Source organism: Hyla sarda, chromosome 4, assembly GCF_029499605.1.
Source record: "Hyla sarda isolate aHylSar1 chromosome 4, aHylSar1.hap1, whole genome shotgun sequence".
NCBI lineage: Eukaryota > Metazoa > Chordata > Amphibia > Anura > Hylidae > Hyla > Hyla sarda.
The window spans coordinates 196,639,827-196,888,562 of NC_079192.1; the positions used below are offsets into that span (position 1 = coordinate 196,639,827).

The window sequence follows — 248,736 nt, forward strand, 5'->3', positions numbered from 1 at the left end:
AGAGAGACCCAAAATTCTCTCTTACAGGCTTCTTCACGCATGAAGAGGTTCGCGGATAAGAAAAGAAGAGCTCCCCCCGTTTTTTCCCCTGGAGACAAGGTATGGCTCTCCGCTAAATATGTCCGCTTCCGTGTCCCTAGCTACAAGTTGGGACCACGCTATCTTGGTCCTTTCAAAATTTTGTGCCAAATTAATCCTGTCTCTTATAAACTTCTTCTTCCTCCTTCTCTTCGTATCCCTAATGCCTTTCACGTCTCTCTTCTCAAACCACTCATCCTCAACCGTTTTTCTCCCAAATCTGTTCCTCCCACTCCTGTTTCCGGCTCCTCGGACGTCTTCTCGGTCAAGGAAATTTTGGCTGCCAAAAAGGTCAGAGGGAAAAAATTTTTTTTAGTAGACTGGGAGGGTTGTGGTCCTGAAGAGAGATCCTGGGAACCTGAGGACAACATCCTTGACAAAAGTCTGCTCCTCAGGTTCTCAGGCTCCAAGAAGAGGGGGAGACCCAAGGGGGGGGGTACTGTTACGCCGAGCGCTCCGGGTCCCCGCTCCTCCCCGGAGCGCTCGCTTCACTCTCTCCGCTGCAGCGCTCCGGTCTCGTCCTCTGACCCGGGGCGCTGCGATTCCGCTGCCAGCCGGGATGCGATTCGCGATGCGGGTAGCGCCCGCTCGCGATGCGCACCCCGGCTCCCCTACCTGACTCGCTCTCCGTCTGTTCTGTCCCGGCGCGCGCGGCCCCGCTCCCTAGGGCGCGCGCGCGCCGGGTCTCTGCGATTTAAAGGGCCACTGCGCCGCTGATTGGCGCAGTGGTTCCAATTAGTGTGTTCACCTGTGCACTTCCCTATATCACCTCACTTCCCCTGCACTCCCTTGCCGGATCTTGTTGCCTTAGTGCCAGTGAAAGCGTTCCTTGTGTGTTCCTTGCCTGTGTTTCCAGACCTTCTGCCGTTGCCCCTGACTACGATCCTTGCTGCCTGCCCCGACCTTCTGCTACGTCCGACCTTGCTTCTGCCTACTCCCTTGTACCGCGCCTATCTTCAGCAGCCAGAGAGGTGAGCCGTTGCTAGTGGATACGACCTGGTCACTACCGCCGCAGCAAGACCATCCCGCTTTGCGGCGGGCTCTGGTGAAAACCAGTAGTGGCTTAGAACCGGTCCACTAGCACGGTCCACGCCAATCCCTCTCTGGCACAGAGGATCCACTACCTGCCAGCCGGCATCGTGACATCAACTTTATGCCAAAATGGAGAAATGTCTCTTTGAATGTCAATCTCTTCCTTTCCTAGGATACTTGGTCTCTGGCCAGGGACTACAAATGGACCCAGATAAACTCTCTGCCGTCTTAGATTGGCCACGCCCCTCCGGACTCCGTGCTATCCAAAGTTTTTTGGGGTTCGCCAATTATTACAGACAGTTTATTCCACACTTTTCCACTATTGTGGCTCCTATCGTGGCTTTAACCAAGAAAAATGCCAATCCCAAGTCCTGGTCCCCCCAAGCGGAAGACGCATTTAAACATCTCAAGTCTGCCTTTTCTTCCGCTCCCGTGCTCTCCAGACCTGACCCATCTAAACCCTTCCTATTGGAGGTAGATGCCTTCTCAGTGGGAGCTGGAGCTGTCCTTCTACAAAAAAAATTCTTCCGGGCATGCTGTGACTTGTGTTTTTTTTTCTAGGACCTTCTCCCCGGCGGAGAGAAACTATTCCATCGGGGATCGAGAACTACTGGCCATTAAATTGGCGCTTGAGGAATGGAGGCACCTGCTGGAGGGATCAAAATTTCCAGTTATCATATACACTGATCACAAGAATCTCTCCTACCTCCAGTCTGCCCAACGACTGAACCCTCGCCAGGCTAGGTGGTCGTTGTTCTTTGCCCGTTTTAACTTTTAAATCCATTTTCGCCCTGCTGACAAGAACATTAGGGCCGATGCCCTCTCTCGTTCTTCTGATGCCTCTGAAGTAGAGGTCTCTCCGCAACACATCATTCCTCCGGACTGTCTGATCTCCACTTCTCCAGCTTCCATCAGGCAAACTCCTCCAGGGAAGACCTTCGTTTCTCCACGCCAGCGTCTCGGGATTCTCAAATGGGGACACTCCTCCTACCTCGCAGGCCATGTGGGCATCAAAAAATCCTTGCAACTCATCTCTCGATTTTATTGGTGGCCGACTCTGGAGACTGATGTTATTGATTTCATGCGGGCCTGTACTGTCTGTGCCCGGGATAAGACTCCTCGCCAGAAGCCTGCTGGTCTCCTTCATCCTCTGCCTGTTCCTGAACAGCCTTGGTCACAGATTGGTATGGACTTTATTACGGACTTGCCCTCATCCCGTGGCAACACAGTTGTTTGGGTGGTCGTTGATCGATTTTCCAAGATGGCACATTTTATTCCTCTTCCTGGTCTTCCTTCAGCGCCTCAGTTGGCAAAGCAATTTTTTGTACACATTTTTCGCCTTCACGGTTTGCCCACGCATATCGTCTCAGATAGAGGCGTCCAATTCGTGTCTAAATTCTGGAGGGCCCTCTGTAAACAGCTCAAGATCAAATTAAACTTCTCTTCTTCTTATCATCCCCAATCCAATGGGCAAGTAGAAAGAGTTAATCAGGTCCTGGGTGACTATTTACGGCATTTTGTTTCCTCCCGCCAGGATGACTGGGCAGATCTTCTACCATGGGCCGAATTCTCATACAACTTCAGAGTCTCCGAATCTTCTGCTAAATCCCCATTTTTCGTGGTGTACGGCCGTCACCCTCTTCCCCCCCTCCCTACTCCCTTGCCCTCTGGTTTGCCCGCTGTGGATGAAGTGACTCGTGATCTTTCCACCATATGGAAAGAGACCCAAAATTCTCTTCTACAGGCTTCATCCCGGATGAAGAGATTTGCTGATAAAAAAAGAAGAACTCCCCCCATTTTTGCTCCCGGAGACAAGGTATGGCTCTCCGCTAAATATGTCCGCTTTCGTTTCCCCAGTTACAAACTGGGACCACGCTATCTTGGTCCTTTCAAAATCAAGTGCCAGATCAACCCTGTCTCTTACAAACTCCTTCTTCCTCCTTCTCTCCGTATTCCCAATGCCTTCCTTGTCTCTCTCCTTAAACCACTCATCCTTAACCGCTTCTCTCCCAAAGTTGTTTCTCCCACTCCAGTTTCCGGATCTTCTGACGTCTTTTCTGTGAAGGAGATTCTAGCATCCAAAACGGTCAGAGGTAAAAGATTCTTCTTGGTCGACTGGGAGAATTGCGGCCCTGAGGAGAGATCCTGGGAACCTGAGGACAACATCCTGGACAAAAGTCTTATCCTCAGGTTCTCAGGCTCCAAAAAGAGGGGGAGACCCAAGGGGGGGGGGGGGGGGGTACTGTTACGCCGAGCGCTCCGGGTCCCCGCCCCTCCCCGGAGTGCTCGCAGCGTTCTCTCATTCGCAGCGCCCCGGTCAGACCTGCTGACCGGGTGCGCTGCGATATTACTCCCAGCCGGGATGCGATTCGCGATGCGGGACGCGCCCGCTCACGATGCGCATCTCGGCCCCCGTACCTGACCCGTTCCCCGTCTGTGTTGTCCCGGCGCGCGCGGCCATGCTCCTTAGGGCGCGCGAGCCGGGTCTCTGCCATTTAAAGGGCCGCTGCGCCACTGATTGGCGCAGCAGGCCTAATCAGTATTCTCACCTGTGCACTCCCTACTTATACCTCACTTCCCCTGCACTCCCTCGCCGGATCTTGTTGCCATTGTGCCAGTGAAAGCGTTCCCTTGTGTGTTCCTAGCCTGTGTTCCAGACCTCCTGCCGTTGCCCCTGACTACGATCCTTGCTGCCTGCCCTGACCTTCTGCTACGTCCGACCTTGCTCTTGTCTTCTCCCTTGTACCGCGCCTATCTTCAGCAGTCAGAGAGGTTGAGCCGTTGCTGGTGGATACGACCTGGTTGCTACCGCCGCTGCAAGAGCATCCCGCTTTGCGGCGGGCTCTGGTGAATACCAGTAGCAACTTAGAACCGGTCCACCAGCACGGTCCACGCCAATCCCTCTCTGGCACAGAGGATCCACCTCCAGCCAGCCGAGTCGTGACACTGACGCAAACAGTGTAAACCGCTGCAAAAAGCTCGTGTGTAAATTAGACAAGTAGTGTAAAGGGGTAGATCTGTGTCTACAATAGACACCTAATGATAAATCTCCACCATTGAGTTTTATATATACCGTATTTATCGGCGTATAACACGCACTTTTTAGGCTAAAATTTTTAGCCTAAAGTCTGTGTGCGTGTTATACGCCGATACACCCCCAGGAAAGGCAGGGGGAGAGAGGCTGTCGCTGCCCGCTTCTCTCCCCCTGCCTTTCCTGGGGTCTAGAGCGCTGCTGTCGGCCCTTCTCACCCCCTGGCTATCTCACCCCCTGGCTTTTTACCCAAATATCCTTGGTAAAATGAGGGTGCGTGTTATAGACCGGTGCGTGGTATACCCCGATAAATACGGTAGATAGTTTGGACATTTATGCAAGCAGTGATCTTAAATATGTATATATGGGTTTTTTTCTTCATTGTTTGGTTTGAAAATGGAAAACTGGGCAAAGTGAGGGTGATAAGAATTTTATTGTTGCAAGATTTATCATATTTTTTTAAAAAATGTTTACCTTTTATTTATTTAATTTTATCTCTAGGGGACTTCTACTGTATAAGAAATGATTTGATTATTCAATTCAATGCATTGCCATAACAATTGTGTGGTAGCTTGGGGGGTGTAGGGTATATGGGGGTGTAGCTATGTGGTTACTAAAGGGTGCTTGCTTAACCCTTTCTATTCGTGACGCCAGGATGAGGGATATTCTCTGTATGCTTGTCCTACCGCCACCCTTCCCAAGAGCGATAGGGAGATAGGAAATAATTGATTGTCCACAACCGGAGATTTGCAGAAACTTGTCGGAACTTTTACTGGAGATTTTATGCAATAATGAACAGGAACAGTCCATATAACAAAGTCTTTTAGAGCTTGACAAGTGGTTGGGACCTCTTGAGTCTATTGAGCTTAGGAAGGTAATTGTTGCGGTGATCCACTGGATTTAGGGGTTTAGATTAGGTCCAGTAATCACGCTAGCTTTAGCGGGGATTGAGCTTTTAACTCGCGGTTTAGTTTCAGGCTGAGGCCGGCAGGCTTCTGGCCTAGCTTGTCTTTGTAAGTTGCGCAGATCCGTCCTAATAGTCCAGCATCCACAAGAGCAGCAACCCAAGAGAGCGATCATTGGCTACAGCTCCCTTATATAGGAAGGGGCTGGACTAAAGCTCACTGGTCCATAACAACTGTCAATCTTCTGTACAAGGAGTTATGGGTAACCATGTGACCCAAGGACCTCCAAAGGTCCTCCAACATACCATAGAGGGATTAACACATTCGCATGACCGAAGGTCCTGCGACGCTAACAAGGTAAGCATACTAATATACACTATATTATATATATACATTTAGACATTACAAAATTAGAAAGAAGGAGGCGACTGGGGGCGACTGGGATCCCGCAGCGCTCTTATATTGGGTGCACATGAACCAGGTATGTATTCCAACCAGGGATACAATAGGAAGAATAAACATAGGAAAAATGAAGGAAAAGGTTTGTAATAAAGTGGAAATTATTAATGAAGTGGTGGTTTCACTAACTTGATCTGTGCTGCGTTGATTATTGTGTCCCATATTGTATGTATGGGAATATATTTTGGAGTCATGTTCCATCCACATAGTGTACAGGACCGTTCATTAATAATTTCCACTTTATTACAAACCTTTTCCTTTTTTCCTATGTTTATTCTTCCTTTTGTTGCCCTGGTTTGAATACACACCTGGTTCATGTGAACCCAAAATGAGAGCGCTGCGCTGAGTGTCAACGCATGCGCCCTATGAGCTGACATGTAAGTTTGCTGAGAGAGAGGTTATTTTCCCTCCCAGGCGCTTACGTTCGTGCAGTCCTGAGACTGCGCTTGGGCATAAGATGCGGCGCTGTATTTTGAACGCATGCGCGATAGTTACATGAGCCCTGCCAACCTTCCGGCAAACTTTAGCTGACCTCCTCTGCCTCACTTCTGGCGGAAGGCCTGTACACTGCGTGGGGAGGAACAAACACACAACATGCTGGGTATGTTAATCGGAATTAACTATTCTATGTTTACAGGTGTGATCTAATTGTACCCGGCCAAGCGGTGTCCCGAGCGGTTCCGGTGCGAGCGGCGTCCTCACGCGGTCCTGGAGGTGGTGCGTCCCCGGTGGTGAGTTTGCAGCAGCAGGGCGGCATCTTCATTGGCAGCAGTGAGATCGCCGTAAAAACTGCAACTGCAGCCTTTGGCTTTCTGGGCAAGCTGGGAGTTGTAGTTTTGCAACATCTGGAGGGCCACAGTTTGGAGACCACTGTATAATGGTCTCCAATCTGTGCTCTTCCAGATGTTCCAAAATTACAAATCTCAGTATGCCCACTCTGTCGAGGCATGCTGGGAGTTGTAGTTCTGTAACATCTGGAAGACCACAGATTGGAGACCATTATACAGTGGTCTACAAACTGTGGACCTCCAGCTGTTGCAAAACTACAACTCCCAGCATGCCCAGACTGCCCAAGCATGCTGGGAGTTGTAGTTCGTCAACATCTGACCCTTCAGATATTGCCGAAATACAACTTCCAGCAGGTCTGGCCATGCTGGGAATTATAGTTTTGCAACAGCTGGAGGCACACTAGTTGGGAAACATTGTTCGTTTCCTAACTCTTTTTCCCAACCCGTGTGCCTCCAGCTGTGCCTCCAAACTATAACGCCCAGCATGCACTGACAGACCATGCATGCTGGGAATTGAAGTTGTGCTGGAGGCACACTGGTTTGGAAACACTAAGTTAAGTAAAAAAAACTTTCAAGTGTTTTGCAACCAGTGTGCCTTCAGCTGTTGCATAACTACAACCCTCAGCATGCACGGACTGCCAAAGGGCATGCTGGGAGTTGTAGCAGTATGCCTCCAGCTGTTGCATAACTACAAGTTCCAGCATGTCCTTCTGCTGTCACTGCATGCTGAGATTTGAAGTTTTTGCAACACCTGAAGGCACACTGGTTGCGAAACACTGAGTCTGTTTCCGTGTTTCGCAACCAGTGTGCCTCCAGCTGTTGCAAAACTACAACTCCCAGCATGCACGGACAGCCAAAGGGCATGCTCGGAGTTGTAGTTTTGCAACAGCTGGATGTTTCCCCCCCCCTCCCCCCATTGTGAATGGACAGGGTACACTCACATGGGCAGAGGTTTACAGGGAGTGCTGCAAGATTGAGATGCAGCAAACTCGCTGTCAACCCCCGCCCGTGTGACTGTACCCTAAAAACACTACACTACACTACACTTAAATAAAATAAGTAAAAAAACACTATATATACACATACAGCTACACAGCCCCCCTCCCCTCCCCAATAAATATGAACAACGTCTGGTACGGCACTGTTTCCAAAATGGAGCCTCCAGCTGTTGCAAAACAACAACTCCCAGTATTGCTGGACAGCCATTGACTGTCCAGGCATGTTGGGAGTTTTGCAACAGCTGGAGGCACCCTGTTTGGGAAACACTGGCATAGAATACCCCTATGTCCACCCCTATGCAAAACCCTAATTTAGGCCTCAAATGAGCATGGCGGTCTCTCACTTTGGAGCCCTGTCGTATTTCAAGGCAACAGTTTAGGGTCACATATGGGGTATCGCCGTACTCGGGAGAAATTGCCTTACAGATTTTGGGGGGCTTTTTTTCCTTTTACCCATTATGAAAAGGAACAGTTGGAGTCTACACCAGCATGTTAGTGCATAAAAATTAAATTATTTACACTGACATGCAGGTGTTGCCGCATAGTTTACATTTTCACAAGAGGTAAATGGGAAAAAAGATCCCCATTTTTTGGGACACAATTTAGCCAGAGTACGGAGATACCACATATGTGGGCACAAAGTGCTCTGCGGGCGCACAACAAGGCCCATAAGGTAGAGTGCACCATGTACATTTGAGGTGATTTGCACAGGGGTGTCACAGATGTTAAATGAAGAATAAGGACATAGGTATAATTGATGTGTTATAATTGGGTGCAAAAAGTGGTATTATTGTGAGATTAAAATTCTACATAATGAAGAAAAAAATTCTAAAACTAATAACGAGGACAAAACTTACTGTTTAGGTGCAGAAACGCTGCAGACAAAGCTCCTGCTAAATAGAGCTGCGGTGTAAATCTATGCTCTGAGGAGAAATCTAAATTTAAACGCAATTCAAGAAAGTAGCTGCACAAGAATGATAAATTTAACGCAGCTGCACCAAATTTAGACAACAGGCAGAGGGGTAAAAAACTTCTATTATACACTGGAAATGATACATGTCCCCCCTTGAGTATATATTTTGCTGTTTATTTTTGGGACAATCGTCCATTGCTGTATTGATCACACGTATACAGTATTATTTGTATAGGGTATATAGTGGTGTTAATTTATTCTTTTATGTTGTCATATTTGGACCCAGTGCACATATTTATTGTTTAACTTGGTGGTATATTTATATATATTTTATTGTTACTGCACGATACACTTTATAATTGTTTTGATAGCTACTATTGGTTATTCATGTTTATGCTACTATTAGAGGACCTGGTGTTTTTCATATGCATGTATATATGGGACAGTTTTCACCGTACATGCTATTGAGCGTGAGTTAGGGGGTGGAGGTTGGATTACGTTCCTATCCTCTGTGTACTTATATGTGGTTTTAAGTGTTTTAAGTGGTGATTGTCTTCCCCCCTTTTTTGGTTTTGCTAATAAAGATACATTTATAATTATATGTATATGTGTTGGTGTGTATTGTTTATGGTTGCTGTCTTTTTTCTTGTGCTAGTAGAATACTGTAGATGACTCCTCTGTAATTCAGGGGGGAACACTCCCCTTGCCCTCCTCTCCTCTTTTAGTTACATAGTTCTTAAGGTTGAAAAAGACCAGAGTCCAACAAATTCGACCTATAACCCTACTTTGTCCCTACTGTGTTGATCCAGAAGAAGACAATCAGAATAAATCCCTGGACCAATGTTCTATCCCTATACAGTGATCCCTCGACTTATGATGGCCTCGACATATGATCATTTCAACATATGATGGCCTCTCAGAGCCCATCGTATGTTGAAGGCAGCCTCGACATATGATGCTGCTGTGTGTCGGGGCCATCGTACAAACAGCTATCTGACAGCGCTGACAACTTCAGCAACTGACAGATAGTTGTATAATGTGCCCCGTGTGCCCTGTTCTGCCTCCTGTTACTCACATGCTGTCCTGCTAACTCACGCAGGTTTCCACTGTGAGCTCTGTGTAAGCCCCACCCCCCCCCCCCCGAGCAGCCATAGCCAATAGCCTGCAGAATCTTGCTGCAGCCATCCAATGAGCTGCTCCCCTTCCTTTCCTATAGAGCTGTAGTCGGCAGGATCGTAATGGAGGACATTCTGTCCCCCCCTGAAGGTATTTAAAGAACTGTACAGTACTGTATGCGATGTCACACATCACATACAATACATAGACACACTATACACCCCATACATCAATGTTTCCCCATCAGTGTGCCTCCAGCTGTTGCAAAACTATAACTCCCAGCATGCCCAGACAGTCAATGGCTGTACATGCATGCTGGGAGTTGTAGTTGTGCAACAGCTGGCGGCACCCTGGTTTGTTAAACACTCCCCATACACTCCACATACAATGGTCATCCCAGAACCAATTAGCAGTTTCCCATAGAGATATGTATTCAACATACAATGGTTCCGAGGCCCCAGAACCAATTACTATTTTTACATAGACATATGTACTCGACATATGATGGTTTCAACATATGATGGTTCTCCTGGAACCAATTAATATCATATGTTGAGGGACCACTGTAGATCTAGCAACCATAACCTGTAATGTTATTACTCTCAAGAAATACAGTTCGAATTATATTGAGGTTTTTTGTTGGGAAAAATGACACATTATCAGATTTTAAAATCTGATAATATAAAAGATTTTTGCTACGTTGGGAAACATCTCAAATGTTATTTTTTAAGTTTTAGTAGCTCACATTATCCTTGATGCATTTACAAAATGTTTTTGCAAGTTAATCCTGAGCCGTTTTTCCAAAAGGTATTTGAAGAATTATAAATCCTTCCAACTTTGTTCTACATTTCTGTATAATAATAATTCTGTTAGAGACAAGAACAACAAGACGTGTTAGGGAAATTTCCAAGATACACTGAACTGTTCCTCTTCATAACATTATGGGAATTTAAGATCAAAACAGATTGTTTTCAGCATAGTTTGGTCCGTTCAGTACAGAGTAAGTTGTTCTGGATAGCCTATGTTAAAGGGGTATTCCGGCCAAATACATCTTATCCCCGCTCCCATAGACATGAATGGAGGGGGCGTGGCATGACGTCACGAGGGGCATGATTGACTGGTTTCCGAGACTGGAGACGCAGCCCAGCATAGAATGCGGGTGCTGCACAGAGATAGGGGATAAGATGTATGTGACCAGAATACCCCTTACTGAGTGGGTTAGCAAAATCAAAGACTCATATAAGTGGCTTTGTCACAAAGATTTTCCTATCGCAGCAGCTCTCTTCGCAGTTCTTAATAAAGCAAAAAAAAATAAGATAATTTATGCAAGGAAGCTTTTTCTTTTGACACAGCTATAAAACGTCATGACTTAGGATGCATCATATTTATAACATACTATCACATGATCTTTTAGCCCTGATACAATTATTTCACAAGTTGCAGTTTGGACTTTCAACCTTATATTTATTCATGTGCCATATTAGTATCAAAATACAAGATACACCAATAAGCTAAAACATTAAAAACATCTGCCTAATATTGTGTAGGTATGGCCCCTCATTTGTGCTACCTAACTCCACAAGACCTCTATAGGCATCCAGTGGAATCTTGCACCAACAGGATAGCAGCAAAATGTTTAAAGGGGTATATCACCTGTCAGGCCCAAGGCCTGATTATTAAAATGGGTGAGAGGTCATTCAGACTGTGGGCTTGTGTATTGCATTTTATTGGGGGTCTGGCTGTTTGTTTACATCTCCTTTGAAGTCAAAGGCTTTTTTGAAGTCATGCACTCTGGTCCCATCATATAATCAAACAGATAAGGGGCCAGGAAGAGAGAAGACCCCCTGGTGGGATCAGAGGGGAGGGGGAAATGGAGTCTCCCTTCCAAAAAGGCAGATATATAATATTTAACAATGCTAGACTCAGGATGTTCAATGCTGTGCAACAAGCTGACAAGACCATCCTAAGAACAGCACTCTCACTGACAAGGACTGCTATATCATCATGCTGTAAGAACTTCATCTTTTGTTTTCTCAACTTGCCTTGCTAAACTCTTTTATACATTTTTGTAACTGTATGTCATTTGTTTCTGTATCTTTATATAGTCAGCACTGTGATACCTTTTATCAGATTAAATGTTTAATTAATCAGCTCTATTCTTTGATCTCTAAATATATGAGCTCACGTAAAGGCTCTGGTAAAACACGTTTATCTAAGGGTTAATTTGGTGACTTGCTGGGACTTGTAGTGGATACCCAGAGGTCTGGCGGCTTTAACCTTTGCACAATCACACTCTCGCTAGCGTCTTAGCTGGACCGATAGGGTGTGATCATGACATCACCCAATAAAACTGATCCCTATCCATAGGCTAGAGGATACGTGTATGATTTTGAGAATAGGGTCCCAAGTCTCCCAACAGATGGAGCAGTGGTCACAAATGCACAACCAAGCTTTATTCTTTGTGTATGGGAGCTGCTGTAGATAGCTAAGTACAGAGTGACTGTTGTTTTTGTCACGATTCGGCTCACAGGTTGTGGATCCACTGTGTCAGCGAGGGATTGGCGTGGACCGTGCTGGTGGACCGGTTCTAAGAGGCTACTGGTGTTCACCAGAGCCCGCCGCAAAGCGGGATGGTCGTGCTGCGGCAGTAGCAACCAGGTCGTATCCACCAGCAACGGCTCAACCTCGCTGACTGCTGAGAAGGCGTGGGACAGAAGGACTAGGCAGAGGCAAGGTCAGACGTAGCAGAAGGTCGGGGCAGGCGGCAAGGTTCGTAGTCAATATGGATAGCAGGAGTTCAGGTAACACAGGCTTGGACAACACTAAACGCTTTCACTGGCACAAGGCAACAAGATCTGGCAAGGGAGTGCAGGGGCAGTGAGCAGATATAGTCTGGGAGCAGATGGAAGCCAATTAAGCTAATTGGGCCAGGCACCAATCATTGGTGCACTGGCCCTTTAAGTCTCAGAGAGCAGGCGCGCGCGCCCTAGAGAGCGGAGCCGCGCGCGCCAGCACATGACAGGAGGGGCCCGGGACGGGTAAGTGAGCTGGGACGCGATTCGCGAGCGGGCGCGTCCCGCTGTGCGAATCGCATCCCCGACGGCCATGTCAGTGCAGCGCTCCCGGTCAGCAGGACTGACCGGGGCGCTGCAGGGAGAGAGACGCCGTGAGCGCTCCGGGGAGGAGCGGGGACCCGGAGCGCTAGGCGTAACAGTACCCCCCCCTTAGGTCTCCCCCTTTTTTTGTCCGACAACTGCTTTACCTGGGACGAGGACACCGGGAGTGAATGGAGGGTTTCCTCAAAGGCAGGCAGTACAGCAGGAGTGGGAATGGGGAGGGAGGGCAGAGGGTGAAGCTTGGCACGAGGCAGGGTGAGACAAGGACGGGGGCCATGAGGAGGCACTGAGGCTTGCCTGACGGGACTGGGAGGGGGGGAGAGGCATCTCTTGTGGCAAGCAGAGTCCCAGTTCTTGATCTCCCCGGTGGTCCAGTCAAGGGTGGGAGAATGAAGCTGGAGCCATGGCAGACCGAGGAGGACCTCAGAGGTGCAGTTGGGGAGGACGAAAAATTCAATCCTTTCGTGGTGGGGTCCAATGCACATCAAGAGGGGTTCTGTGCGGTAACGCACGGTGCAATCCAATCTGACTCCGTTGACCGCGGAAATGTAGAGCGGCTTGACGAGATGGGTCACCGGGATGCGGAATTTATTCACAAAAGAATCCAGAATAAAATTCCCAGAGGCACCAGAGTCCAAGCAGGCCACGGCTGAGAGGGATTAGTTGGCTGAAGAAGAAATCCGCACGGGCACCGTGAGACGTGGAGAAGCAGACTTTGAACCAAGAGACGCCACACCCACGTGAGCTGGGTGCATGCGTGCGTTTCCCAGACGTGGAGGACGAATAGGGCAATCCACCAAGAAATGCTCGGTACTGGCACAGTACAGACAAAGATTTTCTTCCCTACGGCGATTCCTCTCTTCCTGGGTCAGGCGAGACCGATCCACTTGCATGGCCTCCTCGGCGGGAGGCCCAGGCGTAGATTGCAGCGGATACTGTGGGAGAGGTGCCCAGAAATCTAAGTCTTTTTCCTGGCGGAGCTCTTGATGTCTCTCAGAAAAACGCATGTCAATGCGGGTGGCCAAATGGATAAGTTCTTGTAGGTTGGCAGGAATCTCTCGTGCGGCCAGCACATCCTTGATGCGACTGGATAGGCCTTTTTTAAAGGTCGCGCAGAGAGCCTCATTATTCCATGATAATTCGGAAGCAAGAGTACGAAATTGGATGGCGTACTCGCCCACTGAAGAATTACCCTGGACCAGGTTCAGCAGGACAGTCTCGGCAGAAGAAGCTCGGGCTGGTTCCTCGAAGACACTCCGAACTTCAGCGAAGAAGGACTGGACTGTGGCTGTGGCAGGATCATTGCGGTCCCAAAGCGGTGTGGCCCAAGACAAGGCCTTTCCTGAAAGAAGGCTCACTACGAACGCCACCTTAGACCGTTCTGTAGGAAACAAGTCCGACAACATCTCCATATGCAGGGAACACTGAGACAGAAATCCACGGCAGAGTCTAGAGTCCCCATCAAATTTGTCCGGCAGGGACAAGCGGAGGCTAGGAGCGGCCACTCGCTGCGGAGGAGGTGCAGGAGCTGGCGGAGGAGATGGTTGCTGCTGTAGCAGAGGCAGAAGTTGCTGTAACATGGCGGTCAACTGCGACAGCTGCTGTCCTTGTTGGGTAATCTGCTGCGATTGCTGAGCGACCACCGTGGGAAGGTCAGCGAGACTTGGCAGCGGCACCTCAGCGGGATCCATGGCCGGATCTACTGTCACGATTCGGCTCACAGGTTGTGGATCCACTGTGTCAGCGAGGGATTGGCGTGGACCGTGCTGGTGGACCGGTTCTAAGAGGCTACTGGTGTTCACCAGAGCCCGCCGCAAAGCGGGATGGTCTTGCTGCGGCAGTAGCAACCAGGTCGTATCCACCAGCAACGGCTCAACCTCGCTGACTGCTGAGAAGGCGTGGGACAGAAGGACTAGGCAGAGGCAAGGTCAGACGTAGCAGAAGGTCGGGGCAGGCGGCAAGGTTCGTAGTCAATATGGATAGCAGGAGTTCAGGTAACACAGGCTTGGACAACACTAAACGCTTTCACTGGCACAAGGCAACAAGATCCGGCAAGGGAGTGCAGGGGCAGTGAGCAGATATAGTCTGGGAGCAGATGGAAGCCAATTAAGCTAATTGGGCCAGGCACCAATCATTGGTGCACTGGCCCTTTAAGTCTCAGAGAGCTGGCGCGCGCGCGCCCTAGAGAGCGGAGCCGCGCGCGCCAGCACATGACAGGAGGGGCCCGGGACGGGTAAGTGAGCTGGGACGCGATTCGCGAGCGGGCGCGTCCCGCTGTGCGAATCGCATCCCCGACGGCCATGTCAGTGCAGCGCTCCCGGTCAGCGGGACTGACCGGGGCGCTGCAGGGAGAGAGACGCCGTGAGCGCTCCGGGGAGGAGCGGGGACCCGGAGCGCTAGGCGTAACAGTTTTCTTCCACTTGGGGACTCAGAACCCTACTCTAATGATCTTTTGATAGATTTGCTTCACTGAGGTCCTAACTAGCAAAACAACATAATACTATGACTGCAAAAAAAAAGTCTACACTTGTTTTGAAAAGATCACTTTAGGTAAAGATTCTAAAGAAAGCCTTTGCAAATAGTGCTACCTTGGAAACATTCACTGCATTGACAGAAAATATAGCACTTACTGAAGATGCGACCTGGTCTTTCTGTGCATCGAGCAATAGAGTAGATTGTCTCGTCTCAAATCTGACCTAAGAGGCTGAAAAGCTACATATTTACAAATAAAGGGGGATACAAGTTACATCATAACAAGAAAAGAAACACATCTTTAATAGTAATTAGCAAATAAATACTGATTGTTAATAAAATCATTACAAATAAGAAAAGCTAGTAAGCTCTCCCAATGTCTACTATAGTCGCGAACAGTCATGGCAAAAGGGGCAGAACTGACCTCAGACCATAGGCAGAGTTTGGGTGGGGTTTGATCATTAGATAGCATTTGTGGGTGTTCCTTGGGGTGCTGCAGGTGATTCTGGATGGGCCTAAATATCCTATTATTATGTTGGCAACAATGGATTATTTTAGTAATAAGGAATTTGGGAATAATTGCACTCCCCATAATATAACCTAATATAAACATGATAAACAAATCTTTTTTCAAAACTATGGGTCTTGTTTTCCAAAACGTTTTAAAAGACAAATTGCCCTTGTTGCCCATAACAAACAATCTGAGCTGATCTTTCTTAAGGGGAATCTGTCATCAGTGTCATCCACATTAACCTGTTGGTACAAGCTGGTAGTGCGGGTAACAATGATGATAATGATACTTACCTATGCCCGAACCGTAGTCCTGTTTGCCTCCTTATTCGGACAGCAGGCTTGTTGCACTGGTGTGCTCAAGGAGCACGCTGACGTCACTACCTGCCGCCCGAATAAGGAAGATAACAGGTAAATAGGACCATGGATCCGGGATACGTAAGTATCATCATCAGTGTTATCCGCACTACCACCCTGCACCAACAGATTAGTGCTTGTGACACTGATAACAATCATTGATCAGTTGCTATAGACAACAAAGACAGTTGTTCTTTAACACCTTCCCTCTTTGGCGATTTTTAATTCTTGCACTTTTGTTTTTTCCTCCTCACCTTCTAAAAATCATAACACTTTCAAATTTCCATCTAAAAATCCATATGAGGGCTTGTACTCTGTGCCAACAATTTAACTTTGTAATATCATTAATAATTTCACCACAAAATCTATGGCGAAACCAGAAAAAAATTATTTGTGGGGCAAATTTAAAAAAAAAAAAGCCTTTTTGTAATTTTTATCAGCTTCCATTTCTATGCAGTGCAGTTTTCGGTAAAAATTGCACCTTATATTTATTCTGTAGGTCCATACAGTTGCAAGGCTACCCAATTTATAAAGGTTTGATTTCATTTTACTCTAAAACATTTTTTTTTAACTACATGCACCAAAATTAATATATTGAAAATGTCCTCTTCTGACCCCTATAACTTTTTTATTTTTCCGTATAAGGGGCTGTATCAGGGCTCATTTTTTGCGCTGTGGTCTGAAATTTTTATCGGCACCATTTTTGTTTTGATTGGACCTTTTGATCACTTATTCATTTTTTTATTGGTATCAAAAGTGACCAAAAATAAGCTATTTTGGACTTTGGAATTTTTTTTACGTGTACGCCATAGACCGTGTGTTTTAATTAACAATGATACCACATATGTCTATTTTTATTGGGTGAGGGGGTGATTCAAACTTTTATTAGGAAAGGGGTTAAATCCCATTTATTAACACTTTATTTTCATAAGGGGACTATAACATTGCACACACGGATTCCTACACTGATCACTGACATGCAATAGCATGGCATTGATCAGTGTTAACGCTGCTCGACTGCTCCTGCCTGGATCTCAGGCATAGAGCAGTCATTCGGCAATAAGACGCGCAGGAGCCAGGAAGGGGTCCTCCTCGCGTCCTGCAAGCTGTTCGGACGCCGTGATTTCACCGTGGCGGTCCAGAACAGCACCACTGAGATAACCGGCAATGTTTACTTTAGTTTTAGACATGGCGATCAAGTTTGATCACCACGTCTAAAGGGTTAATGCCGGACATCGGCCCAATCGGCTGGGTCCTACTCACCTGCTCAGCACGCCTCATAACTCGCGAGCCGCAAATGAACGTTAATGAATGTCCATATGCGGCAAAGGGTTAAGACAGTTTTGTTAAATCTGTTCATTATGTGTGGTGCTGTTCCTTTATTATTTCTCCTAGAAATGTATGAATACATTAACCATTGGAAGTTTCCAGTAGGGGTGTGTTCTTACCCAGCCTGACACTGTCCAATCAAGGGCTTATACTATCAGACTTTGTAGGGACACATCCATTTGACAAGGGGAGTGGTAACGTTCAATAATCAGTTTATTTATACATTTCCAGTAGGGATAACAGAGGAATGCAACAATGAAGAGTTCAGTCAGGCAACAGCACAAAGCAAGGACTGCAATGCAGAAACTGCACTGATATTGCCAGTCCTGCAATATCTGTGAACTACCCATGGTTAGAAGGGATAAATATGTGATATAGTCCTAACCTCAATATCTGAGTAAAGGAATTTAGGGGTCATTATTTCAGAAGACTAAGAGGTAGGAAGACAATGTCATAGAGCAGCAGGAAATGCTAGAAAAAGCTTGGGTGTATAGGGGGAGGTATTTGTAGTAGAAAGAGGGAAGTGCTCATGCAGAACACTGGTGAGACCTCACTTGGAATATTGTATGCAGTACTAGAGATGTATCTCCAAAAGGATATAATATTTTGAAAGAATTCATAGAAGAGATACTAAACTAGTACATGAACTGCAGGATAAAACTTACCAGGAAGGTTAAAGGACCTTAACATGTATAGCTTGGAAGAAAGACAGGATATTATAGAAACTTTTAAATACGTGAAAGGAATCAACACGGTAAAGGAGAACATTATATTTAGAAGGTAGAAAAAAGTAGACCTACCACAAGATGATATAGTTTTATATTAGAAGAGCAAAGGTTTATGCAGTAATATGAGGAAGGTGCCGTGCGCTAATAACCCTTTAGACGCGGCGTTCAAAGTTGAATGCTGCTTCTAAAGTGAAAGTAAAACATTGTCAGTTAGCTCAGGGGGCTGTTCGTGATTGCGGCGAAATCGCGGCATCCCAAACAGCTCTAGGACAGCAGGAGGGTGCCTTACCTTGCCTCCTGTTGTCCAATCGCCGAATGACTGCTCAGTGCCTGAGATCCAGATCATTTTTGAACTGTATGCGCTTTTTCACCGTACCTAAAACTGTGGTCACCATGGTTTTAGGTCCGGTTGTAAAAGCGCATACAGCGCAAAAATGAGCCGACCGGACCGAACGTTTCACACCGGCTGGCTCATTGAAATGAATTACATATGGGAGCGCATAGAAAGGCATATGGGAGCGCGAGGTTTCAGCTCCCCCCTGCTGTATTGCACTCCTGTATGGGAGAAAACGTGATGTGAACCCAGCCTAAGGATGTAAGGGAAAAGATTGTAGACACTCACATGGCTGGAATGGGCTAAAAGACCATCGCCAAGCAGCCTGGTAAGAAGTTTAAAACAGTTGGTGCTATTATTCCAAAATAGAAAAAATCCCTCGGTTGGGAGCTCCATGCAAGATCTTACCTCGTGGAATTTTAATGATCATGAGAACGGTGAAGAATCAGCCGAGAATCACACATTTATAAGTGCAATTCTGTAGGCTTATTTAAAACCTACAATTTGCTACCAACTCTCAATAGTATTATTTTGTTATTATAATTAATAAATAATCACAAACTATCACAAAACAAGGAAAAAATCCCCTAAACCCTATTATTGTGCGGCTTTAAAAAAAAATAAATAAAAAAAAAATAAAACTCTTTAAATAAAATAAGTATGTTTAAAATGTTTGCGCCATGATCTGTGCTTTTTATAGATACCCCTTTTGTGTATATGTAACTTTTTAATCGTTTTTTATTATTTTTGTTTTGAGTGCGATGTCACAAAAACGCAGCAATTTTGGACTTTTTTTTTACGTTTATGCCGTTTACCGTAGGGGACCTTATATTTTCATAGTTTGGACACTTACGCACGTGGCAATACCAAATGTGTTTATTATAATTTTATTTTTATTTTTTTTAGACTTTTTGGGATAACATGGGAAAAAGGGCCAAATACATTTTTATTGGGGGGAGGATTTTTTTCACACTTTTTATGTTCCCGAAAAGGGACTATTTATAGCAATCATTACACTGCATGCGTAGGCATAGTACTGATAAGTATTATCAGCTATCTTCTCTGGCCTGCTCGATCTCAGACCAGAGGAGAAGACCCCGGGAGGTTGACCGGAGCAGATAAGGGGACCTCCAGCTGGATCCCTATGGCAGCGCCGCGGGCGATCCGATCATCCATTCAAACGACCGCAATGCCGCGATCACAGTATTTGAGGGCAAATATCAGTGCAATCACTGATGTCTGCCATTATTGCCAGGTCCCTACTTAGCGCTGCAGGGGCATATGTATATAGAAGCACTGGGGGGGGGGGGGGGGGCAGACATATAGTGTCATCTGCCCCCACAGCACTTCTAAATACATATGCCACCGTAGCGCTATATGTGAAAAGTATATCTATTAGCAGCCAGCCCGATGATGCTGATAGAAATACTTTTCATTCATAGCACTGCGGTGGCAGCGCTATGTATGAAAAGTATTGTATCAACATCATCGGGCCGGCTGCTGATAGATATACTTTTCACATATAGCGCTGCGGTGGCATATGTATTTAGAAGTGCTGTGGGGTCAGATATCGCTATATATGTCTGCCACCCCAGCGCTTCTCTATACATATGCCCCTGCTGCGCTAAGTATGAAAAGTATTGTATCAACATCATCGGGCCGGCTGCTGATAGATATACTTTTCACATATAGCGCTGTGGTGGCATTATATGAGAAATGCGCCGGCGGGGGGCACATTATAAATGTGCGAGCAGAGGGCACATTATAAATGCGCCGGCAGAGGGTACATTATAAATGCGCTGGCAGGGGGTATGTATTTATTAATGTGCTGCGGGGGGCATATTATAAATGCGCTGGGGGGCAAGATATATGGGCTATATGTCTGCCCCCCCCCCTGCAGCGCTATATCTTGCCCCCCACAGCGCTTTTAACCAGTTAAGGACCACGGACGCATGCGTATGTCCTAGTTCCTTGTCGGCGATCCCCGCAAATCGCCGGTGAATTCACACTGGCGATTTGCTGCGATTCCGGGTCTTCCGGGTCTCCGGTGACCCGGAAAATAAGGGGGAATTCACACTGGCGATTTGCCACGATTCCGGGTCATCCGGTGACCCGGAAAATAAGGGGGATCGGGGATGTCCAAGGCACCCACAATCCCCCTGAAGGGATAGGAGTGAGGTGGCAGGGGTGCCACCCCTCCTATCCCTGCTATTGGTCGTCTAGAAGCGACAACCAATAGCAGATCGGGGGCGGGGGGGTTAACTTTCGGTTTCCCCGTTCTGCCCACCCACAATAGGCTGGGCAGAACGGGGAAACCGACGAGGACTGGCACCGAAGACCACTTACCCATTGGCGTCGGCAGCGGGCGGCGATCGGCGGCGGTGATTGGCGGCAGAATAGGATGGCGATGCGGCTCCCTAGATCCTACGGAAGACGGTGAGTTGCCTAGCAACATCTGGAGGGCTACAGTTTGAGACCACTATACAGTGGTTTCTAAACTGTAGCCCTCCAGATGTTGAAAAACTACAACTCCCAGCATGCCTAGACAGCTGTTTGGGCATGCTGGGATTTGTAGTTTTGCAACAGCTGGAGGGTCACAGTTTGGAGATCAATGTGCAGTGGTCTTTAAACTGTGGCCCTTCAGATGTTGCAAAACTGCAAATCCCAGCATGCCTAAACAGCGAATAGCTGTCTAGGCATGCAGGGAGTTGTAGGTGCGTACCTCCAGCTGTTGCATAACTACATCTCCCAGCATGCCCTTTGGCGATCAGTACATGCTGGGAGTTGTAGTTTTGCAACAGCTGGAGGCACATTGGTTGGAAAATACTGAGTTAGGTAACAGAACCTAACGCAAGGTATTCCAACCAGTGTCCATCCAGGTGTTGGAAAAGTACAACTCTCAGCATGCACTGTCTGTCAGTACATGCTGGGAGTTGTAGTTTTGAAACAGCTGGAGGGCAGGGCAGGTTTACAGTGAGTTTCCTGCTTCAGGTTTGAGCTTCGGCAAATTTTTCGCCGCAGCGCAAGATCCTAGCGGGAAACTCACTGTAAACCCCCGCCAGTGTGAATGTACCCTTAAAACACTACACTACACTAACACAAAATAATGCGCCATATATTTATGACGTGACTGTGACGCGAGCGCAAGAGCTGCGCTCACTTCATTCCCAGCGGCTGTCAGCGATTGCGCTGATGTCTGCCACTAACCCCTCAGATGCCGTGATCAATACAGATCACGGCATCTGCTGCACTTATATTGGCTGTTCTGATTGCCCGCGACACTGCCATGAGGATCAGATCAGCGACCTGCCTCCGTCTGTCTCCAGGGGTCTTCTGCACTGATCTGCCTTCCAGCAGACCAGAGCAGAAGATCCCCGATAATACTGATCAGTGCTATGCCCTATGCATCTAATAATTGCTATAAATAGACCCCTATGGGGACTAAAAAAGTGTAAAATAAATGTTAAAAAAAGTTTTTAAAAATGTAAAAAAGCCCCTCCCCCGATAAAGTTTTAACCCCTTGGGGACCGAGCCCATTTGACCCTAGGACCAGAGCATTTTTTGCAATTCTGACCACTGTCAATTTAAGCATTAATAACTCTGGGATGCTTGTACTTATGAATTTGATTCAGAGATTGTTTTTTCGTGACATATTCTACATTATGTAAGTGGTAAATTTTCATTGATACTTGCATCATTTTTTGGTAAAAAAAATTCATAAATTTCATGAAAAATTTGAAAACTTTGCGTTTTTATAATTTTGAAGCTCTCTGCTTGTAAGGAAAATAGATATACCAAATAAATAATATATTGATTCACATATACAATATGTCTACTTTATATTTGCATCATAAAGTTGACATGTTTTTACTTTTTGAAGACATCAGAGGGCTTCAAAGTATAGCAGCAATTTTCCAAGTAAATTCAAAATCTGAATTTTTCAGGGACCAGTTCAGTTTTGAAGTGAATTTGAGGGTCTTTATTTTAGAAATACCACATAATGGACCCCATTATGAAAACTGCACCCCTCAAAGTATTCAAAATGACATTCAGAAAGTTTGTTAACCCTTTAGGTGTTTCACAGGAATAGCAGTAGGTGGAGGCGAAAATTCAAAATCTTCATTTTTTACACTAACATGTTCTTGTAGACCCATATATTTTATTTTTAAAAGGGGTAAAAGGTGAAAAAGCCCCAAAAATATGTAACCCAATTTCTCTTGAGTAAGGAAATACCTAATATGTGGATGTAAAGTGCTCTGTGGGTGCACTAGAGGGCTCAGAAAGGAAGGAGCGACAATGGATTTTGGATAGCAAATTTTGCTGAAATGGTTTTTGGGGGGCATGTCCCATTTAGGAAGCCCCTATGGTGCCAAAACAGCCAAAAACACCCCACATGGTAAACTATTTGGGAAACTACACCCTTCAAGGAATGTAACAAGTGGTACAGTGAGCCTTAACACCCCACAGGTGTTTGACGAATTTTCAATAAAGATGGACGTGAAAATGAAATTTTTTTATTTTTTTCACTAAAATGCTGATGTTACCCCAAATTTTTCATTTTCACAAGGGGTAATAGGTGAAAATGTCCCCCAAAATTTGAAACACCATTTCTCTCGAGAAGGAAATATATCATATGTGGATGTAAAGTGATCTGCAGGTGGAGGGCTCAGAAGGGAAGGAGCGACACTGGGCTTTTGGAAAGCGAATTTTGATGAAATGTTTTTTGCAGGGAATGTCTCATTTAGGAAGCCTCCATTATGCCAGAACAGCAAAAATCACCCCACATGGTATACTATTTGGGAAACTAAACCCCTCAAGGAACGTAACAAGGGGTACAGTGAGCCTTAACACGACTTTGCATTGAAGTTAGATGTGAAAATGAAAAATGTTTTTTTTTTAAACTAAAATGCAGATGTTACCCCAAATTTTTCATTTTTACAAGGAGTAATAGGTGAAAATGTCCCCCAAAATTTGAAACCCCATGTGTCTCGAGTAATGAAGTACCTCATATGTGGATGTAAAGTGATCTGCGGGTGCACTAGAGGGCTCAAAGGGAAGGAGCGGCATTGGGCTTTTGGAAAGCGAATGTTGCTGAAATGGTTTTTTGGGGGCATGTCACATTTAGGAAGCCCCTATGATACCAGAACAGCGAAAATCACCCCACATGGCATACTATTTGAGAAACTACACCCCTCAAGGAAAGTAGCAAGGAGTGCAGTGAGCATTTACACCTCACTGGCGTTTGAAAGATTTTTGTAACAGTGGGCTGTGCAAATGAAAAATTACATTCTTCATTTTCCCGGACCACTGTTTCAAAAATCTGTCAGTCACCTGTGGGGTGTAAATGCTCACTGTAGCCCTTGTTACGTTCCGTGAGGGGTGTAGTTGCCCGCAGGGGGCCCACGTCATATTTGGGGCATCTTTTCAGGACACAAGGATGCCCCGGTTACCTCTCTGCGGCCCTGCGTTAACTTTAAAAACGTAGGGGCTGCCGGGAGGTAGCGCACGCAGGGACGTCACTGACGTCCTGTGCGTGCGCCCATAGGAGAAGAGCGGAGAAGAGCAGTGAGGGGGACACACGAGTATGGTAAGTCACCACTCACCAGCACGTCATCTTCGGTGTTCTGACCACCGCTCTTCCGGTCCCGGGACTTACTGCTATGGCCCATAGGCCATAGGTAGTGTAGTGCAGTGTATTGTTTTTAGGGTACATTCAAACGGGCGGAGATTTACAGTGAGTTTGATGCTGCAGCGGAAAATTTGCCGCATCTCAAACTTGAAGCGACAAACTTGCTGTAAACCCCCGTCTGTGTGAATGTACCTGGTGGGGGGCAAAACTACAACTCCCAGCATGCACTGACAGACCATGCATACTGTGAGTTGTAGTTATGCAACAGCTGGAGGCACACTGGTTGGGATTGGGAAACACTAAGTTAGATAACAGACTACTGCAGTGTTTCCGCACCACTGTCTGTTTCCTAACTCAGTGTTCCCATGTGCCTTCAGCTGTTGCAAAGCTACAACTCCCAGCATGCATGGTCTGTCAGTGCATGCTGGGAGTTATAGTTTTTCAACAGCAGGAGGCACATAGGTTGGGAAACACTGAGTTAGGAAACAGACAATGTTTCCCAACCAGTGCGCCTCCAGTTGTTGCAATACTACAACTCCCAGCATGCCCAGACAGCCAAAGAACATGTTGGGAGTTGTAGTTATGCAACAACTGGGGAAGAACAGTTTGGAGACCACTGTGTAGTGGTCTCCAAACTGTAGCCCTCCAGATGTTGCAAGACTTCAACTCCAAGCATGCCCAGACTTCCCAGGCATGCTGGGAGTTGTAGTTCGGCAACATCTGAAGGGCCAGATGTTGCTGAACTACAACTCCCAGCATGCCTGGACAGTCTCGGCATGCTTTGAATTGACATCTGGAGCACTACAGTTTGGACACCACTGTATACTGGTCTCCAAACTGTAGCCCTCCAGATGTTGCAAGACTTCAACTCCAAGCATGCCCAGACTTCCCAGGCATGCTGGGAGTTGTAGTTCGGCAACATCTGAAGGGCCAGATGTTGCTGAACTACAACTCCCAGCATGCCTGGACAGTCTCGGCATGCTTTGAATTGACATCTGGAGCACTACAGTTTGGACACCACTGTATACTGGTCTCCAAACTGTGCCCATCCAGATGTTGCAAAACTACAACTCCCAGCATGCTGTGTCCTTGAGGTGTTAAACCAAGCTATTCTTAGGTCAGAACTAATGCTGAGTCATGTCCCTGACGTCATGCAGTTCTAGTACACAGCCTATTGACTGCATGGAAAGATCCCCAATACGCGTCCCTGTAGCCAATGATCGCAGGGTGAAGCAGCCCTTGTGTGTTGTGATGCTGAGCAGGATTCCTGATGTGGGATGATGATGCAGGGATGACTGTTCCTGGGGGTGATGATGAGGAGGGTGCTGATGCTGCCAGGGTTTGCTGCGTATCCTGTTTGCTGTTTCTGCAGTCACGTGGGGCCCCTTTAAGTTTCCATTGAGAGCAGCTTGTGGTGTCACATGATGGACATGATATAATGTAACCACATCAGAGAGGGAGGCAGAGAGGAGGACAGGCTACAGCGACGACAGGACAGCTCAGCAGCACTCCGTCCCTACCATAGCCCCACACTATATGGATGGACACAGATTCAACTCCACGGGGAACGGGAAGAACTTTCCCTATCGCTTAATAGAGAGAAGTGACAGGACGCGGAGCAGAGTCCCATTGACTGCAGCGACAAGCTGTGCGCCCGCCCGGGGATGGCGAGAAGTGCAGCGCCGCACAGTGTCAGAGGGAGAAGCAGCACCGTCCACATCCAGCACTGAGAGGAATAGAGGAGGGAGGAGCAGCTACTTCCAGCACAACACATGGAGAAGGAAGGAGCAGCCACCTGCACTGCTCACCTCTGCTCCGGTGGGCACATCGCCTGGCACTGCCATGGTATCGGGAGCACGATGGATCGTGAGCCCTACAGAAGAGGCAACCCTCTCCTTCATGGTGAGTCATGGCACCTACCTGTGCTTTTCTCACTTTTCTCCTGTGGTTAGGGCAGCCTCCACATCATGGGGGAGGTAATGATAACAAGGGTCGCATGCAGGCATTAGGACGCGGCATCCGTGTGCAGTCGCAGAGCATAATGCAGACTGAGCGCCTTGTGCGTGCGGCCACTCCCCCCTTTTGTTGTCCATGAGTTTGCTCTGCTGTAGGATATATGTACAATATGCGGCTATGTATATATGTAGTATAGGATTGTATAGTGTATCCGCACGGCTCGTACACCCACAGTACAGACCTGTCAGTCAACTCCTGCGGTACCGCTGACAGCTCCGGCTCTTGGTTTGCGCAACTTTCCACTTGGTGTTTACACAGCGGGCACACGCCCCTTATCTCCGGGCTTTCCTCTACACAAGGTCAGCGCCGCTCCGTGCCCAGATAGTGATGTGGGAAGGGTATATTGGGGGCACGTAGGGTTTAATGGTTGTATTCTGGTGGTATATAGGATATAGGGGGATGTAGGAGTGGTGTATAGGATATAGTGGGGATGTAGGAGTGGTATATAGGATATAGTGGGGGATGTAGGAGTGGTATATAGAATATAGTGGGGATATAGGAGTGGTATATAGGATATAGGGGGATGTAGGAGTGGTATATAGGATATAGTGGGGGATGTAGGAGTGGTATATAGGATATAGTGGGGGATGTAGGAGTGGTATATAGAATATAGTGGGGATATAGGAGTGGTATATAGGATATAGTGGGGGTGTAGGAGTGGTATATAGGATATAGTGGGGGATGTAGGAGTGGTATATGGTGGTATATAGGATATAGTGGGGGATGTAGGAGTGGTATATAGAATATAGTGGGGATATAGGAGTGGTATATAGGATATAGTGAGGGTGTAGGAGTGGTATATAGGATATAGTGGGGATGTAGGAGTGGTATATAGGATAGTGATGTAGGAGTGGTATATAGGATATAGTGGGGATATAGGAGTGGTATATAGGATATAGGGGGATGTAGGAGTGGTATATAGGATATAGTGGGGATGTAGGAGTGGTATATAGGATATAGTGGGGATGTAGGAGTGGTATATAGGATAGTGATGTAGGAGTGGTATATAGGATATAGTGGGGATATAGGAGTGGTATATAGGATATAGGGGGATGTAGGAGTGGTATATAGGATATAGTGGGGATGTAGGAGTGGTATATAGGATATAGTGGGGATGTAGGAGTGGTATATAGGATATAGTGGGGATGTAGGAGTGGTGTATGGTGGTATATAGGATATAGTGGGGATGTAGGAGTGGTATATAGGATATAGTGGTGATATAGGAGAGGTATATAGAATATAGTGGGAATATAGGAGAGGTATATAGAATATAGTGGTGATATAGGAGTGGTATATAGGATATAGTAGGGATGTAGGAATGGTATATAGGAGGTATATAGGATATAGTGGGGATGTATGAGTGGTATATAGGATATAGTGGGGGATGTAGGAGTGGTATATAGAATATAGTGGGGATGTAGGAGTGGTATATAGGATATAGTGGGGATGTAGGAGTGGTATATAGAATATAGTGGTGATATAGGAGTGGTATATAGGATAGTGATGTAGGAGTGGTATATAGGATATAGTGGGGATGTAGGAGTGGTATATAGGATATAGTGGTGATATAGGAGAGGTATATAGAATATAGTGGTGATATAGGAGTGGTATATAGGATATAGTGGTGATGTAGGAGTAGTATATAGGATATAGTGGGGATGTAGGAGTGGTATATAGGATATAGTGGTGATGTAGGAGTAGTATATAGGATATAGTGGGGATGTAGGAGTGGTATATAGGATATAGTGGTGATGTAGGAGTAGTATATAGGATATAGTGGGGATGTAGGAGTGGTATATAGGATATAGTGGTGATGTAGGATTCATATATAGGATGTAGGCGTGGGATAAAGCGGTGATGTAGGAAAGGTATATGGTGGTGATATAGGAGTGGTATATAGGATATAGTGGTGGTGATATAGGAGTGGTATATAGGATATAGTGGTGGTGATATAGGAGTGGTATATAGGATATAGTGGTGGTGATATAGGAGTGGTATATAGGATATAGTGGGGATGTAGGAGTGGTATATAGGATATAGTGGTGGTGATATAGGAGTGGTTTATAGGATATAGTGGTGGTGTAGGAGTGGTATATAGGATATAGTAGGGATGCAGGAATGGTATATGGTGGTGATATAGGAGTGGTATATAGGATATAGTGGGGATGTAGGAGTAGTATATAGAATATAGCAGCAGGATATAGTAGTGGTATACACTGTAGTAGTGTGGGCGGCAGGGGACTCTACAATGTGGTGATCTGGAGCTCCCCCATATACGCAGCTAGAATGAAGCTCTGGACGTCACTTCATGTTTACAGATGCTGTGTGCCCAACTATAGTGGTGGTATATAGGATGTAGTAGTGGTATATAGGATGTAGAGGTGGTTTATAGGATGTATATAGGATGTAGAGGTGGTATATAGGATGTAGTAGTGGTATATAGGATGTAGAGGTGCTATATAGGATGTATATAGGATGTAGTAGTGGTATATAGGATGTAGAGGTGGTATATAGGATGTAGTAGTGGTATATAGGATGTAGTAGTGGTATATAGGATGTAGATGTGGTATATAGGATGTATATAGGACACAGAGGTGGTTTATAGGATGTATATAGGATGTCGAGGTGGTATATAGGATGTAAATAGGATGCAGAGGTGGTATATAGGATGTATATAGGATGTAGAGGTGGTATATAGGATGTATATAGGATGCAGAGGTGGTATGTAGGATGTATATAAGATGTAGAGGTGGTATATAGGATGTAGTAGTGGTATATAGGATGTACAGGTGGTATATAGGATGTAGTAGTGTGCGGATCTGGAGAGGCGTGTGCTGGAGCTCCCCCGTATACGCAGCTAGAATGGAGCTCTTGACGTCACGTTGTGTTTACAGTGCTGCGTGTGATGTGGAAGCTGTGGGTTCGGTCCTGTGTGTAATAGGAGAGCAGTGTTTTCCGTCCTGTGTGTGGTATGAGGAGAGCTGTGGGTTCGGTCCTGTGTGTAATAGGAGAGCAGTGTTTTCCGTCCTGTGTGTGGTGTGAGGAGAGCTGTGGGTTCGGTCCTGTGTGTAATAGGAGAGCTGTGTTTTCGGTCCTGTGTGTGGTGTGAGGAGAGCTGTGGGTTCGGTCCTGTGTGTGGTATGAGGAGAGCTGTGGGTTCGGTCCTGTGTGAGAAAGCTTTTGCTCGCAGTACTGAACACGGCTTCATGTCCGCATTCCAGCTCATGTTGCGCAGATAAAATTCAGCCCTGATGTAAACAGAGAGGAGGAGCCGCAGAGCCCCTCCTGTCCCAGAGCGGTCCGTGTGCACATGGCGCTGTGTATATCTCCAGGAGGCATGTATTATACAACCTTACTTCATATGCAAGATGAAGGAAATAGGCGATGGCCAGCGCAGCTTTCTTCTTTCCCATAGCTTCTTATAGGCGTTTAACCCCTTTAGCACTCAGCCCATTTAGGCCTTAAGGACTCAAACTATTATATTTTTACGTTTTAGTTTTTTCCTCCTCGCCTTCTAAAAATCACAACTCTCTTATATTTTCATCCACAGACTAGAATGGGGCTTGTTTTTTGCATGACCAGTTGTCCTTTGTAATGACATCACTAATTTTACCATAAATGTATGGCACAATCAAAAAAATACTATTTGTGTGGAGAAATTCATAAGAAAACTAATTTTGCTAAATGTGGAAGGTTTTGTTTTCATGCTGTACACTTTACGGTACAATAGACCTGTTTCCTTTATTCTGTGGGTCAATACGATTAAAATGATACCCATGATTACATACTTTTCTATTATTATATTGCTTAAAAAAAACTTTTTTTAACCAAATTTTTAAACTTTTTAACCAAATTAGTGCGTTTAAAATCCCTCTATTTTGCTGATATAACTTTTTCATATGAGGGCTAATTTTTTGTGCCGTGATCTGTAATTTTTTTTTTTTTATTCCACATTTGCATATATAAAACTTTTAATACATGTTTTATCAATTTTATTTGGACTTTTTATTTTTACATTCACGCCGTTCACCGTATGAGATAATTAACATTATATTTTAATACTTCGGATATTTACACACACGGCGTTCCAAATATGTTTATTAAAAAATGTTTTTTTACACTTTTTGGGGGTAAAATGTGGAAAAACTGATAATTAACATTTTTATTAGGAGGGGATTTTACTAATTTTTTTTACTTTTGTTTTTCACTTTTTTTTCTTTTATTTTTACACTTTAATAGTCCCCATAGGGAACTATTTATAGCAATCATTCGATTACTAATACTGTTCAGTGCTATGCATAAGGCATAGCACTGATCAGTGTTATTGGCTAGCTTCTGCTCAGGTCTCGATCTAAGACCAGAGCAGAAGACCCATGGAAGGCAGCGGAGGCAGGTAAGGGGACCTCCGTCCGCCATATTGGATGATCGGATCGCCGTGGCAGTGCTGCGGGCGATCTGATCATCCATTTTAGTGTTTTAGTGACTGCACTGCCGCAGATTCCGTGATCTGTATTGATCACGGCATCTGAGGGGTTAATGAAGGACATCCGCGCGATTGTGGATGTCGGCCATTACGGGCGGGTCCCTGGCTCCTATCAGCAGCTGGGACCTGCCGCGCATGACCCGAGCATTGTTCCGATGCTCACGGTCATGTATAGGATGTAAATGTACGTCCTGGTGTGTTAAGTACCACCTCACCAGGACGTACATTTACTTCAGCGTCGTTAAGGGGTTAATAATGTAGTGTAGGCATATCTAGTGTAAGCTTTTATACTTTGCTGTAAAGGTAGCTTAGAGGATAGCACCATGGTTATAGGCTGTTGTTATCCCTCTTACTATACCCATAAACATGGAAATGTGTAAACGTCTGTATGACATATCTACACAGTGGCCAGAGAGAACAACATGGTATATAGGCTGTTGGCATTCCTCTTCTTACTATACCCAGGTGTGTACAGGTCTGTATGACATATCTACACAGTGGCCAGAGAGAACAACATGGTATATAGGCTGTTGGCATTCCTCTTCTTACTATACCCAGGTGTGTACAGGTCTGTATGACATATCTACACAGTGGCCAGAGAGAACAACATGGTATATAGGCTGTTGGCATTCCTCTTCTTACTATACCCAGGTGTGTACAGGTCTGTATGACATAGCTACACAGTGGCCAGAGAGAACAACATGGTATATAGGCTGTTGGCATTCCTCTTCTTACTATACCCAGGTGTGTACAGGTCTGTATAACATATCTACTCAGAGATCTGTACTGATATAAGCAGCTGAAGGGATGATAGGGACTGTTTCCTCTTGTATCCCTCTTGTCACTGAAGTCATGCACAGAGTAACGTATATCTATCTCCTATGTATTTATCATAGTTATCCTGTTGCATCCTTCTTCTCCCTGAAGTCATGCACAGGGTAATGTATATCTATCCTATCTATTTATCATAGTTATCCTGTTGCATCCTTCTTCTCCCTGAAGTCATGCACAGGGTAATGTATATCTATCTCCTATGTATTTATCATAGTTATCCTGTTGCATCCTTCTTCTCCCTGAAGTCATGCACAGGGTAATGTATATCTATCTCCTATGTATTTATCATAGTTATCCTGTTGCATCCATCTTCTCCCTGAAGTCATGCACAGGGTAATGTATATCTATCTCCTATGTATTTATCATAGTTATCCTGTTGCATCCTTCTTCTCCCTGAAGTCATGCACAGGGTAATGTATATCTATCTCCTATGTATTTATCATAGTTATCCTGTTGCATCCATCTTCTCCCTGAAGTCATGCACAGAGTAACGTATATCTATCTCCTATGTATTTATCATAGTTATCCTGTTGCATCCTTCTTCTCACTGAAGTCATGCACAGAGTAATGTATATCTATCTCCTATGTGTTTATCATAGTTATCCTGTTGCATCCTTCTCCTCACTGAAGTCATGCACAGAGTATCGTATATCTATCTCCTATGTATTTATCATAGTTATCCTGTTGCATCCTTCTTCTCACTGAAGTCATGCACAGAGTAATGTATATCTATCTCCTATGTATTTATCATAGTTATCCTGTTGCATCCTTCTTCTCCCTGAAGTCATGCACAGGGTAATGTATTCCTGTGTGTCTGTCTGTACTGTATGATGTAAATAGGATGACAGGAAAGGTTTTCCTCTTTTATCCCTTTTTGTATGTGGTTAATGACACTGAGAAAATGACAATATCACATTCCCTAAAGTCATAGACCGGCTAATGTATACGTGTCTAAATGGCATTTATACATATGGAGCAGAACTGTGTGATGTAAACAGCTGACAGAATGACAGGGATAGTTCATACCTCGTTCTGAAATCAGGCACATGGTAATGTATCTCTCTATCTACAATGCAAAAGAAGATCCGCAGCACTCCAGATAAGGTGACATCAAACGTGCACTTTATTCACCCATGTTTCAGGATACAGCATTTCAATGGCTTCTCGCCATCTTTCCCAAGCATTAGGGGTGAGAGGCCATTGAAATGTTGTATCCTAAAACATGGGTGAATAAAGTGCACGTTTGATGTCACCTTATCTGGAGTGCTGCGGATCCTCTTTTGCATTGTGGCTTGAAGTATACAGAATGTGATCCGGCCTGTTCTCTGCTGGCACCCATCTACATTCTAATACCTGTTTGGATGTGCTGCTTCTTCTGTGGAACTATCTATCTATCTATCTATCTATCTATCTATCTATCTGTTGTCTGTTATTATATGCAATAATTGAAGTTGAGAGGATGACAAGACCACATTTCTTGTTGCATCCCTGTTCTCTCTGAAGTCATATGCAGGGTGATATATACACGTCTAGATGACACAATGGAAGGCTGGAAGAATGTCTCCTGGTCTGAGCAGTCTCGATTCCAGGTGTGACATTCAGATGACGGAGTCAGAATTTGCCAGCCTTGTATCAGTGGACCAGTCCCAGATTTCAATCCATATGAACCAAAATCTCTGAGGAATGTTTCCAGCTTATTGTAGAACATATGTCATGAAGAATGAATGCAAAAGAGTGTCCAACCCAGTACTAGCAAGATTTACCTAATAAAGTGGCCAATGAGTGTATAAAAAATGGGTGCACAACTCTCTACGGTTCTAGAGACACTCTTTTAGATTGAAAGCTTAAATGAAGAGATAAAAATATACAGGGGGCGCTCCCTGATGAGGTGTATCCGCTGGTGTTTACCCTTCACCACACCCAGGTGATATACCGACCTTTTTTGGAAGCTGCACCGAAGTTGGCAGCAAGTGGTGTAAGTAAAGGTGAATGCAATAGTTGGCTGCTGCTCTCTTAAGGGTATGGGACACCAGTAGTGGTGACTGATGGAGATAGGCGAAGGACGATATGAGGTAAAGAAACCTCTAGGAAAGGAGAATCTCTGAACTTGTCATCCGCTCCTGTTTATTTCATCCAATGGTAGCCCTGAGCAGTGGTTCAATCTAAAAGACGAAGGACAAAATGAGGTAAAGAAATCGGTTCAGCAGAGGTGCTGCACAACTGTAGCCATGAAGAGAAGACTCGAGCAGCACAGGATAAAATAACTTATTGATAGAATTCGGGACAATGCGTTTCGGCATACCCTAATGCCTTCCTCAGGTCCACTTATAGTTCCCAGGAGTCGATTATGCTCAGTTCTGGGTCACTGGTGGTGGATGTTATTTTGTCCTGTGGTGCTCAAGTCTTCTCTTCATGGCTACAGTTGTGTAGCGCCTCTGCTGAACCAATTTCTTTACCTCATTTCGTCTTTCATCTTTTAAATTGAACCACTGCTAAGGGCTACCATTGGATGTAATAAACAGGAGGGGATGACAAGTTCAGAGATTCTCCTTTCCTAGAACATAGTAATGTGTTCATAACTAGATAGCACATATACTGCATGATATATACTTAGCTAGGCTGTGTGAGGTAAACGAAGTAGAAAAGATGACAAGCTTAGTTTGCCTCTCGAATTCCTAGAACTCCCTGAGTGAACTTGGAAATGTCTAGAAGACATCCATTATGTAAACTCAAATACATATGTGGCTGGATTGTGTGAACTAAACAGAGGAGATGACTAGTCCCTCCTTTCCCAGAGCTCTCTGCACATATTTAATAATTTATACATAGCACATATATACATGGAGCTACATTGTGTGCGGTGAAGAGAGAGGAGGAGCTGATGAGCTTGCTCTTTCTTCTGAACGCCTCCTTTGTATAGCTTCCTGTGTGCATATTTATATATGGATGTCTATTAGACACATATTTTGTGAGCACATATGCACTGTGTGCGACATAAAATGAGTGATGTAACTGGCCGGCCTTCCTAGGTTCTTCCTTTCTCAGAACTCCTTTCTGTGTGTACTTATATTTATAAAGCAGATATTTCGTAAGCGCCCATGCACAGACAGTTGGAGCTCAGTAACTCAATCCTTGCCTGTTCCCTTCTTCAATTCTCTGCCTTAAAGGTGGTACGGTACATATGTCGATTTTTAGCTGTAGTGGTAAAGTAAGTCAAATAGGATGGAACCCCTGTAGGCCTCTGGTCATATGGGCCAAGTTGAAGCATAGGTAAAGATGCAAAATGGCCATAGCTCTGAATGTCTGCATCCATGATAAAGGATTTTTCATAAGAATATATTTTAAGTACTGTGGATGAGTGCTGCTTCCTTTTCCAAATTTCTAGTCTCTCTCTCTCTCTCTCTCTCTCTCTCTCTCTCTCTCTCTCTCTCTCTCTCATCTCTCTCTCTCTATCATCTCTCTCTCTCTCTCTCTCTCTCTCTCTCTCTCTCTCTCTCTCTCTCTCTCTAGTGGTATTTCCATCTGGACATTTATGGCATCCACAGAATATGCCACGAATGTCTGATAGATGTTGAGATAGACAACCCCCTGGCCCATTATAGCATGGTTTCTGTCACTGGATGGGATTAAATAACTTAAATGAGATTTACACAGTTTAAGTATAGTGGGTGTTGTATTTAAGTACCTTAGCAGCCATAACATTTGTGGCATATCCTATGAATATGCCATAAATGTTCAAGATAGAAATAACCTTTAAAATTCATCATACATTTGAATGAATGTGGCCCTTTGTGTTTACATCTAGAGGCTGAAAATCCTTTTAGACCTAATACTTCTGTGAGAGCTGAGAGTTTGCTACAATTGTATGCAGTCTTAAAAGATCACCAAGAGTACATACATATGGTTCAACTAACAACATATGTGCTTCTCATCAGTTATTAAGATGTTTAGCCAAAGATTTCTACAAATGGATCCGGTATATATTAATGAACCATGCAAAAACAATCCACTTTCAGCAGTGGCCCCTAAGCTTTGAAAGATCGTGGGCTTTTTGTGTCTAAACAAATCACCCAACAAACAGCCTGATTAAGAATAAAGTCTAAGGTTCTTGTACATCCAGAGCTGTCCAAGATTGAAAATCCAGATACAACAAGCTGAATCCCTGGTGCCCAACATCCCATTTGGTTCTCTATAGCATAAAGGGGTACTACGGCCCTAAGACATCTTATCCCCTATCCAATGGATAGGGGATAAGATACCTTAATGCAGCACCCCGCTATCATCAGCCTTTGGAGTGAACATCGCTCCAGGTCTGATGAATCACGATCACGGGGTGGGAGTATCGTGACGTCATGCGGGGGCGGAGCCGTGATGTCATGATACTCCGGCCCCATGATCGTGATTCATCAGACCCGGAGCGATGTTCACTCTGGAGGCTGATGATAACGGGGTGCTGCTTGAAAGATTGCAGGTGTCTCGGGTGGCGGGACCCCCACGATCAGGCATCTCATCGCCTATCCTTTGGATAGGGAGGGGATAAGATGTCTTAGGGCCAGAGTACCCCTTTAAAAAGTGCATAATGCCAAACCTATGGATGATCTAGGATAGTTGCCAGATCAAAAAAACACTGCATGCAACACGCAACAGTACAACCATGCTGGAATGCAGCTATTCTAGGTTTCAAGACATATGTTGAACTGACTTTTTAACCCCTTAAGGACCATGGACATACGCGTATGTCTAAGCATCCTGGTAGTTAAGGACCAAGGACGTACGCGTACATCCGTGGGAATTTCAGTCCCTGCCGCGCATCGGGCGGGGACCGGACCGGGGTGACTGCTGATATCGATGCCCAGGGGGGTCATCAGCCCCCTCCCCATGCCGGCGATCGGCGCAAATCGCAAGTGAATTCACACTTGCGATTCCGGGTCATACGGGTCTATGGTGATCCGATGACCCGGAAAATAAGGGGGATCGGGGTTGTCCAAGACACCCATGATCCCCCTGAAGGGATAGGAGTGAGGTGGCAGGGGTGCCACCCCTCCTATCCCTGCTATTGGTCGTCTATAAGCCATGACCAATAGCAGATCGGAGGCGAGGGGGGGGGTTAACTTTCGGTTTCCCCATTCTGCCCACCCACAATAGGCGGGGCGGAACGGGGAAACCGTCGGGGACCGGAGCCGAGGTCCACTTACCGCGGCGGAGGAGACGATCAGCGGCGGGGATCGGTGGCAGCAGAGGACGGTGATGCGGCTCCCTGGATCATACGGAAGCCGGTGAGTTGCCTAGCAACATCTGGAGGACTACAGTTTGAGACCACTATACAGTGGTCTGTAAACTGTAGCCCTCCAGATGTTGCAAAACTACAACTCCCAGACAGCTGTTTGGGGATGTTGGAATTTGTAGTTTTGCAACAGCTGGAGGGTCACAGTTTGGATATCACTGTGCAGTGATCTCTAAACTGTGGCCCTCTAGATCTTGGAAAACTACAACTCCTAGCATGCCCACACAGCAGTCTGCTGTCTGGGCATGCTGGGATTTGTAGTTTTGCAACATCTGGAGGGCCACAGTTTTGAGATCACTGTGCAGTGGTCTCTAAACTGTAGCCCTCCAGATGTTGCAAAACTGCAAATCTCAGCATGACCAAACAGCTGTCTCGGCATGCTGGGAGTTGTAGTTGGTACCTCCAGCTGTTGCATAACTACATCTCCCAGCATGCCCTTTGGCGATCAGTACATGCTGGGAGTTGTAGTTTTGCAACAGCTGGAGGCACACTGGTTGGAAAATATTGAGTTAGGTAACAGAACCTAACTGAAGGTTTTCCAACCAGTATGCCTCCAGCTGTTGCAAAAGTACAACTCCCAGCATGCACGGTCTGTCAGTACATGCTGGGAGTTGTAGTTTTTAAACAGCTGGAGGTTTGCCCCCCCCCCCCCCATATGAATGTACAGGGTACATTCACACAGGCGGGTTTACAGTAAGTTTCCTGCTTCAAGTTTGAGCTGCGGCAAATTTTTCGCCGCAGCGCAAACTCCTAGCGGGAAACTCCCCATAAACGCCCACCAGTGCGAATGTACCCTAAAAACACTGCACTACACTACACTAACACATAATAAAGGGTAAAACACTACATATATACACAACTTACACTTTCCCCCCAATAAAAATGAAAAAGTATTGTACGGCAGTGTTTCCAATACGGAGCCTCCAGCTGTTGCAAAACAACAACTCCCAGCATTTCCGGACAGCCACTGACTGTCCGGGAATGCTGGGAGTTTAGCAACAGCTGGAGGCACCCTGTTTGGGAATCACTGGCGTAGAATACCCATATGTCCACCCCTATGCAATCCCTAATTTAGTCCTCAAATGCACATCGCGCTCTCCCACTTCGGAGCCCTGTCGTATTTCAAGGAAACAGTTTAGAGCCACATATGGGGTATTTCCGTACTCGGGAGAAATTGCACTACAAATATTGGGTGGCTTTTTCTCCTTTTACCCCTTATGAAAAGGAAAAGTTGGGCGCTACACCAGCCTGTTAGTGTAAAAAAAAAAAATAAATTGAAGGCCACATGTGTTTACAAAGCCCCCCTGGTGCCAGAACAATGGACCCATTCTGCCACATGTGACCCCATTTTGCAAACTACATCCCTCACGGAATGTAATAAGGGGTGCAGTGAGCATTTACGCCCCACAGTTGTCTGACAGATTTTTGGAACAGTGGTCCATGAAAACGAAAAAATTTAAAAAATGTGAAAAAAATAAAATTAAAACCCGTCCCCAATAAAAACGTAAATTGTCCCATTTTCCCTATTTCACCCCCAAAAAGTGTAAAAAATATATTTTATATACATATTTGGTATCGCCGCGTGCATTAATATCCGAACTATTGAAATGTTAATGATACCGTACGGTGAACGGCGTGAACGTAAAAAAAACTAAACAAAAAAGCAGGCCAAAATAGCTGTTTTTTTTAATAACATTTTATTCCAATTTATAAAAAATTTATTAAAAGTTTTATATAAGCAAATATGGTATCTATGAAAAGTACAGATGACAGTGTAAAAAAAGAGCCCTCATACCGCCGCTTATACCAAAAAATGAAAAAGTTATAGGTCTTCAAAATAGGGGGATTTTAAACGTACTAATTTGGTTAAAAAGTTTGCCATTTTTTTTAAGCGCAACAGTAATAAAAAAGTAAGTTATCATGGAAAATATTAAAGAGTTATGATTTTTTTGAAGGCGATGAGGATAAAACGAAAACGTAAAATTAAAATTGAGTCCTTAAGGCCCAAATGGGGTTAAAGGGGTACTCTGGCGTTAATCTCGTTTTTTTTACTTTTTAAACTGTACAGCATGCTTACCTGACTTTTAATGTATGTTGCGTCTGCTGCGCTGTTTGGTGCTCTCATGGTCTGTGGTTTGCGTTTCACGCTTTTGATTTTCGCCATGACTTCCTGTCATTTTGCCTTGTGGTACTTCATTTCCCATGAGCTTTAGCATGGTCCGCGGTCTTTTTTTTTTTTATAATTAAAGTTTTGTTGAAACTTTTTGTGGGCTGCTCTTTTCTAATGTCTCCTCCCCTTTCCCCTGTAAAGTTCCTGCCTTTTCTGTGACTTAATAGGTTAGTCCCCCCCCCCCTGCATCCGCCCCTTCCCCCCCCCCCTGCATCCGCCCCTGCCACTTCTCATTGGTTGCCTATCCTGGAGGACCTTCGGTGTAGCGTAGCATGTTAGTTCTTGTGTGTTTGCTGCACTGGCCAATGACGTTGCCTTAGCTTCCGTTTGGCCACTCCCCTTCTTCACGTACTTGGTTTTGGTCCGCAGCTGGGTGCCGTGCAGCTGTTTTTCTTCCTGCAACGTTTTTACCTCACGCAGAATGGTAAGTTCTTTGTTATCACCGGATTTTCGGAATTTGTCTATATTATGCTGGATTTACATCACTTTACATCACCGGCAGCATCGAAGGGGAAAATGCGCATGCGCAAACCAGATGTTAGAAAAAAAAAATGTAATGCAACCAAACCACACACTGCCAGGCAATCTGAAAAGACAGGATGTAAACAAACACACATCACGTGGCAGCAACTAAAACAGGGATTGGACAACACTTCAACCAATCCAAAGCTCAAAACGGGGAAGGCCAATACCCTGGGAGGAGTCACTCACAAACACACAATGAATATTCATGAGATGGGCGCGTCCTGAAGTCGACTCGGAGGCGAACAAACAACACGTCACAAACGCAACATGGCCACGGGATGACGAGAACAACGTGGTCGCCACCACGGCCAAACTACCGGGACTACAACACTTCCGCCACCATAATTAAGTAAGTGTACACATAAAATTAAAAGCCCAGGAAAAACAGCAAAGCCACAATACCATAAACCAGACACAAACCAACCAGAAACCCCCAAAAAAGGTAAGGCCGGAGTACCCCTTTAACCCCTTAACGACGCAGGACGTATATTTACGTCCTGCGCCGGCTCCCGCCATATGAAGCAGGGTCGCGCTGCGACCCCGCATCACATCGCGTTGGTACCGGCGCTCATCAACAGCCGGAACCCGTGGCTAATACCACACATCGCCGATCGCGGCAATGTGCGGTATTAACCCTTTAGAAGCAGCGGTCAAAGCTGACCGCCGCTTCTAAAGCGAAAGTGAAACTATCCCGGCTAGTCAGTCGGGCTGTTCGGGACCGCCGCGGTGAAATCGTGGCGTCCCGAACAGCTTACAGGACACCGGGAGGGCTCTTACCTGCCTCCTCGGTGTCCGATCGACGAATGACTACTCCGTGCCTGAGATCCAGACAGGAGCAGTCAAGCGCCGATAATGCTGATCACAGGCGTGTTAATACACGCCAGTGATCAGCATAGGAGATCAATGTGTGCAGTGTTATAGGTCCCTATGGGAGCTATAACACTGCAAAAAAAAAGTTACAAAAAAGTGTTAATAAAGGTCATTTAACCCCTTCCCTAATAAAAGTTTGAATCACCCCCCTTTTCCCATAAAAAAATAAAACAGTGTAAATAAAAATAAACATATGTGGTATCGCTGCGTGCGTAAATGTCCGAACTATAAAAATATATCATTAATTAAACCGCACGGTCAATGGCGTGCGCGCAAAAAAATTCCAAAGTCCAAAAAAGCGTATTTTGGTCTCTTTTTATACCATTAAAAAATGAATAAAAAGTTATCAAAAAGTCCGATCAAAACAAAAATCATACCGATAAAAACTTCAGATCACGGCGCAAAAAATGAGTCTTCATACCGCCCTGTATGTGGAAAAATAAAAAAGTTATAGGGGTCAGAAGATGACATTTTGAAACGTATAAATTTTCCTGCATGTAGTTATGATTTTTTCCAGAAGTGCGACAAAATCAAACCTATATAAGTAGGGTATCATTTTAACCGTATGGACCTACAGAATAATGATAAGATGTAATTTTTCCTAAATATGTACTGCGTAGAAACGGAAGCCCACAAAAATTACAAAATGGCATTTTTTCTTCGATTTTGTTGCACAATGATTTTTTTTTCCGTTTCGCTGTGAATTTTTGGGTAAAATGACTAATGTCACTGCAAAGTAGAATTGGTGACGCAAAAAATAAGCCACAATATGGATTTTAAGTGGAAAATTGAAAGGGTTATGATTTTTAAAAGGTATGGAGGAAAAAACTAAAGTGCAAAAACTGAAAAACCCTGAGTCCTTAAGGGGTTAAAGGGGCACTCCGGTGGAAAACATTTAATTTTTTTTTTAAATCAACTGGAGCCAGAAAGTTAAACATATTTGTAAATTACTTCTATTAAAAAATCTTAATTCTTCCAGTACTTATTAGCTGATGAATACTACAGAGGAAATGGATTTTTGTTTTGGAACACAGAGCTTTCTGCTGACATCACGAGCACAGTGCTCTCTGCTGATATCTCTCTCTGTCCATTTTAAGAACTGTCCAGAGTAGGAGAAAATCCCCATAGCAAGCATATGCTGCTCTGGACAGTTCCTAAAATGGACAGAGATGTCAGCAGAGAGCACTGTGCTCGTGATGTCTGCAGAAAGCATTGTGTTCCAAAAAGAAAAGAATTTCCTCTATAGTATTCAGCAGCTAATAAGAACTGGAAGGATTAAGATTTTTTAATAGAAGTAATTTACAAATCTGTTTAACTTTCTGGCACCAGTTGATTTAAAAAAAAAAAGAAGGTTTTCCACCGGAGTACCCCTTCAATGAACGTTCCCTGTATTACAATGCCAACATTGTGGGGAGTTTCTAGTGTTAAACTTTGCCATCATTACCGAGGTGAGGTACCATCGATACAACAATTTACAGGAGGATTCTAAGTGAGACATACAGTGCGAAACTTTGGATGGGATAGAGAATGTTTTGTCCCATGATTCTTCAAAAATGGGAGAGAATCTTTACAATTCAAGGGTACGTTCACATGTACAGGATCCTGCACAGATTTGATGTGCAGGAATTGTAACTGCCGATTAGAAGCTGTGCTCAGTCATTTAGTTTACATTGAAATCTGGAGCAGAAAATCCTGTGCATCAAATTCTGTGCATCAAATCTGCGTACGTGTGAACATACCCTAATAGTCTCCATAGGGGACTGTTTATAGCAATCATTTGATTGCTAATACTGTTCAGTGCTATGCATAGGGCATAGCACTGATCAGTATTATCGGCGATCTTCTGCTTTGGTCTGCTCGATCTCGGACCAGAGCAGAAGACCCCTGGAGACGGACCGAGGCAGGTGAGTGGACCTCCGGCCACCATTATGGATGATCGGATCCCCACACTGCCGCAGATGCCGTGATCTGTATTGATCACGGCATAGAAACACAGAATGTGTCGGCAGATAAGAACCATTTGGCCCATCTGGTCTGCCCAATAATCTGAATCCTATCAATAGTCCCTGGCCCTATCTTATATGAAGGATAGCCTTATGCCTATCTCTATCTTATATGAAGGATAGCATTATGCTTATCCCATGCATGTTTAAACTCCACTGTATTTGCAGCTACCACTACTGCAGGAAGGCTATTCCATACATCCAATACTCGCTCAGTAAAGTAATACTTGTCCTCTTGTGGTAGCTTTTCTTCTTTTAAATATGCTTTCCTCCTTTATCCTGTTGATTCCCTTTATGTATTTAAAAGTTTCTATCATATCCCCTCTGTCTCTTCTTTCTTACAAACTATACATGTTAACGTCCTTTAACCTTTCCTGGCATCTGATGGGTTAATGGTGCACATCAGCACGATCGCTGATGTTCACCATTACTGAGGGACTGGCTGATAGCAGCCGGGACATGCCGTGCATGACACAAGCACCACTCCGGTGCTCGCGGTCATGGACAGGACGGAAATGTACATCCTGGTGCGTTAAGTACCAGAGCACAAGGACGTTAATCATTTTTTCATATTCTGATATTTGACTTCAGAGGTTCTTCTATATCTAACATGCCTTAGAGGTTGTGGTGGTGGGGGGATCATTCCTCCACATATGGTATGATCTCAAATAGTAACTTATATAAATTATCTTTTGGGAGGCTCTGCCAGGTTGTGAATCTAAGAAATCTTGAATAGTACTCATACATGGATCTCATTGTGTTTGCTAATTCCTGGAAAAGACTCCCGAGTTAGTACTGACTAGTAATAACATTTTTTTCTGGATAATGGTTAACTAAATATTAGCCTTACCGGACTGAGAAAACTTCTTTAATAACACATGGTCCTCCTGGTACCACTTCTTCCTTATCATAAGATTGTGGAGCTCTAAATTATCAGATGTGAGCACAGAGGTACGGCATTGTTGATTCTAGGGTTTTTCTTCAGTGCTTTTGCACCTGGCAGGCATGATGACCTTGGGTGATTGTGGGCGACCATTTTTCTCCATACCCCTACATGTCCCTCTCTATCTTTTTATTGTTTTGTCTCTTTTAGTCCTTAGGTTTTTTTTTTTAGTCTAGGTTTCTTAACTCCTAGAGAACACCCTGGCTGCCTGATACTTAGTGCACAGGATGTAAATTTATGTCCTGAGCAGCATTCAGATTATGAAGTGAACGCAGGAGCTAATGATCATGCCCGCCATAAACCCTTTAGATGCCATGATCAATAATTAGCTATACTCATCGGACCATCTAAAGCACAATCACGAAGGTCCAATGAGTATAAATGATGGCCGGAGGCCACCTTACATGCTCCATGCCACTCTCCGGGATAAACTTGTATGGTCTGTCTTCTGGCAGGTTATATAAGTGGATCACCGATATTAATGATCAGTGCTATGTCAATGCATAGGACTGAACAATAAAAGCAATCGAAAAAAAAAATATTTGGTATTGCCACTTACCGAAATGTCTGAGCTATTAAAATATAATGTTAATGATCCCATATCGTGAATTATATGGATCCACAGAAAAAAGATAATGTTAGTTTTACAGTAAAGTGCACTGGGTAAAAATTGGTTTGGTAGCGACAAACATTTTATGGTAAAATTAAAGTGGTTATTACAAAGTACAGTTGGTTGCCCAAAAAACAAACCCTCATATGGGTCTATGGATGGAAAAATAAAAAAGAGGTATGGCTCTTAAAGGACGAGGAAGAAAAAACTAAAATGCAAAAAATTAAATTGCCCTTAAGACCAAAATGGCCTTTGTCCTTATGGGGCTAATTCTCAAGTTTCAATGGGGAATATTGTGTGGGTTGGTTATAACTCTCTTTATAATTTTTTCTCCTACTATTTCAGGCATTTATTATTGCAACAGAAGAGTTTTTTTTTTAAATAGTTTGTAGGATTTGATTAAGGTTACAGTCATACATTCTTTATGCTATTGGGGAATTACAGTGTGCTTTTTGTACAGTTGTTTTATCCTATGAAGCCTTTTCTCTTTTGAGTTAATATGTTTTTCTAACTTTATTAGAACATTTGTTTAGCCTTAAAATGTGTTTACTTGCCAAAGAGGAGTTAGCAGAAAAGATTCCACTGTTTTATGATCTGGACATTTGTGCTATATTTTTGCTGGAAGCTGCTGTCATAAATGAAGGGTTAAACCTTAGTTTCTAAAAAAGGAAGGCATGTTTGTGGTTATCAGTTCAGGAATTTTAGTGCTTCTGTCCAGAGTTGCTTATTTTGTGGTGCAGTCATATAATGGGAAAGAATTTCGGTGAGAATTGTATCTACTTTTGGGAAATAGTTCTGATCAGGTCAAAATCTGTGGTGCAAGTATACTAAAGTTTTTTCATTTTTCTACAAAGTTACGGTAGATGTTACAAGCTTTGGTATTTTCAGACACTTCCCAATCTCGGTTGTTGTTTGCGGGGTCCACAGACAGGGCATTTGCCCTCAAGGTGTTGATCAAGCACAAGGTCCTCAATATTCAGAGGCATTGAGGAATTCTGTGGAATTGTAAAGACAGTTTCAGATCCTAAGTTGCCTGATTATTTTAAATTGAGATGTGCAATGCATATATTAGCCACACTCTCTAAATCCATTGTTTTCCCATGAGTTTTTTACACTAGGTCATTGAAGGTATACATTGTGGGATTACACTCTTTGACACTTAAAGACAACCAAAACACAAAGGCACCTATGTAAATTATACTAAATCTGAATTTTGTTTATTTAGCAAACAACCACATGTCTTCCTCTCTCACTCTGAAATTTCCCTGTGACATCTTCTGATCCCCTGCTGAATGTTTTCCATGCCATTTCCAGGGCAGACTTATCTCAGCAATAATGGCCGACTGAGGTGAGACACCTAGCCAAGTCTGTCTCTATGTAGCAGCCAGAGCGTTCAGTGAGGAGCCAAAGATGTCACATGGGACGCCCAAGGCAGAAAGGTAGGTGAGTATATGTTATGTCTTTTTCATTACGTTAGTTTTATTTATTTTTCACTGTTTCATTAAGCAACAAAAGGGGGACAGTTAGAGGAAAAAGGTGAAAGCAAAACAAAATCAAAGAAACATTCTCTAACATATACAAGCATAATAAAACACAAAGAATGGATTTCAATTAAAAGTGCTATGGGGAGCTATAGTTGTTAGCAATAAGTTTTATGGACTGTTTTAGAGGCGCTTTTTTAGGTTTCTTATAAATGTCGTGATCCAGAGCGGTTGTCTACTCACGACTTCCTGATGGCTTTTTCACTGCTGGGCCTTTATTCTATTTTTGATGACTCTATTTGTTTGCTTCTGACTTGATGCCGCCTCATTATTATGCTCGTCATTATTATTCACTGCTGTGAATTCATTTATACATTTATATATTATATGCTGCTTATTTTACCTAAAACCACTTTATAAAACTCTTTGAAAATAAATATAAAAAGTGCATATGGGGAACAAGGAAAAAAAACTACTTTGAAAAAGAAAAAGAAAGAAAGCGTGAAAGGAACCAAGAAAAAGAGGAGAAAAGGGAGAGAAACCAAGCAATGGGGGACAAATGAGAAGACCTGCTAGTCCTCCTCCCACGGTTGCCATTGAGAAATAAATGCTTCATTGGCTGAGCGTGAAGCTGCCAAACATTCCTTCCCAATACCTGGGCTCACTCCTCCTAAGAGGTCAGACGATTATCCAAAAGAAGCTAAAGAAGGGTAGAATACACTGGCAGGAGGGGGTTCTTATACACATAGTCTCAATAGGAAATGGGAGACTATGAAGGTCACAGGCCTCCTTTAATCTATATATATATAAAACTCAACGTGTATGTATGTATGTTCCAGTATCACGTCCAAATGGCTAAAGATATTAACATGAAACTTGGCACACATGTGACTTATATGTCAACAACAAACATAGGATAGATGATTTAACCCTTACTCACCCACACTTGCCAGGGGCAGGGTTTATATTTAGAGTCCCATACAAGTCAATGGGAAATATATATTACTGCATAACTTCCAAACGGCTGGAGATATTTCCATAATACTTGGTCACATGTTACTTATATGTCCACTTAAAATATAGGATAGTTAATTTAACCCTTAACTACCCCCATTTGTGAGGGTTGGGGTTTTTGTTTAAAGTCCCAAGCAAATTAATGGGAAATGTATGTTCCCATATAACTTCCATACGGCAAGAGATATTTCAATAACTGGTACACATATTATGGGTCGGGATATGAGGATGGGATAGGAGGTCGGGATAGGAGGATGGGATAGGAGGTCGGGATAGGAGGACGGGATAGGAGGTTGGCATAGGAGGACAAGATGTGAGGACGAGATATGAGGACGAGATTGGAGGTTGGGATATGACAACAATACATGAGGACGGGATATGAAGTCAAAAGCTTCCTCCTTTGTTTATTTTCCTCCCCAACAAGGATTAGGAAGGAAAAACCGGGCAACGCCGGGTATTCAGCTAGTCTATATATATATATATATATAAAACTCAACGTGTGTGTGTGTATGTGTGTATGTTCCAGCATCACGTCCAAACGGCTAAAGATATTAACATGAAACTTGGCACACATGTTACTTATATGTCAACAACAAACATAGGATAGGTGATTTAACCCTTACCCACCCCGATTTGCCAGGGACGGGGTTTATGTTTAAAGTCCCATACAAGTCAATGGGAAATATATGTTACTGCATAACTTCCAAACGGCTGGAGATATTTCCATAATACTTGGTCACATGTTACTTATATGTCCACTTAAAATATAGGATAGTTAATTTAACCCTTAACTACCCCCATTTGTGAGGGTCAGGGCTTTTGTTTAAAGTCCCATGCGAATCAATGGGAAATGTATGTTCCCACATAACTTCTGTACAGCTGGAGATATTTCAATACCTGGTACACATATTACGGGTCGGGATAGGAGGTCAAGATAGGAGGTCGGGATAGGAGGACGGGATAGGAGGTCGGCATAGGAGGACGGGATAGGAGGATGGGATAGGAGGTCGGGATAGGAGGTCGAGATAGGAGGTTGGGATAGATGAACTGGATAGGAGAACGGGATAGGAGATTGGGATAGAAGGTCAGGATAGGAGGTCAAGATAGGAGCAGGGGATATGAGGATGGGATAGGAGGTCAGGATAGGAGGTCAGGATAGGAGTTTGGGATAGATGGATTGGATAGGAGGACGGGATAGGAGGTAGGGATTGGAGGTCTGGATAGGAGGTCTGGATAGGAGGTCGAGATAGGAGGTCGAGATAAGGATAGGAGGACGGGATAGGAGGTCAGAATAGGAGGCCGGGATAGGACATCAAGATAGGAAGACGGGATAGGAGGACGGGATAGGAGGTCAAAATAGGAGGACGGGAAAGGAGGACAGGATAGGAGGTAGAGATAGGAGGACGGGATAGGAGGTCGGGATAGGAGGTCGAGAAAGGAGGACGGGATAGGACTGGATAGGAGGACGAGATAGGAGATTGAGATAGGAGGACGGGTTAGGAGGTCGGGATAGGAGGACAGGATAGGAGGTCGGGTTAGGAGGACGGGGTAGGGGGTTGGGATATGACAACAATATATGAGGACGGGATATGAAGTCAAAAGCTTCCTCCTTTGTTTATTTTCCTTCCCAACAAGGATTAGGAAAGAAAAACCGGGCAACGCCGGGTACTCAGCAAGTGTGTAATAAAGGTGGCTGAGCTGGGTGTATTGCCATAACGACAGAGGATTTGAAGGTGTATTAATTAGCACCTCAGGCATTGTCTTCATGGAAGATGACTGAAGGACCTGTGAGAACAGAAAAGTAAAGCCCCTCAGTCTACCTTAAAAATTATCCCTGGCTGGTGAGAAGTCAGGGTTTCCCAGATAGGAGTCAACAGGCCACTGGGACAAAGTAAACCCACTTTACCCCGATACGTAGTACAAACTTGCAGTAATACCTGTACCAAGGGAAAGCTAGCAAGGTAGGAACCCGACTAGTAGGAATGACATACTCACGGGATAGCTGTAAGCATAACAAGTTAGAGAGGATTTGAAGCAAGCCCACAGTTTAGAAGCTGAGTGATCAAACCAGTGTATAATTCAAGAGAACACTGCTGTTAAGTAATAACAAAAAGAATCAGGCCCCAACCTCCTGTCCACTTTGATCTAATCATAGTAAGGTGGGCCAGTCTATTGCACAAAGAGCCCCAGATATATCATATGAAAAGTCTGGTCAACATACCAAAAAAGGAGATACAAAAGATGAGGCAGAAGGGTCATCTTAAAGGGGTACACCTCTAAACATCTTATCCCCTATCCACGATCTCTGTGCAGCACCTGCGTTCGTTTAGAATGCTGGGTGTGGGCAGCGGGGTTGTGATGTCATGCCACACCCCCTCAATGCAAGTCTATGGGAGGGGGTGTGGCGGCAGTCATATCCCATCCCATAAACTTACATTGAGGGGTTGTGGCGTGATGGCATGAGGGGCGTAGCCGTGACGCCACGCCGCCGCACCTAGCATTTGGAACAAAATATTCAGAATGCTGGGGCAGCGGAGTTACTTCTTTAACCCCTTAAGGACTCAGCCCATTTGGGCCTTAAGGACTCAGACAATTTTATTTTTACGTTTTTGTTTTTTCCTCCTCGCCTTCAAAAAATCATAACTCTTTAATATTTTCATCCACAGACTAGTATGAGGCTTGTTTTTTGCGCGACCAGTTGTCCGTTGTAATGCCATCACACCATAAAATGTATAGCGCAACCAAAAAAAATACTATTTCTGTGGGAAAATTAAAAAGAAAACCGTAATTTTGCTAATTTTGTAAGGTTTCATTTTCACGCCATACAATTTACGGTAAAAATTACATGTGTTCTTTATTTTTTGGGTCAATACGATTAAAATGATATCCATAATAACATACTTTTCTATTACTGTTGCGCTTAAAAAAAATCGCTAACTTTTTAACCAAAGTAGTACGTTTAAAATCCCCCTATTTTGAAGACCTATAACTTTTTCATTTTTCCGTACAAGCGGCAGTATGAGGGCTCATTTTTTGCGCCGTGATCTGTACTTTTTATTGATACCATATTTGCTTATATAAAACTTTTAATCCATTTTTTATTAAATTCTTTTGAAATAAAATGTTATAAAAAAGCTGCTATTTTGATATTTTTTTTAATGTTAATGCCGTTCACCGTACGGTATCATTAACATTTTATTTTAATAGTTCAGATATTTACGCAGGCGGCGATACCAAATATGTATATAAAATATTATTTTTAACATTTTTGGGGGGTGAAATAGGGAAAATGGGACAATTTACGTTTTTATTGGGGTAGGGGGTTTTTCACATTTTTTCACTTTTTTTTAAACTTTTATTTTTACACTTTAGGGGACTATTTATAGCAATTATTCGATTGCTAATACTGTTCAGTTTTATGTATAGGACATAGCACTGATCAGTGTTATCGGTCATCTTCTGCTCTGGTCTGCGGGAAAGCAGATCAGAGCAGAAGACTCCGGGAAGGCAGCGGAGGCAGGTGAGGGGACCTCCGTCTGCCATGCTGGATGATCGGATCACCGCGGCAGCGCTGCGGGCGATCTGATCATCCATTTTAGTGACCGCGATGCTGCAGATGCCGTGATCTGTATTGATCACGGCATCTGAGGGGTTAATAGTGGACATCCGCGGGATCGCGGATGACTGCCATTACTGGCGGGTCCCTGGCTGCGATCAGCAGCCGGCACCTGACGCACATGATCCGGGCATCGCTCCGATGCTCGCGGTTATGCTTAGGACGTAAATGTACGTCCTGGTGCGTTAAGTACCAGCTCGCCAGGACGTACATTTACGTCCTGCGTCGTTAAGGGGTTAAGGATGTTAACCCGACCTATCCATGAGAAGTCTATCCCACTTTCAAACTTTAAAAGAGACCTGCAACTGATCGAAGTTCAATTCATAAATCCGGGGCATGTCATTAGGGACTTGAACTCCCAGAAACGAAATAGAAGAGGACTTCCAAGTGAAACGTAAAGTTCGGCACAGAGGGAATGTGACTGCTGAGCCCAAGGAGACATCCAGGGTCATGTTCTTGGATAGATAAATCTTGTAGTTGCTAAAAACTGCTGTATTCAGCAATGACTAAGAACACAGCCGGCAAGAAGGCCTCCGAACAAGTAAGATACAACAAAAGATGATCGGCAAAAGCCCCTGATGCTCCATCACCAGAATGCATAATAGAGGCAACAAGGAGCAACCTTGCCTAGTGCCATTTTTGATATTTTGTGAATCGGACAGCACCCCATTAATTCTTATTCTAGCCTGGAGTGACTAAGGCCAATTTGAGTAAGATCTTGACACTTGGACCGCCAATCCACCCTATCAAAGACCTTCTTGGCATACAAAGATAAAATCATACAAGGCTTGTGAGCAGTCTGCACATGCTGGATCAACAAGGAGTTCTTTAAGGTGTTGTCTCGAGCCTCTCTAGAGGGAACAAATTCCATTTGATCCGGAAGGACTAGGTGAGTAAGCAGAGGCTCAACAGCAGAGCAAGCATCTTGGCAAAGAGCTTAGCATCAACATTAATTAAAGGAATCGGGTAGTAGCTCTGACATATTTGGATCCTTTATTGGAATTACCACAATAAATGCACGAAGGAAGCAGGGGGAGTCATTGGAAACCACATTAAAGGTTAAAAGAAGACTAGGAGATACCGTATTTTTCGTCATATAAGACGCTCCGGCATATTAGACGCACCTAATTTTATAGGATAAAAATCTAGAAAATAAAGATTCTGAACCAAATACAATGTAAAGTATAGGACAGTGATCTTTAACCTGCGGACCTTTAAAAGTTGCAAAACTACAACTCCCAGCATGTTGGCTGTCCGGGCATGCTGGGAGTTGTAGTTTTGCAACATCTGGAAGTCCGCAGGTTGAAGACCACTGGTATAGGAGGTAGTACTCACGTGTCCCCGCCGCTCCGGACCCATCACCGCCCGTCAAAGCTGCCCTGGATGTCGCCCTCCATCGCTGTCGCCGCATCCCCGGGGTGTCCAAGTCGCTCCGGACCGTCTCGGCTGCCCGGTATCCTCGCTCTCCGTCGTCGCCATGATGTCGCTACGCACGCCGCTCCTATTGTATGACGGGACGGCGTGCACGACGACGTGATGACGACGAAGGAGAGCGCCGGCCATGCAGGGGATCCCGGCACGGAGCAGACACCGAGGAGGCAGGTAAGGTCCCTCCCGGTGTCCTGTAAGCTGTTGGGGACGCCACAATTTCACCGCGGCGGTCCCGAACAGCCCGACTGAACAGCCGGGTTAGTGTCACTTTCCCTGCAGACGCGGCGGTCAGCTTTGATCGCCGCATCTGAAGGGTTAATACAGGGCATCACTGCGATGGGTGATGTCCAGTATTAGCTGCGGGTCCCGGCCGTTGATGGCCGCAGGGACTGCCGCGATAGGTGTGTATTCGCCGTATAAGATGCACCAACTTTCCCCCCCCAGTTTTGGGGAAGAAAAAGTGCGTCTTATACGGCGAAAAATACGGTAAGTCCTGCTAGAGCACCTTATAAAATGTGGCAGTATAGCTGTCCGGGCAAGGACCTTTACCAGACGGCAAAGAAGAACTTTATAGATCATGCAAGCCAGACATATTTTATTGTTGTATATATAATGGGGAGATTTATCAAAACCTGTCTAGAGGAAAAGTTGCTAAGTTGAACACAGATTGAATCAGATTGCTTCTTTCTTTTCTGAAAAGGCCTCTGAAAAATGAATTAAGCGATCTGTTTGGTTGCTTTGGGCATCTTGGACACTTTTCCTCTGGACAGGTTTTGATAAATCTCCCCCAATGTGTCTGAATCTGTCTTGAAGACAATACATCAGGCCTCTTATTGTGCTCCCGGCAGCAGGTAATGTCTCAAAATATTGTAACGCTTCTGATCCCGTGACTTGCTTGCAGCCTATCGCCATCTGAAGAGGAAGTTGCCGGAACTCCCTAACAAGTCTATGTGATTTATGGCAATTCAGTCGACAGATTGTGATAGTCTGCAGGGAAGTCACAGGTCAGAAGTGACCTCGATATTTTCAGACATTCTGCTCCTGGGAGCTCGATTCTTGGTATCCTGAAAAAATATATTCCATTCTGAATTGCACACTGAATAAATGATGACTTAAATCTGATTGGTTGCATCGTTAAAATCCCTTCTTTTATATGTGAGGCCTATTCTGTGCAGAGCTTTTGAGCATGGGTACATTTTACCAAAAATAATTAGAACAATTTTCATGGTTATGTTGAAACTGTTTTCCTTGTTTACCAGTAGGAGTCTCCCAGAAATGCTTCAATTTTGACAGGTGGGGCACATTAAAAAAAACAAGCATTAGATACTGTAATTACAGCATTTGTACTATGAAAAAAATAACAGAAATTTTACAAATGGTGTTGCTTTTTTGTCATTGTAGCAAGGTACCTTGGAGTATGATCAGTGTTAATTATAGACTGATAATTTAATTAGGCAGACATATTGATGGATTATTTTTTGAGTTTTCAATGTTTTACATAACAAAGAACAGAATATTATGGTAAGTGTTAATATTTACTTTATGTTAATTTTAGTCTTTCTGCCACCAGAAAAATGCAAATATTAACTATACAACACAGGTAAGAAGATGTGACTGTTCTTCTTTATATATATATATATATGTGTGTTTTGGAATGTTGCCAAATATATACACTGCTAAGGTCTAGACATCGATTCCTCAACCATAGTTTACTTCCTGTTTTTGTAAGAGGTTATAGTATTGTGGCACCTGTGGTACATTTTTCTCCCAACAAAAAAGTTACACAATAACAAAAGTTTAGATATTACATTTTCTATGAGAGTTCTGAAACTGACAACATTTTGTCCTGCTGACATTTTATTGCAAAAATACAATTGGTCAGCAAAAGCAAGCCCTCATATGGCTCTGTGGATGGCAAAATTAAACAGTTATGGTTCCTAAAAGGGGAGGAGGCAAAAATGAAAACATAAACTTGAAAATTGACTCAAGACCAATACCTGCTGTGTCCTTAACCCCTTCAGGACACAGGGCGTACAGGTATGCCCTGACGTCCTGGTACTTAAAGGGGTACTCCGCCCCTAGACATCTTATCCCCTATCCAAAGGATAGGGGATAAGATGTCAGATAGCCGGGGTCCCGCTGCTGGGGACCCTGGGGATCGCTGCTGCAACACCCCTCTATCATTACTGCACAGAGCGAGATCGCTCTGCACGTAGTGACGGACAATACAGGGGCCGGAGCATCGTTACGCCACGGCTCCGCCCCTAGTGATGTCAGGGCCCGCCCCTGTCAATACAAGTCTATGGGAGGGGGCGTGGTCGCCACGCCCCCTGCCATAGACTTGCATTAAGGGGACAGGCCGTGATGTCTTGAGGGGTGGAGCCATGACGTCACACTGCTCCGGCCCCTGTATCGCCCGTCATTACGCACAGAGCGAACTCGCTCTGCGTAGTAATGATGGCGGGGTGCCGCAGCAGCGATCCCCGGGGTCCCCAGCAGCGGGACCGCGGCGATCTAACATCTTATCCCCTATCCTTTGGATAGGGGATAAGATGCCAGGGGTGGAGTACCCCTTTTATGACATAGGGCACACCTGTACGCCCTTGGCATTTCCGGTCACTGCTGCACACGGGGCAGTGATCGGAACGGGATGGCTGCTGATATCTATCAGCAGCCATCCCGGCATATCGCCTGGGGGGGTCCTGAGACCCCCCTTGTCGGTGATCGCCGTGATTCGCCGTTCGATTCCTGAAGGATAGGAGTGAGGTGGGTACCACCTCCTTCTATCCCCTATGATTAGCTGGTCAGGACTGACCGGCCAATCGCAGGGCAGGGGGGGGGGTTAAAGTTGAAATCCTCTGCTCTGCCCGCCCCTGGAAGTCCGGGCAGAGTGGTGGGAAGATAGCGGCGGGGGCCAGAGTGAGGGGGGACTGGCGATCGAGGTGGGGGACCGGCGATTGTGGCAGGCAGCAGTGGGACCGGCGGCAGTTAGGCGGAGGAGGTGGCGCAGAGGCAGCAGTGAAGATCAATGGTAAGTGATCTTCACAGCTGCCTTCTAGGAGTTGCCAAACTATAACTCCCAGCATGCCGACACAGACTTTGGCTGTCTAGGCATGTTGGGAGTTGTAGTTTTGCAACATCTTGAGGGCCACAGTTTGGAGACCACTGTGTAGTGGTTTCCAAACTGTGCCCTTCCAGATGTTGCAAAACTACAACTCTCAGCATGCCCAGACAGACAGTCCAGGCATGCTGGGAGTTGTAGTTCTGTAACATCTGGCCCTTCAGATGTTGTAGAACTCCCAGCAGACTGTCTGGGCATGCTGAGAGTTGTAGTTTTGCAACATCTGGAAGGGCACAGTTTGGAGACTACTATACAGTGGTGTCCATACTGTAGCCCTCCAGATGTTGCAAAACTACAATTCAAAGCATGCCCAGACAGCCAGGCATGCTGGGTATTTTAGTTCTGCAACATCTGGCCCTTCAGATGTTGCTGAACTACAACTCCCAGCATGCCTGGACAGTCTGGGCATGCTTGGAGTTGTAGTTTTGCAACATCTGGAGGGCCACAGTTTATAGACCACTACACAATGGTCTCCAAACTGTTCTCCTCCAGTTGTTGCATAACTACAACTCCCAGCATGCCCTTCGGCTGTCCGGGCATGCTGGGAGTTGTAATTTTGTAACAACTGGAGGCACACTGGTTAGGAAACACTGAGTTAGGTAACAGACTACAGCAGTGTTTCCGCACCAGTGTACCTCACGTTAGGGCTGGGCGGTATAACGGTTCATACCGAACACCGAAATGTTTGTGCTGCATGATATGAATTTTAACCCATACTGCAATACCGGTTTGGCCCCTCCCCCTCGGGAATTAATGAATTATCAGCCCAGCGCTGCGCTGTCCCCATTGGGGTAAATACTCACATATCACCCGCAAGCGCTTCCCTCCTGGTCCTCCTGTTTGTTGCGGCCTGCCGGCGCTGACACTCTATACTGTTCGGTATCCCTATGCCCGGGCTGCAAAAAATAAACAAAATAAACTTTCATTCACCTCCTGTTGGTCCAGTACTGGCCTCACCTGCATCCTGGGGACGGAAACGTTGGACAGCCGTCAGCCTATAACCGGCCGCAGTGATGTTCCACCTCGGCCGGTGATAGGCTGAGCCCACTGTCATGTAAGTAGCCGGCTTCTTTCATGACAGTGGGCTCCGCCTATCACCGGCCGATGCGGAACATCACTGCGGCCGGTGATAGGCTGACGGCTCTCCGACGTTCCCGTCCCCAGGAAGAGCGTAAGGCCGACGTCAGAACATGCGTTAAAGTTTATTTTGCTTATCTTTTGCAGCCCGGGCATAGGGATACCGCACAGTATAGAGTGTCAGCGCCGGCGGCCGCAACAAACAGGAGGACGAGGAGGGCAGCGCCTGCGGGTGATATGTAAGTATTTACCCCGATGGGGACAACGCAGCTGTTACACCGAGCGCTCCGGGTCCCTGCTCCTCCCCGGAGCGCTCGCGGCGTTCCTCTCTCTGCAGCGCCCCGGTCAGACCCGCTGACCGGGAGCGCTGCACTGACACTGCCGGCGGGGATGCGATTCGCATAGCGGGACGCGCCCGCTCCCGAATCGCATCCCAAGTCACTCACCTGTCCCGGCCTCTGGCTGTCATGTCCTGGCGCGCGCGGCTCCGCTCCTTAGGGCGTGCGCGCGCCAGCTCTCTAAGATTTAAAGGGCCAGTGCACCAATGATTGGTGCCTGGCCCAATCAGTCTAATTAGCTTCCACCTGCTCCCTGGCTATATTACCTCACTTCCCCTGCACTTCCCTGCCGGATCTTGTTGCCTTAGTGCCTTGAGAAAGCTACTACTGTGTTTACCCATACTGTGTTCCTGACCTCCTGCTATTTCTATAGACTACGAACCTTGCCGCCTGCCCCGATCTTCTGCTACGTCTGACCTTGCTTCTGCCTAGTCCTTCTGTCCCACGCCTTCTCAGCAGTCAGCGAGGTTGAGCCGTTGCCAGTGGATACGACCTGGTTGCTACCGCCGCAGCAAGACCAGGTGAAAACAAGTAGCAACCCTAGAACCAGTCCACCGACACGGTCCACGCCAATCCCTCGCTGACACAGAGGATCCACATCCAGCTAGCCGAATCGAGACAGCAGCGCTGGGCTGATAATTCATTTAGGAGGGGGGGGGGGGGGGAGAAGTAAATACCGTTATATACCGTTGAACCGCCAAAAGTTAAAATGTGAAGCACATTTGGTCATACTGCCCAGCCCTACCTCATGTTGTTGCAAAACTACAACTCCCAGCATGCATTGACAGCCGAAGGGCATGCTGGGAATTGAAGTTATGCAACAACTGGAGAAGAACAGTTTGGAGACCACTGTGTAGTGGTCTCCAAACTGTGGCCCTCGACCATATGTTGCAAAACTTCAGATGTTGCCGAACTACAACTCCCAGCATGCCTGGGCAGTCTGGGCATGCTTGAAGTTAAAGTTTTGCAACATCTGGAGGGCCACAGTTCTGAGACCCCTACACAGTGGTCTCCAAACTATTTCCCTCCAGTTGTTGCATATCTACAGCTCCCAGCATGTCCTTCGGCTGTCTGGGCATGCTGGGAGTTTTAATTTTGCAACAACTGGAGGCACACTGGTTGGGTAACAGACTACCGCAGTGTTTCCCAACCAGTGTGCCTCCAGCTGTTGCATAACTACAAATCCCAGCATGCACAGTCTGTCAATGCATGCTGGGAGTTGTATTCTTGCAACAGCTGAAGGTCCCCCCCCCCCCCCCCACGTGAAGGTACATTCACATGAGCAGGGGTTTACAGTGAATTTTTCCGCTTTAAGTTTGACCTGTGGAAAATTTTCTGCTGCAGCTCAAACTCCCAGCGGGAAACTTGCTGTAATCCCCCGCCCTTGTGAATGTACCCCAAAAACACCACACTAAACTAACACAAAATAAAGAGTAAAACACTGCATATACTCACCCTTACACTGATCTCCCCCAGCTGTTGCAAAATAACTCCCAGTATTGCTGGACAGCCATTGACTGTCCAGGCATGCTGGGAGTTTGCAACAGCTGGAGGCACCCTGTTTGGGTAACACTGTCGTAGGGTCGTATTTTGGTGGAGGAGGCACCATGCTGATTCCCCATAGGTGTTTGACAAATTGTCATTAAAGTTGGAATGTGAAAATGAAAAATTTTTTTTTTTTCACTAAAATGATTGTGTTACTCCAAATTTTTCTTTTTCACAAGGGGTAATTGGAAAAAAGCCCCCCAAAATTTGTAACACGATTTCTTCTGAGTATGGAAATACCACATATGTTGATGTTAAGTGCTCTGCGGGCGCACTAACATTTACAAAGCCCCCATGCTGCCAGAACACTGGGCCCCCCCACATGTGACCCCGTTTTGAAAACTACACCCCTCACAGAATGTAATAAGGGATGCAGTGAGCATTTACACCCCACAGGTGTCTGACAGACTTTTTTGAACAGTGGCCATGAAAATTAAAAAAAAAAAATTTCATTTGCACAGACCACTATTCCAAACATCTGTCAAACACCAGTGGAGTGTAAATGCTCACTGCACCCCTTATTACATTCTGTGAGGGGTGTAGTTTCCGAAATAGGGTCACGTGTGTGTGTATGGCGGGGTCCACTGTTTAGGTAGCAGGGGGGCTTTGTAAACGCACATGGCTCCCGACTTCTATTCCAACCAAATTCTCTCTCCAAAAGCCCAATGGCGCTCCTTCTCTTCTGAGCCCTGTTGTACACCTGCAGAGCACTTAACATCCACATATGGGGCATTTCCATACTCAGAAGAAATGGGGTTACAAATTTTGGGGGGCTTTTTCTCCTATTACCCCTTGTAAAAATGAAAAATTCGGGGTAACACCAGCATTTTAGTGAAAAAAATCTAATTTTTCATTTTCAAGTCCCACCTTAACAAAAGTTTGTCAATCACCTGCAGGCTGTTAAGGATCACTATACCCCTTGTTATGTTCCTTGAGGGGTATAGTTTCCCAAATAGTGTGTCATGTGTTTTTTTTTTCTGCTGTTCTGTCTAAATGCGACATGCCCCCCCCCCCCCCCCCCAAAGATCTTGAATTTTCTCCTCCACCTTGCTGCTATTTCTGTGAAACACCTAAAGGGTTAGCAAACTTTCTGAATGTCATTTTGAACACCTTGGAAGGTGCAGTTTACGTAATGGAGTCCTCCATTATGGGGTATTTCGAGCATAAAGTCACTCAAATTCACTTCAAAACTGAACTGGTCCCTAAAAAATTCTGATTTTGAAATTTTCGTGAAAAGTTGAAAAATCGATGCTATACTTTGAAGTCCCCTAATGTCTTCAAAAAGTAAAAACATGTCAACTTTATGATGCAAACCTAAAGTAGACATATTGTATATGTGAATAAATATATAATTTATTTGGAATGTCCATTTTCCGTACAGGCAGAGAGCTTTAAAGTTAGAAAAATACAGATTTTTCAACTTTGCCATGAAATTTTGGAATTTTTCACCAAGAAATGTTGCAAGTATTGACGAAAATTTTCCACTAACATACAATAGAATATGTAAGGAAAAAAGTTATCAGAATTAAATTCATAAGTAAAAGCATCCCAGAGTTGTTAATGCTTAAAGTGACAGTGTTCAGAAATGTAAACAATGCTCTGGTCCTTAAGGTCATAATGGGCTGTGTCCTTAAGGGGTTAAACAGCAACTGTTAGTAGTACTCCGTTCATTCTAGCCTTTAGTGTTATACGGTTCTGGTAGATTTAATATTGTTCCGCAAACAACTTCAGTACTCATTGTGCCGTCTCCTCTGCCACCTAGAAAGCCTGTTGAATTTACATGTATTTAGCCTGTAGTGTTATACGGTTGTGGTGCATTTAATATTGTTCGACAAACACCTTCAGTACCCATTGTGCTTTCATCCCTGCTATGCAAAAAGCATGTTAAAGTTACACATATTTAGCCTGTAGTGTTATATGGTTCTGGTGCATTTAATATTGTTCCTCAAACACCTTCAGTACTCATTGTGCTTTCATCTCTGCCACGCAAAGTTCAAAGCATTGCAGCTTAGATTTGACAAGTAGGTTGGTGGAAAAATTACCTAAAAAGGATAAAAGTAACCCCAAAAAAACATGCCTGGAAAACAAGTTTGTGGATATGGTAGAGGGCAGATAACCCCCGCCATGTTGTCTGCCAGTAGGAATGTCCCTAGCAGTACTAGTACAGTTAGCGGCAACAGCAGCTAGGTGTGGTGTGGCAGCTGCGTCGGCCATCCCTAGTTCTCACCGCCTAAGATAATTAATGTGGTTTCACAGGATGTTATGGCTTTACTGGAATATTTCTGTCATACGACTTCTGAGGAGGAAGACAATATGACGGTGAGCCTCCGGTAAGTGGATTTCTTGACGTCTACAATCACATGGGGAAGTGAAAAGGTCCATCCTAGAAGCTTTGCTTCCTCATCTCTGGCTTTGCCCCCCCCCCCTCCCTATTACTACTCAGAAGGATAGCACTAACCACGAGGAGTTGTGTGGGGGCAGTCAAGTTTTGGAGTGTGTTGGTGAGGTGGTGGAAGTAGAATCAGTGGTCGAGCCCAGCACAAGCGGGACTGGTGTTGGTAGGCATGGTGGAGATACTGTAAGGCTTCGAGGTGGCTATGCTGAGGGGGAGCAAGGAGCCCAAGAAGTCCATGCAGAGAGGAGTGGCGTGGAAGATAAGGAGTTTGATGTTGAGGATGATGTGATGTTGGACAGGACATGGGAACCACCTGGGCATGAGCTGACCTGTTTAGAGCAGTAGGGTAGTGGCAGTGCCAGCGAAGAAGAGCGTAGCCGAGGTAGGGGAAAAAACCTGTGAAACGTAACAGGCGTAGGGCTGCTGGTCTGATGAGCTCAGGTGATGTCAGCGCTACTGCCTGTTCAGGTTTCGGTAAAAAACCACACAGGTCAGGTGGTGCATTCCCTGTCCGATTATTCTCATGTGCGGAACTTCTTTTCCACCTTACCTGATGCAGAGAACGCGGCAATATGTTGTCTCTGCAAACAGAAAGTAAGCCGTGGCCAGGGTCCTAGTGTAGGAACTATGTCTCTACGTGTTATGGGCTCTCTCCTATTATCTCTGGCTCCGACAATTGCGGGGCGGGATGCTCCCGCACGCGTGTCCCAGGCGTTGCTATGGGTAACTCTCCGGCTGTTCTGTCCGGCGGTGAGCGCACTCCTTCTACCTGTCTCGGTGGCTCCGGGACTCGCTATGCGGAACGTTGCCCGCATGCGCGCCCCGGGCATCCCCTCACCTCTCTCTGTCCCCCGGTGTGTCTTCTGCTCTTCATTGCTGGCGCACACACCATCCTTCCTTAGGGCACGCGCTGGCATTACTAGATTTAAAGGGCCGATACGCCCTTAATTGGTTCCCTGCTGGTGGAACCTATATTAGTCCGGCACCTCCCTACCATGGTGCCGGATCTTTGTGCTTAGTGCCCTAGAGAAAGCGTTACTGTGTGCATTCCATATTAGTGTTTCTGACCTCCAGCTTGTGACCTGACTGCTCCTTTGCCTCCTGCCTACTTACCTCCAGCTTGTGACCTGACCTTGCTCCTTTGCTGCCTGCCTCCTGACCTTGTGCCTAGGATCCAACTACGCATCCTTGCAGCCAGCCTTCTGACCCGTGCTTCGTCTGTCTACGCTTCATTCTCTGTGCCAAGTTACATCTGGTAAACCTGTGTGGACAGATCGTGCCAGGGGTAGCGACCTGCCGCAGCAAGTTCATCCCGCTTTGCGGCGGGCTCTGGGGAAAACCAGTGGCACCTTAGATTCCGCTCCCTGGTACTGTCCTGCCATTGTCCACACAGGACAGCGGATCCACTTCTCCATATACGGTTAGACCGTGACACCACAAGGCCACGTGAAACAGTCGAGACGCCCCACAACGCCGGCTAAACGCTACTTCTGCTACTGATGATCCTCCAGATCCCTCGCAACTGTTTTACACCCCACGGGGAAGAGCGTATCTCATTCTCCTCCTACCCCACTCGCTGCAAAATATAGCGCTGCCATGCTGTGTTACACCTGCTGAGCCTCCACATGGTGGAGGAGCTGCTGCTCTGTCTGCAACAAGAGGTTTCACACTGGATCTCAAGTCGTGAGTGGAAATTGGGAAACATTGTCAACGATAAGGGCACAAACATCGTCAAAGTGCTGTGTCTAGGTGCTAAACGTTTCTTGGCAACTTGTCCAGGTGTCAAGCCAGTGGTGTCTACGTGCAGGTAAATTTGCGTTCGGTATAACTGTTCATATGCTTTTAAACATGGCTTGCTTCACCTGCAACATCAAAACGCTCTTCCACAACACCACCTTATTTGCAACGTTCCAACATGGTGGAACTCCACTTTACGCCTGTTGGACCGCCTCTACCAGCAGCGAAAAGCAATGACTGACTTTTTTATACAACAGCAAGACAATTTCTGAAGCCAGTGTGATTAAGAGCTATGGGATTGGCAGCTAATCAGGAACATTTGTCACATGCCAAGGCTGCTGGCTAAATTAAAATAGATTTTTTTTTTGCCAACCTGCTACTTCCAGCCAGGCCTGGACCGCCTGGCTGGCTGGGGCAAAATTTTGCAGGATACTACAACTTCCTCCAGTAAACCACTACATGTTGAAGGTTTGCTGTTGCAACTGGCCAAATTTTAAATTATTTTAATGGTTTCTCAACCGGCTGCTTTATGCAGGCTACTACAACTTCCTCGGGTAAACCTTTCTGACATGCTGAAGATTGCTGTTGCAACCTCCCTGCAGCCAGCCAGGCCTGGGTCACTTGGCTGGCTAAAATTTTAATAAATTTTAATGTTTTCTCAACCTGCTGCTTTATGCAGACTACTAGGACTTCCTCCAGTAAACCACTCTGACATGCTGAAGGTTGTTGTTGCAACCTCCCTGTAGTTTCAGCCAGGTCTACGCATACACCACCAAAGCATGTCAGCATCACCAGTTCAGGAACCATATAATTGAATTTTAATTTTAATTTCAAAATTTGAAAAAAACTTCATTGAAACATTATAACATTTTCAAACCCCCACCTTTCTGCTTCTACCAGTCCGCCATCTCCTGCTCTACGCTGTTGACATAACTCCGCCATTTCATGCTGTATACGCTAGTAACATCAGTCAGGATACAGCAGGATACTACAAGTAACACCAATCCACCATCACACTACTTTCAGCCAGGCCTACACATACACAAACCATCATCCACAAAAAAAGGATAGCAGTAAAAGCAAGATTTAGATAATTTTGATTAATATATTCCACAAATTTGTCGGAGAAAATATAAAATTCTCTTCTCAGTAAATTATAAAAAATATTCGCAGAAGATGGAGAATATTTTGCCCCATTGACACTCCATCTTGAACCACCAAAATGGGAGCACCCTATGCAAGAAACTGAATAGTATGCAACCAGTGCCTCCTCCTGATCTGTCAGTGAGTCAGAATGTAGAATTGTTTGCTACAGTTCTACCACCTATACCAATGATAATGTTCGTATAAACTTCTCACAGTCCCAATACTTGTAAAGCTTTAAAGTTTCTTATCTGATTTGCTACCCTTCATTTGTTCCCATTTATTTCCTGTTTTCTAAGTTTCTTAGAATAACTGTGTGTGAAGTTTTTTTTTTTTTTGAGTCTATTCTTATGTTTTGTATTCTGCAAAACACATTAAAGGCACATTTAATGTTTTATGTTGTTGAGGTTTCATGTTCAAAACTAGGCATGACAGAAGTTTTATGAACAGCCATGCCATAGGGATGGATACATCTTCATATGAGAAGTCATTGCTAGATGTGTTATACTATAATATATTTTAAAGTTTGTTTTGGTCCCTGAGAATTGATCTTGGACAAAGGGGTTTGCTTCATATTCACTCATTAACCTCTTAAGGACGCAGGGCGTATGGATACGCCCTGCATCCCGAGTCCTTAAGGACGCAGGGCGTATCCATATGCCCGTGGGAATTCCGGCCCCCACCGCTAGCCGGTTGGGGACCGGAGCCGGATGCCTGCTGAAATCGTTCAGCAGGCATCCCGGCATATCGCCCAGGGGGGTCATTATGCCCCCCCATGTCGGCGATCGCCGCAGATCGCTGGACAATTCAGTCCAGCGATCTGCGGCGATTCCGGGTCAATCGGGTCTCCAGTGACCCGGTGACCCGGAATTACTGGCTGTTCGGGGCCGTCTCTGACGGCCCCGAACAGCCAGAGCCTGCAGGGGTGAGGAGGCACTGATGCCACCTCACGATCGCCCTGATTCGTCGGCCGGATTACCGGCCGACCAATCAGGGCGCCTGCTGCGGGCGTCACTCCCGCACCCGCTCCGCCCCTCTTCCGGAGGGCGTGAGCGGGTGCGGGAAGACGACCCCGGGTGCTGGGGACCCCGATCCCCGGCGTCCATGTTGGGATCGGGGCCCCAGGAGCGACGGCGGCGGCGAGGGACAGTCCAGCGATGAAGCAACAGCAGGAGGTGAGTTACAGCCTCCTGCTGTTGCTTAGCAACAGCTCCCAGCATGCAAAAAGGGCATGCTGGGAGCTGTAGTTATGCAACAGCAGGAGGCAGACCACCACAACTCCCAGCATTCCCTTATGGGCATGCTGGGACTTATGGTTTTGCAACAGCTGGAGGCACATTATTTCTATGGAAAAGTGTACCTTCAGCTGTTGTATAACTACAACTCCCAGCTTGCACAAACAGCTAAAGTGCATGCTGGGAGTTGTAGTGGTGCATCTGCTGGTTGCATAACTACAACTCCCAGCATGCCCGTTTGCTGTCGGTGACTGCTGAGAGTTGTAGTTTTGCAACAGCTGAAGGCACACTGGTTGTGAAACTTAGAGGTTTTTTTTTTTACCTAACTCAGTGTTTCACGACCGGTGTGCCTCCAGCAGTTGCAAACTACAACTCCCAGCAGTCACCTTACACCATGCACCGTACATGCTGGGAGTTGTAGTTTTGCAACAGCTGGAGGCACACTGGTTTTGAAACACTGAGTAAGGTCACAAACTCCGTGATACATAACCAGTGTGCCTACAGCTGTTGCAAAACTAAAACTCTCAGCATGTACAGTCTGTCAGCGCATGCTGGGAGTTTTAGTTTTGCAACAGCTGGAGGTCCCCCCCAATGTGAATGTACAGGGTACACTCACATGGGCGGAGGATTACAGTAGGTATCGGGCTGCAAGTTTGAGCTGCAGCAAATTTTCTGCAACAGCTCAAACTGCCAGCGATAAACTACTGTGAACCCCCGCCCGTGCGACTGTACCCTAAAAACACTACACTACACTACCACAAAAAATAAAATAAAAAGTAAAAAACACTACGTATACACATACCCCTATACAACCCCCCTCCCCTCCCTAATAAAAATGAAAAACATCTGGTACGCCATGGTTTCCAAAACGGAGCCTCCAGCTGTTGCAAAACAACAACTCCCAGTATTGTCGGACAGCCGTTGACTGTCCAGGCATGCTGGGAGTTTTACAACAGCTGGAGGCACCCTGTTTGGGAATCACTGGCGTGGAATACCCCTATGTCCACCCCTATGCAAGTCCCTAATTAAGGCCTCAAATGCGCATGGCGCTCTCACTTTGGAGCCCTGTCGTATTTCAAGGCAACAGTTAAGGGTCACATATGGGGTATCGCTGTACTCGGGAGAAATTGGGCTTCAAATTTTGGGGGGTATTTTCTGCTTTTACCCTTTTTAAAAATGTAAAGTTTTTGGGAAAAGAAGCATTTTAGGTAAAAAATTTTTTTAGTCGTGAAACGCCTGTGGGGTATTAAGGTTCACTTAACCCCTTGTTACGTTCCCCGAGGGGTCTAGTTTCCAAAATGGTATGCCATGTGGGTATTTTTTGCGGTCCTGGCACCATAGGGGCTTCCTAAATGCGGCATGCCCCCAGAGCAAAATTTGCTTTCAAAAAGCCAAATGTGACTCCTTCTCTTCTGAGACCTGTAGTGCGCCAGCAGAGCACTTTTCACCCCCATATGGGGTGTTTTCTGAATCGGGAGAAATTGGGCTTCAAATTTTGGGGGGTATTTTCTGCTTTAACCCTTTGTATAAATGTAAATTTTTTGGGAAACCAAGCATTTTAGGTACATTTTTTTATTTTTTTTTACATATGCAAAAGTCGTGAAACACCTGTAGGGTATTAAGGTTCACTTTACCCCTTGTTACGTTCCCCGAGGGGTCTAGTTTCCAAAATGGTATGCCATGTGGGTATTTTTTGCGGTCCTGGCACCATAGGGGCTTCCTAAATGCGGCATGCCCCCAGAGCAAAATTTGCTTTCAAAAAGCCAAATGTGACTCCTTCTCTTCTGAGACCTGTAGTGCGCCAGCAGAGCACTTTTCACCCCCATATGGGGTGTTTTCTGAATCGGGAGAAATTGGGCTTCAAATTTTGGGGTGTATTTTCTGCTATTACCCTTTTTAAAAATGTAAAACTTTAGGGAAACCAAGCATTTTAGGTAAAAAAAATTTTTTTTTTTACATATGCAAAAGTCGTGAATCACCTGTGGGGTATTAAGGTTCACATTACCCCTTGTTACGTTCCCTGAGGGTCTAGTTTCCAAAATGGTATGCCATGTGGGGTTTTTTGCAGTTCTGGCACCATAGGGGCTTCCTAAAGGTGACATGCCCCCCAAAAACCATTTGACGCTCCTTCCCTTCTGAGCCCTCTACTGCGCCCGCCGAACAATTAACATAGAAATATGAGGTATGTCCTTACTCGAGAGAAATTGGGTTTCAAATACAAGTAAAAGTTTTCTCCTTTTTACCCCTTGCAAAAATTCAAAAATTGGGTCTACAAGAACAAGCGAGTGTAAAAAATGAAGATTGTGTATTTTCTCCTTCACTTTGCTGCTATTCCTGTGAAACACCTAAAGGGTTAAAACGCTTACTGAATGTCATTTTGAATACTTTCGGGGGTGCAGTTTTTATAATGGGGTCATTTATGGGGTATTTCTAATATGAAGACCCTTCAAATCCACTTCAAACCTGAACTGGTCCCTGAAAAAAAGCGAGTTTCAAAATTTTGTGAAAAATTGGAAAATTGCTGCGGAACTTTGAAGCCCTCTGATGTCTTCCAAAAGTAAAAACTCATCAATTTTATGATGCAAATATAAAGTAGACATATTGTATATGTGAATAAAAAAAAAAATTATTTTGAATATCCATTTTCCTTACAAGCAGAGAGCTTCAAAGTTAGAAAAATGCTAAATTTTCAAATTTTTCATCAAATTTTGGGATTTTTCACCAAGAAAGGATGCAAGTTACCACAAAATTTTACCACTAAGTTAAAGTAGAATATGTCACGAAAAAACAGTCTCGGAATCAGAATGATAACTAAAAGCATTCCAGAGTTATTAATGTTTAAAGTGACAGTGGTCAGAATTGCAAAAAATGGCCGAGTCCTTAAGGTGAAAAAGGGCTCAGTCCTTAAGGGGTTAAAGACTACAAAGTAGAAAGCTCTTTGTTAAAAATTGTAAGTGTATTGTCCCTCTGGCACAGACACCTGACTCACTAGTACATGACTTTTTCTCATCGCCAGCCTCTATCTTGTGTTGACCACTTTATTTTAAAATGCATATCCTTTATGGCATATTAAATAATTGAAACTATGTGTACACACGTGGTATCTACAAAGCCAAACAGATTAACTCAAAAGTGTAAACTCTGAATGTTTTTTCCCAACATGCCAATTTCAACTGGGCCCTGAAAGTTGTTTAAAATGAATCTAGGCGTAGGCAGTGCTGCTACAGATGGGTAGAATATGGGTAAGGTAAATAGTAAACTTCGCCTTTGTTATTATTAATTACGGTTTATGTGTTTATGTGCTTTATGTGTAAAGCTCCCAGTGAAAATGGAATTGAAATTAAAAAGTGACCACTTGTTATTAGAAACTTGTTTTGCTTATGTCTGGGTTCTTACAGAAAGTTCCGGTCTGTTCCAAGGCTTTTTTGTTGTTGTTTTATCTTTGAAAATCTCATCTAGTTTTTATTCTAAACCTGTAGGTCTATGGAAAATCACTTTATTAACTCATTACCTTTAGAGTTCCTGACATTGCTGTGTTTTGTTTGACCAAGGCTGCCTAGTGTATTCATAAAAATATTGGAAATGCAAAGTACCTATTAAGTGATTACATAATGCGTCATGCTTCAGAATTCTTCCTCAAAGATCCTTTGTTCTCCATTTTTGTTTTCCAGATTCTCTTTTACTCTTGAAATATTTCCTTGTCGTTCACAAAAAAATCTCAAGAACAGTGAGAACATGCTCTTCTTTTTCTTTAACAACTGCAGCTTTCACATGACAACATTTAACTTTTTAACAGTGAGACATTTAGGTTTACTATTGCAAGTATTGTTATTCGCCCTGTTTGTATTGAATTATCTTTTCGTAGTGATGCTATGCTCCGTTTACATCATGCCTGTAATGTATGTTCGACATTCTAGTAACAAATTGAAGGGATAAATAATATAATTGGTAACCAAAGAGCCTAAAATAAATTCCAGAGACATTAGAGGTGAACTCCAAGGTCAAGGTGCATAAGTTTGAGATCGCACCACCTGGCTGTTTGAGTCAAAGTGGACGTAATGGAAGAAAACCGAGGAAGACACCACTGTTAAAAGCAAATCATAAAAAAAACTAGACTAGAATTTGCCAAAATGCATATGGACAAGCCAAAAAGCTTGCTTCTGGGAGAAAGTCTTTTGGACTGCTGAGACAAAACTGGAGGTTATTGGCAAGTCATATCTATTTTATGTTCAAAGGTAAAAAATGAAGTATACAAAAAAAAAGAACACTGGGGGAGATTTATCAAAACCATGTCTAGGGGTGGAGTACCCCTTTAAGAGGAGTGGGCCAAGATACCTGAAGACAGTTGCAGAAATCTCTTTGAGAGTTAAAGAAATCGTCTGATCGCAGTGACAGCCTCAAAAGGATGTGCAGCAAAATATTAAGTTCAGGGTACCATCCTGTCTAGATTCCTTATTTTCTTTTTCAAAATGATTCTGTTGAACCACAATTCAAAAGCAATACCTTTTTTTTTTATTAACCCCTTAAGGATGCAGCCCTTTTTCACCTTAATGGGGTACTCCGCCCCTAGACATCTTATCCCCTATCCAAAGGATAGGGGATAAGATGTCAGATCACCGCGGTCCCACTGCTGGGGAGCCCTGGGATCCCCGCTGTGGCACAGCGCTATCATTACAGCACAGAGTGAGTTCGCTCTCTGCGTAATGACGGGCGATACGGGGGACGGAGCAGCGTGACATCATGGCTCCGCCCCTCGTGACATCACGGCCCGTCCTCTTAATGCAAGTCTATGGGAGGGGGCGTGACGACCGCCGCGCCCCCTCCCATAGACTTGTATTGAAAGGGGCGGGCCGTGACGTCACGAGGGGCAGAGCCGTGACGTAACGATGCTCCGTCCCCTGTACTGCCCATCATTACGTGCAGAGCGAACTCGCTCTGTGCTGTAATGAGACCGCGGTGCCGCAGCGGGGATCCCAGGGCTCCCCAGCAGCGGGACCTCGGCGATCTGACATCTTATCCCCTATCCTTTGGATAGGGGATAAGATGTCTAGGGGCGGAGTACCCCTTTAAGGACTGAGCCCTTTTTCGCAATTCTGACCACCGTCGCTTTACGAATTAACAACGCGAAAACGCTTTTACCGAATATTCTGATTCTGAGATTGCTTTTTCGTGACATATTCTACTTTATTTTGGTGGTAAATTTTCGGCGATAAAATCCCCAAATTTCATGAAAATTTTGCATTTTTCTAACTTTGAAGCTCTCTACTTGTAAGGAAAATGGATATTCCCAATAAATTTTATTTTTCTTCACAAATACAATATTTCCACTTTATGTTGGCATCATAAAATGGACATATTTTTGCTTTTTGAAAAAATTTGAGGGCTTCAAAGTAAATGTCATGAAAATTGCTAAATCTGAAGGGACAGATGTTACAGAACTACAACTCCCAGCATGCCTGGGCAGTCCAGGCATGCTGAGAGTTGTAGTTTGGCAACATCTGGAGGGCTACCGTTTGGGCACCACTGTAACAGTGGTCTCCAAAATGTGACCCTCCAGATGTTGCAAAACTACAACTCCCAGCATGCCCAGACAGCCTTTGGCTGTCTGGGCATGCTGGGAGTTGCAGTTTGGCCTTCCTAGTGGTTGCCACAGTAAAGATCGTTTTACTTTCACTTTCAATTCCCCCCCCCCCCCCCCACCGTCGCTTCCCTACCTTAGCCAGGATCCAGCAGTCTTCAGCGAAGATCGGGGGGTCCCCAGGCATCTTCTTTGCAGGTACCCGGCCTCCATCTTCTGTCCATGTTCCCCTCGACATCCAGGGGTGGGCAGAACGGGGGATTGCCATAGCAACCCACTGTCCTGCTCTGCCATTGGTCAGAATCAGTTCTGACCAATGGCAGGGGATAGGAGGAGATCGCAGCACTGTGACCTCACTCCTAGCCCTCAGGATGATCGGGGCTGTCTCTGACAGCTCCGATCATCGCTATTTTCCGGGTGATCAGGTCACCAGAGACCCGATCAGCCCGGAATAGCAGAAAATCGCATGTCTGAATTGACATGGGATTTTCTGCGATCGCCGACATGGGGGGGTCTCAGGACCCCCCTGGGCAATGTGTCGGGGTGCCTGCTGAATGATTTCAGCAGGCATCCCGGTCCGGTTCCCAACCGGCTAGCGGCGGGCACCGGAATTCCCACGTGCATACGCCCCACGTCCTTAAGGACTCGGGATGCAGGTGCATACGACCGGAGTCCTGAACAGGTTAAGTTGTTTCAGGGAGCAGTGTTTTTTTTTTTTTTGTCTTTAACAAAACGGTACCATCAATTTTGTTCGCAGACTTCAAAAGACAAACCTATGTAAAAAAAAAAAAAGGTGTTCTTGTAAAATATGTTTGGACAGTATACCTGTTTTTCACTGCATTTAAAATAGCAGCGAATTATGCTTTTTATTATAAAGAATCCTGAAAATAATAAAGTATACTGCACTTTTTTACAGTAAAAACCAGTGACAGACACATGTATTATATACAGTATATACTTTTGACAACATACTGAACGTGATGTGGACGAGTGTTTCGTGTAATAGCATGTTTGGTTTTCCTGTGTATTATATATCTGTAAAAACAGTTCAGGTGTCATAGATAAGCCACACACATTAGTTTGAATCATTTGACTGAATGCAAACAGAATGTAGGACTGGAGAGAGTGAGGCTGTTTTGCTACATTATAAGCACACCTATCAGCCACAATATTGAAATGATGACATTGAAATGAATAGCATTAATTATTTCATAACAGTGACACCTGTCAAGGGTATACCTAGACAACTGGGTCATAAAATCTCCAAAAATCTCCAAAATGTTTCCAGTATATATGTGTAATTTAATGGGGGTTTTTTTTGTCTGAAGTTTGCAGTAGTTTCTAAATTCATGAAATGTGTCTTTTCATGAAAAAGTTGCAGAGTTGCAAGTTTGCCGCATGGTTGGACCACTCTTCCTTTGCAAACTGCTCCAGGTCTCTCTTATTGGAAGGGCGCCTTTTCTCAACAGGAATTTTAAGACCTCTTCACAGGTTTTCAATGGGATTTAGATCTGGACTCATTGCTGGCCACTTCAGAACTCTCCAGCGCTTTGTTGCCATCCATTTCTGGGTGCTTTTTGACGAATGTTTGGGGTCATTGTCCTGCTGGAAGACCCAAGACCTCGGACACAAACCCAGCTTTCTGACACTGGGCTGTACAGTGCGACCCAAAATCCATTGGGAATCCTCAGATTTCATGATGCCTTGCACACATTCAAGGCACCCAGTGCCAGAGGCAGCAAAACAACCCCAAAACATCATTGAACCTCCACCATATTTCACTGTAGGTACTGTGTTCTTTTCTTTGTAGGATTCATTCTGTTTTCGGTAAAAAGAATGATGTGATTTACAAAAAAGCTCTATCTTGGTCTCATCTGTCCACAAGATGTTTTCCCAGAAGGATGGCAAAAAAAATTCCAAATTCCAAAATAGTGTATTTCACTTCACATCATGAAAAAATAAGTCCGATCAATACAAAAATGGTACCGCTAAAAACTTCAGATCTTGGCACAAAAATGAGCCCTCATACCTCCCCATACGCAGAAAAATAAAAAAAGTTATAGGGGTCAGAAGATAACAATTTTAATCGTATACATTTTCCTGCATGTAGTTATGATTTTTTTCAGAAGTACGACAAAATCAAGCCTATAAAAGTAGGGTATCTGTTACGCCTAGCGCTCCGGGTCCCCGCTCCTCCCCGGAGCGCTCACGGCGTCTTTCTCCTTGCAGCTCCCCGGTCAGTCCCGCTGACCGGGAGCGCTGCACTGTCATGGCCGTTGGGGACGCGATTCGCACAGCGGGACGCGCCCGCTCGCGAATCGCGTCCCAGGTCACTTACCCGTTCCCGTCCCCTGGTGTCATGTGCTGGCGCGCGCGGCTCCGCTCTCTAGGGCGCGCGCGCGCCAGCTCCCTGAGATTTAAAGGGCCAGTGCACCAATGATTGGTGCCTGGCCCAATTAGCTTAATTTGCTTCCACCTGGTCCCTGACTATATCTAACCTCCTCCCATGCACTTCCTTGCCGGATCTTGTTGCCCTTGTGCCTAGTGAAAGCGTTTTGTGTGTTTAAAGCCTGTGTACCAGAACTTCTGCTATCTCCCCTGACTACGAACCTTGCCGCCTGCCCCCGACCTTCTGCTACGTCCGACTTTGCTTCTGCCTACTCCCTTGTACCTCGCCTATCTTCAGCAGTCAGAGAGGTGACCCGTTGCTAGTGGATACGACCTGGTCACTACCGCCGCAGCAAGACCATCCCGCTTTGCGGCGGGCTCTGGTGAAAACCAGTAGTGGCTTAGAACCGGTCCACTAGCGCGGTCCTCGCCATCCCTCTCTGACACAGAGGATCCACTACCTGCCAGCCGGCATCGTGACAGTAGATCCGGCCATGGATCCCGCTGACGTCCCTCTGCCTTACATCTCTGATATCACCACGGTGGTCGCCCAGCAATCCCGACAGATCGCCCATCTAACCCACCAGCTGTCGGAAGTATTCACCATTGTGTCGCAACTTCAGCAGCAATCATCTCCTCCGCCAGCTCCTGCACCCCTTCCGCAGCGAGTGGCCACTCCTAGCCTCCGCCTGTCCTTGCCGGACAAATTTAATGGGGACTCTAAGTTTTGCCGTGGCTTCCTTTCGCAATGTTCTCTGCACTTGGAGATGATGTCGGACCAGTTTCCTACTGAAAGGTCTAAGGTGGCTTTCGTAGTCAGCCTTCTGTCTGGAAAAGCTCTGTCATGGGCCACACCGCTCTGGGACCGCAATGACCCCGTCACTGCCTCTGTACACTCCTTCTTCTCGGAAATTCGAAGTGTCTTTGAGGAACCTGCCCGAGCCTCTTCTGCTGAGACTGCCCTGCTGAACCTGGTCCAGGGTAATTCTTCCGTTGGCGAGTACGCCATACAATTCCGTACTCTTGCTTCTGAACTATCCTGGAATAATGAGGCTCTCTGCGCGACCTTTAAAAAAGGCCTATCCAGCAACATTAAAGATGTTCTGGCCGCACGAGAGACTCCTGCTAACCTGCATGAACTCATTCATCTAGCCACTCGCATTGACATGCGTTTTTCTGAGAGGCATCAAGAACTCCGCCAGGAAAAAGACTTAGATCTCTGGACACCTCTCCCACAGTCTCCACTGCAATCTGCGCCTAGGCCTCCCGCCGAGGAGGCCATGCAAGTGGATCGGTCTCGCCTGACCCTGGAAGAGAGGAATCGCCGTAAGGAAGAGAATCTTTGTCTGTACTGTGCCAGTACTGAACATTTTTTGGTGGATTGCCCAATCCGTCCTCCACGTCTGGGAAACGCACGCTCGCACCCAGCTCTCGTGGGTGTGGCGTCTCTTGATGCTAAGTCGGCTTCTCCACGTCTCACGGTGCCTGTTCGGATTTCTACTTCAGCCAGCTCTCCCCTCTCAGCCGTGGCCTGCCTGGACTCTGGAGCTTCTGGGAATTTTATTCGGGAGTCCTTAGTGAATAAATTCCGCATTCCGGTGACCCGTCTTGCCAAGCCACTCCACATTTCCGCGGTCAACGGAGCCAGGTTGGATTGCACCGTGCGTTACCGCACGGAACCCCTCCTAATGTGCATCGGACCTCATCACGAGGAAATTGTATTTTTTGTCCTTCCTAATTGCACTTCTGAAGTTCTCCTTGGACTACCCTGGCTTCAACACCATTCCCCAACCCTGGATTGGTCCACTGGGGAGATCAAGAGTTGGGGTCCCTCTTGTTCCAAGGACTGCCTTCAACCGGTTCCCAGTACTCCCTGCCGTGATCCTGTGGTTCCTCCTGTATCCGGTCCCCTTAAGGTCATTAAGGACTCTGCCTGCCACAGGAAATGCCTCTCCCCCCCTCCCAGTCCCATCAGGCAAGCCTCTGTGTCCCCTCATGGCCCTCGTCCTGGTGTCACACTGCCCCGTGCCAGGTCTCGCCCTCTGCCCTCTCTCCCCATTCCTACTCCTGCTGTACTGCCTGCCATTGAGGAAACCATCCATTCCTTCCCGGTGTCCTCATCCCAGGGGAGGCAGTCACCGGACAAAAAAAAGGGGAGACCTAAGGGGGGGGGGTACTGTTACGCCTAGCGCTCCGGGTCCCCGCTCCTCCCCGGAGCGCTCACGGCGTCTTTCTCCTTGCAGCTCCCCGGTCAGTCCCGCTGACCGGGAGCGCTGCACTGTCATGGCCGTTGGGGACGCGATTCGCACAGCGGGACGCGCCCGCTCGCGAATCGCGTCCCAGGTCACTTACCCGTTCCCGTCCCCTGGTGTCATGTGCTGGCGCGCGCGGCTCCGCTCTCTAGGGCGCGCGCGCGCCAGCTCCCTGAGATTTAAAGGGCCAGTGCACCAATGATTGGTGCCTGGCCCAATTAGCTTAATTTGCTTCCACCTGGTCCCTGACTATATCTAACCTCCTCCCATGCACTTCCTTGCCGGATCTTGTTGCCCTTGTGCCTAGTGAAAGCGTTTTGTGTGTTTAAAGCCTGTGTACCAGAACTTCTGCTATCTCCCCTGACTACGAACCTTGCCGCCTGCCCCCGACCTTCTGCTACGTCCGACTTTGCTTCTGCCTACTCCCTTGTACCTCGCCTATCTTCAGCAGTCAGAGAGGTGACCCGTTGCTAGTGGATACGACCTGGTCACTACCGCCGCAGCAAGACCATCCCGCTTTGCGGCGGGCTCTGGTGAAAACCAGTAGTGGCTTAGAACCGGTCCACTAGCGCGGTCCTCGCCATCCCTCTCTGACACAGAGGATCCACTACCTGCCAGCCGGCATCGTGACAGTATCATTTTAATCGTATGGACCTTCAGAATAAAGAGAAGGAAAAATGTACTGTGTAGAAATGGAAGCCCCCAGAAGTTACAAAATGGCATTGTTTTCTTCAATTTTGTCGCACAATGATTATTTTTTCCATATTTTCTACTTTACAAAGTAGAATTGGTGGCGCAAACAATAAGCCATCATATGGATTTTTAGGTGCAAAATTGAAAGAATTATGATTTTATAAAGGTAAGGAGGAAAAAACTAAAGTGCAAAAATGGAAAAACCCTGAGTCCTTAAGGGGTTAAAGGGGTACTCTGCTCCTAAACATCTTATCTCCAGCGGCGGGACCCCCCGCGATCTCTCCTGCTGCACCCCCTTCTTAATCCTTCCAGTACTTATTAGCAGCTGTATACTACAGAAGAAATTCTTTTCTTCTTGGATTTCTTTTCTGTTATGACCACAGTGCTCTCTGCTGACATATCTGTCCATTTTAGGAACTGTCCAGAGCAGCATATGTTTGCTATGGGAATTTTCTCCTGCTCTGGACAGTTCATGACATGGAGAGAGGTGTCAGCAGAGAGCACTGTGGTCAGACAGAAAATAAATCAGAAAAGGATTTCCTCTGTAGTATACAGCCACTGAGAAGTACTGGAAGGATTAAGACTTTTTAATATAAGTAATTTACAAATATGTTTAACTTTCTGGCATCAGTTAAGATATTTAGATATTCAGATATCTGCTGCCAATATGAATGCAAAGTTATATAATTTTATTGTATTTTTTTTTTTTTTTGGGGGGGGGGGGGGGTGCAAATTATTTATTTTTCCTGATTCTGTTGTCTTATGTGGCTGCTACATAGGTGACCTAATCATCGTATGGGGCAGAAATGTGACATACTGGCATACTGAACTTAATAAAGTTTATGAATGACAATGCCCACAATAGGTTTCCACTAAGGTTTTTGTCTGCCTTTTTTTTTTATTTTGTAAAACTGCCACTGCAGTTTTTGAGCCAAAACCAATAATGTATTCTAAAGGAATGGGAAATATAAATGAAGGATTTATACTTCTCCTTCCTGCTGGATGCACTTCTGTCTTTGGCTCAAAAACTGCAGTGGAAGTTTTTCAAAATACGTCAGAAAAAAAAATGTGTAAACCTAGCCTAATTTAAAGTTTAGGGACAAACTGATATTATGTTTCTTTATTTGTATCTTATTGGTCTATTCACACATACAATATTCTGTTCAGATTTGATGCGCAGGATTTTCTACTGCAGATTTCAATGTAAACCGAATGAATTAACACAGCTTGAAATCCTGCGCATCAAATCTGCGCAGAATACTGTATGTGTGAATAGATCCTATGGCAGATAGGGATAAATAACTTGTGATCACTAAAATCTTATGCAAGCCAGTATGGGAAAACAATTCTTGATGCACCCTCTTGTCACTTGAAACATTTTACTTAAAGGGGTACTCTACTGGAAAACATTTTTCTTTAAATCAACTGGTGCCAGAAAGTTAAACAGATTTGTAAATTACTTTTATTTAAAAATCTTAATCCTTCCAGTACTTATCAGCTGCTGTATACCACAATGAAAGTTCTTTTCTTTTAGAATTTTCTTTCTGTCTGACCACAGTGCTCTCTATCCATTTTAGGAACTGTTCAGATTAGGAGCAAATTCCCATAGCAAACCTCTTCTGTTCTGGACAGTTCCTAAAATGAACAGAGGTGTTAGCAGAGAGCACTGTGGTCAGACAGAAAGGAAATTAAAAAAAGAAAAGAACTTCCTGTGGAGCATACAGCAGCTGATTAGTACTGAAAGGATTAAGATTTTTAAATAGAAGTCATTTACAAATCTATTTAACTTTCTAGCACCAGTTGACTTAAAGAGTACCTGTCATCATCTAAACTTTCCCTGATCCCCCTTCCCATCTGTCCCCTTCTCTAACTATGCCTATCCCTGTGTTTATTGAGGTTTAAAACGCTGTGGAAATACCTTTTTTTATCCCTCTTCATTAGCTCACGAACACTGTCTTTCTGAGGGGTGGAAGGAGACGGGTCCCAGCAGGCATGATGTCACATGAAGCCTGGCTGGGACTCTGCTTCTGCCAGTCTTCCTGTATGCTGTTCTCCCTCTGCAGCAGTGTTTCCCAACCAGGGCACCTCCAGCTGTTGCAAAACTACAACTCCCAGCATGCCCAGACAGCAGTGTGCATACAGACTAAGTACAGGGGAGGGACGGCACCCTGTCTCTCTCTCTCCTGTGTCTCTCTGTACTAAAAAGTCAATGCTGAGAACCAGGGGCGGTGGGAGCAATTACAGAGGCAGTAATTAAGATGAATCGCAGGGGGGGGGGCACAGAGCAGGGAGTGCAGTGAGATAATACAATGTATAAGATAACGTGTGGTGAGGGGCAGGGAGAACACAGAGCAGGGGGTGAGGGGGAGGTGACTGGCTGTTATATGGGAGGCATGTGCAGGCTTGTAGCTCACAGTACTGAACTTCCGGTGGAAGGACCAGAGCCCTTCAGCATTAGCCCTAAAAGCTGTACACTTACTATGAAAAGCATAGGATGCTGCTTGCAGACCAGGCATAGAAGAGTGACCCCTAGTGGCCAAAAGTATAAAATGAAAAAACTGGTATAAATATTAATATTTTTTAATGAAGATATATTACTATATCTCTTCATTAATGATTATGAACAACATATTAAAAGTTTTTGTTGATGACTGGTGCTCTTTAACCTCTTCAGGACCCATGACGTATGCATACGCCATCACACCCTGGGTCTTAAGGACCAATGACGTATGCATACGTCATGGCGTTTTCCGGTCTCTGCCGCTCGCCGGGCAGAGATCGGAACCGGATGCCTGCTGAAATCCTTCAGCAGGCATCCAGGGCAAACGCCGAGGGGGGCCATGTAGGCCCCCCATGTCGGCGATCGCCGCAAATCGCAAGGGAAATCGCCCTTGCGATCTGCGGCGATACCGGGCTGATCGGGTCTCTGGGACCCGACCACCCGGTAATTTCGCATGATCCCGGCTGTCACAGACAGCCAGGACCATGCTAACGTATAGGAGCGAGGTGGCACGCCTGCCACCTCCTCCTATACCCTGCGATCTGTCGGTTAGTTAACCGACCAATCGCAGGAGGGGGGGGCGGTTACTTCCTCCCGTCCTGCCCGGCCCCTGAAAGTCCGGAGAGGACGGGAGGAAGACCGGAGGATGCGGCGGGGGACGGGGGAGTGCTGGGGACCGGCCCCGGTACTTACCTCGTCCCTGAAGATCCGGATCCCGGCGAGGAAGATGGCGGCGGCGGCGACTGGTGAGTAGATATTCAGCTGCGGTCGGGCCCTTTACAGCAATGCACGTCGCCGTAAAGCGACATGCATTGCTGTAATAGGACCCTGTAAACTACAACTCCCAGCATGCCCAGACAGCCCTTGGCGTCTGGGCATGCTGGGAGTTGCAGTTTTGCAACATCTGGAGGTCCACAGTTTGGAGACCACTGTGCCCTTCCAGATGTTGCAAAACTACACATTCTCAGCATGCCCTTACTGTCCAGGCATGCTGGGAGTTGTAGTGCTGTAACATCTGGCCCTTCAGATGTTGCAGAACTACAACTCCCAGCATGCCTGGACAGTTTTGGCATACTGGGAGTTGTAGTTTTGCAACATCTGGAAGGGCACAGATTGGGAACCACTGTATTAGTGGTCTGCAAACTGTAGTCCTCCAGATGTTACAAAACTACAACTCCCAGCATGCTGGGAGTTGTAGTTCGGCAACATCTGGCTCTAAAGATGTTGCCGAACTACTACTCCCAGCATGCCTGAGAATGTTTGGGAGTTGTGGTTTTGCAACAGCTGGAGGCACACTGGTTGGGAAACATTGTTTCCTAACTCAGTGTTTCCCAACCCGTGTGCCTCCAGCTGTTGCAAAACCACAACTCCCAAACATTCTCAGGCATGCTGGGAGTAGTAGTTTTGCAACAGCTGGAGGTCCCCCCCCCCCCCTGTGAATGTACAGGGTACATTCACATGGGCAGGGGGCTTACAGTGAGTATCGGGCTGCAAGTTTGCGATGCAGCAAATTTTGCGCGGCAGGTCAAACTCGCTGTAACCCCCGCCCGTGTGACTGTACCCTAAAAACACTACACTACCACAAAATAAAATAAAATAAAAAGTAAAAAACACTACATATACACATACCCCTACACAGCCCCCCTCCCCTCCCAATAAAAATGAAAAACGCCTGGTGCGCCACGGTTTCCAAAATGGAGCCTCCAGCTGTTGCAAAACAACAACTCCCAGTATTGCCAGACAGCCGTTGACTGTCTAGGCATGCTGGGAGTTTTGCAACAGCTGGAGGCACCCTGTTTGGGAATCACTGGCGTAGAATACCCCTATGTCCACCCCTATGCAAATCCCTAATTCAGCCCTCAAATGCGCATGGCGCTCTCACTTCGGAGCCCTGTCGTATTTCAAGGCAACAGTTTAGGGTCACATATGGGGTATCGCCGTACTCGGGAGAAATTGACTAACAAATTTTGGGGGTCTTTTTCTCCTTTCACCCCTTATGAAAAGGTGAAGATGGGGTCTACACCAGCATGTTAGTGTAAAAAAATAAACTTTTTACACTAACATGCTGGTGTTGCCCTATACTTTTCATTTTGACAAGAGGTAAAGGGGAAAAAAGCCCCCAAAATTTGTAACGCAATTTCTCCCGACTACGGAGATACCCCATATGTAGGCGTAAAGTGTTTTGGGGGCGCACAACAAGGCCCAGAAGGGAGAGTGCGTCATGTACATTTGAGGTGATTTGCACAGGGGTGGCTGATTGTTACAGCGGTTTTGACAAACGCAAAAAAAACAAAACCCCATTTCGGAAACTACACCCCTCACGGAATGTAATGAGGGGTGCAGTGAGAATTTACACCCCACTGGTGTCTGACAGATCTTTGGAAGAGTGGGCTGTGCAAATTAAAAATGTTGTACAGCCCACTGTTCCAAAGATATGACAGACACCAGTGGGGGGTAAATGCTCATTTTATGCCTTGTTACGTTCCTCAAGGGGTCTAGTTTCCAAAATGGTATGCCATGTGGGGGTTATTTTGCTGTTCTGGCACCATATGTGCTTCCTAAATGCAACATGCCCCCCGAGCAAAATTTGCTCTCAAAAAGCCAAATATGACTCCTTCTCTTCTGAGCATTGTAGTTCGCCCGTAGTGCACTTCAGGTCAACTTATGGGGTACCTCCATACTCAGAAGAGATGTGGTTACAAATGTTGGGGGGTATTTTCTGCGATTAACCCTTGCAAAAACGTGAAATTTGGGGGGAAACACACATTTTAGTGAAATTTTATTTTTATTTTTTTACATATGCAAAAGTCGTGAAACCCCTGTGGGGTATTAAGGCTCACTTTATTCCTTGTTACGTACCTCAAGGGGTCTAGTTTCCAAAATGGTATGCCATGTGGGGGATTTTTGCTGTTCTGGCACCATAGGGGCTTCCTAAATGCAACATGCCCCCCAAAAACCATTTAAAAAAAACGTACTCTCCAAAATCCCCTTGTCGCTCCTTCGCTTCTGAGCCCTCTACTGCGCCCGCCGAACACTTTACATAGACATATGAGGTATGTGCTTACTCGAGAGAAATTGGGCTACAAATATAAGTATACATTTTCTCCTTTTTCCCCTTGTAAAAATTCAAAAATTGGGTCTACAAAAACATGCGAGTGTAAAAAATGGAGATTGTGAATTTTCTCCTTCACTTTGCTGTTATTCCTGTGAAACACCTAAAGGGTTAAAACGCGGACTGAATGTCATTTTGAATACTTTGGGGGGTGCAGTTTTTATAATGGGGTCATTTGTGGGGTATTTCTAATATGAAGGCCCTTCAAATCCACTTCAAACCTGAACTGGTCCCTGAAAAATTGTGAGTTTGGAAATTTTGTGAAAAATTTGAAAATTGCTGCTGAACTTTGAAGCCCTCTGGTGTCTTCCAAAAGTAAAAACACATAAATTTTATGATGCAAACATAAAATAGACATATTGTATATGTGAATAAAAAAAAAAAATTATTTGGAATATCCATTTTCCTTACAAGCAGAGAGCTTCAAAGTTAAAAAAAAATGCAAAATTTTCAAATTTTTCATAAAATTTTGGGATTTTTCACCAAGGAAGGATGCAAGTTATCACAAAATTTTACCACTATGTTAAAGTAGAATATGTCACGAAAAAACAATCTCGGAATCAGATTGATAACTAAAAGCATTCCAGAGTTATTAATGTTTAAAGTGACAGTGGTCAGAATTGCAAAAAATGCCCGGGTCCTGAGGTGTAAAATGGCTGGGTCCTTAAGGGGTTAAAGATTTTTTTTTTCCAGTGGAGTACCCCTTTAAAGGGAAACGGTAATCCTGACTAATATACATACCTTCAGTCCGGTGCCCGGTCCCTCTGAAGATCAGCTTCTATCTTTGCTGAATTGCACGCTGGAGGCGGGCCCACTGGCTGAACTTGAATATTCATGGTCGCTGGTCACGTGAGCACTCAGTAGGCACAAGCACTTTGATCGCCAGTGACCATAAATGTAAATGAGTTAGAGACCCCACATCGGTCTCCTGTTCACCCACACTATAACACAGAGTATTGTGTTTAGTGTGGGTGCGCAGGATGCCTGCTTTCCTTTAAATCTAAGAGAAAATGTTTTAATGAAAATATATGACCAAAAAAAACAGGAGAAAGTTTGTAAAAGACTTGGGGAGCAGAGATTTTAAGATCGGTCTTTAGAGAGGGCTAAAAAGAAAGTACAATAACAGGACAGGAAAACTCTGGTGTTAAGTAATGAAAAAAAGAAAGAAAGAAAGGGAAAGTAAGACACCTACCTTTGCTTTAATCACTCCTTACAGTGAAGAGTTTTATAGGATACAAAAAAAATCTTTTATAAAAATCTCCCTATTCTTATTCATGATGAAAAAAAGTTTGATCCCTAGTAAAGCTCAAACTTTGGAACAGTGGCTGTCACCTGTCTTTTTATAGACAGAGATAATGAAGACAAAATAAGTTGGCATAATGTGATGGGTTGTCAGAGATGTGGACATAAGATCTATAAAATGTGTCAATATTGGTGGTTGGAAATTCTTTTACATCCTCACCACAATCATAAAATGACAAATCATATTAATTACATCACTTTTTTATGTAGTGTATATGGTGTCATGTTATATGTGCAATCTATAATCTACAAAGGGAAATGTATTTACTATTTGTATGTAGGAGACATGGTTACATTATGCATCAGTCTGTTGTGGGACCTGTATTTTCAATTTTTATATGCTAAAGTAAAGTTTAGATTTGGATATTTACCATGTGAGCTGTGATTTTCTTACAATGGACTAGCTAAGTTTTGCTTGCTATGGCCTTTGTGCTCCATCCATGGTAGGGATGGATTATTTTGCCCATACAAGTGTGGTGAGCTAAAAATTCTGTTACATCTGGACACTGTTGCTTTATAGGAGGTGAGGGAGAGCGATTGACAGTAGTCGGGACTTTACCGTTAATGTTGGGCAGAAACGATCCTGACCATGCCGTCCTTAATCGTTTAGACACTGTGATCAATGGCGGTCAAGGCAAAGTAGGCGATGCTGGTAGAAGATGCTGGTAAAGATTGTTGGGTCCAATAAGCTAAAATGGTGGCGGAGGGTTCCCTTACCTGGCTCTAGCGACCAGATTGAAGGATGCAGTTATGTAGCCTGGGAGATGCAGGCTGTGTTAGTGGAGTGCCAATCTCACTGTTCAGTGCTATGTGGTAGCATAGATTTGAACAGTGAATGCAATCTAAAAGTCCCCTATAGGGACTTAAAAAGTGTAAAAAAATATATATATATTTGTAAATTTATATAGAAAATAAAATCACCTTTGTTTCCTCATTTTACTAATAAATAAAAATATGTGGTATCCCCACATGTGTAATTGTACAAACTATTAAAATATGGGGGGGGGGGGATTTAAAACAGGTTTTCAACTTTATTTTTTTTCTTTGCTGTGGATTGGCACAAAAAAGTCACAGGCACGTTGTGTGAAACTTTTGCGACTTTTTGCCCACATCAGCTTTGAATGAAAACACTATGGACAGTCAAATCTATGGACAGTGAAATCTCTGTTTGCAGATACAGTGGTCCAGAATTTTTCATTGCAATTTTTTTGAAAAGACACAAAAAAAAAGTCGCAAGCAAATCTACACCAGACCAGACCTGGCTTGCAAAACTGCCTTTGGACAGCACGTTTAACCCCTTAAGGACAATGGACATTAATGTACATTCCTGATGCAGTGGTAGTGCGCACCAGGACGTACATATACGTCCTGTACATGACACGAGCACTGGACAGGTGCTCACATCATACACGGCAGGCCCTGGCAATCAAATGATTGCTATAAATAGTCCCCTGTGGGGACATAAAAAGTGTAAAAAGAAGTTAAAGGTTACTCCGCTCCCCAGCATTCAGGAACTCAATGTTCACATTGAGTTCCTGAACGCTGTGTGCGGGCTTCTGTGTTCATGCCTGCCCCCTCGTGATGTCACGTCCTGCCCCCTCAATGAAAGTCTATGGGAAGGGGGCGCGGCGGGACGTCACATGACGGGGCGTCATGAGGGGGTGGGCGTGAACACGGAAGCCCACACACAACATTCAGGAACTCAGTGTTCTGGATGCTGGGGAGCGGAGTAACCCTTTAAAAAAAAAGTTACAAAACAGTTTTTAAGCAAAAGTGGTACTATAAAAAACTACAGGTCATGGTACAAAAAATTTGCCCTCATACATGCACATATATGTACAAATTAGAAAGTTTTAGGTGGTCAAAATAGCTCGATTTTAAACATACTAATTTTGTAAAAAGAAGTTTGAGATTTTATAAAAGCAGTACAATAATAGAAATGTATGTAATCATGGGTATCATTTTAATCGTATTGACCCAATAAAGAAAGAATAAAGAAAACATGTCATTTTCATTGTAAAGTGTACATGGTGAAAACTAAACCCTCCAAAATTATCAAAAAAAAAAATTTTCATTTAAATTTCCTCATACAAATACATTTTTTTGCGGGTTTGCCGTACATTTTATGGTAAATTAATTATGTCATTACAAAGTACAATTGTTCACGCAAAAAACAAGCCCTCATATGGGTCTGTGGATGGAAATATAAAAGAGTTATGGATTTTAGAAGGCGATGAGGAAAAAGTGAAAACGCAAAAATAAAATTGGCCAGATCCTTAAGGCCAAATGGGCTTGGTTTTTAACTCCTTAAGGACCAACCCAAATAAACCTGAATGGCCAGGCCTGTTTTTTCACATCGGGGATGTCTGTCTTTATTAGAGAATAACTCTGGTAATGTTTTGCCAATCACGATAATTCTGACATTGTTTTTTTGTCACAAGTTGTCCTTCATGTACAAGTAAAAGTAAAATGTAAAAGTAAGCCGATATCATTTGTGTTTTTTTTTTTTTACAATGCAAAAAATCATGAAATTTTTTTTTTTAATTAAGATTTTTTGCTATTTTAACACTAATAGGTTGCATATATTTATACATACTGACCAAATAGTTTATGAAACTTATGCTTTCAGATGTCTACTTTATTTTGACAGCATTTTTTTTGTTTTTAATTAACATTTTAAATTAATTAGAAGCTTGAAGAACTTGAAATTTTGAAAATTTGAAAAGTACATCTTTTTTTTGTGTGCTATTCAAGGTTTGCAGAAATTTTAAGGTAGTAGAACATAGGAACACCCCCCAAATTACCCAATTTTAAAAACTAGACCCCTCAAGGTATTCGCTAGGGGGTACAGTGAGTATTTTAACACCATCGTTTTTTGGCAGGAATTATTACAATGTCAGTGTTAAAAATTCGAAATTTGCCTTTTTTCACAAATGCATCATTTGTGGGGCATATTTTTTGTACATCACTTCTGATATTGCAAGAAATGCAGCCTATATTTTATTGAGCTGCTCGGCCCCTGTTTGGAAATACCCCCGCTTAGGCCATATTTGGTTCCTTGGCCGCGTGGTAGGACCCCAAAGGAGAGGAGCCCCCTTTGGCTTTCAGGGCATCATTATATGAATAGTCCCCATTCATAAAGGGATGCCAATGTATACTGTAGCAATCAGAAATGACTGGAGCTGCTACAGTATACGTCAGCATCACTATTTTTGACATGATGCTGACGGATACCTCTAACACTGCGTCAACGCAGTATGAATGGGATGCAGTGTAGGGTCACATAGAGCGCATCCGCGGCTTATTTCACACCATGGATGCCCCCGGCAGTCACAAGGGCGAGATCACTGCTGTGGCTGGGTAGTTCAGTGTGTCCGCTCAGGACTGCCGGTGGCAAATCCGCCGCTATTAGTGGACACACAAAGCTACCCAGCCGCAGCAGGGAGCTCATTATTGTGACTGTTGGCGGGCATCCGCAGCATGTAATATGCTGCGGATGTGTACCGTGTGATTCTACACATTATACATTTTTATTTTTTACTATATTTATTTAATAAATGTGTTTTTATTATTTTTTTACACTTTTTTCACACTTTTTTTTTATTTATTTTTTTACACTTTTTTTATACTTCATGTTTTTTTTACACTTTTATTCATGTTATAAATTTTTTCACTTTTTTTTTTAATGCTTTGGAATACTTACCGTATATACTCGAGTATAAGCCGACCCGAGTATAAGCCGAGACCCCTAATTTCAACCCAAAATCCCAGGAAAAGTTATTGACTCGAGTATAAGCCTAGGGTGGGAAATACCTCATCCCCCCCTGTCATCATCCAGACCCGTCATTAACATCCTCATCATCCCCTTGTCATCATCCCACACATCCCCCCTTCATCATCCCCTTGTCATCATCCCACACATCCCCTTATCATCCCACACATCCCCCCTTCATCATCCCCTTGTCATCATCCCACACATCCCCCCTTCATCATCCCCTTGTCATCATCCCACACATCCCCTTATCCCACACATCCCCCCTTCATCATCCCCTTGTCATCATCCCACACATCCCCCCTTCATCATCCCCTTGTCATCATCCCACACATCCCCTTATCATCCCACACATCCCCCCTTCATCATCCCCTTGTAATCATCCCACACCCCCCCCCTTCATCATCCCCCCCCCCTTTCATCATCCCCACACCCCCCCCCCCCCCTTCATCATCCTCTTCTCATCATTCGCCCTCAGTGGTCTTCAACCTGCGGACCTCCAGAGGTTTCAAAACTACAACTCCCAGCAAGCCCGGGCAGCCATCGGCTGTCCGGGCTTGCTGGGAGTTGTAGTTTTGAAACCTCCGGAGGTCCGCAGGTTGAAGACCACTGCGGCCTTCAACCTGCGGACCTCCAGAGGTTTCAAAACTACAACTCCCAGCAAGCCCGGGCAGCCATCGGCTGTCCGGGCTTGCTGGGAGTTGTAGTTTTGAAACCTCCGGAGGTCCGCAGGTTGAAGACCACTGCGGCCTTCAACATGCGGACCTCCAGAGGTTTCAAAACTACAACTCCCAGCAAGCCCGGGCAGCCATCGGCTGTCCGGGCTTGCTGGGAGTTGTAGTTTTGAAACCTCCGGAGGTCCGCAGGTTGAAGACCACTGCGGCCTTCAACATCATCCAGCCCCCTCTCACCCCCTTTAGTTCTGAGTACTCACCTCCGCTCGGCGCTGGTCCGGTCCTGCAGGGCTGTCCGGTAAGGAGGTGGTCCGGTGAGGAGGTGGTCCGGGCTGCTATCTTCACCGGGGGCGCCTCTTCTCCGCGCTTCCGGCCCGGAATAGAGCCGTTGCCTTGACAACGACGTATCTGCGTCGTTGTCAAGGCAACGTGACTATTCTGAGGCCGGGCCCGAAGCGCTTAGAAGAGGCCTCCCCGGTGAAGATAGCAGCCCGGACCACCTCCTCACCGGACCACCTCCTCACCGGACAGCCCTGCAGGACCGGACCAGCGCCGAGCGGAGGTGAGTACTCAGAACTAAAGGGGGTGAGAGGGGGCTGGATGATGTTGAAGGCCGCAGTGGTCTTCAACCTGCGGACCTCCGGAGGTTTCAAAACTACAACTCCCAGCAAGCCCGGACAGCCGATGGCTGCCCGGGCTTGCTGGGAGTTGTAGTTTTGAAACCTCTGGAGGTCCGCAGGTTGAAGACCACTGCGGGTGGGGGAGTTCACTCGAGTATAAGCCGAGGGGGGTGTTTTCAGCACGAAAAATCGTGCTGAAAAACTCGGCCTATACTCGAGTATATACGGTAGTATTTTTTTTTTAATGCTTTGGAATACTTAGTTATCGGACGGCAGAGAGGAAGGTCTCCCACCATCCTCTCAGCTGATCGGGATGCAGCGGTTTCGCCACGGCAGTCCCGATCAGCCCACTGAGCTAGACGGGAATGGGATTAACCACTATTAGACGCCACGATCAAAGGGTTAATGTTGGACGTCAGCCCGATCGGCAATGTCCGGCATTAGCCGTGGGTTCTGGATGCTGATAGCAACCTGGACCCAACGGGTATTATGCGCGCTCACCTGCTGAGCGCGTCATACAGCGGGAGCCCGCAGTGGACGTACATATATGTCCATATACGGGAAGGGGTTAAAAAGTTGCACATTTTGGCGTAACGGGTAAAAAAAAAATCGCACAAAAAGTCGCAGAGGAGGAAGCTTACAAAGGGATGTACTAAAGTAAAAAATGTGTACCAGAACCATATTTATCACATGCCCTGCACCATATAATACATTTGGTGCATGTACACATTTCCAACACCACAAATTAATGGTGCAACAAAAATGTTCACCTAAACCAACCTTGATACATTTCCCCCTATATGGTACAAAACCACACCTCCCAGCATGCCATAACAGTGAGGACATGCTTGGAGTTGTAGTTTTGCAACAGTTAGAGAATCATAGGTTAGGGATTGCTGCCCTATCATGTGTTTCTCTATGTAGTACACAACTACAACTCCCAGCACGCTCTGATTTTTAATAAATGTGAATAAGCCTGCCCCCTCCCCAAACCAAAGTAAAACACAAAAAAACTAAACAATTAAATAACAAATAAAAATAACATATTTGTTATTGCCGCATGCGAAAATGTCCAAACTATTAAAATAAAATGTTAATGATTGCATGCGGTGAATGCAGTTAACAAATTGCTGATTTTGGTCACATCACATATCCCCAAAAGACTAAAAAAAGTGATGGAAAAGTCACATATATATAAAATTTGTACAGTTAAAAACTACAGATCATGGTGCTAAGAATGAGCTCTCATACAGATCTGTATGTGAAAGAATAAGAAAATTATAGGAGCTCAATAGGGGACAATTTTAAAAACATACTTTTTTTTAAACAAAATAAGTCCTATAATAACTTTTTTGTAAGTGTGAGGTCATTTTTCTTCCCCCCACACATCAGCCACCCCACCTGTTCTCCCTTCAATGCAATAGACCAGTGTTTTCTTACCAGGTTGCCTCCAGCTGTTGAAAACCTACAATTTACTGCAAAATGATCTACTTTCCACCCGGCAGTTGCTCCACCCATCCAACCTGGGAAAACCTGAGACCACACTCATTTTGTATGCTGTTAAAAATAAATATTGGGGCAAAATGTTCCACCATAACACACAGGTACAGACACTATATTATGAATTATACTAACTTTACAGCCCCTGTTGCATAGTCAAATTGAAAAAATTAAAAAAAATCCTGGAATACCACTCTTAGGACAAAATGGGCTGTGTCCTAAAGGGGTTAGGCGTTTAGAAACACTTTGGCCTCTTTGAACAAGATTACTGTAAAAACCTCCTTGTCCCACCACTTCTTGAGATTAGCAATGCAGTACAACAGCACATAACACAGCCACTTTAACTTTCAGCCTGAAATTGACTGTGGTGAGGTAATTCCCCTATCTGTATATTGCTCAGACAAATTTATCATATGCTGTGTGTCATTTCATAAATTTGACGCACGTCAGCACTTTCAAAGCTGAAAATTATTGACTCTACAACATGTCCACCACAGACAACAATGATAAATTCCCCCATTTGTCTCTGGCTGCATGGAATCATAGGTACTAGCCACTGCCACTAGTGCTATGTGTAAGAGCAGCCTTATGCTGGAAATTCTATAAGGAAATCACCTAAACAAATCCTCCTGATCTATCAAAATAGACTTAAAACATAACCTTTATTGTAATGTACTAAAAAGTCACATGCGAAAAAAAATTATAGAAAAATGTGTATTGTAGTACAGCACCAGCAAGCAATAATACTAGGTGTATTATCCTGACCGCTTATATGTCAAGATAGAAAATTGACAGCTGATGAAACAGATATGAGGAGAACTACCCTACGTATAGATGGAGAGGTGCGGGTATTATATAATTGTAAGATGGAAGGAGGGAGGGATAAGTGCCCACTAACATTAAGATGCCCATCCCTCTGTCCCTGCCTTTTAAGGGACCCACCTCCTTAACAGGGTGGCCTCAACCACAGGGCCGCTTCCTGCACTACCTAAGTGAGGGAAAAAACTAAAAATAGGGTGATATAGCAAAAGGAGGATAGGATATACACCCCGGGGCTCTACAATAACCAAAACAACATGAAACACACAAAGGTGTGGTAAAATCAACAATGCTGCCAATAAAAGTCCCAGTTCCAATGCGTTTCACCTGTCAGATTAATACAGGATCATCAGGGAGAGACATTGGCAAAAAGCAAAATATCATAATAGATATATAGAAAGCAACAATGACTTAGTGCACTAACATAGTAAATAATAAACCAAACCCGATAGGGCTGGGCTGTTATAAGCACCCCAAAGGGTGATACAGTCTAATGCAAGATACAAAAACAGCAACAGCAAAAAATGAATACACAGCCATATGTAGATGAAGTACAACATATGGCTGCAATACCATTCCTGGCTCCAGTACAACAGATGTAAAAATGATGTATCTAATTATGTTTAAGATATCATTCATGCCCCAGCAGCAGGTGTCAATGAATCTAAGAGGGTATATACAGGCAGGTATATGTAGGCATAAACAACAATGCCGTTTACATACAATCATATGGCAGGATAAGTGATGGATGCATAAAACTGATGAGCAAGGATAAAGCCTGTGGTGTGTAATGAGAGATCCTTATCACCCATAGAAGATTCAGTGCTGGTGCGATGGGAGATTTGCCTATCCGACTGGAGCCATGTTGGAAATGCTATAAACTCTATGGGGAGGGGAGGAGTCTGTTAATGGCCTATCCCCTCTAACCAGAAGGGTTGGGTGGCAAAAATCCAGCATGCCTAACCCTTCTCTCCTTTGATATCTTTTGTTAGTGGAGAGTCAGTAGGCTGCCATACACCGTAAACAGTCATCTGAACTCACCACTGGTGGCAGTATATGGTGTATGAGCAACTTAACTCTAACACAACCCTTTTATTGTTATTGGTTCGTAAGTTATAATTACCAACTAGAGTCACAGCCTCTGCTGTTAGTCACTGGTTCTCATTAAAGTGAACCTGTCATATTGATAATACAGTATGATCTGATGGGGTCGCTAGGATGGATCCCCCTTATGGTCTTTTCACACGTACAGTATCCTGCACATATTTCATGTGCAGAATTGAAGCTGCAGACTTTATGCTGCAGAGTTCAATGTAAACTAAATGACTGAACATAGCTTCAAATATGCAGCTTTAAATCCTGTTTATCAAATATGCACAGGATACTGTATGTGTGAATACATCCTTAGGGTAGAGTCACACATAGCACATCCTCAGCTTATTTCATGCTGCAGGATATCTGCCATGCAGTGGGAAATACGCTGCAGATTTTGCTATGAGCAGACACACAGGGCTCCCCTACCACAGCCCAGTAAAGATTGGAGTGGGCCTGTGCGTCACAGGATTGCGGCACAATAGCCATGTGTGCCTGATCATAGCAAAATCCACAGCATACTTCATTTTGCCCGGGGATTTTCCACAGCATGAAATACACTTAAGGTGTGCTACGTGTGACCTTTTCCTTGGATTGTATTCATACGCACAGTATCCTGCACATATTCTTATGCTGCAGATTTGAAGCTGCAGATTTTAATGTGAACTAAATGACTTAATCAGCTTCAAATCTGCATAAACAGCTTCAAATCTGCAGTCTCAAACATGCGCAGGATACTGTACGTGTGAACAGGCCCTTAAGGGGCTTTACCTCCTGCTTTTGTCCCTAATTATAAGCTATACAAGTAACTACACCGACACTCGTACATTGATGATTTAACTGCGTAGCATTAAAACTGGCCTTTAGAGGAGCGCAGTGTATTAACCTGGATTTGATGCGGTCGTCTGTTAAAAGAGGCAAAAATATTTTCAAGTTATGTACGAACAAAAGAGATTGGGATAGGATCTACCACACTGTGTAGTGAGAGAGAACAAGTGATGATGATGATTAATGTTTTTAAAGTACATGTTAGTAATTCATCACAACCACTAACACTCTGCCGCATGTAGCCAGAGACTAAAAACCACATGTACGTAATGCCTCTAAAAATATTTTTCTCAGAAATGTCTAAAGACTTCCTTATTTTGACTAGCTCTGGCACCAGACAAATTAAATAGCGTGAACTTCCTCCTTCCAGCACTTGCTGCTTTAGGATATTGGGAAATTTAAGAGTTTCATATGGCACTGCCTCAGCATGGTCTGAACTACATTCTCAGAATGCCTATGGAATGTAACTATATCATATACTATACTTTATAAATTATATAGAGTAGTTTGTTACATTTGTTATGAAATCCACAGAGAATTTGATTGTAGAACCAGATAATACAGTAGGTTTATGTATTTTTTTGTTCATTTCTTTCTTAAACAGCTTTATCATATTTCAATGCAATATACTGATAGAGGAGGTACAGGAAAGAGTTCATGAAAGAATGTTTGGGAAATTATGAAAACTATTGCAGCAGATGGCAGTATTACCCAGTCAGGCCACTGTTGTTTTGTTTTTTGCTGTTAATTCTGTTCTTCATTGTGGTTTTTTTTTTCTACTGTGTGTTTTTGCAGTGATAAAACTGTAGAAGTTTTATATATATATATATATATATATATATATATATATATAAATTGGATTTGTAGAAATCTCTGCCACATTTGGTGTTTGTGATAAGTGATCTATAAGAACAAATTGGCAGAGCTCCACATGGGACAAGTACCATTTGGTATGAGGTGGTAACAGTGAGAGACTGGTACAACAAGTGACTGTATTCTGCTCACCTTGCTCGGTTGTGTAATAGACACAACCACTTATGCGCATGTATCAATACAGGTGGTGCAGCCTCCCAATGTCAGAACCTGGAGGGATCCTGGCCGAACAACAAAAATTCAGGAATAGTAGAAAAGGTTACCGGGTTTCTGGCGCAGTCCACCAAACGGATGAAGTGAAGTTCTTTAAATATGTTTTATTAGCCAAACATGACATGTTTCGGAGCATAGGAGCTCCTTCAAATAAAATGGCAGTATGACAATACTGAGTGTGTGAGCTACAGTTATACCTTAAAATTGGCGCCAAACATGATAGGCCACACCCACTGGGCGTGTTCAGGGCTGGCAACACATTCTAAAACAATAGTTCATACATAAAACATTGTTGGTCAGAAAAGCATCATATAACACACAGTCGTGGCCGTAAATGTTGCCACCCCTGAAATTTTTCTACAAAATGAAGTATTTCTCAGAGAAAAGGATTGCAGTAACACATGTTTTGTTATACACATGTTTATTCCCTTTGTGTGTATTGGTACTAAACCAAAAAGGGAGGAAAAAGCAAATTGGACATATTGTCACGCCAAACTACAAAAATGGACTGGCCAAAATTATTGGCACCCTTTCAAAATTGTGTAAAAATAAGATAGTTTCAAGCATGTGATGCTCCTTTAAACTCACCTGGGGTAAGTAACAGGTATGGGCAATATAAAAATCACACCTGAAAGCAGATAAAAAGGAGAGACGTTCACTAAGTCTTTGCATTAGTGTGTCTGTGTGTGCCACACTAAGCATGGACAACAGAAAGAGGAGAAAAGAACTGTCTGAGGACTTGAGAACCAAAATTGTGGAAAAATATCAACAATCTCAAGGTTACAAGTCCATCTCCAGAGATCTAGATTTGCCTTTGTCCACAGTGCGCAACATTATCAAGAAGTTTGCAACCCAAGTTTGCAAATAAAGTTGGCAATCCCTGGGCGTGGACAGAAGGGAAAAATTGATTAAGGGTGTCAACGCAGGATAGTCTGGATGGTGGATAAGCAGCCCCAAACAAGTTCCAAATATATTCAAGCTGTCCTGCAGGCTCAGGGAGCATCAGTGTCAGCGCGAACTATCCGTTGACATTTAAATGAAATGAAACACTATGACAGGAGACCCAGGAGGACCCCACTGCTGACACAGAGACATAAGAAAGCAAGACTACATTTTGCCAAAATGAACTTGAGTAAGCCTAAATCCTTCTGGGAAAACGTCTTGTGGACAGATGAGACCAAGATAGAGCTTTTTGGTAAAGCACATCATTCTACTGTTTACTGAAAATGGAATGAGGCCTACAAATAAAAGAACACAGTACCTGCAGTGAAATATGGTGGAGTTTCAATTGTTGTCTTGCTGCCTCTTGCACTGGGTGCCTTGAATGTGTGCAATGCGTCATGAAATCTGAGTGTTATCAACTGTATAGCCCAGTGTCAGAAAGCTGGGTTTGCATCCGAGATCATGGGTCTTCCAGCAAGACAAGGACCCCCAAACATACGTCACATAGCACCCAGAAATGGATGGCATTCCGGCTGAAAGGTGTAGGAAGCTTATTGATGGTTATAGGAAGTGACTGATTTCAGTTCTTTTTTACAAAGGGTGTGCAACCTAATATTAAGTTAAGGGGGGCAATAATTTTGTCCATCCCATTTTTGGAGTTTGGTGTGACAGTATGTCCAATTTGCTTTTTTTCCTCCCTTTTTTGGTTTAGTTTCAATACACACAAAGGGAATAAACATGTGTATAGCAAAACATGTGTTACTGCAATCCTTTTCTGTGAGCAATACTTCATTTTCTAGAAAAATATTAGGGGTGCCAACATTTACGACCATCACTGTATATTATTATAACAATATGCAAGGCATAGTAGCCATAGTTTAATGTAAAGAACAGTTTTGATAGCAGAGAAAAAGTGCAGCGGGACCAAACAACGGGGATTAGCCGGTGCGCATGCGCCCGCTCGGGAGTCAAGAGGAAGGGGCCGCACTTCAGGAGGCACAAGTGCGCATGTGCTTCAAGTAGCGGCTTTCCATCTAGGATATTTGTGCAACATTTGCAAGGTTTCGTCCCACACTTGAAAACCCCCAGAGTGGCTCCCACTGGAGTTTTTTTTAGGTTCTCTGTCCTTCAGGTGGCTAGGAGCCAGGGCATTTTTGAGGGTTCTTGCTCCCCTGTAATTAATAGGTTTTTCTGGGATGTGTCCTCTTAAAATAGGGTCCTGGGTGAGGATGTTTATTTAATATGCGTAGGACGTCCTACAGAATAGGTGGTTATGAAGTTGTGTTTGAAATTTTTCTCTATTCTTTTGTCTGGTTGTTCTTCTCCATTTACTATTTTGTTGTTGTTACTGACCCACTCATGTTCTGGTTCGTTTATCCTGGATATGTGTTCACTTTTTTCATTGTCCCTTGGATTTTTAAGTGCTCTATGGTATGCTGATTTAATGATGTGTGAGGGGTAACCTTTTTCTTTTAATCTCTGTGAGATGATTTTGCTTTGTTGTTTGTAGTCCCGAATCTTGGTGCAATTCCTGCAAAGCCGTTGGAATTGTCCATATGGCAAATTAGTTTTCCACTTTTTGTAGTGTCAGCTGTCAAATGATAACAAGCTGTTACAATCAACCTTTTTGAAGAAGGTCTTAGTGATGACTTCCTCCTTTTCATTAGTCAGTAGTAGATCTAAGTGCTCCATGTTAGAATCACAGCATTTACCGCTCAAGGAAATGTTGTAGAAGTTAGTGTTAAGATATTCTGTGAATACTGAAAATTCCACCTCAGATCCATTCCACATGAATATCAGGTCATCAATGTAACATTTATATGTTATTATGTTGTGGGACCATTGATGGTCGCCGTAGATGTAGTGTTTCTCATGTGCCCCCAAATATATTTGAAAATGCCGAGGTGAAGCGTGTGCCCATTGCAGTGCCATGTGTTTGAAAGTAGATTGTTTTCCCGAATGAAAAGTAATTATGTTTGAGGATGTAATCAATACATTCACAGATGAATGTTTTCTGGGCCGTGGATCTTCATATGCTTTTAGAATGAGATTCTGGCAGGAGCTGGAGAATTCTTCTGTGGGATTATAGCCGAGTGTCATATAGTACTGTTGGTTACTCCTATATGCCTCATTTGTATAAGTAGCGTAGTCCTTATGACGATGCCTCCTCCCTTGTCTGTGTTTCTAATAACGATGTCTTGGTTGGCAGACAGGGATTTTAAGTCTTGTTTTTCTTTACTGGAAAGATTAGATTTCTCAAGTGTTTTGTTAAGTTTCCTGAAGTCCGCCACCACCATTTCGAAAAAGGTTTCAACAAAATGTCCCCTGTGATGGAGGGGATAAAAATTAGAGGCTGGTTTTAGATGTGTAGTAATGAGGGACGGTCCAGGGAAATACATTTTTCCTTCTGTAGGTGTCCAGTGATTTCCTTGTAGGTCCTGCATGGAGAAATGACCTGTCAGTTTGCGAGTTAATCTATTCAGATCCACATATAAATCAAATTCATTGATGCCGCTGGATGGGCAAAAGGAGAGTCCTCCCCCAAATAGACTCTGTTCAGCCTCATTAAATATATGTTTGGAGAGGTTAAATATTTTGATACTCTCCTTGTTGGTGTCAGTTCGTCTTATTAATGTGGTCTGTTCTTCTTCATCCTCGATAGGAAGGTGTCTTTTCTTCTTGCTCCCTCCTCCCCGGCAGCCCCTCTTGTTTTTTTTCCCTCCAGTTCTTTTCTTTTTTGCAACTTCGGACTGTACTAGTTTGTGATTCTTTACTGAATATGTGGGGGTGGGTGTCAGGGCTGTCAGCATTTAGTGTTTGAATTTGCACATTTTATACTGGGCTTATTGCATCAATTGGAAAAAAAACATTTTAATTTACAAGTTAAAACTGCAGTCATGGCTTTTTTTTAAACAATTTTAGAAGTACCCAAAGACGCTTTTCTAGCAATAATCATGACTGCGAATTGCAGCATAACCATTACTAGTATTAATGATACTTCTTTCTTTTGGACAGCTATAAAACTGTCATAACCTGGCTTAACGTTTTCTGGATCCAGTCACGGGTTTATTTAAATAAATAAAAAAATAATTTAACCTCTTCAGGATGTCGGGCGTAAATGTACGCCCTTGTCCCGTTCCCATGCAGGAGCTGAGTGCGTCTCATACCTGTTGGTTCCCAGTTGCTATCAGCAGCCAGGGCCCACGGCTAATGGAGGACATTACCAATTAGGCCAATGTCCGCAGGGCCCACAGCTAATGGAGGACATTACCAATTAGGCCGATGTCCAGCATTAAGCCTTTAAATGCTGCAGTCAAAGTTGATTGCAGTGTCTAAAACAGGAAACATCAACTGCCGGTTAGCTCAAGGAGCTGATTAGGACCCCCTGCAGAAACATCGCAGGGTCCCGATCAGCTTAGAAGACGGACAGAGGTCTCTTACCTTTTTCTGGTTCGATGGGCACTCCAATGCTGCAGGCAGCCTGTGGTTATGGAGCTGAGAACACTGATCAATGCTGTGCTAATACACAGAATTGTTCAGTGTATACAGTCAATCAATCAATACTGTCTAAAGTGCTAGTGGAAAGAAAGTAGCTGTAGTTCTGTAAATCTTTACAATGCTGAATGGCACAGGTAATGCTTGAATATTTGATTTACATCTTTAGTGCTGAAGTGCATAAGTGATACTTTCTTTTCTAGGTATTTAATTGTTTTATCATCTTGAAGGTATAGTAATACCAGGTTGCAGCTGTTTGCACTTAACAATTTGGCTATAGGCTACATTCACATCTCGTTTTTTACATACGATTGCTGTATCAGTTTATTGTTTCCCTGAACGGGTAACCAACAACTGACATGACTGTATATATTTTAATGTGCATTTTGAATTGAGTGCAATGTTATAAAAACCTTATACGGTTTTAATAACATCTAGAAAGTACCCAAAACCGGACAGTCTCATGCCCAGAACCCCAAAACCGTAGTAGACCACAATATTGCACACAGTGAAAAACATGTAAAAGAACAAAACTGTACACAATCGGATACATCTAGTTGTCTACAGTTTTGAATGAGGTGTCAATGAATACGGTTTTTCATACAGATGTATACGGTCTTCACATTGAAAACTGTATACGGCAACTGTATGTAAAAAACGTGATGTGAATGCACCATTAGACAGGAATTTCCCACATACAATGGGGCAAATTCACGTCCTTGCTACTCATCACATACTTTGGCATGGATTCTGTGTCAGAATCAGATTGACTTGCACTATGTGAATAAGGCCTTGCCAGTTTTGTCTATGTGAACCATTGTGAATTTTTATATTAAAATATAAGGCATTGCTGTAAAACTCCAAAATAAAATGGCTTTGCTGTTCTGGAACTCCCATGGGCTATAATGGACAGAACTGCGCACTTACACATTCTTCTCTTGTCTACCTCTTTCCTTTGAGGTAATTTCTACAGCTAATGATGAGAATAAACTATCGATCACAGCAAGCTGAAAGTCAAATTGTGTGGTCCATTATACTTACATCTATAAATATTAGAAAAATTTGCAACATTTCATTATAGTTTAGTGAAGCATTTTTCTACACCTTTTTTGTGTGTGCTGGTAATGTGTAGCAGCACCAGATTTATTAAATGATCGCAGGGCTTTTGATACATTTTGTGGAGGTACACATTTTCCAAAATTTTACTCTTCACATACACCAAAAAGCTAAGCTAAGTCTGGGCTGGTGTAGTTTAGAGACTTTTGGTGGTGTTAAGCCTTTTTTTGTGCCTTTTCACAAAAAGTCTCAGTTGATTCATTGCCACTGCATGAATAGCTGAATTCAGCGAGCAGAGATTCTGTCTGGCAGCCGCCTTGGCGGTAGGACGGCACTGCACTGCACCACTGCAATGGTGACAGCTATGCAGTGCTCGTGGACTTCCGCGCAAAGAATGAATATGTTAATTTTTTTTTTTGCGCGGAACAATTTCAGCGGTGAAATTTTCCGCTCAAATTCCACAGTGTGAACAGGTCTCGCGAAAGACCCGTTCACACTGATGGGAATTTTCACACTGATGGGAATTCCGCAGTGTGAACATACCCCAAGACAAACCTTAAAGTGGTACTCCGATTGATTTTATTTTTTTCAAATCAACCGGTGCCAGAAAGCTAAAAAGATTTGTAAATTACTTCTATTAAAAAATCTTTATCCATTTGGTACTTATCAGCAGAGTATGCTCCAGAGGAAGGTGAGTTGCTCCGTTCAGTCTGATCACAGTGCTCTCTGCTGCCACCTCTGTCTGTGACAGGAACTTTCAGGAGCAGAAGAGGTTTGCTATAGGGATTTTCTCCTACTCTGGACAGTTCCTGACATGGACAGAGTTGTCAGCAGAGAGCACTGTGGTCAGACAGAAAATAACTTTACAGCTTCCTCTGTAGTATACAGCAGCTGATAAGTATAAAACATTTTTATAGAAGTTATTTACAAATCTTTTAAAATTTCTGGAAACAGTTGATTTGAAAAAAAAAAAAAAAAAATATATATATATATATATATATATATATATATATATATATTTTAATAATGTTTTCCACTGCAGTACCCCTTTAACAGCTGGTCTGTACAATTTTGTTTTTTTAAGTGTAAACTAAAAAGGTGAAAAAAGTAGCCTGAAGGGCAGTGCTATGCCAAATGTGAGACAAATCTACACAGAAAAAGAGCTCTAAAGACCATGTTAAATGCTCCCCATAATTTGAAATTTAACAAGGTGAACTATATTAGGTACATATTAACCAACCAGTATATTATTGATCTTCAGTATATAGAGAGTAAAAAAAGATAAAAGCAATGAGCTTGTAAGGTATCGGCTATTAGGGAAATAGGTGGGATATAGATTTACACCTAATAAGAGATACAGATGTGTCATAGGATACTGTAAAGTTATCAGTAAGTTGATGCAAACACTGTCAGATAAAGTAAACTATACATCTTAGGGTGTATTAATACCACGTTTTTGCAATACAGTTCCCGTATACGTTTTCAATGTGAAAACCGTATGGAACCGTATTGAAAACCGTATGCATCGACTCTCTATTGAAAACCGTATGCCAAAAGATGCATCAGGTTGTGACCGTTTTGCATTGTGTAAGGTTTTGTCAGGTTTTTTTCCCGTACCCAAAACCATAGCCTACCACGGTTTTTGGTCCGGGTGAAAAACTGTATTAAACCGTATACGTTTTTTTTTTAACATGGGAGTCAATGGGAACTGTACAGAACTGTATGTACATACGGTTCCATATGGTTTTTACCGTACGGTTTTTGAATTTGCACAGTTTTTCTTCTTGGAATTTCAATCTAACAAGTGAAATCTTATTCATAATGGAGTGAAAAGTAAAAAACATATACTTTTTTTTTTTTTTTTAAACGGGTGCAACCAGACATAATTTTTTAAACCGTAGACGGTTTTTAACTGTATACGGGTTAAAATTTGTACACACATTTTGATACAGTTTGGTCCGGTTTTGAGAAATCAGTTTTTCATCAAAAAACCTGATACGGGAACTGTATTGCAAAAACTTGGTGTGAATGCACCCTTAGAGAAAGGGGATCCTAGGGTGCAAAATTATGCCTAGAGGATTGGCAGTCATCACGATTATAGACAAATAGAAAGATTGGACTGAAAAAAAGAGGGAGCTAGGACTGTTACTATTGACACTTCATAAAGCTGCTCAATATAGTCTTAGTATCCTAGAAGTTACATTACCTATCTAAAAAGGAGACCCCCACCTGGAACCCGACCTTAAAGGCACAATTTGTGCCATAAACCTACATATTTATTGCAGAGCACTCCCCAGAAACCTTTCCCTTGGCCAAGGGCAGCTATAGAGCAGTAGTGCCATTGGATACATTTACATCATTAACATGAAGCAAGCGCAGGAGCTGCAATAGCCTCATGCACAGTGATTCATGGCTTCTATCAGCAGCCAGGACCTTGCTGCTAATTGTGACAAAAAATTGTGGCAAAAAATTAGCTCTCATACAATATAAAGCGACCAGAAATATGCATTAAAAATATATTTAAATAGTTCGGAGATTTACGCACATGACTATGCCACATACTGTACGTTTATATTTTTGTTTAAATCGTTTTATTTAAAAAATTAACTTTTATTAGAGGAGGAGCTTATTTACATTTATTAACTTTTTTTTTACCCTTTTTTTTACAATTTTTAGTGCGCATTGGGGACTGTTACATTCAATCATCAGATTGCAAACACAGAAAAATGCTGTTCATAGAATACTGTTGATCAGTATTATTGGTGCTCCATTACTACAGCCTGTCATGGCTGGCTGCAGCATAGGTGTGCTGATCAGATGGCAGGAAAGCAGGTAAGAGACTTCCTTTTGTTCTTACAGCTGATTGGGGCCCCGCAATTTTGCTGCGGATGTTCCAATCAACATCCCTGAGCTACCGGCATATAGATTTCGGAACTTTTACACACCTTAATCAGCCCAATCGGCGATGTCCAAAATCAGCCGTGGGTCCTGGCTTCTGATAGCAGCAGGGACCAACCGGTTATGACACACTCTCAGTTGCTGAGTGAGCTTTATAGTTCGGGAGTAGCACTGGGCATACATGTAGGCCCTCTGTCTTTAAAGAGTACCTGTCACCAAACTAAACTTTTAATATATTGTTCATTATGTAGTTATAAGACACTTTGCTGTTTACTTGCTGTTAAAATTCTCAACCTTTATATGTTTTTAATGTGATTGAAAAAACTGCCACTAGGTGGCTCTGTTCTGTTCCCTGCCGCAAGTCAAACAGTAAGTTTGGTCTCCTCCTGGCCTGGCAGGAGACCAAACTCAAAAAGTGCGTGCAGAGCATGGCGAGGCACAGCTCTCGCAGGCTTCAGTGACATCACACCTGCTGGGGAACACCCACACAATGTGAGCAAGGGGAAAGGTATGATAAAGAGCTTTTTAAAGCTTGGAAATATTTTTTAAAGGCAGGAGGGGTGTCAGGAGTAGTTAGGGAATATAATCTGAGTTAGTTTAGAAAATATGGTTTGATGACAGGTACTCTTTAAGCTACAATTTGCACAGGCTCACCAAAAATTTGACAATAAAAGAATGTTGCCTGGTCTGAGGAGTCTCGATTCTAGTTGTGTAACTTAGATGTCAGGATCAAAATTTGGCATAAACAACATAAAAGCATCGATCCATCCTTCCTTTTATAATTGGTTTAATGGTGTTGGAGGCATTATCTCGGCACAGTATCTTTAGTACCTATTTAGCATTGTTTAAACAAAACATACCTTAGTATTGCTGCTGACCATGTCCTTCCCTTAATGACCACTATGGCGTCCATTTTATGACATCATCAGCCATAACTCCGTACCGCATCAGGCAAAACAGCGTCCTGCCTCCTCCCTCGGACCAATCGCCATCAGTCGTCAGCCGCAACTCCGTCCCCTGTCAGATGAAACAGTGTCCTGTCTTCTCCCTCACAACAATCGCTGTCATCTTTCAGCCACAACTCTCTCGTCCAAAACGCAGTCATGCCTCAGGCGATTCTCCCTCAGACACAACTTCCTGCCGCATAGCAGGGCCAACGCTACACATTGTATAGCAGAGTCGAAACTGTGAAACTTGCACGTGTATACTATAGACACTATATGTGCTGTATAGCAGAGCCAACACTGAATAGCATGTACAGCAGAACCCGTATAGCAGAGAGCTGAAACTGACTCGGCTCTGCTACATGGCAGGAAGGTTTTTCGTCTGAGAGATGACGGAGTTTCGGATGAGGAAGTTTAGGATGACAGAGGAGGGAGTTGCGGCTGACGCCTGACGGAGATTGGTCTGAGCGAGGAGGCAAGACGCTGTTTCCCCTGACGCGGGATGGAGTTGGACACCGTAGACCGCAGTGTACTCATCTTCTAATGGCTACTTTCAGCAGAATTATGCATCATGTAAAAGCTCACAACTTATTAAAATGGCTTCTTGAACATTACAATGAGTTCACTGTACTCCAGTGGTCTCTACAGTCACTAGATCTCAATCCAATAGAGCACCTCTGGGATGTGGTGGAACAGGAAATTTGCAACATTAATGTGAAGATGACAAATCTGCAGCTACTATGTGATGCCATTATGTCTATATGGACCAACAGATTAGCTTGAGCAGGGACAGGGTACTTAAAGGGATACTCCGGCCCTAATACATCTTATCCCCTATTCAAAGAATAGGGGATAAAATGTTAGGTCGCGGGGGTCCCGCCGCTGGGGACCCCCGCAATATATCATTGCGCACTCCAAAAGTGTAGCGTGACAACCACGGAACCGGAGTATCGTGACGTCACGACTCCGCCCCTGTGTGATGTCACGCCCCACCCCCTCAATGCAAGTCTATGCTTTTTGTGTTAGTTAATTGGAACAACCCCTCTACCTCACATCTGTATAGACCTGGTGTTTTTTCAGTAGGGGATTTCTATAAAACCATTATGAGAGTGAAACTGTTTTGTCTTTGTTTTATTTCTAATTATACTTTGTTATTTTTAATGACATGTTAGTTCACAAGTACATCTTCTTTTTAGTAAGCCAACAGAATTGTTTGTAATGATAGCACCAATTTGTTTTCTAATTTTTTTACATGAACTTTAAAGGTTGTATTATGGCTATGTGAGCAAATATTACTGTAAAAGATTCTAATTTACTGCATCCAGTTAATTAAAAAAATAATATTCTTGGTATATTGCCAGTGCCTTAATACAGGGCTGTGATTTAGTTCATGTATTTTTTAAGGTTTTTAAGGACCTGACAGAGTAACTAACATGCAGGTAGAAGGATACCTAGGGAATAGTGATCATAAAATAATATATTATAACTTGTTCTGCAATAAGGGAACCTCGCGAGGGGCCACAAAAACAATGAACTTTAGGAAGGCAAAGTTTGATCAACTCAGAGAAGCCCTTAACAATATAATATAGGATAATGTCCTCAAAAACAAGAATACTGACACTAAATGGGAGACTTTTAAGAATATTTTAAATTATGGTCAGGGCTAACACGTAACCGTAAAGACTTACTCGCTTATACTTGACCAGACTACTTAACCCCTTAAGGACTCAGCCCATTTTGGCCTTAAGGACTCAGACAATTTAATTTTTACGTTTTCATTTTTTCCTCCTCGCCTTCTAAAAATCATAACTCTTTTATATTTTCATCCACAGACTAGTATGAGGGCTTGTTTTTTGCGCGACCAGTTGTCCTTTGTAATGACATCACTCATTATATCATAAAATGTATGGCGCAACCAAAAAACACTATTTTTGTGGGGAAATTAAAATGAAAAACGCAATTTTGCTAATTTTGGAAGGTTTTGTTTTCACGCCGTACAATTTATGGTAAAAATGACATGTGTTCTTTATTCTGAGGGTCAATATGATTAAAATGATACCCATTATTATATACTTTTATATTATTGTTGCGCTTAAAAAAAATCACAAACTTTTTAACCAAATTAGTACGTTTATAATCCCTTTATTTTGATGACCTCTAACTTTTTTATTTTTCCGAATAAGTGGCAGTATGGGGCTCATTTTTTGCGCCATGATCTGTACTTTTTTTTGATACCACATTTGCATATAAAAAACTTTTAATACATTTTTTATAATTTTTTTTAATAAAATGTATTAAAAAAGTAGGAATTTTGGACTTTTTTTTTTTTCGTTCACGCCGTTCACCGTACGGGATCATTAACATTTTATTTTAATAGTTCGGAGATTTACGCACGCGGCTATATCAAATATGTCTATAAAAAATGTTTTTTACGCTTTTTGGGGGTAAAATAGGAAAAAACTGAAAGTTTTACTTTTTTATTGGGGGAGGGGATTTTTCACTTTTTTTTTACTTTTACTTTTACATTTTTGTAAAAATTTTTTTACACTTGAATAGTCCCCATAGGGGATTATTCATAGCAATACCATGATTGCTAATACTGATCTGTTCTATGTATAGGACATAGAACAGATCAGTATTATCGGTCATCTCCTGCTCTGGTCTGCTCGATCACAGACCAGAGCAGGAGACGCCGGGAGCCGGACGGAGGAAGGAGAGGGGACCTCCGTCCGGCGTTCTGAATGATCGGATCCCCGCAGCAGCGCTGCGGGCGATCCGATCGTTCATTTAAATCGCGAACTGCCGCAGATGCCGGGATCTGTATTGATCCTGGCACCTGAGGGGTTAATGGCGGACACCCGCGAGATCGCGGGCGTTGGCCATTGCCGGCGGGTCCCTGGCTGCGATCAGCAGCCGGGATCAGCCGGGCATGACACGGGCATCGCTCCGATGCCCGCGGTTATGCACAGGACGTAAATGTACGTCCTGGGGCATTAAGTACCACCTCACCAGGACGTACATTTACGTCCTGCGTCCTTAAGGGGTTAAGGAATTTCCCTTCAAGGAAAACTATTAACCCCTTAAGGACCCACCCAATTTTCACTGTAAGACCCGGCCATTTTTTTTGAACATCTGACCACTTTCACTTTAAGCATTAATAACTCTGGAATGCTTTTACCTTTCATTCTGATTCCAAGATAATTTTTTCGGGACATATTCTACTTTATGATAGTGGTAAAATTTTGTCGATACTTGCATTGTTTCTTGGGGAAAAATTCCAAAATTTGATGAAAAAATTCCAAATAAATTATATATTGATTCACATATACAACATGTCTACTTTATAATTGCATCATAAAGTTGACATGTTTTTACTTTTGAAAGACATCAGAGGGCTTCAAAATATAGCAGTGATTTTCCAATTTTTCACAAAATTTTCTAAATCGAAATTTTTCAGGGACCAGTTCTGTTTTGAAGTGGATTTGAAGGGCCTTCTTATTAGAAATACCCCACAAATGACCCCATTATAAAAACTGTACCCCTCAAAGTATTCAAAATGACATTCAAAAGGTATGTTTACCCTTTAGGTGTTTCACAGGAATAGCAGCAAATTGAAGGAGAAAATTCAAAATCTTAATTTTTTACACTGGCATGTTCTTGCCGACCCAGTTTTTGAATTTTTACAAGTGGTAAAAGGAGAGAAATCTTCCTAAAATGTGTAACCCAATTTCTCTTGAGTTAGGAAATACCTCATATGTGCATGTCAAGTGTTCGGCGGGTGCACTAGGGAAGTGCAGAAGGGAAGGAGCGACAGTGGGATTTTGGAGAGTGAGTTTTTCTGAAATGGCTTTTGTGGGGCATGTCGCATTTAGGAAGCCCCTATGGTGCCAGAACAGAGAAAAAAAACACACAGCATACTATTTTGGAAACTACACCCCTCAAGGCACGTAACAAGGGGTCCAGTTAGCCTTAACACCCCACAGGTGTTTCACGACTTTTTGTTAAAGTTGGATGTGTAAATGATTTTTTTATCACTAAAATGCTAGTTTTCCCCCAAATTTTACATTTTTACAAGGGATAATAGGACAAAATGCCCCCCCAAAATTTGTAACCCCATCTCTTTTTAGTATGGCAATACCCCAATGTGTGGACGTCAAGTGCACTGCTGGTGCACTACAATGCTCAGAAGAGAAGGAGTCACATTTGGCTTTTGAAAAGCGGATTTGGCTGAAATGGTTATTGGAGGGCATGTCGCATTTAGGAAGCCCCTATGATGGCACGACACCAAAAAAAAAACACATGGCATACTATTTTGGAAACTACACCCCTCAAGGAACGTAACAAGGGGTACAGTGAGCCTTAACACCTCACAGGTGTTTGATGACTTTTTGTTGGTTGTGTAAATGAAAAAAAATTATTTCACTAAAATGCTGGTTTTCCCCCAAATTTAACATTTTTACAAGGGGTAATAGGAGAAAATGACCCCCAAAATTTGTAACCCCATTTCTTCTGAGTATGGAAATACCCAATGTGTGGATGTCAAGTGCTCTGCTGGTGCACTACAATGCTCAGAAGAGGAGGAGCACCATTGAGCTTTTGGAGACAGAATTTGGTTGGAATAGAAGTCAGGGGCCATGTGCTTTTACAAAGCCCCCCATGGTGCCAGAACAGTGGAACCCCCACATGTGACCCCATTTAGGAAACTACACCCCTCACAGAATTTTATAAGGGGTGCAGTGAGTATTTACACCCCACTGGCATTTGACAGATCTTTGGAACAGTGGGCTGTGGGGCGTAAATGCTCACTGCACCCCTTATTACATTACATGAGGGGTGTAGTTTCCAAAATGGGGTCACATGGGGGGGTCCATTGTTCTGGCTCTATGGGGGCTTTGTAAACACACGTGGCCTTCAATTCCGGACAAATTTTCTCTTCAAAATCCCAATGGCGCTCCTTCTCTTCTGAGCATTGTAGTGCGCCAGCAGAGCACTTTACATCCACATATGGGGTATGTTCTTACTCAGAAGAAATGGGGTTATAAATTTGGGGGGGGCTTTTTTCCTATTTTTCCTTGTGAAAATGAAAAATTTTGGGTAACACCAGCATTTTTGTGAAGAACATTTTTTTTTTCATTTTTCCATCTAACTTTGAAGAATTTTCATTAAACACCTGTGGGGTGTTCAGCCGCACTATACCCCTTGTTACGTTCCATGAGGGGTGTAGTTTCCAAAATGGGGTCACATGTGGGTAGATTCTTTTTTTGCGTTTATGGCAGAACTGCTGTAAAATCAGCCAGCCCTGTGCAAATCACCAATTTAGGCTTCAAATGTACATAGTGCGCTCTCACTCCTGAGCCTTGTTGTGCACCCGCAGAGCATTTTACGCCCACATCTGGGGTATTGCGTTACAAATTTTGTGGGCCTTTTTTTTTCCTTTTAACACTTGTGAAAATAAAAAGTATGGGGCAACACCAGCCTGTTAGTGTAAACAAATAAAAAAATTTACACTGACATGCCAGTGTCAGTGTAATTTTTTTACACTAACAGGCTGGTGTAGCCCCCAACTTTTCATTTTCATAAGGGGTAAAAGGAGAAAAAGCCCCCCAAAATTTGTAGTGCAATTTTTCCCGAGTACAGAAATACCCCATATGTGGCCCTTGAAATACGACAGGGCTCCGAAGTTAGAGCGCGCCATGCGCGCCAGAAATGCTGGGAGTTGTTGTTTTGCAACAGCTGGAGGCTCCATTTGGAAACTGCCGTACAATGTTTTTCATTTTTATTGGGGGGACAGTGTAAGGGGCGTATATGTAGTGTTTTACCCTTTATTATGTGTTAGTGTAGTGTAGTGTTTTTAGGGTACGTTCGCACTGGCAGAGGTTTACAGTGAGTTTCCCACTAGAAATTTGCGACGCCGCGAAAAATTTGCCGCAGCTCATACTTGAAGCAGGTAACTTACTGTAAACCTGCCCGTGTGAATGTACCCTGTACGTTCACATGGGGGGGCAAACCTCCAGCTGTTTCAAAATTGGACTGCACTGTGCGTTACCGCACAGAACCCCTGCTCATGAGCATTGGACTGCATCACGAAAAAATTGAACTTTTTGTTTTGCCCAACTGCACCTCTAAAGTCCTGCCATGGCTCCAACGCCACTCTCCTACCCTTGATTGGACCACCGGGGAGATCAAGAGCTGGGGTGCTTCTTGCCACAAAAAATGCCTCACGTCTGCTCCCAGTCCCGTCAGGCAAGCCTCAGTGCCTCCTCCTACACCTGGTCTCCCCAAGGCCTATCAGGACTATGCTTTGCCTCCTCATAGCCTTCGTCCTGGTAACACTCTGCCCCGTACCAAGCTTCACCCTCTGCCCCCCCTCCCCATTCCCACTCCTTCTGTACTGCCTGCCGTTGATATGTATACCCAGGACTTCTCTGTCCTCCAGAAGGAGACTCTACAATCGCTCCCAAAGTCCTCGTCCCTGGTGGAGCGACAACCGGACAAAAAGAAGGGGAGACCTAAGGGGGGGGTACTGTTATGCAAAGCACTCCGAGTCCCTGCTCCTCCCCGGAGCGCTCGCGGCGTTCCTCTCTCTGCAGCGCTCCGGTCAGACCCGCTGACCGGGAGCGCTGCACTGACTCTGCCGGCGGGGATGCGATTCGCATAGTGGGACGCGCCCGCTCGCGAATCGCATCCCAAGTCACTCACCTGTCCCAGTCCCCGGCTGTCACGTCCTGGCGCGCGCGGCTCCGTTCCTTAGGGCGCGCGCGCGCCAGCTCTCTGAGATTTAAAGGGCCAGTGCACCAATGATTGGTGCCTGGCCCAATCAGTCTAATTAGCCTCCACCTGCTCCCTGTCTATTTAACCTCACTTCCCCCTCACTTCCTTGCCGGATCTTGTTGCCTTGTGCCAGAGATAGCGTTATAGTGTTTGCCTTACCAGTGTTCCTGACCTCTTGCTATTGCTATTGAATACGAACCTTGCTACCTGCCCCGACCTTCTGCTACGTCTGACCTTGCCTCTGCCTAGTCCTTCTGTCCCACGCCTTCTCAGCAGTCAGCGAGGTTGAGCCGGTGCCGGTGGATACGACCTGGTTGATACCGCCGCAGCAAGACCATCCCGCTTTGCGGCGGGCTCTGGTGAATACCAGTAGCAACCTAGAACCGGTCCACCGACACGGTCCACGCCAATCCCTCGCTGACACAGAGGATCCACATCCAGCCTGCCGAATCCTAACAATATCTTAATCTGTTCTGTGTGTTTGCTTCTCACTTTCCTATCTTTAATTGGATGTTTCTGTAATCATTTTGGCAATACTGCCTGTCAGGGCAGAATCTATTTCGTGCAACAGATTTAAACCTGTGCAACACACACAAAAAAAAACAGATGGCCAACAGATTAGTGAATCAGGGGGGAAAAAACTGAGTAGAAAAGAAAAACACTCCACATTAAACACTTGGGTTTTTGTAAATCAGGACCTATGAGTGTATGAACAGTATTATAAGTATTATGAACGCATGAATAGTATAAATACAATGAGTGCATGAATAGTACAAACGCCATAAACATGTGAACAGTATAAATACTAAGAGCGTATGGACAGCATAAATGCTGTAATAGTATGAACCGTATACCTGCCCATAGCATATGATTATTATAAGTGCCATGAACGTGTGAAAGTATAAAAAGAAAAACGCTACAAGCGTGTGAACCATATAAATGCCCTGAGCGTATGAACAGAAAAAACCCTATGAGCACATGAACAGTTTGACATCTCGAGGAAGACCTGTCCGGAAAGAGTAACAATTCATTAAACTGACCCAAAAATTGTCCCCACCTACCCAGGACCATACCACTAACCTGATGACTACTTACACCGAAATTAAAGAAAGCTGCTTGAACCACCTAAAACTAAAAGAAAAGAACAAAATTAAGTAACAGACTGATGCTAACCTACCTTGTTTATCAGAGAATAACATGGAGAAACAGACAATAGAGAAAAGACCGAAATACCTAATGCCCCCGTAACAAGATCAGTACATGTAGTCTGCAACTAATATATATCAAGATCGTGATTGCTGACTGACAAGCCAGCAGGCTCCCGGAAGGTGAAACACTAAGAACATAGGAAAATGTGACCGACGTGACAAAGCCGAATAACCTGAAGATGAGTCAGGACGAGTAAAAAACACTACTCGATATGCTGTCATAATTGTGTAAGGGCATGAATAAAAGTGACTGCTCTGAAGACATGTCAGTAATAGGTGCAAACCAAGGTCACCCCTGAAGGCATGTCAGGATAGCAGTAACCAGGGCTTAAAAGTCGAATTGATGTGAAACTGATGATTCCCCCTGAAGATGAGTCAGGATTAACGGTAAATCATCACCTATGAATAGGTAACCGTTGCTCTGAAGGCGTGTCAGTAACCAACAGTCTGCCATGATTACCCCTGAAGACATATACTAGTAACAAATGACAATGATGGAAAATGCCTTGAAAACGTGTCAGCAACATTACTCTGTGGTGACTGTGCCTGAAGATGAGTCAGGACTACCGGTAAATCACCACCTATTGCAACAACCCGTGTTGATTGTATGCATGCTCTCGACTGTCAGTACTTTGTCTATATACAATGGTATATGCTCGAGTGTAGTGACTAGTCCCAAAGGAACCGTGCCAGGACTACCAGCGACTATCACGTGTCGGAATTCGTGTAAACATAAAGCGCTTTATCGTGCGTAAAACAAAAGAGCGTGATTATACTACAACCAACCTTCTACTGCAGCACTATCAACGATGAATGCTGGGTATGACTGGGAATGCACACAATCTGAGGATAACACAAAATGATCGATTACATTGCCGTATCCCTCCTTGACATAGTTATACCTCTACACATGTGCATACATATACACCTACACGTGTATCCTTGCATGTGACGGCATCCCAGCATTACAACCAGCCGGAATGCTTTACCAGCCACATGCACGGAGCAAAGCACAGTTACCCACCCCCCGCCACCGGCGAAACCGGTAAGTACCGGAAACCACAATCATATCCCAGTTAAAACTCTGCAAGTTAGGAAACTAGCCCCCCACCGTACAAACAAGGCTGGGGTAGAGTATAATAAGACAGTAAAAGTGTGACTGAAATAACCATATCACCGGGAATCGGCACTTACCACCCAGAGCACAGGGAATCCTTGTCACCACGCTAACAAACCTCCGCAACTGATAATCCACTGCACTTCTGTCGGGGACATACGAGCTCACAGAAGTGCACAGAGAACTGAAAACACCGCCAGAGGCACCATATTCACCTGTAGACGGGTTGGCGTGTGTTTATATATCCAACGCTCCTCCCACAAATACAGCCTGATAGGCTTAACACTTCTCACTGTAAGAGGTATATACCTTATGGGAATAAAAGGGTCAGGAATAAATGAAAACCAATGTGGATGAATAAAAATGTTAAGGGGGCAATAAATGACAAAAATAAAGCATTTAAACTACTAAAACAGGACGGCAGTGAAGAAGCATTAAAAAGCTATAGAGAAAAATTTAAATTATGTAAAAAAACTGATAAAAGCCACAAAAAGAGAGATAGAAAGACTCATTGCCAAAGAGAGTAAAACTAACCGCAAAATGTTCTTTAACTATATAAATAGCAAAAAGGTCAAAAATGAAAGTGTTGGCCCTTAAAAAAATGATGAGGAAGAAATGATAGACGGGATCAGGAAAAAGCAAATATATTAAACAAATTCTTCTCCACTGTATTCACCGAGGAAAATTAAATGCCAGGTGAAATACAGCGAGATAAGCTAAACTCCCCAGTACAGGTCATCTGTCTAACCCAGGAAGAAGTACAGTGCCACATACAAAAAATCAAAATTGATAAATCACCAGGTCCGTGTTCTAAAGGAATTAAGTAATGTAATAGACAGACCCCTATTTTTAATATTCAAGGATGCCATAGTGACAGGTAAAGTTCCCCTGGACTGGTGCATAGCAAATATGGTGCCAATATTTAAAAAGGGGTCAAAAGGTGACCCCGGGCATTATAGACCTGTTTGTTTAACCTTCGTTGTATGTAAATTGTTTGAGGGTTTTCTAAGAGATGCAATTTTGGAGTCTCTTGATAAAAATAAATATATGACCCCATATCAGAATGGATTAATGAGGGATCGGTCCTGTCAAACTAACTTGATCAGCTTTTTTGAGAAGGTGATGGATTTTTCCAAAGCATTTGATACAGTGCCACATAAAATGAGAAGGATTGGGCTGGGGAGAATGTGTGTAAGTGGGTAAGTAATTGGCTCAGTGATAGGAAACAGAGGGTGGTTATTAATGTTACTTATTCTGATTGGGTGACTGTTACTAGTGGGGTACCACAGGGGTCAGTCTTGGGCCCTGTTCTATTTAATATATTCATTAATTACCTTGTAGAGGGGTTGAATAGTAAAGTAGCAATCTTTGCAGATGATACTATACTCTGTAAAGCGGTAAACACTATAGAGGACAGTGCACTGTTACAAATGGATCTGGATACATTGGAGGTTTGGGCTGAGAAGTGTCAGATGAGGTTCAACACTGATAAATGTAAGATAATGCACATGCAGGGACATTTATCATCGTTGCTTTGGTAAGCGAGTTCTGTAGGCATGTTTTTTCTTGCTTTTGTGCGTTTTTTTTTACCACTTTTTTTCCCCTAAAGTTACTAAATCATTTTTTTTCTTCTCATTTTCAGATCCGTGTATCTTGTGGATTACCTTAGATTCAGGGGAGTACAGTGATCAGCATTTTTTTTGTATAATGTTAATAAAATGGTTAATGAGGACTTTTGGGAGAGTGTTTTTTTTTTTTATTAATTTTTTTTTCAATGTGTTGTTTTTTTATTTACTTGACAGGCTTAGTAGTGAAAGCTGTATTATAGACAGAGTCCATTACTAAGCTGAGGCTTAGCGCTAACCCCCAATTATTACCCCGGTACCCACCGCCACAGGGGTGCCGGGAGGAGCCGGTACCAACAGGCCTGGAACGTCAAATATGGCGCTCCTGGGCCTAGGCGGTAACAGGCTGCCATTATTTAGGCTGTGGAGGGCCAGTAACAATGGTCCTCGCCCACCCTGGTAACATCAGGCTGTTGCTGTTTGGTTGGTATTTGGCTAAAAATAAAAATAGGGGGAATCTTATCTTTGTTTTGCATAAATAATTATTTAAAAAAAAAACGCATAGGGTTCCCCGTATTTTTATTTTCAGCCAAATACCAACCAAGCAGCAACAGCCTGAGGATACACGGATCGGAAATGAGAAAAATAGGCTAATACATTTATTGTCACCCATCCACGCATGACTACAACTCCCAGCATGCCCTTACAGTAAGGATATGCTGGGAGTTGTAGAGGGGGGGGGCGGGGTAACAATCTCCCGCACCACATGACTACAACTCCCAGCATTTCCTTACTGTAAGGGCATGCTGGGAGTTGTAGGGGGGCGGGTGACAAGCCTGTCACCTGCCCCCTGCTGCACAACTACAACTCCCAGCATGTCCTTACTGTGAGGGCATGCTGGGAGTTGTAGTTATGTGGTGTGGGAGATTGTCACCCCCCCCCCCACCCCCCTACAACTCCCAGCATGTCCTTACTGTAAGTTGTAGTTGTGCGGCAGGGGGCAGGTGACAGGCTTGTCACCCGCCCCCCTACAACTCCCAGCATGTCCTTACATTAAGGATATGCTGGGAGTTATAGTCATGTGGTGCGGGAGATTGTTACCCCCCCCCCCCCACAACTCCCAGCATATCCTTACTGTAAGGGCATGCTGGGAGTTGTAGTTGTGCGGCCGGGGGCAGGTGACAAGCTTGTCACCTGTCCCCCCCCCCTACAACTCTCCCAGCATGCCTTTACTGTAAGGGCATGCTGGTATTTGTAGTCGTGCCAGCGAGGGAAGCGGGTGGTAATGCACTCCGCTCCTTGGCTGCAGTGATCAGAGAATCACTGTAATTTCATATTTCCTACCGGGTCACGTGACATGGGACCCAGTGGGAAATTTGAAATTACACTAAACTCTGCGGCACTGTAGTAAGGAGCCCGGGCTGACATAATACTGCAGCCGCTCGGGACTCCCGCAGACGGGCAGGGAGATGTGCAGAAGCCGTCCCTGCCATCTCTCGGCGTGTACCGCAGTGCTGATGGATGACAGGGACGGCACCTACACATCTCCCTGCCTGGCTGTGGGAGTTCCGGGCGGCTGCAGAGTTACATCAGCCCGGGCTCCTTACCAGGCGCTGCGGAGATGATAGTTAACGGAGCCCGGGCGGCTGAAGTGAGGCTAGTCCAGGCTCCTTAGCAAGGCGCCGCAGGATATGTGAGAAGCCCATGCGGCTGAAGATTGATGCCAGCCCGGGCTCCTTTTAACATCTAGCGGAGCCACAGAGCTTTTAATCCCTAATGTAATATCAAATTTCCCGTGATTGGCTGCTCGGTCCTGGCCAATCACGCGACCCAGCAGGAAATATGAAATTACATTAGGGGAAATAGAAACTCCGTGGCGCAGAGGTATGTTAAAAGGAGCCCGGGCTGGAATCGCTCTGCAGCCGCCCGGGTTCCTCCGATTCTGTACCCGCTACCCTAATATAATGATGGGGCTGGGGACACTGCATTACAAAACCCCCAACCCCCTTGTCTTCCACCTGCCCGCGCCGCACATTGTCCGCCTGCTACAATACTACAACTCCCAGCATGCCCTCACTGTATGGGCATGCTGGGAGTTGTAGTCTTGCAACAGGTAGCAGACAGATTGGAGATGTGTGGCGCAGGAGACAAGGGGGATGTCATTATGTTAGGGTAGCAGGGTTAGAATCAGACAGAGCCCGGGCGGCTGCAGAGTGATGTACAGTTGTAATATTTTTCCCGCTGGAGCCGTGATGTCGGCTGCCAGCGGGAAATATAAAATTTGCTCTCAAAAGCCGTTTTGTACGCCAGCTCTGGGCTGGCTTACATTTACGCAGTTTTTGAGGGCTTGCGACTTTTTTTTTTTTGCAGTTGCGACTGTCGCAGTTAATAAATACCAGACTACCCGTAGTCCATTTTAAAATTTTTACTACGTAGTTAAGTTTTGGAAAACTTGCTTTTCTCGCTTTCCAGCCAAAATGTTGCACGAAAAATCGCGTAGTCTCAGGTGCGACATTTGTGCGACATTTTTAACTAAAAAAAATTAACTAAATCGCTTGATAAATGTCTGTCATGGTGAGGAAAAATCCGAGCTGGGATTATGTATAAAATGGGAGCACACTTGGGATGACTGACATGGAAAAGGACTTAGCAGTCTTAGTTAATAGTAAATTTAGCTGTAGTGACCAGTGTCGGGCAGCTGCTGCCAAGGCAAATAAAATCATGGGGTGCATCAATAGGGGCATAGATGTCCACGACAAGGAAATAATTCTACCGCTGTACAAATCACTAGTCAGACAACACATGTGTACAGTACTGGGCACCAGTGTACAAGAAAGATATAGTGGAGCTGGAGAGGGTTCAAAGACGGGCAACCAGAGTAATACGGGTTGTCAGAATTACAATATGCCAGAGTGACTACACAACAAGAACAGTGCCAGCCAACATTAGTTTACATAGTTATCCACATACATATTTGTGTCCGCCTCCCTTGTGGGATATTTGCATTGACTCTCTTAAAGATGATAGGTACTACTTAGCAGTAATCTCAAGGATTACCCAGCAGAGCCATAATTTGTCGCACTTGCTCTTCATGCAGAGGATCTTTTACAGATTTGTGAATTTACAGTAGTTTTCAGTGTACAAAATGATTGGACCTGGGAAAGCCATTGTATGTTAAAACTACTGTATGTTGAGACTACAACTATGGAAAACTGCTTATTGGTTCTAAAGCAGCGAAATGTCAAACTGAAATAAGAAAACAAAAAATGTACGTGTTTATTGAGTCAGACATCACAGCATCATGTGGCAGAGGGTTTCATAGTCTCATTGCTCTTACAGTAAAGTATCACTGTCTGTAATGATGGTGAAACTTTTCCTCTAGACGTAGAGGATGCCCTCTTGTCATGGTTACCGGCCCAGGTAGGAAAAGATCACTAGAAAGATCTCTGTACTGTCTATTTATATATTTGTATATTGTGATCAAATCGCCTCTAAAATGTCTTTTCTCCAAACTAAATAATCCTAAACTTGATAGCCTGTGTTAGTACTGTAATTCTACCATACCATTATTTATCCTTGTTGCCTCTGCACCCTATCCAGTTCAGCCATGTCCTTCTTATACACAGTGCCTTGCAAAAGTATTCACCCCCCCTTGACTTTTTTCGTAGTCACTTTGGATAAGGCTCTATGGGGGAGATTTATTGAGGAAAAGTTGCTGAGTTGCCCATAGCAACCAATCAGATCGCTTCTTTCATTTGTAAAGAGGCCTCTGAAAACTGAAAGAAGCGATCTGATTGGTTGCCATGGGCAACTCAGCAACATTTCCTCTGGACAAGGTTTGATAAATCTCCCTCTATGAGCTTGCCACATCTCACCACTGGGTTTTTGCCCATTCCTCTTTGCAAAACTGTTCCAGCTCCTTCAAATTGGATGGTTTGCGTTTGTGAACAGCAATCTTTAAGTCTGACCACAGATTTTCGAATGGATTGAGAATCTGGACTTTGACTAGGCCATTCCAACACATTTACTTGTTTCCCCTTAAACCACTCTCAAGTGTTGCTTTACGTATTTTGGGTCATTGTCCTGCTGGAAGGTGAACCTCCTTCCTAGCCTCAAATCATGCACGTAGTGGTACAGGTTTTGCTCAGGAATATACCTGCTTTTAGCACCATCCATCTTTTCCTCAACCCTGACCAGTTTCCCAGTCCCACCTGATGAAAAACATCCCCACAGCATGATGCTGCCACCACTATGTTTCACTGGGGGTATGGTGTTCTCTTTGATGGCCGAAAAGATCAATTTTAGTCTCATCAGACCAGAGCACCTTCTTCCATACATTTTGGGAATCTCCCACATGCCTTTTCTCAAACTCAAAATGTGCCTTTATAGCTGGAAGTAATGGCTTTCTTCTGGCCACTCTGCTATAAAGGCCAACTCTATGGAGCGTATGGCTTATTGTCGTCCTATGTACAGATACTCCAGTCTCTGCTGTGGAACTCTGCAGCTCCTCCAGGGTTACCCTCTCTGTGCTGCCTCTCTGTTTAATGCCCTACTTGCCCGGTCCGTGGGTTTTGGTGGGCGGCCATCTCTTGGCAGGTTTGCTGTTGTGTCATGTTTTTTCCATTTGGTTATGATAGATTTGATGGTGTTCCTGGGGATCATCAACGATTTGGATATTTTTTTTATTATAACCTAACCCTGACTTGTACTTCTCTACAACATTGTCCCTTACTTGTTTGGAGAGTTCCTTGGTCTTCATGGCAGTGTTTGGTTACTGATGCCTCTTGCTTAGGTCTTGCAGCTATGGCATTTCAAAAAAGGTGTGTATATGTAATGACAGATCATGTGACACTTAGATTGCACACAGGTGGACATCATTTCTCTAATTATGTGACTTCTGAAGGTAATTGGTTGCACCAGAGCTTTTTATGGGCCTCCTATCAAAGGGGATGAATACATACGCACATGCCAATTTTCTGTTTTCTATTTCCAAAACAATAGTTTTATTTATATATTTTTCTCATTTTACTTTACCAACTTAGGCTATTGTGTTCTGATCCATCACATAAAATTCTGATTAACAAAACATTGAACTTAAGGCTGTTATGTACCAAAATGCGAAAAAAGTCAAGAGGGGGGGGGGCATAGTTTTGCAAGGCACTGTACAGGTGCATAATATTGCACACAATACTTCATATGTGGTCTGACTGATGATATACTGAGGCACATCTATGTTCCTGTCACAAGCCTCTATGTCTCTCTTAATATATCCCATGACTTGGTCTTGGCAGCAGCTGTCTGGCACAGGTCACTAAACTTTAGTATACTTCCCATTAGTACCAAGTCCTTTTTTAGTAGAAGCGTTTCCTAAGTTGGAGACCAACTTTGCAATACTGTGACCATCTTAGTTGGTCATAACTTAAGTGCAGCAAGTTATATAAGCCGTGCAGACACATTGGGATTTACTAAGTCTAACTATCTAACTAGTTTAGACCTGCTTTTTTATGGGCTAACACCTGTAATGCTCCAGGAAGCACAGCTGCAACAGTTGCAGCTATTGCCTGTGTGTCTCTGGAAGGCTTCGTGCAGTGAGGGGGTGTGGCACTCCCCCAGCTCACACAATAGGATAATTAACAAGCCAGGAGCCTGCACAGAGCCCTGCTTGTTCCACCCACACTTCCTGTATTTGGTCTCCTCACAGAGACAGACAGTCAGTAACTGCAGGGACAGCATTTTTTCACCCAAAAATTAAAAAAAATTTAACCAATGTATATTACAAATATACAGATAATGGTACTATCTGCAATATATATAAAATTTTTGCTAACGACAGGCACACTTTAAGGCCAAAGTGGGCTGTGTCCTTAAGGGATTCAAGGAATACTATCATAAAAAAAAGAAAAAACTTTGACATGTTGGCCAAACATAGTCTTGCTTCTGAGACCCACTGTGATTGCTACTAATAAGCCCGGGAAGTTGATGGTAATGCGTCCCTCACTCCCCGGAGAATGATGCGGTCCATGTTCACATCAGCATTGCAAAGTTACACATGCTGATAACGGGGCTGGGTGTAGTCTGTCACAACGGATCCCGAAAGTTCCCATGAAATTTGAATTGGGTCCGTTAAGTTTCCATTAGATGTCCATTATTTTTCAGGATTTTAGTGGCGTAAAAAAACCTGACATGTTATTATTGGCACCCTTATCTTAATATTTGGTTGCACACCCTTTGGAAAAAATTACTGAAAGTAGTCGCTTCCTATAAGCATCAATAAGCTTCTTACACCTCTCAGCCGCAATGTTGGACCACTCTTCCCTTGCAAACTGCTCCAGGTCTCTCTTATTGGAAGGACGCCTTTTCCCAACAGCAATTTTAAGATCTCTCCACAGGTGTTCAGTGGGATTTAGATCTGGACTCATTGCTGGCCACTTCAGAACTCTCCAGCACATTGTTGCCATGCATTTCTGGGTGCTGTTTGTGGTCATTGTCCTGCTGGAAAACCTAAGATCTTGGACGCAAACCCAGCTTTCTGACACTAGGCTGTACAGTGCGACCCAAAATCTGTTGGGAATCCTCAGATTTCTTAATGCCTTGCACACATTCAAGGCACCCAGTGCCAGAGGCAGCAAAACAACCCCAAAATATCATTGAACCTCCATTCTTTGTAGGCCTCATTCTGTTTTTGGTAAACAGTATAATGATGTGCTTTTCCAAAAAGCTCTATCTTGGTCTCATCTGTCCACAAAATGTTCTCCCAGAAGGATTTTGGCATACTCAAGTTCCTTTTGGCAAAATGTAGCCTTTCTTATTTATGTTTCTGTGTCAGCAGTGGGGTCCCCCTTGGTCTCCTACCATAGCGTTTAATTTCATTTAAATGTCTACGGATAGTTTGCACTGACATTGATGCTCCCTGAGCCTGCAAGACAGCTTGAATATCTTTGGAACTTGTTTGGGCTGCTTATCCACCATCCGGACTATCCTTTTGTGGACACCATTCATAAATTTTTCTCTTCCATCCACTCCCTGGGAGATTAGCTACAGTGTCATGGGTTGCAAACTTCTTGATAATGTTGGGCACTGTGGACAAAGGCAAATCTAGATCCCTGGAGATGGACTTGTAACCTTGAGTGTATTGATATTTTTCCACAATTGTGGTTCTCAAGTCCTCAGACAGTTCTCTTCTCCTCTTTCTGTTGTCCATGCTTAGTGTGACACACACAGACACACAATGCAAAGACTATGTGAACTTCTCTCCTTTTTATCTGCTTTCAGGTGTCATTTTTATATTTCCCACACCTGTTACTTGCCCCAGGTGAGTTTAACCCCTTATCGACCCTGTTTTTTTTTCTCCATTTTTGCACTTTCATTTTTTCCTCTTTACCTTTAAAAAAAAATCATAACTCTTTAAATTTTGCACCTAAAAATATTTTTTGCGCCACCAATTCTACTTTGTTATGACATCAGTCATTTTACCCAAAAATCTACGATGAAATGGAAAAAAAAAATCATTGTGCGACAAAAAGGAGGAACGTAGGTGACCATCCTCGTGTCCTCCAGCTGTTCGGGACGCCGCGATTTCGCCAAGGCGGTCCCGTACAACCCACTGAGCTAACCGGCACTGATTAGCTTTCACTTTAGACGCGGCGATCAACAATGAACGCTGCGTCTAAAGGGTAAATAGTGCCGGTGCTATTAGCCACAGGTCCCAGCGTTGTTCGGTTCCGGGCCCGACCCGCTATGACACGGGGCCATGCCGTGGCCCCGCGCTATAGAAATGGAGAGGACTCAGGACGTACTGGTACGTCCTGGGTCGTCAAGGGGTTAAAGGAGCATCAAATGCTTGAAACAATCTTTTTTTTAACAATTTTGAAAGGGTGCCATTTGGAGTTTGGTGTGACATTATGTCCAATTTGCTTTTTTTCTTCCCTTTTTCTGTTTAGTTCAAATACACACAAAGGGAATAAACATGTGTATAGCAAAACATGTGTTACTGCAATTCTTTTCTGTGAGAAATACTTCATTTTCTAGAAAAAATTCAGGGGTGCCAACATTTACAGCCATGACTGTAACTAACATTTGCAGAGGGTATCAGAAGACGATCAAAACCCGGTATGATCAAAACTTTTGACATGTCTGGGCAACATATCAAAAGTTTTATTTATTTTTTATTTTTATTTTAAAACTACCATGAATCGAACAAGCGATAGGCTGGGTTCACACCACGTTTTCAGCCATACGGGACCGCATGCAGCTGGGGGGAGCTAAAACTGGGTAGATTATGGTTTTAGGTGCAGTGGAAAACTGCATACGGGGCAAAATCTAGCCGACCGGAGTCAGCATTTCACAAAAGAATGATGTAATTTAGTACAGGTAACTGAGAAAACATTAGTGCAGTGAGGGGGAAGAAAGAATGGCAAGGTAGACCTATTAAAGACTACAATAGGAAAAGAACATCATGAAAAAGAAACTTAAGAAAAGTAACTGATACTATCACATACCCACAAATAAAAAAGTATTCTCATCAAAAGTTAGAATAATCAAAAATTTCTATTTATTTAACGCTTGTTATTTGTTTAAGGTATCAGGTATATGGGGGAGCTTTATCAAAACCCGTGCAGAGGTAAAGTTGACCAGTTGCCCATGGCAACCTATCAGATAACTTCTTAAATTTTTAAAGATACCTGTAAAAAATGAAAGAAGCGATCTGATTGGTTGCTATAGGCAACTAGTCAACTTTTTCTCTTCACGTTTTGATAACTCTCCACCATAATTCTTATTTTCGTTTTTATTATTTTTGCTAAGTTTGTTAAAATTACAGTGATTATTTCAAGGTATCCTCCATGTTCCTGCAATATGCAGAGCTTGTGATTTACTATGGTTAGTCTTAAACTTAGAAATCAGTCTGAAAAGATGTAGGACCTGACGTGTGTGATACTCTGGCGCTTAGGCATCTTATCCCCTATATAAAGGATAGGGGATAAGATGCCTGATCGCGGGGGTCCCACTGCTGGGGACCCCCGTGATCTTGCATGCTGCACCCCGTTAAAATCAGACGCCGGAGCGTGTTCGCTCCGGGTCTGATTACTGTCGATCACGAGGCCGGAGCAATGTGATATCATGGCTCCGCCCCCATGTGAGGTCATGCTCCGCCCCTGTGTGAGGTCACAGGTCAATGCAGGCCTATGGTAGGGGGTGTGATGGCTGTCACGCCCCCTCCCATAGACTTGCATTGAGGGGGTGGAGCGTGACATCACACAAGGGCGGAGCCGTAATGTCACAATGTGCCGGCCCCGTGATCGTCAGTAATCAGACCCGGAGCGAACACGCTCCGGGGTCTGATTTTAACAGGGTGTGGCGTGCAAGATCACGGGGGTCCCCAGCGGCGGGACCCCCGTGATCAGGCATCTCATCCCCTATCCTTTGGATAGGGGATAAGATGTCTAAGCGCCGGAATACCCCTTTAAGGTTGAACATAATGCCTATGATTCCTTCATTGTAAATGCCCAAAATCTGACGTTCCTGTCTCTAGGTCTGCATAAGAGTCTCCATTACCAAAACAAACAAGAACCGTGAGAGAAGGCATACCTGTCATGTTATGTTACATATTTGAAAGGCACAGAAAAAATTTTGCATAAGGATGGATGTGAGAAAAAGATTTTATGAAATTTTTTCAAAATTTGTTTTATGTACAACCGATCTACTCAAAGGCCATTGGGATCTGTTTCTATAGGGCATGGTGTACGACGTGAAGCGCCGCGGAGGTATTATCATTCCCCTCTCTCGGAAGTGCAGATCATTGTGCCTATCATTGTAATATATCTTCTGTGGTAATTGCAGTAATACCTCATCCTGGATGTGCTGTATGTCAACAAACATATCTGTGTCGGTAGCTGATCTGCTCTCAGGCTCTTAGTGGCTCAAGAAGATTTATTACAAAGTTTCAGTACAGCTTGTGCTCACTTCAGAATATTTATTTATTCAAAACCAGATTTCCCATTCCCATTAGATTAATGACCCTTCCTGCCCATTTTGCAATGCGTAAATATATCCAAAAAAAATAAAAAAATACTTCATTAAAATACTTTTATTTTGATAGCATTTCTGGATTTGTGGGTTGCTGTGCTGTTGTAGCTGTTTGAGGAACAATGCAATAAAAATTTTTTTTTTTTTTTTTTTTTTTTTACATTTTAACAAGTAAACAATTCTTTATATGGATTCTAGTTCAAACCTTATATCTGTATTATGTATATAAACACTTCACCAAACAGGGATTATGGAAATATGAGTCCTCTGCATGATCGCCTAGGCTACCACAATAACATGAAAGTAGAGTGTCAGTAGCTGACGTACATTTTATTGCAAACCTGGCAACCGCCAAACAAAACAAGAGATGTATAAGACTGCAAATGTAGGCATGCTTGAAATAAAAAAAAGAATATGTTTTAAAACTTTATTCACACTAAGTGACTCTTGAGAACTAAGCAAAGGAAACAAAGCGATTTGCATTAAATGTAAATTATGTGTAATTTGGAACAACTTTTTTGGCACGTACTAGCGACAAAAGTTTTAAAGGAGTACTCCAGCATGGGAAAATTGCCCGTCATACTGCCTGCAGTAAAAAAAAACATACAGTATCTTCTGTCGTTTCCCCAGTTCCTCTAGTAACCCGCTCCGGCCTCCGCCGTAATCATCTCTGATGCCGGTGGTCGGCAAGTCATGCACTCAGCCAGTCACTGGCCTCAGCGAAGTCCGGCCTCGGCCGGCAATAGGCTGAGTGGCAGTTTGACGTTCTCCAGGATGGGAAAATTGCCCATCATACTGCCGGCAGTAAAAAGAAAAAAGAGGTACATATCTTCCATCGCTCCTCCGGTGCCTCTGGTAACCCGCTTCGGCCTCCACCGCGATCTTCTCCGTTGCCGGTGGTCGGCGAGTCATGCACTCAGCCAATCACAGAAGGGAAGTCCGACCTCGGCTGGCGATAGGCTGAGCAGCAGTTTGACGTTTTCGGCCCAGACACCTGCTGCCGGGGCCGTAAAAATCAAACTGCCGCTCACCCTATCGTTGGCTGAGTCGGACTTGCTGTGGCCGGTGACTGGCTGAGTGCAGTATGACACGCCGACCACCGGCAACAAGGAAGAGGATCGCGGCAGAGGCCGGAGCGGGTTACTGTAGGCACCGGGGGAGCGACGGAAGGTATGTACCTCTTTATTTTTTTACGGCCGCAGTATGACGGGCAATTTTCCCATCCCAGAGTACTCCTTTAAGTGTTCAGACCTCTACTGTTTAAGAGAAAAAGCGAAGAGAAGTTCACACTTGGCACGTTCTCGCCCGGCTCCATGTCACTTGATTGAGACACACTCAAAATGTAAACAATGGAGCGTGTCTTGATCACATGACACAGAGTATGGAGAAGTGCGTGCAGCAGTACAGACTTCCAGCTCGTTCTCCTGATCAATGGAGGAGTGAAATTCCATAGTATGCATGCGCCCTAAATGTTTGATGCAGAAGTAGTGTAGGCCCAGAAACTTAAATGCTGCTAGAATGGCCCCATCAACAGGTTGCTATTGCAGCTGAGCCTAACAAGGACCTTAAAGGGGAACTCCGGTGGAAACAAGTAGAAAACTAATTTTAGAAAACAAACTGGTGCCGGAAATATAAACAGATTTGTAAATGACTTCTATAAAAAAAAAAATGTAATCCTTCCAGTATTTATCAGCTGCTGTATAAAACAGAGACATTTGTGAATTTCTTTTCTGTCTGACCACAGTGCTCTCTGCTGACACCTCTGTCCATGTCAGGAACTGTCCAGAGCAGGAGAGGTTTGCTATGGGGATTTGCTCCTGCTCTGGACAGTTCCTGACATGGACAGAGGTGTCAGCAGGGAGCACTGTGGTCAGACAGAAAGCAAATTCAAAAATAAAAGAACTTCCTGTGGAGCATAAAGCAGCTGATAAGTACTGGAAAGATTAAGATTTTTAAATAGAAGTGATTTACAAATCTGTTTAACTTTCTTGCACCAGTTGATTTAAAAAAAAAAATAATTCCACCGGAGTTCCCCTTTAAAGTTTGTCAAGTAAGAGAATTTGTCAGGCATAAACATATGGGATATCGCCATGTGTGTAAATGTCCAAACTAACAAAATGTAACATTGCACAGTAAATTGGGTAAACATAAAAAAAAAGTCCAGGATTGCTGATTTTTGGTCACTTTATATACCAGAAAAAATAAATAGAAAACAATCAAAATGTGCAGCTGGTTTTCAACAGAGCCGCAAAGCGGGATGGAATGGCAGCGGCAGGCGGCACCCACGTCGGTACCCCTGGCATGATCCGTCTACACAGGTTGCCCAGATGTAACTTGGCACAGATGGTATAGCGTAGTCAGGACAAAGCACAGGTCAGAAGGCAGGCGGCAAGGAAGCGTAGTCGGGTCACAGGCACAAGGTCAGAAGGCAGCCGGCAAAGGAGCAAGGTCAGGTCACAGGCACAAGGTCAGGAGGCAGGTGGCAAAGGAGCAAGGTCAGGTCACAGGCTGGAGGTCAGAAACACTGATATGGCACACACTATGAGATGCTTTCTCTTAGGCACAAGGCACGAAGATCCCGCACCATAATAGGGAGGTCCTGGACTAATATAGAGTCCACCCAGCAAACAACAATTATGGGTGTACTGGCCCTTTAAATCTAGCAACGCCAGCACGCACGCGCCCTAAAGGAAGGGGATGCGCTCCGGGGAAGCACAGAGCAAGAACAGCCGGGAGCAGCGAGAGGTGAGGAGATGCCCGGGACTAGCAGGCGGGCGAGTCCCGGAGCCGCCACAGACACTAGATGGGGAGCACTCATGGCCGGAGCGTTGCCCCTAGCAACGCCCTGGACACGCGTGCTGGTGCGTTTCGCACCGCCAGTCCCGGGACCAGCAGAGACAGGAGAGAGAAACATGGACAGAGTGAATAAAAGTGAAATGCGAAGAAACACCCCGCCTCCCCCAATGAAAAAAAAAATAAGTAGCAAAATGGCAGGGTTTTTTTTATTTATTTTTTTATTTTGCCCCACCAATATTTTTTTTGGTTTCGCTGTTCATTTTGTGGTAAAATGAGTGCAATTGGTGGCACAAAAAACAAGCCCTCAAATTGGTCTGTTTGTGGAAAATGGAAAGCATTATGGCTATTAGAGGAGGAGGAAGAAAAAAAAACAAAGAAGCAAAAAAAATAAAAGTTAATATAAAGAATTTTAACCCCTTAAGGACCAAGCCCATTTTGACCTTGAAGGAGAACTGTCACCTTGATCACCCACACTAAACCCAATACAATGGGTTATAGTGTGGGTGACCAGGAATCCAAAGAGGGGTCACTTACTAAAATGTGGTTCCCGAAATATTGGCGTGCGAAATTCCCCTTCTGAATTCAGGGTGTCGCGCGCAGGAGGCAGGGCCCCGCCGGCTGGCCGCACCTGTTTCTTTTGGTCTTCTCAATTAGGCGTCCCTTTAGTTAGCATATTTATATTCTGCGTCTCTACGTCATAGTGATGTGAGTCGCATGTCACGTGAGTGCTGTGCTCTGTCGGTAGAGCGCATGCGCAGGCAGTTTACCTACAGCTCTCACATGACTACAGCTCTCACATGACTACAGCTCTCACATTACTGCTTTCAGCAGTCAGAGCTCAGGACATGAGAGCTATATGTAAACTGCCGGCATATGCGCTCGGACAGCACAGCGCTCACGTGACATGCGACTCTCACCACTAGGACGTGGAATGACAGAATATGAATATGCTAACTAAGGGGACGGCTGATTGAGAAAATAGAAAGAAGCAGGGGCAGCCAGTCGGCGGAGCCCCGTGTCTTGCGCACGACTCTCTGGATTCAGAAGGGGAACTTTGACAGCCAATATTTCGGGAACCGCAGTGCCAATTAGAGTAAGTGACCCCTCTTTGGATTCCTGGTCACCCACACTATAACCCAGTACTGAGTTTAGTGTGGGTGATCAAGGTCACAGTTTTTCTTTAAGGACCAGGCCAATTTTATTTTTGCTTTTTCGTTTTTTCTTCCTCGCCTTCTAAAAAAGTTATAGGGGTCAGAAAATAACAATTTTACACATACTAATTTTAGTGCATGTAGTTATAATTTTTTTTTAAAGGAATAAAATAAATCATAATTCTTTAAATTTTGCACCTAAAAATCCATATGATGGCTTATTTTTTGCACCACCAATTCTACTTTGTAATGACGTCAGTCATTTTACCCAACAATCTACGGCGAAATGGAAAAGAAAATAATTGTGCGACAAAATTGAAGAAAAAACACCATTTTGTTACTTTTGGGGCTTCCGTTTCTACACAGTACATTTTTTGGTAAAAATGACACCTTCTCTTTATTCTGTTGGTCCATATGATTAAAATTATACCCTATCATTATATGTTTAAAATTGTCCTCTTCTGACCCCTATAACTTTTTTATTTTTCCGCATATGGGCCGGTATGAGGGCTCATTTATTGCTCCGTGATCTGAAGTTTTTAGCGGTACCATTTTTGCATTGATAGGACTGATCGCTTTTTATTCATTTTTTTCATGATATAAAAAGTCACCAAAAATGCACTATTTTGGACTTTGTTATTTTTTTGCACGTACGCCATTGACCGTGCGGTTTATTTAGCAATATATTCTTATAATTTGGACATTTTTCGCATGCGGTGATACCACATGTTTATTTTTTATTTACACAGTTTTTTGTTTTTATTTATGGAAAAGTGGGGTGATTCTTACTTATATTAGGGAAGGGGTTAAATGATCTTTATTAACAATTTTTTCCCTTTTTTTTTTTGCAATGTTATAGCTCCCATATGTTGCCCGTGAGCGCTGTTCTGCCCCCCAATTAATTATCAGCCTAGCGCTATCCCCATCCCCATCCTCCTGTTTGTTGAGGCCGCCGGCGCTGACACTCTATACCAGTGGTCTTCAACCTGCGGACCTCCAGATGTTGCAAAACTACAACTCTCTGCATGGATGCTGGGAGTTGTAGTTTTGCAACGTCTGGAGGTAGGCAGATTGAAGACCACGGCTCTATACTGTGCGGTATCCCTATGCCCGGGCTGCAAAAAACAAACAAAATAAACTTTTACTCACCTCCCATTGGTCAGGTACCGGCTTCATCTGCTTCCCAGGGGATGGAACGTCGGACAGCCGTCAGCCTATCACCGGCCGCAGCGATGTTCCGCCTCAGCGGCTGATAGGCTGAGCCCACTGTCATTTAAGAAGCCGTCCAGAGCTCCTTGCATGACAGTGGGCTCAGCCTATCAGCGGCCGAGGCGGAACATCGCTGCGGCCGGTGATAGGCTGACGGCTGTCCGACGTTCCCATCCCCAGCGTAAGGCCGACGTCAGAACATGCCGTTAGTTTATTTTGTTTACCTTGTTTCAGCGCCAGCGGCTGCAACAAACAGCACGAGGATGGGGGCAGCACTGGGCTGATAATTAATTGGGGGGGGGGGGGGAGGATGAGGAGGAAATACCGTTTTATACCGTGGAACCGCCGAAAGTTACAAAAATACCGTGATACACACATTTGCTCATACCATCCAGCCCTATATATATATATATATATATATATATATATATATAACTCAATGTGTGTGTGTGTTTGTATGTGTGTATGTATGTATGTTCCACAAAAACGTCAAAACGGCTAAAGATATTAACATGAAACTTGGCACACATGTTACTTATATGTCAACAACAAACATAGGATAGGTGATTTAACCCTTACTCACCCCCATTTGCCAGGGGCGGGGCTTATGTTTAAAGTCCCATACAACTCTATAGGAAATATAACTGCATAACTTCCAAACAGCTGGAGATATTTCGATAATACTTGATCACATGTTACTTATATGTCCACTTAAAATATAGGATAGTTAATTTAACCCTTAACCACCCCCATTTGTGAGTGTCTGGGTTTTTGTTTAAAGTCCCATGAAAATCAATGGGAAATGTATGTTCTCACATAACTTCTGTACGGCTGGAGATATTTCAATACCTGGTACACATATTATGGGTCGGGATAGGAGGTCGAGTTAGGAGGTCAGGATTTGAGGACGGGATTTGAGAATGGGATGGGAGGTCTGGATATGAGGACGGGATAGGAGGACGGGATAGGAGGTCGGGAGAGGAGGTCGAGATAGGAGGATGGGATAGGAGGATGGGAATGGAGGTTGGGATAGGAGGTCGAGATAGGAGGACGGGATAGGAGATCGGGTTAGGAGGTCGGGATGAGGAGTCGAGATAGGAGGTCGAGATAGGAGGTCGAGATAGGAGGTCAGGATAGGAGGTCGAGATAGGAGGTCGGGATAGGAGGTCGAGATAGGAGGAGGGGATAGGAGGATGGGATAGGAGGTCGAGTTAGGAGGTCAGGATATGAGGACGGGATAGGAGGACGGGATAGGAGGTCAGGATAGGAGATCGGGATAGGAGGTCGAGATAGGAGGAGGGGATGGGAGGATGGGATAGGAGGTTGGGATAGGAGGGTGGGATAGGAGGTCGAGTTAGGAGATCAGGATATGAGGGGGAGATAGGAGGTGGAGATAGGCGGACGGGATAGGAGGTCGGGATAGGAGGACAGGACAGGAGGTTGAGATAGGAGGTCGGGGTAGGAGGACTAGATATGGGGTTGGGATATGAATATATGGGGATTGGATATGAAGTCAAAAGCTTCCTCCTCTGTTGATTTTCTTCCCCAACAAGGATGAGGAAGGAAAAACCGGGCAACGCCGGGTACTCAGCTAGTATATATATATATATATATATATATATATATATATATATATTTGTATTAAATAAAATATTTTTCACTTACATTTTGTTTCTTGCTGAACAGTGTAACCAACACCTAAAACAATGCCAGAATTGCTGTTTTTGCTAATCCACCTCCCAAAACTTTTATATATTTGAAAAGTAAATATGGGTCTTGGAATGTGGGAACACAAAAATAAATTGCATTGGAGAGTGGTCTGCCTGAAGAAAATGACTACTATGCATGATGTATGATAGACTGAAAATCCATTACACCAAATCAGATCAGGATAAGGGGTAGGTCTTCTCAAAGAGGGGGTGTCTGGAGGTGATTTACTGTATATAAATTTGATATAGCTGTTAATCTGTTTGCCATGAACTGTTGCAGTTTTGTTGTATGGTTTTTGGCTGCACAATTTATAAATGTGTGACATTTCAGTTAGCATGTTCCATGTGTGAAAACTGTTCAGCCATAAACTACTGCACAAAACAATTGCATCACAAAACCACAACGATTCTGGGTTATTGGTCCCAGCCCAAAGTTAATCCATTTTTCATACTACATTGTGTTGTTAAAACCGAACCCAAAAACAGTTACTTAATTACAACTTGTTTGACATTATTGACATGTCAAAAGTTTAGATCGGTCAGGATCTCAGCGCTGAGACTTCCTCTAATCTGCTGATCCGGAGACAGGCTCCACAGCTCAGCTGGGGAGTGAAATACGCGACTGTGTGCCTAACCTGACTATATATACAGATCTAAGGGGGTTTCGAGAATGGGGACCCAAGTTTTCCATTAGAATGGAGCAGCAGGTCACAGGCGCACTACTGCTCCTCCATTCCTTTTCTATGGCAGCTGTCAGAGATAGCTGAGTAAAGCAATGGAACAGCCACGCACATGCCCGGCCCACTTCTTCATTCTAACAGAAGATTCGGGTCTCCATTATCAAGATTGCATGGTACCCCAGCAGTCAGACCCTGTGATCAGATCCCCTATAACTTTGCCAGTTAGGAAAATCGCTTTGGCATTTTTCTAGGTAATTTTCTTGGTAGGAAACTACATTAAAGTAGAAAAAGACATAACATTACAGCTAAACTATTTTTTTTTATATGTTCTAGGCATTGGGTTGGCATCTTTAATGGATCTTTGTTCCTGCTGAAGGATAACATGGAGGACTGCAAGCAGCAATTGAGAACTTAAGCAGCTTACTGGCACACTTAACATTATACAACATACTGGTTTCAAGAATCAGAAGAGTGTGAAATATGTAATAGATTATGCTGGAAATTACCTTATAAGAGTTCCCAGAACAATAACATTGTGATTCTTGGAGTTTGAACTGAATGGCTCTCTACAAAGAGATTGTATTCTTTTTATGCCAGTTATAAGCAAAGGAAAAGCAAGTCCTAAGCCGTTGCAAGCAGCTTTTTCAGGTATGTTGAAATACTTTTACTTTTCAAGTATAGCAGGGTATTTGTTGTATTCCATACTAGGGATCGACCGATTATCGGTATGGCCGATATTATCGGCCGATAATCACGATTTTGGGCATTATCAGTACCGGCAATTACCTTGCCGATAAGCCGATAATGCCCCGCCCTCCGCACCGTCCCCACTGCACCGCGAACACCCGCGACCCGCCGCACCGCGACCGCCCTCCGACCCACCGCACCGCGTGACACCCCCCACCATAGTGCTGGGCGGTATACCGGTATGGATTTTTGCCCATACCGCTATACCGGTCGGGCCCTTCCCCCACCCTCCGAGTCAATAAAAAAAATTAAACTTACCCGTAATGGGGGTGCTCCGGGCCATCCATCCTTCCTTCCTGTAGTGTCCGGGGGCATTCCAGGTGGAGGGTGAACCGGTCCGGGCTGTCCTTCTCCGGGGGTCATCTTCTCCACTCCGGGCAGGCTCCGGCCTAGTACGCTGCATAGACGCCGCTACGCTGTGACGTCACGTGCGTCGCTGCGTGCGGGCGTCACTATGCAGCGGCGTCTATGCTGCCCTACTAGGCCGGAGCCTGCCCGGAGTGGAGAAGATGACCCCCGGAGAAGAAGGACAGCCCGGACGGGTTCACCCTCCACCCGGAATGCCGCCGGACACTACAGAAAGGAAGGATGGATGGCCCGGACCACCCTGATAGGTAGGGGGAGAGAAGCGGGTGGTGGCGGCGGCCTATGGCACCGCAAAAGCCACTGCAGTGCATTGATTTAAAGCTCCCGCTTTAAATCAATGATCTGCAGCGGTGTCGAGGGGGGATAAATAGCCGATAACTTATACCGGAATATCGGTATAAGTTATCAGCTATCGGCCCTAACCTCCACCGATTATCGGTATCGGCCCTAAAAAAACGATATCGGTCGATCCCTATTCCATACCACAGATTGTTGAAGGGGTTTTCCTAACTGGGAACAAGGGCTCCCCTTGTGGCTGCCTAAAATGGTTTGGAACCTAAAACTGCAGAAGCGCTATTTTATGCAATTTGTGTTACTCCCATTGACTTTAACACACACATGAGCCTTGACTTCAGTTTGACATTAAGTTTGAGTCTATTCTAGCAACAACAAATGTCAAGACATATTACATACATAATTGCTTCTCAGATTTTGGCATTTCCATTTCTTTGCTGGCTCTTCGTTCTCTAACTATTGGTGCCATTACTTTTGGCCCCAAAATGCTATTGAGGGCTTAGATAACCATGAAGGAGGAAATCACTACTCAGTTTTATAGACAGGAGCATTTTAAAGGGAGTTTCAGGGACTTTGAGATGAACCCTCAGGATAGGCTATCATTAATCAGTTGGGTGCCAGTTAGATGTTGATATTTGTACTTAGATTGTTGTTTGGTTAAATTTGGCATTCATGTCTCTTACATTAATGTCAAAACATTTTATATGTATGGGTATTTTGTATGCATTCAAGTTTCATGTTCAATAACCATTGAAATACTTGTGATTTGTTCTATTCTAACACTTTACACAGTACTTCTCAAGTTATTTTACTTTTATTATCACAAGAGATATTATTGTGGCAATAGTAGAACAAAAAGCAGATGCATATCATCATTCCCACACCTCTCTGTTTTCTTCCCCTAAATGTTCCATACCCTTAAATGGCAAGTGGGTGAAAGTTGTATTTATACGGACGATGGAAAATCTCAATAGAACTGCGCTCTTTTTTATAACGTGTACTTTGTCCCTGTTGTACTGAAAACTATTGAAGTCCTTTTGTTAAATGTTTAGCAGTGGGAGTTTTAGGTAGAACTAGTTTGAGCGGCTCACCATCAAAGCAACAGTTTTATAACGATTTTCTAACAATCACTTCAATGTGCCAGCCTTTCCCATAACCTAAAACACAGATACATTGCTCTCGGTTATTAGTAAAAGATATTAGTAAAAGTTTCACATTCAGTTCACTCTTTATATCAAAACTAATAATTAAATATATAGTTTGTTTAAGTAACAATACAAAGTGTTTAGTAGTAATTAAGACGTATTATCATTAATAAGGGGCCGTATTGACGTAATGAGGGGTAGTATTGTAGTTTGTAGGTGGAAATTTTTTTTTGTATATATGAGTATATATATGAGTAATGTGATATTATGCAAGACAAAATCCAACTATAAGGTAGTTGCAGTTGCACATGCTGGCATCTAATTTTACATTGCAGAGTGCCAATCTGGCCACACAAAACCAGGAATGTGTGGCAAAAACTATTTAAATGCCACAATAGCTATTGGTTGCAGCATTTAAACAGTTAAATGACTGGCATCTGAGTGATCTCTGATATCGATCATATCAGAGTTAGCAGCTTTCACCCTCTTGGTATGGCGCGGGCCCGACTCTTGAGTGCACGGCATACTTCCTTACCTAACCCATGATGTAAATTTACATCATGGGACAGAAAAGGGTTAAAAAGTTTTGTTTTTGTTTTTTTTAAAAATATAACAAAAATTTAGTCCCATTTTTCAAATAAAGAAGTGTAAACAAAATAAAAAAAATAAACATATTGATATCATCTTGTACATAGATGACAAAAACTATTACAATATAATGTAAATGAAACTGTATGACAAATGGCATAATTAAAAAAATAAAATAAATAAACAAAAAAATAAAAAAATGCCAGAATAGTATTTTTCCCTGCCACATCACATCCCACAGAATATGGGAAAAAAGTGATCAAAAAGTCTATTCAGCACACAGTCTACTACAGATTACTGTGCAAAAGAAATGCATCTATGCAGCTTTGCACAAATAAAAAAAAGTCAAAATTAAAATATCCTTAAAGGATATCCAGGGAAAAACTTTTTATTATATATCAAATGGCTCCAGAAAGTTAAACCGATTTGTAAATTACTTCTATTAAAAAATCTTAATCCTTCCAGTACTTATGAGCTGCTGAAGTTGAATTGTTCTTTTCTGTCTAAGTGCTCTCTGATGACACCTTTCTCGGGAACTGTCCAGAGTAGAAACAAAATCCCAAAGCAAACCTCTTCTACTCTGTGCAGAGATGTCAGCAGAGAGCACTGTTGCCAGACAGAAAAGAACAACTCAACTTCAGCAGCTGATAATTATTGGAAGGATTATGATTTTTCTATAGAAGTAATTTACAAATCTGTTTAACTTTCTGGAGCCAGTTGATAAAAAAAAAAAAAAAAAAAAAAAAAAGTTTTTCCCTGGAATACCTTTAACCTCTTAAGGACCCAGCCATTTTACACCTTAGGACCCGGCCATTTTTTGAACATCTGACCACTGTCACTTTAAACATTAATAACGCTGGAATGCTTTTAGTTATCAATCTGATCCTGAGATTGTTTTTTCGTGACATATTCTACTTTAACATAGTGGTAAAAAAAATTTGTAACTTGCATCCTTTCTTGGTGAAAAATTTGAAAATTTTATGAAAAATTTGAAAATTTAGCATTTTTCTAACTTTGAAGCTCTCTGTTTGTAAGGAAAATGGATATTCAAAATATTTAAAAAAAATTTTCACATATGCAATATGTCTACTTTATGTTTGCATCATAAAATTGACAAGTTTTTACTTTTGGAAGACACCAGAGGGCTTCAAAGTTCAGCAGCAATTTTCCAATTTTTCACAAAATTTCCAAACTCACTATTTTTCAGGAACCAGTTCAGGTTTGAAGTGGATTTGAAGGGTCTTCATTTTAGAAATACCCCACAAATGACCCCATTATAAAAACTGCACCCCCCAAAGTATACAAAATGATATTCGGTCAGCCTTTTAACCCTTTAGGTGTTTCACAGGAATAGCAGGGAAGTGAAGGAGAAAATTCACAATCTTCATTTTTTACACTCGCATGTTCTTGTAGACCCAATTTTTGAATTTTTACGAGGGGTAAAAGGAGAAAATGTATACTTATATATGTAGCCCAATTTCTCTCGAGTAAGCACATACCTCATATGTCTATGTAAAGTGTTCGGCGGGCGCAGTAGAAGGCTCAGAAGCGAAGGAGTGACAAGGGGATTTTGGAGAGTACGTTTTTCTGAAATGGTTTTTGGGGGGCATGTTGCATTTAGGATGCCCCTATGGTGCCAGGACAGCAAAAAATACCCACATGCCATACCATTTTGGAAACAAGACCCCTTGAGGAACGTAACAAGGAATAAAGTGAGCCTTAATACCCCACATGTGTTTCACGACTTTTGCATATGTAAAAAAATAAAATAAAATTTCACTAAAATGTGTGATTCCCCCCAAATTTCAAATTTTTGCAAGGGTTAATAGCAGAAAATACCCCCCAAAATTTGTAACCCCATCTCTTCTGAGTATGGAGGTACCCCATAAGTTGACCTGAAGTGCACTACGAGCGAACTACAATGCTCAGAAGAGAAGGAGTCATATTTGGCTTTTTGAGAGCAAATTTTGCTCGGGGGCATGTCCCATATAGGAAGCCCCTATAGTGCTAGGACAGCAAAAAATACCCACATGGCATACCATTTTGGAAACTAGACCCCTTGAGGAACGTAACAAGGAATAAAGTGAGCCTTAATACCCCACACGGGTTTCACGACTTTTGCATACGTAACAAAAAAAATAAAAAATTTCATTAAAATGGGTGTTTCCCCCCAAATTTCACATTTTTGCAAGGGTTAATAGCAAAAAATACCCCCCAAAATTTGAAACCCCATCTCTTCTGAGTATGGAGGTACCCCATAAGTTGACCTGAAGTGCACTACGAGCGAACTACAATGCTCAGAAGAGAAGGAGTCATATTTGGCTTTTTGAGAGTAAATTTTGCTCGGGGGGCATGTCGCATTTAGGAAGCCCCTATGGTGCCAGGACAGCAAAATAACCCCCACATGGCATACCATTTTGGAAACTAGACCCCTTGAGGAACGTAACAAGGGGTACAGTGAGCATTTACCCCCACTGGTGTTTGTCAGATCTTTGGAACAGTGGGCTGTACAACATTTTTAATTTGCACAGCCCACTGTTCCAAAGATCCGTCAGACACCAGTGGGGGGGTAAATTCTCACTGCACCCCTCATTACATTCCATGAGGGGTGTAGTTTCCGAAATGGGGTCACATGTGGGGTTTAGTTTTTTTTGCGTTTGTCAAAACCGCTGTAACAATCAGCCACCCCTGTGCAAATCACCTCAAATGTACATGGCGCACTCTCCCTTCTGGGCCTTGTTGTGTGCCCCCAGAGCACTTTGCGCCCACATATGGGGTATCTCCGTAGTCGGGAGAAATTGCATTACAAATTTTGGGGGCTTTTTTTCCCTTTTACCTCTTGTCAAAATGAAAAGTATAGGGCAACACCAGCATGTTAGTGTAAAAAATTTATTTTTTTACACTAACATGCTGGTGTAGATCCCAACTTCACATTTTCATAAGGGGTGAAAGAAGAAAAAGCCCCCCAAAATTTGTTAGGCAATTTCTCCCGAGTACGGCGATACCCCATATGTGACCCTAAACTGTTGCCTTGAAATACGACAGGGCTCCAAAGTGAGAGAGCGCCATGTGCATTTGAGGCCAGAATTAGGGATTTGCATAGGGGTGGACATAGGGGTATTCTACGCCAGTGAATCCCAAACAGGGTGCCTCCAGCTGTTGCAAAACTCCCAGCATGCTTGGACAGTCAACGGCTGTCCAGCAATACTGGGAGCTGTTGTTTTGCAACAGCTGGAGGCTCCATTTTGGAAACAGTGGCGTACCAGACGTTTTTCATTTTTATTGGGGAGGGGAGGGGGGCTGTGTAGGGGTATATGTATATGTAGTGTTTTTTACTTTTTATTTTGTGTTAGTGTAGTGTAGTGTTTTTAGGGTACAGTCACATGGGCGGGGGGGTTACAGCGAGTTTGAGCTGCCGCGCAAAATTTGCTGCATCGCAAACTTGCAGCCTGATACTCACTGTAAGCCCCTGCCCATGTGAATGTACCCTGTACATTCACAGGGGGGGGACCTCCAGCTGTTGCAAAACTACAACTCCCAGAATGCACAGTCTATCAGTGCATGCTGGTAGTTATAGTTTTGCAACAGCTGGAGGCACACGGGTTGGGAAACACTGAGTTAAGAAACAGACAATGTTTCCCAACCAGTGTGCCACCAGTTGTTGCAAAACCACAACTCTCAGCATTCTCAAGCATGCTGGGAGTAGTAGTTGGCAACATCTTTAGAGCCAGATGTTGCCGAACTACAACTCCCAGCATGCTGGGAGTTGTAGTTTTGCAACATCTGGAGGACTACAGTTTGCAGACCACTAATACAGTGGTTCTCAATCTGTGCCCTTCCAGATGTTGCAAAACTACAACTCCCAGTATGCCAAAACTGTCCAGGCATGCTGGGAGTTGTAGTTCTGCAACATCTGAAGGGCCAGATGTTACAGAACTACAACTCCCAGCATGCCTGGACAGTAAGGGCATGCTGAGGATGTGTAGTTTTGCAACATCTGGAAGGGCACAGTGGTCTCCAAACTGTGGACCTCCAGATGTTGCAAAACTGCAACTCCCAGCATGCCCAGACGCCAAGGGCTGTCTGGGCATGCTAGGAGTTGTAGTATACAGGGTCCCATTACAGCAATGCATGTTGCTTTACGGCAACGTGCATTGCTGTAAAGGGCCCGGCCGCGGCTGAAGATCTACTCACCTGTCGCCGCCGCCGCCGCCATCTTCATCGCCGGGATCCGGGTCTTCAGGGACGAGGTAAGTACCGGGGCTGGGCCCCAGCACTCCCCCGTCCCCCGCCGCGTCCTCCGGTCTTCCTCCCGTCCTCTCCGGACTTTCAGGGGCCGGGCAGGACGGGAGGAAGTAACCGCCCCCCCTCCTGCGATTGGTCGGTTAGTTAACCGACAGATCGCAGGGAATAGGAGGAGGTGGCAGGTTTGCTACCTCGCTCCTAGCCTCCAGCATGGTCCTGGCTGTCTGTGACAGCCGGGATCATGCAAAATTACCGGGCGGTCGGGTCCCAGAGACCCGATCAGCCCGGTATCGCCGCAGATCGCAAGGGCGATTTCCCTTGCGATTTGCGGCGATCGCCGACATGGGGGGCCTACATGGCCCCCCTCGGCATTTGCCCTGGATGCCTGCTGAAGGATTTCAGCAGGCATCCAGTTCCGATCTCTGCCCGGCGCGCGGCAGAGACCGGAAAACGCCAGGGCGTATGGATACGCCCTGGGTCCTTAAGGCCCAGGGTGTGAGGGCGTATCCATACGCCCTGGGTCCTTAAGAGGTTAAGTTTTTTAGTAAAACATGACTAAAACTATACAGATTGGGTATCATTGTAATCATACCAACCTGAGGGATACAGATAACAAGGTGTAACAACTAACAAATATCTATTGATTCTATTTTACAGTAAATTTTATGGTAAAATAATGCTATAAGAATTTTCCTGCAAAAAAAACTGAAAAAAAAATTCAAAAATTGGTGAGTTTCAATGAAAAAAAAATTCTTGTACAAAATTCTGACAATGTTTACCATACCCACTCTGAATCCACGAAGGCAGATATCAATGGGATAGCCAGTGTTACATGCAGACATACAGTAGGTCATAATACCGTATACACTCGAGTATAAGCCGAGTTTTTCAGCACGATCTTAAATTGCTTACATAGATTTTTCTGCTCTTTATCCTGTTATAGTCTTAGAAAAAAATGTTGCAACAATGACCAGAAGTATAATTACTCCACCAGTGAAGGGTTTTCGGTCATTCATGTTTACATTTTTTTCCATGTGTGTTACACCAATTTATTACTTCAGTACACATGCAGTGAATTAGCTGCACCAACAATTCATGACTGCATGTGCATAGGAATGGGTACATATGCTGTATAATATATTTGCAGTATGCTTAATGTATGCTTTTACCTGTTTTTTTTATTTATTTTTTTTACGCTCCCTCATTCCCAAGATATAATGATTTTTCTATTTGGTTGACTATGTGCACTTTTCATTGAAAAGTCAAATGGGTGGGAACTTTATTGCAAAATAGGGTGTGAATGCTAGCCTAAGGGGGTGTGATTAAAACCTTAGAGGACATGATCACAGTGGGTCTGACCGCTGGGGCCCCCCGTGATCTCCCGAATGGGGCCCCGGCATTGCCACGCTGTGTGTCGGCTAATGCGTGTAGTGTCATGCTCACTGAGCTCAACGGACACGCCCCCCTCCATACAGCTCTATGGGAGAGGCGAGGAGGCATGAACACTGTATCCCCGCCTCTCCCATAGAGATACATGGAGGGGGCGTGTCGGACATAACGTCATGCTGCGGCCAACACGCCTCCCGCACGGGAGAGCCGCAGAAATGCCAGAGCCCGGTGCAGGAGATCACGGGGGGCCCAGCATTCGGACCCCCTCGCTCAGACACTTATTGAATGGGGCATGTACGCCTGTAAACAAAGGCATTTGGCAGTATTCATAGCTGCTGAAGAAAGGACTGAGACAGTCCTGAAAAGCGTCCAGCGTCCCCCTAATAACTATTGAGACCACCAGTGAATCTGCCCAGCTCAGCAACCAGCAGTCCGATACCGGGAAACATAACTGTCAATCACCCGGCACCCGGTACAGGAGATATACGCGCCTCATTGCCACGAGGACGCCACCGGCTTAACTACATATTTACCTGCAGAACCGCTGCAGTACCACCACCCGGGACCCACTGTCATCCAGCATTACCACCGTAGGAGACAGCCGAGTCTCCGGTGATGCTGTATCACGCCACGAGAGCCACCCAGTGATAACACACTGCGGGATTTCACAGCGCAACTGGAGGAGATCGCAGCATCCCCCTGAAGTCCAGCGCACCAGTGCCCGGGAGTGGTGAGATACAAAGATATGAATGCATATTAACAGTTACTGCACACAAGCGTATATATTGCCAAATATCTGCTAATAGCAAGTGCATGAACATTTTCTGCAAAGGTGTTCAATTGCGATCTACTGCTGCAGCCGGACATATACAAATGGTTGCTATGGGTTACTAACAAAAACTTATATGGTTGCTATTGGTTACAACTATACTGGAATCTGTTACAATTTGCAGAACTTTTGGAGAGAGGAGAGAATTGATTATTGTGGATGAACTAGGACTCTCCTACCCAGATTTCTCTCCCTGTACAGTGTATTCCTATTAGAGGTTTTATATGAACTTTTATATGGTGGTCTCAATAATATTATTTAATATATTTATCCATACTTATATTTTAGGTAATATTAGCTGGTGCTGCGCCTTCACAAGGGCCCTGTGAGACGCAGACGCCACTATTTTATTTTCCTATATTTTATTATATTGCCATACTGTCACGATGCCGGCTGGCAGGAGGTGGATCCTCTGTGCCAGAGAGGGATAGCGAGGACCGTGCTAGTGGACCGGTTCTAAGACACTACTGGTTTTCACCAGAGCCCGCCGCAAAGCGGGATGGTCTTGCTGCGGCGGTAGTGACCAGGTCGTATCCACTAGCAACGGCTCACCTCTCTGGCTGCTGAAGATAGGCGAGGTACAAGGGAGTAGGCAGAAGCAAAGTCGGACGTAGCAGAAGGTCGGGGGCAGGCGGCAAGGTTCGTAGTCAGGGGAGATAGCAGAAGTTCTGGTACACAGGGTTTAAACACACAAAACGCTTTCACTAGGCACAAGGGCAACAAGATCCGGCAAGGAAGTGCATGGGAGGAGGTTAGATATAGTCAGGGACCAGGTGGGAGCCAATTAAGCTAATTGGGCCAGGCACCAATCATTGGTGCACTGGCCCTTTAAGTCTCAGGGAGCTGGCGCGCGCGCGCCCTAGAGAGCGGAGCCGCGCGCGCCAGCACATGACAGCAGGGGACGGGAACGGGTAAGTGACCTGGGATGCGATTCGCGAGCGGGCGCGTCCCGCTGTGCGAATCGCATCCCCAACGGCCATGACAGAGCAGCGCTCCCGGTCAGCGGGACTGACCGGGGAGCTGCAGGGAGAAAGACGCCGTGAGCGCTCCGGGGAGGAGCGGGGACCCGGAGCGCTAGGCGTAACAGTACCCCCCCCTTAGGTCTCCCCTTCTCTTTATCGGGTAACTGCCTCCCCTGGGATGAGGACACCGGGAAAGGATGGAGGGATTCCTCAACGGCAGGCAGAACCGCAGGAGTAGGAATGGGGAGAGAGGGCAGAGGGCGAGACCTGGCACGGGGCAGTGTGACACCAGGACGAGGGCCATGAGGGGACACAGAAGCTTGCCTGATGGAACTGGGAGGGGGGGAGGGGCATTTCCTGTGGCAGGCAGAGTCCTTAATGACCTTAGGGGGACCGGATACAGGAGGAACCACAGGGTCACGGCAGGGAGTACTGGGAACCGGTTGAAGGCAGTCCTTGGAACAAGAGGGGCCCCAACTCTTGATCTCCCCAGTGGACCAATCCAGGGTTGGGGAATGGTGTTGAAGCCAGGGTAGTCCAAGGAGAACTTCAGAAGTGCAATTAGGAAGGACAAAAAATACAATCTCCTCGTGATGATGTCCGATGCACATTAGGAGGGGCTCCGTGCGGTAACGCACGGTGCAATCCAACCTGGCTCCGTTGACCGCGGAAATGTGGAGTGGCTTGACAAGACGGGTCACCGGAATGCGGAATTTATTCACAAAGGACTCCCGAATAAAATTCCCAGAAGCTCCAGAGTCCAGGCAGGCCACGGCTGAGAGGGGAGAGCTGGCTGAAGTGGAAATCCGAACAGGTACCGTGAGACGTGGAGAAGCCGACTTGGCATCAAGAGACGCCACACCCACGAGAGCTGGGTGCGAGCGTGCGTTTCCCAGACGTGGAGGACGGATTGGGCAATCCACCAAAAAATGTTCAGTACTGGCACAGTACAGACAAAGATTCTCTTCCTTACGGCGATTCCTCTCTTCCAGGGTCAGGCGAGACCGATCCACTTGCATGGCCTCCTCGGCGGGAGGCCTAGGCGCAGATTGCAGTGGAGACTGTGGGAGAGGTGTCCAGAGATCTAAGTCTTTTTCCTGGCGGAGCTCTTGATGCCTCTCAGAAAAACGCATGTCAATGCGAGTGGCTAGATGAATGAGTTCATGCAGGTTAGCAGGAGTCTCTCGTGCGGCCAGAACATCTTTAATGTTGCTGGATAGGCCTTTTTTAAAGGTCGCGCAGAGAGCCTCATTATTCCAGGATAGTTCAGAAGCAAGAGTACGGAATTGTATGGCGTACTCGCCAACGGAGGAATTACCCTGGACCAGGTTCAGCAGGGCAGTCTCAGCAGAAGAGGCTCGGGCAGGTTCCTCAAAGACACTTCGAATTTCCGAGAAGAAGGAGTGTACAGAGGCAGTGACGGGGTCATCGCGGTCCCAGAGCGGTGTGGCCCATGACAGGGCCTTTCCAGACAGAAGGCTGACTACGAAAGCCACCTTAGACCTTTCAGTAGGAAACTGATCCGACATCATCTCCAAGTGCAAGGAACATTGCGAAAGAAAGCCACGGCAAAACTTAGAGTCCCCATTAAATTTGTCCGGCAAGGACAGGCGGAGGCTAGGAGCGGCCACTCGCTGCGGAAGGGGTGCTGGAGCTGGCGGAGGAGATGGTTGTTGCTGCTGTAGCTGCGACTGTACTTGCTGTAGTTGTGACTGGAGTTGCTGTGTCATGGTGGTCAAGTACGACAGCTGGTGATCTTGTTGCGCTATCTGTTGCGACTGCTGGGCGATCTGACGAGCTTGCTGGGCGACCAGCGTAGGGAGGTCAGCGACAACTGGCAGAGGAACTTCAGCGGGATCCATGGCCGGATCTACTGTCACGATGCCGGCTGGCAGGAGGTGGATCCTCTGTGCCAGAGAGGGATAGCGAGGACCGTGCTAGTGGACCGGTTCTAAGACACTACTGGTTTTCACCAGAGCCCGCCGCAAAGCGGGATGGTCTTGCTGCGGCGGTAGTGACCAGGTCGTATCCACTAGCAACGGCTCACCTCTCTGGCTGCTGAAGATAGGCGAGGTACAAGGGAGTAGGCAGAAGCAAAGTCGGACGTAGCAGAAGGTCGGGGGCAGGCGGCAAGGTTCGTAGTCAGGGGAGATAGCAGAAGTTCTGGTACACAGGGTTTAAACACACAAAACGCTTTCACTAGGCACAAGGGCAACAAGATCCGGCAAGGAAGTGCATGGGAGGAGGTTAGATATAGTCAGGGACCAGGTGGGAGCCAATTAAGCTAATTGGGCCAGGCACCAATCATTGGTGCACTGGCCCTTTAAGTCTCAGGGAGCTGGCGCGCGCGCGCCCTAGAGAGCGGAGCCGCGCGCGCCAGCACATGACAGCAGGGGACGGGAACGGGTAAGTGACCTGGGATGCGATTCGCGAGCGGGCGCGTCCCGCTGTGCGAATCGCATCCCCAACGGCCATGACAGAGCAGCGCTCCCGGTCAGCGGGACTGACCGGGGAGCTGCAGGGAGAAAGACGCCGTGAGCGCTCCGGGGAGGAGCGGGGACCCGGAGCGCTAGGCGTAACACATACTATATATTAATAAATATATTTAATTACTATCTGTCCATTTGTCCTAAACCCTGAGCCCTAATATATTTATTTCAATTGGACTCTAGACTATGGACCCATATGGACAGTGCACTTCTGTACAGGGTTATTGTATACGAGCTCTAAGGTTACATGATGTACTGTATTTACAGCAGATGGTTCACCTGCACTAAAACCAAAACACAGGCTTATAGTGCAGGTAAACAAGATAAAAATGGTATATCACTTACCTTGAACTACGCTGCTGTTTTAAAAATACAGGGTGTATTAGCTTCCACTGCTAATATGTAAATGTCGTCCTTTGCGCAATAGAGGCGGGACCGGACATACCCTGCATCCCTGTCTTTGTCCCCTCTACTCCTATATGCCTGCCCACCTCATGAATATTCACATACCCCTTCCCCCATGTGAGCCCGAGGTAGTCAAGGATATAGGAATAGAGGGGACGGAGGCAGGGATGCTTAGTAAACGGGGTCCCGCCTCCATTGTGAAAAGGATGACATATACATATTAACAATGGCGGGATCTCCGGAACGGCTGTGCGGATCGGAGTAAGTTATAGAGTATTTTAATCCTGTTCACGTGCACTATAACCCTGTGTATTGAGTTTAGTGCAGGTGAATCGCCTGTCAGTTTCACTTTAAAATGTAAGTACAATGTCATCTTCTATTGTGGCCATTGGCCATTGCTATAATTTTAGAACCTTTTATTATTATATTGCTTGTGCTGTAGAAACAAGTGAAGCAGTAGAAGTCTTGTAATTCTGTATTATTATGATTCTTATTATTATTACTATGTTAGGCAGATTTCAGTTTACCAAAATATTAGGCAAGTTTTTCCAACATGTGGAAAATCAGTCTTGCAGAGCCAGTTGTAAACATCTTAAGACTGATCTTTAATAACTTCTGTTTACTTTTGGAAAGTACATTAACTATGTTCCAGAAGAGTGTTTCATAACAGTTATGTAACAAATGTACTGATAAGGAATGTTACTGAAGGACACCGAGCATGGGTTTTGGAAAGTGTGTGTATATTTACACATGTATTTGTGTTTGCTATAAAAAGGGGGTAGTTGATGGTAAAGTACTTTTTTTTTAAAATAAAATATCAAAGTAACTTTGCAGCTAAAAATAAATGGCTGCATATTTTTTGTTTTGCACATGTTCTTAAGTACAGGATTTCCTTTGTCTTCAGGACCATTATTACTTAAAATATTTCTATAGTTCTGACAGTACTGATGTACAAAACAAGCATCCCACCTGTTAGGATAAGTTACATAGGTACGGTTTTATAGAAAGGAGTATAATGGCACAGGATGCAGCAGTCTAGATCTTAAAAAGTACAGTTGCAATACAGGGTATGGCCAGTGTGTGGCATAAGTCTTCCGTTATACTATTTATGATTGTTTTCATAAAATTTAAATAAAGCAGAAAGTTTGCAGTGGTTCAGTAGTATGTACAATGCATTTGTAAAGTTTTCAAATGTTGTTATGTTACAGCCTTGTGCTATAAAAAAAAAGATTTCAACATTTTTACAAATGTATTAAAAATGAAAAACTAAAATTTCACATGAACATAATTATTCAGACCTTTTGCTATGATATTTGAAATTTAGCTCTGGTGGCCATCCATTGCTCTTGATCATCTTTAAAGCGTACCTGTCATAGTGCAAAAAAAAGAAAAAAAAGTGCTATGTTACTCAGGACCCAATCCTGATCATGTGCATTTAATTTTTATGTGTCTCGGACCCATATATCCAGAGATATAAGCATTTATCTGCTGGTGAGTTACTTTTTCATTGTGCAGGCTGGAGGGGGCGTGTCAGTCTGTCTCCCTCACAGGAGCAAGCCTGGGCAGTCAGCCAATCAGTACTCTCTACTCTGTAACCCTTTCCTCTCTGGTTTTATGCTGTGTCATGTGTCAGAGGAAGATACTTGGAGCTTGCCTGCAGTAATCAGAAGACATTATGGTGAATTCATAACAGGATAAAATGTATAAATATAAGAATAGATCTTTTAAAATTAGTGCAAGGATTTTTTAGATAAAAGTACAGCATTTTTATGAATACATGTTCTATCTGTTTTATCTTCTCCTAGTAAAGCTAGATGCTAATCAGCATAGCTGTCACTATGTGTGTCATTCATCTTTCACAGACTCCTGAATGTCTGATCGACTTCTTTGTCATTCAGGAGTCCGAGAAAGCTTTGACTATTTCAGCATGCTGGGAGTTGTAGTTTAGTAACAACTGAAGCTGCAGTGTTTGTAAATAACTGTGTTAGAGCAGTGTTGCCTCCAGCTGTTTTAAAACTACAGCTCCCAGCATGTCCATACATCCTTTATCTGTAGTTTTGCATACACAATAGAAATCTCCTATACTGGATACCGGTATGCTTTATGGCCGGTATCCAGTATGCTGTAAAATCTAGACTAGTCTGTCTGGCTAAAAGACAGGCGTCCCCTAGTGGTGGCTATTTTGAGCTTGAATTTCAGGTGAAAATTTAATTTTTTTTAACAGGTGTATATTGTGAAATGTCATATTATAACGAGTCCTGCAATATATGAAAAGTTTTTAACAATGACAGTGCCTCTTTAAAATGTTTCCACACATTGATCAGGGTCGTACATTCAGTCGTACATGTCGTACATTCAGTTAACTGGACATGACAGACATACCCTTGTCTATATAAGGGCTAATGTTGCATGTTAGAACAACAAACTAAGTTTGGATTGTGTGGAGCCACAAATCTGGAGAGTGGCCTCCCTAATTTTTAAATGGAAGATGTTTGGAACAACTTGGACTCTTTCTAGAGCTAGTTGTCCCACAAAACTAAGCAATTTGGGGAGAAGAATCTTGGTAAGTTAGATGACCAAGAACCAAATGGTCACTCTGGCTGAGCTCCAAATGGGAAAAACCTCCAGAAGGTCAACCATCACTGCAGCACTCCACCATCTGGGCATTATAGCAGAGTGACCAGAAAGAAGCCTCTACTCAGTAAATGACCCACGGAAGCCCAACTGGAGTTTGTAAAAAAAAAAAAAAAAAGCACTTTAAGGACTCTCTCTGTTCTGATTAGGGCTGCAGCTAACGATTATTTCAATAATTGACTAGTTGTCGATAATTTAATAGATTCATTGGAAAAAACACCAAAATGACAGCAAAGGGGTTTAACTGATTCTTCTTGAAAAATGATGTTCAATGGACAGATTAAAACCATTTCTAGGATGTGATGTGACCAAAAAGCATCAATTTTGGACTAAGGGGGGACTAATTTTTATTGGATGAGAGGTTTATTTACATTTTAATACAATATATATATATATATATATATATATATATATATATATATATATATATCACACATACAGGCAGCAGCAGGTGGTGCCCACTCAATCACAGATCCAGGATTGGCTCAGCAGGTAACAACACTCACATCCACAGAGAGCGAAGCAGATCTACGGGCAGAGCTCAGAGGGGTCTGGGTGGCCACAGATCCACAAGGAGCCAACTGTCTTCACTGGGCTGATTACTCACAAAGGACTGGAGCGCAAAGGGAGTTCTGGCCTCTTGTGAGTAATTGACAGGGTGAGTCAATCACTCACTGGAGGTATGCAGAAGCAGGAGACTGCTGTTTAAACAGCGATCTTTTGCTTCTGTGCTTCGGCTGCCGCAGGGCGTTACTGGCTGTACCCCCCTGACGGCGGCTGTGGGGCCAGGAAAATGTTTTTTAATAATCTCAGGGTTCGTCCGCCACTGCTGCAGCATCAGCGATCCCCCTGGATCCGCCATTGCCACAGCATCAGTGCTCGCTTCCTGGACCGGGCCAGAGAGGATGCTTACAGGGACATCCGATAGAGGGGCATCCGATCAGCGCTCAAGGACTCTCTTAACTAGCAGAGGCTTTGGCGGTGCAGGATTTGTGGGACCTGTAAGCATAGCGCCTGACTGCCCGCTCCCAGCAGCCTCATGACTGCCTACGGGTTCTACTCTGGGGTTTGTGTCGCTGCCTCCTTCCCTTTTACAAGGAATCGCCTGATTATTCGATAACGGGATTCGTCGACAACTAATCCAGTTATCAAATATTATCGATTAAATTGATTAATCGTTGCAGCCCAAGTTCTGATAACATCAAGATTAAACTTGTTGCCTCAATATTAAGCTTGTTGTCTGGAGGAAACCAGGCACTGCTCATCCACCTGCCTAATTCCATCCCTACAGTGAAGCATGGTGCGGGCTGCATCATGGATATGATTGAATTGCGGGGGTGGTGATAAGAGCTCTGACACACCCGGTATCTGTCAGATAACAGTCTAGATGCCATTATCACTATTTATTGCATAATCTTGAATGTCCGATCTTGGCAGTTGGCAGCGAGTGTCAGCTGTAATATACAATCAGTACCTGCCTCATATGGAGCATGCTCAGCTCCTAAGCCTACTCCTTATTCCATGACCGTGCAAATCATCTACATGTTTATGATTATAGGGTAAAAGTGTTAATCTATGAGGTTATTTGCAAAGGCATAGAAAATAGGTGTATATTTTAAACATGCAGCATAGAAATTACTTTTATCCTCTTTGCTGATGAAAGACATCATAAAAGAGGACATGTGGCTAATCCCCAAAAAAGGAGAGAACATTATCACTAAATAGCTTAGAGTGCCTTACTCACACACCTTTTTACAATTTCATGATATGCCTTCCTTTCCCAAGATATGAGAGTTTATAATTTGTCTGACAAATGAGTGAATCTGTCTGATGGGTGTGAACTTAATTTTAAAAATGGGAGTGAATATCAGGTGATGGCCGAGATTATACAGTCCTATGCGTCCTTTTACTGGTATTCCTCGTTCTTTACTGTCGTATGTTACAGACCATCACTCTACTCTAGAAGTGATGATTGGGCTGGTATGTATATATATATATATATATATATATATATATATATATAGATAGATAGATAGATAGATAGATAGAGAGAGAGAAGGGTTAAAGATTATTTCTTGCCTAAAGACACTATCTGTGATATATTAGGGAATCCATTTGAAAATCTTAAATTAACAGGGAACTTTTTTATTTCTCTTGTATGCCCGGGCTGCTGGAATAAAAATAATGAGCTTTGACTTACCTCTCACGGCTCCCCTGGTGCCACTTGAATCAGTCTCCCGGCCTCCGGCCCAGGTCTTCATCCAGCTTTTGGTCTCTGGCTTTTCACACTGCACTTAGCTAATTGCCTGCCACAGCGATATCCCTCCTTGGGCGATGAAAGGCTGAGTAGCAGTGTGATGTAATGGGCCCAGGCCCATTGTATGACACCGTAGCAGGCAAAATAATTACCAAGTCATCAGACAAGGTGTTATTCCAAAACAAACCAAAGAGTCAAAACCTAGAGGGGAGCATAGTACAAAATCAGAAACAACTACAGAGTCAAGACAAGTCAAGATCTAACCATGAGGCAGAGGTCAGATAAAAGGAGGTCAAGTCAGATGAAACACAGGAAATAGAGGGGTCAGGAATGCTGGTGATGAGAATTAACCACAATGGGCAATGGCTCCAAACATAGTTTAAATATCCCAGGAAAGAAGCCCAGCGCTTGCGGATAAAGTGGATAAAATAACAGGCTTTATTGATTCCTTTAAAACATCAGCTTACAGGCATGTACAAAAAAGTGCTTAGCTTGATGCGTTTCGGGGTGTCCCACTTTTTCAAAAGCATGCTTTTAAAAAAATAGTGGGACACCACAAAACGTGTCAAGATGAGCTATTGCCTTTTTTGTACATACCTGTAAGCTGTTGTTTTAAAGGAATCAATAAAGCCTGTTATTTTATCCACTTTACCCGCAAGCACTGGACTTCTTTCCTGTGATGGTATCCTGCTTCCCACTACACCGTGGTATCCATGCGCTGGGTCTACTCCAAGGTCCGAGGGTGAGCTGAGAATATATATCTCTAGTTTAAATATCCTGCCACAGGGATGCATTAGCGCTGACGCCGCAGTCTATTATCGGTCTTGTCACACTATGACAAATGACCCTGCGGCATGCAGGGCTTTCATCAGGACAACAAGGCACATCACCTGCTGAGGATCTGAGGAGGCACAATTAGATACCAGGGTCTTATTTCAGTGATCATATGCTAAAATACATCCATATTACGGCACATATTTTAGGATGGAAATGTCTAAAAAAAAAAAAGTCCTATTTACAAAGAAATGTTTCTTGGGCTATAGCTATTGCTGTAGTCAAAAATGCTGAAAAAATCAGAAAGGGTACCCGTCAGATCCAACAAAAAACTTTTTTTTAATATATCACTACTAATCCTGACCATGTACATCTATTTTTTATGTGTTTAATTTAGCTCACTAGTCTGAATTCTTCTCAAAGGGAGGGGGCGTGGCCTCACTGTGCAGGTCTCCGCTCTCTCCCTCAGTATGCTGTCTGCTCACATCTCCCCTAGCATTAGCAAAACTACAACTCCCAGCTTGTCCTCACTGACAGTATCGGGACACAAGCTGACAATGGAAGTGTCACGCCGAGCGCTCTGGGTCCCGCTGCTTCCCCGGAGCGCTCGCGGCGTGCTTCTGGATGCAGCGCTCCGGTCGGCACCGCTGACCGCGAGCGCTGCTTCCATGTTCCCGGAGGGGACGCGATCCGAGGTGCGGGATGTGCCTGCTCTCTGATTGCGCCCGGTGTCTCTCACCCACAACGTCCTCCTTCACTGCCCTCCCGGCACGCATAGCCCAGCTCTCTAGGGCGCGCGCGCGCCGGCTCTATGAAATTTAAAGGGCCAGTGCACCACTAATTGGTGCCTGGCCCAATCAGTTCAATACATAGAAAAACCCACTTCCCCTTCCTGATCTTGCTGCCCTAGTGTCCTGAGAAAGCGTTTTGTGTATCCCAAGCCTGTGTATCCAGACCCTTGCCGTTGCCCCTGACTACGAACCATTGCTGCCTGCCCAGACCTTCTGCAACGTCCGACCTTGCTCTTGCCTTGTCCTTGTGTACCGCGCCTGTCTCAGCTGTCAGTGAGGTTACCTGCCGCTGCAAGTCCATCCCGCTTTGCGGCGGACTCACGTGAAAACCAGTAACCCCTTAGATTCCGTTCCCCTGGTACGGCCCACGCCATCACCTCACTGACACAGAGGATCCACCTCCAGTGTCCTCTCTGCATACCAGTCCGGATCCTGACAGGGAGGATTTTTCATCCAGCTGTGAGCCCTGAGCTCTCAGCTGTCAATTATGGAAGTGTGACCATGACGTAGGTGATAATGCATGGACATAGCAGGACTAGAATGTTTCCAAGCCGGCAGGGGGGCAGTTGTTTGACTGGCTTTTTCAGTATGAAATACTGAAAATTTTCTAATGAAAGCAATTGCAAAACCTATTGGTTTTGCATGCTTTACAACATATCAAAAGTTTTTGTATCTGACAGTGCCCATTTAAAAAGACTTTTAAAAATGTCCTCACCTCTATGGTCTCAAACAGTAATAATTCTGCCGTTTGTTGTGATGCACAGTAAAGTGGGTTGGTGAGGAGAATATGCACCTCCCTCCCATTAGTCTATAGGTTACCCCAGTAAGTAGTTTTCCCCATTAGGTAGGTTCTCTCTTGTATGTCAGTCTCCCCAGTATAATGTTTCCCTTAGTAAACTGGCATTCCCAGTAGGTAGTTTCCCCCAGTATGCTGATATCTCCATACGTAGTTTCCCTAGTATATAGCTTCCTCCAGTGGTTTGCCCCCTGTAGGTAGGACCCCCTGTAGTCAGTTGCCCCCATTGTAGGTACTTTGCACCCCCCTGTATGTAGTGTGCCCCCCACCTGTATGTAGTTTTCCCCCCTAGGTAGGACCCCCCGTATGGAGTTTAACCCCTTGTAGATAGTGTTCCCCTGTAGTTGTGTGCCCCCTGTAGGAAGTTTGCCCTTGAAAGTAGGAACCCCTCCCCCACCCTGACAGTTTGCCAGCTGTAGGTAAAACCCCCCAACTGAAGGTGGTTTGCCTATATTAGGGAGTTTGCCACCTGTAGGTAGGACGACCTTTAAGGTTGAAGGTAGTAGTCCCTGCCCCCCCCCCCCCCCCTCCCCCAAAGTTGTAGTTTGCCCCCTTTTGGCAGTTTGTCTTGCCCCCTCTGGGTAGGACCTCCTGTATATGGTTTGCCCCCTCTATGTAGGACCTCCTGCAGGTAGGAATCGCCCCACTGCTCTAGAAGAATAAATCTAAAGGGTCAGTTTGTATCTAAATGTCTCTAAGGCTATGTGTTTTTGCTGAGTTTTTAAAAGCATTTTCTCTTTTCGTCTCTCAATTAGTTCATCAATCAAAACAAATAACAAATGTTAAAAATGCATTGAAAAAGCACAGTATGAACACAGTCTAAAAGCTGGAGGTGCAGTAAGGGCTCTGTCCTATTTGATACAGCCAATTATGTCAGGCAATATGAACAACCAATCAGCTGCTTAGTCCTGTATTCTTAGAGGAAATATCACGGTCACAGTGCAGAATCTATTACATGTCTATATAATAATTGTTATAAAAATCAAAGAGTACTGTATTTTGGTTTAAACTTTGACAGACAGTATAAGATGGTCTTTTGCTTCATCCAGTGATGTTGCAAAACAAACATTAGTCTGTTGATAGACTGGCATTGTAGAGCAGGGAAGTGACATTGAACACTGGCCATCCTCTTGTATTTTCAAGGAAAAAGTCTATAGCATGTTAATGACATTTGTCTGATACTATAATCTGCTGTGGAGTTTACCCACCCAAATTCAAAGCTAAAATCCTGGATGTGTTTACATCATTCATTTTTTCAGTGTAACATTAACAACCTGTTTTTATTTTATCTATATGTATAGGTTAACTGTATAGGTTTTCCTGCTCCTGTGTCCACTGATACAGTAGTCAATTCCATTCCAGTAGTCACCCAAGGGGCGGTGGTCTCTCCCGAACCTGTCGTCACCCCCGGGCCTGTTGTTACCTCTGGGCCTGTGGGGCCTTCTGGGTCGGTTGTTACGTCTACTCCTGGTTTTCCCTTACCAGATACGTCCTCTCCCGCTGTTAACCTTATCCCTGCCCATTTCATTCCTGAGGCCATCAGGAAGGATATCCTTCAAGGTAAGGATGTTAATTTGGCATCTCTCCTGGTGGCCTCTCAGGATGTTCTAGATAACAAGACCTATGCTTGCGGGGAAGAAACAGTCATAGTAAAGGCAATGGAACCCCGTCTCAACAGGAAATTAAATATCCCTGAATTTGTTCTGGCCTTTGGTCTCTACCGAGACATGGTTTGCTCTGCCATTCCTGAAAGGAGGGTATAGTTTGACCAATATCTGCATAAGCTGGTAGATTTGGGGTATAAGTATGGGGGGTTCGCTTTTTACGATTATCACCGTTCTTTCACTGCAAAAGCGGCAGCCACCCTCTCCCAGTTCCAACAGGTCACAAATTGGGCAAACTTCGACACTGAACCTTTCTGTAGGCATTTTGCCGGTCTTAGGGCACCTCTTTGTGTAGTTTGCCAGTCCTCCACCCATGCTACAAATTGGTGTCCTAATGCCGTAGCCAGTACTTCGGCTTCATCAGATGGAGGCATAGTTCCCAAGCCTCAGCCTGGTCCAACAGTCGATAAACTTGACAGACCAGTTCATTATTTGGGTAATGCCCAGATTTGTAATTATTTCAATTTGTCATCTTGCCGTTTTAGTTAAGGATCGACCGATTATCAGTTTTATCGGCCGATATTCACAATTTTGGACGTTATCAGTATCGGCAATTACCTTGCCAATAATCCGATAATGCCCCGCACCACTGAAATGCAGCGCACCCCTGGCCAGAGACCGCTGCCGCGGCCCCATTGCCTCCCCCATCCCCGGTTTTATACGTTATCCGTATCAGCAGTTACCTTGCCAATAATCCGATAATGCCCCCCGCACCGCCCCCACCACGCTACTTGCTGGCTCCTGTGGCTTCCTGTGTTACGCTGTGTGCTGCACAATGACGAGTGACGTCCTCAACGCGACGTCACCATCAGTGTGCACAGTGACAGCTTAGGAGGACGCCGCCGGAGCCATAAGTAGCACTGACCCCAGGCCGGTGTGGTGGACGGTGCGGTGGGGGGGTGGCGCTTGGTAGGACTCAGGAGGACCTCAGGACAGGCAGGGGGAGTGGGAAGTGGGTGGTGGTGGAGGCGGTCTCTGGCACCACAAAAGCCGCTGCAGTTCATTAATTTAAAGCGCCTTGTATAAATAGCCGATAATTTATACCGGAATATCGGTATAAATTATCGGCTATCGGCCCTAACCTCCAAGGATTATCGGTATCGGCCCTAAAAAATCGATATCAGTCGATCCCTACTTTTAGTCAATGTCGGTTAGTACACATTTGTAGCATCTATCATAGAGCCCATCCTAGGAATCAGTGCCCGAAGAAGATAGGTCTGGAAGCATGACTAGGCGGGGTTAACACTACAGTTCTTCGTGAGTGTTTGAGCGGTTATCCTGCTCCAGATTTTGTCGATTTTTAACACAGGTCTGGTTATTTACCACAAGATACATTTGAGTGCAGGAATTTACAGTCTGCAGCGAGTAATCCTGATATTGTAACGGATTTGTTGCAGAAAGAGGTCTCAAATGGTTTTGTCATTGGTTCGTTTTCCAGTCCCCATTAACAAATGGAGGGTGAGCCCAGGGTAGCATGCAGGAAATTTTCTAATAAATATAGATTGATTTATGATTTGTCAGCTCCACATTCTTGCTCCTCAACTCTCTGATCCCCTTAGAAGAATTCACCTTAAAATACATCTCAGTGGATAAAGCCATTCAGCACATCTTGGCACTTGGCAAGGGCACCTAGTTATCAAAGGCTGATATTTCAGATGCCTTTAAGCTCTTGCCAATTCGGCTAGATTTGTGGCAATGGCATGGGATCAGGTGGGGAGGGCAGTACTACTTCACCACTGGCCTGGCATTCGGGTCCAAGAGTAGCCCGTGTTTATTTGATACTTTTTCTTCTGCATTGGAATGGGTCTTAATTAATCACTGCTCCTATTTTGATGTTTTGGATTACCTGGATGACTTCCTTTTGCTTGAACATCCTGCTTGCCTGCCTAGAGACTGAACTTCAAACTTCCCATAACTTCAAAGTTTGTTAGGCATGCAAAAGTTTGCCATGAGGGTCATTCCTTAAGGGAGGACCTTCATTTCTTGATTACTGGCCTTGCTACCTGCAGCCCTGGACACGGATTCTCCAGTTGTGCTTGATCAAGCAGCTAAAGTCGATTTGGTCATGTGGGATCAGTACTTGGCAGGATGGAATGAGGTATTCATGTTTATTCCGAGGGCTAGCCTTTCATCCCCTTCTGCCATCACTGATGCTGCGGCATCTGGTGGTTATGTTGCCATTTTTAGCCCTCACTGGCTTTCAGAATCCTGGCCACCAGAACGCCTATGTTTACCTACTACTTTCTACTACTTCTGCCTTATTTGAGATTGTGCCTATTGTTGCGGCAGCCCAGACCTGGGGTCACTTGTAGGAAGGGCAGACCGTGGTTTTCCATACTGACAACATGGCCACCCGTGACATCATCTGCAAGGGAAGGTCCAAGTCTCTGGTTATCATGTCTTTTCTCTGCAGATTCACTCACACAGCCTTGTTACTCAAATTCCATATAGAATGTGTACACATCGAGGGTTAAAAGAACAGGTTTTCCATCAAGTCATGCCGAAAGGCAGACAGTCTACCCACTCCTGCTCCTCATATCAACTTCCTTATACTGAATTTAGCAGTCAACTGACCGGAGCCCTAGCACTAATTAACCAATTACTAGCTAAGAACACCGCCAGGTCATATATATTAGCGTGGGATACTTTTCCCAGGTTTTTTCACTCTTACCCTTCACCACGTCCATGGGACATTCAGTATATTCTAGCATTTGTATAATTTTGCCACTCAAACTGTCACACAGTACTATACACTTATATTTATCCAGGTTACAGAGAGCCCGAGATCCCCCTCTAGAATCCCGGTATCTGCTGCCAACTTCCAACAGTTCAGCCAGCTTTAAGACAAGAATCCCTTTGGCTCAGCAGGCAGTCTAGTGATCAAAGCAGCAATGTGCATGGGCTTTTATGGGTCTCATAGGCCGGGTGACTTTACCAAGACCTCTTACAACTCCAGGATTTTATTGATAAAACATTCATTACTTCAAGGGCCCTGTTTCAAGCTACAGTTAGGTTTTACCAAAACGCAACAAACTAGTCTGAGTGAAGTCTTATATTACCTCACAAATAACCAATGGTGCCCTGTTAAAGTTTTCAGGGATCTGTTAGGTTTACTACAGGATAAGTCTAGAGATTCCCTGTTACTTCTTTTCCCGGTCAGTCCTTTAACATCAGGAGATTTTGTGAAACATATCCGGACCTTGGCACGCGACATGGATCTAGATCCATCTACCATATCAGGGCACTCATTTAGGATGGGGGCAGCCTCATCGACTTCTAGTCATGCCATCCCCTCTCATGTTATTAAGAAGTAAGGGTGCTCGAGGTCACCTTGCTTCCAGAGGTATATCCCTGATCCCCAAGTTGACATAGCCAAAGCATTTAGCCTTTTGGCTAATAATTCATTTATGTACTGTTCCATTAATATGACCGGAGTGTTAGGTCACTGCCATAATTTCTGTTCACCCACCCTTTATTATTATATGCTTAGTCTGTGGATAGCCCTCTAGCCCTCTTCTTTACCACATCATAGGTTACCCTATTCGGACGGCCAGGCACGCCTCAGGCCTGGTTAGTTGTTCTTCCCTACATATGGAAGGTAACCAGACCACAAATATATATACTGCCCAACTGTAGTCAGTTGCCCCCATAGTAGGTACTTTGCACCCCCCTGTATGTAGTGTGCCCCCCACCTGTATGTAGTTTTTCCCCCCTAGGTAGGACCCCCCGTATGGAGTTTAACCCCTTGCAGATAGTGTTCCCCTGTAGTTGTGTACCCCCTGTAGGAAGTTTGCCCTTGAAAGTAGGAACCCCTCCCCCACCCTGACAGTTTGCCAGCTGTAGGTAAAACCCCCCAACTGAAGGTGGTTTGCCTATATTAAGGAGTTTGCCACCTGTAGGTAGGACGACCTTTAAAGTTGAAGGTAGTAGTCCCTGCACCCCCTCCCCCAATCCCCCAAAGTTGTAGTTTTCCCCCTTTTGGCAGTTTGTCTTGCCCACTCTGGGTAGGACCTCCTGTATATGGTTTGCCCCCTCTATGTAGGACCTCCTGCAGGTAGGAATCGCCCCACTACTCTAGAAGAATAAATCTAAAGGGTCAGTTTGTATCTAAATGTCTCTAAGGCTATGTGTTTTTGCTGAGTTTTTAAAAGCATTTTCTCTTTTCGTCTCTCAATTAGTTCATCAATCAAAACAAATAACAAATGTTAAAAATGCATTGAAAAAGCACAGTATGAACACAGTCTAAAAGCTGGAGGTGCAGTAAGGGCTCTGTCCTATTTGATACAGCCAATTACGTCAGGCAATATGAACAACCAATCAGCTGCTTAGTCCTGTATTCTTAGAGGAAATATCACGGTCACAGTGCAGAATCTATTATATGTCTATATCAGTGGCGTTGCTAGAGTTGGTGTCACCCGGTGCGGTAGAAAATGGTGTCACCCCCATACGTACCCCCTCCCCCCAGTAAGTTTTTAGCCTGTTGTGACAGACACCACTGAGAAATTCCAGTATAATAATCAGATATACCAGTTGCCACAGAATGGGAAAGTGTTAAAGAAGTTTTCACCATTGAAATATACAGCTCCCAGAATTACTTAAAGGGGTACTCCACTGGAAAACATTTACTTTTATATCAACTGGTGCCAGAAAGTTAAACAGATTTTTAAATTACTTCTATTTAAAATCTTAATACTTACAGTACTTATAAGCTGGTGTATGCTCCACAGGAAGTTGTGTAGTTCTTTCCAGTCTGACCACAGTGCTATTTGCTGACACCTCTGTCCATGTCAGGAACTGTCCATGTCAGGAACTGTCCAGAGGTGTCAGCACAGAGCACTGTGGTCAGACAGAAAAGAAATTAAAAAAGAAAATAACTTCCTGTGAATCGCTTATACAGCAGCTAATAAGTACTGGAAGGATTAAGATTTTTAAATAGAAGTAATTTACAAATCTGTTTAACTTTGTAGCACCAGCTGATTAAAAAAAATGTTTTCCAGTAGAGTACCCCTTTGAGCAGTGGTGAGGTTATGCTGGGAGTTGTAGTTTCACTGACCTAACTGTAGAACTGACAAGTGACTACAGCTCTGATAGGACATAGAGAGGAGAATGTACAATGATATCAGTGACTACAGGTGACGTCTTCTCTATAGTGAGGAGAATACACAATGATATCAGTGACTACAGGTGATGTCTTCTCTATTGTGAGAAGAATATACAATGATATCAGTGACTACAGGTGACGTCTTCTCTATAGTGAGGAGAATACACAATGATATCAGTGACTACAGGTGACGTCTTCTCTATAGTGAGGAGAATACACAATGATATCAGTGACTACAGGTGACGTCTTCTCTATTGTGAGGAGAATACACAATGATATCAGTGACTACAGGTGACGTCTTCTCTATAGTGAGGAGAATACACAATGATATCAGTTATTACAGGTGATGTCTTCTCTATAGTGAGGAGAATGTACAATGATATCAGTGATTACAGGTGACGTCTTCTCTATAGAGAGGAGAATGTACAATGATATCAGTGACGTCTTCTCTATAGTGAGAGGAATACACAATGATATCAGTGATTACAGGTGACGTCTTCTCTATTTTCTTCCCTTATCTAATTCAGCTGGTACATACCGCCAGGACTTGTTCCAGCTAAAACTTCTCTCTGCAGAATGTGACGCCCAGACGTCTCCTCACTATGTCAGCGGATTCTCATCCTCTATATGAAAACAATTATTATTATAAACCTGACAGACACTGTATCCTCTAAATATAATACTACTATACACTACACTCTTTGATTATAAACCTTCCATACACCATACCCACTGAATATAATAATACCACACACTGTACATTCTGAATATAATACCAACACATACTGTACCCTCTGAATATAAATCTGCCACATTCTGTACCTACTGAATATAATACTACCACAAACTGCGCCCTCTGAATATAATACTACCACAAACTGCGCCCTCTGAATATAATACTACCACAAACTGCGCCCTCTGAATATAAATCTGCCACATACTGTACCCTCTGAATATAAATCTGCCACATACTGTACCCTCTGAATATAAATCTGCCACATACTGTACCCCTGAATATAATACCGCCACATACTGTACCCTCTGAATATAAATCTGCCACATACTGTACCCCTGAATATAATACCGCCACATAATGTACCCTCTGAATATAAATCTGCCACATACTGTACCCTCTGAATATAAATCTGCCACATACTGTACCCTCTGAATATAAATCTGCCACATACTGTACCCCTGAATATAATACCGCCACATACTGTACCCTCTGAATATAATACTTAGAGATGAGCGAACTTACAGTAAATTCAACTCATCACAAACTTCTCTGCTCAGCAGTTGATGACTTTTCCTGCATAAATTAGTTCAGCTTTCAGGTGCTCCCGTGGGCTGGAAAAGGTGGATACATTCCTAGAAGACTCTTTCCTAGGAATGTATCCACCTTTTTCAGCCCACCGGAGCACCTGAAGGCTGAACTAATTTACGCAGGAAAAGTCATCAACTGCCGAGCCGAGAAGTTCGTGACGAATCGAATTTACTGTAAGTTCACTCATCTCTAATAATACTACCACAAATTGCGCCCTCTGAATATAATACTACCACAAACTGCGCCCTCTGAATATAACGTTGCCATACAGTGCACCCTCTGAATATAATACCACAACCGCAGTAACACCCCTCAACATCCATTAGCTGATGCTATTACCACGGGAGGGGGGTATTGGTGGTGTTGCTAGTGGATGATGGGGGTGCTACTACTGGGGGGGGGGGTGTTGCTGGAGGATGATGAGGGTGCTACTGGCCATCCCCCCTGGCAGTATCACCCCCATCATCCATCCGCAGGATCATCCTCCTGGCAGGAGCACCTCCATCATCCACCATCAGGATCTGCTGATGGAGGTGCTGCTGGGGGGAGGGTTGTTGCTGGTGGATGATGAGGGTGCTACTGCCAGGGGGGGAGCATTAGGTAGGCAGCAGTGCCCCCACATTAGGTCGGTCGCAGTTTCCCCACATTAGGCAGCATAGATTCCCCACATTTGGTACCAGTTCCCCCACATTAGGTATGTACCAGTTACCCCACATTAGGTAGCAATTTCCCCACATTAGGTAGCACAGATTCCCCACATTAGGTAGCACAGATTCCCCACATTAGGTAGCAATTTCCCCACATTAGGTAGCATAGACTCCCCACATAAGGTAGCACAGATTCCCCATATTAGGTAGCACAGACTCCCCACATTAGGTAACATAGACTCCGCACATCTGGTAGTAGTTTCCCCACATTAGGCCGCAGGTTCCCCACATTGGGTCAAAGTCTCCCCACAATAGATCGCTGGTTATACACCCCCCCCCCCCCCCCCCGCCCCCCACACACACACACACACAAAAAAACACATACAACACAGAGACAAACACAAACACACACAGTCAGAGAGACAGACACACACACACACAGAGTCACATACACACACACAGTCTCACACACACACAGTCACACACACACAATCTCACACACACAAGCAGAGATAGAGACAGAGAGACAGACATACACACTCACCCATCCAGCGCAGCACTCCTTCTCACCGGGCGCCGTACGAGTGACGTAACTCACGTCCTCCTGCGCGGCCATGCGGTGTGACGTCAGGCCGGCGCAGACGTGGGAGCGGAGGACGGGCACAGTGCTGGTGAAGGTGAGGGGGGGGGGTGGTGATGACGGACAGGCGCACAGTGAAGGTGAAAGAGGGGGGGGTGATGATGGACGGGCGCACCGCACACACAGCGCAGGGGGGGGGGGTGCTGACGGATGGGAGGCCGGTCGGGCACAGATGGGGGGGGGGTGTCTGTGTAGCTGGGGAGGGGGGGTGCTGCGGAGCGTCTTGGTGTCACCCCATTAGGTTGGTGTCACCCGGTGCGGGCCGCACCCCCCGCACCCGGGTCGCAACGCCACTGGTCTATATAATAATTTTTATAAAAATCAAAGAGTGCTGTATTTTGGTTTAAACTTTGTCAGACAGTATAAGATGGTCTTTTGCTTCATCCAGTGATGTCGCAAAACAAACATTAGTCTGTTGATAGACTGGCATTGTACAGCAGGGAAGTGACATTGAACACTGCCATAATTTCTGTTCACCCACCCTTTATTATTATATGCTTAGTCTGTGGATAGCCCTCTAGCCCTCTTCTTTACCACATCATAGGTTACCCTTTTCGGCCGGCCAGGCACGCCTCAGGCCTGGTTAGTTGTTCTTCCCTACATATGGAAGGTAACCAGACCACAAATATATATACTGCCCAAAAAAATTAAGGGAACACTAAGAGAACACATCCTAGATCTGAATGAACTAATCGTATGAAATACTTTCGTCTTTACATAGTTGAATGTGCTGACAACAAAATCACACAAATATTATCAATGGAAATGAAATTTATCAACCCATGGAGGTCTGGATATGGAGTCACACTCAAAATCAAAGCCACACTACAGGCTGATCCAACTTTGATGTAATGTCCTTAAAACAAGTCAAAATGAAGCTTAGTAGTGTGTGTGGCCTCCACGTGCCCGTATGACCTCCCTACAATGCCTGGGCATTCTCCTGATGAGGTGGCGGATGGTTTCCTGAGCGATTTCCTCCCAGACCTGGACTAAAGCATCCGCCAACTCCTGTACAGTCTGTGGTGCAATGTGGCCTTGGTGGATGGAGCAAGACATGATGTCCCAGATGTGCTCAATCTGATCCCGGCCTGGGGAACGGGTGGGCCAGTCCATAGCATTAATGCCTTCCTCTTGCAGGAACTGCTGACACACTCCAGCCACGTGAGGAGGAACCCAGGGCCAACCGCACCAGCATATGGTCTCACAAGGGGTCTGAGGATCTCATCTCGGTACCTAATGGCAGTAAGGCTACCTCTGGCAAGCACATGGAGGCCTGTGCCCCCCCCTAAAGAAATGCCACCTCACAACATTACTGACCCACCGCCAAACCGGTCATGCTGGAGGATGTTGCAGGCAGCAGAACTTTCTCCACGGCGTCTCGAGACACTGTCACGTCTGTCACATGTGCTCAGTGTGAACCTGCTTTCATCTGTGAAGCCAGTGGCAAATTTGCCAATCTTGGTGTTCTCTGGCAAATGCCAAACGTCCTGCATGGTGTTGGGCTGTAAGCACAACCCCCACCTGTGGACATCGGGCCCTCATACCACTGTCATGGAGTCTGTTTCTGACCCTTTGAGTGGACACATGCACATTTGTGGCCTTCTGGAGGTCATTTTGCAGGTCTCTGGCAGTGCTCCTCCTTGCACAAAGGCAGAGGTAGCAGTCCTGCTGCTGGGTTGTTGCCCTCCTATAGCCTCCTCCATGTCTCCTGATGTACTGGCCTGTCTCCTGGTAGCACCTCCATGCTCTGGACATTTGGCTGACAGGCACAGCAAACCTTCTTACCCCATCTCGCATTGATATGCCATCCTGGATGAGCTGCACTACCTGAGCCACTTGTGTGGGTTGTAGACTCTGTCTCATGCTACCACTAGAGGGAAAGCACCGCCAGCATTCAAAAGTGACCAAAACATAAGCCAGGAAGCATAGGAACTGAGAAGTGGTCTGTGGTCAACACCTGCAGAACCACTCCTTTATTTGGGGCTGTCTTGCTAATTACCTATAATTTCCACCTGTTGTCTGTTCCATTTGCACAACAGCATGTGAAATTGATTGTCAATCAGTATTGCTTCCTGAGTGGACAGTTTGATTTCACAGAAGTGTGATTGACTTGGAGTTACATTGTGTTGTTTAAGTGTTCCCTTAATTTTTTTGAGCAGTGTATGTATGTGTATATATATATATATGTATATATATATTTATTTATTTATTTTTATTAAATGTGGTTGTTGAAAGTAAATAAACTTTACTAAACTAGCAGCAATTATGTTATTTCTTTGCAAATTACAGTGCCAAAAAGCCAACATATACTCTACCCTTGTGCTCTTGTGTATTAGCCTTCAATAGGCACTGTCAGATACAAAAAATGTTGATATCTTGTAAAGCATGCAAAACTAATAGGTTTTGCAATTGCTTTCATTAGAAAATTTTGAGTATTTCATACTGAAAAAGCCAGTCAAACAACTGCCCCCCTGCCTGCTTGGACACATTCTAGTCCTGCTGTGTCCATGCGTCATCACCTATGTCATGGACACACTTCCTTGATTGACAGCTGTGAGCTCAGGGCTCACAGCTGGAGGAAAAATCCTCCCACTGTCAGCTTGTGTCCCGCTACTGTCAGTGAGGACATGCTGGGAGTTGTAGTTTTGCTAATGCTAGGGGAGATGTGAGCAGACAGCATACTGAGGGAGGGGGCGGAGACCTGCACAGTGAGGCCACGCCCCCTCTCTTTGAGAGGAATTCAGACTAGTGAGCTAAATTAAAAGTGTAATAAAATAAATAAATAAAGGTGCTAGACACATAAAAATCAGATGTACATGGTAAGAAATAGGTACTGAGGGATGTATTAAAAAAAATGTTTTTTTGTTGGATCTGACAGGTACATTTCACTGTCTTTCTAGCATTCTGTTAATCTAACAATATAATGTAAAGCATGCTATATTGCTTAAAATAACTTTTATCTCAAAATATACATTTACATTTTATCATGCTATCTCTAAATAAACCAGTTACTAGTTGTGCGTCCCTACCATGTATGGCAAGGTTTTAACATTCCTGTTATGATGGACTTTAAGAACACCTTATTCATAGTGTGCAACCTCACAGGGAGCTATATTAATAACATAGAAACCTTTATTTGAGTCACTTTACATCAGCATTCTTAGGTGTACCCTCATTTTCTAAATTGTACTAGCCTCAGTTTCAGTTCACAGCAATCATGTTCATGAAAGCGTTAAATTCCCCCTGCAGAAGCTGACCACACCGTCCATTTTTAGCTGTTATTAGATACAGACATCGATCAGTGCGGGAGCTGTGCTTTGAGTCATTCAGATGTGTCAAACGTTTCGATCTATTCATGAAGTGTCATACTCAAAGACAGGCTGTAGTCAAGAATGTTCTAGGGTGTGTCATGCCTCTGCATTCATGTATGCCAGGAGTCAGGTAGTCAGTGCCCCTAGAAATATGCTGCTTGCCCCAATTGTTTGGAGTGTTTGTTTATGATGCCTAAGAGATCCAGTGCTCGTGTGTCTCCTTCTCTCCCATAGAGATGCATGAAGGGACGTATTGACCACAGCTTCATTCAGTGGTCGACAGTCTCCTTGCACGGAGCAGAGGTCGTTTCGTACACGAGGAGAGCTGTGGTGCTGGGCAGGAGATCACTGGGGGGGTCCCAGTTGTCAGACCCTCTGTGATCAGACACTTATCCCCTATCCAATGGATAGGGTATAACATCTTATGTACTGGAGTTCCTTTTTAATGGCCGATGATTTCTGAATTCTTCTTTCTATTAGTTCCCAGATCTGCTCTGGTGATATGGGAACTAAAAGCATAAAGTATTCAATATAACAGTGTGTAAGGCTAATCGTAATACTGAATTTTTTAACAAAAGTGACTCGCTGAAATTTTCGGTGACATTTCATCATGAGATTTACCGTATTTTTCTCCCTATAGGACGCACCGGCATATAAGACGCACCCAATTTTAAAGGTGCAAAATCTAGAAAAAAAAGATTCTGCACCCAACAGTGATCTTCAACCTGCGTACCTCCAGATGTTGCAAAACTACAACTCCCAGCACGGGAGTTGTAGTTTTGCAACATCTGGAGGTCCGCAGGTTGAAGACCACTGGAGAGGAGGTAGTGCTCACCTGTCCCCGCCGCTCCGGACCCGTCACCGCTGCCCTGGATGTCGCTCCATCGCTGTTGCCGCGTCCCCGCCGCTCCGGATGTCTTCATCCCCGGGATCCACGCTCTCCGTCGCCGTCATCACGTCGCTACGCACGCCGCTTCTATTGGATGACGGGACGGCGTGCGTGACGACGGGATGACGTCGAAGGAGAGCTCCGCCATGCAGGGGATCCCGGCACGGAGCAGACACCGAGGAGGCAGGTAAGGTCCCTCCCGGTGTCCTGTAAGCTGTTCGGGACGCCGCAATTTCACCATGGCGGTCCTGAACAGCCCGACTGAGCAGCCGGGTTAGTGTCACTTTCCCTTCAGACGCGGCGGTCAGCTTTGATCACCGCATCTGAAGGGTTAATTCAGGGCATCACCGCGATCGGTGATGTCCTGTATTAGCCGCGGGTCCCGGTGGTTGATGGCCGCAGGGACCAACCCAATAGCTGTGTATTCGCCATATAAGACCACCAACTTTCCCCCCCCAGTTTTGGGGAAGAAAAAGTGCGTCTTATACGGCGAAAAATATAGTACTTGTCTATTGCACACAGTGTAAAAGACTAGTATTACATATACTTCTATTTATTTAAGCATTTCTATCATAGTCTTCTGTTTTATCATATCTTATGTGAAGAGTTGGATCTTATGGGCTTGTTAAGCTCTCAAAAACTGAAACTCTTTTTTATTTTTTTAGGTATAAAAACTGTGAAGTACACTTTTCTTCCTCACCAATACTAAGGCTGAGAAGAGACACTGCACTCAGACATGATGCTTCTCTTTTATCAATGAGTCTCACAGAATGATTGGTAAGAGGAACAGTTTTCTTTGCTTTGAAGTTGTAACACAAGGCACATAGAGGGAGATTTATCATTGCTTTTAGAGCATTTTTTTTGTCTATGTTTTGGCGCAGTTCAGGCGGAAGCAGCATATTTTGAGACTTTTATGCGCCTTTTGATATAGACAGTTTTACTCTTTTTGCCTACCCGTGGAACTTTTTCTTTTTGACCATGCAGTGGTCATGTATTTATCATTTGCGACTTTTGTCAAAAGTAGCTATTTTGTGCGCAAAGGTACTTTTTTAGGAACAAAGCTACAGCATCTACCAGTAAGCATGAGAATCACTTCTACCTTCAACCTTTAACCTCTTGTGGACAACAGCGTCCCACCCCCCTTCTGTGACTCAGCTCCTGAACGCGGGTCATAGTTGGGTGGTCCTGGCAGCTATCTGCCAACCAGGACCCATCTCTAATGCCAGACATCACCGATCACGGTGATGCCCGGCTTTAACCCCTTAGACACCGCAATCAAATTTGATTGTAGCATCTAAAATACAAGTAAAAATGTCCCGGGAGCTCTGTGAAAGTAAGTAAAAACATCTAACCTTCCAAATTCAGGACCTGGGAAAGTGTCTACTTCCCTCCCTCACAAGTGTCTAGAAAAAGTGAATGTGGTAGAGCTTTTCCCACCACAGCAGAGCTGCGCAAAATTCATCATCCTGCTGCACCTACTTGATAAATAAGATGCACCATAATCAAACCAACCACCCAAATAAACGTGGGAAAATAAGCTCTACCGTAGACATTGTTTGATAAATATGGGCCATAGATTCTTTTCACATTCTTAGTCTGTGTTCACACGGCCATCTAGACCTGTCCCGTTCTTGTCCCGTCAAAAATAAAAAACGGACATAAAAAAACGGACAATAACGGATGCAAACGTTATTGTTCAGTTAATAAACCCCCCCCCCAATTATTTTTTTTGGGGCATGAAAACGGATGCCATTAAAGGCTCATACGTTTTAATAGACTTTTTAAATTTACTGTACCCGTTTTTTCTTCCGTTTTTTTGACGGAAGAAAAAATACTGCACGTGCCGTTTTTTCTGCCGTTAAAAAAACTGAAATGAAGGCAGATGGGTACAAACAGATGTAAACAGATTGTAAAAAAAATCCTATCGACATGAACAGAATTTTTAAAAATAATTTATTATCCGTTTACAGCCTACAAGAACGGTACCCGAAATGGGGATTAAAAAAAACGGGGACAGATGGCCAGGTGAACGCACCATTATTCTTTTAAAAATAATGACTCTTTTGCTAAATTATTTAGGCTTTTAAAATCATAACCTATGTGTTTCTCTATCGTCATATCTATGAATATAAATATATAAACACACATATATATATATATATATATATATATATATATAGATATATATAATACATGAAGACAAGTCTTTGCTTTGCCTGTTAAAAAATTACATGTTCAATATATATATATATTTTTTTTTTTTCTTTTTTTTTTTTTCAATGTTCGATTCACCTGTTATGAGAAAGGCTTCAAGGGACAAAATGGTGCATAATTCAGGCATGTAGAGAAAACTGTGACTACTAGGGAGTGCGTTTTCACTTCAATGAGAAAGAAATTCTTTGGTTGATGATTAATCCAATGAACATTCATTTTAATAATGTAAAGTGGACGCTATCTTGTTATATCATGTTTCTCATCTTTTTCCTGTAAGAGCAAAGACCGGAATGAAGGGTTTAGATTGAAGCTGGTGAAGGCTTTAAATAACAGTTATTACAGCATTTGTGTCTGTTTGTTATTACATAGAAATTATTCTGAGAAACAACACTTACTATATTTTCTGGCGTATAATACGACTGGGCGTATAAGATGACCTCCAACTTTTACAGTTAAAATATAGAGTTTGATATATACTTGCCATATTAGACTACCCCTCTACCACGATACAGTACCTTACCATTGTTCCCCCACATTAGATTGTCAGCATAGTTCCCCCACATTAGGTTGCCAGCATAGTTGCCCCACATTAGGTTGGCAGTATTGTTCCCCCTACATTAGGTTGTCAGCATAGTTCCCCCACATAAGGTTGGCAGTATAATTTCCCCACATTAGGTTGTAGTTCGCCAACATTAGGTTGCCAGTTTAGTCCCCCCACATTAGGTTGTAGTTCCCCCACATTAGGTTGGCAGTATAGTTCCCCCCACATTAGGTTGGCAGTATAGTTCCCCCTGAATTAGGTTGTAGTTCCCCCACATTAGGTTGGCGGTATAGTTTCCTCCACATTAGGTTGTAGTTCCCCCACATTTGGTAGGCAGTGGCCCCAAAGACATACAGCCTTCAGCCATATACAGTGTATGACTGGAGGCTGTATGTATGTGTACTGCCCCACTTGTTTGTGTTTACTGGCTACTTCCTGTTTTTGTAACCTTCCTCAGACTACAATCCCCAGGATCCCTTGTTTCTAGGTGTGAGGTGACTTATCTCCCTCCCACACATCAGCCACCCCACCCATTGCAGCACAGTTAGGCTCCCTTCCATGCATGCTGTGCTTGAAACTACAATTCCCTGCAGCCCTGTGGAGAATGATCTCCCTCCTACCCAGCAATCGCTTCATACATTGAAGCACTGCCATGCTCCCTTTCAACACCTGACTAGTGATGGATTGTCTCATGCCGCACTGCAACGTGGAAAAGGCACGAGACAACACTCATTTTGCTAAAAATGAACATCCAGGGCAAAGATCACATAAGAATTGCGAGACCAGCCATCAAACATATGTACAGACACTATATTATGAACTACACTAACTGTACAGCTTTGGTAGCACAGTCAAATAAAAAAAAAATCCAGGAATACCCCTTTAAAGCAATTTATTTTTAATTCTAGAAAATTTTCCATTGTGCTGCCATAATGTAGAAACAACCTTTCTGCACACGCATGGTGTGTGTGTGCTTTATGGAAAATGCAGTGAATATGTGTTACAGATCAAAAGTTCTCAAAAGACTAATATACTTTATGCACACACAGGTTTTTTGGCTGGTTTTGTTAAACCATAAAATGGCCCAGAAACTATTCATCTCAACGGGAAAACGGCCCCTAATGCCCAAACATTTAAATTTTTTATTGTAATTGTTACGAGCAAGTGTTTGACCGTGTATGATCCAAAATTCAGCTTTTAAACTATCTATAGTCAAACTACAAATATTTACACACATATATATACACACACACAAAATAACGCACCTGTATAGAAATGCAGGAAAATGTAAGGAAAGTCCGGCCCACCTGCTAAAGCTCGCGCACGGATCCACACTCCGACTCTCCGTGTCCAACCGATGAATAAATGAAGGAATGATCGTTAAAACAGCATGGAACAACTTCACAATGTCTGACACATCTTGAGGCTTTTCGAGCGTATACGCTCTTTGTCAAAAGATCAAAGAGCGCATGCGCTCGAAACGCCTCAAGTTGTGTCAGACGTTGTGAAGTTGTTCCATGCTGTTTTAACGAGGATTTACAAATAAAGCTGCATTTTATTCAAGTGCTGGATCATTCCTTCATTTATTCATTACCTGTATAGAAATGTCTAATTGCTGCAATACTCGACATGCAGTTATGGTTTAGAAGAATACATTAAAGGCCATCTGTGGCTGAAAACAATTTATCCCATATCCACAGGATAGGGGATAAGTGTTTAATCGTGGGGGGTCCGACCGCTGGGACCCCCCGTGATCTCCTTCACAGGGCCACTGCTCTGCTGCGGCTCTCCCATGCAGGAGGCGTGCCGGCCGCAGCATGACGTTGTGGCTAACATGCCTCTTCCATGTAGTTCTATGGGAGAGGCGGGGAGGCAGCCTCCGTGCCTTCCCGTCTCTCCCATAGAACTGTATGGGGAGGGGGCGTACCATCGACCTCTCTAGGTTGACGCTGCGTGCTTTAGCACTCTCAGTGAACCCTAATGCGGGGGCCCCATTCAGGAGATTGCGGGGGTCCCAGCAGTCGAACCCCCTGCGATCAGACACTTATCCCTTATCCTGTGGATAGGGGATAAGTGTTATAACGCTGCAGATGTCCTCTAATGCTTAAAGGGGTACTCCGGTGGAAAACAAATTTTTTTAAATCAACTGGTGAATGAAATTAAGGGGAACCCTTCTTGTTTAGAAATCATTGACTGCTAGACATGCCTTTATGACAGACAGACTTTAGAAGGTGCCACTGGTGCCGCAACTGTTGCTGCTTGGTTGGCATCTGGCTGAGAATGAAAAAAGGGGGAACCTATGCGTTAAAAAAAAAAAAAAAAAAAATTATTTATGAAAAAAAAAAAACGCATAGGGTTCCCCCTATTTTCATTCTCAGCCAGATACCAACCAAGCAGCAACAGTTACGGCACCAGTGGCACCTTCTTAAAGTCTGTCAACAGGGCAAAATGTCGTAAAGGCATGTGTAGCAGTCAGTGATTTCTAAACAAGAAGCACACTACCCAAAGTAGCCTCTGAGAGCATTTTTATAGGGCGCATTGGGGCGAGAAGGAAGCACTTCCATGCCCTCCAGTGGCAAGACTCAGTATCCATTTAGACCACATCTTAAAAGGGTACTCCGGTGGAAAACAAATTTTTTTAAATCAACTGGTGCCAGATTTGTAAACAGATTTGTAAATTACTTTTATTTCAAAATCTTAATCCTTCCAGTTCTTATCAGCTGCTGTATGCTCCACAGGAAATTGTATTTCTTTCTGGAGTTCTTATCAGTCTGACCACAGTGCTCTCTGCTGGCATCTCTGTGCATATCAGGAACTGTCCTGGTTGTAGTAGTCCACCCAATCCAAAGTAGTCCACAGGATACACTGATCTGAATTGAGAAAAAAAAAACACGGAAAATAGGTAAGTAAATTTATTGTCACCTGCCCACACCGCACGACTACAACTTCCAGCATGTCCTCATTGTAAGGGCAAGCTGGGAGTTGTAGTCATGCAACAGAGGGCTGGTGGGAGATATGCAGGTGGGTGCACCACTACAACTCCCAGCATGTCATTACAGTAAGGACCTGCTGGGAGTTGTAGTGGTGCAGCGTGGGCGGGCGGAAGATGTGCAGGCAGGTGACAAGCTTGTCACCCGCCCGCACATCTCCCGCCCCTGCCGCAGGACTACAACTCCCAGCATGCCATTACAGTAAGGACATGCTGGGAGTTGTAGTGGTGCAGTGCAGGTGGTCCGAAGATGTGCAAGCGAGTCACAAGCTTGTCACCCGCCCGCACATCTCCCGCCCCTGCCGCAGGACTACAACTCCCAGCATGCCCTTACAATAAGGACATGCTGGGAGTTGTAGCTGTGCAGCGCGGGCAGGCGGGAGATGTGCAGGCAGGTGACAAGCTTGTGACCCGCTCACACATCTTCCGCCCCTGCCGCAGGACTAAAACTCCCAGCATGCCCTTACAATGCCCTTACCAGACATGCTGGGAGTTGTAGCTGTGCAGCGCTCGCACATCTTCCGCCCACCTGCGCTGCACCACTACAACTCTTACTATAAGGGCATGCTGGGAGATGTAGTAGTGGGGCACGGACGGGTGACAAGCCAGGGAAGCGGGCGGCTTGTGCTCCGCTCCCTGGCTTCCTAGTGGGGAAAATAAAGTTACGGCACTGTAACATCATGTTTCCCTCTGGCAGCTGTGATTTGCCAGGAGGTCTGGACCAATCACAGGTCTGCCCGAGAAATATGAAATTTTAGTACTGTAATTTTTATATTCCTGTTGGCCGGCACCGCTCCCCGGCCACCCGCCTGTATCTACCACCTACCCGCTAGCTACTGCAGGACTCTAACTCCCAGCATGCCCTTACAGTGAGGACATGCTGGGAGTTGTAGTCCAAACAGTTTACGGATGGGTGGTAGATGTGAGCGTGTGTCGGAGCTGAACTGCGCAAAACGTCGCACAAAACGGTCATCCCTGATGCATCTCCAGCTGTCTGTCTGACTCCCTGACCTGCCGATATATGTTCACAACTGAAGAATAAATTACCCCATGTTTTGCTGAGTACCGTCTTGTCTCTCTGTTCTTCCTTGGTAGTATTAAAGATGTTGGGCTTTAGGTTCAATACCATAGAAATGTCTCCCATTCATAGCAGTCCTAGTCTATAAACTAAGGGTTAGACCCACTGGCAATGGTGGCTTGCCAAACATAAGGACCTGGGTTCCAGATCAAAAGAAAACAGCTTAAGGTAAAAAACTGTGAAGGGGGAATGAGTGCTTTGGCCCCTTCTCTCTCAGGATCGGTGGGGGTGCTAGAGGATAAAATCCCATAGGTCATTAAGTAATGTATCCCCAAGCCATGTGTCATTTCTTTATAACATGGGAATACCCTTTTAATGACATCAATAACCCATCTTATACTCCTTCCAAAAACAAATAGGCAAATTGGCTGTAGTATCGGTAGTTTCCACCATTAACAATCCCCATTAGAGTATATTCTGTAGTTATACAGCTCTATCACTAAAGAAACCATTTTGCAGATTCAGAGTAAATCTCTGTTCCTGATCTAGAGATTAGCCTTGAGGTCCTGCGGGGATCTTAAATTGAATAAGTTGACACAGATGTTTTGGAAGTCACCTCTGATATGTGACCGTGCCTTACTGGAAGTGTCCATTCACAAAGTTAGTGAGGAAGGATTGTTTGCCAGGGAGGGGTGCACCTGTCAGCTCCGATACAAGTCTACAGATTGTGTTTGAACTTTGCTTTCACTGAGGAAAGTTTGAGTAAAAATAAAACAAGTGGGAGAAAAGGGAACTGTGATCTCAGCCATAAAGGAGGAAATGTTTTCTTATCAGCTATAAAGTTACTGATTGATTCTTCAAATACAAACACACACCATGAAAAAGCATACCAGTACCAATAGAAAAACCTTTGTATATGGTAATCTCAATGTCCTAATACCTCTCCAGTAATACAGAGCTTGGACAGTACTCCCAGGCCAAGTTGCTAGAGACATACTGCTGATCCTAATAACTTTTAGGCTGTTGTCTATGAAATATTTATTGATGGGCCACACAACTAGCACCTAAAGGCTACAATATGTGGCCTATACACACACTCTCATTTTAGAGATCTGCTGTAAATCTCTCGGTCCATTCAGTTTATTCCAAATAAGAGGTCTGTGTTGTTAGGGATTACAGTAGAAGTTAACTATTTGTTACTTTATCAGCTTGATAAGTTTTAATGGAAGTTTTATAATAGAGACTGATTAAAGGGGTATTCCGGGAATTTATTTTAATTTATTTGACTATGCTACAGGGGTTGTAAAGTTAGTGTAGTTCATAATATAGTGTCTATACCTGTGTTTCGTGGTGGCCTCGCAATTCTTCAGTGACGTTTGCCCAAATGTTTATTTATATCTCTCAAGTTTTCCCACCTTGCAGTGCAGCTCGAGACATTACATCACTAGCCAGGTGTTCAGAGGGAGCCTGTTCTCAATTGGTGGAGTGACAATTGGGTGGGAGCTGGAGGCACCCTGGTCAGAAAACACTGGTCTATTGTATAGAAAGGATCACAGATGTGTTTCAATGGATGAAAAGTGAGAAAAATGACCTCACACTTACAAACAAGGAATTATGGGACTTGTAGTTTAAGAGAAAGAACTTCAACAGGAAATAGCTAAAAAGATAGCCACAATGTTATTGTAATCTCACAACATAGCCATTTAGCACCAAGAAAAGCACATATCCTTCCTAAGCATAGCTATTACTGTCTGACAGGTATGTACTAAAATCACATTATGGTGGATAACCCCTTTAAATACATATTTGTTCTATCTGTAATGCAAATTTTCTTTAATAAATTAGAAGTAGGACCAGTGGTCACCATTAAGATAATTTTGTTGCATTTACAGTAGGCAACTCACAATATATATATATATATATATATATATATATATATATTGTGTATAACATCAGGATTTTGTTGCAATACTGCTGCCTAGTGGCTCAACCTGTAACTTCTTTAATCATCTCTCTCCACTAAACCCACCTGTTGTTACAGATCAAGGATGAGTTTGCTCAGAGGAATTGGTAAATAAATTCCAACAATTTCTAAACAATTAATCATTGTCCAAACTCATCTGAGTAATAAAAGCCCACCTAAAATCCATTTTCTGTTCTCCTCTTGTAAGTACAGGATTCACATGATGATGTATTTAGTCATTTGGAATGTAACTGAGAAACAAATATCATATTACATTGTCTGAATAACTGACTTCCAGTTCATCAGTGTATATAGAAATCTACGATATAGCACTTTGGTATATCGTTATCCTGTATGAATACACATTAGGGTCCATACTACAGGTTGGTGACCCACAAACAAGAACTGGATGAGTTTGTGGGAGGATGAATAATTATTGTGTTTAAAATATCATGGTAATTGAATTTAGAATTTGTAAATATTTTTTTCATAGAAAAGATATAGTATTCTTCCCCCTTTTTTTGCTGATCGAGAGGTCTAGGTAATTCGTTCAGAAGCAAGCTAAGCAGTCAGAATGTCCTTGTCCTTAGACCTTTTCACATCAGAGTAGATTCTAAATAGGCTAGTCCAATAGGTGGAACTTCACCAATCAAACAGTTCCCTGAAGTCTGGGAGGATTATAGGAAAAGCTGTAGAAACAGTTTTATGATGCCCAAACATACCATAGTAATTGATAGTGTCCAGGATTATGCTGTCTCCTTCAGTGTTATGCTTCCCAAGGTTTGAGCAGCATAAAACTGATGACAGGTTCCCTATAATGAATACCAAGCAGCTGTTTTATGTTCTTTTTTCATTGCAGCTTTTGAGTATATATATATGGCATATACAGCCCTGGCCCTTGCACTTCCCATGCAGCAGAGCATAAAACATTTCCCATAATTTTCACCCTAAAACTTGACTTGATACATTTATTATGTGTTTAGACACTTTTTAGGCACATTTGTGCCTTGTCTAAAAAGCACTATTGCTGGAAAGTTTGTGTAGCTAAATATTTTGCACAAAACTTTGGGAAAATCATCAACTAAGGCCAATCTTTTAATTATGTGATAGCCAGAACAAAGAGAATCTAGAGAAATGTAACATTGTCTGTTGGAGAGTCCAACCATGCACCTTACTTGATCATAAATTGTTCTCTGTAGTAAGTTATCAATATCGGTGACTGGCTGGATAAACTTAGCTTGGGTATGGTCCCCCCTACGGTTTCTAAACTGAAATTGTCCACTTTACAGAGACCTAAGAGTATGGCAAAAGTGGCATTGGCCTATTGTATTACATTTCCAAGTGCACAGGCAAATAGTGAAGAGAGCAAGACACAATTCTCTGAAGGAATACAGAAGCTGGTTGAACTAAAACATTCATCATCTTGCAAGGGCTCTGTAATGTCCATTTTTTGTGTTTTTGCATTTTTCTGTTTTAGGCCCTGTTCAAACTTTGTTTTTATGTATGATCAGTTTTCTGTGCTATTCTCCCTGGCTTGGGAATAGTTAATGCTATTAGCCAAATGAGAACTCTGGTGTGGTTTTATAACCCGAGCTCTGCTGGTACTTTGGCTGCTGGTTATTAGATTTACCTTTGCCATGTCTGTTTGTCTGTGTTTTAACCATGGTTATGATTCCTGTTTATAATGTAGATTTTAGTCTGCTTGGTTTTTAGTACATCTGTCGGTTTTTAGGATTATGTATGTCCGTCCTGCTTAAACCTTGTTATCTTAGTCTGTGTTCACTGTGAGTCTGGTTAATCTGTTTGTTCGGTTGTTTTCCTGTTATGTTTCTGACCTGTTCCTGACTATGTTCTGTAATGTCTGTATTGGTCTGTGTTCACACACAGCTATTGGTTTGGTTGTGTGTGAACAGTTTTATTTTCCCTCGTCAGGGAATAGTTAAAGTATTTGACTTGCGAACCAATAGCTCCTTGGGTGTGTCTATTTAAAGTCAGCCCAGTCTAGCCTCTGTGCTGGTTATTGACGTCATTATATCCTGACTTGCTAAGATGCTGGACATGCTGTATTGAGCCCTTTTTGAAACACCCTTTGCTTGAGCTTTTAATCTACTATTTTACTTTAGCATGCACTTTGTATTTTCTGGTTTTAGCCATGGTTAGGTGGCATGCTTATGGTAGATTTTAATCTGTGTTTGTATAGTCGGTTTTAGGACTTGTATATCTTTTCTGCTATGTGTCTGTTCACACTGTGTTTTCCCTTGTATCCATTCTTATGAAGTTCTGTGTTTTATATTTCTGTTTTCCTACTGGGCCAGCATCCTGTCCACACTTGTCAGTGTGCCGCTGGCCAGTAGTCTATTTGGATTTATTATTAATGGCTACTTCGTTAAGTGGAGTGGAGTGTCCAGTTTGTGTGTCCAGTGCGAACAGTGTCCTATGTTAGATCCCGTTTACCTGTCTGTGGGGACTCAGAGGGTATTGTTATTCCTGCGTCTACTGGAGGTGTTCTGAAGGGATTGCAATTATTCCTGTCTTGTGTTCAGTGTGAACAGTGTTCTATAAATATATCCTGTGTATCTAGGCAACCCTGTTACCTGTCCATGGGGACTCCGTGTCTACTGGAGGTTATATGTGGGATTGCGAATATTCCTGTTTAGCGATAGATCCCGTTTACCTGTCCGTGAGGACTCAGAGCGTATTGTTATTCCTGTGTCTACCGGAGGTTTTTCTAGGGGATTCAGCTTATTCCTGTTTTGTTTCTGGAGTATGTTCAGACTTATCCGTTTTCCTGTCTGGTGTTTTGAACTCTATATGTTTATTAGTTCTTTATTTAGATCTTTGGAGTTCTGTTCATGACCGTTTATCTATAGTGTCCTGTGTTCACGACCACTGAGTCCTCTGTTCATGTCTGCTGATATAGTGTCCTCTGTACTACCTCTCTGATCTGTGTCATCTGAACTTTATACTATAGAGTTCTATGTTCCTGTATGTTTCTGGTTTGTGACAGACTATTGGTTAGTATGTGTTTTTATTAGGCCCCTACACTTTAGTTCAGGGAGGGACCGGCACCCAGTTGTCGATCCACCGGTTAGGGTGGATGGGTAAGTAGGCAGGGAGAGCGGTTTTAGGGTGAGTTTAGGGCTCACTTTCCCTGTCCCCTGGTCGGTCCCCGAGATGTTCAGTATTATTTGTGTACCTTTACGCCCAATGCACTAGGAAGGGACCAGCACCGTGGTTGTCGATCCACCGTTTAGGTCAGATGGACAAGTAGGCAGGAAGAGTGTTTTTAGGGACAGCTTAGGACTCACTCTCCCTGTCCACCTCCGGTCATGACAGGTAATATGTTATTCCTCACAGTCACATCTATTAAACCGTTCAATGTATTTTGGCTTTACTTTTTGATATCCCCCCGTACAATTATTGCAAAGTTTTGCATATCATTTTTTCGTGAAATTAAAGGTAGCATTATTGTTGCATTGGGTTTGAGATACAAATTAGAATACATTTTCATATTGGTATAGACTTCAACTAAGATAATAAGGCATGTAAATAAGAGAATAGACAGGAGAGCATTTACCACTGATGGCATCTTCTGTATTCTCATTGCATCAAGCTAACTTGCAGAGAGGCGTTCACAGACGCTCTAGGGCGCTCAAAGGCACCAGCCGTTTCTTGCATAATGACTCACATCTTCCGGCCTCAGGCCTACGGTAATGAGGTCAGGATCATCACATTCAGGCCCCATCAGAAAAAAACACTGAGAAGCCCTCTCTGGCATGCTGTAAACTCATGTAGTATGAAATTATCTGATATTCCTCATCACTTGAAGTTATGAATTGCAAAGTTTGCATTTCTTTTCCACTGCCGGAAAGAGAAAATTTGGTTGCAGCATGGACAAGGAAGAAAATTTAGGTCGTCTGAAATAATGGGCAGAAGAATTTTCAATCTGAAAAAACCCTTTAAGCTAGGCTCATGTAGTATTTTGGTCAGCAGTGGGTTCATAACACAGAAAAAGCTGTAAAATATTGTGCGTGAACCTAGCCTTGATGTTCATACTATTATTATTTACACTGGTAAACTTATTTGCTTTCCTATGTCCATTACTTACAATTGCAGATGTTTCACAAATGTGTTACTTTGACATACACTTAGTTCTTCCCATGAATCACAATTCTTAGCTCTATTACATCCTTGTTTATATACACACTTGAAAGGCAGGATTCACCTCTCAGTACTCAGTACTAGTGATACATATCAAAGGCATTGCTCTATTTGCTGTGGCATGCATCTCACGTCACAAGAATACATGGAATGTAACGCATTCTCCAAATACTCCCCCCACGCACACACAAACATAATTGTCTTAAGACCTGTAAGACAAACACATAATAATAATCATAACAGTATAACATATAAAGAATTGATTTTCTCGTGGAGCAGCAGTGCATATATTTTACCTTGAAAAAATTAATTGAATCTAATGCAATACTTTGAACATAATGAGATGTGTCAAGGTTCTGTTTTATTTTAGTATGTAGAATCTTGTAAGGCTGGGTTCACATTTTGTTTTGTGTTTATGTTTATTGCAATTAAAATTGATGGCTCATCTTCACGATCAGTGTTAAGTACTTAAGTACTACAACATATCTCTAATATACTTTTATTAAAAAAAATGCTTTTAAAACATTTTAAAAGCAATTTGAAATTCGGCCACTAGGGGGCGTCCTCCTAGTGGCCGAATGCAGTGCGGAGTGACGTCACTGCAAAATTCCAACTGATTCCGGCAGGGCATCAGTCAAAATTTTGCGCAGGCGCAGTAACAGCCAGGGCTGCGCATCGGCTTCCCGCACTCGCCGACGGCCCTGCTGCAAGGTGCGGGTGGTGCGGGGGGTTGGCTGCTCCAGCAAGGTGCGGGGGTGCTGCTGCAAGGTACGGGGGGCGCTGCTGCAAGGTGCGGGGGGGATGGGGGGCGCTGCTGCAAGGTACCGGGGGTGCTGCTGCAAGGTACGGGGGGGGGGGGGGTGTTTGGGTGTTACTTACCAAGCGGCAGGAAGAGGCTCCCCCGCACCCGTCCCTCCAGCATCGGCTCCTGGCTCACTCCTTCCCCCATCAAACTCCTGTCCTGGGTGCCTCCAGTTGTTTTACCACTACAACTCCCAGCATACCCTGACAGCCAATAGATGTCAGTCCATGCTGGGAGTTGTAGTGGTGAAACAGCTGGAGGCACCCTGTTAGGAGAACTAAGGGCGGAAGTGCCGGCCCCAGCAGGCATCAGTGACGTGGTGCCTGCTGGGAAAGTCTGCCTGGAAGTCTGCATACAACCAGGCAGACTAAATACCATTTTAAAAATAGTAAAAATAAATAAAGGCAGGGAGGATGTAAGGGATAGAAGGGCAATAGGCAGGGACAGAAAAAAAAATCATGATGGTGGGAGCTACCCTTTAAAAGGGAAATAGTCTATTAAACATATAACCAGATGATATGGTAAATCCTAGTGATAACAGGGTTCTCTTTAGAATAGACCACCAATATTCAATTGGTAAGGGTCTGCTTTTTGACACCCCTGTCGATCAGCTAATATAAAGGCCACAATGCTCGGAAATAGTTTCAATGACAGGTTCAACCGATAAGGGATGTACAGAGCTGCAGTCCCTTCAATCTGTGGGGGAGTCAGGAGTCAGACTCCCACCAATCAGATTTTGATTGGCTTGGATAAACATATTTCTAACCTAAGATAAAAAATAAAGGAAAAAATATAAGGGAAACTAGATGGATCGGTGGTGTCTTTCTGCTGACAATCTTCCATTGCCCAGATTTATAATTCTGCCCAAAACTGTCTGGTTTGGGTCATTACAACCAATCACAGTTCATCCTTAATATCTTAATAAACTATGGTAAAATAAAGCTGAGCTGTGATTGGTTATTATGGGGATATCAGACAGTTCATTACAATTTCAGCTAGACTGAAGAATAGTCCATTATTATAAAAGTTCTGGAAATCACCTTTAATAGTCAATAATATAGACCCTGGTCATGCTATAACCTTTGCCCTACTAATGCATAAGGTCTCATTCACACTACAGAATCTCTGCCTGGAGATAGTCCATCTGTAGCGGATGATGACAGAACAAGCCGGCACTAGGACAACTCGGAAATGCACTCAATGGGGGACATTTACAAATCTAGTCTATTCTGGGTATGCTTATAGACCAGCGTATGTGGTAGTCTCCTGTCTATTGTGCTCCTAATGTATCAAAGGTCTCACAGCCCTTGATAAATTCTGTTCTCAGACTTCAGGGTCTACAGCTTAAACTGCATTTAGACCTGCTCCAACATGGTCTGACATTTCAGCGTATTTTGGGCAGATGCGACTTGTTGCACAAAAGTCGCACTTGATAAATTCAGCACCAATGCATTTTCCAATGCATTTCCGTCTAAAATAGACTTGCATGCATCATGTTCTAAAAATCCTCTACAGCAAAAGTCGCAGAAAAGTCGCACATATTTAGACTGCGACTTTCTGTGCGACAAATTTAGACAGGAAAAACCAGTCTAAATCCTTTGATAAATCTCCCCCATTGTCTCCATAGATGGCAATGCATAAACATGTTCATTAGGTGGAGTCTGGGATCCAAAGTTTCGTAATGTGAATGGTGCAACAGAATCCCATTGAAAACAATAGATAGCTGCTGTACCATAATTTCCATAGTAGAACTCTAAAACAAAACTCCATACAGAACATACGTAGTGTGAATGGGACCTAACAGGGTTTGAGAACTACATGTGGCTCTTAAACGTCTGTCAGGGAATACTGCTATAGAGAATATGTTAGATCTGAGAATTGCTCATATTGTTCACATTGTGTTTGAGGTAATGCTGTGCTTACAAGTGTGTGTTGGCTGAAACATTATTGCTCTATAACAGGTTTTATATAGTCACAATGTAATATGAAAGGGACTGATCCTGCGTAATAAAAGGTACTATCTATATCTAATGGCATTACTCATTACTCTACAATAATCGACAAAGATGAAAGGTTCTCCTCACATTAATATGGCATGCTGATTGACTCCAGATATGACTAATATCCTCCTTATAAAGATATGCAGGTGAATGGATATGGAAGGCACATGGAAGAAAGACAATTACAGTGCCGTCCAAGAGACAGTGAATCTGGAGATAAATCCATTGAAGGGAAACAGGAGGAAGTGTCTCAGAGCGAATCATCTAATGAAATGGGTGACTCAGGCACCATTTGTTGGTGGTCACAAAGACACGTGCCCCCAACATAAACCAGATCTCTACTCACGATGAATTGGCTTTTATACACCAGCAGGGACATTGTGATTCTTAGCACATGAATCACTTCCAGTCAGGAATAGCTGCACTGAAAGGAATGAAGGTTGTGTAATCGCTGTTTACTGCAGACTCCTCAGATGGATGACTAACAGCCCAGCATCCAAGTTTATCTGAGAATGAAAGTTTGGCTGTCAATATTAGTAATCACATGCCGCAATGTCACTCTCTGAGAGCCAGGATGGAGCACTAGAGGTCACACATTGAAAGTATTTCAAATGAATTACCATATTTTTCGCCCTATAGGACGCACCGGCATATAAGACGCACCCAAATTTAAAGGTGCAAAATCTAGAAAAAAAGATTCTGAACCCAACAGTGATCTTCAACCCTTCGGACCTCCAGATGTTGCAAAACTACAACTCCCAGCATGCCCGGACAGCCGTTGGCTGTCCGGGTATGCTGGGAGTTGTAGTTTTGCAACATCTGGAGGTCCGGAGGTTGAAGACCACTGGTATAGGAGGTAGTACTCACGTGTCCCCGCCGCTCCGGACCCGTCACCGATCGCCACCGCTGCCCTGGATGTCTCTCCATCGCTGTTGCCGCGTCCCCGTGGTGTCCCCGATGCTCCGGACGTCTTCTACCCCGGGATCCACGCTCTCCGTCGCCATCATCACGTCGCCGTCATCACGTCGCTACGCACACCTCTCCTATTGGATGACGTGCGCGACGACGTCGAAGAAGAGCGCCGCCATGCAGGGGATCCCGGCACGGAGCAGACACCGAGGAGGCAGGTAAGGTCCCTCCTGGTGTCCTGTAAGCTGTTCGGGATGCCGCGATTTCACCACAGCGGTCCCGAACAGCCTGACTGAGCAGCCGGGTTAGTGTCACTTTCGCTTCAGACGTGGCGGTCAGCTTTGATCACCGCGTCTGAAGGGTTAATACTGGGCATCACCGCGATCGGTGATGTCCTGCATTAGCCGCGGGTCCCGGCCGTTGATGGCCGCAGGGACTGCCGCAATAGGGGTGTATTCGCCGTATAAGACGCACCAACTTTTCCCCCCCAGTTTTGGGGAAGAAAAAGTGCGTCTTATACGGCGAAAAATACGGTATACTGATCCATAAGAGTCAGCCTGGAGACATATAGATGTTCCTTCTATATTACCTAGACATAAACAAATCAAATAATAAAAATGCTTCATTTGGGAAATATGGAGACCAAGTCAACTCCTTGTCATGTTCCTCAAACCATTCCTGAACAATATTTGCAGTGTGGTAGGGCACTTTAACGCTGACATCGGCCAGCATTAAAGGGATACTCAGGTGGAAAACTTTTTTTTGTTTTTTTTTTATTAACTGGTGCAAGAAAGGTAAACAGATTTGTAAATTACTTCTATTAAAAAATCTTAATCCTTCCAATTAGCTGCTGAATACTACAGAAGAAATTATTTTCTTTTTGGACACAGTGCTCTCTGCTGACTTCACGAGCACAGTGCTCTCTGCTGACATCTCTGTCCAGTTTAAGAACTGTCCAGAGAAGGAAAAAATCCCCATAGCAAACTTATGCTGCTCTGGACAGTTCCTAAAATGGACAGAGATGTCAGCAGAGAGCACTGTGCTCGTGATGTCAGAGAGCCCTGTGTTCCAAAAAGAAAATAGTTTCCTCTGTAGTATTCAGCAGCTAATAAGTACTGGAAGGATAAAGATTTTTTAATAGAAGTCATTTACAAATCTGTTTAACTTTCTGGCACCAGTTGATTTAAAAAAAAAAAAGTTTTCCACTTGAGTACCCCTTTAACTTTTTCAGCAATTTGTGTCTTTTCCTGTGGAATGAATCAGATAGAGTAGCTTTTATTTCCTTTGATCAATAATAAGCCTAGGATGGCTCTGTTGCCAGTTACCGTTTGTCATTCCTTCGATTACTTTTCTAAGTTACCCACGCATATAACTTTTCTAAGTTGCCCACCTGTGAGACCCATTGTCTGACGTTGTCTAGCCATCATATAGTAGTTAAGCCCTAAAAGTAACTCACTTACTTATTTTTTCTGCTTCCAACATCAAAGTCAAGACTGTTCACTTGCTGCCTTATATATCCCACCCCATGACAGATGCCATTGTCACGCATGAATCAATGTTATTCACTTCACCTGGTTGTAATGTTATGGTCAGTGTGTGTGTGTATAGTATATTGTATGCCAACAGTTTAGCAATGCCATTGTTTAAAGGGTTATCACAGGATAAGGGGAAAATGAAAAATAAAGCTTTAGTGTAATACACACCACTATTTTAACAATATCCAGACACAAATAGTTGCTCTCCAGTGTTATTTTCTTCCCTTTTAGCCAATACCTTCACCTCTCTGCAGCTCTGGTCTCTTCATTCTCTGTAAAAGGGCACCAAGGATGATCATGTGACCAAGCAACAGCTTTATTTCCCTGGAATGCATTGCAGTGTGGCTCTTGGTAACTCTGCCTCCCCAGTTACCAGAGCTCATGTCTTCCTCCACTGACCTGTATAGAACATAATCCCTCACACACAGCTGCAGAGATCTCATTTATAAATAATGATATAGAATCTAGTTTCCCTTAAAGGGGTACTACCGTGCATACAACTTATCCCCTATCTAAAGGCTAGGGGAAAAGTTGCCTGATCGCGCGGGGTCCCACTGCTGGGGACCCCCGCGATCTCACACGCAGCACCCCGCTCTCATCAGGCCCCTGAGCGAACATCCGCTCCGGGTCTGATGAAGGGGGCCAGTGATCGTGATGTCACAGGTCCGCCCCCATGTGATGTCACGCTCCGCCCCCTCAATGCAAGTCTATGGCAGGGGTGAGACAGCTGTCTCGCCCCTACCATAGACTTACATTGAGGGGGCGGAGTGTGACATCACATGGGTGCGAAGCTGTGATGTCACGATACTCCGGCCCCATGATTGGTAGTCATCAGACCCGGAGCGATGTTCGCTCCGGGGCCTGATGAGAGCGGGGTGCTGCGTGCGAGATTGCGCGATCGGGCAACTTATCCCCTATCCTTTAGATAGGGGATAAGTTGTCAGCACGGCAGTAACCCCTTTAATCTTATATTATTTGTGCATCATGCATTTTTGGACTCCACCAAAAGAATGAACATGTTTATTCTATTGGCACAGTACCATGTGAAACTGCATTGCTGTCAGTGAGGACAGCAAATATCCACACAGTCATAGCGCCTGTTCATTATGGCGGCACCTGCTGCATGTGGAACTTCCACCCAGAATTTCTTAGGGCGGATATTCCATAGTGTGCATGGGCCCATACAGGTTTATAGAAGTGCATAAAACAGTATATCATTAGGGATAAGCAAATCGAATCTGACAAATCCAAATTTGCTACGAATTTCAGAAACATTTTTTGCAACGGATTTGAATATCGCCGCGATTCAATCGTGCGAATGTCTTCATTAAACTCCATTTAGTGCGGTCCAGGCTCCAGGGTATCTAAAATGGCAGATCCACATGTGAGGACATGGGGCAAGGAATCCTGAAAAGGCGGGAACAAGGGTCGGCGGGATGACCCTGAATCACATGCAGGATGCAGCCTATCAGCAGCCATCCACCCCTGTGATGTCACAGCCCTATATAATCGGCAGCCATCTTGCGGCCAGTCACATCCGTGTTCTGTTACAGAGAGAGATGGACTGACAGCAATGTGTGCTGCACAGAAAAGCATTTGTACAGCAGCAATTCACCTCCCAGTCACATCAGCATTCTATTGCAGAGAAGGACAGAGAGCAGTGTATTCCACATAAAAGCTTTTTTACAGTAGTGATTCACCTACCGAAGACATCAGCGTTCTATTACAGAGAGGAGTGTGTTGCACAGAAAAACTTTTTTACAGCAGAGATTCACTTCAAGCCCAAATCCAGCCTAGAAGCACTGATAGGAAAGGGAGTGAGATTGAGAGAGAAAGTGCAATTTTGGGTGTAGTACACAGCATCTTTGTGCTGCAGCACTGGTGTGTACAACAACTGAAAAGCTAATAGCAGCCAGCCAGTTAGGGCGAGCAGAGCAGTAAAAGCATATTGTCCTCTATTAGGTGTAACCTTTGCGTACACCTAATTGGTGTACCATTTTGTTCCTGTTAAAGTCTTAAGTGCCTAGATACTGTGAAAGGCCAGGCAAAAGCACACACCTGCTGGTGTTGTAGACAAATACTGTTTTAAACATACTGGAGCGCATTGTCCTCCCCTTATTAGTGCATACCACATACGTACATCTAAGTGGTTTACCATTTTGTTACTGTTAAAGTCTTAAGGGCCTAGATACTGTGCAAGACCAGGCAAACGTACATACCTGCTGGTGTTGTAGACAAATACTGTTTTAAGCATAGTGGAGCGTATTGTACTCCCCTCATATACGCACTAAGTATGTCAGGCAGAGAAGTGCCAGGACGTGCACAGAGGAGTGGCAGAGGCCTAAATTCATCAGGCAGAGGTCGCAGTAGATTAGGGGCGAGTGGCAGCAGGAGTTGCAGCGAGAGCTCCCGGTATCAGCTAGCGGTCGTGTCTCGACCAGAAACCTATCTGCCGCCATCAATTGGTTAACACGGTCATCCACTTCATCACAAGTGACATCTGACACCCCCAGTGAACAGTTGGTGGGTTCCTCAGACACAACCCTCAGTTGGCATGGCCCGGGAGAAGTCCCTGTCCTACCATTGCCTCTGTCCTATGCTGTTCCCTCCCCCACAGAAGTATCTTATGCTGTGGGTTTAGCTCCACTATTTTGTGAGGACGATCTACTAGAGGACAGTCAGCAGCTACTGCCCAGCCATGAAGTGGGTGAAACATCCGCCGCTTCCTCTGCTAGGCGGGCAAATAGTGATCAGGAGAGTGGCGTGGGAAGTGGTGTTGTGAGCGTTCAGGCTCCTGAAGCCGACACTAATGAGGAACATGAGGAGGACATCAGTGACGTGCAGACACAACTTAATGATAATGAAGCCGATCGCACTTGGGAGCCGGGTGCAGAAGAGGCTTCATCAGCAGCAGAAGAGGGTTGCCCGTGAGGCAGCAGCTGAACCAGTAAGGTGGTAGCATGGTTGGCAGTCAGCATAGTGGCAGAAGTGGAAAGTATGGAGCCAAATGTGATTGGGGTAGAACATCTGCTTCGCGGCAGCCTACTTTCCCGGGAGGTAGTGAAACAGGGGTTCCTGGAGTCGGCGGCAGTAGCAGTCAAGAAGTGCGGATTGTTGGTGGTTAAATCAGCTACTCGGCGGTGTGGCAGTTTTTCATTAAGCATCCGGAGGATGTTAACCTTTTTCACATCCACTGAGAGGGAGGACAAACTGACCCACTACAGAGACATCCTACGTAGTCAGTTGGCTGATGCCTATCTGCGCCATCGTCCATCCTCTCGCAGGTCTGACTTGGGGGGGCCCTCTGCACTCACCTTCCACTGCCATGGCTGCTATGAAGGGGTGGGGTGGCAGGAGCAGTACCAGCTCCATCAGCAGCAGCCTGAGTCTACAGTCGCTGATGAGTACCTTTCTTCACCCGCATAGTGAATTAACTCATCAGCAGCAGGTAGACCTTGAGCAGGACTAGAACCAGCAGGTGGTGGCATACCTCCACGCTGTGTCATTCAGCCACTATATGGTCTCCTCATTCTGCCGCCAACTCAGGCTGTGTCATTCAGCCACTATATGGTCTCCTCATGCTGCCGCCACCTCCACGCTGTGTCACTCAGGCACTATATGGTTTCTTCATGCTGCCGCCACCTCCACGCTGAGTCATTCAGCCACTATATGGTCTCCTCATGCTGTCGCCAACTCCAGGCTCTGCCATTAAGCCACTATATGGTCTCCTCATGCTGCCGTCAACTTCAGGCTGTGTCATTCAGCCACTATATAGTCTCTTCATGCTGCTGCCACCTCCACGCTGTGTCATTCAGCCACTATATGGTCTCCTCATGCTGCCGCTACCTCCGCGCTGTGTCATTCAGCCACTTTATGGTCTCCTCATGCTGCCGCCACCTCCACGCTGTATCATTCAGCCACTATATGGTCTCCTCATACTGATGCCACCCCCAGGCTCTGTTATTGTGCCACTCTGCGACAGTGTTTCTAATAGCGATGCCTCTGATCTGCATGTCATACTGAATAACAGTATTATTTCACTAAACCAGCACACACCCTTTACGTATTACAGCAAGGCAAAGTGTTCTACACCCCTATTGAGGCTCTCTGTAGTCCAGAAATAGCCGTTTTTAATAGCGATTTACCGCAAATAAATTTGGACCGAAACAGATTTTGGGGGAAAAATCTAATTTTTCTAAAATTCGCTCACCTCTATATATAATATACAAATGCACAGATGCACCTGTTTAAAAGGCCAGCAACATGACTTGTGTGTCCATCTTTGAAAGCTGCAGACAACAAGGAACTTTTAATCAATTGCTATAGATGAATTATTTATTTCAGACATACTGTTAAAATACACACATTTTTTGTCATAATTGTGTTGTGGTGCTAAAAAAATTTCTTTCTTTGGCCGTACATTTACCTTTGTAAAAAGGGAATAGTAATAGATTTGTTATAGATAAATTATAGCAGCAAAAGTGACTCTGCAATTGTCCATATGGTCCTCGTAGCACAATAGTCGAGTCTTGTAATACCCCCAGTAAACAAATGCTCACTTGTTGTTCCAAATAATAGGGCCCTCAGAATTTTTTTTTTAGGACAATCCTGTCAGGAATGTTTTTAACATACAAGTCATTTCTTTTTTCAAGAATAAAATGCTATCAAACAGACCCTATGGGGGAGATTTATCAACACCTGTGCAGAGGAAAAGTTAACTTGTTGCCCATAGCAACCAATCAGATTGCTTCTTTTATTATTGAAAACAGAAAGAAACTATCTGATTGGTTGCTATGGGCATTTGCACCTCTCTTCCTCCAGACTGGTTTTGATATATCCCCCTTATGTCTCTAAAATCTGTGCACCTCTTGTCCTTCAATACTAATAGAACTTGAGACAGAGGCACATTGTAATACACTGCTATCTAAAACTATGTTAACATAGCAGTGGCAGTGTGCCCTCAGTTCTTGTCCTATAATAATTATAGAAAGGTGGGAGTGTACATACAGTATTATAGCATGCTGCTGCATCACAGAATTATGGTCCTATGACGAAGTCGTTTTATGCCGCACAGTACTCTATTATACCCTCTTTCTCTCTTCCTGGCACCTCCCCATGAAATGCTTAGGCTAAGTTCACATCAGTACTGTCCTTCGTCCAGTTCTTGAAGTCCAGTCGCCTTTTTTATTTATTTTTTGCACCAAACTAAATTTTGGGTCGGGGGAAAAAGCTGAATATAGCACTTCACAATAGGTTAAAGATACCCTTTTTCCCCTTCCTGCACAATTACCTCTGTACAGGTCACAGAGCATGTCTAGAAAACAGTGTGTTTGTATATATACAGTGGGGAAAAAAACTATTCAGTCAGCCACCAATTGTGCAAGTTCTCCCACTTAAAAAGATGAGAGAGGCCTGTAATTTTTATCACAGGTATACCTCAACTATCAGAGACATAATGAGAAAAAAATCCATAAAATCACATTGTGTGATTTTTAAAGAATTTATTTGCAAATTATGGTGGAAAATAAGTATTTGGTCACCTACAAACAAGCAAGAAGCGTCTCCTCTGTCCTCCACTTGTTACCTATATTAATAGCACCTGTTTGAACTTGTTATAAAAGACACCTGTCTACAACCTCAAACAGTCACACTCCAAACTCCACTATGACCAAGACGAAAGAGCTGTCAAAGGACACCAGAAACAGAATTGTAGACCTGCACCAGGCTGGGAACACTCAATCTGCAATAGGCAAGCAGCTTTGTGTGAAGAAATCAACTGTGGTAGCAATTATTAGAAAATGGAAGACATACATGACCAATGATAATCTCTCTCGATCTGAGGCTCCACGCAAAATCTCACCCCATGGTTTCAAAATAATCAAAAGAACGGTGAGCAAAAATCCCAGAACCATACTGGAGGACCTAGTGAATGACCTGCAGAGAGTTGGTACCAAAGTAACAAAGGCTACCATCAGTAACACACTATGCCGCCAGGGACTCAAATCATGCAGTGCCAGACGTATCCCCCTGCTTAATCCAGTACATGTCCGAGCCCCTCTGAAGTTTGCTAGAGAGCATTTGGATGATCCAGAACAGTATTGGGAGAATGTCATATGGTCAGAGGAAACCAATGTAGAACTTTTTGGTAAAAATTCCACTCGTCGTGTTTGGAGGAGAAAGAATGCAGAGTTGAATCAAAAAAACAACGTACCTACTGTGAAGCATGGGGGTGGAAACATCATGCTTTGGGGCTGTTTTTCTGCTAAGGGACCAGGACGACTGATCCGTGTAAAGGAAATAATGAATGGGGCCATGTAACATGAGATTTTGAGTGAAAACCTCCTTCCATCAGCAAGGGCATTGAAGATGAAACGTGGCTGGGTCTTTCAGCATGAAAATGATCCCAAACACACCGCCGGGGCAACAAAGGAGTGGCTTTGTAAGAAGCATTTCAAGGTCCTGGAGTGGCCTAGGCAGTCTCCAGATCTCAACCCTGTAGAAAACCTTTGGAGGGAGTTGAAAGTCCGTGTTTCCCAGCAACATCCCCAAAACATCACTGCTCTAGTGGAGATCTGCATGGAGGAATGGGCCAAAATACCAGCAACAGTGTGTGAAAACCTTGTAAAGACTTTCTCATTGCCAACAAAGGGTATATGGGTATATAACAAAGTATTAAGATTGACTTTTGTTGTTGACCAAATACTTATTTTCCACCTTAATTTGCAAATTCTTTAAAAATCAGATAATGAGATATAATGGATTTTTTTCTCATTATGTCTCTCATTGTTGAGGTATATCTATGATGAACATTACAGGCCTCTCTCATATTTTTAAGTGGGAGAACTTGCAAAATTGGTGGCTATCTAAATACTTTTTTGCCCCACTATATATATATATATATAGTGACCTAGAGTGCTGTTGCAACTTTCTTGTTTGTACATTTTATATATATATATATATATATATATATATATACACACACATAGATTAGGATAGATATAGAGAGATAAATGGATAGAAGTACATACATATACAGAAATAAATAATATTTTCTCATGTTCATGCAGCTTAGTCATTTATGTCCTTAAAGGGTTATTCCAGGAAAAAACTTTTTTATATATATCAACTGGCTCCAGAAAGTTAAACAGATTTGTAAATTACTTCTGTTAAAAAAATCTTAATCCTTTCAGTACTTATGAGCTTCTGAAGTTAAGGTTGTTCTTTTCTGTTTAAATCATTTCTGATGACACCTGTCTCGGGAAACGCCCAGTTTAGAAGAGTTTTGCTATGGGGATTTGCTTCTAAACTGGGCGTTTCCCGAGACAGGTATCATCAGAGAGGACTTAGACAGAAAAGAACAACCTTAACTTCAGAAGCTATAAAAAAAAGTTTTTTCCTGGAATACCCCTTTAAGAATTAACACTTAGGATGAAGCTACGCGAGTCTTTTGCTGTGTAGTTTCTAGCCACAAACTTTAGTGTGATGCATGTAATTTAAGTCAGCGAGTGTCGTTTTTGCTCAGCCTTTACATTTTTGCTGTCTCTTAGACAACTTGGCGGTGACATCCTGTATTATTTAAGTGTAATAAGGCAATTGAAGAAAGCGACACTCACCACAAATGTTACAATGCTTTATTTTTAATACGGGTGTACACATGGGTACATAGTAATAGAGAGCAATGCATGTTTCACACTGCTGTGCTTCTTTTATCTTTTTTTCTGTATTGTTTCATGATTGTGGCACTATTAGAGGAGATGTAGTTTCATCCAAGTGCACAGTAGATGACCTAATATCTGTGGAACAATTTGCTTGTGAACATGTATTTTTTTATGGATTACAATGCAGATTTCACCTTTTGCATCAGTAAAATTTGCAATAAATTCAGGATATAATCTTTGACAGGTGGGAATACTGCAGATTTGCACATTCTCAGCATGTCTTCTAATCCTTTTCCATGTGCAGTGTATTGTTTTTATTATTGTGGATTTGTGATAAGCAACCCACAACTTATCCCCAGATGGGTATTCACATGGCCATATACATTTGATGTCCATAATCTGCATTAGTGGTCATGACAAGTTCATCAGCTTGTTATATTGCTTGTTGTAAAGCTGCATGGGTTTATATAGAAAATGTTTCTACAAGGATTTATATTGTGGCAGTGTGGCAAGGATAGGGTGTATTTCCTTGGCTCACCCTGCAGAAGCTCTCACCTGCTTCTTAAGTAATGAGGCAGGAGGGAAGGGAGGTATATATGAGATGGAGACTCAGTCTAATGTGGGCTCTTCCTAGGAGACAGCATGTGGGCTGTAGGGAAGAGACAGAGCCTGCTGAGGAGTACACAGCCCGAGCTATGAGGGTCTCAAAGAGAGTGACATGAATTGTGAGTAGAAGGTTGCAGGGGACATATGTTTAACCGGCTGAGGGAAGCTCAGCGGTTGTTAGTCAGGACAAGCTGATCTGTTTAGTCAGTGACCAGACGGTCTAGGATTTTGTTTTGTTCCTGCTTTTTGTTTATTTCTTTCCCTGCAACCTGTCTAATAAAACTGGCAAGGTGCAAGATTTGCATTATAAGCGTTTGTTTGCTGGTTTATTGAGAAGAAACGCATCCTGTGGCGTGGTCCATGACAATCCCAGAGCTAATCCCCAAGACGGATCGTCACAATATGTAACTAGATTTAGTGTGTTTGTGTTTATATTTTTATGGCTAATTATTGGATTATTTGAACCTCAGGGCACAGAAAAGGATACATTCTCTGAGGGTCAGAAGTAATGGGTACAAAGCTGTCTTACGTAAAATAAAATAAAAACATATCTTAACAGTTGAGACAAAGTTTTTTATTTTGTTCATGCCATTACATGCACTTGCTATGATTTATACTTCTAACTCATTTCTTAGGAAGAGAACAGGAAAGTGGTGGACATTGCTAGTGAGGTTGCTGCTGGGAATTCCAGCACAGGTCTTAAAACCTTTCGTTGTTTCTTGGAAGAGACATTATTGGCAGTTGCACATCAGCTTCCTGTGCTTTCTATTGCTTAGTGCAAATGTGAGTAGGTGGAACAGCCTGGTTAAGTAAGAGGCTGTTGCGAAATCTTTAGCTGTTTGTTATAGTGAGCTGGACTGGAGAGCAGAGCTTAGAAACTAAAGACATACTACGTCTGACAGTCCGCGTTTGGTAAAACAGGAAGGTGAAGCTGGGGAGCAAACCAGTAACAAGAGTTCATAAGAGGCGATGCAAGATCCTGAAACACACGAAGGAAAACAAAGGAATGGTGTTCTCATCATTCGGGCTGATCTGCATTTGGCTGTCATATTTTCCAGGATCTATAAACACTGGCAGATAAGGACTGCTGTTGATCATTGCGTTAAATGCTACAGAAGGAAAGCATGGCATGTCCTGAGTCTTCAGAGCTGGATGGAGATGGGATTATGAATTGTGATGGATGTCTGTGGCGCAGGGGGGGGGGGGGGGCATTTTTATCCAATTGGCCTTCGGATTTAGCCCTGGGTTTTTACACACAGAGTATGCTGATGATGATAGACTGACTCAGTTTCCAGGAATTAGAAAAACAACTCATTGTGGTTTTCCTTGTTGACTTTTATTTCAAAGGATTCGGAGGAGGACCAGGCAGTATAGGCGAAGGGGAAGCACTTGCTGCACATGATGTGTAAGGCAGCATTTCCACCATTTATCCCAGCATGTGAAATATTCCAGCAATAAAGGAAAGAGAAAGTAACTTCACTAGAAGCTCTTGAAGATCATTCGCCCAATAACGTATTTCCTGGCTTGATACATGGATGGAGTTCACTCGCTATTACTAAGTGGGTGGTATTATCAAGCAAGTGCATTTCAAGTACAGAAGTCCCTTCCTTTCATTCATTGTGGAGGCATCGCTCCTGGAAACAGTGACTGCATCCCATTTCTGGTAAGTGATGTTTACTATTCCTTATCATATACTATCTACATTACTTAGACTTACAGTGTTTATTATAGTAATTGTGGACAGTTATTCCAGCTATGAATGGAGTGATATAATGAAGTGTCAGAATGTTATGCCAATGTTTGCAGAATGGATTTTATTATTATTAATATAATCAACACATTAATATAAAACTTTAACAGATCAGATTTGTATTTTTGACATATATATATATATATATAAAAAAGTGAAAATATAAAAAAAATATATACACACATACACACACACACATATATATATATATATATATATATATATATATATATATATATAGCAAAAAGTCCAAGTGGAGTGGCACTGTGAAAAGCAGCTTCTAAATCTGTAAAGTGTGGGTGCTCTGCCACTGCCAAAGTTCAGACCAAGAACTTAAATCCGAGGAGCCAAAGAAAAAGTGAACAAGTGGCACTCCAGCGTAGTAATAAACTCAAAGTGATGTTTTATTCACCCATAGTGCAATGATTCAACCCACTCAATGGGGTCTTTTTCAAGCATCGTATGCTTGAAAAAGACCCCATTGAGTGGGTTGAAACGTTGCACTATGGGTGAATAAAACATCACTTTGAGTTTATTACTACGCTGGAGTGCCACTTGTTCACTTTTTCTTTGGTTCCTTATATATATATATATATATATATATATATATATATGTATGTGTGTGTGTGTATATTTTTTATATTTTCACTTTTTTAACTCAATTTGCATGAATAGATTTTATTATTCAGAATAGCACAATTTTTCCATAAAGTGTTTTTTTCTGAAAGTAATCATGTTTTCATGTTCTAAAGCAATGTATGCTCTGGGTTATATATATATATATATATATATATATATATATATATTATATATATAATCTAAAATCTTAGCCGGGAAATAGTATGATTCAGTTCCTATAGTACAACATGTTGCAATTTCCTTCAAGTGGCATCAGTCCCATGAGTCACCTCTATGATGAGTCGACCTCCTCTCCATTACTGGAGATTGCAATGTTGTTTCTCACATTTCCATAGAACTTTCAGCCTTCTTCCTTTTTGTTTCCGTTTTCATTCTGAGAAATATAGTGTGCTGTCTGTGCTTTGCCAAAACTTTCAAAATACAATCCATCAGTCACTTAGCTTTCATTGTGGCTGTGAGCTAGAATATACATATGGAAGGCCAGGATCGCCATCCGAAATTTCAGGGTCCCATACTGCTAAAGAGTCTGTGCCCCCAGACAGTTCAGGGAAAAGGGGCAGAGCTAGCAGCAAGGGGCCCTCTTTATGTTTTATTTGGTTCGGACCCCCAGTACCGCCCTGATGACGGCCGAGTTGCAGCATATACTAATTTTATTACACGGATGAATAACAGCATTGTTGGTTGGTTGTCCATGCGGTTTACTTTACAAAGCAGCACCCGATACAGATTTCAGCACTAGACTCAGAAGTCTAGTTTATTACTCTTCGATGTTGCTTTTTTATATTACAATGACCATGCCGCTTTCTGACAGCAAACATAAAATGGCACTATGCTTAATAATCCCAGAAGAAAAGAGAAAGCTAGCAGCCATATATACATTGCACACCACAAATAGTCAACATGTTCCAAAAAATATATAAATCTTTATTTCTCTCAAAACAGACAGATGAGTACATACAATTAAAAACAGTTAAAAACACATAATCCAGAAGCGGAGGAATATAATCCTACTACGCCCACCCTGCAGTGGGTGCACATTACCCTAAGATGTGAGCCAGTCCCGGACTAATAGAACACAAACCAATATATGCAGCAAATTCTAAAGATTGTACCAATAAGTAGCACCTGGCAAATATAAATATAATATATAAACCGCCTAGCAGCCTGACCAATATCAATATAATGAAAAATATATATGTAAATCACAGTGCATGTAAATCTAACCAGTATGAAGTGCAAAGAACTAAATCTCAGTGCATGTAATAAGTCTACCCAATGTAAAGTGCAATACTACGACCTGAGAAAAGTGCTGTGTGTCCATAAAGTCTGGCTGTCAGGCTCAGTGCTAAAGTGCTGCTACCGGGACTCCTCACATCCAAAGCAGGGAGAAGCTGACCCCACGCGTTCCGCCTCCAGCTACGGAGGCTTCCTCAGGAGTGACAAAATACTCATCTTGGCCGTCTTATGTATACAACAAAATCATTAAAATTATAATCACCTGGAGTAATGCCTGTGGACCGCATGTAGACTAGCATTCATTATGGAGTATCAGCGAAAGCGAGGCTTGGCGCGCTATAATAACTACCATACCATGGCCGAGACCCGGGATAGGAGCGAGGCTTGATTATCAATCAATGTATGTGGAACCGAGGCTTGGCATATGATTCTATTAGCCCTCCATGGGACCGGGAACGAGGCTCGAATCGCACGAGCGCCCGGGGCAAGGCACCGCCCACAGCCCATATCCGAAACGAGGCCCTGCACGCACCGCGGACCAGAGCGAGGCCCAGACCGCAATGCAAAGCACGACCGCGCCCGGCATATTGCCCTGCCGGATCGGCGCATTATTATGCTTAATAATGTCACAATTAGTATGTTAATAAGATTCAGATTATGAAATAGATTTAGGAGGCTAAATCATGATGGGAAATGACTTAAAGGGGTACTCCAGTGGAAAACTTTTTTTTTTTTTATCAACTGATGTCAGAAAGTTAAACAGATTTGTAAATAACTTCTATTAAAAAATCGTAATCCTTCCAGTACTTATTAGCGGCTGTATACTACAGAGGAAATTATTTTCTTTTTGGATTTATTTTCTGTCACCACCACAGTGCTCTCTGCTCACACCTCTGTCCATTTTAGGAACTGTACAGAGAGAGAAAATCTCCATAGCAAACATACGCTGCTCTGGACAGTTCCTAAAATGGGCAGAGGTGTCAGCAGAGAGCACTGTGGTCGTGACAGAAAAGAAATCCCAAAAGAAAAGAATTTCCTCTGTAGGATACAGCCACTAATAAGTACTGGAAGGATTAAAGGAGTACTCTAGTGCAGAGTATTCCTGCTCCGTCCTGCCCGGGCTGCAAAATAAATGAAAATGGACCATCACTCACCTCCCTGGGTTCCCGCGGAGCATCACTACAGCTGATCGGTCCTCCGGTGCATCTCCTTCATACTTCCGGGTGTAACGAAGCGTCACATGGCGCTCAGCCTATCGCCGGCCGCCGCGATGTTCAGCCTCAGCCGGCGATAGGCTGAGCGCCATGTGACGCTTCGTTACACCCGGAAGTATGAAGGAGATGCACCGGAGGACCGATCAGCTGTAGTGATGCTCCGCGGGAACCCAAGGAGGTGAGTGATGGTTCATTTTCATTTATTTTGCTGCCCGGGCAGGAGAGAGTAGGAATACTCTGCACTAGAGTACTCCTTTAATCCTTCCAGTACTTATTAGTGGCTGTATCCTACAGAGGAAATTATTTTCTTTTGGGATTTCTTTTCTGTCACGACCACAGTGCTCTCTGCTGACACCTCTGCCCATTTTAGGAACTGTCCAGAGCAGCGTATGTTTGCTTTGGAGATTTTCTCTCTCTGTACAGTTCCTAAAATGGACAGAGGTGTGAGCAGAGAGCACTGTGGTGGTGACAGAAAATAAATCCAAAAAGAAAATAATTTCCTCTGTAGTATACAGCTGCTAATAAGTACTGGAAGGATTACGATATTTTAATAGAAGTTATTTACAAATCTGTTTAACTTTCTGACATCAGTTGATAAAAAAAAGTTTTCCACTGGAGTACCCCTTTAAGTCATTTCCCATCATGATTTAGCCTCCTAAATCTATTTCATAATCTGAATCTTATTAACATACTAATTGTGACATTATTAAGCATAGTGCCATTTTATGTTTGCTGTCAGAAAGCGGCATGGTCATTGTAATATAAAAAAGCAACATCGAAGAGTAATAAACTAGACTTCTGAGTCTAGTCTGCACTAGAGTACTCCTTTAAGAATTTTCAATAGAAGTAATTTACAAATCTGTTTAACTTTCTGGCACCAGTTGTTTAAAAAAAAGAGGAAAAAAATTTTTTCCACCGGAGTACCCCTTTAATAAAGATTACGCACAGATATGGGGTAGAATTTACTAAAGACTGGCATTTTTATGCCATTAATAAATACCCCCCCCCCCCCCCCCTGCTGCATGTATGCATTCAATGCCAGATTACAAAATGTCATGGATTATTGGACGGTCATAGTAAAGTAGTAAAGAGTCAGATTGGGTGGCCAGCTGGGAAGTGAAGTGCGCTGCGGCACACTTCAGCTGGCTTTACTGACAATTTCAGTGAGTCTCAAAACTAAGACCCAGAGCATTTGAAAATTTTGACATGTCTGGAATTTATGTTAAAGGATTTGACACTATAAGATGCTGGGCAGCTCGCTTGAACGAAAAGTATGGCCGTCACTAATAGGTTGTAAGCCAGCATGGTGCACTACACGCTATCATGTAACTTGCACCCTGTATATGCCTTATCTGTGTGCAATTATAATACTAGCAACTAATAGTCGGCGTGTGAGTGGATGATCATCTGTACTTTGCACCTGTGCGACCTCCCCTTATATAGCATTGTGGCTGATCTGCATCATGGTACCAGTAAGTATGGCCTCTTGTCTTTGATTTTGAGTAATTTTTTTGTCCAATTTTATGTGTTTTTTTTTCACAAATGACACTAATGCTTACTTTTCCTGTATTCTATATATTACAATATTTGCCTTATTGCCATATATGATATTTAGTAAGTAGTTCGGATGATTCTTCTTCTAGTCTGACTATTAGGTCTTTATGACACCAGGGGACACACAGCTGATCTCTGTTACTAGAAGTCAGACACAACATTCTAAGGAAATGGCAAACAGAATATCTCTGAGCAGTGGTGAAGGGTAACTGAGGTTTCACGAAAAATTGACGGACAGCCTTAGGCGTCATTGTCTATGGATTAGGTGCTGACATTCTTTGCAGCTGTTTTGTTTTATAGGCTTTCCCATTTTTCTGCTTCTTAGCATTTTTAGCTGTGGATGTGTAGTCTGCCTATACTGACAGTACTATAGATTAATAGGCTACCAATGTAAATGACTGCCCCCTCTGTATACCCCTTGCTGGGACAACAGAGAAGATAGACATTCACCAGACTAGCAGCTCATATCCTAGTGTTTAATAAAAACTTTTCTTTATGCTAATAAGCCACTATAATATATGCTTCACCTCAATGTCCTTCCCCTGCATGTTCTAGCTACACATGTCTTGGAATGGACAATGAACCTTATAAGAAGTGCTAAGATGCTTACAAGATCTATACACGGAAATAAGCAGATAGTAATATAACTGATTTCCAGTAGAAATGCTAGCATCCAAATATGCTAAGTAGAACGGCATATAAAACGCACAGACAGCTTGCTGATCCATAAGATGAGAAGAGGTAGGGTTAGGTAAGGCAGGGTTGACATATGTCTGGCATAGGTGAGCTCAGCCTGGATCTCGACGCAACTGATGCCACAACTGATGACAAGTTGTCATCAAGTTGAATGGCATCTGGCTTTCAATGTTTTGCACGGCGAACAGGGTTCCCCTCCGGCATGTCCAACAATCTGGTGTCAAAATTGAGACACTGGATGATTGTGAACTGTCTCATTCAAATGAATGGGATCAGTTCTAGCATTAGTTTTCCTCCAGTGCACGCCGGAGGAAACTATGCTGGGCACCTAATATATGTGAACCCAGTCTAACTTTACTTGAGCAGAACAGCAATGCTTTGGTTGGTTGGTAGAAGCAGAAGAGCAGCAATCCTTTGGCTGGTAGCAAAAGCAGGCTCTCTCTGTGTACATTGCAGTAAGTCTTTGATCATAGTCCCACCCCTACTTCCTTTGTTCTTCCTTGATGTCTCTATTACTATAGACAGACTGAACTTAACAGGCAGTGAACAGCACATTCGGTAGATGGGAATCACCTAGTGGCTAAAACGTTAGAAGCATTTTTCAGTGAAAAAAGAGCAACATTTAAAAATTACACTCATGCTCACTTATACTATTGAGCATAAATTGTGTGACAAATGACCATTTAAATATGCTGCAGATCCCTTTCATTGTGAAAATAAGTGGTGTTCAGAGATCACACTCACACCAATGTGATCTTCTCACATGTACCCATGATGCATCAAAAGGTCATTTTCAATAGTTCTCCCTCTTACATGGGCTCAATGTTTTAAATGTCTAATAGAAAGCATTTAGGACTGGCTGAAACTTGGTTATATCAACCTTGTCATAAGGCTATCTGTACTGGAGATATTACCACGCATTTCCAAATGGGGTTGGGTAAAGTACACAGCTTATGGACTCTAGAGCAATGGAAACTTTTTATGGCGTAACTGTGGTCACAATAGATCCTGACCACTGTACTCACAGTGGTTTGGATCTATTCATATCATGCAACTGTGAACTTTTAAAATCGTAGACCCAGCTAGGGAAATTGTCATCTACTGTAAGAAAAAGAACAGAAGACCAGCACTGCCGTGTCTTAGTAGAACTACAAGTCCCATGAAGAATTGCAGAACCTAAATTCAGATCAGTAGCAGAGTGTGCAAATATCTGCAGGAGTAACAGTCATGTTCAAAAAAATTGTCCAGGAAGAACAGCCACAAAAGCACTCACCAAGCTCCTACTTTCTACCAATAGTTGTTACAACATGATGCTAAAAACAGAGCCTACGGTAGTTTCACATGTGGTTCCACTTTGCCAAGATTTTGCTCCAGTTAAAGGAGATATGTGGCGAAAATCTTTTAACTCATCCTATGCCCTGGCTACAATATCTCAGCAACGGGGGAATGTAGGAAGGTGAGTTAAAGAGTTAAAGGTTTTTTTGCAGCCTGGGCACAGGATGAGTTAAAAGATTTTCGCCGCATATCTCCTTTAAGAATGGCATGGTGTTGATGAAAGGGTCTGTGAACAGCCAGAAGAGATCGTTTAGGTAATGATGCCGTCCTGTAGTTCACAGAAAGTCAACTGATCCAGGGAAGACCACTGATTTTCTGTGGGTCAGGCTGGTGATCACATGATTGATTTGCAGCATAGATGCAACTGTGCTGAAACCGAACAGATGACAATGTAGGACTAATGCTGGTAAGTGTGCAATATATTGGCAAAAAACTAGTAGATAAGTTGCGAGATTGCACAACTTTACTGTATGGATAGATAATCCTATATCATTAGGAACACTCAATGAATCTGGTTGGCCTGTGCTTAAAATTCTCTAAGGGTGTGTTCACACAGCCGTCTGTCCCCGTTTTTTATCCCCATTTCGGTTCCGTTCTTGCAGGCTGTAAATGGATTAAAAACATTTTTTATTTTTTTTAATCCCATTCATGTCAATGGGATTTTTTTACAATCCGTTTACATCCATTTGTACCTGTCTGCACTTATTTCCGTTTTTTTGACGGCAGAAAAAACGACACATGCAGTAAATTTAACATTGAAGTCTATGGAAAACGGATGAGCCTTTAATGTCATCATTTTGCATCTGTTTTTGATCTGTTTTTACTTCTGAGCATGCTCAGAACCAAACAAATTATCTTTTTGTTTATTAACTGTACAATAACAGATACAAACGGATAACATCCATTTGCATCCGTTATTGTCCATTTTTTTTTTTAAAGTCCGTTTATATTTTTGATGGGAGAAGAACGGGAAGGGTCTAGATGGCCGTGTGAACACAGCCATAGGTGCAATATTAATTTACTGCAGATGGAGTTTTTAAGTAGACTTCTAGAATTTACTGCCCCATCCTGACCAGTTTTCATCACTAGTCCTAGCTGTTTGTGCTTGTCACAAGTCAGTGTGAGATGTTAACCTATTTTGAAATGGCAGTTCTCTCTCCTGCTGTTCTCCAGTGCCTTTTTTTTTTCTTCCCTTTATATGAAATTGCACATTGTAAAGTCGATTGAGCAATAAAAATCACACATCTTATCTTTATATTAGAAGCAAATAAGCAAAGAGATAATATTTCATCTATTGGAAACATATAAAAGCAATGTATACAAATGAAAATATAAGTATCAAACTACAAACCTATAGAGCTCTCGAAAAATGAAAACATATCAGGAAAAAGCAAATATATTAAACACATTCTTCTCCATTGTATTCACCAAGGAAAATGAAATGCGGTGAAATACAGCGAGATAAGGTAAACTCCCCAGTACAGGTCACCTGTCTAACCAGGAAGAAGTACAGTGCCGCCTACAAAAAATCAAAATAGGCAAATCACCAGGTCCAAGTGTCATTCTCCCCCGTGTTCTAAAGGAATTAAGTAATGTAATAGACAGACCTCTATTTTTAATATTCAGGGATTCTATAGTAACAGGGACTGTTTCCCAGGACTGGCGCATGGCAAATGTTGTACCAATATTTTAAAAAGAGGTCAAAAGGGGACCCTGGGAATTATAGGCCTGTTAGTCTAACTTCCATTGTATGTAAATTGTTTGAGGGTTTCTAAGAGATGCTATTTTGGAGTATCTTGATAAAAATAAATGTATGACCCCATATCAGCATGGCTTTATGAGGGATCGGTCCGGTCCTGGAGGTGAGCTCCAGACTGGACCAGGGGAATCGCTGGATGTCTGGATTTTTCCAAAGCATTTGATACGGTGCTACATAAAAGGATGGTGCATAAAATTAGAAGGATGGGGCTGGCGGAGAATGTGTGTAAGTGGGTAAGTAACTGGCTCAGTGATAGGAAACAGAGGGTGGGTATTAATGGTACTTATTCTGATTGGGTGACTGTTACTAGTGGGGTACCACAGGGGTCAGTCTTGGGTCCTATTCTATTTATCATATGACCTTGTAGAGGGGTTGCATAGTAAAGTAGCAATCTTTGCAGGTGATAATAAACTCTGTAAAGCGGTAAACACTATAGAGGACAGTGCACTGTTACACATGGATCTGGATAGGTTGGAGGTTTGGGCTGGGAAGTGGCAGATGAGGTTCAACACTGATAAATGTAAGGTAATGCACATGGGGAAAAAAAATCTGGGCTGGGATTATGTACTAAATGGGAGCACACTTGGGACGACTGACGTGGAAAAGGATTTAGGTTAATTCAGTTAATAGTAAATTTATCTGTAGAGACCAGTGTCGGGCAGCTGCTGCCAAGGCAAATAAAATGATGGGGTGCATCAATAGGGGCATAGATGCCCACTACAAAGAAATAATTCTACCGCTGTACAAATCACTAGTCAGACCACACATAGAATACTGTGTACAGTACTGGGCACCAGTCTACAAGAAAGATATAGTGGAGCTGGAGAGGGTTCAAAGACGGGCACCAAGGGTAATACAGGGAATGGGAGGACTACAGTACCCAGAAAGATTATCAGAATTGGGGTTATTTAGTTCAGAAAAATGAAGGCTTAAGAGTGACCTAATAACTATGTATAAATATATCAGGGGACAGTACAGAGATCTCTCCCATGATCTATTGATACCCAGGACTGTATCTATAACAAGAAGGTTTCTACACCAGCACAGACGGGGGTTCTTTACTTTAAGAGCAGTGAGACTGTGGAATTCTCTCCCGGAGGAGGTGCTCATGGTGAACTCTGTAAAGAAGTTCAAAAGGGGTCTGGATGCATTTTTGAAGAATAATAACATTGCAGGTTATGGATGCTAGATTTATAGAGACAGAACGTTGATCCAGAGATTTATTCTGACTGCCATATTTGGAGTCGGGAAGGAATTTTTACATCTAGTATGAGGGTTTTTTGCCTTCCTCTGGATCAACTCAGCGGGAACTCATTAGGGTTATAGGATGAACTTGATAGACTCTGGTCTTTTTTCAACCTTATGAACTATGTAACTATGCACACCTCCTATGCATCCTGTTTCTTTCACTGAAAATTACCCCATATCTAAATTGTTAGCTATGACAAGAGAACAAACTTCTACCTCACTACTTAAACCCATTAGTGTTGACCATGGGGACTTTCAGACTAAGGGTGCATTCACACCACGTTTTTGCAATACAGTTCCCGTATTAGGTTTTTGATGAAGAACGGATTCCTCAAAACCTGATTAAACTGTATCAAAACGTGTGTACAAATTTCAACTCGTATACGGTAAAAAAACCGTATACGGTTTGAAAAATGATGTCCGGTTGCATCCTTTTTTTTAAAGAAAAAAACGTATACGTTTTTAACTTTTCACTCCATTTTGAATAATGTTTCACTTGTTTGATTGAAATTCCAAGAAAAAAAAACGTATGCTGAAAACCGGATGGAACCGTATGCACATAAGGTTCTGTACGGTTCCCATTGACTCCCATGTTTAAAAAAAACATATACGGTTTAATATGGTTTTTAACCGGACCAGAAAACGTGGTCATCTACAGTTTTGGATATGGGTAAAAAAAACGGACAAAACCGTATAAGACCCAAAACGGACTAAACCGGATGCGTTTGACATACAGTTTACAATGTTAAGTCAATGCAAATGGTTTTCTGTACGGTTTTTAACTTGAAACTGTATTCGGGAACTGTATAGCAAAAACGTGGTGTGCATGCCCCCTTACTCCAAGTGGCAAACAATATAGTTGCGCAGACTTTAAAAAAAAAACTATAACTTTCCAATACTAGAGGAATTGTTTGCAGAGATCTCCCCAGTGAAGTACATAAAGAAATTGATAGGCTCCTTGACCAAAGCAGTGGTATGATTTAATAACACCTAATGGGAATTTAGTTAGTCTTAAGACAGATGTGTCTCTCACTACACCGAAGTAAAACTAAACTAAAAATGAATGTATCGCTGTAAGATTTTTCCAGATTTCATGTGTGTCCCATTGGTCTGTTGCTTTTAGCTTTGATTGACTTTGGAACACCAGGTATTTTTATAACCACCATTATTGGTTATTAGAATATTAGCTCAGTGATGAGATCTCACCCTTAGCTATCTGCTCCCTCTGTAACGTCAGTAACAATGGCTACGAGAAAACCTCTTTGCTCTATGGAGTTTCTTGAACATAGCTGTTATTCCTGGAATAGTAATTCCTGGAAGGGGCACTCCGGTGGAAAACAATTTTTTTTAAATCAACTGGTGCCAGAAAGTTAAACAGATTTGTAAATTACTTCTATATAAAAAATCTTAATCCTTCCAGTACTTATCAGCTGCAGTATGTTCCACAGGAAGGTCTTTTCTTTTTGAATTTCCTTTCTGTCTGACCACTGTGCTCTCTGTTGACACCTCTGTCCATGTCAGGAACTGTCCAAAGTACAAGCAAGCACTGTGCTCAGACTGGAAAGAATTCCAAAAAGAAATACAACTTCCTGTGGAGTACACAGCAACTGATGAGTACTGGAAGGATGAAAATTTTTAAATAGTTAATTTACAAATCAATTTACCTTTGTGGTACCAGTTGATTTAAATAAAATGTGTTTTACACTGGAGTACCCCCTTAATTAATCTTTGTAAAAGGATATGGACTTAACAGAATACGGAATATGTAAATACATATGCACAGAATACTATAATATAGAATGTCCTATTATCAAGTAGCCAGGAAATAGAAAATGGTTCTTATGTTACATGTTTAAACACACGTATAAAATAAATCTTCAAGTAACTTTCTCTGAGTGCCAGGCGTGGGCGGCAAGGTCAGAGGCAACTTGCATAGTGTAGTTGCTATGTGGGTGTATTAAACTAAAGAAAAGGAAAGGGTGTGGAGATACCAAAAAGAATGGAGATTATTTGTTCTCGATGCTTAACTCTTTGTTCCAGGTTGTGGCATTAGATATCTTACTTACTGAAAACTGAATTAAACATAATTATCCATTAAATATACGGACCGGTATTTCGTACAATAGGAGAAAAATATAGTATCCCTGTAAAAAGCTGTGAAATGTATGCTCAGAAATATATAGGTACATTACAGGTTTTCATGCCCACTTCTTGTTATACAAACGTGTTCTTCTGATGTTGTGTGAACCCAGCTTAATACTACAGCATGAGTTGGGGAATGGGATTGATTGTTGTCAAGATGTGGTACCTTATATTAATAATACTTTTACAAAACATTTATTGGAACACTTATTTCACACCTTAATGATCTATAATGTTTATTTACTTCATGGGGTGGTCAATAGTGTATGGAAATCCCTTACTCGGTCACATCAGACCCTATTTCAGCTCCATAGACAAAAAACTAATAGGGGTCAGAATATGGTGATCTTAAGTAATGAAGATTTTTAAAAAGCAACTATTTTCTTTCTTGTAAAAGCATCATAGTTGATTTCGAGGGGTTGCACTGCCAATGGACATGTGTATCACTGTATCAATGGTGTTGATGCAACCAATTGGATGGGTGTAACATGGTTTCCTGAATAAAACAGCTATGTTTTTCAATCTAATACATCCCTTGTAATTATGTCTTATAAGAATTGGGACAGTGTTAGGGGAATGTAATCTCTGAGTTTCCGGGCTGTGATATCCACTTTATATCACAAATAGTTTTATATTCACTAAGGTATAATATTGTGGCTGTAAGGAAAGTATCTCTACAAGCGAAGCAATTAATGGATCGCCAACTACTTCGATCCCCATAGATTGCAAATACTAGGGTGGTGCCTAATGTTCTGGTGCACTAATTGGGCAATACCAAGTAGCCTTTAGAATATAATATGTGAAGAAAATAGATTGTTAACCATTATTTCAGGCTCAGAAAATCAATAGAATATTACAGTATATTTGGTTATGTTTCCAGTCCTGGACAACACAAGTATTAAGTGGTATTTACTTATAGGAAGTCTCGAAAAATGTCTAAAGCCTCTGCCTCTGTGATCACAACTTGTTACTACTAGTGATGTTAATTTGCTAATTGACTGGTTTTCCTGCCTAAAGGCTATAAAATTGGATTCCTTTGTACTGTGTTTTTTTTTTTTTTTTTCAACTCTCATTACTTCACTATGCCTATTTCTATGAATAAGATTCATTTGCTTAGTTCAGGAAGGTAGGTCTGAGAAAGTTGGTCACACAATGTGTATGAAACATAAAGGGGCATTCCACTGAAGTACATTTTTATATATGTTGCTAGGAATTATCTTATATGTTGCTAGGAATACCTAATAAGTGATCTTTACCTACTCTGGTCCAGTCCAGCTCCCGTTCCACCCTGCTGCTCGTCCTAATGCCCTGATTCCGAGATGAGGGGTTGGAGGAGGACCTGCCTGCCCAGCTGATCACTGGCCGAGATGTCACACTTCTGCGGAGAGTGATTGGCTTAGGAGGCTGGTCCTGCTCTGACTCCTCAGAAGCAGAGAGATGCCTAGCAACATATAAAAAATATACTATTTTGCATAAATACCTCTAAATAATTTCCTGAACTATACTAATGAGTTGTAGAAATGGGAGCTATATACATTGTAGTGAAAGACCTCAAAGGTTCTGTATTTATACACTAGAATGACTATAAGGATTTTATGAAAAGACATGGGTGCATTCAGAGAGCAAAAAATCAAGAGTACTTAAACTAAATGCTACAAATGACAATGGGGGAGATTTATCAAAACCTGTGCAGAGGAAGAGTGGTGCAGTTGCCCATAGCAACCAATCAGATTGCTTCTTTCATTTTCCACAGGCCTCTTTAGAGGCCTGTGGAAAATGAAAGAAGCAATCTGATTGGTTGCTATGGGCAACTGCACCACTCTTCTTCTGCACAGGTTTTGATAAATCTCCCCCAATGTCGTTCACATTGTGCTCGTCTATAGTCCTTTGAAACCTCCTAATCTGTATGGCAGATACTTTAAGTTCTGACACCTAGTACCTAATGTTAAGTGATGCAAGAGTCTGGGTGTTCTGGAAGAGAGGTGTAAACACATATTATATGCTTATAATTGTGTTAATTGGACCATACATATATTATCATGTTGTCACATAGTATCTGTTTTTATTCTGGCTTGACATATCCTAAACTTACTAAAGACACATGCATGAACTGTGCCATGAATAGTGATCATCCTTACATAGCAAACATGCACTATTGCAAAACCAGGTAATGTAGAAGGAAAATGTTGATAGAAAAATATGTATTGGAAACCTAAAAACATCTAAAATGGCAAGAACTTTGAATAGAGTCTGTCAGCTCTGTATCATGTTCAGGACGGCCAAAAAAAAAAGCAGATAACTGATAAAAATAAAGCAAATCATGTCTGTCTCATAGCTTAAGTGTCATAGAGGCTGAGTGTTACCATGAGGGCTTCATTCCTCCCCCACTCCTCCCTGTCCTGCATGATATATGTACAAGGCTTAATGCTGGAAGCCAAGCGAGGAGGAGTGGGGACGGAGGAGGTGTACCTGCTGTAGTTCAGCACCACCTCTATGGCACTATGCAAACAGTGATCATTTATTATGATTTGTTTTATCTTAGCTTTCTGTCCACGTCCTGAACATCATACATAGCTGACAAATTCCTTGCCTTTCTTCGATTGTAAAAATAAAAGAATAGAAGAACAAAATATAGTTACACATGTGATAAGGTTGAAAACAGACACAGACCCATCTAGTCCAATCCTATCATGTTGCTCTAGAAAAAGGCAAAAACATTTATGAAGGGAAGGGAATGCCAATTGCCCCATACCAGAGGGGAACATTCCTTCCCAACATGGCAGTCAGAATAAATTCCTTGATCAAAGTCCTACCTCCAGAAATCTAGTCTCCCTAATATGTAATATTATAATTCTCAAGAAAGGCACCCATGCCATTCCTGCATTTATTCAACGAATCAACCATCACAACATTATTCAGGACTATGCAGTAGTTCCATAATCTCACTGTTCTTACAGTGAAGAATTCCTGTATATGAAAGTTTTTTCATATTCATATATCTGTACATTAACCCCTTAAGGACCAAGGACGTATGAGTACGTCCTTGGTCCCGCTCCCGTGATATAACGCGGGATCCCACGGTGACCCCGCATCATATCACAGCGGGCCCGGCGTCATAGTGAAGCCGGGACCCGCCGCTAATAGCGCGTGGCACTGATCGCGGTGCCGCACGCTATTAACCCTTTGAGCCACGCGGCTAAAAGTGAAAGTAAAAAGTGCCAGTTAGCTCAGTGGGCTGTTCGAGATAGCTGCGGCAAAAACACGGCATCCCGAACAGCTTACAGGACAGCCGGAGGGTCCCTACCAGCCTCCTCGCTGTCCGATCGCCGAAAGACTGCTCAGTGCCTGAGATCCAGGCATGAGCAGTAAAGCGGCAGAATCATCGATCACTGGTTTCCTATGAGAAACCAGTGATCAATGTGAAAGATCAGTGTGTGCAGTGTTATAGGTCCCTATGGGAGCTATAACACTGCAAAAAAAAAGTGAATAAAGATCATTTAACCCCTTCCCTATTAAAAGTTGAATCACCCCCCTTTTCCCATAAAAAAAAACCACAGTGTAAATAAAAATAAACAGATATGGTATCGCTGCGTGCGGATATGTCCGAATTTTTTCATTTTCCGCTCTGCCGGGGGTCGCGTAACTAGTTACGCGACCCCCGGCAGAGTGGGAAATGAATCTGCATTCTACGGAAATCTCCGCTATGAAAGTTTTTCATTTATGATTCGTTTTCTCATTTTTTTTTCTCTTTCTATATTGTTTTCAATTTGTATACATCTTCACAGTACATCATGTGCTTTGAATGATAGTAATTAATGACGTGGTACCGGATGTAATTATATAAGCTGCATTCTAACAGTTACCTGTACTGGTTGACAAAGGCTATTGAGCCGTAACGCGTACCTACCCTGTATGCTATGCATGTTGCATAAATAAAACCTTTGAGATTTCACAAGCTTCTGAGTGCCGGGACCCTTTCTTCTTCTGGATAAGTACTAGAAGGCTTAAGATTTTTAAATAGAAGTAATTTACAAATCTCTTTAAGGCTCTGGCCTTTGTTTATGGTGGAAACCATAACTGAGTCCATGGTATAACAGATACTATCATTACTTGACAGACCCCACTGACATATAAATAGAGTTGAGCAAATCTACCGTAATATTCAATGAACCCAAATCTAATAAATTAGGTATCGATGCATTTAATCTTATAAAATTGTTCTGCTTTCTAAGTGTTTGGAATCCTTGGAGAAGTTCGAAATTAGACTTTTTCTAGGAGTAAAAACAAGGTTTATTAACCTTTTTGTTGATGTTTTCAAATTAAAAAGTCTTACATTAGATGTCACGAACATTCTAACAATGTAAATTGACAATGTAAGTAGCAAGGATTCAAAATTCTGGAAATGTGAACCATAGGTTACCCGAATATTTAGATACAGCTGAATAAATGCATCTGGAAGTGTTTTGTTATTAGTATTCATATTTTTATGTCCTGTCTATTTATTAACAAAATGCACCAAAACCAGATTACACATATATCGTCTCTTCTTTTTCTCCCCTTACAGGTGATCACAATTTAAGTTTACTGCAGGCAGAACAATGTGTGGATGTCACCGAATTCAGATAAGGCTTATCTAGGACTACAATATGAATGATTTAGTGAGTATATTTAATTATCTGTAAAATGTAAGATTGTATGTCGCACCACATACGAGGGGATATAATTCTAAACATGGCCTTAGAGGGGTATTCCAGGATTTGTTTTATTAGACTATGCTACAGGGGCTGTAAAGTTAGTGTAGTTCATAATATAGTGTCTGTACCTGTGTGTGACGATGGTCTCGCAATTTGTCAGTGATTTTCACCCCAATGATTATTTTTAACAGCCCTTGGCTAAGATATAAAAAGGATATTTTATAGATTCTCCTTAAGTTTTTACAGATAACTGGAGTCTCATTTACAGAGCTATATCTAAAATGTATAATGCTCCAGAGGAGGAATAGGCCGCCATCATATTGTTAGTAAAGTGGACTGAATATGTTTTAATTTTATGCACGGAGAAAAAAGGCAGGGTTTATCACCAAAATCAATACATTAACATTTTAAGTAATAATATCACTTGTAAATATGATCTGTTATTTGTTAATTGTCCTTTACGTATTATTATTGAAAGGCTTTGTGGCTCAAATGAAAGCGCTTTTATTACTATTAGGATACAGTGACCCCCCGACCTACGATGGCCCCGACATATGATCATTTCAACATACGATGGCCTCTCAGAGGCCATCGCATGTTGAAGGCAGCATCAACATACAATGCTTTTGTTTGCCGGGGCCATCGCATAAACGGATATTTGGCAGCGCAGACTGCTTCAGCTGCCGCCGGATAGCCGTTTAAGGTGCCCCATGTTCTGCGGTGATGATCACTCACCTGTCCCCGGCGCTCCGAAGCGTCCTTTTCAGGATCCCCTGCATGGCCGTCGCTCTCCTTCGTCGTCATCACGTCGCCACGCATGCCGTCCCGTCATCCAATAGGAGCAGGGTGCGCAGCGACGTGATGACGGCGATGAAGAGCAACGATCCCAGGCAGCAGAGACGTCCGGAGCGGTGGGGACACCCCAGGGATGCGGCGACAGCGATGGAGGGTGACATCCAGGGCAGCGGTGACGGTCCGGAGCGGCGGGGACAGGTGAGTATAACTTCCTATACTTTACATTGCACTGATCCCTCAACTAACGATGGTTCATTTGGAACAAATTACCATCGTATGTTGAGGGACCACTGTATTTAAGAGTGCTTGGCAAGATCCTGGCATGCCAGTGGTTTGCACTGGTGTAGTCAGTGGTCCCTTAAGACGCAGGACTTTTAAAAGTGGACGGAGTTATGACAGAAAAAAAAAAGACAGGGCTTATTGTTTGCCAATAGATAAATAATAAATGATGGAAGTTGTGCATTGTCATCTGTTATCAACCAGTTTTAGGTTCCAGTTGTTTTTCTGGTGATGGCAGTCATACCATAAATCAAGTCTTTTCCTGTACGTCTCATCTGCCTGCGTAGCTTGTGTGGTCTAGATTTGACTGACACAAATTTCACCCCTTAATGTACTGATAAATCAGGTTTGTTCTGGGTCTTCTGCCGGACCCCACATCACACTGTTCGGCGGCATGATGGCACTGTGCATTTTGGTCTCTTGCCATCTTTTTTCCCTTTTCGGTGTATGCTATAATCTTGCCACTCCCAAAATACTTTCTTATTTTGTGAATCTTCTGATGCAAGCAGCATCTTTGTTTCCAACCGTTTTCCTCCAGCCTGTCTAGGCAGGCGATGACAGGATGGGAACAGTCAACGCTGAGGTATTTGGTGCAGGAAGCATACTGAAGCATAAAGATGGTAAGATGTGTAGGTCATGTTTTTAAGGTGTGGCATTAATAGGCCAATTATATATTTTTATTTATTTATTTATAAAAAAAAAATGTATTCATTAAAATACCTCACATTCCAAACAAAGGAATCTGGTTTACTACACTTAACTCTTTCATGACTTTAGCATGCTACTGTTCTGTTAAAAAATGTTAAAAAGAGAATCTAGCTTATTTAAATTTTACTATGTATAGGCAAGTGCTTGAATATTAAAGGGGTTTTCCTAAAATTTTACATTATCACCTATTCACAGGATAGGTATTAAAGGGGTACTCCGCTGCTCAGCATTTGGAACAAACTGAATGCTGGAGCTGGGAGCTTGTGATGTCATAGCCCCGCCCCCATCATGATGTCACGTCCCGCCCCCTCAATGCAAGTCTATGGGAGGGGGCGTGACATCTGCCACGCCCCCTCCCATAGACTTGCATTGAGGGGGTGGGGCGTGGCATCATGAGGGGGTGGGTTATGATGTCACAAGCTCCCAGCTCCAGCGTTCGGAACAGTTTTCCAAACGCTGAGCAGGGGAGTACCCCTTTAACTAGCTCATCAGTGGGGGTTCCACTCCGGGATCCCCATCAATCTCATAAGCAAAAGTCTTTTGTCCTTTAAGTAAAGGGAGAATGCAGAATGCTTGCTTGTCCATAGATCTTTTCACTCTCTATAGGACTTCCAAAGATAGCGGAGTTCTGTAACCTGCTACTGTATGTTGATAAGCGCCATAGAGAGCGAATGTAGTGGTGGCTAAGCATGCATGTTTTGTAACCTGTTTGAGGTTAAAGGGGTTATCCAGGAAAAAAACTTTTTTATATATATCCACTGGCTCTAGAAAGTTAAACAGATTTGTAAATTACTTCTATTAAAAAATCTTAATCCTTTCAGTACTTATGAGCTTCTGAAGTTAAGGTTGTTCTTTTCTGTCTAAGTCCTCTCTGATGACACGTGTCTCAGGAAACGCCCAGTTTAGAAGAGGTTTGCTATGGGGATTTGCTTCTAAACTGGGCGTTTCCCGAGACAGGTGTCATCAGAGAGCACTTAGACAGAAAAGAACAACCTTAACTTCAGAAGCTCATAAGTACTGAAAGGATTAAGATTTTTTAATAGAAGTCATTTACAAATCTGTTTAACTTTGTGGAGCCAGTTGATACATATAAAAAAAAAGTTTTTCCCTGGAATACCCCTTTAAACTTTAAGAGAACCTGATTTTTTTCTTATAAAAAGTGAAGGCTGGTGTTCAGTACTTTAGTCACCAGTGCAACCGATTAAATCTTACTGTACAGACTGTACATAGTGAGTTTAAGATCATACATATGACCTGCCAATGTGCACTGCTGATCCCACCATTGATCCTTTGCAGAAAGCAAGAGCTTTATCACAGCCTTAGTCTATATATATCCTTTAGTCACTATGATGCAGGAGGAGGATTGACAGCTCACATTGTGTTATATAAACATATTTGTTAATTAGACACTAAAATATTTGACTATCAACGTTAACCCATTGGAATTGAAACTTGTCACAGTAATGTGTGACAGCATTGTATGAGTGGATGTCTTAGAATTGTTCAGTAAAAACATGTATGACTTAAAATGACTTAAAGGGGCACTCCGGTGGAAAACAATATTTTTTAAATCAACTGGTGCCAAAAAGTTAAACACATTTGTAAATGACTTCTATTTAAAAATCTTAATCCTTCCAGCGCTTATCAGCTGCTTTATGCTCCACAGGAAGTTGTGTAGTTCTTTTCTGTCTGACCACAGTGCTCTCTGCTGACACCTCTGTCCATGTCAGGGACTGTCCAGAACAGGACCAAATTCCAATAGCAAACCTCTCCTGCTCCGGACAGTTCCTGACACAGACAAAGCTGTCAGCAGAGAGCACTGTGGTCAGACAGAAAAGAACTACACAACTTCCTCTGAAACATACAACAGCGGATAAGTACTGGAAGGATTAAGATTTTAAACACAAATGATTTACAAATCTGTTTAACTTTCTGGCACCAGCTGCTTAGAAAAAATAGTTTTGCACCAGAGTACCCCTATAACTTAATAATGATGCTGGTTTATAACAACATATCCCCTTTACTTAGCCATGTAATAGATGCTTTACTATCTGCCTATATATATATATATATATATATATATATATATATATATACACACACATATAGTCTCATTTAAAGAAAACTGGGATTTCTTTATAACCTTTTAATGCCATATTTAGAGGTCATGACAGGAGACAGATGTATAAATGACCGATCCTTTACATTTTCATTCAGATTTTTCTTATTGCTGACAGAGGTCCCAAGCATAGTCAGTAGTGCTAATAATGAACTATTAATACATTTTTTTTTATATATATCAGTGGTAACTGACAGCAAGCAGAGATGGCGAAAACTGTGAAAATCGGAATGTACTCGATATACAATAATTAAAAGGGGTTTCTCCTTTTAAAGTGGACCTGTCTGCAGGTATTAGCCCATGGCTATATAGAGCTAGTCATCAAGATTCTGTTTATACCTTTTTATCCCCATAGTCCTTGACAGTGCTGAGATATAAGCCCTTTTGCTATTATGCAAATGAGGCTCAGGTGCCCAAGGGCATTCCCCTGCATGGCAATCCAGGTAAGTGCAGCCGAGTCCTCTTTATCTCTACCATCTGGCCTTCTTGTCTCCTTCTTACCCATATGACTGATAGCCACTAGAAAAAAAGGACACAGGTTGAACTTACTTGGGCCTTTGCCATGCAGGGGAACACCCCCTGGGCACTTGAGCTTCATTTGGATATTTATAAAAAGGTTTTGCAATTGCTTTCATTAGAAAATGTTCAGTATTTCATAGTGAAAAAGCAAGTCAAACACCTGCCCCCCTGCCTCATGGAATGCATTCAGTGCTTCTGTGAACACTGCTTCGTCCTGGACTCCAGGACGTTTTGGAGGGAGGAGGGGCTGTACACACTGCAGAGTCATGTGAAGAGAAGGGGGGGGGAGGGGCAGGAAGACTGCTGCTGGGATCTCACACAGCAGACATCAATGAGAGAGGCAGAAACATGCATTTCAGACAAAAAGGTAAGTGTCCAAGCATGTGTGTGTGTGTGTGTGGATATATGTGTATGTGTGTATATCAGTGTGTCTATCTAATGTGTATGTGTAAGAATATATGAAGCCTGTGTGTGTGTGTGTGTGAGATAAAGGGGGACTACCTCCAGCTGTTGCAAAACTACAGCTCCCAGCATGCCCACACATCATTTGGCTGTGCAGGCATGCTGGGAGTTTTAGTTTTGCAACAGCTGGAGGCACCCTGGTAGGGAAGCACTGGACTGAGGATAGGGAGGGGGAGGAGGGGGAGTGGTTATCACAGTGAGTACCCGCCCCCCTGCTTCTGGGGGATAAAATTAAGATATTTCAGAAATAAAGCTAATTCTGAGAGAAATGTAGGTCACAGACACATACAAAGTACATGTACATGATCAGGATGAGATGCTGAGCAACATATAACAGCTTTGTTTTTTGAGTGATCTGATGAGTATGCTTTAAATGATCGAATAGTATGGGGGTCACAGTTTATAAGCCAGCATGGTGCACTACATGTTATCATGTTACTGGAACCCTGTGTATGCCTTATCTGTGTGCAACTATAATACTAGGCAACTACCTCCCTCATGAGTAGGAGGCGGTGGGTGGTTCATCAGTTCTTTGAATCTGTGTGACACCCCCCCCCCCCCCCTTAAATAGCATTGTGGGTGGTCTGTATCATAATGGGAATAGGAGCCAAACCTGCCCTTGTATCAGTAAGTAGTCATTTTTCCGTGATTTTTCAGACCAAGGGGATCACGCAGTAGTGCCACCTAACTACACTTTGACATTTCCTGACTACTCCATGCCTTCTCTCTTTCTCTAACATGTCTATTATATAGTCTCCTTCTCTCTGAAATACAGTTGTATTCCTCTCGTGTCTTAGGCTGCTTTCATACTATACATTTGCTCCGTTAAAAGATCCGCTATAAACTTCCATTAGAAAACCCTTAAAAACATCTGTTAAATGGCCGTTACAAAATCCCATTCATTTCAATGGGATTTTTTGAATATCTGTTATCACCCGTTATAAATAACGGACGTTATTTTTGACGGAAGACAAAACGTCACTTGCACAAATTTTTCTTCCGTCAAAAATAACGGTGGAATAACAGCCATAAAAATGTTAACATTGAAGTCTATGGCAAACGGATGAGCCTTTAATGTCATCCGTTTAGACCTGGTTTATAATATCCGTTATTACTTCTTAGCATGCTCAGAAGAGGTGACATCAGCAGCCTGCTGCAGTGCTGAGGGACTACTACTACTCCCATCATGGAACAGACTCATGTCCATGATTGGAGTAGTAGTACCCCCAGCTGCGGGAGGCTGGGGAGGCTACATTAGTGTTTGTACTACTACCCCCATCATGGAACAGAGTCTGTTCCATGTTGAGGGTAGTATTACAGGGTATAAGGGATTGATCGCACCGGGTTTCACTTCTGAGACCCGATGCGATCAGCAGTTATAAAGCAGGGGAGCGGGCGGCATGCTGCGCTCCCCTGCGATGTACATACTACTGTGTAAACTTTCATTTTGAAATCCCCCGCCGGGAGCCCTGAACGGCCAGCACCGAGGAGCCATTTAGGGCTCCCGGCGGGGTTTTTAAACTACTACTTTGACCCCGAAATGTATGCCCCCCGTGCATATTTATAATAATTCATTGGCCCCTGTGTGCTTATCCTTATCCGGCCCCCCCTGCCCAGTGTCCTTATTTCTCCTCCTGCTGCCTGCTCCTCATCTTCTTGGAGCAGGAAAGCAGCGGGGACATGTCGGGAGGCGGTGGTGAATGAATGAATGAATGAAGCCTACATGCGGGACATGTTGGCTTCATTCATTCACCACCGCCGGTTACCGACATGTCCCGCTGCTGCCCTGCTCCAAGAAGATGAGGGGCAGGCAGCAGGAGGGGATATAAGGACACCGGGGGGGGGATAAGCACACTGGGGCCAATGCAGCTGAGTTCCGTTGAATTCAACTGGATTCTGCTGCACTGTGCACATGGCAGAATTTCCGTGGCAGATGTTTCCAGCACCTAAATTTCATTTTCCTTGTCCGCACAAAGAATGAACAAGTTCATTCTTTGTGCGGAGTCCGCATGGAATGCATAGCCGTCTATGAGATGGCGCACTCCTGTGCGGTCCTAGCGCTGGCATATTATGCTGGCACCCGGCAGTGTCTGGAATGTCCAAACGGAGATTCTCCATGCGGACATTCTGTTGTGGGAACTTAGCCTTAATAGTCTATAATTTGGAATCTGTTTGTTAATATGATGAAGAGAAATGTATTACTCATAGTGGTTGTGGTAAGGAATCTCCACACACTGATATGCTTATCTTACCGCAAATATTGGAGCAGTCAGATACTCTGAACCACAAGTGTTGGTCTAAAGTTTAATTAAATTGATTCGGAACTTAATCATTAATACCTCACCGCCTTTGGTTATTATAGCAAGATCATATGTCATAGGAATAAGTTAGGACATAACATCAATCACAGCTCAGCCAAGACAACGAACATTAAAATCTACTAGTACTGAAATTCCTGCTTCTAGGCAGTGGGAACATGATTGTTGTGCGCTGCAGCTTCATGTATATTGTTTCTACTTGTTTTTATGAGTTTCTGGGAAACAAACACCAATTTTCGTAGTGAACAGACAATTAGAGTCAATAATAAAGCAGCAGATGTCACATTGCCCCAGTCAGGGCTGGACTGTCTACCCTTGCAATGCTGTCAAATTCCAGATGGGCCAGTGTTTACAGTGGGCCACTAGGTGGTAGTAATTGTGGCAGTTTTCTATAAATAAACAGTACATATGTAAAAGTACCCAAGTGACCAGGACTGTCCCTGTTTTTTAAAGGCCGTTCCAGCAAGTGTTTGCCCCTGGCACTGTCCTGCAAATACATAGGCAGCAGGATTTTCCTTCAAAGGGGTTATCCACCATAAGGTGATTTTAGTGCTTACCTGGCAGACAGTAACGGACATGCTTAGGAAGGATCTGTGCTTGCTTGAGGCTAAATGGCTATGTTGTGAGATTACCATAACACTGTGGCTAGCTTTTTGTGAATTGGTATTTCCTGTTTGACTTTTTTTTATTTTTTTTTTTACTACAAATCCCATGATTCCATTTTCCTCCCTCCCACACATCAGCCACCCCACACATTGAAACATAAATGAGCTGCATCCATTCAAAAGACCTGTGGTTTTCAATCAGGGTGCCTACAGCTGTTGCATTAGTTGCAGATTGATCTCTTTCCCACCAAGCGATCCCTCCACCCATTGAAGCAGACAGGCTCCCTGTCATCAGCTGACTAGTGAGTCAGGTCTCGGCCACATTGCAACCTGGGAAAAATCTGAGAAAACAGTCATTTTGTGTGCTGTTAAAAATAAATATTGGGGTTAAAATCACATAAGAATTGTGAGAAAACTGTCACACACAGGTACAGACACTATATTATGAACTACACTAACTTTACAGCCCGTAGCATAGTCAAATAAAAAAAATTCCTGGAATACCCCTTTAAGTCAGCTATTAGTACAACAAAATCATTTCATTTAGGAGCTTGTTGCAGTAGAGGCATTTGAGACACTTATCCTGAGCTGTGCAGCATTTTTCATTAAATGTGCCATAGACATCACTAGGATGAATGATTGTTTTTATGTAGTGCTAGATCTTGCTGTGCAACAGTATCAATAAATCTGCCTTTACTGTATATTGAGGGCTAAGGGAAAAGTGACCTTATAAACATCCTCAGCAGACAGCACTCTCCAGTGGTGGTTGAATGTCATAGCACTTTTTGTATAAAAAAAAATTTTTTTTATGTTTTCTTACGCTTTTTTTTGATAGGTGAACTATTCTCATTATGCCTAAGGGCAATGGACAAGAAAGAATATTATCACTATTTGCTAAATAGTATTTCCTCTCATCCTTTGGTGTGACACATGTATTCTGCTCTATATAAACAACACAGAATTGTCAAAGATACAAACCTGCTGTGGTTGGCGTAGTCATAAGACTTGACAAAAAGCTTTCCCAGACCCTAAATGAAGTATAAACCTTCATTGTTATATAAAGGTACAGTCTCCCAGCACCGTTTTTAGCACAACTTTACATGTAGCATGTGTAAACTCACCTTTCCTATAGTTCTGAGATTATGTTACTAAGCCAACAATCTCACAATGAACATACCAGTAGGTTACACCCAGACATGTAGATTATGTGCATGTTAATATGTGAGATGGAATGATACTTTTATTATATTCTGCCTGTAATATTAAAGAGACATCTGTTTTCTGAATAACTTATGTTGAATGACTGGTTATTCTAGTTCTGGTGGAAACTTGATTGATGGTTTTCACTTGTGAAGATCAGTGTTTTGGTAAATAGTAAGGCTCTTGTTGGATCTATAATGCATATATCAGGGTAAAAATTGGTACTGCAAGCCACAAAATTAACATTCGAGTTGAGCGAACTTACAGTAAATTGGCTCGTAGCGAACCTCACGGCTTTGCCATTGATTACTTTAGTCTGCATAAATTAGTTCAGCTTTCCAAGTGCTCTGGTTGCCTGGAAAAGGTAGATACTATCCTAGGAGACCTAAGACTGTCATCCTGAAAGTTTCCAGGCAACCAGAGCCCTTGGAAAGCTGAATTAATTTATGCAGACTAAAGTAATCAACGGCAAAGCGGCGAGATTCGCTACGAGCCATTTTACTGTAAGTTCTCTCAACTCTAATTAACATGTTAGCATAAAGGGTTAAACCAAAAAGAGATCCAAAACAAATATTGCAGTGGTTCCCAAACTCTTTCAGTTCCTGACTTAGCATCCCATGTCCACAAGCATTGCTCCCGATTGACACATATAGCATTGGTATAGTATAATGGAGGTGGTAGTAGTAGTATGACTGACACATATAGCATTGGTATAGTATAATGGAGGTGGTGGTAGTAGTAGTATGACTGACACATATAGCATTGGTATAGTATAATGGAGGTGGTAGTAGTAGTATGACTGACACATATAGCATTGGTATAGTATAATGGAGGTGGTGGTAGTAGTAGTATGACTGACACATATAGCATTGGTATAGAATAATGGTGGTGGTAGTAGTAGTATGACTGACACATATAGCATTGGTATAGTATAATGGAGGTGGTAGTAGTAGTATGACTGACACATATAGCATTGGTATAGTATAATGGTGGTGGTAGTAGTAGTATGACTGACACATATAGAATTGGTATAGTATAATGGAGGTGGTAGTAGTAGTATGACTGACACATATAGCATTGGTATAGTATAATGGAGGTGGTAGTAGTAGTATGACTGACACATATAGCATTGGTATAGTATAATGGTGGTGGTAGTAGTAGTATGACTGACACATATAGCATTGGTATAGTATAATGGAGGTGGTAGTAGTAGTATGACTGACACATATAGCATTGGTATAGTATAATGGTGGTGGTAGTAGTAGTATGACTGACACATATAGCATTGGTATAGTATAATGGAGGTGGTGGTAGTAGTAGTATGACTGACACATATAGCATTGGTATAGTATAATGGAGGTGGTAGTAGTAGTATGACTGACACATATAGCATTGGTATAGTATAATGGAGGTGGTAGTAGTAGTATGACTGACACATATAGCATTGGTATAGTATAATGGAGGTGGTGGTAGTAGTATGACTGACACATATAGCATTGGTATAGTATAATGGAGGTGGGTAGTAGTAGTATGACTGACACATATAGCATTGGTATAGTATAATGGAGGTGGTGGTAGTAGTAGTATGACTGACACATATAGCATTGGTATAGTATAATGGAGGTGGTAGTAGTAGTATGACTGACACATATAGCATTGGTATAGAATAATGGTGGTGGTAGTAGTAGTATGACTGACACATATAGCATTGGTATAGTATAATGGAGGTGGTGGTAGTAGTATGACTGACACATATAGCATTGGTATAGTATAATGGAGGTGGGTAGTAGTAGTATAGCTGACACATATAGCATTGGTATAGTATAATGGAGGTGGTGGTAGTAGTATGACTGACACATATAGCATTGGTATAGTATAATGGAGGTGGTGGTAGTAGTATGACTGACACATATAGCATTGGTATAGTATAATGGAGGTGGTGGTAGTAGTATGACTGACACATATAGCATTGGTATAGTATAATGGAGGTGGTAGTAGTAGTATAGCTGACACATATAGCATTGGTATAGTATAATGGAGGTGGTAGTAGTAGTATGACTGACACATATAGCATTGGTATAGTATAATGGAGGTGGTAGTAGTAGTATAGCTGACACATATAGCATTGGTATAGTATAATGGAGGTGGTAGTAGTAGTAAAGCTGACACATATAGCATTGGTATAGTATAATGGAGGTGGTGGTAGTAGTAGTATGACTGACACATATAGCATTGGTATAGTATAATAGAGGTGGTAGTATTAGTATGACTGACACATATAGCATTGGTATAGTATAATGGAGGTGGTGGTAGTAGTATGACTGACACATATAGCATTGGTATAGTATAATGGAGGTGGTAGTATTAGTATGACTGACACATATAGCATTGGTATAGTATAATGGAGGTGGTGGTAGTAGTATGACTGACACATATAGCATTGGTATAGTATAATGGAGGTGGTAGTAGTAGTATGACTGACACATATAGCATTGGTATAGTATAATGGTGGTGGTAGTAGTAGTATGACTGACACATATAGAATTGGTATAGTATAATGGAGGTGGTAGTAGTAGTATGACTGACACATATAGCATTGGTATAGTATAATGGAGGTGGTAGTAGTAGTATGACTGACACATATAGCATTGGTATAGTATAATGGTGGTGGTAGTAGTAGTATGACTGACACATATAGCATTGGTATAGTATAATGGAGGTGGTAGTAGTAGTATGACTGACACATATAGCATTGGTATAGTATAATGGTGGTGGTAGTAGTAGTATGACTGACACATATAGCATTGGTATAGTATAATGGAGGTGGGTAGTAGTAGTATAGCTGACACATATAGCATTGGTATAGTATAATGGAGGTGGTAGTAGTAGTATGACTGACACATATAGCATTGGTATAGTATAATGGAGGTGGTAGTAGTAGTATGACTGACACATATAGCATTGGTATAGTATAATGGAGGTGGTAGTAGTAGTATAGCTGACACATATAGCATTGGTATAGTATAATGGAGGTGGTGGTAGTAGTAGTATGACTGACACATATAGCATTGGTATAGTATAATGGAGGTGGTAGTAGTAGTATGACTGACACATATAGCATTGGTATAGTATAATGGAGGTGGTGGTAGTAGTATGACTGACACATATAGCATTGGTATAGTATAATGGAGGTGGGTAGTAGTAGTATAGCTGACACATATAGCATTGGTATAGTATAATGGAGGTGGTAGTAGTAGTATGACTGACACATATAGCATTGGTATAGTATAATGGTGGTGGTAGTAGTAGTATAGCTGACACATATAGCATTGGTATAGTATAATGGAGGTGGTGGTAGTAGTATGACTGACACATATAGAATTGGTATAGTATAATGGAGGTGGTAGTAGTAGTATGACTGACACATATAGCATTGGTATAGTATAATGGAGGTGGTAGTAGTAGTATGACTGACACATATAGCATTGGTATAGTATAATGGTGGTGGTAGTAGTAGTATGACTGACACATATAGCATTGGTATAGTATAATGGAGGTGGTAGTAGTAGTATGACTGACACATATAGCATTGGTATAGTATAATGGTGGTGGTAGTAGTAGTATGACTGACACATATAGCATTGGTATAGTATAATGGAGGTGGGTAGTAGTAGTATGACTGACACATATAGCATTGGTATAGTATAATGGAGGTGGTAGTAGTAGTATGACTGACACATATAGCATTGGTATAGTATAATGGAGGTGGTAGTAGTAGTATGACTGACACATATAGCATTGGTATAGTATAATGGAGGTGGTAGTAGTAGTATAGCTGACACATATAGCATTGGTATAGTATAATGGAGGTGGTGGTAGTAGTAGTATGACTGACACATATAGCATTGGTATAGTATAATGGAGGTGGTAGTAGTAGTATGACTGACACATATAGCATTGGTATAGTATAATGGAGGTGGGTAGTAGTAGTATAGCTGACACATATAGCATTGGTATAGTATAATGGAGGTGGTAGTAGTAGTATGACTGACACATATAGCATTGGTATAGTATAATGGTGGTGGTAGTAGTAGTATGACTGACACATATAGCATTGGTATAGTATAATGGAGGTGGTGGTAGTAGTAGTATGACTGACACATATAGCATTGGTATAGTATAATGGAGGTGGTAGTAGTAGTATGACTGACACATATAGCATTGGTATAGTATAATGGAGGTGGTGGTAGTAGTATGACTGACACATATAGCATTGGTATAGTATAATGGAGGTGGGTAGTAGTAGTATAGCTGACACATATAGCATTGGTGTAGTATAATGGAGGTGGTAGTAGTAGTATGACTGACACATATAGCATTGGTATAGTATAATGGTGGTGGTAGTAGTAGTATGACTGACACATATAGCATTGGTATAGTATAATGGAGGTGGTGGTAGTAGTAGTATGACTGACACATATAGCATTGGTATAGTATAATGGAGGTGGTAGTAGTAGTATGACTGACACATATAGCATTGGTATAGTATAATGGTGGTGGTAGTAGTAGTATGACTGACACATATAGCATTGGTATAGTATAATGGAGGTGGTGGTAGTAGTAGTATGACTGACACATATAGCATTGGTATAGTATAATGGAGGTGGTAGTAGTAGTATGACTGACACATATAGCATTGGTATAGTATAATGGAGGTGGGTAGTAGTAGTATAGCTGACACATATAGCATTGGTATAGTATAATGGAGGTGGTAGTAGTAGTATGACTGACACATATAGCATTGGTATAGTATAATGGTGGTGGTAGTAGTAGTATGACTGACACATATAGCATTGGTATAGTATAATGGAGGTGGTAGTAGTAGTATGACTGACACATATAGCATTGGTATAGTATAATGGTGGTGGTAGTAGTAGTATGACTGACACATATAGCATTGGTATAGTATAATGGAGGTGGTAGTAGTAGTATGACTGACACATATAGCATTGGTATAGTATAATGGAGGTGGTGGTAGTAGTAGTATGACTGACACATATAGCATTGGTATAGTATAATGGAGGTGGTAGTAGTAGTAGTAGTATGACTGACACATATAGCATTGGTATAGTATAATGGAGGTGGTAGTAGTAGTATGACTGACACATATAGCATTGGTATAGTATAATGGTGGTGGTAGTAGTAGTATGACTGACACATATAGCATTGGTATAGAATAATGGTGGTGGTAGTAGTAGTATGACTGACACATATAGCACTAATATAGTATTGTAGTATAGTACTCAGTGGCCCTGCTCTGTAATCTTACGTGGTCTCCACTTCATGGTTGAGTTTCTGTGATTTCTAAACATTTTCACTTTTCAATAATACCACTCACAGTTGATTGTGGATGCTCTAGGAGTGGAGACATTTAGCAAACTGACTTGTTGCAGCAATGACTTATTACAGTACCATGCTGGAATTCAGTGAGCTTTTTAGAATGAGCCCTTCTTTTACATATGTTTGTATAGGCAAATTGTCTTGAAAGTGTAATGAGTAAGATCTGGTTCTGACTTAAGGGTTAATTTATCTGTGCTTCACTGAAGTATAATGCTTTGCTGTGACGATGCCCAGGCCTATCATAGAGCTTGGTCCTAGAGCCAATTGCATCTGGTCTCAATGTCCAGGCCTGTCTCATAACATTTAAATACCTAGCTAGTCTGCTCAGTCCTTGCTTGTGTTCAGTCCTTCTGCACTAGCTCTTGTATACCCTTTGCCTGTTTAAACCTGTGTACTCTTGCCTTGGCTTGTGAAACTGCTATTCTCAGCTTATTGATTTGTTTCTAAGCTTTTATCTCGGTTTGGGCCTGGCTTGTTTGACCACTCTCTGTCTTTGTGTTGAACCTCTGTGGTGAGTTTCTTGCATTTTGCTTATTAGCCCTTTGTAGCCTGACCTGCTTCCCTGACATGTCTACAGTGTTGTGTTTAATGTTTTGGACCTTGTTACGCCATCAGATACTCAAGATGGCAGGGTAAGTGGCTGTGGGTCAGCTCTAGGCTGCATTCATCCCTGCCCTACATAACAGGTAGGTGTTGTATTTTATGCACCTGTTGTAATGGGACTAAATAGAACAACTGAATTTAATAATTAAGAAGTGGGGCCCTAGACTTTTGCCCATATATTACACATCTGATTAAAGAGATGGCAATCTCTGAAGACAAGAACTTTTTACATTTAAAGTCATGGCAAACATTTTGCCAAGTGAAGCCGCCGTGTGTGTGAACTCCTACCATAACATCTGTATGCCATATTAGGGTATATGGACAAGGGCTGTCCTTGTGACACAATGCCTCTAAGATATCTTTATCAACTGGCCTTGAACATTGAACATAATGACCTGGTGACTTTATTTTATTAAGAGACATTGTAAAAGATTTATATGAAGTAGGGTGTATAACAGCAAATGTTGGCATAACTGAAATTTATAATCCGCTTTATTATAACAGACACAAATAGCTTTGCTGTAAATAGTATGAGATAGTTTCAATAATAGTAACAAAAAAAAAAAAAAAACATTCCTGCGGCACCCCATTCACTGTCATAAACGTTGCTTCATCTGTGTATTGTTATTCACAGACTATATAAACAATAAGTGAATGGAACAAATAAGTGAATGGAACAAACCGCTCTTCTTTGGGCTCCGAGAATCTCTGATCTCATAGGGAGGGGTTGAAGTAAGTGAAAAACAAACCAGAAAGCACAAAATCTAAACATTTGCGAAATTTATATCCACCATCTAAGCATCCTTGTAGAATAGCAAATTTACATGAGACAGAATATATATCATATTTACATAAAAACTCCACAACAAGCTTATTTGAGTCACAGGCTTTAAATCATGTCTTTATTTAGTATATGGAAAAAATACTTCAGTTCTATACTAATATGGAGACAGTATGGCTGTGGTTTCTTGAACAAAGACCAATACATATTCTAAATAATTGCTCAGTTATCGTTTATATTTACTACTATACAACTAGTATTCACATTCTTTATCCACTTTTTGTTTTTTATCCCCTACCTCCCAAGCGCCATAACGCTATTATCTGTACATCGACATAACTCTATCAAAGTTTCTTTTTGCAGGACAAAGGGGGAGATTTATCAAAACCTGTGCAAAGGAAACGTTGCCCAGTTGCCCATAGCAACCAATCAGATCACTTCTTTCATTTTGTAGAGGCCTTGTTAAAAATGAAAGAAGCGATCTGATTGGTTGCTATGGGCAACTGGGCAACTTTTCCTCTACACAGGTTTTGATAAATCTTCCCCAAGGTGTTTTTTTTTTATGACAAAAATTTGGGGTATATATCCTGTATTAGAAAAATGTTATGATTTTTTTTGGCAAAGGAAAAAGCAACAATTCCTCAATTTTTTATTTCTTTTATAGCTCGGGTTTATTTTTACAGCATTCACTGTGCAATATAAATAACATGTTATGATTATATGATACCAAATATTATAGTCTTTTTACTGTTTTCCTAATTTTCCCACAATAAAAATACCATATTCTGAGATCCGTGACTTTATTTTTCATCAGTGGGGTCGAGCATGGGCTTCTCTTTTGTGATGAGTTGACATTTTCATTGGCACCTTTTGGGGTACAAACAATTTTTGATCAATTTTAATCATTTTTCGGAGGTAGGGTGAACAAAATTGTAACTTTTACCTTATCTTCCAGCCAATATTGGGAAGGGGTTAAAGGGGTATTTCATTTTCATCAAATTTTGAAATATAAAAAATAAATTATATTCAATATACTTTCTGTATTATACAAGGTTTTTAAGGTCTCTGCTTATCTGCATTGTTTACTTCCAGTAGATAAATATTTGTACTTATTGTTACAATACAGTTACACTTGTTGTGTTAATAAGCTGTAATAAAGTTTCAGAAACAAATGGAACAAACAGTTTATGGGTCTAATATGGTCATTTGGGGATTAATGGTAATTCAGTTTTACAGATCCCTATTATAGAGTTGAATTTGCATCCCTACTATTATACTGTATATTCAATAGCTCTGGTATATACAGTACTACAATACAATATAATAGCTACATGACATATTCCAGAACCATGAATATGATACAGAGCATTTTAGATAATATGGTGTTTTCTTTCAGTCTAGTTTTTATGATAGTCAGACAAACAGTCAGCAGTCTTCTAACTGGCATGAGGTACTAGGAAGGATTGTATGTCACTTCCATTCTTCTTTTTGTCTGTACGGGTTTGTACACACTGCGGAAGACCGTTAGCGGAATTCTGCGAGTAAATTTCCGCGCTGTGAACATTATGATCAGTGTGAATGGGTCTTCCGCAAGACCCGTAACAATGGAATTTCAGCGCCGGAAATTGTTCTGCGCAAAGAAAGAACATGTTCATTCTTTGCACAAAATTCCCACGAGTATTGCATAGCAGTCAATGGTGATGGCGCCGCCTGACAGATTCCACAGTGTGAACATACCCTAAAGATATGTCCCCATTCATTTTTTTTCCCCCAATTTTTTTTTGGTCAATATTTTCATTAAAACCTTAAGGGGTCGAATAAAACAAAAAAACCTTTTCCTTCATAGTTTTTCTGTGTTGGTTCCACTTCTGGTTTTGATGAAAAATACTGACTAAAATGATGCTCAAAAATGGAGTGGAAATGTAGCCTAAGGTTAACACGGCAGAATGTGGAATTCCACATCAATCTTCTGCACAGACATTCCGCAGCGGCAGAGTCCCATTGATTTAAAAGGGACTCTGCTGCTCTGTTCAAATGACAGAATTTCTGCGACATCATCTGCTGTGGAAGTCCTGATTTTGGCGTCCGCATAAACATTGAACCTGTTTAATGTTTTTGCAGATTCCGCTCGGGAATGCTGTCTGTGGAATGTCCGAACAGAAATTCCACCGTGTGAACTTAGCCTTAGGGTGAATTCATTTGTTGTTTTTATGTATGATTCATTTTTTTATTTTTTTGGCAAATTTACTAGTTCTACAGCCCCATTTATTTGATTCCAGAAGTTGCATCTCGGTGTTTCATGATGGTAACTTGGTCATGTGATCACCAGTCTGACTCTCCAAACCTTCCAGTGATTAATTTGTCAGAGCAGGATGGTAGTGCTAGGTCAGCTAAATTTCTGTGAACCTATGGATGACATCCGCACCTACAAGATCCCCTCCCGGCACCTGACAGAACCCTCCCAACAGAGATCTGTATATTCCTGCTGCTATCTCTATGGGATCAGGATATATTGTAGTTATACACCTCCCCTAAGGCTGTGTTCGCACATTGCATTTCTTTCTACTTTTTTTTATTTATTTATATTTATTTTTATTTTTTACTGTGATTTTCCCAAAATTGTAGCATAAGATGTGATATGTTACTTGAAAAATTCTGTTAAAATTCAACAACAGAACACAGCCTAAAGACCTAAATTTTTTTTTCAAAACCTCAGTTGAGATGAATTTAGGCCAAATAACTTTCAAATCATTGGTAATATTTCTCTAAAAAATTTACTTTGATTACGAAAATGCATCCAAACTGCACATAATGTGAACTGGATCCAACCCACTTATAAGTCTAATGAGTTCACCTCGGTGAGCTCCAGCACCAACAGCTTAGTCAACTGACCAGGTGCAGTGATCAAACATCCCACCCAATTTCTCAGAGCAGCCATCCAGAGGATAGTGTGAGAGAGGATTCATAGTTGTCACTGACTAAACAAATGCTGTACCTGCTGTAATCATACAAATTATGTTGTAGCCAATAATTCCTGTGTACACTTTCAAAATGATGATAAAGTAGTGTGTACATGCCAGATTGTCATAAAAGTTACTCTTATTTTTTTTAAACAGGTCCATCCCTCCTGTGTAACTATGATACCGTACACAGCCCCGCATCTATGAAAAAAGGCTCCTGAATATAAAGATGCATGAGTATGAATAATGTCACAAAGTTGTGAAGTGGTAAGTCAGCAGTACTCCGATCTCAACCAGCAGTCAAGAGTCCTTTCTGAGGATGGTGACCATCAGGATGACATAGGCAAGAGGAGTCAAGCACCTTTACTCTCTCAGGAGGCTGGTTTCACATGGTGGTTTAGATTTAACATGCAATGTCTAGCACCATATGAAATCAGTGTCCTTGGAAGGAATAATGCTACGTCAAGAAGCAATGAAACAATTCATGTCTCTACAGCTATGGTGATATATTTTGAACTTCTTTGTAAAATACCATGAGAAATTGAAATGACGTTTTTCCAGATTTTAAAGAGTAGCATATACTGATCCACTTGCTATGTTACCCTGCTCTTTTTTTTCTGGTCTTGCTGCAAATTAACATCTTCTTTGGTCTTTAGGTCTTTGGTCTTTATCTGAGACCCATATCACCTGCATAAATATAGTTTAAAGGGGTACTCCGGCCCTAAGACATCTTATCCCCTATCCAAGGGATAAGATGTCTGACTGCGGGGTCTTGCCACTGGGACCCCTACCCCTCACGCTCCCTCCCATAGACTTGCATAGCGAGGGCGGGACGTGATGTCACGATACTCCGGCCCCGTTGTCGTCACACAGCAGATTCTGAGCTGGCAGCGTGGCATGCAGCTCCCCGAGGTGGGTGCTGCATGCAAGATTGAGGCGGTCCCCAGTGGCTTGACCCCTGTGGTCAGACATCTTCTATCCTTTGGATAGGGGATAAGATGTCTTAGGGCCGGAGTACCCCTTTAAAAGATAGCATGTTGGCTGCCTGCAGTTGCCACTAGGTGGAGCTTATTTCATTCTGTTCTGCATGCAATAAGCTCCTTCTAGTGGCAGATGTAGGCAGCCAGAACATTGGGCCTCATTTACTAAAACGTTTCCAAATAGATTTTGTAAGTTGTTTTTTTTTTTGTTGTTGTTTGTGTCATGCGCCCAAATTTCCGACCAAAAAAACACATCCAGGAGCACCGTGACATCACAGCTGCTGCTTCTTAGCTGGGTCCTGCCGCAAGCAAGATTGGGGAAGAAGCAGCGATGACATCAGCGTGCTTCTGGAGCACCGCCCATGCACTAAGCCTGTTGCCCAAACAAGGAGGATAACAGGTGAACGGTACCAAGGGTAGGGGGTAAGTTATACCAACAGTTTAGTGCAGATGAAACAGACATTGGCCGCACATCATACCTGGTGGGTGCAGCTTTCTATCAGCAGCCAGGACACCTCTGTCCATGTCAGGAACTGTCTGGTTTGCTATGGGGATTTGCTCCTGCTCTGGACAGCTCCTGAAATGGACAGAGGTGTCAGCAGAGAGCACTGGGGTCAGTTGCTGTATGCTGGGTGAATACATTTTACATATTAGGCTCATATTTAATATTACCTAAATAACTTTCTTTCAGGTAGGAGCAATAAGGTAGTAAGGAAGAGTAGACACGGAATCAAGGAATCAGATTTCCCATGGCTTTATGGCTGATCTCTGCAGGGTTTCGAACAATAGACATGAAATACCCTTGGCTACATTATAAGCTTCTATGTGTATTTTTCCCCATTTTGTCTATGAAACAGTTAACTTTTAGAGTGTCATTCAAAAAACCTGGCTTGTTTTCAACAAATTCAATCTTGTTTTATCTTGAAAAATGATCTGGAAGAGTATTCACATAGGCTGTAATGTAGACGTGTTTGACATCAGAAAGGAAATAATTGACCACTTAGTCTGAACATTTTTCTATTTGTGCGTCTGACCATCCAGAGCATCTGGCACTGGAGCGTCTTGTACCCAGTAGGTTGTATTACTAAAATGTGCTCCCTGAATCAACCTTGTCTTGCAGTGTTATTCCTCTACTGTATTATAACCTGTTGTGTTAAACTGTTTTATTGATTTTCCTGTAACTTCACAGTGATATCTGGATTGCAGGAGGAAGGCCCCCGCCTGAACATTGCCAATATGAACCCTTATAAAGGATGACTGATTTCTTCTGGTGTTCAGAGTCTTCTGCTTTTCTAGCACCATTTGAAATCGGTTATAATGATTGGGGAAAAGTTCTGCTATAATACAATAAGGATTCGTCCTCCTCCATATATAGGATCTACATTACTGTTTGTGCTCGTGCTTCATATTATTTTGATTTCTCAGTAATTGAACAAAGAATAATCATAAATAGTAATAAAAAAATGTAATGGGGAACATATTCATGGCAGTATTAAAGGTGAAATTAAATATTCTCTGTGTATTCATTTTGTACTATAATCATGTTTACTTTTGTTCTTGTCAAGATTTGCATTACTATAAGCGAATATAAGAAATTTATTACAATTATTCCTTCTCCACTTCTGTTCATCACTAGAGGGAATCTGTAGAGCAGAGAGAATGTAGATATTCAGATTTACTGAGAAATCAGATTACACTGACATAAAAGTCTATGGAGAGGGGAGGGGGATGAAGGAAAATAAAGGGAAAGAGCTAGAAACACAGCCGGAGACACTGCTGGCTTACTGTCTCACCCCAGTTCTGGACTCACTGCTTACACTGCTCATTATTAATATAATGTCTTCAATGTCCTCCTGCTATTTGTATGTACTGTATATGGAAAAGATCTTGGTAGTTAGCCACTTCTGCAGAGGAGTGAAAGTGGTGAAAACTTTTTTTTTTTTTTTTTTTTAAATCAACTGGTGCCAGAAAGTTAAACAGATATGTATATTACTTCTATTAAAAAAAATCTTAATCGTTCCAGTACTTATTAGCTGCTGAATACTACAGAGGAAATTCGTTTCTTTTTGGAACACAGAGCTGTCTGCAGACATCACAAGCACAGTGCTCTCTGCTGACATCTCTGTCCATTTTAAGAACGGTCCAGAGTAGGAGAAAATCCCCATAGCAAACATATACTGCTCTGGACAGTTCCTAAAATGGACAGAGATGTCAGCAGAGAGCACTGTGCTCGTGATGTCAGCAGAGAGCTCTGTGTTTCAAAAAGAAAAGAATTTCCTCTGAAGTATTCAGCAACTAATAATTTAAGTGATTTACAAATCTGTTTAACTTTCTGGCACCAGTTGATTTAAAAAAATAAAAAAAAAAGTTTTCCACTGGAGTACCCTTTTAATAAAGCCAGCTGGGAATGGGGTTTGAGTGAGTGCAGCAGTCGCTAGTGGCTTCTCCCTGCTCCAGTTGCCCTAGATTGGGATATTTCAGGCAGGGAAAAGCCCAATAATTTAAGGCCCAGTTCCTGATCAGCTTGGTAAGAGAGTGGATCATATATCACTGTACAGAAGATGCTTGTTGGGGTTTCATACTGCCTGTAGTTCAGGCAGGATGAAACTGAAGACAGGTTCCCTTTAAGCTATAGAGCTGGCAAAGACCATGCTTGCACCCCGCTCAACAGCTGTAGACATCATTCTGCTTATGAAACTGCAGAGACATCTAAACAACATTCCTAATATTTTTACCATATACATTTTATGACTGTGACCACACTACATAAATTGTCTGCGTTACTTATGGTAAGTTACAAAAGGAGATCATCAACAACAAGAGCACGGAAAGTGAACTATAGTAAAAGGCTCTCTGGCAGAGATCCTGGAATCCTGTAGACTTGTCTATTTCTTGTTGTGTTTGCCAAATGAAAAACCTCATGAGGATTCAAAAGAGAATACTGAGAAATTGAGTCCAAAGGAAAACAGAGTGTGCATTTACTTCAAGGAATCAAACGTAATGCAAAAATGTTTACTGTCTGGAGACTTGTACTGTGGCCTAAACATTGCATAATCGTGTTATAAAGTGTTGCACAAACAGTGTCAGGTTACGGCAGCTCTTATTCCATGACTAAGCATCAACTGATCAGTATGAAGCTTATGTTGGCATACAGCTAATTGAAGCTCCAAGCAAGATGGCTTTGTGAATTCATGTATACACCACTGCCTTTCCATATTATTTGTAGAGAATCATCAGGGTTTGTTCAGGATTCCTCTTTTTGCAGTATACAGTATGTAGGAAGCCTGACACATGCTTCCCGCTTTCTTCTCACACAGCACATCTGTCATATGTAGGCATGGCATTAATTGTACATCCATCATTGAATCTGATTGATTGGTTGTTTGTTCTACAGCCTGTGCCAAAAAGAACAACTCTTCCCATCACTGGCTCCAATAGATTTGACTAGCACTGTTTCTGCAGTAAAATTCTTTGTTGCCAATGACACCAAAAACATTCCATTAAAATTCTATAGGATCAGCTAGAATTCATTAAAGCTAATCTAGTACAGCCAAAACCGAGCCTTAAAATATGGCACCTAGAATGCAATACATCCGGAAGCGTTTCTTAACTCCGTCCTCAGGCTCTACCAACAGTTCATGATAACACAACTTTGTGGTGCACTGACATATTATATGCAAGGAAATTCTGAAAACATGACTTGTTGAGAAACAATGCACTAGAGGGTTCCTTACCAACTAAAATGTTGCACGTATTGAACTTCATTAAAGTGTTTGGCCTACTAACACCATTCATCACCTATCCACAGAATAGGATTCCTGGAGGTCTTACCACTGGAACACACACTCATTACAGTAATGAATGTCCCTAACTCCCCTTTGTGAATGGAGCAGTAGTGTACTTGTGTGACCACTGCTCCATTTATTGTCTATGGGACTAACGGAAGAAAGCAAAATGTATCCTGAGGCTGCGCTGCCTGGTGAAGGTCCAGATGAAAGAGCAATATGGAATGGTACTGAGTACAATCTTATTTATGATATCAATAAATAAGATTGTACTTAATACTATTAAGTATTGCTCTTTCATCTGTACCTTCACCAGGCAGTGCCACATCAGGATACATTTTGCTTTCTTCTGTTAATCCATTTCTCTACTGTTATTCCATTGGAAACACTGGTCAACTCCTTAAAAGAGAAATGCAGCGAAAAACCATATTCTGTGCCAGGGCTACAAAAAAAAAACTTTAACTCACCTTCCTACATTCCCCCGTTGGGATGGTATCGGCGTCCCGTTCATCTGGCGCTGCTTGGGTCCCTGCTTCTAAGGCTTGGAACGTCACACTGCAGTCAGCGTATCACCGGCTGCAGCGATGTCCCGCCTCGGCCGGTGACAGGCTGAGTGCACTGTCATGTAAGGAGCTCAGGCCCCGCCTTCTCCCTGCTGCCCGGGCTCCTTACATGACGGTGCGCTCAGCCTATCAACCAGCCAAGGAGGGACATCGATGCGGGCAGCGATACGCTGACTGCAGTGTGACATTCTGAGTCTAAGAAGCAGGGAGCCGAGCAGCGCTGGAGGAACGGGACGCTGATATCGGCAGAACGGGGAATGTAGGAAGGTGAGTTAAAGTTTTTTTTTTTTTGCAGCTCGGGCACAGGGGATGTTAAAAGTTTTCTGGCGCATTTCTCCTTTAAAGGCCTGCAGCACAAAGACCCTTGAGCTATCCCTGACATAGGGGCGATATGCATTAACCCAAGTATTCCACCAAGTGAGAGTCTAAGACTCTGAGTTACCCGATTACTACCTGTTTTCTAATTTTTTTTTCATTTTGTCTATGGGACTGACGGGTGTAGCCGAGGTACAGTACAAAAATAGCAGGAGATCATGTGACATGACACAGCCATAACATGAGCTACATCCATTAAAACACACTGCAGTTTCTGCAACATCCAAGACCCGCACAATTACAGATGGAAATGTGTTTCTTTTTTTTTTTATAATTCGGCTTTATTGAATAGGCTCCTCAAAATGAGGGCATACAATACAAATAAATAAAAGGTCTCAGTATAACAGATGTTCATCATTGTATTACCCAGCTTTTATCTGCTTATGCAGGGCCCTCCATCACCTACAATTTTCTGAATGGGGGCAGCATGATGTCAGGAAAGAAGGCTTTGCTTACTGTGGGCAGAAGGAAAAAAACAGCACAACACTTGGTGTATGGGTAATTTGGCCATATTCCTGTTTCCCACACACTGACAAGGACAGTATATTATGCAGACTATTTTAATAGGAAAGATTAAGGCGGGGTTCACGTTTTTGCAATACAGTTTTTGGATGAAAAACGGATTCCTCAAAACCGGACTAAACTGTATCAAAATGTGTGTACACATTTTAACCCATATACAGTTATACACCAAAATACGGTTTGAAAAATGATGTCCGGCTGCATACGTTTAGAAAAAAAAAAAAAAACGTATACGTTTTAAACTTTTCACTCTATTATGAAAAAAGTTTCACTTGTTTTATTGAAATTCCAAGAAAAAAACTGAGCAAAGTCAAAAACCGTATGGTGCAAACTGTACGGTTCCCATTGACTCCCATGTCCACCCGAACCACAAACCGTGGTAGGCTACGGTTTTGGGTACAGGGAAAAAAACACCGTACAAGATGCAAAACGGACACAACCATATACATCGTTTGGCATACAGTTTTCCATACGGTTTTCAAATTGAAAACATATACGGGAACTGTATTGCAAAAACAGGGTGTGAACCCACCCTGAGAGTGTTTACATTTTTTCAAAAAAGAAATAGTTTTCTATTTTTATAGGTGTCTGTCCACGTGCTTACTATTTCCAGGCAGGGCACAGGCTGTGCAGTACTAAGCAGACTCTGGGGATATATTTCATCATAAAAGCAATATAACAACTGCCACAAAATGGAATAATAACAGATGCATTATTGCAAAACATGTCTTTCCATCATGATTTTAAATATCTCAGAAATGAAGAAAATGGCCTTGGTAAAATCCCTATTCTAACTAAACTACCGAACAGAATTATGAACTGCTTAGTAATTCTAGACAGTGGAAGATACACATCAAATAACAATGCAGTAAGCAGTAATTTCATATATTGAATCATATTTGAATCACGAGTAGAAAGACAATTAAGATATTGATTCATAAAAAGTACACATTGGGATAGGGATTGGCCATGTCTGTGTTTGCCCCCATGGGGTTTCTGTTTTATTTATTTATTTATTTATTTATTTTTTGTCGTAATAGCCAACCTATTATATATTACCTCTATTTCTATGTGAACCTCTAAAAACAGAGCTCCAAATCCCCTGTTTCTGTTTAAACAGCCAAAGGCAAATTAAAAATACAATATATTCTGTCAGCCTGCTATCACCACTACAGTTGCAATTGAAAACAGTGGGATTAATATAAATTCATATGTAGAAAACTTTTGTGACATCTGCAGACAGTCTTGTTGCCAATCTCGTTTTTTATGGAAATAGCACAGAATACCAGTCTCCCTGAAACCAAAAGTCTCTGGTTCTCCCTACAGCAACCAAGAACAACTCAGCTTTTATGTTATTAGAGCTTTTTAAGACATGAATGCTGGGCTGTGGTTGGTTACTCTTGGCAAAACCAGACACTTTTTATTAGGTTTTAGGTGGATTAATAACTCTGGGCCACTATGAACACATTGGACACATTGGAAAATGGCAGAAATAAAAGGTAAACACCTTTAACCCCTTAAGAACCAGTTTTTTTTCCATTTTTGCAATTTCATTTTTTCCTCCTTACCTTTAAAAAATTCATAACTCTTTCAATTTTGCACCTAAATATCCACGACGAAACGGTAGAAAAAATCATTGTGCGACAAAATTGAAGAAAAAACACCATTTTGTAAACCTTCTCTTTATTTTGTAGGTCCATACGATTAAAATGATACCCTACTTATATAGGTTTGATTTTGTCGTACTTCTGGAAAAAATCATAACTACATGCAGAAAAATGTATACGTTTAAAATTGTCATCTTCTGACACCTATAAATTTTAAATTTTTTCGCGTACAGGGCGGTATTAGCCATGGGTCACGGCCATTGTCAGCTATGACACTGTGGCCCCGCTTTATAGAAAGGTATGCCCCTGGTCCTTAACAGGTTAACATTAAAAACACTAAGGCTAAATTCACATCACAATTTTGCCATACTGTTTTGAATCAGTTTTAGTTTTGGAAAACATATTCCTCGAAAACTGACAAAACTGCATGCAATCATATGCATTGCATATCATTGACTACAATGTTATAAAAACTGTATACGGCTTTTATAAAGGACACAAACCCCTTTGTAAACAGAAAAAGGCACAACCGGACACAAAACCTGGATGACTACAGTTTTGTGCATGGCAAAAAAACCACACAAAACAGTACAAGTACAAAAACTTACACAACCTTATACATCTTGTGTACGTTTTTGTATGGGAGGACAATGTATGCGGTTTTCTATACAGTTGTATACGGTTTTTAAATACAAAACCGTATATTGGAACCGTATAGCAAAATCCCTTACAGTGGTAAAATGCAGAACATGGATTATTTTATAATAATGGTGGTTCAAAGAAGTAATACCAGTGAAATGTGACCGGGTCATAAGTGCCCAGAGCTTAGTGACACCCATATGGGGCAAAGACTAGCCTGACTGGTTCAATCCCACAGAAGAGGTACTGCAGCAAAAATCACTGAAAAAGTGAATGCTGGCTACATTAACATATCAGAACACACAATTCTGCATATGGGGCTGCATAGCACCAGACCAGAATGCCCAAGCTAAACCTGTCAACTGATGAAACTACAATGGGCATGTGAACATCAGAACTGGACAATGGAGGAAAGGAAGAAGGTGGGCTGGCCAGATGAATCAAGTTTTCATTCACATCATGTGGATAGCTGGGTATGCGTGCTGCTCAACTGGAAAAGAAACGGCACTATGATGTGGAAAAAACACAGATGTACAAAAAGACGACGTGGCCGCACATGTATATGTTGTACATCGATCTATAACTTCTTAGCACAGTTACAAAACTATCATTAAGTAGTTTGCATATGTATTGTCTAATCTGTACAAGCCCATCTGACACCTCACGGCACCCTGATTTAAGTAGGTCCCTAACTTGAAATGGCATGTTGCAGGGCAGGGACCACTCCCACCACAATGCAAATGCCCAAGGGAGGAATGACCCAGTGGTCCAGTAGCTCCACTACTGCCAAACCCATCCCCATGCCACCCCACAGGCACAGTGCCACAGCAACAATGACCACTGCTCAGCACCACAGCAGTGTGAACAGATCACTTACAAGTTAACTTTACAATGTGCCCCCTGCCAGAGGACTGGAAAAAGCAAGAACTGAACCCTTATATGCAGTCTTCTGCTAATTAGAAGTGTCTGGGCAAAGGGGCAAAAGTAGTGCAATGCTGGAGCAAAGGCAAAACAAAAAAAATAAGGGTATAGAATAGAAATGTAGAGAAAAAGAGACATGAGTACACGTTCACATGTTGTATGCTGTATTATGTGGGAAAAAGACCAGTGAAGCCATTGTAATGCTGGGTTCTGGCATTCAGGTAGTGTTACTTTATTATTTAGTCAGGGGAGCACCTAGGCTTTTTGCTATCTAAAGTCAAAAGATGAATGGTGCTCTGTTGCACAAGTGGGCATGGTTGGTGGAGGACTTGTAGCAAAAAAACAAATTAGCATCATTTTATATTAGCATTTTGATATATGTTTAATATAACTGCCCTAAAACTCAAACATTCTGGGGAAGATTTATCAAAACCTGTCCAGAGGAAAAGTTGTGGAATTTCCCATAGCAACCAATCAGATCACATCTTTCATTTTTCAGAGGCCTTTTCAAAAATGAAAGAAGCAATCTAGTTGGTTGCAATGGGCAAATCAGCAACTTTTCTCTGGACAGGTTATGATAAATCTCCCCTTCTGTGTTTTTCCCACAGCAGCCAGTCACAGTTTACCTTTCATTTTTACTACAACCTGCTAAGATATAATGCATGAACTGTGATTGGTTGTTGTGGAAAAATCTAGGACAATATATTTTATGTTTCTATTATAAACCTTTATGGGGATATTCAGCATCATAGATTAGCACAGATAAATACGGTACCAGAACCAAACTCAGTACGTAAATAAAGACCAGAAAAAAGCTAAATTCATATCCATACAGTATCAGATGTAAACTTTGTGGTCCTGATTAACTCCTTAAGGACCCATGACATACCGGTACGTCATGAGTCCGCTCCCGATCTATAACGCGGGGCAATGGCGTGCGGCATTGATCGCGGTGCCGCATGCTATTAACCCTTTAGACGCGGCGTTCAAAGTTGAACGCCACGTCTAAAGTGAAAGTGAAAGCATGCTGGTTAGCTCAGGGAGCTGTTCGCGATAGCCGCGGCGAAATCGCGGCATCCCGAACAGCTTACAGGACAGCTGGAGAATCCCTACCTGCCTCCTCGCTGTCCGATCGCCGAATGACTGCTCAGTGCCTGAGATCCAGGCATGAGCAGTCAAGCAGCAGAATCATCGATCACTGGTTTCCTATGAGAAACCAGTGATCAATGTAATAGATCAGTGTGTGCAGTGTTATAGGTCCCTATGGGAGCTATAAAACTGCAAATAAAAAGTGAAAAAAAGTGAATAAAGATCACTTAACCCCTTCCCTATTAAAAGTTTGAATCACCCCCCTTTTCCCATAAAAAAAAAACCACAGTGTACATAAAAATAAACATATATGGTATCGCTGCGGGCGGAAATGTCCGAATTATAAAAATATATCGTTAATTAACCCGCATGGTCAATGGCGTACGCGCAAAAAAATTCCAAAGTCCAAAATAGTGCATTTTTGGTCACTTATCAATAAGGCATATCAATACAAAAATGGTACCGCTAAAAACTTCAGATCACGGTGCAAAAAATGAGCCCTCATACCGCCCTATACGCGGAAAAATAAAAAAAGTTATAGGGGTCAGAAGATGATAATTTTGAACGTATTAATTTTCCAGCATGTAAGATGTCATTTTTACCAAAAAATGTACTACGTAGAAACGGAAGCCCCCAAAAGTTACAAAACAGCGTTTTTTTTTTCAATTTTGTCTCACATTGATTTTTTTTCCGTTTCGCCATAGATTTTGGGCAAAATGACTGATGTCATTACAAAGTAGAATTTGTGGCACAAAAAATAAGCCATCATATGGATTTTTAGGTGCAAAATTGAAAGAGTTATGATTTTTTAAAGGCAAGGAGGAAAAACGAAAAGGCAAAAACGGAAAAACCCTTGGTCCTTAAGGGGTTAAAAAATGTTTGAGAGAAAAGCTGGAGAGATTTTGCACACAGCAACCAATCACAGCTCAACTTTCACTTTGGGGTTTGTTAACCCCTTGAGGACTTAAGGTTTTTTGCACTTTCATTTTTTCCTCCTTACCTTTAAAAAATCATAACTCTTTCAATTTTGCACCTAAAAATCCATATGATGGCTTATTTTTTTTGTGCCACCGATTCTACTTCGTAATTACATCAGTCATTTTATCCAAAAATTTACAGCAAAATGGGAAAAAAAAATCATTGTGCGATAAAATTGAAGAAAAAACACCATTTTGTAAATTTTGGGGGCTTCCGTTTCTACGCAGTACATTTTTCAATAAAAATGACACCTTCTCTTTATTGTGTAGGTCCATACAATTAACATGATACCCTACTTACATAGGTTTGATTTTGTCGTACTTCTTAAAAAAAATCATAACTACACGCACGAAAATTAATACGTTTAAAATAGTCATTTTCTGACCCCTATAACTTTGTTTATTTTTCAGCATACGGGGCGGTATGAGGGCAAATTTTTTGCGCCGTGATCTGACGTTTTTATCATTACCATTTTTGTATTGATCGGACTTTTTGATCGCTTTTTATTCCTTTTTTTCATGGTATAAAAAGTGACCAAAAATACGCTATTTAAGACTTCGGAATTTTTTTGCGCGTACGCTATTGACCTTGCGGTTTAATTAAGGATATATTTTTATAATTTGAACATTTCCGCATGCGGTGATACCACATATGGTTTTTTTTATTTACACTTTTTTGGTTTTTTTTATGGGAAAAGGGGGGGGGATTCAAACTTTTATTAGGGAAGGGGTTTAATGATCTTTATTGACTTTTTTTCACTTTTCTTTTGCAATATTATAGCCCTATTAGCCACGGGTCCCAGCCATTATAGAAAGGGAGCGGACTCAGGGCATACGGGTACGCCCTGAGTCCTTAAGTGGTTAAGATAGGAAAGCTGAGCTGTGAACGGTTGCAGTGTGCAAAATCTCACCAGTTAAATCATGGCCAGTATCTAAATACAGTACTAAAACTAAGCCCCGTAATTGAACAGGATACCTGAACTAAAGACAGTACACAAATACTTTTTCAGGACCACACACACTTTTTCAGAGGCACACTGCCCCCTTTGCAAAGCTGAGACCTGCCAGTGTCATGAATTGTTCTCAATCATCATCTGGGAAGACCAGGTGATGTCAATCTCAAAGGTTTTAAATGCCCAGACTCATCGGACCTTGCCCCAACAATCAGCACCATGGGTTCTTCGAAGCAGTTGTCTAGAAATCTGAAACTGAAAATAGTTGACGCTCACAAAGCTAGAGAAGGCTGTAAGAAGATAACAAAACATTTTCAGATGTCAATATCCTCTGTTCGGAATGTAATTAAGAAATGGCAGCCATCAGGAACAGTGGAAATTAAAGCAAGATCTGGAAGACCAAGAAAAATATCAGACAGAACAGCTCGCAGGATTGTGAGAAAAACAATTCAAAACCCACATTTGACTGCACAATCCCTCCAGAAAGATCTGGAAGACACTGGAGTTGTGGTACACTATTCCACTATAAAGAGATACTTGTACAAATTTGGTCTTCATGGAAGAGTCATCAGAAGAAAACCTCTTCTACGCCCTCACCACAAAAATCAGCGTTTGAACTTTGCAAATGAACATATAGACAAGCCTGATGCCTTTTGGAAACAAGTTCGGTGGACCGATGAGTTTAAAATTGAACTTTTTGGCCGGAATGAGCAAAGGTATGTTTGGAGAAGAAGGGGAACAGAATTTAATGAAAAGAACCTCTGTCCAACTGTTAAGCATTGGGGTGGATCAATCATGCTTTGGGGTCGTATTGCAGCCAGTGGCACAGGGAACATTTCACGAGTAGAAGGAAAAATGGATTCAATAAAATTTCAGCAAATTTTGGATGCTAACTTGATGCCATCTGTGAAAAAGCTAAAGTTAAAGAGAGGATGGCTTCTACAAATGGATAATGATCCTAAACACACCTTGAAATCCACGGGGGATTACATCAAGAGGTGTAAACTGAAGGTTTTGCCATGGCCTTCACAATCTCCTGACCTCAACATAATTGAAAATCTATGGATAGACCTTAAAAAAGCAGTGCGTGACAGACAGCCCAGAAATCTCAAAGAACTGGAAGACTTTTGTAATGAATAATGGGCAAAGAAGAAGAGGAATTGAAAGAATTGAAATACTCTTGGCTGGCTACGTAAAGCGTTTACAAGCTGTGATACTTGCCAAAGGAGGCAGTACAAGATATTAACTCTGCAGGGTGCCCAAACTTTTGCAGATGCCATTTTTTTTTCTGTTATTTTGAAAGTATAAATGATGGAAATAAAATCTAACTTTTGTTGACATATTATAAGAATGTCTAATCTGTAATTTGATGCCTTTTGGAGATTTTTCCATCTTTCCTTGGCTTCTTTATGCGCATTAATACAAATTTTTACCTGGGGTGCCCAAACTTTTGATCCCCACTGTACGTCTAGAAGAGAGAAGGTTTCACCATCATCACAGACAGAGATTATTTACTGTAAGAGAAGTGAGACTATGGAAATGTGGTTTTTTTTACCTTTCTCTGGATCAACACAGTAGGGTTTTAGGTTAAACTCGATAGACTCTTGTCTTTTTTCAACCTTACAAACTATGCTACTATGCATGTTACTATGTTAGTGGACCCAGAACGGCTCAGAGTAAAACTGACACTGCTGGGTCCCAAAGGATCCCATTGACCTGAATGGGACATTTGCTAATTTTCATCAGCTTAACTCCCACCCTCTCCCTTTACTGGAGCACAATGTCCATGTGAACCTGGCCTTAGTGGTAGTGGCTCCAACAGGGCAACAGTTCCTTCATCACTTAGGGCACCGTGGACCTAGCCTAACATTAGAGGGAGTAGTCAAATAGCCAGGTCAGTACTAGATGGAACAGAACCAAAACCCAAAAAATTTAGTCAAAGATCAAAGCCAAAGTCAGTGTTAGGAGGTAGCATTGGACAGTTACCAAGTCAGATACCAGAGAACGAAGTAACAGTAACTCAGCCAGAGGTCAGATAACCAGAAAGGAATGTCAGAAGTAGAATCAGAAGACAAGACCAGGTAAATGGGTAAAGAGTCAGTAAACAGCAAATCTGTAGGAAGCATCAGTGAAACCAATCATAGGCATCTGTCAAACGCATAACACCTATTTAAATATTGTACCTCTCAGGGAGCATGGGATGCTGGCACCAGGTCTGATTGGCCTGGCATCCCAGATTCTTGATAGGCTAACCCGCCCCACTTTTAGCGGTGCTGGTAACCATAGCTACATAGTGGACCCATCAGCTCCAGAGAAGGCAGGGAGCTGAGATCATTACTGGATCACAAGTAATTGAGTTTGTTTTAGGTAGAAAATGGAACATAAGTGACATCAAACCCCAGAACAGACAAATAAATGAGGCCCCTAGACCTGACTCCTAAATTTACTTGCAACTCTTTAAAGATCTGCTGTTAACATCCTGGTGCCAGGTACCTCAGGAAACCTTCATAGGGCTTGTGAAGTCCATGCCAAACAGTGCAGGGCTCTATCGGTGGCACATAGGTTTAATGTTATGACAGATTAGTAAATGTCTAATGGTATGTTCACATGATTTAAAGAAACTTTTTTAAATCAACCTGCAAAAACAGCTTAAAAAACATGTCTAATTTTATTGCTTTTTTTAAAGGTCGTTCTTCATGTGGCTTTTCATGCATTATATTTTTCAAGCACCAATTTATTTCAGTGTGAGCTTTCCAATAGAACTACTCTGAAAAGTTACATGATTTTTTTTTTTTTTTAGCTGTTTCTGATTTTTATTCATATGATTTCATGGACAGTTGGAGACGGAAAAACTTTTGCAACATTTTTGAGACTTTTTTGCCTATGTAAACATAACCTGCTAGTTTTAAATGAGCATAATACCTGTATAGTTTACTGCACAGGCTCCTCCTTAAGCTGCAAAAAAAAAAAAAAAAAAAAAACTACTGGGCACCTTAAATTTTTTTTATTATAGTAAATAGTGAAAATAAAGTTCCCCATTTTTTATAACATTAGGACATCCCAAATGTATAAAGTCAATTAAATTAGGAACTATGAACACATGTGCAACAAGCTCCCCCAAGTGGTGACTACAGGCAGCTTTTGCGGTACACTTGACTGGATCTTTTCCACTTTGGAAGGCCCCAGACAATTGAGGAGAAAAGATAAGTGTAATGAATCTACATTTGTTTGGTGTGTTATTTTCTCCATTCGGATCTTTTAATTCTAAAACTACAGTCATATGCAAAAGTTTGGGCCCACCTGACAATTAACATGATTTTTCATTTATAAATAATTGGGGCTTGGGATCAGCTATTTATTTTGAGATTTCAAATATTTGAAAGACACAGAAATATTTCAGTAAAATTAGGTTAATCAAATCGAAAGTAGACAGGTGCATAAATTATGGCACCTCAACAGAAATATCACATAAATATTTAGTAGAGCCTCCTTTAGCAGAAATAACAACGGCCTCTAGACGCTTCCTATAGCCTGTAAAATAGGTCTGGATTCTAGATGAAGGGATTTTGGACCATTTTGGACGATTCCACTTCAGTCCAGTTCGATGGTTGCTCAGCATGGACAGCCCATTTCACATCACACCACAGATTGTTAATGATATTCAGGTCTGGGGACTAGGATGGTCATTCCAGAACATTGGACTTGTTCCTCTGCATAAACACCAGAGTAGACGGTGAGCAGTGTGTTGTGTTGTTTTGTTAAAATATCCAGCCCCAGTGTTACTTCAATTTTGTGACTGTGAAGTACTGTTTAAAGATGCAAAGTAGTTTTCAAACAGGTGCTTCTTTATTGTAGCAAAATAAAAGTGTAGTTAAAGTGCTCCTTCACAAGGTTAGTAGTAAGGCTGTGCAGGCCAAGTAATAGTTCCCATGCCGGGACCTGAAGTTGACCAAGCAAACTAAAGGAAAGAAGTATAATTTTCTCAAAAATATATACAAAGCTAAGCAATACATACTGTATGTACCATGTCGTGTCATACCCTGTAAATACTCAAGTTTTCCTCCTATGTAGGTACAGAATTATTTTATTTGCATACTATTGTCTTCTTAAATATATACGATTTACATATAAGTTGCACCATAACCTTCTACTTTTGTTAGCACTTCCTTAGCTATCACAAGAAAGTCTTTAGAACTGTTAGAAATGTCTAGGTGCTTAAAGAGTTCATTAAGAAGCTTACATAATTGCTGTTACTTGCCATATCCAGTTCCAGCATAGCTTCCAGGAAAAGGGCCACAGTCCCTGCCAATGGAAACCTCTGGATGCAAGACATCAATCCTCAATGGATGGATCAGCACTCCAAAATTGTGGAAACTATAGTGTTTATTCACCCAACATGTACAAACAGTTAAATTACAACATTTCAATAGAGTCTTTATCAAGCCTGCACCCAATGTAAGTGATGAATTTGTTGGTGTTGCGCCATCCCTCTCTTTCTTTGTAGTAGCTAGAAAATAGGCACTTTCCCATCTCCTGTTTCAGCTCTCAACCACCACCAGGGCCTTTAGACTCCACCCCAACCTATGCTACACCAAACAAATTACAGTCTTGAGAATCTACAACCCTGATACGTGTCCATAACAGTTGCTAACTGTGTAACCAATATGGTTCAATCAGATTTATTGAATCACGAAGAAACAATAAAGTACTGTACAAGGATATGCAGATATTGCAGTCCTAGTTGAGAGATGTAAATAAGATCTGGAAAGAATGTGGAAATCTAAGCCGTACCACTAAGAAACTGCAAGTAGCATAACACAGACGATATGATGACAAATAGGACAGGAAAGAAAACTGTAACGAATATTACTGCCCATGTTTTGGCCTAAAGACTTTGTTAAAATGAAGACTGAGTGAGAATGGTTTATGTCATACTTGTTATAAACATGATATATTGTATAATTTATTTAAAACCCCTTTAAAGGGGTACTCCACTGCTAGATATCTTATCCCCCTATCCAAAGGGTTCCGGCAGCAGTGGTCATGATCACTGATGTCATGCCACACCGTTAGTGCCATCACACCACGCCCCCTCCATTCATGTCTATGGGAGGAGGTGTAAAGGCCAACATGCCCCCTCCCATAGACATGAATATAGGGGGTGTGATATGACATCACATGGGGCGTGGCCCACGACCACTGCCGCCCACTCCAAATGTTCAGAATGCTGGGGCACGGGAGTACCCCTTTAAGCCTGAGCATTACCAGACAAAAGATAAGCACAGGTAGCACATATCTCACAGGTATCCCTCTATTGGAAGGAGAGGACCCAAGTCCTTCTGTCCCTTTTTGCTCCATAAAGGGAGCCTGTGACTAGTTTCATGCTGCCCAAATCGCAATGAGGTGTAGAGAGCAGGGTCTCAGATCACTATGTCTATGGTGAGAAATACGTCACTCATGAAAGGCCCAAAGACTAGATAACTGGGCCCTGGCAGCTTTTTGAAACTATAATTTCTCTGAAATGCCCAAGTGTTTCAGAGTAAATCAGTGTTCTGGGACTCTGCTCTCTACACCTATTTAATGCTGCCCATAGCTTGGTGAAAACAGGTAAAAGGTTCCCTTTAAATGCCTCTCTTTCCGATCTAGGAAATAGAAGTGATTTACATTGATTTATAAACTATCTTTCTGCTTTCTAGCTGTATATAAGACAACAACTTGCATAGTCCATTATTAAAAAGTATTTAGGCATATACAGGGTGGGCCATTTATATGGATACACCTTAATAAAATGGGAATGGTTGGGGATATTAACTTCCTGTTTGTGGCACATTAGTATATGTGAGGGGGGAAACTTTTCAAGATGGGTGGGGACCATGGTGGCCATTTTGAAGTCGGCCATTTTGAATCCAACTTTTGTTTTTTCAATAGGAAGAGGGTCATTTGACACATCAAATTTATTGGGAATTTCACAAGAAAAACAATGATGTGCTTGGTTTTAACGTAACTTTATTCTTTCATGAGTTATTTACAAGTTTCTGACTACTTATAAAATGTGTTGCCCATTGTGTTGGATTGTCAATGCAACCCTCTTCTCCCATTCTTCACACACTGATAGCAACACCACAGGAGAAATGCTAGCACAGGCTTCCAGTATCCGTAGTTTCAGGTGCTGCACATCTCGTATCTTCATAGCATTGAAAATTGCCTTCAGATAACCCCAAAGATAAAAGTCTAAGGGGGTCAGATCGAGAGACCTTGGGGGCCATTCAACTGGCCCACGATGACCAATTCACTTTCCAGGAAACTGTTCATCTAGGAATGCTCGGACCTGACACCCATAATGTGGTGGTGCACCATCTTGCTGGAAAAACTCAGGGAACGTGTCAGCTTCAGTGCATAAAGAGGGAAACACATCATCATGTAGTAATTTCGCATATCCAGTGGCCTTGAGGTTTCCATTGATGAAGCATGGCCCCACTATCTTTGTACCCCATATACCACACCATACCATCAATTTTTGTGTTCCAACAGTCTTGGAGGGATCTATCCAATGTGGGTTAGTGTCAGACCAATAGTGGTGGTTTTGTTTGTTAACTTCACCATTCACATAAAAGTTTGCCTCATCACTGAACAAAATCTTCTGCGTAAACTGAGGGTCCAATTTTTGTTTTGCCCATTCTGCAAATTCAGTGTGCCGATCTGGGTCATCCTCGTTGAGATGCTGCAGTAGCTTGAGTTTGTAAGGGTGCCATTTGTGAGTAGCTAATATCCGCCAAAGGGATGTTCGACTAATGCCACTCTCCAGTGACATGCGGCAAGTGCTACGCTGTGGGCTCTTGCTGAATGAAGCTAGGATAGCCACTGATGTTTCTTCATTAGTGACAGATTTGTTTGAGGGATGGGTGGTCTCGTAGGGTGTCTTGCATTGAAATCTGCGGCAATAACCTAGTTACTGTGTTCACCAGACATCAACACAATTTCTATCCGCTCCTCACGTGTTAACCTCAACGACATGTCAATGGCTGTAAACAAAGAGAAACTTGTAAATAACTCATGAAAGAATAAAGTTATGTTAAAACCAAGCACATCATTGTTTTTCTTGTGAAATTCCCAATAAGTTTGATGTGTCACATGACCCTCTTCCTATTGAAAAAACAAAAGTTGGATTCAAAATGGCCGACTTCAAAATGGCCGCCATGGTCACCACTCATCTTGAAAAGTTCCCCCCCTCACATATACTAATGTGCCACAAACAGGAAGTTAATATCATCAACCATTCCCATTTGATTAAGGTGTATCCATATAAATGGCCCACCCTGTAGAAATACATGTAAAATAAAACTTACCTACAATAAACTGTATGTGTCCTTAGAAGAGTATGTCAGGAACCAAGACGCAAGGCAAGTAACAGAAAACTGAAATAAAATGGTGCCAGATGACAATGGAACAAGACAGAATCAGATGAAACAATCAGGGAAACAATGCAGATGCAATAAAAATTCACAAGAAACAGGAATATAGTCAGATGAGTGAACTGAAACATAGACACTGAATGCTTAAACAAACCAGGAAATATTAATCCAACAGCCATTGACATTATCAACGTATGCCAGTTGTCATAGAAACATTTAAGAGCCCGTCACCTGAAAAATCCCTGAAACTACAGAAATCAATAAATAGCTTCAATGATGCAGAATCTGTAACTTTTATCTTCCCACTCCCTTGTATTCTCCTGCTGTAAGCCTACGAACAGATCATCTAAGAGTATAGAGAGGACTATCAAGGAAGAACTGCAGCGTAAATTAAGTCCCCCTGTGCCCGGGCTGCAAAAACATTAAAAAAAAAACTTTAACTCACCTTCTAACTTCTAACTCATTGTCATGTAAGGAGCCCAGGCCCCTTACATGATAGTGCTCTCACCGGCCAAGGCAGGACATCGCTGCAGCCGGCAATACGCTGCCTGCACTGTGACGTTTCGAGCCTAAGAAGCCAGAAACCAGCAGCACCGGAGGTACGGGATGCCGATATCTCCGCAACGGAGGAACAAAGAAAAAGGAGTTAAAGTTTGATTTTTATGTTTTTGCAGCCCGGGCAGAGGGGGCATATAATGCAGAGGACTATCGAGCGAGTGCCATACCTGGAAGCCCCAGCTGATTTCAGTACCTGAGGGCTGCCACTAACAGCTGCTGGTGGCTACTAACTTTTTAGATGCCATTGTCAAAGCTGACATCTAAAAGGATATTTATATGCTTGTTAATTAAATAGTGGTGTGGTGGATTGCCCTCACTTTTCTGGCAGCCGGAGAGCTTACCTCTCCCTTCCATGGCTGCCGATCTTCTCCAATTGATAGAGCCTGTCTGCTGGGCAGAACTGCATTAAAGGGGTATTCCAGTACTCAACTGGCTCCAGAAAGTTAAACAGATTTGTAAATTACTTCTATTAAAAAATCTTAATCCTTCCAGTACTTATCAGCTGCTGAAGTTGAGTTGTTATTTTCTATCTGACAACAGTGCTCTCTGCTGACACCTCTGTCTGTCTCAGGAATTGTCCAGAGCATGAGACGTTTGCCATGGGGATTTGCTCCTACTCTGGACAGTTCCTGGGACAGACAGAGGTGTCAGCAGTGAGCACTGGTGTCAGAGGTCTCAGGGTCCAGGTATGCCCTTCTTTCCCCATCGTAGAGGAACAATTCAAGAACAAGTGGGAGGAATATGCTAATAATTGCTCGAAAGGATTTATGCAATTGCTTGTTGAAAATAATTCCCAAACTCTGCAGACTATTGAACGGGAAATGGAAGCAATGCAAAATGAGATCAAAAGCAACCTTCTCAATAATGAATTGGAAAAACTTAATAATGAGCTGGAATCCCTATTTGAAAAATGGGTAAGGAGATTAGAGAAACCAAAACCAAAAAATGTCAAAGGGACAATGTTGACTTTTTATCTAATAGAGTATATAGATGCCACCCGAATCGGGAGATATCCCGTTCTAGATCAAGAGGAAGGTCAGCCTCACTCACATCGACCACTTCTGGAGAAGATTTCCAGAGAATGAGAGAGACAAGAGTCCAAAATGATCTCCGGGGAAATGATGTGCATGCACCAAGCGGCTCTCGGGGAAGATCAGCTCAAAAAACGGAAGAAGTCCCCCGTACAAAATAGAGATAAGAAAACACACAA

The 248,736-nt window shown here is 43.1% G+C and overlaps 1 protein-coding gene across 4 annotated transcripts; it reads left to right on the forward strand.

Moving 5' to 3' along the window:
• Nucleotides 1-24,930: 24,930 nt before the first annotated feature.
• LOC130368872 (uncharacterized) lies at nucleotides 24,931-217,461 on the forward strand. 4 transcript variants are annotated; one of them, XR_008892592.1, is made up of 6 exons: nucleotides 125,513-125,790; nucleotides 129,780-130,094; nucleotides 164,399-164,510; nucleotides 191,477-191,792; nucleotides 208,267-208,360; nucleotides 217,037-217,461. XR_008892592.1 is itself a non-coding variant. In XM_056573209.1 (5 exons), exons 1-4 carry the CDS (start codon nucleotides 25,332-25,334, stop codon nucleotides 100,112-100,114), a joined length of 645 nt encoding a protein of 214 aa, XP_056429184.1. In that variant the 5' UTR covers nucleotides 24,931-25,331; the 3' UTR covers nucleotides 100,115-100,207; nucleotides 129,780-130,416. The 4 variants fall into 4 exon arrangements, 2 of the variants coding, with proteins under 2 accessions (XP_056429184.1, XP_056429183.1); XR_008892593.1 differs by lacking the exons at nucleotides 125,513-125,790; nucleotides 164,399-164,510; nucleotides 191,477-191,792; nucleotides 208,267-208,360; nucleotides 217,037-217,461 and adding exons at nucleotides 24,931-25,697; nucleotides 67,338-67,461; nucleotides 100,052-100,207; nucleotides 137,489-137,596; XM_056573209.1 differs by lacking the exons at nucleotides 125,513-125,790; nucleotides 164,399-164,510; nucleotides 191,477-191,792; nucleotides 208,267-208,360; nucleotides 217,037-217,461 and adding exons at nucleotides 24,931-25,697; nucleotides 55,421-55,512; nucleotides 67,338-67,461; nucleotides 100,052-100,207 and having other exon boundaries at nucleotides 129,780-130,416.
• The last annotated feature ends 31,275 nt before the right edge of the window (nucleotides 217,462-248,736 follow it).

Excerpts from the sequence above, each read along its gene's own strand:
- LOC130368872 (XM_056573208.1), top strand. The coding sequence starts at position 25,332 with ATGGATGGACACAGATTCAACTCCACGGGGAACGGGAAGAACTTTCCC. Across the intron at positions 25,698-55,420 it reads AGGCAACCCTCTCCTTCATG|CCCGGGCATAGGGATACCGC; the intron begins GTGAGTCATGGC and ends TATCTTTTGCAG. Across the intron at positions 55,513-67,337 it reads GCAGCGCCTGCGGGTGATAT|ATTCTCTTTTACTCTTGAAA; the intron begins GTAAGTATTTAC and ends TTTGTTTTCCAG.